Source organism: Moschus berezovskii, chromosome 2 (genome assembly GCF_049115385.1).
Source record: "Moschus berezovskii isolate FMDL1 chromosome 2, NW_MosBer_1.0, whole genome shotgun sequence".
Lineage (NCBI taxonomy): Eukaryota > Metazoa > Chordata > Mammalia > Artiodactyla > Moschidae > Moschus > Moschus berezovskii.
The window spans coordinates 3,021,000-3,308,347 of NC_142461.1; the positions used below are offsets into that span (position 1 = coordinate 3,021,000).

A 287,348-nucleotide genomic window follows, 5' to 3' on the forward strand; every position below is an offset into this window, starting at 1 on the left:
GGGCTGCCTGCCTCTGCCTGTGCTGAGGGCTTGGGCTGCGGGGAGGGGCGGCAACGGAGAGGAGCCCAGAGCAGGCCCACGGGCCTGGGCTACCCTCCCGGCGGGGAAGGGTCCCCTCGGGCCTGCCCTACAGCACGGCGGGGGCTTGCTCCAGGATTTGAATGAATGAAGGTTTGAGGACAGAGTCTAGGAATCGGGGGCTCAGGAAGGGTTCCATCCGAGAGGCCGGCTTGTTAAGGCTGCAGCAAGAGGGGAGTGGGAGGGCCGTGCAGACGGAATCCCCAGGTCGCCCGCCGGAACCCTCGTGCTTCTAGAAATGGAGACCGTCACGGGGGCCAGGGCGACCCCAGCGGGGCTGAGGTCAGATGGCGGGCAAGATCAGAAGCCCCGGGCCCCTACCGCACCTCAGCGGCCTCCTGTCATCCGTCAAGTGCCAAGCAAGCACCGAGTGTGCCCCTGGAGGGTGGCATGGGATGCTGCCCCCGAGCCCCAGGAGCCAGTCACCGCAGCAGGGGGACCCAGAGAGCTGGTGGGCCCCCACAGCCCCTGCATATGGCTCCCGCAGCCTAGCGTCCCTCTGCAGGACGCTGGGGGCCTGCCAGCCACCACGGTGCCCACCCCCGTGCGAGCACTCAGAACTGGCCGGGGGTGGCCCTCAGTCAGGGGCTCGCACTGCTCTCCTGCCGCTTGCTCCCGCTGCCCCTTGCCAGGGACGTCAGGTCTCCGAACCTGTGGCTCCTCGTCACAACAGCCTGGCTCAGTGCCAGAAAACAGCAGCAGCGACGGCTCCAGGGACGGCAGGGTCTAGACTAGTGAGGCCAGGCCTCTTCTACATGCAGAGTCACAGCTCCTGGCTTTCAAGTGTCACCCTGATCCCAGGACTGAACACCTACCAACAACGAGCTCGCTTGTCTGGGCCAGGCGTTCTGCCCCAGGAGCCGTGAGGATGTCAGTTTGGCGGCACACCTGGCGGGCTGTCCCTGGCTCCACCCGCCTCCACCTGTCCACCTCCCTTATCTTCTCCACCTGAAGGTCCTTGAAAGACGCTGCGTGCAAGGGGCTCCGGCTCCCTGCCTCCATCTCAGCGGTGCTCTGCACTCAGAGGTGCGCCCCCCACCTGGGAACTTTCTCATCAGACCCAGTGGAGAGAAGCTGGGACTGCGTCCGGACAGGTCATGCCTGTGCCCAGGTCTGCCGAAGTGAAGGGGACGGGCATGGGGAGTCTCCACCCCATCACGGCCCCAGCTCTTCAGGACAGGCGGGTGGGGTCTGTGCAGAGGTGGGGGTCGGAGAAGCAGCTGGGGCTCTGCAGGGACCCCCTCCCCTGCTCATTCACTGCCATGGCTCCACACTCCCTCCGCCCGAGACCCCGCCGTGTTCCCCCGCCCGGCTTGGGGTGAACCCTCCAGGGGGTGGCCAGAGTCACACATCCTGGAAAGTGGGGCAGGAGAGAAAGAACACAAGGCTAACTGCGTCCCAGTTTCTTTTTATTTATTTTTTTTGTTCTTTTTTTCTTTTTTTTTTTAAGTATGGAAGCTCAAGTATAAGATGTAGATTTTTTTTAAGCTTTACAAAAAAACAAAATAAAACAAAAACTCCTTTTGCATTCCATAAAAATTGACAGAAAAGCACCTGGCCAGAAGAGCAGGACGGTCCGCAGTCCCCGCCCCCCACCGCGTGGTCTCTGCGGGACCGTGCTGAGGGCCACCTCTCCTTTCTCCCAGAGCTGTCCCCTGTCCCCCGCCCGGCCCCCAACCCCAAGCAACTCCCAAACACACGTGGAATCAGATTTCCAGTTTTTCTTCTATCTTTCACACACCACAGTTATTTCATAAAATTTTTTTGTTTTACATTTTTTACACCCATGTAACAAAAAGGTGGGGGAGGATGGGGGCAGACGGACAGTGTACTTTTATGCCTGTAAATGGGTGGTGGGGAGACGGGCGCCGCGGCGGACAGAAAACGCGGTCTCTCTAGGAATACCGAGTCGTGATAGCGAAACGTGGTGGGGAAGGAGGCCTCCGAGACCAGGGGTGATTACCGGGTTTATTCTCGGGAGAGCTGGCGCTGCGGTGGTGATGCGAGTTGTTATGTGACCTGTCAGGGAGGGAAGGGACGAGGGAGGGAGCAGGAAACGAGTGTCTAAGAAAGGAGCCTAACAGCGCACGGCGTCTCCGGTCAGTGGGAAGCAGAGGCTTTTAACACTGCTGCTTTCTCTTCAAAGCCTCCACCAGGTCGTTCTTAAGAGCTTCTTGTTTTGATTTGTCTGCAAAAGTCTGCACAGACCTGTGGGGTGGAGGGGGGAAGAACTGTCGTGAGCGAGCAGAAGAGGAAAGGGGTGAGGCCGCTGTGCGGCGCGTCCAGGGCTGGGGGGCCAGGCGCCCCTCCACGCACGTCGCCTCTAGGAGCAGAGCCGCAAGCTGTGCGGGAAGGTCGGGGGGTGCGGAGGGGCCCAGAGCCGGAGGCTGGCCCCTCGGCACCTCGCCAGGCCCTGCAGGGGAGGCCACGGCCCAGCTCTGCCCCAGGCTGGCTGTGACCTGGACTCGGGGCACACGTCACAACACCAGCCTGAACCACAAGTGGCTTCCGGGCTTCCAAGCACGATGCAGTTGAGTGGCTGCAGATCAACTCCTGGATTTGTGGGGAAACATTCACGTGAGTGTCGACACACGGGTTAGACAAGGCGAGCGACCGCTAAGCTTTGTGGGCGTCGTGCGGTTTGTCATTTGTAAGAGCTTCCCAAGCACACTGAACTCTCACAGGCATCACAGAGGAGTCCGAGCACTCGTCCCAATTTACAGATGAGGAAACTGACACTCCGAGGAATGCCCCGGCAATGACCTTAGTGATCCTGGTCAAGGCTAACCAGGGGCTTATTAAACGATGTATAACCTTTATAACATTATCAAGGCAGTGGAAAGCAAGGGCAGCAGGCTGCCCGGCAGGATCACTGTGGAGCCACAGGAACCTCAAGCTTGATACGCACTGGCCGTGAAGCAGAACAGTAAGGAGAGACCAGAAAACACCCCCTAGCCAGCGCCAAACGTGGCTTAAGTACAATGAGCTAGGACCAGGAGCAACCGTGTGGAATGCTGGCCACTGAGTCCTGGGAACAGCATGGGAAGCGCCCTCGAGAAGGTAAAGAGGGTGGCAAACACAAGACTCGCAGAGAGTCTGTGTGCAACTAAAAAAACCTCCCACGAGCAATGCTGACACTGGCTGATGCTGCCGAACACACGTTTCTGAGTGCTCGCTCTGCTCCGTGACAGCTCCCACGGCTGCCTGGCCGGAGCGCGCGCTGGCTCTTCTGGGAGGTGCACGCCAGGCCTGGGCTGCACCCAGCGCCCCCCCAACAAGGAGACATGTCCAGAGGGACGACTGGTAAGAGACAGAAGGTTAGGCTGGAGGCGAGAGGGGAGAGGAGGAAGGAGGAGGAGCTTGTTCAGGGGAAGGAGCTCAGGAAGGTCACGGCCAAGTCACCGGGAACCAGTGTCTGTGTGTGTCCTGGACAGAAGGGCTGGGCAGCACGGGATGAGGGGTAGAGGCGGTCCTACGTCCCCACAGGGCCTGGCCGAGGGGAGGGGTCCAGAAGATTCTAGACCCACCCTAGAAGCAGAGGGGCTGGGGGGAACTATACTATATGGAACGCGTTAAAGAGCAGCACCCCCTGGTTGCACAAGGGCCACCCCCCGTGCAAGCCCCCTGAGCCTCTTCTGGGTCAGGGCTCTGTGTCCAGCTCCCGGGCATGGGAGGAAGCCCCTACACCCGGGCTCTGCAGCTCTGCCGACTCGGTTTCCAGACGCCTGATACTAAACCCAGCCTCCCTCCTCCCCTCCGGGGACGCTGACGGCTTCTGCACATGTGTATCCACCACACACTTAAGTCATGGTTCTCGGCCGTTGTCCACAACAAGACTTTCCCCTCTGTCAAGTGTAAGGCATTCAGGAGGACGGCTGCAGCTCATCGGGGGCGGAGGGCAATGCTGGCACCTGGTCTGGGGGCACCCGGCCTGGCTCAGACATTACAGCCCCACTCTGGGCTTCCCCGGTGGCTCAGATATTAAAAATCTGTGTGCAATGTGGGACAGCCGGGTTCCATCCCTGGGTCGGGAAGATCTCCCGGAGGAGGGAATCTTTGCCCACTCCAGGGTTCTTGCCTGGAGAATTCCATGGACAGAGGAGCCTGACGGGCTACAATCCATGGGGTTGCAGAGTTGGATACAACTGAGCGACCGACAGCAGGCTCTTAAGAGACCCGGCTCTGTGTTCCACCCTTAGACTCGGGGCAGTACATCTCAGATCAGCTGACCCCAGGCAACTGCCCGCCGGAAAGGTGTCTTTTTGAGCTTCTGGGATCCTTGGTGGAAAGGTGGCAAAGCTCCAGCTGCACACACAGCAGACAGGCCACCCCAGCCTCTGGCCGAGCGGGTGGCCCCTGGGAGTGGTGTGGGTGACCGTGACCCTGGCCTGCTGGCCTGCCCCACACGCAGCCCTGCCCAGAGTGCCAAGCACACACACTGCATACGTGATCCAGGCCCGTGTTACGCAGGGCGGAGTCGGCAGTTACGGGGCGGCTCCCGGCCGAGCGGACACAGGTTAGTGGTGTTTAAGGGGCCGGCGGGGTCTCGGCGGGCTGGTGAGTCCTGTTTAGTGGGTTGGCGCTCAGGCCTCTCAGGCAAGGTACCTGGAGCGGCTTAGTTATCGGGCTGGATGTGGATCTGGCGCTGCGTCAGCACTTGGGAAAGCTCCCTCTGCAGCTGCAGGAACTTGGGGTTGTCGGGGATAACGTCAACAGATCTACAGAGAGTGTGCAGAGTGAGGGCTGCGGAAGGGCCCCAGCGCAGAGGGTGCGGGGGCCACGGGCAGGAGATGGGGTGTCCCCAGGGCACAGCCGCTCGAGGCTGCGGACACTGGGACCATGGGGCTCAGGGGGGTGGCCGTGGTTCTCAGGGGCCCGCCCAACCCCCACAGGCTCTCTGCCGCTCCCTCTGGTTTTCCAGCCATCGCCTGGGATGGTGCAAGCCGACAGGTGTGTCTGATGATGCAGGGGTCCCAGGCCAGGAAGCTCTGGGCAGAGAGGACTCCCCAGGACCCAGGCTCAACAGCCAAAGGAGAGTAATGCTGCGTGGGGTGAGTGAGGGAGTAAAACCCCAGGGGCTAGACCAGGCTCCCCACAGACAGTGGGAATCAGAAAGGTGAGTCCAGAGGGGGCACCACTCTTACAGCTCTTTGAGAGAGAGACTAAACCATCTCCTCTGGACAGACTCAAACCAGGGCTGCCCCAGGCCACTTCCCGCCGCTGCCCGGCCTAGAGGGGTCTGTCCACAGGGGGACTGCAGGGCCGGGAGCCAAGGGTGGAGCACGAGCCCCTGGACTCACGGGGTGGCAACAAGACTCAGACCCTATCCTCCCTGCCTCAGGCCCCCCAACCCCAGCTCCTGGATGGGCAGGATGCCCCTGAGAGGAGTCCCTCTAAGGTCATGGAGCTCGGGGTGGTAGGGGCTGCCTGAGACTCCAGGCTGGGACTCCAAGGCCGGGGCTCTCTCCCCCACAGCCTCCACTGCCCTCCGTGACCGGGAGGACCCGGGGAGCCACTGCACCTCCCTCGGCCTTCGCTGAAGAGCCGTGGGTACAGGCGTGGGGGGACTGGGGGCGGGGCCCTCTGCAGAAAGCAGCAGGCCGGGGCTCTCTCTGGGGGATGCTCTGCTGCCTGAAACCCGGCAAACCCGGGCCATGCTCCCTGCTGTGTCTTAGGGTCTGACCCGGGGGTCCTTAGGCCCCAGGGCCGGCAGGTCCACAGAGAATCTTCAGGCAGGACTCGGCCCACGGGACCAAGAGGTGGCTGCAGGAAGGAGGGCACCACGGCCGTGAAGGCGGACGGTCCCCAGGAAACACAAATGGAGGAGGTCGGCACACACGTCTACCCTGAGAACAAGTCCTGCGCGCGGGGCTTTAGCTTGAAAACCTGCATTAACGACCCTGTCAGGTGGGCACTCCGGCCCTGGTTTGCAGAGGAGACTGAAGCCCCAGGCTGTGGAGCTGTTGAGCGGCTGACCTCAGACCCACTCCCCCCATCTTCCGGGTCCCACGCCTGCGCTCCTGGGGACGTTACCTCAGCCCGTTGACGATGTCCTTTGTCTTTCCGAAGTAGATCTCGTTCAGCGTACTTCTGATTTTGTTCTCCATGTCCTGGAAGGGAGGCGGCCAGTCAGGGGCGCGGTCAGGAGGCGCCTGCTCCTCTGGCAGCCTGCAGTGCCCGCGGCGGCCTGCTGCTCGGGCGGGAGACACCCCCAGCCCTCCCGTGGGCGCGGGGACAACTCTGCAGAGCACCCCCTCCTTCCGGAGGGCCAGGCTGAGGGCTTCCCGCGCTGAGTCCTCACACGGCCTGCGGGAGGGCCCGGGGGGAGGCGGCTGCTCACCTCGACCAGGCGCCCGATGTTGGCTATGTGCGGAGAGCAGTCGCTCACGGTCTCATCCTTCTCCATCTGCAAGGGAGGGGACACGGCTGAGTCAAGCGCCGGGCGGGGCGGCCGCGGGAAGCCCGGCACGAGGCTCACAGGCGGTCGGGCCGCGGAGGCCAGAGGCCTGTCTCCAGGCACATCTCCGGCCCCACAGCACAGCCCTCCCTGGCTCCACGGCAGGAGGGCACTCACGCGGCTTCGCGCTGTGATGTCACGGGTGAGCCGCTAAGGCACCTGCCAGTGGCAGCCGTGCCTGGCAGCTACAGGGGGAGGGGTGGGGGGCAACAACCCAGGTGTCAGACAGGGGACCCCAGGCTCAGGCGGAAGGGGTGACTCGCCGCAGGGAAGGCAGGGCCCGGGTGGATGCCGTGCCCACTTCCCAGCCTGTGTCCCGTCCGCTCCTGCTGAAGGTGCAGCCCTTCCTGGGGAGTGCGTGGCCTCTTCCGTGCCGCCCACCGCTGTGAAAGAGCTGCGTGAGCGCCTCCGTCAGCCACCTGGCGCCCGAGTTCCTGCCTGCCTCTGCGCCACGCCTGTCGAGGGAACACAGTTCTTTTCTCCCGACTTCCTGTAACTCATCTCAGTCCTCTTCTTCCGCTCAAATAATTCTCTCAAAGGCCCTCCGCTATTTTCCAAATTGTCCAAACCAATGACTTTTGAACTTGTGTCTCTTTAGCATTTAATAATGTAGATGTGGCCCTTCTGCAGGGACAATGGGGGTTCTGGAGGACGGGTGCCCAGCGAGTTGGTTCTGGCCCAGGGATGAGTCCTCTGAGGGCCGACAGGAAAGGGGAGAAGGCACTGAGGCCCCTGAGCTGAACGCCGAGTCACGACAGGACAGCCATGACTCTCCCCGCACTTCCTCCCCATGTTTAGGGCTTATTTCTCTCCAAGATCACACATCCCTTAAGGGCAGATGTGCCTGTTTCCCCCTCACAGGTGCGGAGCGGACTACTAAGCACACAAACGCTGCTCAACCTGCCTGGCACCACACTGCAGTCACTGCTGTCACTGAAACAAACTCTGGAAGCTTAATAATCAACAAACAGGATGAGGAGACAGGAACCGGATCAGGAAGGCCAGAGCTCAGGATGAATTCAGGTCGGTGAAAACGCAGAGCGAAGGTGGACGGCTAATACTTTCAGAGGCATGGCAGACGCCTGCGGTGGACGGCAGTCTGTTCAGAGGCTAAAGGCCTCCGTCGCCTCACCTGGCTTTACTTCTCTTACAGATGAATTTTAGGGTGACTTTTAGGCTGGGAAAGGTACAACAGACCCAGTTAAGAGGGAGACAGAGCTGGAAGCAGGTGGTGATAGGAGAGAACCGAATCATTTAAAATGATTAAGCCTCAGGGTCAGACAAATCTGACTCCGTGATACAGACCTCTCTGAAAAGCTAGAGCACGCTTCAGAGGTGCTGGAACTCTGAGGAGGGCAGAGGCTGACCGTACTTTCATGACAGAAGGCAGATTGGAGTTGGAAGTTAAACACTGGCCTGACGCTGATCCAGGCAACAACTTTTGATGGGACCAGTAAAAAAAAAAAATCATCTGCTGGCGTGTTTTCAAATCAGATGCTCCAGGAGCCAAGGCAGGCTGACTGTGGACACGATCTGCTGTGAGAGTCTCTGGTTTCCGGCGGTGACAGGGATGCTGGGCTGAGGAACACAGGCTCCTCAAGAGCGCATCCCTGCAGTAGCTTCCCACCTAGAATCCTGCGGCCCTGGCTGGACCATGGCCTGCCGGCTCCCCGGGGCAGCCCTCGGGACTCCCTGCCGGGCCCTGGGTCCGTCTGCTTGTGCAGGACCTAAGGGAAGGTGCACGCCACAGGGTTCATGGGCCGGCGCCACCGGCATCAAGGGTGGGGGTGATGGACAGGTCGCTCCCAGACAGAAACACGGGTTGGCGGCAGAGCACAGAGCTTCTGGGCCTCGGTCTGTCTGCCCCTCCTCAGGACCACTCTGCACCTGAGGAAACTGAGGCGGGGAGACGTCACAGAGCCTGTCCAGACGACAGCCCTGCTGGACCCGGCAGCCTCTGGTCCTTCTGCTCCAGCGTGACTGCATGCACCCGGGCAAACGCAGACCACATACTTTGGGCTCAGACGTTAATCTCACCGAGAACAACATGGTGAACAGGTCCAGCAAAGAGACCTGTGGTTTTGGATGATTTCGCTTGACAAGAATGCGAGGTGCCTGCTAGGACGGCGTTCGTGCACCTTTCAGGATCAAAATGAAGCTGTTCCTGGTGCCCAGGTCAGGGGCTGCGTGCCCAACCCCTTCCCTGGCGGAGCTGCAGGGCCCCCTCCCGGCCCGGCCCCATTGGCACAGCCGGATTCATCTGGGTTTCAGAGAGCCATGGACATGCTCTTTTGCATCAAAGGTCTGCACACCCCAAGCCCAAGAAATGGGAAAGCACGTGGGCGTTTCAGGCCAGAAGGAGAAGGACGCGGGAGGTCCTGGCTGCGCTTTGAAACCTGCTGCCTGGTGGGGTGGTCCAGCGATGCCCGCCACTGCCGAGGGCGGCGAAGCTGTCACAGCGCCCGCTCACACAGCCAGGAGCCCCGGGTCCCTGGAGAAAAGGGCGGCCCTGTGTCATGACGCTACAAGCTGGGGAGGGGGGAACCAGAGTGGAGTGATGGTCTGTAACCCAGGTCCTCGCCTTCCAAAGCCAGGACACCAAGTCTCTGAGAGGGAATACGCCTGGCTCTGGGCAGACTGCTCTGCAGAGGGCTGGCCGAGCTGGAGAGGGAGCGAGATGCCAGCAGGACCGGCTGCTCTGCCCTACCCTGGGCCCTGAGCTGCCCCAGGCACTCTAGCCAAGGGTCCTGGGGAGACTCGATCTTTGGAGATTCCAGGGGTCCCCATAAAACAGGGGGTGCGCGTGCTTGTGAACGTCACCATTTCAGGCATGAGAAGTGCCCCTGCCAGGCAGAGCTACAGCATCTGTGACAGGCGCTCGGCCCTGACGGCTGGAGCACACACGTGCTGAACAGGGGCTGGGAACCCCACCTGCTGTGGGGAAGGACGGAGGCTGCCTGCCCACCCAACCTTGAAAGGTGATCTGGACACCGACGCTGGCACCCAGGCTTCTCTCCTCCCCTGGGGAGGAGGCTCCTGTGCCTGGCCTCACGGCCGCTCAGGGCTGCTCTTCCGGGCAAGGAGAGGCCTGGGGCTCTGAGCCAAGTGAATCACGTCCTCCCATAAATCAGTTTCCCTGCTCTGCACGGACGGTGGATCCCTGGGACACCCTGGGAAGCATGGAGGCGGTGAGCTCAACAAGAATCCCACCTTAAATGAGCACCAATCAACCGAAGCTGAGGCCAGGACCGGAGGCTCAGGGCTGTGCGGTCAGCGAAGCCCCACTGGGTGTCAGACGGCTTGGGCATCATCTCTGCTTCAGAATCAGAGCCATCCTCCAACAAAGGGAGAGGCTGGCACTGCCAGGCTCTCAGAGGTCAGAGAGGCCTGGGCAGGGGCGTGAGCCTTCTCTGGGAGCAGACCGACTCCCCAGGAGGACCCAAGGGGCCGTGAAGCTCGAGGCCAGGAATCGGACCCCAAGGCAAAGGCCCAGCAGGGCCCCGGGGGAGGGAAGGAAGAGGGTGGGCTGAGAGGGGCAGGGGCCTGGCACACGGACGTGTTTCCACGGCCCCCTGCCAACTCCCTCCACACCTGGTCAGGGTCAGCTCTCTGGCAGCGCTGACCCACCAAAAACAGAGCTATTTTTGCAACGTGGATATTATTACATCTCATAAAAGCGGCTGCCAGAGGAAAACATTTTTATGGGCTGTGGTCGCACAGATGTTCCACAAGGTGGTTCCAGCCGAGTCTGAAGTCAGAGCCCAGCCTGCCCACCCCCATCCGGCACCCCCGGCTCCCCTCCGTGGCCGGGAGATGCGGAGGACCCGGGCCTGTTTAGAAAGCAGGCTGCTTTCCTCAAAAGGGAAAACGTGAGCAGACGCCGGGCGGCGCTTCTCTGGGGCCCTGTGGGAAGCCAGCCCAGCAGGCAGCTCCCACTCTGCAGCCCCAGGGCCAGGCCTTGGCCCAGAAAGGCCTCCATCTCCTTGCCGCCGCCATGCTCGGGATGAGCCACCAGCCTCGGGCCCAGAGTGGTGCCGGGCTCCACGGCTGCACCGTTCCCGGGACTCGCCTCAGGCCGGCTCCAGGTCAGCGCAGGGCTGGAGACCAGGGCCTGGCGCGCTGGCAGGCAGGAAGGTAGTGGTTGGACAGCCTCTCAGCAGAGCTTCCATCTACCCAGTTCAGGAAAAATTTAATACAGCCTAGCTTACATGGTACCAGCAGCAACAGCTACTATTTATTTTATTTACCGGGCAGAACCCGAACCTCAAGGTGGCTTTTATTTCTGCTCTAGCAGTCTTTCCAAAGGGGCATTATGGGCTCGCTGGTGAAAATGCTGAACTTCAGAGAAGGGAAGTGGTTTGTCCAGGTCACACAGCTGGAAGGAGACTGGGCTGGGACTGGGACGACGGCCTGGATGATTCCAAAACCTGTTTTCCTCCAGGAGACTTCTCCGTTTGCTCAACCTCATCCACGCTCCTTACAGGAAAAATCAAGGCCAGACCGCAACGCGGGGCTCAGACATTCCACACGGCTCCGTCCCTGCCCTGCCCTCCCTTGGATCTCCACTCCACTCCTGCCCGACCTTCCTGGTGGGGCACGGCACAGGGTGGCAGCCTCATGCTGGCTCGCCCCCTGGACCAAGCTGGGGTCGTTCCATCCCAGGTCACCAGATGTGCATGGGGGCGCCCCCAGAACCCACACCGTGAAGGCTGTCCACCCCGAACCCAGGAGCCTCAGAGGACAAGGGAGCAGCTGCAGCCGTGCCTCCCCCAGGAGAATGTCCTCCCTGAAACACCCCTGGCCTGGCACGGACCCGGCTTTCCCGCATCTGCAGGGTAGGCCATGGGCCTCTGCCCGGCTCGAGCATAGCTCCTGGCCTGATTGCCCAGCAAGGGTCGAAGCGGGTTTCCCAGCCTCAACCTGCAGGTAGGGGCGCCGGCTGGAGCCTCACTGCGTGCAGACGCAGTGTGGGGGGCAAGGGACCGGCCTCGCCTCCCCGCCCCACGAGACATTCCACCTTTGTTAATATTTAGAATCTCAAAAAAAAAAAAAAAAATCACATCTGCAGGGCCTGACCTGTGGATTTCCTTCCAGAGACCCGTGGCCCCGCCTTTTCCCACGTCCCTCCGACACAGCAGTGACCTCGCGGCGTGGCGGCCTCTCAGGCAAGGCTGGTGCTCGGCCGGCGGCTTTCCCGCGGGGGCCCGGGAGCCAGCGTCCACCCTCGCCCCCGCAAGGATGGACTGTGAGAGCCCCTGTGAGGACCACCCCCCTCCGCCTCCGCACGGCCCAGGGCTGCAAGGACTTGCCAAAACACCATGGCCACTCTGTCTTCCAGGGACGCCCTTCGGTGAGGGGGGAACAAAGGCGGGACTGCAGGCGGCGGGGGAAGGTGCCATCCTCTGAGCATCCCCGTCAATGGCGGGTCAGCCAGGCTGGCATGCTCACCAAGAGGGAAAGACAGTCAGCCTGAGTGGCTCCTGCTGTCCACACCAAGCAAGGGTGGCACGGAGGCCAAGCCTGAGCAGCCAGGGAAAGGGGCCTTCGGACCAGGGAGGGGGCAGTAAATGCCGCCAAGCCCGAGCCTTGGCCAGGCACAAGGGACTTGGAGTCTGACCTCGCAGCACAGGGCCCAGGTTTGATCCCAGACGCCACAGCGACAGATCGAGCACTCACTACTAAAATGTGGCCGGCCAAATCAGTCAGTCAAGACAGGCGGGGGAGGCAGGGACGTGGGGAGCCCGAGGTCACTCCAGGAAGGGCGGCCCAGGCCGTGTGGCTGCAGCGTGGCCAGGATGTGCTGCGAGCCCTTGGACCAGCTGGCGGCTCCTGACCCCTGGGGCCAGGGCGGCGGTGGCTCAGCACCGAGGCCCTGGGGAGATGGGGCCCTCCCTCCGCACACCCAGGGTCAGCAACTGTGGCCTCATGGAGGCACTCATGCCAGGGAAGAGCCCTCTGAACCCAGGGCACACACCTTGGGGGGGTCACCCTGAGAGTCTCTAACCCGCTCCTCCTGCCTCTGCCCTTCCTCGTATCTCCTGCCGTGAGGCCCCTTCACTGACCCGCTGGCCACAGGCCACGTGCCCTGGCCCCTGGGGCTGCCCCGCTGGGCCCTGGCCACCCCTCTCCTGGGCAGGTCTAACGGCCCCCTCTTGCCAACCTGGCCTCCACTCCACCCGCAGAGCCACCTTTTGAAGACACGCATCTCATCGATTGACTACTTAAAAATCTTAAAGCCCTCCTCACTGCTTCCGGCGGTAAAGGCGTCTCCTGTGGTCAACCTGGTTCCTACAAGAGACACCCAGAGGGCAGCCACAGCTGAGCACAGCCCAGGGAGGCCTGGCCTCTCCATGGGCCTCCGCAGGTGTGGCCCACTCACCCACGGCCACTGCCCATGGAAGAGTCCCTGGGCGTCCATGGGGCAGCGTCCTGTCTACACTGAGCTGACTGCTCAACACATGTCTGTACAAACACTTAATGAGCATCTCACGAATGCCAGGCACAGCGGACAGATTAAGGCCAAAACATGCAGAACGCAGCCTTTTTTTCATTTTCCTAAGGGACAAATCTGGGTTCCCATCGCAGCGCTGCCTGCTGCTTTATAAGTCACCACGGGGCAAACCATTGAAGAGCCGGAACCCCAGCTTCCTCACCTGCTCAGTGACGCTATGCCTTTCACAAGCCGACCCGTGGAGACAGCCCGCACCACCACACGTGTCCACCCTATCGCTGATCCGCTCAGCTTTCCTGGAAGCCCCTGGCCTCCCGTTCAAGAGAACCAGAGGCATTTTTCCCAAGGTTCACCTGGGACAAACAGCTAAACCCACAACTCTCACTTCCCCCTGTTTGTGCAGAAGCTAGGCATCATTAACTTAGATTTGTCACCCTCATGGCTTCCTGGGCCCGCCTGCTGCAATTACTTACATTGGAAACCAGCCCTGGCTTTAACGTGCCTCGGATGAGTTATGTGACCGCCTGTGAGGATGATGACAGAAGCCTGAGTTTCCTCATTAGAGCCGAGAGCACAAGGCCATCCACACAGGTCCACGGCCCGGCCCGGCGCGCTGAGGACAGCCTCTCATCGGGCTGGCGTTTGGCTTGGCAGCAGGCGCCGTGCATGGCAAGCCGGAACCAGGCCCTGGCCGTGGGCTGACAGCTCTGATTTAAACTATTAGGAAGGCTGGGGATTAAATATTTGTCCAGGTCACTGTAAACTGGGTGGAATTATAAACAGTTCAGAGCGGTAAGTGATGCAGGAAGCCATCTCCGGATACAGATTTAGGATTTTCCAGCACTCCTCGGGTGGCGGGGTGGGGGGAGCCAGCTGCCTGGGGGTTCCACTGCCCCGCCTTGTCAGTGCCTCCTGGAAGACAAGGGCCTGTTTCCTTGCAGAAGGATGGGCTCTGCCCAGCGAGCACTTGCCTTGGTTCTGGGGGGGTCTGGGGACAGCCCTGCCCCGAGGCCAGAGAAGGAGACCCCCAAGACCCCGTGTGGCTCCAGGCAGGCTCTACGTGGAGGGTCTGAGGCTCCCTTGGGGCAGGCACGTGCCTTGCACTACTTCCGTTCAAGAGCATGGAGACGCCTCTGTGGCTGCAACACAGATGCAGTTAAGGGTTACCAAGGCGGAGAGCCAACTCACTGGAAAAGACCCTGACGTGGGGAAAGACTGAGGGCAGGAGAAGGGGACGACAGAGGAGACGGCTGGATGGCGTCACCCACTCACTGGACGTGGGTTTGAGTGAGCTCTGGGAGTCGGTGATGGACAGGGAGGCCTGGCGCACTGCAGTCCATGGGGTCGCAGGCGGTCGGACACGACTGAGCGACTGAACTGAACTGGCGGTCAAGAGTGACGGGATGTATGCATACGTATGGCTGATTCACGGTGAGGCACGGAAGAAGCCTGGGAAGGAAACGGCAGTCGCTCCAGCGCTCCTGCCTGGAGAACCCCATGGACAGGGGAGCCTGGCGGGCTGCAGTCCACGGGGCTGCTGAGCTGGACACCACTGAGCGACTGACACAGAAACATACGGAAGAAAGCACTGCAATGTTGTCAGGTGATGATCCTCTAATTTAAAATATACTTAATAAGTTAACAAAAAGTTACTAAGGGACTTCCCTGGTGGTACAGCACATAAGAACCCGCTTGCCAACATAGCGTGCGCAGGCTTGATCCCTGGTCTGGGAGGACGCCATGCGCCTCTGAGCTACTAAGCCCTGGGTCACGATGACTGGAGCCTGGGCGCCTAGAACGCACGCTCCACAGCGAGAGGGGCCACCGCAATGAGACGCCAGAGAACAGTCGCCCCAGCTCGCTACAGCTGGAAAAGGCCCGTGCACAGCAACGAAGACCCAGGGCAACCAAAAAAAAAAATAATAGAGTTACCAACTTAAAATTTCTGCCACGTTAAAAAAAAAAAAAAAAATCAATGGCTATTAAAAGTATAATTATCTTACTGAAAAAAAAAATCTTGATATTAAAAAGGATCCTCATGGAGTTCCAGGCTGAAGATGGGAACGGATGTTCTCAGGGCTGCCAGCCCGGCTTCCCCGAGGCCCACGCATCCTCTGTTACACAGAGGCACCGCTGGCCTGCACCAGCCAGGGCGAAGGCCTCCCAGAGGGACGGCCTGTTACGCGTCCTAAACATGGACTCTTAAGCAAGGGTCTTGAACTTGCTTAGAAGCTTAACATAGCACACAAAGGAGGACGTGAAGGCTGCTCTAGGGGAGGGGGCTCCTCCTGGATCCACAGGGTGAGGTCTCAAACAAGCTCCAAGCTCCCAGCTCTCCTGACGAGCGCTTGGAAGGGACGTCTTGGAGATGAGCTGCTCATGATAGCCTGAACCACAGCCGGGCAAGGGAAAGGTGCAGCAGCTGCGACGCTGTGACTCGGAAGGAACACGCGCTTGGTCATTCGGGTGACCCAAACCCATTTCTCATGCGCCTCTGGTCTTCATGCATGGTTCCTGGCTCACAGATCCCCAAACCCTGGGAGTTCCTGAGTGACAGCAGCAATGGCAGCATCTTTCATGATATTTGGTCTCGTCTGAGGTTCCTGAAATCAACCGCTTCAGGGCCACAAAGGGGAAACAAGTGCCCTGTCACTCATAACAAGTTCCTTCCACCACGATTGGTGAGTTTTGGAAACCACTTTAGGATGGGGCCTGGTTGCCAGGGGCACCAGTCACAAATGGAGGGGTGGGACTTTCAGTCCCACTCCTGGGAGAAGGGCTGGAGGTTGAATCAATTACCCATGAGTTAATCAATCATGCCTTTGTCAGGAAGTCTCCGTGCGTGTGTGTTAGCTGCTCAGTTGTGTCCGACTCTTTGTGACCCTATGGACTGTAGCCCTGAGGCTCCTCTGTCCGTGGAAGTTTACTGGCAAGAATACTGGTGTGGACTGTCATCCCCTTCTCTAGGATCTTCCCGACCCAGGGATTGAACCCTGGCCTCACACATCGCGGGCAGATTCTTTACCGTCTGAGCCACCAGGGAAGCCCAAGGAAGTCTCCGTGAAACCCCACAAAAGATGGGAATCAGAGAGCTTCCAGGTTGAGAAACCAACCGGCTTCCAGGTGCCATCATGCAGGGCCCCAAAACTCTACCAGGACAGCAGGCCTTGTTTGAGACCTCACCCTGTGGATCTCTTCATCTGGCTGTAGATCCGTAATGTTTAAACGTCCACTGCGATAAACCTGCAGGCTAATGAGTAAACGGGTTTCTCTGGGTTCGGTGAGCAGCTCTAGTAAATTAATGGACCCCAAGGAAGGGGTCATGGGAACCTCTGATGTGTAGCCAGGAGGTCAGAAGCGCAGGTGACAACCTAGACTCACCACTAGGGTCTGAAGGTGTGTCTCCGGGGAGGTGGGCAGGCAGCCGTTTGGGACCGAGCCCTGAACATGCAGCCCAACACGGTCTCCAGGTAGAGTGACTCGCAGGACACCCTGCTGGGGTCTGCACAGCTGTTGTTGGTGGTACGGGGCATGACCCCCACCCCCGCCAAGATGGCACTGGGTGTGGAACCCAGAAGAGTAGCGTCTGTCAAATGTTAACGGGCACGTAAATTACTTGGAGACTTCTACGAAATTGGGGTCTCAATTTGGCAGGTCAGGGCGGGGCCCTCGCCCTTTGGATCTGTGACCAGCTCTGTGGTCCGCGGCACTGATGCAGGGCCCTCCTGCACTGGGCTGTGGGCAGGAAGGTGCCACCGAGCTGCAGAGGACGAGCCTCTCAGCGAGCCTGCCTGCCCCGCCAGGCTTGCAGGACCACAGCGACAGGAAACAGAGCAGAACAAGGCTTCTCGCCACATCAAAGGAGCCTGAGATGCAGAGCTGTGGAGTCCTGAGGATGAGGAGGGCGAGGCCAAGCCTGCAGCCAACTGGTCCCAGCACGGCAGGGAGCTGGCTGGGAAACGGCGGGCGGCATTCAGCCACAGGCAGCTCAAACAGCACCTATCTGGAAATGTGAAGTCTGCTTAGGTGGTGAATGAGAACCGAACCAGCTCACCCTGAAGGCCAGCGCCCTACAACTTCCTCTATGGAAGTCTCTGACAGCCATGCCGGAGAGCTCTGAACTTGGCTGTGAACTACAAACAGACTCATTCATCTGAGTTAATGTGCGGGAACAAAGCCAGAAGGAACAACGAACCCAGGGGTGATGGAAACCGAGATTCAACGTATCTGTCATGGGCAGAAGGGACAAAACCCAAAATGTGGGTCCACGGGAAAAACCTCATTTTAAGAAAGATCAACCACACAGAAACAGAATGGGAAATCCCCAGAGCGTCAATAGTTCGCGGGAAAGAGACGGGGGCGGGGTGCCAGCCCATCCAACCGCACGCCTGTGGGGCGCCCGCCAGGCGGCAGGGGACCCACCCTGGAGAGCAGATTCTCTCCTGATGCCACTTCCTGTGGAGGCTGACGTGAAGGAAGTGGGCTACTCCCCAGGGCCACGTGCCCTGGGGTGCCACCAAGGAGGGCGGCACAGGGCGTCCCGTCGTGTTGGGAGACGCCCTCTGAACTCTTCCAACGTGCAAACCCTGTGACTCAGGTTGTGGACTGCTTTAGCCAGACACGCTTGTTTGTTTTCTGTAGGAGATGAACGGATACTCTGGGGTTTGGAGAGTGCCCTGCTTGGGTGCAGGGGCCCAGGGCGGAGCAGAGAGCAGACGTGACCACCAGGCAGCTGCCCGGGGAGGCTGGTAACCGGCTCGGAGACTGAAGCAGGCTCCCCTCCTCCTTCTGAAGCCCTGCAGCTTCCAGCTCACCCGCTTCTCTCCTTCTGGGGACCCTGACGGCCACCCCGCAGCGGCCTGCTGCTCAGACTCCTGGCCGCCATCACTGCTCACGCTGCCCACACCGAACCCCCACCAAACTATGAAAAGCTGCCCGATTTCACTTCAGGAAACTGACACCCTCTGTTCGTCTAACTCTACCCACAGGTAGTCACGTGACCCTGGTCCCTAGAAGTGATTCTGTTCTGGACAAGTAGCCCGAGCCGGCAGGGAGACACTCTCCCCCAGGATGGCCAGAGGTCGCCAAGCGCCCTCACGCAGAGGTTCTGGGTCCTGCCCACATCACGTGTGTCTAGACCCCTCTGGGCTGGACGACGACGGGACTTCACAAGTATGTGAGCTGACTTGTTTCCGATTTTGCTTAAGCTGGTTAGAGCTTTACTTCTGCCACCTGCAAGCAGAAGTCACAACTAAGAAATGAACCGATTTGAAAATGTAACCAGCAGCATGTCCCAAACATCACAAGAGCGTCTAACTGTAAATACCTTGACCCAAGGGAAAAAAATCTCCTGTGACTGAGTCTTGGCAATCACCCACAGGCCTGCGGGGGGACCCCATTAGTCATAGAGGCGGCCCTCAGACCCGGAACCTGTGGGGGCAGCTGCCCATGCATCTCCACACACAGTCAGCACTGGGGCTGGCCTGGGCACCGCCCACTCGCTGTACCTGTCTGGTAAGGCTGCCTCCAAGGTTCATGGTGCCAGAGCCGGATTTGTTGGTTTGCAGCCACAGCATCACCGTGGAGGTCAGCTTGTAATGGGCGGTGCGACCACTGGACTTCTCCTGCAGGACGAGACAGAGATCAGAACCTTGTGTGTGACCCTCAGCTGAGCCCCAAGGGGCCCCTGAATTCAGGTCATTCGAGCATTCCCTTCCTAAGACCTCACCATGATGTGACCTTGTAAAAATCCCAAACGGTTTTTAACTTTAGGGCTGACTCTGCAATCATGTGCACCCCAGTCCTCCGGGGATCTTTTCATCAGTGACGACTGCACACCTGACTTATCTCTGTCCACGTGGCCGTGGGCACTCGCAGGAAACAGCAGGGTTTTACACACCACACATCCCCTCATCAAGCAGCATCTCCAGGGCCAGCAGCCGGGGGAGCCTTACCTGCACTTCCACCACGTGGATGGAGTCCCAACAGCCTTTGATCTTCTTGGATCCATCTCCAGCCTTCTTTATGAGGATCACTCCAGCAAAACCATGATCCAGATCCCAGAGGTAGACAGAAGAGACGCCACCTTCAAAATACCTGCAGGACATAGGCCCTCGTCCTGTTAAATGTCAAGCCCGCCACACTCCAGATCACCACCCCAGGTCCCAGGGGTGGGCGCGTGGCCCAGAGTCGTCTGGATGTTCGTCTGGGTTTACAGGCCCTCCCTATGGAGGCGCCATGGGTGGTTCGTGCCTGTGTCCTGCCCATCTGCTGGGCAGGGGAGAGGATGCTACATTCTCTGGGGCTAGGGGCGTGGGTCACAGAAGGAACACAGAACGAGGAGTCCTGAGATGAATCTGAGTTTGAGCTGCCCCTGACTCTAGCTCTGTGGCCTCCGCCAAGCTGACTCAACTTCTCCAGGCTTTACATTACTTTCAGAGGAAGGATCTGGTACTGTGTGTGATGTGTAACACACTCTCAATGGGGCTCATTACTATTGAGTCATAGTTACAGTCTGATATTCTTATCTTTTGGGATGGCTACTTTACAGGCAAAAAAGAAGAGGGAAAAAAAAAAACAAACCCACAGCAACAATGGTCCAGACTCCTCCCACTGAGAGCAGACAGGGCTCTCCTCCCCTCCGGGATGCTCCAGGGCTGCACACCCCTGGTCGTCTATGGGTCTTTCAGAGCAACTGGCTGCAACAGTGAGGTTGGAACTCAGCCTCCTCTGCAGGTCTGTGGCAATACTGAATCAGAGCTCCTGCTCCTGCTGCTGTCGCTTTAGTTGTATCTGACTCTGTGCAACCCCACAGACGGCAGCCCTTCAGGCTCCCCCATCCCTGGGATTCTCCAGGCAAGAACACTGGAGTGGGTTGCCACTTCCTTCTCCAATGCGTGAAAGTGAAGACGCTCAGTCGTATCGGACTCTTAGTGACGCCATGGACTGCAGCCTACCAGGCTCCTCTGTCCATGGGATTTTCCAGGCAAGAGTATTGGAGTGGGTTGCTACTGCCTTCTCCGATTAGAGCTCCTAATTCAGCTCAAATGCAAGAGGCTAAGAAAACGCCAGAGGAGCCAAGAAAATCAGGAGAAGATCCCAAGTACAAGGGCATAAGGCAGCGGCTGTACGTGCAGGTCTGAGGGACTCAGGAAGCAAAGACTGCGTGCAGCGCCTCCCAACTAAGCCTCTGGGAAGAGCTCACCTCTGGTGGCTCACATCTTCCTTACCGGAACGTCTGTGGCCTCTCTGATCCCAATTAACCCCGTGTGGACGGTGTGGCAGGCACACTCCAGGTCCCTCCAGCAGGGCCTGGGCCACACACGGCCTCACACGTGGGCCGGGCGTCAGGAGCACGCGGGTCCCCATCCTCGCCCGCCAGTCACCAGCAGCGCGTGCGCCCACCCGCCCGACAACAGCTCATCCACAGCAGCAGCTGTGCGAACGCGGACTCGGTCTCCTTGTGACACAGGGACACCATCTACTTTACAGGACCGTCGAGAGAGGAAAACAATCCGAGAGAACTTCCCTGGTGGCCCCGGGGGCGAGAACCCCCTGCCGACACAGGGGACACGAGTGTGACCCCTGGTCCAGGAAGATGAGCCGGCTCCTTCCACGAGCTGGAGGGGAACTAAGTCCGAGCACCCCAACCACCGAGCCCACGAGCCCTGGAGCCTGTGCGCCGGAGCAGCCACTGCAGTGAGAAGCACCACAGCCAGAGAGAAGCCTCCGCGTGGCACAACTAGAGAAAGCCCCGGGGCAGCAACAAGACCCAGCACGACCAAAAATAAAGCTTAAAAGAGACAGACACCAGACCCAAGATCATTTAACAGCAAATAAAGAAATAAACATGCATGTGAGTTGCGCCTCGATGAGGCCATTACACAACAAAAAACGTATACGGTAAATAGTACTATTTAGGAAATGCAAGTGATGGGTGTGCAAGAATTCTCTGTATTCTTGTTTGCATAATTTGGCTATAAATCTGAAACTCTTTCAGACTAAAAGTTTTTGCACAAAGGCCCCAGCATGTGATCCATGCCAGGGTGAAACCAGGAGACAAGCAGACGGAAGAGGCAGGCACTCCCGTGCTGCTGAGCTGCAGGGCCTGTGGTGGCCGGGTCCTCCCACTCGGGCCCACCGCAGCCCCCTGGGCTGGGTGCCCGAGGCTCCACACTCGGTCTGCTCCCCGAAGCCTGCCCTGCCAGGATCCCTCAGGCAGGCTGCCCCCACCACTCATCCCACGCATATAACTGTCAGGTGAAAGTCATGGCTTCATGTCCCCTGGCGAGTTGGCAGCGAGGAGGGGGCTGACAGCAGGAGGACGTTTGGGGTGCCGGGCCCCTGGGCTGAATGTTGGTCAGAAGGCCGAGCCTGGGGCGGACTCCAGCTCCAGGCTGGGTGGTAGTGCGGGGAAAGCACAGGAGAAGGAAGAGACCGCCTGTGTGGCCTGGTGACCTCCAGGAAACTGGCTGGCGCTGGGCACTCAGGGACCCCGCTCAGGAAGGCTCTCTCCCTTGTTCTAGATCTCTCTCCAAACCCCAAGTGGGTAAGGCTTCTGGCCTAGAGCCCGAGACACGCCCTCTGTCCACAGGGCCACTGGGATCCTGCCCGGCCCGCAGCGGGCTGGACACACGCGGGGCGCCCCTGATCTCCCCTGGGCCCTCACGCAGGCAAGCACAAGGCACATCTTTCCGGGCCCTGCCCGCTCACTCTTCTGGGTTTTTGTCCCCACCCCTGCCCCCCACATCCACCAGGAAGCAGAGCAGCACCACCGAGCAGGAGCAGGCAGCCCGCAGCAGGCCTGCTGATGCCCGTCCTGGCGGTGACAGGCTGCTGGCTTCCGATGTATGGTTTTCCCTGCTCGTGGGCATGTTGGGAGAGCAGCCCCACACGAAAGGGGAAAAACACCTTTTAAAACGCGGCCTTTCTCTCGTGCTGGCAGAAAGGGTGGGCCACTAACTCCCTCTCACCACTGGCCACCCTGGGGCGGAGGTGCGGAGCCCAGCAGGCCTGTGTGTCCTTCCACCCACCGTGGGCACAGCCTCACCTGCCCACCAGACCAGAGTGTTGTTCGGGGCAGGGCAGGGCAGGCTGTGCTGGGAGGGAACCGGCCGAGGGCCTGGCAGATTGACAGCCCTTGCCCACACCACCCAGCGAGCGGTTCAGAAGCACCAGGTGGTCTGTGGTCGAGCCCCTCAGTCCCCTCCGTTGGATTCCTGTTTTCTTCCCGAGGAACCAAACAGTGGCGTTTGATATGGAAGGCGGAACCGGCCTGCTCCCACTCCCAGCTCCCACTGGGGGCAGCGTCTCCACTGCCTTGTGGGCCATCCTGGCCTGGGCCCTTTAGGTTCAAAACCTGGGGGACACAGGAAGGCACAGTGCAAGCTCGAGTCTGGTCTCATGGGGGTTGCTATTCTTTTCCTCCAAATTAAAAAAAAAAAAAAATCGTTACCACGTTGTTCTATAAAAGAGAAATTTAACATTTAGCCCCCAACACCATAAATCAACGTTTCCCACAAACCTCATCTTTCCAAGCTCCCCTCCGGCCTGTGTCCAGATGCTTGCTTTTTATGTAACTGGAAGCACAGCAAGGGGACTGGGCTGGGCTTGGCTTTTCCCCACTTGGTGGGAATCACGCGCACCTTTGTGGGGCCACGTGATCGCCAGAACTGGTTTTAACAGCGGGGACGGTATTCCGGTGGGTGGCGTCTGAATTTACAGTCCACCTGACTTTTAATAAAGCAGTGATGGCAGCTGCACCCCAGGGGCCGCGGTTCCTCATGCTGCTTGAGCTCGGACTCGCATTCCACTCCGCCTAAAGGGACCTCCGGGGACTTGTGTAGCTGCAAGTCTCGACCTGACGCTCCAAGACAGGAGGCGTGGGGATGAGCAAGCAGGCAGGGCTGGCCCAGCACCGCTCAGAATGCTGGCCGCTGGGGCCAGGTGCCCGTGGGGCACAGACAGCCCGCGTCCCGCAGTTTACAGCCCAGCTCTGCGCGCGAAGCATTAATTAAAGAAGGGACCTCACCAGGTTTTTGGAAACTTATTCCTACCTACCTTACTTTGATCATAATGACATGAAACGGGGAAAAAAAATAATTTTTATGTGGTTCACATTTATGAGTTTTTACATAAAGGCTTTTGTGGGTATTTTAAGAACGTGCTAAAATGTTGTCTGAAACCACATAAAGCCATCTGAGGAGTCTCCCGCCAGAACTAACAGCGCACACATGGAAGCACTTTAACTGGCCTTTGTATATTTAATGAGTCAAATAGTATTAATATTGTTTAAATGCTAGCATGCCATTCCAATAAGGCGGCTCCGCTATCGCCAGGGACGTGAATGGGGTTCGCCTGGCGGCCTGGGCTCTGACCCGGCTCCATCAGGGACATCGGGGACCCCGTCACCTGGGAGGGCGGACAGGCCCAGGGTCATGGCCACGGCCCTGCTGAGCCGGGCTTGACAGATACGGTCTCTGGTCAAGTGGGCCGCCTAGGGAGCATTGTTAAAACACGGACGCCCAAATTGAACCACTTGGGCTTCTCTCAGGCCTTCAGGGAGCGAAGGCTGAAACCCACGCACGTGGTAAGGCTCAGTCAGTCGATGGAACATGGCGAAGAAGCCACCGTGGAAAGATGAGCCAGGAAACCCTGGGCCCTTCAGGTCCCAGGATCATTGGGAGTAGGGAATGGGAGAGTGGCCCAGACCGGCCCAGGAACGAGAGGAAAACGCGGCTTTGTAGTCCACTCGAGAGGGAGCTCCGTCAACCACCCCCAGTCTTGGTGGCTTTCAAGACTGCCCCAGCAGAGATGAGCGTTTCTTCAGACAAACGGAGCCATGCGGAGCTCAGACAGCAGGGACTACGGTCAGGGGCACCTGGGCTGGCTCTCTAAGTCCTACTGTCTGAAAAACACCATGCTGCCTACAACCAGGTTTCATAAACTTCAAAAAGGCCAAGTCCCCAGGAGCCAGGAGCCGCAGGCCAGCCTCAGGAGGCAGGCTGCTGACCGGCACAGCCAGTCGCGGCGGAGCGCCTGGGTGGGCGGCCTCTTCATCAGTGAGACCCTGCACCCAGGTCAGTGACACGCCCGCGGCGTCCGTTATTCCGTTCTCCCCAGAGAGCCATTCCTCCCCCTGAAATGCCCTCCTCCACTGGGCCAGAGTCAGGGTCACACATACAGATCCTATGACCGTAAGTCTCCAACCTCAGGACTTCTGGGGAGGAGAAGAGAAAGAGAGAAAAGTATAGTAAGACTTCACTCTCAAAATGATCTACTTCACCAAAGAAAGGAATAAGAAACAACCACTTATTCCGGCTCCCAGAGCTTTATGGGGTGTTTGAGGCCGAGGTATGCGTGGAGACGGGGATGGAAACTCGGCTCAGGAATCTGGGCTGTGACCCGCCTTGGCCGACAAGAGGCCGTGAGTGTAACAGGAAAGGTGGGACTGGACGGGCTTTGAGGCTGGCCTCCCTCCCTCCCGTCAAATCACCTCCTGGGAGCCGGGCTGGACTCAGCTCTAACGCAGAGGCCCCAGTAGGTGACGATCACACGCCAAGACCCACACGCAAAAGCCACGGCCGCACAGCTCTGTGGGCACAGGCCCTTTGCGGCTTCGCTCTGACGTGCAGGCCTTTGGCTGGGAGCGGGCGAGCCGCCTTCCAGGGCTGGGTGTGGCCACGGGTCTCTGGCAGGGCGATGACCCCCCGGAGGTGGAGGACGCAGGTCACCCTCAGACCCAGACAGGTCGGGGGAGGGGCCAGGACAAGGCCCCGCCCCCAGGTGCTGGGCTGAGTGCTTGTGCAGCGGGTGTCCTTCAGTAAAGCTGGGAGGAAGGCGAGGGGAACGCATGGGGCGCCCGTGCGGCGCTCTCATTCATAAGATAGGATCGCTGGGATCTGGAGGCGGCGGGAGGGCTGGCGGGAGGGCGGCTCCAAGAGCCGCGGGGCAGCCTCTGAGCCCCTCGCCATGTGCACTGGGACTCGGTCGGTTCTGCCACGGTTTTCGGAACTCCTGCCTGCAGCCTCGGGACAGGTACGCGGCGGAAACGCCTCCAGCACACACAAGTGTGGACGGCCGACGGGCTCAGGCACACGCCACTTTAATGCCGGGTGTGCTCATCAGCAGCGCACATCTGGACGGTGGCTGTGGCGCGTTACAGCCTCTTTACAGGCCTTTTGCTTTTGTCCTTGAAGAGGGATGATGAAGGCCTCACTGGGAACAACGGCTCTCGGATCTGACCACACCCCCGCAAGCACTTTCGGCCACTGTGCACTGCCTGGGCAGATGCCGCCCTCCCAAGGGGGATGTGGACAGTCAAGGTCTTCTGGAGTTTCGGAGCCACTGTCCAAAGGCTGTCAGCTGTGTCACGGGGTTTGCATACGTTATATTAGAGTTAAGATCACAGACACCCAGGGTGAGAAAGGAACACACCCGAGTCACACGGCAGAGGAGGGGGAGCTGGTGGCCCCAGAGCCGTGCCCTGTTCCGCTGGCCCGGGTTCAGCCTGTGAGGCTGGACTCAGGTAAGCTCACCCGCCCCCACCCATGCAGCTGCCTCAAGGTGGAGGAGCAAAGTCAGTGCAGAGAGAAAGGGGTCTCCAGGAGTCAGGCGGGGCTGAGCACCCCACACAGGGAGCTCTGGAAAGGAGGGCCTTCCTCTTGCAGGGGGTGGCAGGGGCTGCTGGCTGAGCCTCTGTGAGACCACCGCCCTGGACACCTGCATGGAACTCCTTCCTGGGGAGCCCGGGAGGACCAGGGAGCCCCACTGCCAGCAGAAGCAGATCCTCACTTCACCCCAACACGTGTAGCCACAGAGCCTGACGCGTGACCCCAGAGGAGCCAGTCCCTGACGCTGACGGGGGATCTGTCTGTAAGTGGAGCTGTTCTCCGCACGCTCCTGCTTTCCATTTAACTTTCTTCCAGCAGATGACAATCAATGATTGCCAAGGCACGCAGGCCCTGGGCACGGCCTCGGGACCAGGCAAAGGGGACCGAGTGGCTGGGCTGTCACTGGGCTCCAGGCTGGGAGCAGTGGGCAGCCGTTTGGACCCCGCCTGCAGGGGCTCCAGGCACCTCCACTGACGCCCCTGCCTCAGAAATTTACACCGCAAGAGCAGGAAGCAACTCCACTCCCCCCAGGGTGGACAGGCTTCTCCCTGCTTGCCTCCCATTCGATCTGAGCTGTGCGGCTGAGGCGACCCTGACCTTCTCCCTTAGCTGCTTCTTGCACCCTCACCCCAGCCCAAGTCCTCAGGCAGGGCAGGTTCTCAGAGGCCCTCCGATGGACGTGTGGCTGAAGATTCGAAGAGTGTACGTGGAAACTCAAACACTAACCACGCTGCTGACGTGCTCAGAGCTGGATGTGACCCCCCACTCTGGCCCTCTGTCCCCACAGCACAGGGTCTGCAGCAGGGGAGCTGTGGCAGGGCCTCCACACACAGGGAGGCCCTCCACCTCTGGGCAAGGGCCCCCCAGATGAATTCAAAGGGGCAGACGGTGGGGTGAGGGCCAAAGCAGGCGGTCCAGGCCTCACCTTCCCAAGAACTTTCCTGAACAATTCCGTGACCTCAGCTCACGCTGCTCACTGCTTCCACCTGTTTCCCACCTGGGTTCTGATTCTGGAGACCAAGGGAGCTTGGGGTGGGAAACACAGGGTAACCGCAGGCCACAGGCATCGCTCAGTCAGACCAGGAGGAGAGCAGGCAGGACCAAGAAGCCAGACCAGGAGGAGCCCAGGTCAGGGTCTGCCTCCCTAGCCTGCAAAGCCTCTGGGGGATGGTGGAGGTCATACTGTGAACCCAGGCCCCAGGCACGGAGGATGACACCCCAGCCACGCTGGACAAGCGCCTCTGCAGCGCGCTCCACCCTCCGGTCCTGGCGGCCTGTGCTCTTCCGCCTCACTAGCAAGTCCCTCGGCTCAGAGAAGCCCACCTGCCCTTCCTGGTCTGGTTACACAGCCTAGCCTGGCTACCCACGACCACCTGAAGCTCCATGATTCGCCAGGAGGACTCACTGGACTTAAGAAGAGTCGTGTTCGCGGCCCTGAGTCACTCCAGGGAAAGGAGACAGCAGAGGCCGTGGAAGGAACCAGGTGCAGGCTCCCAAGAACACCTCTGGCACCCAGTATTGAGTCACATGGGATGCCCCCATTTCCCAGCGATGGGCGGCAGAGTCCCCCAGAGTCTCAACACCCAGGGCTCTTCCTGGTGAGCCCTCTGCTTTGTACACAGGCTCTGGGAGGGAGTGCAGCTCAGCACAAACCATGGGGCCTGTGTGACAGTCTCTGCACCATGAGCATTTGTATCAGGGAGCACAGAAAGCCCCCCAAATCCGAGGTCCCTGAGGCCAGCCCAGGGCCACCCTGCGGGGAGCGCAGCCTCCAGCCTGTGATGCTGAGACATCCCCTGCAACAGGGCCACCGATCCGGGCCCCCCGGCCCCGCTGGAGGCGCTCTCCCTGCCACGGCGCCCGCGTTTTGGTCGTTCTTAGCGCTTACCAAGCCAAGCGAGTCCTCTGTGCCTTGGTTCACTTCTTCCCCTGGGGACCCCTTGCCTCCACTCCATACCAAAGGGTCCGCCAGGCCCGCCCGCGTGGCACCCGCGCCGCTGACAGCACCGCGGGGTCTCGGGACACGCTGGAGGCTTGGTCACAAGGACCACCCCCTGTCACCGCACATGGGGGCCACTGCAGCCCGCCACTGCGGCCCGCCTCCTTGCGGCCTTGCTGAGGGCTGCGGCAGCCTGCCGAGCGCGGCCCACTGTCCACCGCGTCTGCACCCACACCACCCCACAGCCACAACCGCAAACACACCTGACCTAAGACCTCCACACACGGGACTGCCACCCAACGAGGACGATTCCGTTACCCTCGAAGGGCCAAGTGGACAAAGGGGAGCCGTGGGAGGGGAACAGCACCCCACCCCCAGCAAGATGGGCACGGCTCACTGAGAGACGAGGAGACGGACCACTGGCCCACCGTCAGCAAGCAAGCACACAGCAGAGGACCGAGGCCCGGCCTCCCCACAGCACAGCTCCTCCCTGCTCTGCAGCCTGGCCCAGACACAGTCCTGGGGTCAGGGCCAGCTCCCGGGAGGCATCTAGGCCCACCCACCCCCACTTACCTGCTTCCCAGACTTCTGCTGGGCTGCCCAGGGGGCACCAGTGCTAAAGCACCCGCCTGCCAATGCAGGAGACACAAGAGACACAGGTGTGATCCCTGGGTTGGGAAGATCCCCTGGAAGAGGGCATGGCAACCCACCCCAGTATTCTTGCCTGGAGAATCCCATGGAGAGAGGAGCCTGGAGGGCTGCAGCCTGTGGGGCCGCAGAGTCGGACACGACTGAGCGACTGAGCACACACATGCACACTTCTGCTACTTCCGTTTCAGCAGCAAGCCTCCCGCTGCCACCCACAAATCCCATCGGGACCGACCCAAACTCCTGGGCCCAATGCTCACATCCCACAAAAAGGTGGCCCCTCGGGGCCCAGGGTGAGAGGTCTCAGTTTTGAAGACACAAGAAACCTGGGCAACAAGCTTTTCCTTACAGGCCCCTGGAAGTCCTGCACTTGCCAGCTGGTGTTGCTCTAGCACCATCTGCCAGAGGCACGGGGGATGGAAGGAGGCAGGAAGGAGCGGAAACAGCCACAAGGGTAAGGCGGGCCCCAGGGCAGGGAGAGGAGGCAGAAGACTGCGGCCAGGCAGGGACAGGCTCTCGGGCCCCGCGCCTGCCACAGGGGCGCCAGCCTCGTTTCACTCCGCAAACTTATTCCAGACAAGAGGAGCTGATTAGAAAACCTAATTAAAGCGTTTGAAGATTATCTCGGACCCGAAGCAAGGAAGAACACAAAGTGCCTTCCCACCCCGCGCCTCCGCACCCCCCCCCAACTCTGGCCTTCATTAAGCTTTGATTTCAATCAATTGCACACCCACTAAAATTAACTTATAAAGCCAATAAATTGTGACTGCATGTTCGAAGGTATTATCTGCTACGAGCCAAGAGTCGAGGATCGCAGAGCATGGGGCAAGCTGTCTGGCACAGATGGGAGCAATCACGTCTGAGAGAAAGCAGTGCCAGGCCCCTGGGTTAGAACATCTGGGCTTGGAAGAACCCGGGCTGACCGAGGGCCCAGTGTGGAAGCCAGAGCGGGGAAGGCTTCCCCTCTTCTCTGGGAACCTGGGAACGCAAAGCACTGAACGCGGGGTGCGCGGCAGCCTGCTGGTGGCTCACAATGCAAATGAGATGCTTCTCTGGCCGTGGCACGCGCCGACCTCTGATAGGTCTCCCCAGGGAGACGGCTCGCTGGGGCCACGTGATGAGGCCTGGGGACTGATGAGCCACCGAGGCCTGGGCCTGAGAAAGCAGAGACGGCTCTGCCAGGAAAGCAGCGTCCCCGTGAGCCAGGTGCCTGAGAGGTGGCCCTTCCCACTTCCTCTCCCTGCACCCCGGGGGCTAATGGGGCTGGAAACCACCTCGGGGCGCGGCAGAGAAGACTGGGAGTGGCTGGGACGTTGGCGGCCAGGGTGGGAGGGCCTGGGAAGGGGAGTGATGACACTCTAGACAACTGGCGAGTAGACCACGACCTCCCCCAGCGCCAGCGCTCCAGCGAAACCCGCCTGTCGTCTCCTGAGGATTTTCACAAATGGACTGTTCCGATCTAAAATCAGAGCTGTGCAATCAACAGCTGCTTAACAGCTATTCTCCTGGGAAAGTTTCCCACCAGGATCCCTCTCTGTCACTAGCGATGGCAAAACAGGAAAGCAGTCATTGTGGAAGGGATGGGAGGGAAAGAAGGCGGCAGGGAGCCGGGAGGAGCAAGGAACGGGGCTTCATGGGAACCAGGCAGGACCCCCGGGCACTTCGTGCCTGCTGTGAGAAAGCAGGCATGCTCCCAGCTGCTGGCACTTCTAAGCCACACTGAAGAAATCCTGTGCACAGGCAGGAGAGGGGCACCCAGAGGTGCAAGCCAGAGGGCCTGCTAGTCAGTCTGGCCCCGGCCTGGCCTCTCACTGAGACCGTATCAATTCGACGTGCCAATGACTCATCCTAATCCCTACAGAGTCAGAACCTCGATGGCCGGGCGATCCAAGCCCAGAGCCCGAGCATAGAAGCCAAGGCCTTCCTCCGGGAAGACGGTGACGAAGCCTCCATCCCGCACAGCAGAGACATACGCTGGCGAGCCCCCCGCTCCAGGCAGGCCGGCCTGCTGCAGCCCAGGACACCTGGCCGGGGCGCGGCTCAGATCCACCTCCACGCTCACTGTGGTCTCCTTCCCCGCGTCTTGTTAGGAGAACACCAGGAGGCAGAAGAAGGCTGGGGGACCAGGGCTGGGAACAAGGGCGCTTTCTTCACTGTCAGGCCCACAGGTTCAGGCTGACGACATAAGCCAGAGGAGGGCCCCAGAGCGCAGAACGGCAGGAAAGGGTGCCTTTGGCCTATTTTTGTTTTACTTTGGTTGACTCCCCAGCCCTTCAGACGATGACCGACCTCCGTGAGTGGAGTTTACTGCACCTTCCTGGTGTAGACGAGGGCCCTTCCTGCTGCGAGCCACAGAGCAAGGAGCCCCTGGAGGCGTCTCACAGCACTGAGCCCGAGGGCAGCGTCCAGTCCCAGGGGGGTTGAACGGTCGAGAGGCCAGAGCACAAGGCAAACTCAGTCCTAGTTTCGCGACCCCCAGGGTCCCAGAATTCAGAAACAGCAGGCGTTCAAGTCCGGGTGAGCACAGGGAAGGGCCACCGTGTCGCAGTCCTCAGTCGCCAGGGGCAGAGGCCGAGTCACTCCACCCCTCTGGAGTGGGCTACCCGGGAGCCCCCTCCACCCCCCCGGAGTCACAAGCACCCGCCTCTCCTGGCGGAGACCCTGCAATCACTTGCTTCCCTCTGGGTCTGCCCAAGGCTCTGGGCGCCTGTCTGCGAGCCCAGGACGATGGCCATCTCCTTAGTCCCTCAGGCAGCGGCTCAGCGACAGCCCAGCAGACGTGAGGCAGTGTCAGGGGAGCCTCCCCTCAGAGTGACCTTCTGCCCGAGCCCGTTTGCTGACGTCTAAGGAAGGCAGGAGTTGGAGAAGACTCTTGAGAGTCCGTTGGACTGCAAGGAGATCCAACCAGGCCATCCTAAAGGAGATCAGTCCTGGGTGTTCATTGGAAGGACTGATTCTGAAGCTGAAACTCCAATACTTTGGCCACCTCATGCGACGAGTTGACTCATTGCAAAAAGACCCTGATGCTGGGAGGGATTGGGGGCGGGAGGAGATGGGTCGACAGAGAATGAGATGGCTGGATGGCATCACCGACTCGATGGACATGGGTGTGGGTGTACTCCGGGAGTTGGTGATGGACAGGGAGGCCTGGCGTGCTGTGGTTCATGGGGTCGCGGAGAGTCGGACACGACTGAGCGACTGACCCGAACTGAAGGAAGTTAGGTGGAAGGCTCCATGGAGGAGCACTGTGGCTTCCTCCACTCTGCGTGTGTGTGTGCGCGCGTGCACGCACACGCTCAGCTGTGTCCAACTCTTTGCAGCCCCATGGACTGTAGCCTGCCAGGTTCCTCTGTCCATGGGATTCTCCAGGTAAGAATACTGGAGTGGTTGCCATTCCTTCTCCAGGGGATCTTCCCGACCCAGGGACTGAAGACTGAAACCACGTCTACTGAGTCTCCCGCAAAGGCAGGTAGATTGTTTACCGAGAGCGCCACGGTGACAGCAGAGGAGTCTTCCTTGCTGTGGGGAGAGGCCTAGACGGAGGGGCAGGAATGAAGGACAGGGTGAAAGGCGAGGCCCACAGCCCCGCGTCCCGTCGAACAACCTGGCCCGGGAAACTGCAGTGACCACTGGCCTGCGCTGCCCAAGGCCAAGGCGAGGACTCCGAGCACTGGGCTGATCTCCGTCTGCCCCAGAACCTAAGCGGGGAGAGTTCAAGGTCACTAATCTGACCTCTGACAACCCTCAGGGCACTCTGACAACAGGACGTGGGCAAGATACTGGGCGGGGGGCAGGAGGAGGAGAAAGCAAGAAAAGAAAGAAAAAGGAGACGTGGATTCACAATCATTAAACGAGAACCGGGTTGGCTCAGCGACTGGGCAAATGGTCCTGACATGGGCCTCAGGAGAGGGCGTCCCAGCACACTGACAACTGTGGCCACCCAACGACAACTCCCACTACAGTCCCTCCGGGGGCCTGGGCCTGCTGTGCCAGGTGATGGCCAGGCCACCCACATATGAGGGAATGAAGGGCCCCCTGCCCTCCCTGCAGGTGCCGCCTGGAGGCCGCCTCCTCCCACCTAGAAGAGCGCACTGACTCAGCTGGGGACAGAACAGTATCCTCCTGGCCTGGACCCCAGCCCTACAGACCGTCCCGGAACCTCAGGGGCGGCTCTGGGCCCGGACCCCAGCTCTACAGACCCTCCCGGAACCTCAGGGGTGGCTCTGGGCCCGGACCCCAGCTCTACAGACCCTCCCGGAACCTCAGGGGCGGCTCTGGGCCCGGACCCCAGCTCTACAGACCGTCTCGGAACTTCAAGGGCGGCTCTGGGCCCAGACTGCAGCTCTACAGACCGTCTTGGAACCTCAGGAGCGGCTCTGGGCCTGGATGCCACCTCTCCAGACCGTCCCAGAACCTCAGGGCTGGCTTGTCCTGTAAGATCCTCCCCTGGGTGCAGGAAGTTCCCCTGTCACCCCTCCCCACTTCCCCGCAGGTCAGCTCGCCTTCAGAGGGGAGCGCAGGCAACAAGCACAGGCCCAAAGAGACACAGGTCATCAAGGTGGAAAGTCCCTTCAAGGGGGACTCTGCCCAGGCAGGGGAACCTTCTCAGGAGGCAGTGCGGAGTTAGACCTGGGGGACGAACCCAGCTCCTGCCAACTCCCAGCGGGTTAACCGCCTGGAGGGCCTCCCCAAGCAGGGGTCTCACAGCCTGGCAGACAACTCCCACACACCCTACAGTCACTGTTCCGACGGGGAAGACTCGTGAAGGGGATGGGGAAATGCTCTACCGTATGAGGCCCGCCGAGGCCTCACAGAAGGCACATGTCAAACAGACCACGCGTCATTATACCTATGAACCAGCAAGCCAGCAGGCAGGAGGGAGCAGTCAGAGAGGGCACGGGCATCTTCCCAGGACCGCCCCCAACCCCACTCCATGGCAGCACAAGGGGAACAGCACGCCCACTGTCTACCTAGGAAGTCCCCACTCAAACGTTTACACCTGCAAGCAATCGGAACTGGCCTTGTTCTGATCCTCGAAGAACCCGAAAGCCACCCTGCCTGGCTGCCCCTTCCCGCCCCGGCACCAGAGGCCAGAGTCAGCCACGGACGGGTGCTCCGACACCGCCACACAAACCCGGCCACGCTCCGTCCCCCACCCTTCATGGCACCGGCCCACTGTCTCTCTACCGTCTGTGTGTCCACAGTGGATTCTCCACACGGGAAAGGAGGTGGTCATCTGTACTCAAGGCCGGAGACCTAGGACTTGGCGAGCATCGGGCTTGTGTCAAACACGCCAGTGCTGGTCAAGTAAATGAGTTAAGTTTTGGACTCTGGAGTTGGATAAGGATGGTTTTAACCTGGAATAGAGCACGTGAAACGCTCCACTGGCTGGGTAGACCTGGGTGAGAGACTGCACCTCTCTGAGTCTGTCGTCTCATCTGCAAACGGGGATAACCCTCTCGCACAGGCTGCCGTGAAGATTCAGTAAGACCGAGGGGGCAATGGATGCCAGGCTCGCCCAGGTACTGGCTGTGGCTGCTGCTATCAGCACTGCTGTTTTACCATCAAGATTATCGTCAACCCACAAAGCTGACTCCACTTGGGAATTCCCAATCAATAGCTGGACAGGCTTCTTGCCACGTGGCTGGGTAAGAACAGCTACAAATAAATCAGAGATGCCAGCAAGAAGAGCACGTCTCGGCTCCACTGGAGAAGGAGCTGTTCTACTCCAGGGCAGCGTTCTAGGTGTGATGACTCTTCAATCACTGAAAGTTACTCTAATGGTGAGACTCAATAATATGTGGAAACGTCAGGCAAATACAGACTCAAATTCTAGCTCTTCGCCTCGAAGTCCCGTGCATGTCGGGGTTCATTTAGCCTCTGGGAACCCCAGTCTCATCAGTAAAAAGGGGAACATCAACTGCCCCAGAGGTTCTTGAAAGGATTAAAGACGCTGCCTGTAAAATACTGGCGCACGACAGAGTGAAGACAAAGCCAGCTGCACCACGACCCGCCCGGGGCGGCTCAGAGGCTAAGGGCCACCGGTTCCCGGCTTCCTCAGAGCTGAGCTTCTGCTCCTGTGCTGTGGGTCCTTTTGTTGACACGTGTCAGACGGACATATATAATTCTGAATTATGTATCATATATATCAAATCTACTAAAAACTGGACCACCATGCCAGCTGTCTGCAAGACAGAGCCTGAGTTCCTTCTCCAAGGGGGACGCCACCACATCCAGACGATGTTGCAGCAGTTCGGATGCTTTGTTTTTATCGTTTCTTTTTCCCTGCCTACATCCTAGGTCAGGTCAGGGTGGGCACACTGTAGACTGAAGGCCAAATGCCAGCTACCTCTAGGCTCAAGAGATCGCTTTACATTTTTAAAGGATGTGGGATGTGTGCTTAGCTGCTCAGTTGTGTCCGACTTTTGTGATTCCGTGGACTGTAGCCCACCAGACCCCTCTGTTCATGGGATTTTCCAGGCAAGAATACTGGAGTGGGTTGCCATTTCCTTCTCCAGGGGATCTTCCCAAACCAGGAATTGAACCTGGGTCTCCTGCACTGCAGGCAGACTGAGGTACAAGACAAGGATAATCACACATAAAAAAGAAAGAATAAAGAAAAAATGCCAGGACTCACGTGGCCTGCAGAGCCTAAACTGTTTACTATCTGGCCCTTTACAGACATATATGTCAAATCCTCTCCTGAATCACTGGGTCTGTACTGAGGGAGCACTGCGTATATTATAGGTTTGCTATATTTTCAATATAGAGCTTAATTAAAAATGAGATTCTATTAAGAAAAAAATGCTTTGGAGATAACCTTCTCTGGAGCCTTTCCGTGCGAGGCGGATGAAGCGAGTGGCCGCCCTTTCTGGGGGTGTGGCAGGAGGCAGAAATCTAAGCAGATGCAGCAAAAACACTTTCCCAAGTGCATGGGGTCGCAAGAGTCAGACACGATTTAGTGACGAAACTACAAGAACACAGTGTAGGCTGAAGCCCCTGCGACTCCAGGTGCAGCTACGGACTTGGAGGGAGCTACAGATACTGCAGAACCCCGACTCCCCCCACTGACTCCCCCTGAACCTCCCCCCGGCCTTGGAGACTGGTCTGGGAGCAGGGCCCTGGGCCCCAGGCGAGAACGTCAGGGCAGGTGGTGCCATGAAACCCAGAGGGGCCTCTGTGGACAGACGGACCCAGGTTTGACTCCTCGCTCTGCCTCTGGCCTCCGACACAATTCAGTGAGTCGTTCTGAGCTGATTTCTTCCTCGGCAAACGTGGGGACTACAGCAGCACCCATGCTGGGGAAAGTCTGAGGCAATGGGTACGGGTCATCGGGCCTGGAGTCCTGCATGCAGGAGGCACTCACGATGCAGGGAGGCGCCCGGACACGCCAGCCACCTCTCAGGGCGGACCCAGGGACCACACTCCCGCCCAGCGTCCTGTGGGGCGCTCAGAGCTGGCCCTGGTCAGGTCCGCCAGGGGGCCGGTCATGTCTCCTCTCCAATCTACGTCTCAGGGGAGCCCCTTAACTCACAGGTCTCGGTACTGGTCAAAGGCGTTGTTGGCTTCCACCTCCAGCTTCCTCAGCCGAGCAGAAGGCATGGCCCCGTCTTCCAGGGGAGGGTCATACTTGTTACTCCATGGTGACCTGCAGGGCAGAGGGAGAAGGTCACACGACTCGTTCCAGGGAGATGGGGCCGTTGAGCCCGTCAGCCCTAGCTTCTGAGATTTCAGAGGAGCAGCCGCGACCCACAGGCCCTGACCACAGACATGGCCTTCTTTCTCGAGGTTCGGAGAACAAGGGCTCAGACTGTCAGACCTGGGTGTGACCGCCAGGCCCCAGCTCTCACTAGTTGTGTGTTTCCAACACGTGTCTTGACTTCTCTGAGCCTCCTTTTCCTTGTGTGTAAACAGACACTACTCTTTACCCACAGGGCTGCTTTGAGGAGCAAAGGAGGAAAGCACATCAGGTGCCCAGAGACCAGCATATAGTTCAGTGTGCAACAAACGCCACTCCTTTCTCACCCTTTTAAAAGGCCTTCCTCTGTTCTCACCACGGAACTGACGAAGAGAGACCCCCAGTCCTTCCTGACCTGCCAGCCACTCTGGAGAAAACGTGACTCTCCCCACAGATCGTCTCAGACAATTAAGGGTTAAAATGAGAGCTGTCAGTCAGGGCAGCAAGAGACCGCAGATCACACATAAGGACACCCCAGGGACGGAGCCCTCCCCGTAGCAGAGGACGGCCCTCCAGCCTTCACGGGCTGTGTGCACGCAGAACACTGCAAGGTAATGAGAAGCAGCCTCGCGTTTTCCAGCCCAAAGACTCGCTGTGCTGTTAAAAATGTATTTGCCACATCAGGAAAGCATTTAACCACAGAGAGTGCTGGGAAGGCAGTTGTAAGGGAAACTCACTCATTAACTCCCGCAGGTGGACTTCAGAGGGCTGGGGGCACAGAGAGAAAGAGTTACAAAGGCGAGAGAAAGAGTTACAAAAGCGAGAGAAAGAGTTACAAAGGCGAGGGAAAGAGAGGAGGGTGGGGCCACATGGGATCCGGACAAAGTCCTCCACACCCTGGGCTGCAAAGACCGAGACGAGTCCGTGGTCAGAAAACCCACTGACGTTCCCGTTCCCCTACCCGACCACACCACTTTACGTGGCGAAGGACTCAGGACCAACTGATTTGGGATTGATGCTAAGGGACAAAAGGCGCACCTTGTCTCCTTAATGAATCTGGTACAAATGTTTTTCTTCCTGGTAAGTCTAAGTGGCGCCCGGCACCTGCTTCAGCAGATCCATCACGCCGGCCGGGCAACCTCCACGCCACCCTCGGGCAGAGGCCCCCTTTCAAGGCTGCGGCTCCATACAGGTAAACGAGGGCAGAGTCGCTGTGCCTGGTGTCCCCAAAGGTCTCCCCGCACCAGCTGCCCCCAGAGCAGGAGGCACGTGGGCACCCTTCTTTCCACGCCAGCCCCCTACCTCACTCACCCACGTCGGGAGACCTTGCAGCAATGGCCTGAGACGCCCCTGCTGCCCTATGACCAGCAGGCAGCCCGCTGGTCACACTGGGCCGTGCTCAGGACACAGGTAAGGGTGCTGGGATCCGCCAGGGCCCTGCCTGGCTCGGAGGGCAGGGCCGGCAGGGCCATTCTCACTGTGCTCACCCCTCAGAACGGCACTGCCTGGCACAACTTCCGACAACAGCAGTGTTCTGCATCTGTTCGTCCGGAAGAGTAGCTGGGAGCTTCAGGTGGCTCCTGAGCACTGGTGTGGCTGTGGAATTGAGTCTAAAACTTTACTGAACTGGAAACTACTTTAGACGGTCAACTTGAGAAGCCAAGCTCCTGGAGGGCAGGAGTTGTGCCTGGGCCGCTTCCCACGTCGTTCCCCACCTGGAAGGGGGCCTGGTGCCCCACCACGTGCTCGAGAACAACGCCAGAGCAGGAGTGCGCGATCGGCACTGCACACCTGTCTCCACCCTGACACGCACAGGAGGGAGCGCTTCTCCGCCTGTCCCTCACCCCCTCGCCACATCACAGCCCAGCCCCCCGACCTTGCCCCGGGCAGTGGGGGTGCTCTGGGCAGAGCCTGCGGCGTGCTCTGCCCTCGTGGCCCGGCGCCCAGCACAGAGCTTGTGGGCTGAAGCCTGCCAGCACGGGGTGGGGAGGAAAGGACCCCCGGCCATTCTGGCAAGTGCTCCTCCAAACCGACAGAGATGAAGCAACTCTCTGCTCTTTCTGCTGGGGGACGCCTAAGAATTAAAAAAAAAAAATCAACGAAGACCTCTTACCAGGCTCAAAGATGGAGACTGCTGTCACCACCACTATTTATACATAAACCAGGAGGCTTGGTACCTCCGCTCGCCAAAGTGGGTGGAAAGGAAGCCGAGCGTGAGAACCTCCACTCCTCGCCTGCCCAGCCAGCACCCTCAGAGGCCTGCTGTTCGCAGCCACGGTTACACAGCCCCTGCTGTCTGGGGCGGCGGGGCTGGAAGACCCGCTCTAGCTGGCTTTTGTTTAAAGGCGACCTGATTGAGACATAGGAGCCCATCTCTCTTGCTGACTGGGAGTCTGGAGTTTTCAAGAAGCCTGTAACTCACATCTCCCCTGGCTCACAGACGACAGCATTTCCAGCCGTGAGTCCTGGAGCCGGGGTAATTGTAGCTGGGGGAAAAAAATCATAACATTACCCAGAATATTCTGAGTGGAAGGGGCACTCAGAACACATTAAAGAGCTTAAATGGAGGCCGTTTGAAAAAAGACAGATGGACAGGAACGCTTAGATTTCAAAAGTCAGGCCTTTCATTTCCCTCAGAGAATGCTTTTTGTTTCAGCTAACAGGTTTCAAACAGCGCTGCTGGCAAACCGTCATACCATAAGGATCTTATTTAAGCAAACGATCAAACACAGTTAGGACAGAAATGTGTGGAGAAAATCAGAAGACCTTGAAGTTGTATACCAAGAAGAAAAAATGAAAGCTCTGTGCCCTGTGCCCGGGCTCCTCTTCGGCCGAAGACCCCGAGCCCCGACCTGGAGCCCCAAGGAATGCGGGTGGGAGCCGGCAGGGTGACCTGGCAGGGCTGTGGGTCCCACGTCCCCGGGAGGTCTGGCAAATTGGCCTGGAGTGGGAAACGACCCCAGCCTTCCACCGGCCACTGGGGAACAGCTGTCTCACACAGCAAGCCCGAATTTTCAGGAGGAAACAAGAAATGTGACGATGACGCTGACTTAGCAAGCTCAGCCCTGGGGCCCCTCTTCCAGGGTGCCCCCTAACCCTGTGTCTGGTGATGCACTCCGCGGCGTCCTCTCATCACCGGCTCCCTGGCCTGCCAGCCCACTTAGTGCCCTTGGGGCCTCGCCCCCACTGAGGACGGGACGCGGCCCTCTGCCCACGGCCCGGGCAGTGGCCAGCCCCCTCAGGCTGAGCCGGACCTGCCTCAGGCGGTCTCAGAACTCTGGAGCCGGACGACCACCTCTGTACGTCCGTCCGCACCCAGACCTCCCCGGACTCAAGAATACACACAGGCTGTCTGACTCTCCATCTGCTGGGCATCTGGAGCTTAAGATGCCCCCAAACCCGCCCCTCCCAGAGCCCTTCTCACCTCCACACTCAGGGACCCTACCACCTCTCCTCCCCCACCCCCTCCATTGGCAAACTCCCCTGGTTCTACGTCTAAAACCAACCTCAAACCTGACCACCTCTCCCTGCCTCTGCTCTGGAGTCCAGTCTGGATCAGGCCGAAGGACATTCTTTACCCAACTTCCATCTGAAGCTAGGAGAGGCACACCATTTTAGGACAGCTGTCCAGTCTCTCTTAAGCAGCATTAGTTCTTTGTAATTTCCCCCCACCCAAGTTCTGCAGAATGGCCACCCATCCCAAAATTCTTGCCTGGAGAATCCCCACAGACAGAGCAGCCGGGCAGCTACAGCCCATGGGGTCGGACACAACCGAGCGACTGACACTTTCACTCCACAGCACTTTCTGTGCTGTGCGGCACTTCAGGGGCATTACTCCCCTAACCCCCAACTGCCCTGCACTGAGCCTGCGCCACCCTCGCCCTGGCCTGCAAGGCCTCCGGCCTCCCCTCCACCCCAGGCTCCCCTCCCTGCCTGGCTCACTGCGTCCCACCCAGGGCCTTCACGCGGGTCGCTCTGCCCCCAGACCTGTGCTGGAGGGAACCTTCTCATCCCGAGGGCTCACGTCAGCCTTGAGCAGCCCCAGCCCATCACAGCGGGGCCTGCCACCCTCTCCCGCCTCTCCCTTATCTTCGTCCGCTCTTCAACCATCTCCATGGCTTCCACATCTGCTTACCCTCTGGATTCCTCAGCAGGACACACAAGCTCCACAGAAGAGCGCCTCAGTGCCTGACGGACAAGCGCCTGCTCACACAGACGTGAGGAGAACGAACCCTACCACCTCCACCTGACACTCGGGAAAGCCAGAGACCAGAGACTGACTTGTCAGAGTCCCCAGCTGCTCCGGCAGGCGGGGCTGCCCTGGAGCCTGCGCCGGCTCCCTCCAGCGAGTTTCTCCCGCTTTTACTTCTCAGGGCCCACCCGCCCCAGGCATCGAGGCTTGGCTCAGGTTCTGTGGCCTCTACATAAACCCAAGGCGGACGGTTTTCCTCCCTCACTCTCCACAGCACTGATCACCGCCACCCACCCCAAGAACACTGGACAGGCTTAAGGATTCCCCATCTTTCCCCCCACTCCATCTTTATCAGGGCTTCCTTGGTGGCTCAGTTGCTAAAGAATCCACCTGCAATGCAGGAGACCCCGGTTCGATTTCTGGGTTGGGAAGATCCCCTGGAGAAGGGAAAGGCTACCCTATCCACTCCAGTATTCTGACCTGGAGAATTCCATGGACCATATAGTCCATGGGGGTCACAAAGAGCCAGACATGACCGGGCAACTTTCACTTTCATCTTTTTTTAATATTTAAGAACTATGCACCTTTAAAAACCTAGCTCAGACATCACCTCCTTCAGGAAGTCTTCCTGGAATCAACCTCGGCCTTCTCTATGCTGCCCTCAAATAAGCCTGGCCATGGCTGCAGGAATCAAGTCACAAAGTGACCAGATCCCAGTGTGTCTTCTGCTCTAGCCGAGTGATCCACCTGGCGCAGGGATGAACACTGACTTAGTAATTCACAGCTCTGGAAAGGGTGATGGTGAAGCAAAGGGAGAGCTGCATGTCTGTCTGACAAGCTTCGCTCACATGCCCTTAAGCACACAGGCCCTCCCTGGACCTTCTCCCTTGCAGGATTCGATGAGATTTTTAATAAAGGAGCTAGCTGTTTTTTAACAACATCTCTCTCCCATTAGACTGTAAGCCCCACCAGGGCAGAGGCCTCCTGCTCACTGCTGCATCTCCCATGCATACTAGAGGCGCTCCACAAACATCGACCGGTCGAGGCTGGATGAACAGAACAGAAGGAAGAAGGCTGGTGCCGTCAGCTGTCAAAGCCGGCGGCGCCTGAGCTGCCAGCAGCAGCGGTGAGCGGCCAGGATGGGCCTGGCACGCCTGCCGCGTCCCCGGGGCGCACGCTCACCTGTAGGAGTCCCCGTCTCTGTTGTAGTCACACAAGAGGTAATCCTTTCCTACCACCTTGTCTCTGGCGATTTTCAGTGGCTGGTCAACAGAAGACAGGAGGTCTTCACACAGGCTGGGGACCTGGCAGAAAGAGAGGAAAAGGCAGAACAGGGGTTAAGATCACACGTCGCGCCCCAGTTGGCTAGTGGCATCTGCAGCTGGCCCATGGTCAGTATATTTAACATCTGGCCCTTGGTACCCTGCCAGAATCAGGGGCCCATTCCTTTCTTTTCCATATGTGTCTGACACCAACTGTGTCCCACTGTAAAGAAACCTGTTCTTGGATTACAGTGGAGCGTGAGTTCCCACACGCCTTCCCTCCAAACCGTGTGCAGCTTTAACGACGGGGCCGCCAGGGTGGTCCAGCACATGTAAGTACGTGTGTGCCGGGGACTGGGCTCTGGGGGCAAAGCACAAGCTGGAGTCCTGAGAAGAAGGGAAACACTGCACACACAGGAACCCAGAGAACTCAGGAGAAGAGCCCGTCCGTGCCGGGCGCTCCATAGGCTCCCACATCGGGTGGAGTTCCCAGCTCTTTCCAGGCCCCTGGCCAAGCATTACCAGGTCGGCACATAGCATCAGCCCTACCTGTGGCAAAGGTAGCTTCCTGCCAGCTTCCCCCGCGCTGTGCTCAGGCTGACCCTCCTGGGACCTCTCACTGAGGATGGGGGCCCGGAATCCCAGGGCAAATGCTGCTAAACTGGACGCAGAGCTCTGCTAGGAACCAGGCCTCTGGCCTCTTCCTCCCAACTCAAACATCAACTTCCACCAAAATATTCCAGGCAGGGAGGGCTGCGTTCTCAGGAATGGATTTCTCCAGTCTTGAGTCACTTCCACGCTATATTTTCAATGTGCTGACTTACTCGCTTCTTGGGCCTGGGTTAACGGAGGCCCCACTGTATCGCTTACCAAACAAGGGGGCTGCCAATGGCACCAACAACCCTTCCACATGGAAAAGTTCGATCAGGTGGCAAAGACACCCAGCAGAGGCGCTGACAGCCACGGTAGTTCCTGGGTGCCCTGGAAGACCCTCGCCGTGACCAGAGACACATGGACAGGGGTCGCCGCCACCTCGGAGACCACCAGCCTCCAGGGGCTTCTTCAGGCACCTCTGCTGACTGTGGGGTGCTTCCAAACTCAGCCTGGAAGGCACTGTCTGGCACACCCGGGAGGCGGCAACCGTGCCCCAAGACACACACCCCATTAGCCCCCTTATACGATGCGCTTATTTCAGAATTTCTTCTGGATGCAAAACCCACCTGTGTGCTCGACTCCCTCCCCGAAAAAGACACACAAACAAAAATGGGGCTGTTTTCAGTTAGTTTTGGTGTTGAGAACATCAAGCATCAGTAACGTATCATGCCGTATGCCGGGCCCTGTACGGATGGAACGTTGCCCACTGGAAGCTCACACCCATCTTATGAAGTCGTGATGCATTGTTCCCACCCCACAGTCATCAGTTCACCCAAGGCCCACACAAGGAGAAAACAGTAGGGAGGGAAGTCTCCCCCTCTGACCGGAACCCTGGTTCAATACACAGCGATGAGGAAGAAGGAATTCAACATTAAAAACTAAGATCACGGCATCCAGTCCCATCACTTTATGGCAAACAGAAGGGGAGACAGTGGAAGCAGGGGCAGATTTTATTTTCTTTGGGCTCTAAAGTCACTGAAGGCAGTGACTGCAATGATGAAATTAAAAGACGCTTGCGCCTTGGAAGGAAACGCTGACAAACCTAGACAGCGTATTAGAAACAGAGACATCACTTTGTCAACCAAGGCCCATACAGTCAAAGCTGTGGTTTTTCCGGTAGTCAGGTACAGATGTGAAAGTCACTCAGTCATGTCCGACTCTTTGCGGCCCCAAGGACTATGTAGTTCATGAATTCTCCAGGCCAGAATACTGGAGTGGGTAGCCGCTCCCTTCTCCAGGGGATCTTCCAAACCTAGGGATTGAACCCAGGTCTCCCACATTGCAGGTGGATTCTTTACCAGCTGAGCCACAAGGGAAGCCCAAGAAAACTGGAGTGGGTAGCCTATCCCTTCTCCATGGGATCTTCCTAACCCAGGTCTCCTGCATTACAGGTGGACTCTTTACACGCTGATCTACTAGGGAAGGCCATAGATATCAAAGTTGGACTATAAAGAAGGCTGAGTGTTGAAGAACTGATGCTTTTGAACTGTGGTGTTGGAACAGAGTCTTGAGAGTCCCTTGGACTGCAAGGAGATCCAACCAGTCCATCGTAAAGGAGACCAGTCCTGAATATTCATTGGAAGGACTGATGCTGAAGCTCCAAACTTTGGCCACTTGATGGAAAGAGGTGTCACTGGAAAAGAGCCTGATGCTGGGAGGGATTGGGGGCAGGAGAGACGGGGACGACAGAGGATGAGATGGCTGGATGGCATCAACTGCTCAACGGACATGAATCTGAGAAAACTCCAGGGGACAGTGGTGGACAGAGGGGCCTGGCGTGCTGCAGTCCATGCGGTTGCAAAGATCAGGACACGACTGAGCGACTGAACAAGAGAAGGAGCGTGCACGCCCAGGGTACGCCTGCTGGGAAATGACGCCACCACGTCAGCTATGGAAGGCCACAGTCTTTCACCTAAAAAAGCCCAAATCAAGGCAAGGCAGATTTTAGAAGCTTCCGCCCAGGGCAGCAGGGACGTGAAGTGTCGCTGGCCACTTGAAATGGCCGCAGGCACCTGTGTGCCTGCCGAGCATGTGACAGCCTCTCCCTGGCGTCACTGCTCCAGTGGGCTAGGACCCTGGCTCACCTGTTGGGCCATGACGCCGCTGGCCTGACTCACGCTGGTCCCAGTAAAGACTGAGCAACCAGGCTCTGAAGTCAGGCCTCCTCATTCTGCCCCTCACTGGCCGCTTGGCCCGGGGCAGCTTACTGGACTTCTTTGCCACCTGCAGAGCGGGGAGAGAAGAACCAACCCAGCTGGGGTGACGCCTTCACTCGGGGCTCGGCACAGCGTCCAGCGGAGGGCAAGTGTGCCCGTCGGGAACCGACGCACTGATGTCCCTGGCCCCGCCCCCCACACTGTCCCTGCCTGCTGTTCTCAGCCAGCAGCTCCAGCCTAGGTCACACCTGAACGGACTGTACCGCCCCAGGCGCTGGAGGGAAATACACCGCTGAGAGCCAGCTCTGCCCAGAGCCACGCTGCCCCTCTTCCCCCAGCCCTGCCGTGGGCAGCTAAGTCTCCAACACAGGACACTCCCAAGATGATGGGATTTGGTATAAAACAGGCTTAACTTCGCTCCAATCCAAGAGGCTAATCCGTGGAACAAAAGTATTTCAGTAATTTCTTCCAAGTACTTATACTAACACTGAAATCATTTTTGTTTTTTTTTTACACTGATTTTTTACTTTCTTCCCAGAATGTAAGTTTTTCCAGGGCAAGGACTTTGATCCTATTCACCACAGAGGCCTCAGTACCCAGGACAGTGAATGACACACAGCAAGCCCTTGAAGCACGGCAGGGGTGGGGAGAAAGGGAGGACTTTTACGGCACACGCATGCGTGTGCGTTTGCGCGCGTGTGTGCGCGCGTGCTAAGTAGTTTCAGTTGTGTCTGACTATTTGCGACCCCATGGACCACAGCCTGCCGGGCCCCTCCACCCGTGGGATGCCATGCCCTCCTCCAGGGGATCTTCCTGACCCAGAGATTGAACCCACATCTCCTGAGCTGGCAGGTGGATTCTCTACTACTAGCGGCATCCAGAAGCCCCCCCACAACATGGGGCCTCCCAAAGGCCAACCAGCTTTATTTTTAAATTAATAACTTGATGCGTAGCAAGAATCTTCACCCAGTGTCCAGTCAAGAACTAAACTTTGATGGATACCAACGACAATGTCAGTGTGGCTCCAGCCAGGCATCTCAAATACGAGCCGGTGATGTGGTTCCAGAGCAGCAGAGACAGCGGGAGTTTTAGCAGAAGTCCTCGGGGTGTGTGTGTGTGTCCTGGGTGTGTGTGTGGTGGAGTCTGAGCGAAAGCCCTGGGGTGTGTGTGTGTGTGTGTGAGAGAGACCACACGACCCCAAGGAGCACAGCCACGGTGCAGACTGAGAACCGAGAGACCTGGGCTCGCGCCCCTGCCCGCTGCTAACTAGCCACGCAGGCCGAGGCTGGGCCCGAGGTGGTTTGTCTGGCAAACAGCAGGGAGCCGCATCGGACACAGACGGCTGCTGCAAAGAAAGACTCATCAAAACGACGTTAAGTTATTCATATGGGTAAACCTATTCATCCTTTATTTGAGAATGCCTTTTGGGGGAGGGGGGACAGGGGGTGTTAAACTGTCTGAAATTTAATGAGAGGATGGATTTTGTTTTAAAGGTTCACAACCCAATGACCTCCTCCTCCTCTTCTTTAAATGTTTCTGGCCTGATTAAAGTGAAAAAATGAGGCAGCCAGTTTCCTAGAAAGTGGGATCCAGTCCTCCCTGCCTGCCCAAGCAGATCTGGGTACTTTCTAGGTCGGCAAAAAGGTGCAGGCGCGCCCCGCCCCTCGCCACCCCACTTTGTAACTCAAGTCCTTCGAAGAACAAAGCGGATCAAAGCAACAGGGCAGGGGGCTGATTGTGGGACCACCCGTCAGCAACAGCCGTTCCTGCTTCCCGCCCGCCGCCTTTCCTACTCCTCTGTCACAGGGCTCCTCGGTCCACACAGTCGGCCAGGGCTGATCTCCACGCCGCCAGCACCCGCCACGGGAAACCAGAGGCCTTGGCCGCTGCTGTGCGCAGGGAGGAGTCCTCCTGGGCCGCAGGGGGCGGTGGACGGCTCACCTTCTCTCTGCCAGGGCAGCCGGGCCAGGGGTGCAGCAGGCATTCGGAGACCCCCTCCCTGCGTTCCTGGGCACGGAAGAGCCATCAAGACCATACCTGAGCACCCAGAATCCGGCCCCCTGGAAGGTCTGTGCCTGGACTTCTCAGAACCTATGGCCAGGAACTACCCCGCCTCAGGAAAACACACGTCTGAAATGCAACTTGCAAAGCCATGGCGGAGCACAGACACACTCAGGGCACTCGCGAGTGATGGCTCACTCGCCCAGTTGTGAGAAGCACCTGGATGTGACCTGCCCCGATGATTCTCCACGCCTGCTGGTACAAAAAATTTCTGTCTCCCGGATAAACTCTCAACTTGGGCCACCGCCTTGTATCCGACTTCCTTCCACCAGTCCTGCTTCTCTGATCAAAGGTAAGACGCTCTGTAAGAATAACCTTACTGTCGTCACGGGGAAGGGGGAGCCTCCACGCCTGCACAAGTGCAGCTGCCCCAGGCTGCAGCAGACACGACCAGCACGGCCAGCGCATCCTAATCCCCCCTCTCCCACCCCGCTCCCCTCCACTCCTGCCTGCACCCTCGCAAACCACCCCCCATCCGACGCACTGTTCCGGGACACAGAGGTCTGAGCATGCGTTCTTCCACTTAAAAACCCTCCCTGCTGCTGGGTAAGGGAACGCACTGGTCAGTTACATTCTTATTTCAGATACATAATAAATAATATTTTAGTGTAAGAATGCCTGGCTTCCCTGGTGGCTCAGACGGTAAAGCATCTGCCTGCAATGCAGGAGACCTGGGTTCAAACCCTGGGTGGGGAAGATCTCCTGGAGAGGGAAATGGCAACCCACTCCAGTACTCTTGCCTGGAAAATCCCACGGACGGAGGAGCCTGGTAGGCTACATTCATGGGGTTGCGAAGAGTTGGACACGACTAAGCAACTTCATTTCAACTTCATCATAAGTATGTCTAATTATACTGATCCTACGATATTGATCCTACCACCCTGCAGGGATCAGCCGAAACTCCCAACTTCTTTATCAGGATGCCAAATTCTTTGGAATTCCTACAGTGACATGGATGCCGACTGAACCCCAAGCACTCTGGGGATGGCTGTCCTAACACTGGCCTTGGCTACCAGGTTGCTCCCTCCTCGGCACTTAGCATTCTTCACCGAGCCCCGAGGCGGTTCTCCCAGAGGCAGGCGCTCCAGCGTGTTTGTGAAAGTGGGTGTCAATCCTGTGATCTGAGGTCACATGGCAGATGCAAAATAAAGCAGTTTATCTCTGAAATCCAGTCAGTCAGTTAATGACTCTCTCCTTGCACTCATCCCAACCCCACCCCACCTCCTCTTCTTGTCAGATGCTTACAATGGGGAAGAAATCACATTAAGTCTCAGGGATCACGAGCTTGCAAGCAATTTAAGCGGAAGGACAGGTCCAGACAAAGCCAGGAGATCCCTTCAGTGTGCATGTCCTCTGTGGCCTCGGGCCTGAGGCAGGCCTCTCAACCACCCGAGGGCAGATGGTTTCTGTCCAGGCTTCCCATCCGATCTGCTTAACGGCCTCTGCGAGCAATGTCCAGAAAACACAAAGGTGTCAGACCAATCCAAGCTGTTGGGGGGATTTAAGCCTAATTCCAAGTGACGTGGAATAATAAACAACGCTGCCTGGGCCAAGACAGCCTTCCCGCCCTCCTCCTGGCGGTCAGGTTCAGCCCTCCACCACTGGTACCCACCCTCACCCGGTTCACGGGTGCCCATGGGCTACAGCAAAGACAGGGTGACACAGGCAAGGCGGGCAGTAAGAAGCCCAGAAGTGGAAAGCAGGAGAGAGGGCAGCAGGCCTCGATCCACTGCCTCAGGGGACACTCTAAACGTTTTAAGAAAAATTGAGAGGAGGATGGAACTGCTGGCACCTGGCGGGGCCCGCCGGGAGCTGTCAACTCTGCCTGCGTCGCCTCCGTGAATCCTCCGAACAGCCCTGCATACAGACTCGGTCACGGTCCCTCTTCCAAAGAAGGGCCTTAGAAAAGTCACTTGCCCCAAGTCACACAGCTCCCAGCAAGTGTCTAAGAAAAGACATGTGCGATGCAGCTGGGTTAAAAAAAAAACAAAAACAGGAATTATATCCCCTCTTGCTGTTGCCCCGGACGGACGGCATACTTTCCCACTATCGAGCCCAACAGCTGATCACATGAAGAGATACAAATCAGAAGCTTCCGGCCACGAGCGAGGCTTGTGTCCGGGCCGCATATGGTTCTACTTTGTCTCTTCCCCTTCTCCGTTAGTTATTAATGCTGAAAAAAGCTGCTCAACCAGAAACAGAAACTCGAGATGAACCTTAAAAAAAAAGCACAAAAGCCAGGCCAGTTCAGCTCCACGGATAACCTAATTCATGGCGCCCCATACCTCAGCTTTTTGTTTTTTTAAAAATAGGACCAAATGAACACATTCTGTCTTTTGATCTGCCCGCTGGCTGAGAGCCCACTACCAGAGAGATAAGAATCGAAAACAGACCCCGCTCACTGGGTCTCACGCTCAGATGGGGAACATGGCCGAAATCACGGCTGGGCAGAGCGCGGCAGGCCCGCTCCCCAGCAGACCGCAGTGGGTCAAGATGCCAGAGCTCCCTGCCCGCGGCCGGCAGAGGTCTCTGCTTACAACCTGTTCCTTTGTATTTTTTCCAGTGCCCCAGACTTCTCCCGACTCTCCCTAATAAAAACTTAAAAATGAGACTAGGGACACACACACCTGGGTCAGAGACTCAACCTATGGGGTGGCATTCTGAAAAACACCAACCCCAAAATCAAAGCCAGGTTCAAATCCTTGGTCTTCTACTTCCTAGCGGAGTGCACCCTTCCTGAACCTCGGAACTGGGGGCTGCAGTGCCTGCCTCTATGACCCTGAGTACCAGGCGCGTGTGAGGTGCTGTGGATTCAGAGGCAGATGAGATGGACAGGTGTGGCCCTGCTCTTGCAAAGCATGCTCCAGCTGCTGGAAAGAGGCAAGGCAGGAGAAGCTACCCCGAGGGCTGAGGGCCAGGATGGGAGGGGGACTCCAGGGGCCAGTGACCCAGGAGGCGGACTGAGAGGACCAGGAGTGAAGGAGCAGGGAGACGCTGCCATGGGAGAGGGGAGCCGGCATGGGGCCTCAGCAAGGACCTGGAGGAGACGCAACTGGGGGCTGCAGTGGGGCCTCGGCCGGGGAAGCAGAACCTGTGGGCCCCTTTCAAAGTGACGCCAGCCCTCGCGCTGTTTTATAAAGCGCCTCCCCCCAGCCTCCCAGGTTTAAGGACACACTCGAGGACCCATCTCTGAAAGTGGGCCCAGGGGGCCTCCAGAGCCCATGGGAGGGAGGAGACCCCCCCGCCCCAACCTCCTGCTCAAGGTGGAGGACACAAGTCCTCCCACGACTGCCTGGCGGCAGCTCTGTCACCAAAGCACTCTGGGCCCTGGAAGCCAAGTTTCCAAGTGAACTGGCCTCTGCCCCCCACGGGGGGCCCACACTGCTTCCTGTAAGTCCGCAGAGAGGGTCTGCTGAGGGAGCAGGGGGGACATCCAGGGCCCTGGTCACCCCAGTAGCCCTCAATCCTGTCACCACGGGATGGAATGCCTTTGAGCACCTCCTCTGGGGCGAGCCTAGGCCCCCCACGATTCAACACCCCCACCCCCATGAACAGGGAGACCCGAGTGCAGGCGGCCGCTCACACAGCCAGCCAGTGGTGAGGGATGAGGGACAGGGCCGTGAGTCCCAGACTCCAACCCAGGGGCGCCAGAGCCCAGGCCTTGATGGCCGCCCGGCGAGGGGCTGACACTCCTACCACCCCTCTGGGGGGGCTCCGGAGGGAAGAGAACTGGGGAGGACCTGGGGTCTGCATGGCCCCTGCCTGCCCCCCTCCACTCCTGCCTGCACCGCGGGCCGGGACCCCCGCACCACCCAGCATGGCCCGACCCCAAGGCTGCCAGCCTCCTCGTGTCTCAGGTCCTGACCGTCTCCCAACGAAACTGTCGAAGGACTCTTCAGGGCAATGCTCTTTAAGTGCAAGTTCAGACTACGTTCTTCATCTGAAGACTGAACACTTTGAGACTCACTTTGAAGGAGGGCTTCCCAGGAGGCTCAGTGGTAAAGAATGTGCCTGCAATGCAGGAGACGGAGGTTCAATCTCTGGGTTGGGAAGACCCTCTGGAGGAGGAAACGGCAATCTACTCCAGTACCTCTGCCTGGGAAATCCCATGGACAGAGGAGTCTGGTGGGCTACAGTCCATGGGGTCACAGAAGAGTCGGACACGACTTACTGATTAAACACCACCACCACGTTGAAGGAAAACATGAACTGCACATGATGAGCATCAAGAAGCAACTTTCCGATTTCGGCAACATTATAACGTGTGTGAGCTGTGCCCCTTGGATCCGGGCCCCGGCACGAGCTCTGGACCAGCAGGCACTGCCCGCCAGGTTCTGGCGCCGAGGGTCTAACACACGTGCAGCTGCCAGTGTTAGGGAATCGGTTCCGATCAACACGTTTTACTCTGCTCAGAGATCTATTTTTCACGCCATTAACGATAGAGAGCTTTCTCAGGGAACAGGAAGTCTGCGCTTCTTCTCTTAGGCAGGTGCCCCAAACCACCCCCGAGATAAATAATAAACAAAGGCAAGCTTCCTGGGCTAGGTTTCAGCCACTCATCCCCCAGGGCTTGGCCTCCTGGAAGCTCGCAGCCTGGAGTGAGAGGCCAGAAGGGTTTTTCTAGGGGAGGGTTGAAACAGAGAGAAGACAGGCTGAAAGGAGAAATAAAATCAGGACACGTGGGTCACACAGGGGCACACACAAGCGTTGCTGTTGTCCACGTGTAACCCTATGCTTCCCGAAGGGGGAGGACCAGGTGCTTGGTGCCTAATTAAATTCGCCGTTCCCTGGCCAGCAGTGACCTCATCACCCGTGCGCACAGAGGGGCCAGGGTTTTCCTAAGCTGCCTGCTCCTCTAAGGAAGAGCTGGCCCACCAGGGGTTGGGCACGCTACACAAGCACCTTCAAGAAGTCAGAGGTGGAGACTCACTGCGTCCCACGTTACTCGGACCGCATCCAGAGGGCTGCATGCAGCCACCGAGCCGTGGTCAGGAGCTGTGGCGCACAGGGCGGCCAGAGCCTCAGCCTAGGGGGCAGCAGGCAGAGGTGCCCCCCCAGCCCGGGCCCAGCCTCCTGCCACAGCCCCGCCCACGAGCCCCCCTGCTGTCCCCCAGCCTGTCTCTCGGCCTGGATCACCTGTCGCCCAGTGCCACGTGGAGAGCCCCACTTCTCATCCAAGGTCCCCTCCCACACACGCCCAAGGCTTCCTCAGCCACGGCAATCCCGTCACCCACGGTCTGCAGGCCGTGTCCCTGACGCCCCGGACCAGACCCAGCCTGGGGCTCCAGATTCAGGGTGAGGGGCTCTTGCCTCAGGGCAGGGAGGTCTGCACGGCCCCGGGCTGAGTGGGACATTGGTAGGGCTTCCTAAACGTCCAGTCAGTGGGACTGCTCTGAACTGTGGAGGACCAGGGCCGCTCGGGGGAGCTCTGAGCCCTCTTTTGTTTCCTTCTGGCCACGCTGGGCCTTGGACACAGCCCGCAGGCTCCTCCACCTTCGCTGCGACTTGTGGGACCTTTTCTGTTGTTGTCACGTGCGGGATCTTCAGTGGAGGCACATGGCATCCAGTTTCCTGACCAGGGATCAAACCCCGGCACCCTGCACAGGGAACTCAGAGTCTTGGCCGCTGGAGTCCCCAAGTTCTGACCTTCTGAAGCCCGTGTCTGTCCCAGTGGGAAACTCCCCCAAATGTCCTGAGCTGGACCAGGGACTGGCTGGGTGGGCGAGATGGACACGGAGGGCCATGGCCTGGGGAGGCGCTGCGTCACCGTGACCTCGCGAGTCGGGTGCAGACTCAGGCTTCCGCACTCCCTTTCCGGGGGCTGCCAACCGCTCTGTCCCTCCCACTCCACGCAGGTGTCCCCAGGAGCTGCACCCACAGCCTCCCGAGTGAGGAAGGTTCCTGAGACAGAGCGGAAACCTCTTCCCAGGCAGCCCGCGGCCCTGCTTTCTCAGGCTGAGGGTGAAAAAGCATTATTATGGCGCTGGCTGCATTCTTACAAATCCCCTCCCACCTTTCTGGGAGAAAGACCAGGTAAAAATACATGGAAACAAGTCATTCATAAGATGGTCTTTTTGCAAAGACAGTGTGATTTCACAGGCAGGACAGAGGATCCCTCTGTTTTAGTTCACTATTTTAACATTATCAGTATTAGAGTGAAGATCCTAACGACTGCAAACTTTTCGAGTGCCTGCTATGCACGAAACACTTCTAAGCACGGAATACATATCCTTGCTTTAAAATTATGGCAACCCTGTATGAGCCAGTTTACGCCAAACTCTCACAGCTTACAGAGGGGCACACAGAGGCACACAGAGGCCGCGGTCGCACAGTTTGGAGGCGGCAGAGTCAGAACTGAAGGAAACCCATCCACTCCCACCCTGGGGCCCCTCAGAGCCTGCAGGGCGGCCAGGGAGCTCATGGGCCTCAGAGCCATGCGACCACTGAGTCACACGCCACAGTCCTGGCTCTGCCCAGCACACATTCCTTCCGAAGTCTTGTGACCACCACCTTCTGAACAACACGGACAGTGCATCAGCCCATCAGGATCCAGGGATGCTGCTAATGCCACGTGTGCGTGTGCGGGTGTGTTTCTGAGAGGCAGCGAGGGCCAGCACTGGTGCGCCACGTTATAGGAGAACCCAGAAAAGCTGGTGGCTCTTTTTGGTTTTTTTTTTCTTTCCCCTCCCTTAGCACAAAATCATCTGGACTGGCTGACCACAACGTTTCACGCTGGATTCCTTCCACTGGATGGATGTCTCAGCAAGGTTTTGTTTTCCTTTCACTGAGTCACTCAGAGAAAATGACCACGCACAAAATAAAGCTGTAACTCCTCCTACTGGGGAAACAGCTCCACCAGGAGCAATACACGTGAGCCCTGTGTTGGCCGTGTCTGCCCGGATCAAGAGCACCTCCGTGTTTCCACTTTGGCTCATTAGGAAGTAAAACTCAAATCCGCCAGATACAATCTGCCTAAGTGTATGAGGTGAAAACAGCGTCCCCAGGCTCCAAGTCTCAGAGGGGAGAGAGCAGGGCACGGGTGAGGTGCTCTGTGCTCTGGGAGGGGAGTACGATGCTACGGACACCAGGAGCATTGCCCAGAGCGTCTCTGGGGCGGTGGAGGCATGGGAGAGGCTGGGGAAGAGGTCTCAAGGGGCTGATGCCTCCACTCGGTCATAAAAACTGAAGCCCGCAGATGGGGAGCGGGTCACGGAGAAGTCAGCGGGACTGCCCACCTGGTCGGAGAAGCGTGGAGTGCAGTGTTGAGCACAGAGGGTCACCCGACTCTGAAGATGCGGAAAAACCCCTGCACACTTCAAGGGAGGGGTTATAGAACATGGGGTATAGCTACATAATCAATTACATCTCTCTTTCCTTAAAGAGTCAATCGAGAGAATACTCCAGGCAGACAGCACAGGAATACCCAGGGAACTGTAAGTTCGGTGAAAATACAGAAACACCACTGGGGGTTCCCAGCAGGTGAGGGGATGCTACGTGACCTAAGTTCCAGTGAGGAAACAGTGACCCCCAGGCACGAGGCACCCGCAGCAGGGGCACCCTTCTCTTCACACGAGCGCCTTCCCAGCTGCTTACAGCCCTGCGTTCTCCTGCATCACAACAGAGCAGCAGCACGGGCGGGCCGCGCTGCCGGCCTGGAGGCTGCGTGGGTCTCGGCGAGGCGGGGCTGGATCGTCAGATGAGCCGCAGCTGCCCTGGTTCTGTCTCCTCGTCTCAAAACTGGACGCAAACTGAGCAAGGTGGGACTGTGATTCTCCAAGGCAGAGAAGAGGCACTCGGTGGAGGGGGCGCTGCTGGTGGACGTGGGGGCTCCGGGCGGTTCCGAGGAAGAGAGGACGTCTGGCCCATCTCCGTCTGTTTCGTTCCAGTTTGGCAGACGCTGGGGTTTGAAAGGAGGGCCCCACTGGCTTTCAAAATGTCTGGAAAAAACCACTCAACTAGAAGACAAGGAAGCGTCACTTCAGTGTTAAGATCCTACAGAACTTCACAGGCCAAGACTTGTTTCCTAACTTACCATCTCTATGACCACTAAGGATATGGTGGCTCAGATGGTGAAGCGCCTGCCTACAACGTGGGAGACCGGGGCTCAATCCCTGGGTGGGGAAGATCAGGAGAAGGCAATGGCACCCCAGTCTAGTACTCTTGCCTGGAAAATCCCATGGACTGAAGAACCTGGTAGGGTACAGTCCATGGGGTCGCAAAGAGTCGGACACGACTGAGCGATGTCACTTTCACTTTGTAAGAAAAAAAGTTGTGACATTACCAAAAAAAAAAAAAGAAAGTTTTATATTCTTCCTCAAAACAAAATGTCTACTGAGGAAGGTCTTGGGTGAGACCCCACACTACCAAAACTAAGCTCCGGGCCCGTCTCCGAGGTGCCCACGTGGGAATGACCCACGACAGGGGAAGAAAGAGAAAGGCTGTGACTGCAGGATGCACTTCTCTGAACTCCGGCTCAAACTTAAAAAGTTCTCAGGAAAGTTTTCTATTTGTAAAACCCAAATCAGCCCCCTTCCCTCTCCCAGGAGTGGTTTCCTCAGAGCCCCCACCCCAGTTACTCCGCAACCAGATGCCTGGCCTTCCTGTTCCCCACGGTCAGGCCGGCATCCAGGACGTGAAGGGCAGCCCCTCACTGATCTGAGGTCCTGCAGGACCCAGTCCCCGGCCAGCTTCAAAGGCGGGGATGGCAGGCCGGGCAGGCCCTGCTCTCCACAAGGGTGTGAAATCTGCCTCCTCAACCAGACGTGCCCTAAGCGGGCAATCCAGGCTCTCCTGCTCCAGGGCCAGTGCCCGCAGCAGGCACTGGCCTCCTGACGGCCGGCAGAAAGGAGATGCTCTCTGCCTCTGCTGGTCCTGGCACCTCCCTCCAACTCCCCTGCCACCGCATCTCCAGTCAAGCAGAGGGCGGGGCCTGACCCAGACTCCGCATCCCTCTTCATGGGAGTGCTCTGAGCACACCAGAAAGCCCTGCTCTGTCAGGGCCCCCAGCAACAGGGTGCCTACTACACAGTTCCTGAGGTGCTCCGAGAGCCAGGCAGACCCCGACTAGAAACTTCTGTCAGGGCAAGGCCACGGCAGGGGTGTTCGTGCGTTCGTGACGACTCAGGCCTCTGGGGCCAACTGATGAGAACGGGGGAGGGAGGGGTGCGCAGCCTCCTGCCGACATCCCAATCTCTACTGAGACCAGACCCTTCCGAAGTCCGTCCCCAACCCTGCGAGATAGCTCGCATTGAACAAAAGCGCCCGAGGACGCGGCTCTCGTTTTGATTTTACCCAGAGTGAGACCAGCACAATCCTGCAGTCCCTCGCCCAGAAGTTACAGGGGTGTGGCCACCAGCAGCAGCGGCTGCCATCTGCCAGCGCCGTGCTGACACACAGACTTAACGACCGCAACGAAACAAGCCCAGAGCATCTGCACACGTAATTCCAAAGAGACTTAAATTTCCTGTAGAGAGGCAGAATAAATGCCAAAAAGAGAAAAAAAAAAACCTTCCCCAAACAAAAGTGGGGGCTTTCAAGGAGACTTGCTGAGTGGAGCAAACATTTTGGAAAGATGGAATTTTAAACACAAACACCAAAGGGCAGAGATTTGAGGCAGACGAGCTATGCACGCAGCTGGGAGGCCCTTTAATTAGGGAAAGATTTGCAAAGCCTGCGGAGCTGCGGGCAGATCTCCCCTGGTCTCCGGAATGGGAAGAATGCATAAAGCGGTGGGGTAGTCAACAAGTTCGAATCCGCGGGACACTCTCACCAAGGGGGCACGTGGCCCAGTCCCTGGCCGCCTTTCAGGGGTCCCAGGGGTCCTTAAAGCAACTGAAGAGGACTACCAGGTCCTGGACAAGACAGGCTGAACCTTCTCCTTCCTAGGGGTGCCTCCCACAGACAGCACACAGGAAAGCTTTTCTGTCAGGGAGATTTAAGGCAAAAATAGAAGTCAAGGGGAAACTACCCGCCCCGCCACCCCGACCCCAGACCTAGGAACTGTTTTTTTCCCTTTGTGTGTATTACACAGCACTCTCACAATTATTTCCAATGGACTTAAATATCCTGCATGCGGGCAGACGATCTGCAGTCACATAAGAAAATGGAATCCTGGGATCCCCTGCTCTGTTCAGAGGGAACCCTGGACTCCTGAGGGGCTGGATCGGAAGTGATGGCTTTCCCCAAAGAGCCAACGCCCACGCTGACCCTCTCCTTCCGGGGCATGAGGACACTCAATGCAGGTGTCACTGGGCCACTGGGAATTCAACTCTGCTGTGGAGGACACCCTGTTTGAGGGCACCCAGCAGGCATGAGAAGAGTTACCAAACCTTAATAAGGGTCACAAAGGCAGACTCTGCACCCCTCTCCTCCACCAGAATCCAAGAATTCTGGAAAAGATGGAAAGTCAAATGCTGACTCTGGGGTCCCTCGGGGGCAGCCGCTGTTACTGTGCAGAGCTGCAAAGAAGGCCCTCGACGGGGCACCAGACTGGCGGGATTCAGGACGTCCCGGGTTGCTGCGGGTCAGACAGGACAGAGGCAGGGGACGCTGGCAGCTCTGGAAAGCACATGGTCTCAGAAGGGCCAGAAGGCCATGCCTCCCAGAAAGGCATGATGTGGGCAGAGGCACATGGAGTTACCTTAGGAAAGGGCCCATTTCCCGGCTCCAATCTTAAAAAATTACACAGCGACAATTGATCGCTGGCCCTTCCCTCATCCACTGAGAAAGTCTGAGCAGCAACCAGCAGCTGGCCCTCGGCGAAGCTGGCGTGTGCAGCCATCACCTGCGTGCTGGCAGGCATGGAGCCGCGAGGCCCAAGCCGGGGCCCATGCTCAGGGGTGGGACCTGGGGCAGAAACGCGCAGCTCCTGCCTTGCCCAGTCGGCTCCCTTCCTGCCACCCCGCTGAGTAGTGTCCCAGGCATAAGCTACTCCGAAGGGCTTTCCCTGAAACCCACTCACCCAGGGAGGGCTTGGTGCCTGGGGCGGCACCTGCACAGAGCTCTGCCGTGCTCTCATGGGAACCCTTGCAGCAGAACCTCCTGGCCATCTGCTCCCACCATGAGCATGAGCTCTTTAAGGACACAGAGCTCACTGCGCCATCACTGACCCCAGGGCTTCAGCTTCGGCTCCACCCCTCAGGAGGGGCTCACACAAGCCTTCCCTGAGTGCCCGTCACGCGCCCCACGAAGGTGGACAGAGCAGACACGCTCCCATTATCAGAGGGCTGAGAGCACAGGTGAGTCCCGTGGCCGGGGGTGAGGTGAGGTGAGGCCCAAGCGGGGGGGCGGCAGGAACGCCAGGCTGGGCGTGAAGGTGTGCCCCCAGTGAGGGCACAGAGTGGACCCAGCAAGGCAGGGCGTGGGGTCTGAGGGAGACCCTGGAGCAGGGGGCCTCGGGGCAGGCAGGAGGGGTGGACGGGGCTAGGTCACGCGTTCTCAGAGCGGGACTGCTGTCTGGGCTCCACGCTGCTGACAGGGAGGAGTCAGGAAGGGCCGAAAGTGGCCAACACCGCACGCACAAGGGCTCCTCTGGCTGCAGGTAGGGGACCACGGCCAGAGGGCCTGAGGCTGGCAGAGTCGCCACTGGTCTCGGAGGGGCAGCACAAGAGAGGTTCACTGGACCGCTCCACACGGGGACAGACACCCCTTCAGCCGGCTGGCTGGCTGGAGGCGGAGCTGCTCTCTCAAAGTGACCACTCTGGGCTTGTGGCTCGCGTCTCCACCGGCCCCTGGGGTTCTGAGCTGCGCCCGGCACCCCTGCCCCGCCCCTGGGCGCCCAGCGGCCACACGCCTGCTTACTCCTGTCCTGAGCAAGCCTCCCCGCCTCCTGCCAGGAGAAGGCGCCGCCTCCCAGATCCTGATGACGCAGGCCTCCCCCTCCTCAGAATGACGCTGGACAGTCCCGGGCGGGGCTGACTGCTCAAGGGGCCCGTGGGCTGGACGGCCTGCCCCTCTACTCGCCGCCGGCTGTCCTCGGGGCCGTGAGGTCAGCCCTGTGGTCACAGCAACTCGGGCTGACACTGACCCGCACGGCTTGGGGCTCACCCCTGCCGAGACTGGGGCCGGCGTCCTTCTCCTCCTGGTACACACAGGGAAGCTGAGGCACACAGAACTCAAGCCGCCTCCCTGAGGTCACCCGGACGTGCAGGGTGCACCCGGAGGCCGCTGAGTCAGGCCCTGGGAGTCTTCACGACTCGCAATGACTTCCGCCTTTCCATGGACTGCCACCGGCTGGGGCCACCAGGCCTGAGGACGAGGGGCTGCGGTCTCCCGAGTTATGTCAGCTTCACGAGGTACCTCGGTCTCCCTGCAAGTCTTGGCTTCGGACGATGGAGTGTTGAAAGAGCCTCACATGCTCCCGTCCCTCACAGAGCTTGGGGGGTGGGTGAGATCACTGGCTTGTTAGGGCCTCCCCAGGGTCGCTAGCGGGAAAGAACCCACGTGCAATGCAGGAGACTTAAGAACGAAGAGTTGGCTCCCCAGGTCAGGAAGAGCCCCTGGAAGGGGGCACGGCAACCCGCTCAGTCCTCTTGCCCGGAGAGGCCCATGGACAGAGGAGCCTGGTGGGCTGCAGTCCACAGGGTCACAGAGAGTCGGACACGACTGAGCGATTTCGTGCACGCGTACACAGATGCATTAACCGTATCTATTGGGCACCGACGGGGTGGTAGGGCATCGCGCAGGGTCTGGGGACACAGGTGAGCACGGCTCCACCCCACAGGCGCTTTCAAGCCAGAGGGCCCTGGGGGCTACCACCACAAACTCACAGCATACCATCGACGCGAAAGCGCTTGGCCAAGTCCTGCTGTGCAGGACGAGGCCTCCCTGACACGCAGTGCTGAGAAGAGGAAGCTCCGCCAAACAGGCAGGAAGACACCGGGGAGGCCATGGCAGGCGGGCACCGCTGGGGGCCAGGGCCACACCCGTGCCCCCAGCCGTCATCCACACACACTCAGAAAGACACTCGTGTGAAGGATGAGCGTTTCCAGCCCAGGGCCAATCTCCTAAAGGGTTCTGTTCCGAACCCAGAGTGTTACTTTAGCTTCCAGTCACCAGTAATTAAGGGTGCCTGTACATGCCAGAAAGAGGGGACGTGGAGACTAACGATAATCAAATCTCTTCTGGATTCGGCTTCGAACCTCGAGTGGCCTGCTGTCCGACACTTACTCCAAAGCCTCCATCTGACGTAACTCCTACCACCACCATCTGTAACGTTCGGTCTGCACTTAGCTTGAAGGATTCACTTACACAGAAGGGAAGTGGCCGACGAGGACCCCTGAACCTGGAGTCTCAGAAGAGCCGCTCACACCACCCCTCCTGTTCCCCAAACACCCGCAGTCTGGTGGGGAACCATGGGCGGGGGTGGGCACAGGCCGCACGGCCCCTTCGTGAGGCCTCTCACAGGCAGGCTCTGTGCATGCTGTGACTGACAGGGTCTCTAATGAACCTTAATTGTGAGCACGACAGGCCCAGGAAGCCAGCAACAGATGTGGCAAAGGGGCAGCCACAAACAGTCCGGCTAATGAATAAACAGTGTCCGGCCTGATAGGGCCACTGACCCACAAAGAGGAGGGTGGAGTCACTGCTGAGCCCTGCTCCGTTTCTGAAGCTCTGACTCCTTCATGCGAGCGCGAGGAAGCCCCCCACCTGCCATCCCCCAACAGAAGGAACGGGGACAGTGGTGCCACTGGGCACTGGGGGGCGCGGCCGTGGCCTGGACGTGGGGGCCGTGTGAGCGCTACCACGGACACCTGCGCCTCCGACCGCATCTCAGCTTAGAATGACAGAAGCCCGAATCGGACGCCCTTTCAACGCAGGAAGGTGAAAGCCACACCCTATGAAGACTGACTGGTGCTAAGGACGTTCAGTCCGCCGTTTGCTGGTGACCTGCGCTGACAGGAGAAGGCTGCTGAGAGGAGCCGTGGGGCACAGAGCAGGTGGGGAGGGGCGTACAACCCTGCTGCTTACTGATCAGCCGCGAGGCTCCAACCAGCTAGGCAGAGTTTCCAGTTTCTTCACCTGTAAAATGGGGCTCTCAAAAAGAGTCTTCTCCAACACCAGTTCAAAGGCATCAATTCTTTGGCACTCAACTTTCTTTTTTGTGGTGTTGGAGAAGACTCTTGAGAGTCCCTTGGACTGCAAGGAGATCCAACCAATCCATCCTAAAGGAAATCAGTCCTGAATATTCATTGGAAGGACTGATGCTGAAGCTGAAACTGCAATACTTTGGACACCTGATGCGAAGAACTGACTCATCTGAAAAGACCCTGATGCTGGGAAAGATTGAAGGTGGGAGGAGAAGGGACGACAGAGGATGAGATGGCTGGATGGCATCACCGACTCGATGGACATGAGTTTGAGTGAACTCCGGGAGTTGGTGATGACAGGGAGGCTGGCATGCTGTGGTTCATGGGGTTGCAAAGAGTCAGACACGACTGAGCGACTGAACTGAACTGAAGATGGGGCTAGAGAAGACTGACCTAGTGGTCAAAGGGAAAGGCATCTTGAGCCACCTGTGGCATCTGACGGTTATCAAGTAAAGCCAGAATACCGGCATGCTGTTTATTGGTTTGCACTTGACCACATCACAATTATACTAGTCTGGGGGACCTCAAAACCCCACTCAAGGTACTCACAGTACCTTGAGGCCAGGTACTGCACTAAAGCTTTCCATTCGCAATCTCCAGTTCTCAAGATCTGTGTCGTCAGACTCGTCTCCTAGGCGGGGAAGTCGAGACTCCGAGGACACGCTGCTAAGCTGTGATAGAGACGAGAGCGGAGTGTGGCTGGGCGTTCAGAGTGCACGGCGCTCAACTGACTCACAGCCCACTGCTCACACTAGGAGCTGCCCTAAAAACGTCGAACCGAGAATTTTACAGAACCCTGACTTCCAAGTATATGCAGGGAAAAAAAAGGATACTTTAACTTGGCAAATGGGGATGTGGGTGGGGCACAGGGAGAAAGGAACCACTAAATAACCTGCCTCTAAGAAAAGCGCAAAACAAACGGGCGTTGTCTCCAGCCCACCCCCTAAACTCCACTCCCTGGCTGCTGATGCACGCAGTGGGGTGTGAACAGGCAGGAGCCGGTGAGAGGCTAGAGAGCCCCTGCCACGAGCAGCAGCCTCAGGGGAGGCTCAGAGGGGCCATCAGCCGGCTGACTGCCAAAGCCCCTCAGGGGTGGGACTGGGGGTCTCAGGCTGGAGATCGAACGGGCGGCTGGGGTTACACTGGCCGTATGGACGAGGCAGAGAAAGGTCTGACAGGGGTTCAAGTCAGGGACAAAAGACAAGCAGTCTCAATGAGCTGCAAGAGCGAAGGGAACGAAAGCGAAGGCTGGAGAAAGCAGGACGCTGGAAACACAAAGGGATCCTGCGGGCTCAGTGCTCACGGGCGGCCTGCCCTGGGGGTCAGATGCTGTTATAGGTAGGTTCCTGGGCGGCACCCCTGGAGTGAAGGCCACAGGGTCAAATGACCCAGATCCTCCTAGGATGCTGAAATCAACCTTAAAACCCCTCTCTACCTTGTCAGACAATCCAACTACGGTTTAGGGTTCCCACCCCCAGGCTTCCAAAGAACCCGGAACGATGACCAGGAGCAGTTACGCGTCCCGGGAACTGGAGCAGGGAGAAGAAACCCAACCATCCAGGGACCCCCCACCCCCGCCAGGGCAGACGGAGAAGCAAGCGTGCCATCAGATTACCCCATCTCCGCAGAATGACAAACACTATTACCCGTCATGAAACCACTCAGCCACGGTCTGACCCTGGCCTCCTCCACGGGCTGTGGGGGTGTGGGCAGCGGCGTTGCCCAGTTTTCTGTGCATGGATCCCAATGTGGGAGCCTGGGGAAGGCGGAGGCCCTCCACGGGGGCCACTGCACCTCCTCCGTTCCAGGCAAGACCAACCAAGGGCGCTGGCTCATAACACCACCCCCGCCACCGAAGGTCAAGGCCCGGGCATCTCCACCTGTGAAAACAGGCAGGCAGGTTGCCTGGAACATGAGCACGCAGCCCCCAGGCAGGCAGAGCGCAGGGTCAGCAAGCGGGTCTGAGGAAGCCAGTGAAGGAAGAAAAAGCCTGAGAGCGCTTTTCAAGCGCCTGCCTTTCCTGCACACGTCAGCGCTTCGTGGAGACTCCCAGGTCCTCATGACGGCCCCCGGGATGCAGGCTCTTACTGCCACCTAGGATCCTGGGAGCAGCTCTTGGGGGCGAAGGAAGCTGCCTGAGGTCTCGGAGCTGGAAGGCGGGTCCCAGATCTGGCCAGCCTGTCTCTGCTGGACGGCGGGCGGCCAGCGGATGTCGCTCGCCTCTCTCCACAGAACCAGCCTTCGGGATGGGCAGGCTACAGACACACAGAGCTGAGGGAAGTAGGTGCCTCTTCTGCTGGCAGAGGAGGGCCCTGAAAGCAGTGACATCAACTGAAGGGTGTCCATGGGGATGTTCTTTTAGTTCTGGGCAACGGATACCAGGTGGTCAGCCTGAGACCAGCCAGCTGCTGCTTCAGAGGGGGAGCCAGAGACCCCTGCAGGTCACAGGGCAAGCTGGCGGCCTCCGAAGGCACAGCGAAGGCCTCCAGAGTGCCAACAGGGCTTGCTCCATGGCCGCAGTGCTGTCTCCCTCCTTCCGAACGAATTCAACGACAAGGAGAACCACGATGCTGCACCACACGCTTGTGAAAATTTCAAACATCACGTGTAGGGCCGCTGCCCCAAACAATCTAGAATCCAGGTCCTCGCCCATGTAGAAGGGAATGGCAACCCACTCCAGTGTTCTTGCCTGGAGAATCCCAGGGACGGAGAAGCCTGGCGGGCTGCCGTCCACGGGGCCGCAGAGAGTCAGACACGACTGAGCGACTGAGCACACATCTCACATGGAGGTCACAAGCCTTCCCAGGAAACCCGCGTTCTCCACAGTGGGGTGCATGACAGTGAGTTAGAGAGACGCTGGGCTAAAGGAGAACGCGCTCTTCCTTCTCCAGCTGTAGGGCTTCTCAGAACCTGTAAGCATGGCGGTGGGGGAGAAGCTTCTAGAAGGTCATTACGAGCACGCCGTGTTCTCCCACTGCTCACTGTCTTTGTTCCTTGAGAGACTCGACACCAGAGGGAAGGCCGGGGCAGGCCTAAGTCGCACGGCGCCGCGAGCAGACGCGGCCCAGTGGTGCAGGGGCCTTCCCCGCCAGCTCGTCTCATCGTGTCTGCAGAGGAGGCCTCTGCTCCGCCTCCTCTCTGCACCTCGCTGTCCGCGCGTCCTCACTGCCGGGGACGACAGGGCGCAGCAGTGCAGGACCCTGGGCTCATAGCCTGGCTCAACCGTCACCACCCGCTGACCTTGGACAAGCTACTGAAGCTCCTGCTGCTGCTTCCCCTTGGTGGGGACGGACGACAGCAGCAACCTCAGAGGAGGTTTTCTGAAGAGTTAAGGAGATATGTTCTCTGTCAGAAGCTACAAGCTATCTTTGAGTCTGTTCTCCGCCTTTTAACTTCACTTTGTTTAAACTTCAAATTAAATTTGCACATTTCAAGCCCGTCACACGGGCATGAGCTTCCACGCCGGTGAAGGCCTTCCCCCCACTCCCAACATCAAGTATCACTGCTGTTTTCCCCCCGGTTCTCTCGTGTTCATGTAATGTTTGTTCCTTAGTCCGTCAGGAGAGTGAGCACACGCTGTGTAAGAGATATTTAGCTTGCTTTCCTTCAAAACTATCAGCTGTTTCAGCAATTTTATTGAACGATCAATTTGTTTCTCGTGGTGAAGTGTGACTAGCGCTTATAACATACCCTAAGTTCCTACATCCCAGGGCCTGTGCTGAGCTGTGAGCCACCTCTGCTCTGGCCTTGCTGCCAGGCCGTGTCCACATGGCCCACCTGCCTCAAGGGGAGCCCGCTCCAGGGCGCCACGCTGTCCTGCTGTCACCAGTGGGATCTTGCCCTCCTGTCCCCTGGCATCATTTACACTCTAAGCGGTTTACGCCAGTGTGGACACTGACTTTGTTTACCTTTGATTTAAAGGCAGTCACTTTACTAATCTGTCCCTTTAGTTCCTGTAGGGCAAGAATTTGCTTTTCCTAAAAATTTTAGATTTGCTTTAGTAACTGAAAGAACAGGGTTATACTACTTGGGTTTGGGCAGGATGCCTTTTTAAGGAGTGCTTTTTAAGGCAATGGCAAGCTACTCCAGTACTCTCGCCTAAAAAATCCCATGGACAGAGGAGCCTGGTAGGCTGCAGTCCATGGGGTCGCTAAGGGTCGGACACGACTGAGCGACTTCACTTTCACTTTTCACTTTCACGCATTGGAGAAGGAAACGGCAACCCACTCCAGTGTTCTTGCCTGGAGAATCCCAGGGATGGCGGAGCCTGGTGGACTGCCGTCTATGGGGTCACAGAGAGTCAGACAAGACTGAAGCGACTTAGCAGCAGCTGTCTGCAATGCACACAATGCTTTGTGTGTGTGTTGGGGTGGGGGCATCTGCTAAGAAGCATCCACTTTGGCGCAGCTGTGTGTGTGGGTCTATGTGTGTATGTGTGTGTCTGTGTGTATTGAGGTGGGGGTGTCTCCTAAGAAGTGTCCACCTTAGCACAGCTGTGTGTGTGTGTATCTGTGTGTGCGGGTCTATCTGTGTGTGTGTGTATCTGTGTATGCGGGTCTCTGTGTGTGTGTGTTTATCTGTGCATGTGTGTGTGTGTATCTGTGTATGCGGGTCTCTCTCTGTGTGTGTGTATCTGTGTGTGTGTGTGTGTATCTGTGTGTGCGGGTCTGTGTGTGTGTGGGTCTGTGTGTGTGTGTGTGTATCTGTGTGTGCGGGTCTGTGTGTGTGTATCTGTGTGTGCGGGTCTCTGTGTGTGTATCTGTGTGTGTGGGTCTCTGTGTGTGTGTGTATCTGTGTGTGCGGGTCTCTGTGTGTGTATCTGTGTGTGCGGGTCTCTGTGTGTGCAGGTCTCTGCGTGTGTGTATATCTGTGTGTGAGGGTGTGTGTGTGTGTGTATCTGTGTGTGCGGGTCTGTGTGTGTGTGGGTCTGTGTGTGTGTGTGTGTATCTGTGTGTGCGGGTCTCTGTGTGTGTATCTGTGTGTGTGGGTCTCTGTGTGTGTGTGTATCTGTGTGTGCGGGTCTCTGTGTGTGTATCTGTGTGTGCGGGTCTCTGTGTGTGCAGGTCTCTGCGTGTGTGTGTATCTGTGTGTGCGGGTGTGTGTGTGTGTGTGTATCTGGGTGTGCGGTATCTGTGTGTGTGTGTGTATCTGTGTGCGCGGGTCTCTGTGTGTGTATCTGTGTGTGCGGGTCTCTGTGTGTGCAGGTCTCTGCGTGTGTGTATATCTGTGTGTGAGGGTGTGTGTGTGTGTGTGTATCTGGGTGTGCGGTATCTGTGTGTGTGTGTGTATCTGTGTGCGCGGGTCTCTGTGTGTGTGTGTGTGTGTATCTGTGTGTGTGGGTCTCTGTGTGTGCATCTGTGTGTGTGCTGTGATGACAGCATCCCCTATAGAAGCGTCCAGCTGGGTGCAGCGGGCCCTGCAGTCAGCCCAGGCAGAATGGGGCAGCAGTTTCCTTGCTCATCCAAGTCTGAAGGGGCTTCACGGCAGAAGACAGTTCCTTACAAGTTCCGTGGTGTCTATCTGCCCCTATCACAAGTATCTTTTATAGTTTCACCATAGAAGATGGTCTGCCCTTAGCAGGACATGGCAGAAACTATGTTTTCCTCGTTAAAGGCAGCAGTTCAATGGACAACACACTGGCATCAACAGGGGCCCGACTCTGCCCTCCCCTCGGTCACGGTCAGGCCCGGGGCTCACGGGCGCTGGGACAGTCTCGGTTTCGACTGTAAAAGGCGGTCCTCCCACCTGCTTCACAGAGCGGCCGTGGAGGCGCATTGACAGCGAGGCCCTTCCGCCAGCGCTCCTGACGCTCGATGGATCTCCACTGTGGCCATTCATTTTCCTCTGTCATCGCTGAAAAAGATCTCATGATGAATGAGAAGAGGGGAGTCAAGTTCTCAGTCTGAGACCAAACCAAAAAATTTCCATCTTGCCCTTTATAGTCTAACAGAAGCATACTACTTGGAGGTTGACACCAAAGCGGACGGGAGATCGCTAACTTTCAAGTCACCGAGCTCTGGGGAATTTCATGCCTGTGGCCACAGTGGGTGACCTCCTCGACTGCTCCAGAATGCTCAGGCCCAGGGGACGCATCCCTGGAGTCTGCTCCTGAGCACAGACCCTTCTGCTCCCTACGAGCACGCCCGCAACAAAGCATGGGACCTTGTGCTTTTCTCCTTTAATTGGTTTCAAGTTCTAAGGGCCTGGACTGCATGATCAGGACGCAATCCAGGCCATCCTGCACTGGATCAAATGAGGGTCTGTTAGTCTGCATGTAACAGAACTCATCAGAATTCCAAGCAACTTTCAGCCATCCCTATGGGGGGATCAGAGGAGCGCCCCCAGGAAGCCCTGTTTCCTCTTTCTAAGCAAATCACACCATTTCGTCCTAGCTTAGCAGGGCTGCCACCCTGACATCAATCACCAAGAGGTGGCAGGGTCCACGTCTCGGCAACAGGCTGGGGTCGTGAAGGGACACCTCCACCCCCGTCTGGAGGGGCGCCCCGGGTGGGGAACGGAGGCCCAACCCGGCACCCAGAGCCCGCGGTCTGCTTTCTCCCTCAGTCTTGCTTTCGTCACTACAGCTGCAGGCCATTCAACGAGCAAAAAACACTTGCATGAAAAGCCTCACCACAACTTTCCAAGGAATGGAGTTCATTAAAATCCTGCTGGAGGCCCTTGGCAGGAATGCTTTTTCCCCTTGTAAAACGGAACTGCAGCACCAGTCGCCTGTAGGAGAGCTCAGGATAAGCTCAGAAACATCAGGCTGTGGAGGGGTCCCTGCAAGAGCACTGACGCTTCATTCTTTCTCCAAGGCCGGCTCCAGATACAGCACCCAACTGGGGAGAAAATGCTTCCTACAGACCCCGTGACACATGCAAGAGTGGAAGCAGTGCCCCCACCTCCGATAGAAACCCACAGGAACTTGCCCAGGCACGAGTGGAGGCTGCCTCTCTGCCTCCTCCTTGCCTGTGGGGCTACAGAGCCCTGGCTCCAGGGTGGGGAGCGCCCTCCCCTTGGCTCTCGGGGGCTTCCCGACACACGGTGGGGAGGCCCAGCCACAAGGCCCCACTGAGCATCTCCAACAAGGTCCCTGAGCACGGGGTCTGGGGGGTGCTGGGGTGGGGCAGGGTGTCCTACTTCCCAGAACACCAACTGGACTCAAGGATTTGGTGAAGAAAGCATTATTTTTATGTTAAAATGTCTTGCATGTGGGCAAGTTATGAACTAGAATGCAATTTTTTTTTTAAAGACAAAACAAAATTCTTTGCTAGAGGCGGCCACCTTTGGCTCTGCCCTCAAAACTCCAGAGGTATGTAAATATTTGCTCTCCTCAGGAATACTCTGTCAGGGAAACTTTGGGAAAAGAACCTAAGGGATGGTAAGAGGCAGGGGGAGTGGTGGCCCCAGCCAGGGAGAAGAGAGCACGAAGCTCCCTGAAGAGCCGGGACCGCCGCTACTCAGAAGCGAAGACAAACGAGCGTGCCTGCTGGGGTGCGTGAGAGACAGGGAGCGAAGCTGGCGCGGCCAAGCCATCCTCCTTCCAGAAAACCTCGCCTCAATTCCTCATTAAGTGTCGGCGCTGCGGAGCCAGGCCTTTCATCTTGCACCCAGAACGGCGTCTGGCACCCAGGATGTCAGACGCTTACAGGAAGAACTCAGTTCTGCAACTCGGGACAGGCGTCCTCAGAGCTGATCAGCTGGTCAAGTCCAGAGGGGCAAGAAGCTCTATCCAAAACCGTCCCTCTTTCGGATCCGGTTTTAGGGTCCCTGCGTTCTTTTCTTCCCCATGACAGAGAAGCTGAGGAATATAGGCGGCACACCTCTTCCCGAGCTGCACATTGTCAGCTTCGCAGGGAGTGTTTGGGAAATGCTGAACCCACTCCCTCTGCACCTACTAGGTCTAAGACGCTTCAGAAAGATGTGTTTAAATGCCGTCTTTGAGGTAAAGGAGGAAAGCATGCTGGTGCGAGACCGTTTTAAACAGTGACAATCAAGGGGAACCCAGGCAGGGAGAAAGCACAGGAGGCCTGGGCAGTCTCGAGCACAGATGGAGCAGATCACGCCTGGCCTTAAGGGTCCCAAGGGCGGCTCAGCTTCATCTCCTGGGGACAGAACTGAGTTTGATGCTCTCACGACATGCAGCTATCACTGAGGAAACCCATTTCCAGATTTCATGGGTTCAACTATTAAAGACTGAAACTCACAATGGGTGGCAGAGGTCAGACAGATAATCAGTGATGTTAATGACCGTTAAATAATACGAGTAGCCTCAACTTTAACCACAGAGGTGTGACAGCTCGGCTCCAGGGTCCTGGCCAACACAAGCTGGAGGTCTCCACCCACTGGCTCACGGAGCCCGTGCTGAGGTGCGCCCTGTGCATGCCAGCCTTCTAATCTGCCGAGTGGGACCTCCCTGCAGACCTTGCGTATCTACAAGTGGCCCGTTTCTGTGACGTGCTCCAAGTGTAGGTACTGCTGAGGCTGCCCTTCTATTTCTGGAGGGCAATTCTGGCTGCTAAGAAGAAATATGCTGAAATGAAAACCGATCGAGTTCTCAGCTCCCTGGTCAGAGCATCAGGCCCTCGTACCCCTAACAGACCGAGACGGCCTGGGTGCTTTAACCCCTCTCTGGAGTAAATCAAGTCTGGGGATACCCAAGAGCTGGACCGTCGGGTGACGATAAGCAAAGGAGGAGTAATTAAAAAATGAAGTGAGCGACATTTGCAAGCAAAGACGTTTCTGCTTGGTTAAACAGATTTAGGTCTATTTTTGGTTTGCTCTTAAAAAGGCAAAGGACGGCTGGCCTGCTGGGTGCCAATTTGCAGAAACAAACTCCTTCCTCAGCTGAGGGCTCAAAATACACCCCAGTGGAGAAGTTTCAGCTCTTGCTGCCAGGGTGCAGAGTAAAGCCATAGAAGGTCAAAGTTGAGGAAGCCAAGGGAGCATCTTAACGTCATGTGATTCTTGGCCCACATGGACCTGCGGGTATTTCTGAAACAGCTTAACCATGGCTTTTGGCTGGCTTCACCTGAGCACAATGGGATTAATATGTAATAAAATGATGCTTTGGTCATCTGCAAAGGAAGGTCATTTCCCACCAATCAGAGCACGCATCATAATCCCAGGCAGCAAAAGCTGAGATGGTGGAAAGAAAAAAGCACACCAACCTGGCATGATAAAGCGGGCTGCTTTGGCCCAAAGCTTCCAGGCACCCTCCACATGTCTCTTTAATGCTCCTCGGGAATCGGGCCACCGGTGGACAGGATGGATTCCCCGCACTTCCCTGGCTCCGACATCTAAGCGAGGCCATTCCCTTTATGAGCAATGCTGGCAAATCCCAACATTCAGTCTTAAAAGCTAGAGGCTTTTCTTGAGAATAGCACCACCTCCCCGTCATTACTGGGGGCAGGTGAGCCAGGGAGGAATGGCTGTGATGAATGCCGGGCCGGGTCGATAGCGGCTCTGAGAATGTCTGCCTGATCCCAGATTACAGGGAACAAAGGCCTGGACGCACGGCTTCTAGATGGGCTCAAGACAGGGCGAGTCTCCTCAAATTACCGCTTTGAAGAGGAACTAAAACTGCAAGTGAACTTCAGGACCACAGCGCTACACCCAGCACAGACTGACAAATAAGAGTGAAGAGATTCTGCTCATCCAGTTAGAAAGAAAAAACAAAACCAAAAAACAGAACACAGACAGACCTGTCATGCCCAGGGAAAATGGAAGAAAAATAGCAGTGATGAAAGATAAACATTCAGAGGAGGAACTTCCAGGACCCACAGAACCTGCCCAAATGCTCTGAATCCATCGCAGTGCACAGCAGGGCCTCGGACGGGTTTCTGAAGCATGTTAATAGAGTTTCAACGAGGCATGCCTCATCAGACCCTAATTCAGGGCAAAGACAGGCTCCACTTCCACTTCGACACTCATCACACTTCAAATTAAAACAGGCACGGGGGACCTCGGTGGGGGTCCAGTGGTCGAGCCTTCACCTTCCACTGCGGGAGGAGTGGGGGTTCGGCCCGTGGTCGGGGAGCGAGGATCCCACGTGCCTTGAAGCCAAAAGACCAAAGCACAAAACAGAAGCAATGTTGTAACAAACAGGTAACTTAAAAAATGGTGCACATTAAAAAAAATTTTTTTTTTAAATAAAAGGCTGGCCCCACACAGCTGGGCGAGGGCATGGAGGTGCCTCCCCAGAGCCCAGTGAAGCAGTGGACCAGAGTGAGCTGTGCATCCCAAGTGGCCAGCCAGCAGGGAACAGCTTTCAGGTCTCTGGCTGTTTTTCATTATGTGAAGTTTAAATGATTTTCCATAATACAGTCTATGTTAAATGTTGTAGATTACTAATTACTTAACATTTCCCCTACAAACAGGTAAGAGAGACAGACGAGGAGGAGGCACCATACTTAATCTGTGGCTGTGAGTGTCAGTGTGACGAGGTGAAGGCACCCAGCACCACCCTGCTTCTCCCTCCGGTTAAGCCATCCAATAAAGGAGAAGTGGCCCATGCACCTTAGAGGGGCACTGTGAGAATCGGTGCGCGTGCGTCCGTCATGCCTGGCTCTCTTGAGGCCCCCAGACTGTAGTCCTGCAGGCCCCTCTGGCCACGGAACTCTCCAGGCAAGAGCACTGGGCTGTGCTGTCACTCTCCTCTTCCAGGGTATCTTCCTGACGAAGGCATCAAAACCGCACGTGCAGGGTCTCCTGCGTTGTAGGCAGGCTCCTTACCTGCTGAGCCACCATGGAGGCCCACGGACAACGTGTACGCAGACATAAAGAGGCCAACGAGAGAACTCACGACTCGACTTAAAAGCTTAGTTATGAACCAGGTGTTACGATACACAGTTACGAGTTTACAAACAGTTGGAATACACTCAAGTCACTTGCTCAGATGAAGAAGGCTTACGATCTGTAAGGTTTGGCTGAGGGAGCATTCCCAGCGGTTTGAATTTTAAAACTGCCCCTTTTCTCCCCTTTTCTTTTTGGAAAATTAGATGAGATAACACAACTAGTATCCAGCTCAGTCCTGGGGACGCGGCACGTGCTCACCAAATGTCAGCTGCTGACCCCCCCACCTCCATCCCCTCTCCAGTCACTTTTCTACAGATAACCACCTTGCAGGTGGAGAACAGTGGCCCCTGACAGCGACCTTTGGGGTGCCGCTTCCTCCCCGTGGCCCATCAGGGACCTCACAGTGGGGGGCCTCACCTGGGACCTCGGTGCCGTCCTGCAAACTAACCCCCAGGTGTGCTGTTATCCGGCCAAGGTGAAGGATGGCATGGGACTCACTCTTGCATTCACCATCAACGCTGCAATCTCCCTGCTGAGCCCAAGGAGAACTGGCCTATGCAGCTCAGGAACCCCCTGACCAGGTTCCCACCAAAGCGGCTACACACACCTCTCTGTAATAGGGACGAGGGTGTCACTGAGCCGTGACGCAGCTGGAGGAAAACCTTCAGTTGCCGTAAGAAAAAACCAGCCTGCGAAACGCTGAGACGACGACTGAGAAAAAACTCGGCTCGCCGTTTCTGACTCTGTGTTTGCTCTGTTTCTAAAACACGGCAAGGGCTAAACTGGCTGAATCGACATGCAGCCGGGCACGCCGTGACGCTCAGCAGAGGAGCAGCAGTGTGGCCTCCGAGCTGACCAGCTGAGGGGCCTGATCCTACCTGTGGCTTCTGCCCACCCTTGGCGACAGCTGGTCAGTTAGAGCTCTCCAAGGAAAACAAGCCACGCGGCACAGCCCAGCCTGCCTCTTGTGCTGCGACGCGACGGGACTGCTGAGAGGTAACCGAGGCCACGCCACAGAAAGCGCTCGGTACAATGCACTGCCCACGAGGGACAGGAGTCATTTCAGATGAGTGTGAGGGAACAGAAGGCTGTGGTGATGATGGGGCGGTGGCGACGATGCCACGTCAAGCCCAAGCCCTCCTGATGACTTCTAAGGACACCTCCCACCCATCCAACTTTATGTTCCATTTCCCAACAAAGACCGTTTCTCTGACTCAGATTTCACACGCCCATCCGATGTCTGAGCCAATGTTTAAAAATTAGGATCTTTCACATGGAACTTCCAATGTACGGCACTCCCAGAGAAATCCAAAAACAAGCCCCAGAGAATCAGAGCTCGCAGGGCAAGAAGCAACAGCAGCAAAGGGTGCGTGGGCCAGACCTCGTGTGTACACCAAGGCCACTCAGGCCCTGGAGTGTTGGGCGCCGGGTGTGGGCCCCCGATTCCGAGCACATGGTGGGTTTGTGTGCATGGCAATTCAGTCTTCTGTTCCCGCACACTCATCTGAGATGACTCGCTGCCCGGCCAGGACCTGCCGCCGTTTCTAGACACCTTTTCCCCGTTTCTATCGCAGGCACCTGGAGCAGGCTCTCTTCCTGGAGAACCCTTCTCCTTCCTTCCTTCCAGAATTATCACACAGAAAAGGCAGCAAGCTCACAGTTCCATCCGCCAGCTCACCTCTGTCCACACAGCTGCCTCGCCCTTGGAGTCTGTGTCTCTGTAAACTGACAGCTGCACAATGGGCCTTGCGGACTGCTGGCAAGGGTTTTATCTGTGAGTGACCCGAGTCTCCTGCAGTAACAAAACTGTTCCGAATGCAGACAATGGAACTAAATATATCACTACAGCACATGAACAAGCTTTCAAGCTACTATCTTTAAAAGACATCTAACTGATGAGCAACAGCTGGCAACTGATCATCCCTCTGAGAAGCTGGGGGGACACGGTGACAAGGACAGAGGGTGATCGGGGCGGGCTCAGGTTGCCACCCAGGGCCAGAACCCACCAGCCAGCTGATCTAGTAACTCAGCTGGCTCTTGATCTTATTTGACTTCTCTGCATGATTTCTCACAGTTTTATAGGTTCTTTTAACACTCTGAACATTTTCAAATGACACTACGGTGCCAGCGGCTCTCAGGTACCACTCTGAGCCCAGTCCTTCCGTGTATGTACATATACATGGATAAACAAATGCTATTTAAAAGATACATGTATTTAATTACCTTGAAATCTCATTACAAAATAATCATTTTGTGATATCTCAGTTAAGTGCATACATATAATATTTTAAAAATAGCTTTACTAATCAGACGAAATCTAAATAGGATTGCATTCCACTCCAATCAACACTGTCACAAAATCCCAAGAGTCTCCACAGAGGACCGCAGTGAAGTCAGTCTGGACGATCCAGTGCTGAACAGCATCGTCTCCTGGGCTGAAGGGTAAGGGAGTTCTCACTACAGAAAGCGTCCGCCTAAAAACGTTCCCTTCTGTATCATTTGTTCTCATACAAATAAATATTTTAAAAACAGATGTGATGAGCACTTTAAAAGCCCGGTTTTGTGCTCTGTGCCATTTCAAGCTAGAAGTGAAGCCACTGAAGCACTCGAGAGGCTCGATTTTTGTCCTGCTTTGGCTGGAGAAACGTAAACAGTGGCAAAGAGTCTAGCACAGCCTGGAGCCAGGTCCTCCTGGGTGTGTGTGGCCTCTGCTTCCCCGAGCCTAACTGTAAGTAAGCTTCTAGAAAGTGGAAACAAGGCAGCTGGAGGAAGGGGGCACGTAGTACTGACTTCAGAGCTCCTATCTTTGGCTTTCTGTAGATAGCCGGCACAGAAAGAATGACTCCGGAGGAGCCTCATAAGCCAGCGGCGGCGTCTAGCTGGAGGGGAGGTGTCTTGTGTGATTTGAACTCCACGTGGAACAAGGTATATAAACGCAACCTATATGGCCCCAGCCCCAAATGAAACCGTACAAACAAGGCACGTACCAGGTCGATCAGGTCACTGAGGTTTTTCTCGATTTGCTGTGGAGGCAGGCGCCTCATCAAGTCCAAGGCACAGTCCAGCTGCTGATCACTCTGCCAAAAGACAAACAGGAGTGTCTGAGTCATTCTGCTGATAGAAACACCAAAACCCCCTTTTTCAAAGGCGCTCCTACAGCTGCAGCTTGCCCAGGTATCCTGAGAGCAGACAGGCATACAGCAGGCCCGCTGCCACCGCTCCTGGGGGGAGACTGGCCGGGCCCTCCAGGACAGCAGCCTCTGTCTCAAGTGGAGGATTCAAAAGATAATCGGGTTTGCGGAAGGGGGCTGAGGAGATCGGAAAGCTGCCCTGCTCAACACATGTCTCAAAGTCTCATGCACTTTCCTTCTCCACTTCGATAGGCCGGCAGATGTAGGACTCCCAGCTGGTTCTGCAGTGAGAAGGCTCAAGGAGCAGGTCAGGCTTTGTTCTCTGCTGTAACTTGGCCATGACTGTTAGGACATGTCACCAGTTGAGGTTGCCTGATGAGCTCCAAGCCAAGGACAAACAAAAAAGGAAATGAACAAGACACGCGCCAACGTGTAAGGGCTGCAGTCATTCATCCGAGGCTGGGCCTACCTTCCCAGGGGCCAAGCCCTTGTAAAACAGAGCAAGACCGGAAATAGCTCCAGTCAAGAGCTCCCTCCTGCTGGCCAGGTGGACAAGGGCATAAACTGGGGTCGGTGCTCTGCAGGGCCAGGAGCATAAAGACTGCTCTTGCTCTCACACTCATCTCTTCATTTAATATTCACACTGCTCAGTTTCCCTGATGGCCCACTGGTAAAGAATCCACCTGCCAATGCAGGAGACTCAGGTTCGACCCCTGGTCTGGGAAGATCCCGCATGCCTCAGAGCAACTAAGCCCGTGAGCCACAACTACTGAGCCTGTGCTCTGGAGCCCAGGAGCTGTAACCACGAAGTCCTTGTGCTCAGAGCCTGCGCTCCGCAATGAGAGGCCACCTCAATGAGAAACCCACGTACCACAACTAGAGAGTAGCCCTGCTCCCTGCAACTAGAGAAAAGCCCGCACGGCAGTGAAGACCCAGCAGTCAAAAGAAATAAAGCACAACACTGCTGCTGTAGATACACGCTGAGAGCCACCACATCAGGGAGGGGAGAAGGAACTGAATCGGGGTGAGACTGGGAGAGTGCAAGTGTTAATTCAGTCCGCGGTGGGCTCTAATGCAGAAGGGAGCCAGGGCTCCGGAGGAGCAGCCAGAAGTCAGGTGAGACGGGCGGGCCTGGGAAAACGCTGAAGACCACCGCATGCGAGGCTAGGAAGTGCACGGAAGGCAGGTGGGGCCCCCAACACAACCAACCAGAGGCACTGTCTGGTTTGCAACCTTAAATCTGCTCCGTGCAGACCCATATGAGGAGTTCTGAAAGCCCGAAGTCAACAAGCTCCAGAATCTTTATAAACTGTACGAGGTAATCCTGGAAATGCTACATTTGACAGTAATAAGACATAAACTCCAGATCCGATCACCTGCGCGTCCATGTACACCAACCACAAACAGGCTGTGGGGCACAGACCCGCTGTGCATACACCCAGACACACAATGCACACAGTGATTGCAGGCAACTTCCCTCCCAGGCAAGCGATACGAAAGCAGGCTGTTCGTAAAAAACAAAAGAAACCAAAAAACCTGTCCCCTGGCTCAAGATGGTTATCAATGACAATTTATTCCGAACACAACAAACAGGCTCTACTCTGCAAAGAGACATACGTACACTCCAGAAACCCTACAGCGTTTGTCTGCTTAGTGAAACTTTCCAGCAACCAGGTATCTCCCATGTGTGCCGGGCCTTCTCTCCCAGCCAGGCCCACGGGACACAAGTCTGGCCCGCCGGCGTGGAAGACAGTTTAGTACTTCTGGGTCAAGAACACACACATGAACTAACTTGATGCTGCTGACCTCTATTTAGTGCTCTGTTCTGCCGTTCATTACCTTAGGACCGTGGGCAAATTTCTTAACCTCTAGGGACATCTATTCATCCTGTGGAGGGGAAGAAAGGAAACTACATTTAAAATGGAGCCAGGCAGCCAGAAGGGGGAGCTCTCAAGCACCAACACGCAACACCAATTACACACTCCAACAGGAAGAGAGGACCCTGCATTCCAGGAGGAGGAAAGATTTCTCCTTGTCCAATGGGAAGCCCAACCCAGGGGAAGACATCACCACCCCGAACCCCCGAACTCTCCCCTGCCTCCAACAGCCACTCCTTCTCAACACTCCTTCTCAACTTCCTCCTTTTTCTCCATAAAGTACGGCTCCTCCCCTTTGTTTGCTACACTTTGCAATTTTTTTTCCTGAACTGTAGTTCCTTGCAATTCCCAAATAAGTCCATTTTTTCTGGTAAAATAACCAGCTGTTTTAGTTTTAAAGGTTGATGATCCATAAAATGAGCATACTATCTACTTCACAGAGTTGTCAAGATGATTTAGAGAACACTTGTGAAATGCATAATACACACTAGTATATGTTTGATTGGGAGTGTTTTTGTGTATGCGCACAAATACATATTTCAATTTTTAAAAATATTTTAAAATATAAATATTTTATAACATTTGCACCACTCAAGTCAACCCAGAAGTCTCTCCTGTTGCTCTCAACTGAAGCTAGCTGTTCAAAACTCTGTAAATAGCTCTGTATTCCCTTGGCCACACAAGAGAAAACCCTAAATGAATCAAGTCAAACTAGTTAAAAAGTACAAACTAATGGGCCAAAGACCTTAAGAGATGTCTCATCAAAGAAATGGTAAATAGCACCATCCGAAAGGATGCTCAACATCACACGTCACCAGAGAAATACAAAGTAAAATGAGATACTATTACACATCCATTAGAATGGATGAAATCCAGAATTCTGTTAACACCAAAAGCTGAAAAGAACATGGCACCACAGTGACTCCAATTCGCGGCCGGAGGATATGCAAAACAGCGCAGCCACTTCCAAAGACAGCTTGGCAGTTTCTTACAAAACTCAACACACTCTTGCCACACAATCCAGCCATCACGCTGGAAATGAATGTTCTCACGAAAGCCTGCCCTCAACTGTCTATGGCAGCTCTGTTCATAATTGCCGAAACTGGCAGCAGTCAGGACGGCTTCAGGTGAGCGGATGAAGCTGCTGTGGTAACTCAGACAATGGGATGCTGTGGCGCCGTGAAAGGACACGCAGGAGACGAGCTCTGCGCCCACTGAGAGGGAGGAGCTGACGCGAAAGGGTGCACACTGACTGAGTCCAGCTACAGCCTTTGGGAAAAGACAAACTACACAGACAAAAAAAAAAATCAGTGGTTGCCAGGGGTTGGAAGGGAGAGCGGGATGAGAACAGCACAGCACAGAGGAATTTCAGGGCAGGGAGACTATATTCTAATACTGTATATAATGGTGATAATGGCAGGGATGTGTCATTCAGGGCTTCCCTGGTGGCACAAGTGGTAAAGAATCCACCTGCAAGGCAGGAGACGGGAGTTCAACCCCTGGGTGGGGAAGACCTCTGGAGAAGGAACCGGCAACCCACTCCAGCATTCTTGCCTGGAAGATCCCATGGATAGAGGAGCCTGGTGGGCTATAGTCCATGGGAGTTGCAAAGAGTTGGACACAACTCAGTGACTGAACACACAGACACACACAAACACGGGCTGGCCCGCCTGCCTGCTTGGTCGCACTGTGTGCAGGGATCAGGGGGAATGTCGTTTCAAATCTGTCCAAACACACAGGATATACAACCACCAAGAGTGAGCCTGGATGAAAACCATGGACGCTGAGTGACGAGGGTGCAGGGCAGGTGAGTCGGCTCTGACTCTCAAGGGAGACGCCCAGGGTGCAGGGGAAATCTCTGCCGCTTCCGCTCACCTTTGCTGTGCACCTAAAACCGCGCTTTATAGAAAATGAACCGGCGTTTCTCAACAGGGGTGATTCTGCCTCCGCCAGCCCCCCGGGAGACACGACGAACGTACGGAGATAGTTTGGGTGGTCACCGCTGTGCAGGAGGAGACCTAACGGGAGAGGGCCCGGGACGCTTCTGTACGTCCTGCGATGCACAGGACAGACCCGACAACCTGACCCAATAGGTCAGGAAAGCCAAGCTGGAGAAACCTCGGCTTAAAATAATTGTTTTGGGAAATTACAAACTGCCAGACTCTGGTTAAAGCTAAGGATCCGGAAAACTGCACACACACAGAACATTTTACGTACAATTCTAACTTACAGACTACCCATAATCCTAAAATGTCTGGTCTTTGGAAATAGTCTCAACTAGATATTAACAATGGAAAGTTTTTAGATATGAGCCTAGCTACACTGAATCTTTAATTCAGACATAATGGGAAGTTCAGAAGGGATTAACCAGAAGCTGAGTATCTAGAAAAAGGAACAACATAACTCGACCAGAAAAGGTCAACATGAAAAGACACTGCTTTCATGCTTCCAAGGAGCCTGTTCACATGCCCCCAACTCCAATGCACTGACCAGAGCCTCACCCCTCAAGGTGCCAGTAGCATGAAGGCTTTCCTTCTGGGCAGTCCTCTGACTGTGTTGGGTTTGAAAGCATTAAAATATTACTGCAAAATGGTCTAACTTGTATTTTGCATTAATCCCAACAATCTCAATAAGAAATACTCACTACAAATTTCTAAGGCTAAGGATGTCTTCAGTTCAGTTCAGTCACTCAGTCATATCCGACTCTTTGCGACCCCATGAACTGCAGCACGCCAGGCTTCCCTGTCCATCACCAACTCCCGGAGTCCACCCAAACCCATGTCCATTGAGTCAGTGATGCCATCCAACCATCTCATCCTTTGTTGTCCCCTTCTCCTCCTGCTCTCAATCTTTCCCAGCATCAGGGTCTTTTCAAATGAGTCAGCTCTTCACCAAAGCACTGGAGTTTCAGCTTCAACGTCAGTCCTTCCAATGAACACCTAGGACTTATCTCCTTTAGAATGGACTGGTTGGATCTCCTTGCAGTCCAAGGGACTCTCAAGAGTCTTCTCCAACACCACAGTTCAAATGCATCAATTCTTTGGCACTCAGCTTTCTTTATAGGCCAACTCTCACATCCATACATGACCACTGGAAAAACCATAGCCTTGACTAGACGGACCTTTGTTGACAAAGTGATGTCTCTGCTTTTTAATATGCTGTTTAGGTTGATCATAACTTTCCTTCCAAGGAGTAAGGATGTCTAACTATCGTTAAATTAGTAAATGACTAAAAAGCTTCCCATAAAGCCAAGAAACATGGGAAAACTTAATGACAGCTTGCAAAAAATTTTAAATGATAGTTAACTGGAGCCCTTTGCTTGGGAGTCATCCCAAATCCTTAGAGGTCCAAACAGGAAATAACACAGAGGATGAAGAGAACATGGCTGGTCCAGCTACAAGCAACACGAGCGGCCCGGAAACAGAATGGGAGTGGGGCTGGGGAAGCAAGTCCCAGAGGGCTACAGAGGGTGCTGCCACTGTCAAAAGTGCAAAGCCCAGCAGCACTGAACTCTATCATTTACACACACATGCTTTAAACTAATACAGCAAGGCTTTCTTTCTCATTTGCCAAGACAAGGGAATGATAAATACAATATTCAGAAGAGGGAGAAGCCACAAGGGAAAAATAAAACCTGACATTCATCGAGGTCCTGCACGAAATAATGGACTCAAGGATATTCATAACATCAGGATGCTGAAACTTACACATATGTTGGTGTGGTCCTTTACAGCGATCAGGGATCTAAATGTTTCTGAGCTGATGTGTGTACCGTGTAAGACTGGGGCCCAGCCTCCCTCTTCCGCACGGAACTGTCCAACCTCCCCAACTCCATTCAGTGAAGAGACTACCCCCCTGGATACTCATTCCTGACTCCTCTGTCCAAAGTGAACTGACCACATATGCACGAGTTGATTTCTGAGTTCTCTTTTTTATTGTCACTGCTTCACTTCACTCAATGTTTTTAAAAGGCAACAGGGAAGAAAAAAAAAATGAGCAAGCAAGGACAGGCACTTGGATTAAGGAGCTCAGAGTCTAAAGCCTGAGGAGGAGGGAGGAAGGAAGGTGTTCCTGTGGGGAACCTACCCCCACCCCGCGTCTGACTCCAGAGCCAGGACCGGGTACTGAGAGCCTCACCTCTGCCCAGGGCCTGGGAGGACGCGGCTTGGTGCAATCCCTCCACAACGATCACCTGGGTAACCACAGCAGCTTGGCAGGAAGCAGGCAGGGAGCTCTGCGACCCCTTTAGGATCTTCCCCCGGGGCAGGGCCTCTTGGGGCTTTTGCCTCCAGCCCTTAGTGTGGGGTCAGGAGTGCTCTGCTTTGGCCTTAGCCGCGTGGCCTGGGATCTGGGGAGAGGACGCTAAGATTCCCCCTAGTGGGCTGGGCGCCGTCCCCAGGGTAAGAGCAGATGCACCCGATGCACCCGCCCTGCCCGTCAACAGCCCCTGCAGGCCCGCAACTAGGCTTCAGCGCCACCGCCGAGCCTTGAGTGCCCTGAGCCAGGCGCAGGGGATGAAACCTAGTCCCGACCCTCGAGGAATCAGCCACAGGAGAGCACAGGATCACGGGGCAAGCGTGAGGCCCACGACAAGGGAGCTGCAGAGCCAAGGCAGCTCCTGGCGCACTGCATGAGCGCATGTGTACTTCGCCGAGAGTCAATTCTTTCCTAGGCTTTCTGGGCTATTCATTTCGTGCACTGACACCCCGTGACCAGGGGCCCTCCACAAGACGGCTCCTTCAAAATCCTAACTGGTCCCAGACACACTTCCCTTCCATCAAAGGCACTTTCCCGGCTCCCCCTTCCACTGGTGGCATTTTCCAGGCTGAAAGGTAAAAGGGACAAGAATCACCGTTTCGTGTCACTCTCTGGAATTCAATTAGTGGTTTAATAATTTGAGTGTTTCCGAGGTGACAAGCACTAGTTCTGACACTGAACAGTGGACAAAGTCTCTGTCTCCAGGAGCTCACGGAGCAGTCAAAATCCACACAGAAAAAGATGGCAGAGAAGCCCCTGTTAGGGTATCGGCATACAGAGGGGACAGCCGCCCCGCTTTAAGCTGGTGGGGCTCCCGGCGTCAGTTTAGATCTGTGGCTGTGCTTTTTCAGGACATCAACAGCAAGGGAAGGTTTTTACTCTGCTGGTTTCTCACAAGACTTGAAGAAACACATCAACTGCTTAAACTCACCTGATGACAAGTAAAACAACTGCTAATACTGACTAGAAAAAATTTTCAGGACAGTAAGTCAAATAAAACACTACAGCTGAAGACACCTACTACGGGATTTTCAGACCCTGGGCGGTGCTGCCAAGCATTTGCACACAGTGGAACCTGGCCGGCTGCAGGAACTCCAAGGGCAAGACTAATTCGGAAATCATCAGCAACAACAGTGACTCCATCTCCCGGTGGGGGTGCAGAGGACGAGACACGTCCTAGCCAGGGATAAGCTCAAAGCTTAATGCAATAAACACCTCTATCCACAAAGATGAGAAACCTTGGAGTAAACGTGCATATGAGTGGTGCTGGGAACCACCAAAGACTCCTCAGAAAGAGAGGAGAGTGTCCACTACCAGTTACTACTGGCTGAGCAAGGGTGCCCCAGGCCAACACGGAGACCACGGGTGCAGCACGACAGAAAGGCTGGGAAGGGCTGTTGCCCAGCCCCAGGAGGACCAAGGGGTCAGAGCAAGGCCAGCTTCAGCCCAAACCCTCAGAAGGCAGCAGTTTTCTCGGCAGGCTCCAGGGAATGGAGCAGAACCTCAGTGCTCCCAGCAGCTCTGCGCTTGTCGACTTCATAAAGACAGCTTCTGTGCCATTCTGCTTGGCCTTTAAAACCTGCTCCTCCAGGTGGGATTCAGTTCAGTTCAGTTCAGTCGCTCAGTCGTGTCCGACTCTTTGCGACCCCATGGATCAGAGCACGCCAGGCCTAGGAGCCCCCAAAGATTTCTCCACAGAGGACTGAGAGGAATACTGTCATGTTTTAGAGAATGAAGCAGATGACAGTTTCCAAAAACCGCCTGAACAAGCTCTCCCACCCCATGCCCGTCTTACAGTATGATTTGGCCATTCCTCCCACTGAAGGGTGGAGTCCACGTCCCCCCACTCCTCCTTGGAATGGGGAGTTTTCTGACTCCTACGATCAGAGGGGCTGACCTCGGTCATTTCTGAGCCATAGAAAATCGTTCATCCTCCCCCTTGCCTGCTCAACGCTCAGGCCCGCAGCCTAGCGCAGCCACCCTAGGCAGCCACGCTGTGAGGAGGAGCCGCCTGGCACACAATGAAGAGAGTCCACCTGCAGAGAGGCCGCAGGCGAGGGGAGAGCCCCGGGCAGCCCCCAGGTTCCAGCCTCAGCTGCCAGCCTCAACAGCCCAAGATCCTGAGCCAGAACCGCCTGGCCAAGGCTCTCCCCTAAATTTCCGGCCCCCAGAACCAATGGAGATCAGTCACCAGCTTCTGGAGTGGTTCTCTGAGACGGCAACAGTAACTAACACAGGAGGCCCGTGGCGCCTGTGGGCAGGCAATGTGACCTGGGGTGGGGCTGGGGGCAGGAGGGCTACTTTAAGAGGCAGGACAGACAGGTCAAGGGAACCTACTAGAAACAAGGGGCCTGAGATGCCTGAGCTTTCCAGCGGGGCCCCTCTGCCTGGCGTGTGTATGACTGTGTACGCCCTTTTAAAACAGCGTCTGTAATTCCAAGGACACGCAGGAACTTCAAACTGCTCTGCTTTCTGAGCAGAAGCCCCGCCTGGCCTGCTCCAGGGACTGGCTGAGGCCCGATCCGTACTTAACAGCATCTGTCTATACATAAACAACCAGCCAAAGCTTCAAGGCCTTTATAGTTTGTTCTTAAATTCATCAAGTCCTTCCCTCGTTTACATTCCCAAGAGGCTTAGCAAATACTTCACAGACAACACAAAGGCCAACCTTGCCGGAGCCCAGGCTGATTTATCACAAGTTTATGGAGTCTAAGGCACCGTGGTTTTTGTCTTGTATAATCTGTGACCCAACAGGCAACTCTGTTTAAAAGCTGAATCTGTTTTCTGCCATGTGGCCCGGGAACAATGTGTGCCGGGGGCTAAGTGGGGAAGATTCACAAGGCGGCAGGCCAACGGCTCATCTGCAGGTCACTGGGAAACTGCACAGTTTGGATTAACAAAAAGAAAAAGTGTTTCCCTGCCCTGACTGAGTGCCCTCTGGTTGAATCTTCTGGGAGGGACGTGGTGATGACAGTGGCTCCCAGAGGGCGGCGGCTCACCAGGCACACACAGGCCGTCCCTGTGGATGGCGTGCCTTCCCATGGAAAATTCCAAAACCCTACACCAAGGTCCGCAAAGCCACAGTGGAAGCCCATCTGGTGGACCAGGCCTCCTTCTGCCCTTCTGGGGTCTGCTCAGAATCTTCACTGCTGGGTCAAGGTCATCTTCAACATAAAATTAACCATTTCAAGGTGTAGTAATTCAGTGCCTTGGGACGATGTTTTTTATCACCATGAAAACATAAACACAAGTCTCTGCTTTAAAAAGAAAGCGTGGTGGAAAGGGGTGGGTGGGTGTGCAAGTTCAATCCCTGGGCGGGGAACTAAGATCCCATATGCCAAGTGGCGTGGCCAAAAACCAAAAACTAAATTAAAATTAAAAAATAATAAAAGTCCTGCCAGGATCACAGGGATTAAGATCCAGATGGACTTTCTCAGTTCATCTAAGGCCTGACCGCTCGTTTTACAGACACACAGTGAGGCTCAGAGGAGGCTGTGCAGGGTCCCACGTCAGCGGCAGACCCAGACTTGCCCGGGTCGCGCAGTGAGAGCGCTCTCCCACGCCCGGGTCCTGTCTGCACCTGACTCTGGCCACGGCCGCCACACGAGCTGAACGACCGAGATGCGGGCCCTGCCCGAGAGGGGCTGGTGAGCCACCCAGCACGGCCAGACGGCGACGCGGCGCACGGAGCCGGCCCGGCACCCACTGCCCCCTGCGGCCTCCCGTGGGAGGGGCTCAGCACCCTCACACGCCGGTCGCTGCAGCGGCTCCTGGAGCCAAGGCCGAGGGAGGCACGAACCAACTTTCCATCAGCCCTGAGAGGGGCCTCCCTCTACAACACTTGCACACGGACGACAACGCGTGAGCGCGGGCAAACGCTGCTCAGCGGCACAGGGACGCCGCAAGGAGCGCCCACTCCTGGACGTGCTCTGGGTCTGCAGTCCACACTTCTGCACCTCTTCTGTCAGGCCACCGGTCCATGTCCCCCCGTCATCTGCCATGGGCTGGGAAATCAGAGGCCTGTCTGTCTTTAAAAAACAAACAAACAAAACACAACAGGAAAACCCCCCAACTCTGAGAGAAGTAGGTCGCAGGTTCAAACACTTGGGTCCAGAGTCACCGTCCCAGAGTTTGTGAGCACTCTGACACCGTATGAAGCTAAGTGCGTGTGTGTGTGTCTTTGGTGTGGTGTGGTGTGTCTATGGTGTGTTGTGTGTGTGGTGCAATGTGGGTGTGGTATGGTGTGTGTGTGGTGTGTGCACGTGTGTGGTGTGTGTGTGTGGTGTGATGTGGTTGTGTGGTGTGGTGTGTGTGTGTGGTTGTGTGGTATGGTGTGTGTATGTGCTGTGTGCACGTGTGTGGTGTGTGCATGTGTGTGGTGTGTGTGTGTGTGGTTGTGTGGTGTGGTGTGTGTGTGGCTGTGTGTGGTGTATGGTTGTGTCGGGTGTGGTTGTGAGTGGTGTGGTGTGTATGTGTGGTTGTATGTGTGTTGTGGTGTGGTGTGTGGTTGTGTGGGGTGTGGTGTGTGTGTGTTTCAGAGTGAAGGGCCCACACCTCTGGTCCTTCCCCGGTTCTTCCCCTTACCCACAGGAAACGAAGCAGGTCACCCCTTCACTCTCCGCCCTCGGGCACTGGGAGCGAGGGGCTGTCTGACCCATAGGGCATCCCCGCAGGCCGGCCTCAGCAAGTGCTGGGCGCTCTCCCGGGCTGGGCAGCATACAGGTTATCTGCCAGGACTTCTACACAATCGTTTTTGGGTGCTCCAGGGCCCTTTCCTCCCTCATTTTCTGCTCATTTGACCCAAGTTTTCCACTGAGGCTGCCAGGAGTCTCAAGAAAAGCAGGTGGAGCGCTATTTCAGTTTCCAAGTCATTAAGTACCGACGAAAAATGGCAGACTTCCCAACTCCCACCCCACCAGCACCCTCCTCCCGGTTTATAAGGAGTGCATGGCTCCCCTAAAACCAGAACGGGAGAAGGGACAGACCTTCTGTGCAGGAAACAGAAGAGCTGACACAGCAGACCTCCTGCCCTTTGTCTTCCTGGTCCCGTTCAGCTTTCCTCCCTCAGTCCTCTGACCATCTCTTCAGCCCAGAATGGCACCAAGACACAGTCCTGCCATTTCACTTTTCTCCCCGTTTACTGGAGTCCCCAAGGCCAGCTTCCCTGGTGGCTCAGAAGGCAAAGAATCTGCCTGCAATGCAGGAGACCCAGGTTTGATCCCTGGGTCGGGAAGATCCCCTGGAGAAGCGAATGGCAACCCAGTCCAGAACCCTTGTCTGGAGAATCCCGTGGACGGAGGAGCCTGGTGGGCTGCAGTCCACCACAGTCCATGGGGCTGCAAAGAGTGAGACACGGCTGAGCCACTAACACTTTCACCAAGGCCAGCTGAGGCCATCAGAAACATACAAGTGGGACAGTCCCAGCAGAGACCCCCAAGCTACCTCAACTTCCCATCCAGCAATGAGAATTTCCAAGGGCCTCTCCCCCGGTATGTTTATTCTGGAGCAAAACCTAGCAACCTCCACACAGGCTCCATGTCGACTCCTATGGCAGTCGGCTGATTTTCCCTTACACATCCTTCAGGGAGTGAAGGGTCCAAAATGAATCACTCAGGAGGTGGAGCGCTCTCTCAGCTGTGGGTGGGGAAGGAAAAGGTTTCGGATACCCAGTGTTTACATTCCCCAGATCTCTAACTGCAGACCGGGGGACAGCCTCTCTGCAGGGACAAAGATAACATGGTGAGTTTGGTGGAACAGTGAAAATTCCCAACCAGGAGTCAGCAACTGGGGTCTGCAAGGAGGCATAAGGGTACAAGTGCACTCTACCTGCTTAGGCTGAGTCCCTGCTGGGAGCAAGGCGCGCAGCGTGGGGTGCATTCTGGAAGCAGGTAAGGGCCCCCTCCTCTGGCACCCTCCACCTCTGCCCAGGCGAGCAACCTCAGAGTCTGCTGACCGTCCTGTGCGTGGGGACTCCAGTCCCAATCGGCACTCAGCCTAAAGGCATAGTCTTTTCTCGGGCTTCCATTCTGGGCCACCGGAGGGCCGGGCACTGTCTGTGTGGCTTTCGGGAAGGCCTCACGGCAGCTTTGTGAGATGGGCACTGTCACCCAGGCTTTACAGACAGTAAACCGAGGCTCAGAAAGGTCTGGATCCTGAACACGCACGACAGAGGAGGACACAGAACAAAACCCATGTTCTGCCTCCTGTGACCAAACACTGTGTGTGTGTGTGTGTGTGACTGTGTGTGTGTGTATCCTGAGCATGCATGACAGAGAAGGACACAGAACAAAATCCATGTTTTGTGTTCTGTGAACAGTGTGTGTGTGTGTGTTCAGTTGCTATGTCGCATCAGACGCTGCAACCCCGTGGACTGCAGCACACCAGGCTTCCCTGTCCTTCACTATCTCCCAGAGTTTGCTCAAACTCATGTCCACTGAATTGGTGATGCCATCTAACCATCTCTCTACAGAATGCTAACAACCCAAACTAAAAGAAAATTAACTTCAAGTGACTTGGGAGAACAACTCCTAGCTCAGGAAATCAGACAGGGGCAGGGACTCCAGGCTGGAAAAATCACGGATGGTTTTACCTCCAAACAAATTCTGAAACCTCCTGTCCCCCTGCAGTACAGACTCTAGTCTCACAAACACCATCAGTGGCGGGTGGACTTCTCGAAAATGGCCCGGGCTTTTTCAGACTGTCTGCTGGATGGTTTCCTGGACTCAGAAGGTCTGCAAGGCGCCGTGACCGTGTCTGATCATGGATGTTTCACAGATGTCTACGGCTGCTGCCTCTGCAGGGTCCTGGCGGGTTTCACGTAACGAGAGACTAATCCCTCCACTTTGTCAACTGGTAGCCAAAGACATAGGTAGGGGTGATCCAAGGAGTCTTTAATGGATGCCATGCGTGCTGTCCATTTCTACCTCGATGGCAGAAGAAATTCAAGAAGCCTTTCACCAAAGTCAAAGATGACTAAAACAGAGCATCCTTATATTCCAAAGAAGAGTTAAAAGAATTTTTGGGGGGGAGAAACATCATCCACATGTTCACTGATGAAGGCTGAGGAAAGGATACTCCCTTTCTCATGGCAGAAGCAGCCAATTCACATAAACCTTCCTCCAAACTGATTTATAAGATGGCCTGGAGGAAATCTGCGACGCCTGGCCACGGGTTTCCGCCAGTAACACACTGCACATGGCTTCCAGAGGGCTGGTCCAAAGTGCCAAGAGCACAGATGGACAAGTCACAATGGCAAAGCCGAAAGACCTGAAGGACGCGAGGGAGACAAAGCCTCCTTCGGTCCAAGTACTTCATCTAGAAGAGGGCAGTGCTGACTTCTGACCTGCATCCAAAGGGTGGTTTGAGGAAAAGAGGAACACAGGGCTAACACATCCACCCAAACAGCTGGCCCACTTCTTCCCTGGGTCCCTGACCTCTCATTTCAGACGCCAGTGGGAATCAGCACGGAAACCCCCGTCCAGGTCAAGGGCAGCTCCTTCATACGGCGCCACACCCACACTGTCGACCACGGGCACAGCACATCCCAGTGCAGGGAATCCCGCAACAACGCCAGGCCTCTGGCGCTCCCAAACACAACCCAAAGCTTCCACCGCCTTTGTGACGGTGAAGGACAATGAAACATTTCCCCAACCTGTGACGGATTTGCAAATCCAACCCAAGACCTGTTACAAGGCTCTCCTCGTCCAGCTGTCAGGACCCACCAGACAGGGAGGTGCCTAAACGCGAGGGCCTTCCTGTTTCAGTATCTCAGACCGAAAACAGATCCCCTTGCCAGGCTGCAGGTGGCACAGAAGACCCTGGCAGTCAGACAGACATGAGTTCAAATCTTTCAATGCCACCTCTTAGAAATGGAGATCTGGAAAAGTCCTTCACCTCCCAGAGTCTCAATTCCCTCATCTGTTAAATAAAATTAATAATAATACCTATCCCGCAGTCTTGTTTTGAGAATATTATGAAGTGTGTGTAGAGAAACTAGCAGAGTTTCTGGAACGTACTAAATGCTCACTTAAACAACAAATACTATCACCAACCTCTTCCACAGAATCTAGCTTCAGGGGGCACAGGACTCCAGTACTCCCACATGGCATTAACACACACACACACACACACCCCTCTCCACGTCTGTAGTCAACAGTGCCTGAAGGCATGCCAGGTGGGCAGCCACGGAACAGCAGCTGAAAAATCAAACCGGATGTGGCCACCTCTTCTGGGTCACAGCAAACTGATCTTTATGAGTGAAAACACCACTCCTCTCTCAAAAGACAGGTTTTCTTAGAGAACAGCTTGCCAATAAGATGTTTTCACGAGCTCAAAACCTTCTTTCTTTCCATCCTTCACTGAACATTGAGTGCTATGTCTCGAGAAGGTTGCTGGCTGAGTGAGGAGCTTTAAAGTCCTTCAACGAGTAAAAATAATTAAACGAAGGGAAGCGACACGTTCCAGTCCCGAGCTATCTTCTGCAACTGGAGGGTAACTGCTTTCCAGTGCTGCGTTGGTTTCTGCTGTGCAGCAGTGCAAGCCAGCTCTAACTGTGCATATATCCATCTTGCACCCCCCGCCCCTCCCGCTCCCACCCGACCTCCAGGTCATCACAGGGCACAGGCTAGGCTCCCTCTGCTACACAGCAGCGTCCCACCAGCTACCCGCTTTACACAGGACGTGTACCTAAGTCAGTGCTTCTCTCCATTTGCCCCACCCTCTCCTTCCCCCTGCTGTGTCCACACTAAGGCAGCTTTTTGAAAACTGGCAACTGGAGCTTCCCTGGTGGTCCAATGGTTAAGACTCTGCACTTCCAGTGCAGGGGGCATGGGCTCAATCCCTGGTCGGGGAACTAGGGTCTCGCATGCTCCCGTGGGGCACAAAGTAAAAAAAATAAAAGAGAGAAAGAAAAGGAAAGCCGAGACTAAGCTCAAAGGCTGCAGAGCACCATGAGGACCGCCCCTCCCTCCACTGTCCAATGGAGGCCCCGCCAGCAAACACCACCATCACTGCCAACGAGGCCTGTAGCGGGGCAGTGACTCATGGCAGGGCCAGACTTTCGGGCTCAAACTTATTAAAACGTTGCTCCAGAGGCTTTAAATGCCACTGTCTCACCTAATCTCACTAACAGTCCCAGGGGGTTAAGTCCTAGTCTTATTCTCAGATGCGCAAACCGTGACTCTGGGAGGTTCCACTGGTAATGGTGGTGCAGCTGGGCTTCAAAGGCAGGCCCATCTGACCCCAAGGCCTGCCCTGTACTGTCTGGCAGCCGGGTCACCTGCTGCCACCGTGCTCCCTTCTCGTCCTAAGGGCCACGGCGGCCACCTCTTTGTTTTCAAGGCTCCAAAAGAAGAGGAAATAAGACTATTTTTAACATCCTTGCACAGCTGAGCAGCCTGGGGTAAGGTGATATGGTACTCCAGTTGACAGTACAGACTTGAGAGAAAGGCCTGCGTTCAAATCCTGGCCCCACCAGGCTTCAGCTGTGTGGCCCTGGACGAGTGACTGAGCTCTTCCGTGACTCACTGAGGTCTCCTCACCTACAGATCAAGGGTAATCAGGGAACTCCCTGGCAGTCTGGTGGTAAGGACGCTGTGCTTTCACTGCTGAAGGCGCGACCTCTGGTAGAGGCCTTCAAGGTTCAATCTCTGGCAGAGGAACTAAGATCCCACAAGATGCATGTTGCAGTTTAAAAAGAAAGAAAGAAAGAAAACAAAAAACGAATAACAACAACAAAAAGCAACTAAACCCCCCCCCCCCCAAAACAACAGCAAAAAAACGCATGGGCTTTTTCTAATGAACAGCACCTACGTCATACACTGTGACTTTAAGGATCAAGCGGGGGTCGTCCTCACGGCGCTCGCAGCTGGGACACAGTCACGGCACGCATTCTACATGGGAAGTCAACAGAGAAGAGGAAGGAAGGAAAGGTAGATGGATATAACCTGAAATATCAAAATAAAGGCTTCGCTGGCTTTCTGCCAAGTGCTAAGACACAGCCCCAGCGAGGCCTCAGGACGGCAGAGCCCCGCAGACTGGTGGTCTGATCAAAGAAGAGCCAGAGGCTTGGTGCTTTGGGCTGAGCCGATTTCAACACACACCTCCACGGAGCCAAAGTTCAAGGATGGCTTTTATTAGAATTCTTTATGACTCTGAACACTCGACTTCTCAGAACAGCGTTCTCCTGTTCTACAGGAGATAAAACCGTATCTCATCCAGATACAAAAACCCACTGACTGACCGTTTTCGCTGAAAGCAGTCTTGCAATCTGGGCCCTTCTATGAGTAAGGGTGTCCCACGAAAATAGGAACCACCACTCTGGCTCAGGGCAGAGGCCCTCTCAACGTGCTTCTGAGGGCACCCCGGGGAGAAATCTGAGGACCAGGTGCAGAACGACTCGAGGGCCAGGATGTTATCACCCTCATCACCTCCAGCTCGGAGAGTCCTCATCCACAGGGGAAGATGACAGAGCCAGGCCGTGCGCAGCGGAGCCTCACGAGACACGCTTTCCTAAATAAGCTTTTGAGTGGGATGCTTGCTAAATTTCCAATAAAAGAAATAAATGGTAACATCAATGACTTCCTGTCTATTGGTCACAGGAATAGAGACGGCAGAGTCAGATGGTCTAAGGCGCTCAGAGCCCTTCTGCATGGTCTGAAGAGCTTGATGTAAAATGGAGAATCTGTGCAACTGGAAAAGCGATCAGGAACCAGACACGCTGGGCAGTGAAACTCCCAGCAAGACGGCCTTCGAGGTCTCCACAGCTCACAAAGCATTTTCCCCAGGTTCCCACCAGCCCAGGGAAACTGAATACACTGTTTACCAGGGACCCCAGCGAAGCCGGCCTCAACCCACCAGCGGGACAGCTTCGGACACAGAGAGAAGACATCTTTGCGGCACTTTGCCAATTTCCTTACATTTCACTCCTAAGTTCTGAGACTGAAACGAACGGCAGGCGCCACAGGAGAACTTAACAAAGCAGAGGGGCTGTTTTGCTAGGCTCCTGCCTCCAGCGTGAAGGGAGAAATCAATTCACTTTCCCCTCTAACCCATGAATCCCAGGACAGGGCCAATGTTTGGACGGCCTACAAATGCTCAGCTTCCCCGCAGTGCCCCAGACGGGGATCCATCCATCCACGTATTGTTCTTACCTCCCACCTCCTCCCCGTTCGGAGGAGGGGGCTGGGCACACAGTTCTGAGGTCACACTCCTCACTTCAGGGATCGTGGGAATGCTTACGGACACACTTGCCCCAGCGCCGCCAGCTGGATCGCCGCGTCCTGACGGGCTGGGGAGGACGGGGGCACACGGAGGCAGATGTTCCGTGTTACCGTAAAACAAACAGACAAGGATCACGCTGTGCACCCTTGAAATATGTGCTGCCCAGAGGACTTCGGTTAGAGCCCAGCAAAGCCGGGGGAGAAAAGAAAAGACACAAAGAGCCAGCCACTCTTCCTCCCCTCCAGAGTGTAGTGCCGCCCGAGAGCTCAGGGGCTGCAGGTCTGAATGAGAAAATTCAATCAGGAAGCAAGGGCGAGGAAATCAGAGCACACCAAGTGGGAGGAGGTCTTCCCAAGGTCCCGGCACCAAGCGGCGCCCTGAGGTGCCCTGGAAGGTGACCCGAGGACTTCCCACACCCACCGAGGGATCCGGGGCCTTGTCCCAGCTTTTACTCGTGGAACTGGAATCCGGACCAGGTCTGCCCTACGCCGTGCACTTCCCTGTGCGCTTTCCCTAGTTAGCCTTGGCACAGAAGCCAGGTCCCAGGCAGGGTTTCTGCTCTCAGACACGCGGAGCTGTTCCCAGTCTACACAGACAGGTGCCCAGCTCCCCACCAGAGGCTCACGGGCTCTGAGGGGCTGTCAAGGTCACCAGCAAGGGCTGTCCACCCTCCTTTAGGGTTCCCCCACAGCCAAGGGCAGGCAGCTGGTCAGTGTTGAGAAAATGGCTTCGCTGATGCTCACAGGAGGATTAAATCCAGAGCACGGGGGCAGGGGCAGGAATCTGTTTCCTATCAGTGATGGAAAAGAGATTTCCTCTTCAGCCAGGATGCTTCCGGGCACGATGTGAGCATCACTGGGTTCCACCCGAGACCACAGAAAAGCAGGGAGGTACGGAGCACGGCGGTGCGTGCTGACTAAGAGATGAGCCCGTCACAGTCAGCAAACAATATGCCCCTTGGAAGGTATTCGCAAAAGTCTCATCATGGAGAGATTCGATGAAGTACAAATCCACCTCCTTCCTGTAAACGTTCTACACATACAGAAATAAAGTTTCAAAACCATCTTAACTACCGTGTCCTTCCTGCAGAGTATAACCATGCACTTTCACATTAATATGGGAGAAGATGGTTATCAACTCCCAAAGTCTTTGAGTCAAAGGTCTTTTGTCCTGAAAGAATCGAGAACCTCAAGAGTTTTCGTGACCTCAGAGGCCCCCTTCCCTCTTAGGAGATCACTGAAGCACCCGGTCATTCAGCCTGATCAGAGTCAGCGGTGGCAGGCCCCCCGCGGCCCAGGGCGGCGCTGGGCACACACCTGCCATTCCCCACCCGCCGCCTGTCCTGCAGTCCTCCAGGGCCATCCAAGCACGCACCACTTCTGAGTCGGCAACACCGCTCCAAATCCCTGGCGCAGGCCACCATGTCCTTCTTCAGCTCCCGGCCACACTTGGGCTCTGCCCGTGCCCTGCCTGTGACACAACTCAGGGGGGTCCCCGGGGTCAACCCCACTGACGCGCCGAGGGCTCACCATGTGCCACTCATCCTGGAGCTTATTCCTATTAGATTCGGCCCCTGGAGTTTACTTGGGTGTTTTTTTTTCTTTTTTTGGTGGTGGGTTTTGTTTATTTTTTGAGAGTTTCTTAGTTTCTTTGAGGGACGCAAGGTCCTAACATCGAGTGCTTCCTCGGCAGTTTCTCCGGCTGCCCTCACCCACTTTGCCCAGGCATAAGCAAGCAGGACGGTTCACGAGGGAGGAGAGACACATATACACAGAGATGATGCACACTGCCGCACGGCAGAAACTAACAACGCTGCAGAGCGATTATACTCCAATAAAAAAACAGAAACAAGCAGGCAGTGTGGCTGCCAAAATTTCCAACAGCTGAAGTGAAACACAGATCAGCCACATCCAATAGACTACTCAGAAAATACTTCAAGGTATAAGCATTCAGGGAACACACTAATACAAGGTAATGAATATTTGTTAGAAATGATGCTGGGAAAGATGACGTCAAAACAACTTGCTCTCTTATGCAGATGAAGTATTTCTCCTGAAATCCAGCCCTGGCCACTCAGTCCAACCTCTCCTCACAGCCGAAGGGTAAATCCCAGTCCAGCCCAAGGCCAACTGCTCTGGACAGCAACCCCTGGATCCGAAGACACATTGCTAGGACGTGTGGACTGCACTCCATGAGCAAGGTCAGGAGAAGTCTGCGGACGTCCAAGCCAAGGTCCTGGAGGCGGAGTGACTCAGAATGAGTGTCTAGTACCTATCCCTGCATTCCAGCCTCCTCATGCACTCCAGCTCATCCTGAAGACAAGCTATAGTATGTTACAAATGATGCTCTCAAAGAACAGTGACATTAGAGAACACACGTAACGCTACTCGGGGCTGCAGACACTGAGAGAGTGAACTCCAGCTGGTTTGTCAAGTGCTTCTCAGCTGCGCAGCTTTTGACTCCAGGCTGGAGCCTGGGGTCCGCCCATCCCTGCCTCAGCACCCCAGGAGGGCACCTGCTTGGGGACTCTCTTGAGAAGTGGAGTGAGAGCGGGGTGGGGCTGTCCTTGGGAGCACGTCGTGCTCTCTGGGATCAGCCCCGCTGCCCGCCCAGCTCCGGGAGAGAAGGGTTTCAAGGCAGAAACAGAAGGCCCTGTTGGCCCCAGGGGAGTGGGGGTACGGCACCTCCATTTAACTGCCCCCCTTGAGCACCGACCACGCATATAAAGAACGAGCCATCAACTGCGGGGTGTGACGGGCGTGCTCAACTCCGTACAACAGGCACCCGGAGTGTCACCCACCCACTGCCACTGCAGAGACGACATCAGACCCTCCCTGGCTCCAAGAGGCAGCGGCGACGGGGACGCCAGGTGACGGGGGTCGAGGGCAAGAGCAGAAGGGAGAGAGGGCCGCGGCCCGAGACGCCCACAGGGCCCCTTCAGAACCACGCTGGGCGTCTCCAGGTGCTGCAGCTATTAGGGGATTGAGAGCTCTAACCTGTGGGACTGTCATCTGCAACGGGCATGCATTGGTTTTCTTAAATCACAACAAAGGCTAAAGAAGTATTTAAACTGACAATTTTCAAAAAGCAAAAGCCAGCGATCCCTCTGGTCGATGAGAGTGTAGGAGAACTCTGTTCTCAGGATGGAGGGGCCCAGAATGCTCATTGAAATGAAACCAGACAATCTGATTCAAACTAATTTAAGCCGGGAGAGGGTGGAGTGGGAGGGAATAGATGGAACAAGATTGGCCATGGCATCAGGTAAATGGGGCTCATTATCTCATAGGCTTAAAATTTTCCATAATAAAAAGTTTCTTAAGAATTTAAATCAGGCCCCACTCCCCTGTGGGAAGCCCCAGGTGCCGTGGAGGCCAGGTTCTTGCCTGCGTCAAAGCTGGCTTGCATCTAACAGTCATTGGACATCGGGTGACCTTCTCTTGCCTGCACTTGGTCCAGGGAGGCCCTCCAGAGGGAGGAGTGGAAACCCAAGCAAAGCTTTGCAGACCAGGCACTTCAGGAGCAACATACAGGGCGTCCGCTAATCACCAATACTGCTTCAACTTGGAAAGCTGTGTTTCCACCGGTTTCCTGTAAAGATGCCACCAGACACGCTAAAATCTCCAAACTCTGGTTTGGTTTGTTTTTAGGAAAGTCCCACTGCTTCTGGATTTAGTTTGGCTGCCATAAAAACACAGTTCCTTCATGCTGGGGTAACTCACTCCACACCACCAGCATTAAAAGAAGGCTTCGTTATCTGTGTTCGGCCCATCAGTGTTCAGATGGGTAAACACACAGGTGTCTAGCAAAGGACTGATTTCACCCGTTCCTCTGCCCCACAGCACTGACAACTGCACCCTTCTATACAACGAGCATGTCTCTTATCAAAGTATTTTTAAAAACCCATCCTTTATTGTACATACAAATATACATGTATATTCCGGCCACTGCACACGGCATGTGGGATCTTCCTTGTATGCCCCATGCTGGGAGTGCAGAGTCTAAATCACTGGACCACCAGGGAAGGCCCTCCAACTCTGGTTTTAAAACAAACACGATACTGTATAGCAGAACCACACAATCACTGCCACACTCAGGGCCCAGCTGTGAGAGACAGGCTGCCTAGGGCGACTTCCGGTTCGCGGCTGCCTTTAAAAACTTCATGAGCCATAAAGTCAACTCATCGTTTTCATGTGAATCAGAATGCCCCCAGTGCGCCCAGCTCTGCACAAATGAGGACCCTGAAGCACAGCGAGGGCAGATCACCTGGCCAAGATCACACTGTGGACACGCAGCAGTCGCGGTGTCAGGCTGCACCAGACATGGCCTTCCCTGGGGAGGAAGACTCCAAACCCAGAGGCCGCGCGGGTCTTGCCCTCTGTGAGGCCAGAGTGAAAGCAGTGACGAGTCAGAGGCCCTCTCCCCAGGAGAGGACGTGAAGACCACGGTGAACAAGGCACCTGGAGGCTTCACAGATCCCCACCCCCTCGTCCTCCAACAACCCAGGCCTAAACCCTCGGTTCAGACTTTAAAGAACCTCCGCTGAAAGTCGAGGACGAATTTAAAAAGGATTATTTACAGTGGAAGTAAGAAATAGATTTAAGGGACTAGATCTGATAGAGTGCCTAATGAACTCTGGACGGAGGTTCGTGACACTGTACAGGAGACAGGGACCAAGATCATCCCCATGGAAAAGAAATGCAAAAAAGCAAAATGGCTGTCTGAGGAGGCCTTACAAATAGCTGTGAAAAGAAGAGAAGCGAAAAGCAAAGGAGAAAAGGAAAGATATAAGCATCTGAATGCAGAGTTCCAAAGAATAGCTAGGAGAGATAAGAAAGCCTTCCCCAGAGATCAGTGCAAAGAAATGGAAAACAACAGCATACGAAAAACTACAAGATCTTTTCAAGAAAATTAGAAATATCAAGGGAACATTTCATGCAAAGATAGGCTCGATAAAGGACAGAAATGGTATGGACCTAACAGAAGCAGAAGATATTCAGAAGAGATGGCAAGAATACACAGAAGAACTGTACAAAAAAGATCTTCACAACCAAGATAATCACGATGGCGTGATCACTCACCTGGAACCAGACATCTTGGAATGTGAAGTCAAGTGGGCCTTAGAAAGCATCACTACGAACAAAGCTAGTGGAGGTGATGGAATTCCATGAGCTATTTCAAATCCTGAAAGATGATGCTGTGAAAGTGCTGCACTCAATATGCCAGCAAATTTGGAACACTCAGCAGTGGCCACAGGACTGGAAAAGGTCAGTCTTTATCCCAATCCCAAAGAAAGGGAATGCTGAAGAATGCTCCAACTACCACACAATTGCACTCATCTCACACGCTTGTCAAGTCATGCTCAAAATTCTCCAAGCCAGGCTTCAGCAATATGTGAACCGTGAACTCCCAGATGTTCAAGCAGGTTTTAGAAAAGGCAGAGGCACCAGAGATCAAATTGCCAACATCCGCTGGATCATGGAGAAAGCAAGAGAGTTCCAGAAAAACATCTATTTCTGCTTCATTGACTATGCCAAGGCCTTTGACTGTGTGGATCACAATAAACTGTGGAACATTCTGAAAGAGATGGGAATCCCAGACCACCTGACCTGCCTCTTGAGAAACCTGTATGCAGGTCAGGAAGCAACAGTTAGAACTGTACATGGAACAACAGACTGGTTCCAAATAGGAAAAGGAGTACGTCAAGGCTGTATATTGTCACCTTGCTTATTTAACTTCTATGCAGAGTACATCATGAGGAACGCTGGGCTGGAAGAAGCACAAGCTGGAATCCAGATTGCCGGGAGAAATATCAATAACCTCAGATAGGCAGATGACACCACCCTTATGGCAGAAAGTGAAGAGGAACTCAAAGGCCTCTTGATGAAAGTGAAAGAGGAGAGTGAAAAGGTTGGCTTGAAGCTCAACATTCAGAAAACGAAGATCATGGCATTTGGTCCCATCACTTCATGGGAAATAGATGGGGAAACAGTGGAAACAGTGTCAGACTTTATTTTTTTGGGCTCCAAAATCACTGCAGATGCTGACTGCAGCCAGGAAATTAAAAGACGCTTACTCCTTGGAAGGAAAGTTATGACCAGCCTAGACAGCATATTAAAAAGCAGAGACATTACTTTGCCAACCAAGGTCCGTCTAGTCAAGGCTATGGTTTTTCCCGTGGTCATGTATGGATGTGAGAGTTGGATTGTGAAGAGAGCTGATCGCCAAAGAATTGATGCTTTTGAAATGTGGTGTTGGAGAAGACTCTTGAGAGTCCCTTGGACTGCAAGGAGATCCAACCAGTCCATTCTAAAGGAGATCAATCCTGGGTGTTCATTGGAAGGACTGATGCTAAAGCTGAAACTCCAATACTTTGGCCACCTCATGCGACAAGTTGACTCACTGGAAAAGAGTCTGATGCTGGGAGGGATTGGGGGCGGGAGGAGACGGGGACGACAGAGAATGAGGTGGCTGGATGGCATCACTGACTCGATGGATATGAGTTTGAGTGAACTCCGGGAGTTGGTGATGGACAGGGAGGCCTGGCGTGCTGTGATTCACGGGGTCGCGGAGAGTCGGACACGACTGAGCGACTGAACTGAACTGAACTGATTTACAGAAAACACAACGTGTCTAAACCTGGTCCAGATGATAACGTTTCGTCGGGACAGACGATGTCCTGGCTCCTAAGGGCGCCACCAGCCATTGTGGGTCCTGGCTCAGCTCTTCACTTGCTTCCCTGACACTTCTGGCCCTGCGTCCCAACCTACCGTAAAAAGCCACCTCCTGGAAACGCTGGGATCGAAGCCAGTCATTTCAAGGAGCAGGTGAAATTCAGAGAAGAATTCCAGAAAGCAATTTTGCAAGAACAGTTTCTAAATGGGAGAAAGTGTTTTTCTTTGGGTACAAAACCCTTGACCCAGAATGTGGCAGAGGTCTTAGACAAAGCTTTTCACAGACATTTGATTCAGCATTATATTAGCAAAAGACTAAAAAACACCCCATATAAGTAAATTATGGTACAACCATTAAGATTAGAACCACTTAAAATCATTACCAGGAAGTTTTGCAAAGATGTTTTATGTTAAGTGGATAAAAGACTTCTGTGATACCAACGAGGAAAAGCAGGATGCAAAATTTAAAATATGAAAGCTATATTTTAAAAATATGCTTAGAGAAAGCTGAAAAACACAAAGAAGTAAAAGGTGTTTTTTCCATGAGAGGGGGGATTGTGAGTGACTGTTCTTTATTCATCCTCTTTATACTTTTCCTGTGTGCATTTTCCACACACGAAACAGCACCGTTTTTCCTTTAGCTCTTTCTTCTGACTTGGCTTAACACTGGCTTGCTGTAAAAAGACTCAAGCATTATACAAAACGGAAAGTCCTCCTACAGGGGCTTCCCTTGTGGTCCGGTGGTTAAGACTCCGCCTTGAAATGCAGGGGATGGGGGTTCGAACCCTGGTCAGGAACTACGATCCCACAGGCTCTGCAGCAGCTGAGCCGGCGTTGCCACAGCTATAGAACACGTGCTCCACAGGGGAGAGCCCCGGTGGCACAACAGAGAGCCGGGTGCCTCAGCTGAGCCCCAGCGCAGCCAAACACTTACATACATAAAGGTTAAAAAGAGAAAAGGCCTCCCATAATCCCGCCACCTAGAGCTAACTACTCCCTAAAGGTCAATGTCAATGGTGACTTGGCGTCCGTTCTTCCAGACGTTCCCCAACAAGCACTACCTTTGTAATCACATAACTCCTTTTAAAGGAATAATGCGTACGAGGCCACATGTATGAAAGGTCCAGAAAGGTCTGTGGTGGCAGGGTGGGACCCAGGAGTAACCGCACGTGGCACAGCAGAACTTTCTGCGGTGACAGACACACTGTCCACCACCCCCTGGACTGTGGAATGGTCCCACGACCCTGGACTAAAAAAGTTTGGAAAACTGAATGATTCACTTAAAACCAGGACATTTTATGATATGGAAGTCACACCTCTATGAAGCAGCTGGAAAAGAAAACACACACACGCCAGAGCCAGCAGGTCTGCAGACCCCAGGGCTGCCCCGCCTCCGCCCGGCTCTGTGCCCGGCTCCTCTAGGGAGCACATGGCGAGACCATGTGGCAGGAAGAGAGGAAGCTGGCAGCCTCTCAGCATCACCGGACAAACAGCCTGCCCCAGGAGGCTCAGCAGACAACGGGGTGTGCATGTGTGTGAGGCCCAGTGTACAGAGGATGTAGGAGAGCACCAGGAACTGTACTGGGGTCTCCTGCATTGCAGGCGGATTCTTTACCAACTGAGCTATCAGGGAAGCCCAGAACATCCTTAAAAACATGGGGCAATTATTTTATGTTAAATTAGCAAAGTTGGATATAAAAATTTAACCTCAACTAAGAAGTTGATGCTTTTGAACTGTGGTGTTGGAGAAGACTCTTGAGAGTCCGTTGGACTGCAAGGAGATCCAACCAGTCCATTCTAAAGGAGATCAGTCCTGGGTGTTCATTGGAAGGACTGATGCTGAAGCTGAAACTGCAATACTTTGGCCACCTCATGCGACGAGTTGACTCACTGGAAAAGACTCTGATGCTGGGAGGGACTGGGGGCAGGAGGAGACGGGGACGACAGAGAATGAGATGGCTGGATGGCATCACTGACTTGATGGACTGAGTCTGAGTGAACTCCGGGGTTGGTGATGGACAGGGAGGCCTGGCGCGCTGCAATTCATGGGGTCGCGGAGAGTCGGACACGACTGAGCGACTGAACTGAACTGAAGAAGTGAGAGAAAGTCGGTCAGTCGTGTCTGACTCTTTGCGACCCCATGGACTACACAGTCCTTTCCCTTCTCCAGGGGATCTTCCCAACCCAGGGATCGAACCCAGGTCTCCCGCATTGCAGGCGGATTCTTTACCAGCTGAGCCACAAGGGAAGCTTTCCAACTAAGAATCCTGGAAAGAAACAATAAGTGAAAAACGTCAGCAGTGTTTTTCTTTGGGTTAGGGAGATTAAGAGATTCTTTTTCCCCTTTTATCCATTTTTCAGAACTTTCCAAATTTTTTATAAAAGTATTTCTCAATCTCTAAAAACTCTATGATCCATCTGCCAATTGGATTCTGTTAACTTTACCCTCTAGGGTTTGCACTGTGTAGAAATTACGCTTTGTTTTCCAGACATAAAATTCTAATCCTGAATGCGCTTTCTCAAATTACAGCCCCAGTGACTGAAAGCTGATGATGGCCACACACACGATGGCGGTGAGCCCTCAGAGGAGTGCTACCTGGCCAGCCTGCCTCAGATAATCTCTACTAGGAGCATATAAGGCGTACAAAATTTCTATCATCCTTTGGGAAACAGGGCTTCCCTGGTGGCTCAGCGGGTAAAGAATCCGCCTGCAGTGCGGGAGACCTGGGTTGGATCCTTGGGTTGGGAAGGTCCCCTGGAGAAGGGACAGTCACCCACTCCAGTGTTCTGGCCTGGAGAAGCCACGGGCTGCACTGTCCACGGGCTCCAAGTCAGACACGCCTGAGTGCCTTTCATGTCACTTTCTTTGGGAAATAAGGACTCTGTACAGTTGTCGGTTTGTTTTATGCTGGAGAGAAGAGACTGACAAACTTAAAACCAAACAGAGTCTCTGGTCAGGACCAGACGGAATCCTGGAGGGATCCTCGCATCACCGAGAAGGAAGTTGGAACCACCTGCTTTCTGCCTTCCTGAGAGTCTTCTGTGGACACAACGATCCAATTGAGTGAGTCTCATAGACGTGCCCCAAGGATGCCACCCCAGGTTTAGGATCAGAGGCAGTTCAGCTGACAACTGGCGGCCACGGGGGCTCGCCTAATGCCCCTCCTGCCCCTCCGCCGGGCAGTCTCAATGCCAGGGCTGCCCCACGGCCACCAGAGCTATCTGCCAGAAACCTCAGTGAAAGGACCGTCTACTCACGTGTAAGAACTAGAGGACGCGTCTGGTGGTCCAGTGGTCAGGAATCCGCCTGCCAACACAGGGGACACAGGTTCGACCCCTGGTCCAGAGAGACGCCCCTGGCAACCAAGCCAGGGCCCCGCCGAGGCTGAAGCTCAGAGTCCCCGCTCCCACAACCGGGGCGCGGTGAGCAGCCTCACGAATGAACAGAAGGAACTAGAACAGATCCCATGTCTGCTCTCTAAGTAGGACCTTCTCACCTGTATGCTAATGAGCTTTCTTCGATGTAGGAGACAGAGCTGAGAGGGTGTGTGTGCATGCTCAATCGTGTCCGACTCTGCGACTGTAGCCCGCCAGGCTCCCCTGTCCATGGGATTCTCCAGGCAAGAACACTGGGTGGGTTGCCATGCCCTCCTCAAGGCATCGTCCCAAGCCAGGACTCAGGGATCAAACCCACATCTCCTGCGGTTCCTGCATTGGCAGATGGATTCTTTATCACTGAGCCACCTGGGAAGCCGCTGGGTGGGGGGTGGTACTTGGCAAACCCCAGCCTCTGCTGTGGGGTGGGCGGGACTTTGGATGGGTTTTCCTCTTCATAGGTTAAAGGCCAACCCACCTATCAGCCAACTGAGTGTTTGGGGGCCACAGTCTATAGAGAGATGGGAAGTCACACCATTGCCAGTGATCAAACCTAAGATCGAGGCTGTGTGCCTGCTGCTTTTAAGGGAGGAGTGTGCCCTGGTGGGGATGAGCCATCGGCACGGACAGGACAGCCGGGGCTGCCCCTGGGGCAACAGCAAACACGCAGAGAGACGCCTTTCTGCCGGCACTTTCTCCCTGGGAGAGGCCTGGTCCGAGGAACCTGACTCCTCACGGTGCATCAATCTGAACGCGCCCTCTCCTCTCCTCCTCCCTCTGGCGCATCTGAGGAATATTTTCCTACTCTTGTTGCTCAAGATGAAAGGTGTTTAGAGCCTGAAATAAATACATTATTTCCCCACTCCAGCACCCTCCTTAACCCACAAAGCCCAGAGGTTAAAAACTCACAAACCTTTCCTCTCTGAACCACGACTCGAAACCTGGGGGCAGCTGTGACAACTGGATCAAAGATGCAAAGTGTCTCACATCTCCTGCTTCCGATAACTGCTTCCTATTCTTCGTTCAACTACAGATGACTCACGTTAGAGGCTGCCGGGTGACCAGACCGACTTTACTCCCTGGTCGGCCAACAAAAGATGGGGGGTCGGTGAGGGGACACCGTTGTTTTCAGGATCTGCTAGTGTGGCTGTGCTCAAGCCGGAAGCTCTCTCCAACCCACGTGCTGCGTGGACCCCAGTGACTCTGCAGTTTCCTTTCCCGCCAACTTCCTTCGCCAGGGTGGTGAGCACGTCCACCCTCGCGGCCCCGCAGCCAGTCAACCACTCCCCTCTCCACCAGCTCTGAGACTGGGTCCCTTCTCCAGGGGCTGCCCGGGGCCTGGGCGGGAGAGCACCATACCCTGGAACCATCTGGAGGGTGGAGAAGTGAGGGCCACCGGCCACCTCTGCAGCTGGAGAGGCCAGGGCAGCAGAAGAAGCCCAGGACACCAGACGCTGCTCCAGGCCCCAGCGCGGTGCCCCTCCTGACGTCTCCACCTGGCTTCCGTCTGGGCCGCGTGGCCGGTCAGGTGGTTTTCAGGCACAGATGGAGCCCTGGCGGCCAAGGCCACCGGCCCCGGATCCTGGAGTCGCTGTAAAGCTGACAGGCATGGAATGGGCCTGCCCATCATTGAGCGGGACTGCAAGGCCACACGCTCCGGGCCGGAGCCAGGGGAGTGGGGGAGGAGAGGAACAGAGTAGGGCCTAGGTGCTTGAAAATTCTGACAGCAGCCAAGAAAAAGCAATGCACTGGTGTGACAAGGCTGCCTCCAAGTCTGGGCCCGGACCACGGACACAGAAAGAGGACTCCAGACGGCCACGCTGCTGACACACCGACCACGCCAGGAAACGGGACCTTCTCTCTCTTCTGCCAACACGCCCAACAGAAAGAGGGAATAGGCAGGTCTTCAACGCAAATTACGACACGTCTACGCAATGCGATATTACAAAACAGCTAAAATCAGGCTTAAAAAGAAAAGCTGATGAGCTACAACAATGCTGACTGTAAGTTACACTGACCAAGGAGTTTCTGCGCGCCAGATCCTGTTCTAAGTGCTTTATTTACATGTGTTCAGTCACTCGGTCCTCACAACCTGCCTAAGACAGCTTCTGTTACTAATCCAATTTCACAGACAAGAGGACTGAGGAGCAGAGAGGTTAAGGAACTTGTCAAAGGTCACAGAGCTGTAAGTGGCAGGGCTGAACTGTGAACCCAGGCAACCGGGGTCCAGAAGCCATGTTTCTGACTCCATGTAATACTGCCACCCACAACATAATATAGGCATTCTAGTATCTATGTATATTCCCTCCAAACAATTAAATGACAAGAAAAGACCAGAGAGAAACTCCAAAATAACAACCGATTTGTCTAAGTAGTGGGAATAAGATAATTTTATTTTCTCCTCTGCCGTATTTCTCACTCCCTACAAGTTACAAGATTAGAAGGAGACTGAGGCTGTCATCACTCACACCTCCTTAAACGTGTATACACTCAGTTTGCTGGCACTAGAGATTGCCAGTAACCATTTCCCAGCAAGTGTAATGAAACTCTCACCTGGTCACTGAACCTCCCAGCCAACTAGCACATGTTTCTTAACCTACGAAATGGGAGGACCACTCCCCAACGTCAGAAACTTGTTGGGGTTGAAACTGGAGCACAGGAATAGCTCCTGGCACAGAACCTGGCATAAAGCATTACATTCTTTCCTGGGGGCCCAAAATGTTACTAACAGCTGCCACTTCTTGATGCCCACCCTACTGGGCATGTAACATACATGTAATGGACACACCTGGTCAACTCTTTCTCATTCCCCAGTGCATGAAAGGAAGTAAATGAAGTCCAGGAGCTTGCCCGGAGCCATGGTGCCTGGAAGAAGTTGACTAAGATTCAGGTCATGTCTGCCCAGCTGCAGGCCCACTCCCCTTCCACCATTCCCTTCTCCTTCCAGGGCAAGTTCCAGGTGAAGATGGACAGGCCACCGCCAACACCGTGGACTTCTCATCATCACGGCTCTTTCTTTTCAACGATTTCAGACTCCTTAGGACCCAGGGAGGAGAATGCACGCCTCACGCTGACACGATTATAATGCGGGTCTCGTGGCCCCCCAGCTGAATTATCCCCAACGATCCTTACGTCATTCCAAGTTCACAGACAGTGATGCTCGCTGAGTCTTGGGAGTGAGCTTCAGCCCTTGCCTCTTAAAGTTGTACCTAGAAGCAGTCTTTTTTCAGCTCTGAATTCACACGGAAAGACTGAGCTGCCATTTGTTACTTTGAACTCCAGGTCAGGGTGGCATGGTGGTCTTTTAATACACACTTGGCCTTTGGACACTAGCCCCGCCCAGGTCACCCTATCAGAACAAAAGGCTCAATCTCAGGAGGCTTGGACCGGTAACAGAAACGGCATCGCTGTGGATTACGGTCTGGACAGTGGAGAACAAGTGTCCACTGAAAAACCAGGCGCTGGAGTGCTTCCCGAGAGGCACCTTCAAAGGGGTAGTAAGCCACGCGGCCAGGCTCTGATGCCGCTCCCTGACCCGCTGGCATGGGGGGGGTGCTGCTTTAGGAAACCAAACAGGTGAGCACTCTAGTCCTTCCCCGAGCCCCCCCGCCACAGACCTCCTGCCAAGAAGAACCATGTGGCAGAACAATGTTTCACCTAAAAAAATAATAATTTTTTTTAAAGTTCATTATATCAACCCTAACATACAACTGACATACAAAAAGTCAATGTTACTGACTGTCCACTTCCGGAGTGTTCCTACAATCCAGGAGCAAAGGCCAGGCACCGGGATCACCCACTCTGACGCAGGAGCGTGGACAGTGCCTGGAGAAGATCACACTTCACCCCATCACCTCACAAACCAGAACACTGGACCCGACACGGCGGAAGCTGGCCCAACACCCCATGGAAGCAAAAGCCCTCAAAAATTACCCTTTTACACTTCTGCAACGTCAACTGGTATTCAGCCCTGTGTTGAGAAATCTTGCACATCTGAAGGATAAAGGGGCCAGGGAGGGAAAAGTACCTAAAATGCAGACACTCGCCACATCTGACTGGGAAAGACCAGTCAGGAGTCCACGAGAGGTTACGAAGAGCCTCACTGACACCATCGGCACATGCCTCTCTAAGGAAACAGAGAGGGATGTTTATTATTTGTAGGAATTATCTCTGCTATTATATGACTCATTCCTGCACACCAGGAATGCTCTCATCCAGCGTCAAGCAAAGACTGCAGAACTACAAAGTTTGTAACAATCATCACTGCCCGATACACGTCTCAGCGCAGGGCAGACCGACAGGCAGCAAGTCAGCTCCGTGGAGGGACTGTGATTGTGTCTCTCATTATTACCAGCTGTCCCTCCTCTGCTTGAAGGACTTAACAATGTTGTCATCCAGGAGCTCACCAACCTCCAGCCGCTGAACTGCTTAGAAATGCTCCCAAAACAGCAAGTTCCCAAGGAGACTCCACCACAGGGGTCTGGGTGGATCAGGGCACCAGGAAGGGGAATGGCAGGGGCGGAGGCAGAAACGGGCGGCGGCGTGGCGAGAACGACACCCAGGTGAAGGAGGGCTACAGCTGAGGGAAAAGGGTCTCCCTGAACTAGACGGCACACGGGCAGCCTGGACGAGCAGGAGTGAACAACCCTGTGCATGGTGACGATCCAAGTCCCGTGTTGGATAAAAGGACACCCTAGCCTTCAGCACGCTCCCAGCAGGGCTCCTGAACCCTCAAACAGAGTGGCAGGGTAGGCAACAGCAGCCCTGCTCCACAGAAGAGAGGCAGGGGCCTGGGAGGTCAGCGCCCCGGGGTCGCACAGCCACCCCGTGACCAGGCTGGGGCTGGGAGTGAGCACACCTCTGCACAGGACAGTCTGGAACCATCAGCAAGGGATGCACGTCTAACTGCATTGCCTCCACTGCTCTCTGGGTGACTCAAAAGTGCCTCAATTTATGTAAAGCGAACCTCAGGGTTTTCCGCTACCAAAGCCTGTAATTATCATGTAAATAATAGCTAACAGTTACTGAGCATTTTAATCTTATCATGTGTCAGCAACAATGCCATGAAGCATTTAAACTTCTTACTTACTGTAACTATTATTTTATTATTATGTCTCTCCATCCCCAATACCAACCCCCCCCAAGCCACTTCCGGGGCTCTCCTGCCCCATCTGTCTGCTGTGCCAGCCCCCTCCTTCCTCCACGGCTTTCCCGACTCCAGCTTATCACCCCTCACTGACTGCAGCCTTCAAGGGCCCCGGGATGCAGACAGAGCCGCCCGCCCGTCTCCACTCTGCTCCTTCTGGCCCTCGCACTCACTACGCTCCTTCCTTCGCACACGCTGGGCTGCTATGCCCTCAGCTCAAGCCCCGCCCTCCCTGACCGTCCCTGCCCCATGGTGGTCAGCCTCTTCCTGGGCACAGAGACCATCGGGTGGTGTCCATCTCCACCTGGGCTTCCCTGGTGGCTCAGCTGGTAAAGAATCCGCCTACAATGCGGGAGACCTGGGTTGGATCCCTGGGTTGGGAAGATTCCCCTGGAGAAGGGAACGGCTACCCACTTGAGTATCCTGGCCTGGAGAATCCCATGGACAGTCCATGGGGTCGCAAAGAGTCAGACACGACTGAGTGACTTTCACATGTCACATCTCCCCCACGAGGCCACAGTTTCAGGAGAGTGAGGGTGATGTCTTCAGTCACCTCAGTATCACCCAGGCCTGGCACAGAGTTTAACTCATGGTCAGTGAATAAATGGCTTGCCAGGTGGCTCAATGGTAAAGAACCTGCCAATATCAGGAAATGCAGGAGACTCAGGTTTGATCCCTGGGCCGGGAAGATCAGGTTTGATCCCTGGGCCGGGAAGATCTCCTGGAGGAGGGCATGGCAACCCGTTCCAGTATTCTTGCCTGGAGAATCCCATGGACAGAGGAGCCTGGTGGGTTACTGTCCACGGGGTCGCACAAGAGCTAGACACGACTGAGCACGCATGCGCGTGGTGAATAAACACTCATGGGGCACACGGGGGCTCTGCTCTCTGCCTGAGCGCCAGGAAGAGGGGCTGCAGGCTGAGCCCCATCCTGGAGGGCGCTCTACTCCCACGTGGACGCAGCAGGGAGGTGTGGGAAGACCACTGCTGGTCAAGTCTTCACGTGCGCATGGGGAGGCCAGGGGTGCCTGGACCTGCAGGCGTCCATCACTCAACCCAGACAAACCCAGGGGAGGCCCTGCCTCCTAACAGGAATCAACGTCCACCACCAAGTCCTGTGATTCTGAACAAGCCCCAGTGCTATCCGCCTCCGACCTCTCCCTCCCTGGACACCCTAACAATTCCCTCTGCGTCTTCCCTGGCCTCTCACGGCCATCAGAACGACCTATTTCAGCATAAGGCCACAGTATTCTCCTCTTAACATCCTGCAGCCTGTTGTCACCCTCAGAATAAAGCCTGATGCACATGTCTCCGAGGCCTTCCTGGGGTCTGGGCAGTGAGAGAAGCCTGAGACTAGAAGCTCGGCCCCTCTTATGATGAGGAGGGTGAGGAATGCAGGGGAGCAGCTCCAGCCCCACGGCGCGGACCAACCCCCCGCAACGGGGGGGGGGCTGCCAATCCTGGACCACAGCTCTGTCTGCAGCACCGATGGGGACATGCTCCCCAGGGCCCGGCCTCTCCCGGATGGTCCTGGCTAAAAGCTTAGGAGAAACTGTGGGGTCAGGGCAGCAACCCCAAGGCCAGGTCAGGCAGGCAGCCCAGCACTCTCCCACCCACCCCCAAGGAGGAGGCAGCCCCTAGGGGGCACCGAGGTGCCAGCCGCTACGACAGACCCTCTGAAGACGAGTCTGTCCCACGAGGCCACTTGTTTCACCCTTGAATACGTACCCCCTGGTTTTAAAAACCTTTCCACAAAAAAGCAAATGACGTCTGCAAAGGGTTCCTACTGCTTTTACCGGAAAGTTACACACGGTTACTAACAGCTACCGCGAATTGTCTCGTACACGGTAGACACGGACACACCATCTCCACTTCCTTAAACCCTGAGAGGCTCACAGGATCTTCCGGCCTGACCAGGAGGCTCCGAGATGGAGGGAAGCTGGTCCGGACGCCAGAGCAGGCGGGAGGGAAATCCAGGCTATTTGACTGCAAACAGTGCATTCTTCACCGCAAACACAGAAAGCTTCGAGCATGCATTTCAGGCACGTGTTACAATTTCCTCCAAGTGACCTGGAAGCACTCGCTGAAACAGCAGAGCTCAGAGGCGGGAAGGCCCGGCAGAAGACCTTGCGAGTGGAGCCTGGCTCTCCCACATGATCCCTGTGAGCGCCCCACCACAGCTGCACGCTCCCTGGACCAGAAACCACCAGCATCGGCAGGAAGCCTCAAGGAAAGCCCAGCTCCTCGGGAAGGGAAGCAGGAGAACGCTGCTCGGGGCAGTTCAAACTGTGGATTCAACTCAAGGAATTAGCCCACGGCTGCTGCTGCTGCTGTTAAGTCACTTCAGTCGTGTCCAACTCTGTGCGACCCCATAGACGGCAGCCCACCAGGCTCCCCCGTCCCTGGGATTCTCCAGGCAAGAACACTGGAGTGGGTTGCCATTTCCTTCTCCAGTGCATGAAAGTGAAAAGTGAAAGTGAAGTCGCTCGTTGTGTCCGACTCCTAGCGACCCCGTGGACTGCAGCCTACCAGGCTCCTCCGTCCACGGGATTTTCCAGGCAAGAGTACTGGAGTGGGGTGCCACTGCCTTCTCTGTCAGCCCGTGGAGAGGAAGCCAAACTGCAGACCAAGCAGCTGAGAAGCAGAGAGCCCAGGGCAAACACAGGCAGCCCGACTGTGGAAGGAGCAGCAGGTGGAGACGGGTGCCCCAGCCAAGAGGAAACAAAGGCGGCCATCTGAGAGCACGAAAGGCCAAAGGTGAGCTGAGCATGGGCGAAGGGGAGCCGCCTGCCAGGAGAGCATGAACACGGCCACGGCCACCAAGCGCGCCCAGGACTCCCCATCCCTACTTTCTATCCCAAACGCAGAGGGCGGCCTGCCCGGGGAAGGACAGAGAGGCGAGGGAGCCCGAGACAGTCAGTGAACAGACAAGCGAGCCGTGGACACGAACGCAGCCGTGTGAACTGACTCCAATCTTTAAGATCCTCCAGTAACAACACCCAGGGACGGGGGAGCCTGGTGGGCTTCCGTCTATGGGGTCGCACAGAGTCGGACACGACTGAAGCGACTTAGCAGCAGCAGCAGTAACAACACCAAAACCAGCACAGGAAATGCAACACTGCGGCAAGTCCAGCCAGTAACTACGGAGCACGTCCGCGCGGTGACCGACGACAAACGGACGGCACCGCCGTGGCCATCACTCCGAAACCAGCAGAGACACGGCCGCGCACCAGGGACCAACACAGTGGCTAGTGTGCCGCAGTTCGAAAACAAACTCACTCGTGGAAAAAGAGATCCTACTTGTGGCTACCAGAGGTGGAGGTGGAGACCAGAGGAGGTAGTCAAAAGGCACAAACCTGCAGTTATAAGAAAAATGCAAAACTGAGGAAAAAATTTACACAGAGGCCAAAGTTCAGGAGGGCCTCTGCATGCCCACCCGATGGGCCTGCCCAGCAACAAGAGGTCCAGACAAGCAGGAATCCCTGCCTGGTCCTCAAGATCTGGCCTGGGACCCCTGATCTTTGCTCATGATTTAATCTATTCTGTAACATACTGGAGACTTCCCAGGTGGCTCCAGAGGTAAAGAGCCTGCCTGCCAGGCAGGATATACAAGAGATGTGGGTTCCATCCCTGGCTCGGAAGGATCCCCTGGAGGAGAGCATGGCAACCCACTCCAGTATTCTTGCCTGGAGAATCCCACAGACAAACTGGCGGTCTAGGACAAGCAGGACATCCAGGCCATATCTGTCGTGGCCCTGCCACTTCTGGGGTCTCTCCAGCCAGGCCAGTTCACTGACATCCACCTATCAACGTGGCCCTTTGAATTTGCAATCCTGTTCTACAAAAGTTGCCAAAGCCCTACAGACAGAAAACAGCCCCAAGGCCCGAATGTGCTGGTCATCTGAAATTCTTCCCAAAGGGCAGGCAGGTGCAGGGGCCCACAGCCCCAGCCACATCTAGCACCACGCAGATGACCAGATACTTTCTGAGCTATGAAGAGGTCACAATATCAGAGCTAGTTATTGATGCAAGAAAAATAAACAAAACAATTCTACTGCATTTCACAGGGTTCTTATACACAATGCTCATAATTTTAAAAAGAGCAAACGGATATAGTGAATGGAATGAGTTAGAGAGAAGTGAAAGCTTCAAGAAACAGATGAAACAAATACAAAGCTAGCTTCTGAATGCTATTAAAACCTCTCAGAGGAGGGTCTGCTGCAAATCCAAGGTGGGATCAGCTATTTTGTAGGATGCTAGTACTCATACGTGTACGTACACACACACACACACACGACAGACCTGATTACACACACACATACCACCCCACCCCCAGTCGTGATTACACACACACACACACCACCCCACCCCCAGTCGTGATTACACACACACACACACCCCACCCCACCCCCAGTCGTGAGTTCCCTTAAATGTTAAATGCAGATCCCCTCAGCTCATAAATACATGGCTTCAGAAGGGGCGCAGAACCGCCCCCGCCCAGGCACAACTGCACAGAAAGGCACGCACTCCCCTCCACCAGCCCCATCTCTCAGTCCCGGCCCCTCCAACCCCGGGACAGTCTACCCCTGCAGTCTACATGGGAAGGGGGAACGTGGGGGCTGACTGCACTGATCCTGCTCAGACCACAGGAAGCCAGAGCCCCGCACAAGCCCACCCGCATTTTAAGCTGAGAAGCACAGATCAGCCTCGTTCTGACAGCGACTTCCGTAAGAGATGCCACCACCCAGGTCACCAGGTGGGAAGGGGCACGATTAAGGGTCATTACAGGCACCTTAAAGCCCCAGAGGATTTTCATCCAGGAAATGAAATAATGACCAGCATTCCAGACTATTAACTCAGAGATTAGCTCAGAGGTGAGGGGAGGCGAGAGGGGAGGCTTAAAGGGTTACATTTAACCCCAGAGAGGCAGGAAGTTCCAGCAGAAAGGCTGTCGTTCCACCCAAGTCTTGTTGGAACTAAAGCACAGCAGGAAAATCAAGCAAACCCAAGGGGAATTAAGAGGCTGTCACAAGAGGAGGGGCCACGGGATTAATAGACTCTTTAATTTTCGAATTTCCGGAGGTTTACGGCTAATTAGGCCCTTCAGTCATACTGTAATGTGATCAGGTTTCAGCTGGGTCCCCAGAACAGCCGAAGGTGGGAGATGGCACAGAGATCACCGAAGGCCCCAGGGACTGCAGACGAGGCCCGAGGCGCTGGCTTCCAGCCCCGATGCACACTAACTGGGCACCTCTCATTCCCCAAACAGCGGCTCAGAGAGCCGGGCCCATCTGGGAGCGCTCTTCCGTGCCACTCCCCACTGGCAACTCCCTAACTGGGATGCGCACACGTGGCTCAAAGGCGGGAAGAAATTACACCAAGTGAAGGCACCCGGCAAGCACATACTTGGGCACAAACATTCACAGCCGTTCACCTACCAGTGAGATGCAAGGTACTACTGGCTCATCAAATTACAAACCCGGGGAGACAACACCACGGTTGACAAAGCAGCAGTAAACTGACAGTCACACCGCTGGGGGCCTATGACGTGGCACGACACTTTTGGGAAAACGACTTGCCAGCATTTGTCAACGGCTGTGAACGTGTTCATACTTTGACATGGTAATGCTTTCCCTGGGAGTTCATCCTATAAAAGGATCCAAATACAAAGAAGACTGCAAAAAGGGCCACGGACACTGCATCACTGCTTATAACGCAACAGCCTGGAAGCGACAGAAAGGTGGGGTACCCCGGAAGTTACTGCTGTGTCCGTCTGCTCTTCTCTGAGGACTGAGCAGCCACTAAGGAATCACAGTCATGAAGACTTCCTAATGACGCAGAAAAAGTCCTAAGTGATACTAATTTTAACAGATTGTTTCAGAGACGTTCTACGTTCAGAGCAAAACCTGCCCCGTTAATTGACACCCCATTAATCCACTGACGAAGCGACACTGACACCACCGTTAACCCCCAAGGCCCACGGTGTGCGTCACTCGGCTCCAAGTCCACTCCTGGTTACTCACAGCCCATGGGGTGGATGAATGCACAGTGAGACGCCTGCACCACACGCAGCGTCACAGCCCTCTGCGCTCTGCCCGTTCCCCTCTCCTGCTCCCCTAACCTGTGGCAACCACTGGTCTTTTCACTTTCTCCACAGTTTTGTCTTTCCAGAATGTCACATGGTGGGAATCACACAGCGCATAGCCTTTTCGGATTGGCTTCTTTCACTTAATAATACGCATTTAAGGTTCTTCCACGACTTTTCAGGGCTTGGCAGCTTAACACACCATTGTCTACATGTACCATAGTTTGTTTATCCATTCAACCTGGTGAAGGACATCTTGACTGCTTCCATGTTTTGGCAGGTGGGGTTTCCAGATGTTTAGAGTGGCCGTTCCGGAGTGGAAAGTTGCTTCACAAACGGTAAGTGTGCAAGGTTAGCGTGTGAACATAAGTTTTTGACTCCCCTGGGTAAATAACAAGGAGCACAACTGCTAGATCACCTGTTCAGTTAATAGCATTTTCTTTTGTAAGAAACGAAGAAACCATCAAGCTGTCTTCTCAAGTGTCTGCACCATTCGGCACCCCAGCAGCGATGAACGGAGGTGCCTGTCGCTCCATCCTTGCCACTTCTGGTGGGGTCAGAGTTCTGGATTTCGGTCATTCCAACAGCTGTACCATTCATGGGGTTCTCAAGGCAAGAATACTGAAGTGGTTTGCCATTCCCTTCTCCAGGGGACCATGTTTTGCCAGCACCCTTCAGTACGACCCATCCACCTTGGGTGGCCCCACACGGCATGGCTCACAGTTTCACTGAGTTAGACACGACTGTGGTCCATGGGATCAGACTGGTTTTCTGTGACTGTGGTTTTCGGTCTGTCTGCCCTCTGATGGAGAAAGATAAGAGGCTCATGGAAGCTTCCTGATGGGAGAGACTGACTGCGGGGGGAACTGGGTCTTGTTACTTGATCTGAGGCCAAACTGTGGTGGAGGTAATGAAGAGAACGGTGGCCTCCTTCAGAAGGTCCCACAAAGGCACTGCCACACTCGGTGCCCCCGACCCTGCAGCAGGCCCCCGCCCACCCACGCCTCTGCCGGAGACTCCTGGACGCTCCCGGGCAAGCCTGCGTCAGTCTCCTGTGGGGTCACTGCTCCTTTCTCCTGGGTCCTGGTGTGCTCAAGGCTCTGTGTGTGCCCTCCGAGAGTCTGTCCCCAGTCCTGTGTAAGTTCTGGCGGCTCCATGGTGGGTTAATGGTGGCCTCCTCCAACAGGGCTTATGCGTCACCCAGGCCTGCTGCACGCGGAGCCCCTGCCCCTGCGGCAGGCCCCGGCCGACCCGCACCCACGGGAGACGCTCACACGGTCTGCCTCAGTCTCGCTGGGCTCGCTGGGTCCTGGCGCACAAGGTTTCTCTGAGCCCCTGAGCGCCTCTGGTGGGTGTGGGGTTTGATTTTAATCGCGATTTTGCCCCTCCTACCGTCTTACCGGGGCTTCTCCTTTGCCCTTGGACGTGGAACCACCGACTCCATGGACATGAGTTTGCGTAAACTCTGGGAGTTGGTGATGGACAGGGAGGCCTGGCATGCTGCAGTCCAAGGGGTCACAAAGAGTCGGACACGACTGAGCAACTGAACTGACCTGAACAGCTATACAGTAGTATGTCATGGTTTGGTAATACTGATTTTTAAAAAGGAAGATCAGAAAGTTATATGGAGCCTATAACTAATCATAAGCCATTGGTATACACAAAAAGAAAGGACTTACACAAAATTAAAAAAAAAAATTATTACAAGAAATTTTTCTTCTAGGATCCAAACTTCCCCCACTGAAGCTTATGTGGATCATATAAAACTGCTAATGATCACCCACCCATTTCTGGCCTACAAAAAGTGCAATTTCATATGGTTCAAGCTAACAGCTGTATAATTCAAATCAGTTTTAATAATGTCAGACATTTGCAATGTTTATCATTATTCTATACCACCACCCACTCTTACAGCTAAAGCAAGTTTCACCATATTTAAGCCCGATTCAAATGATGCAGCCAGGTTCTGAACCCCCTACCACGATGGGACTTCTACGCCACAAATTCAAACAACTCACAGACAGCCTCACCGGGTCAAGAAAGCCAGAAGGGAAAGGCAAACACTGGAGCGATTTTTGCAGGAGGGTGTGTGTGTCGGGGGGGTGTAGTCCGTCCTCTCCTATTTCTGCCTGCCCTTCCACCGACTGGCTTCTCAGGCCAGCGGCTGAGAGGACCTCTGCTTCCCTTTTCTGGCCTCAGGACAAGGCTGATCTATTCTGCGAAGTACCCTGAATCCTTGTGCCCAGGAGACAGGATGTGAAGAGCAGGAAGGCTCACGGTGAAGGAGCAGACGGAAGGCCCGTCGACAGAGGCGGGGCCGTTTGTTTTTTTAAGTATAAACAGTTGTAGAAAATATCCAGACAAGTGTGTCTATCAAGCTCTACGCAGTATCTGTGGGGTGGGGGGAATAAGGCTGCTTTCACTTTCCAAGTTACACATTTCTATGTTGTTCAGATAGATAAGGGATTACTTTTGCAGTCAGAACAACACTAAGGAAGTGGGAGAGAATGGGAGATGTTTTGACTGACTTCTTATCACTCCTCGCTCAGCCTGCCAGCCCCTACTTCACCGTTCCCACGTGGCAGGATTTCTTGATTCAAAAAGAGGGTAAGAGGGGGGTTCGGAAAAAGAAACACCTCGTAGCGGAGACCGCCAGGACGGGGCGCCGTGCTCGGAGCGTCCTGCGCCTTCTGCCCTTCTACTGAGCTGGAGCACCCAGCCCCGGCGGAACAGCCTCAAGGGCGGGGGCAGCCCAGGACTCTGATCAAAGACTTACTGCCACAGGGCACCGGCCTCGGGGGACCAATCCAGGCAACTCTGCGGAGGGGCACTGGGAGCCAGGCTAAACAGGTGTCTCCTTAACTTGTCAAAACAACCCCAGTAGGCAGGTACCCGAGATCCACGGCCCTGTATTGAGGGTGGGAAAAAGAGCAATTGGAATGAAACTTCACGGGCCCTCCCTGGGGGCACGGTGGATAGGAATCTGCCTGCCAATGCAGGGGACACGGGCGCGATCCCTGGTACGGGAAGATCCAGGGGCCACAACAACTGGGTCTGTGCTCAAGAGCCCGGGAGTCCCAACTCCTGAGCCCGAATGCCTAAAGCCCGCACCCCAGACCAGAGAAGCCTGCGCACTGCATCTGGAGAAAGCCCGCACGCAGCCACAGAGACCCAGTGCAACCAAAAGTGAGTTTAAAAATTAAATTCAACTGTGAAAGAATGAGGCTTCATGAAGGCACGGGCTCTCTTGCCCTCTGGCTCATGGGAGAGTCGCCAGCAGTACAGCTGGTGGAGGCGGGAGGGAAGCTCCAGGCTCAGAGACGGGGCGTGATGGGCACGAGGCACTGTCCAGCCAGTAAGCAGGTGGCAGACAGGGTTGACCTCCAGCTCCGAGTCTGTGAGCCTGTCCTCGGCCGCTCCTGCTCGGGGGCACAGGGAGACAGGAGGATGTTTCAGGACTGAGGTCGGCCTCTTCCCCTCTCCCCCGAGGCCACTGCCACTCCCCGGCGCTCCTGGGCGTCCAGAGGGCGTTCCGATGGAGGGGGTTCAACGTGGGCGGCACAGAGCGGCGAGGAGAGGCACAGATACGTGCCACGTGAGCTGCCCTCTGCCACGCCACCTGCTTGCTGATGCTGCTGCTAAGTCACTTCGGTCGCGTCCGACTCTGTGAGACCCCATAGACGGAAGCCCACCAGGCTCCCCCGTCCCTGGGATTCTCCAGGCAAGAACACTGGAGTGGGTTGCCATTTCCTTCTCCAATGTGTGAAAGTGAAAAGTGAAAGTGAAGTCGCTCAGTCATGTCCTACCCTTAGCGACCCCACGGACTGCAGCCTACCAGGCTCCTCCATCCATGGGATTTTCTAGGCAAGAGTACAAACTCCCAACACGAGCACGACTATTTAAAAAACACAACAAAACAAAACCTGATTGAATGTTTACTTAAGAGTTGTAAATGTTGAAGGAAGCGATCTATTTTTAAAACAGCCATTGCATAAAGATTTAATTGAAAATGAGTTGAGAACGAGGCTAACCCAAGTGGGAATTCTGAACTCCACAGTGAACTCCAGGTAAACTGCAGAACGCTGCAGAGCCCAGTGCTCTCATCTGTGAGACAAGGGGAACACCTGCTCCTTGGGACCAGATGATGACATCATTCCATTTAAATGAGGTAACTGTCATTATCTCATTATCTCATGTACTGTCCTGGGTACAACTGCTGGCACACAGGGGTGCTCAAAAACCAGTGCCACTGCCATTAACGTCTGAGTCGTAAACCTGACTGCACATGAAAGGGCTTTAAAAAGCCCATCTGGTCCAATACTCTCACTACAGATGGGGACACTGAGGTCCAAGGAGGGTAAGTAACTTAGGTAACTTCTGATTATCCAACAGCACTTACCACGGGCTTACAAATAGTGAGTACTCTATAAATAACAAAAGAATTCCAGAAAAACATCTACTTTTGCTTCACTGACTATGCTGAAGCCTTTGTGTGGATCACAATAAACTGTGGAAAATTCTTAAAGAGATGGGAACACCAGACCACCTTACCTACCTCCTGCGAAACCTGTACGTAGGTCAAGAAGCAACAATTGGAACCGGACATGGAACAACAGACTGGTTCAAAATTAGGAAAAAAGCACATCAAGGCTGTATATTGTCACCTTGCTTATTTAACTTATACGCAGAATACATCATGTGAAACACCAGACTGGACGAAGCACAAGCTGGAATCAAGATTGCCGGGAGAAATATCAATAACCTCAGATATGCAGATGACACCACCCTTATGGCAGAAAGTGAAGAAGAACTAAAGAGCCTCTTGATGAAAGTGAAAGAGGAGAGTGAAAAAGTTGGTTTGAAGCTCAACATCCAGAAAACTAAGATCATGGCATCCAGTCCCATCACTTCATGGCAAATAGATGGGGAAACGATGGAAACAGTGACAGACTATTTTTGGGGGGGCTCCAAAATCACTGCAGATGGTGACTGCAGCCATGAAATTAAGAGATGCTTGCTCCTTGGAAGAAAAGCTATGACCAACCTAGACAGTATACGGAAAAGCAGAGACAATATTTTACCAACAAAGGTCCATATAGTCAAGTTATGGTTTTTCCAGTAGTCATGTATGGATGTGAGAGTTGGACCATAAAGAAAAAGCTGAGTGCCGAAGAATTGATGCCTTTAACCTGTGGTGTGAGAAGACTCTTGAGAGTCCCTTGAACTGCAAGGTCAAACCAATCCATCCTAAAGGAAATCAGTCCTGAATATTCACTGAAGGACTGATGCTGGAGCGAAAGTTCCAAAACTTTGGCCACCTGATGCAAAGAACTGACTCATTGAAAAAGATCCTGATGCTGGGAAAGATTGAAGACAGGAGAAGGGGACGACAGAGGACGAGATGGTTGGTTGGCATCACTGGCTTGATGGACCTGAGTTTGAGCAAGCTGTGGGAGTTGGTGATGGACAGGGAGGCCTGGCGTGCTGCAGTCCATGGGGTCGCAAACAGTCGGATATGACTGAGCGACTGGACTGAACTGATATAAATAACACCCCAAATGAAATGACATAGCCACCTAATATGCTTTAAAATCACTTAAAGCAGATGCAGTGTAATGGTATTCTCTATGGTTTCTCTCTAAAATAAATTTTTTAATTAAAATTTAACAATGGGAGTCAATATTCATCTCGACCCGTGCTGACCTATACAGTAGCCAATAGCCACATGAGGTTATTGAAGTTTAAGTTTTCATTAAAATTAAATTAAAAATATTCAGTCCCCAATCACACTAGACATATTTCAAGGGCTCAAGAGCCACAAAGTGAAAGTCACTCAGTCGTGTCTGACTCTTTGCGACCCTATGGATCATTCAGGTATGACCTAAATCAAATCCCTTATGATTATACAGTGGAAGTGAGAAATAGATTAACGGGACTAGATCTGATAGAGTGATTGATGAACTATGGATGGAGATTCGTGACATTGTACAGGAGACAGGGATCAAGACCATCCCCAAGAAAAAGAAATGCAAAAAGGCAAAATGGCTGTCTGAGGAGGCCTTACAAATAGCTGTGAAAAGAAGAGAAATAAAAAGCAAACGAGAAAAGGAAAGATATAAGCATCTGAATGCAGAGTTCCAAAGAATAGCAAGAAGAGATAAGAAAGCCTCCCTCAGCGATCAATGTAAAGAAATAGAGGAAAACAACAGAATAGGAAAAACAAGAGATCTCTTCAAGAAAATTAGACACACCAAGGGAACATTTCATGCAAAGATGGGCTCAATAAAGGACAGAAATGGTATGGATCTAACAGAAGCAGAAGATATTATGAAGAGGTGGCAAGAATACACAGAAGAAGTGTACAAAAAAGATCTTCACCACCCAGATAATCACGATGGTGTGATCACTCATGTAGAGCCAGACATCCTGGAATGTGAAGTCAAGTGGGCCTTAGCATCACTATGAACAAAGCTAGTGGAGGTGATGGAATTCCAGTTGAGCTATTTCAAATGCTGCACTCCATATGCCAGCAAATGTGGAAAACTCAGCAGTGGCCACAGGACTGGAAAAGGTCAGTTTTCATTCCAATCCCAAAGAAAGGCAATGCCAAAGAATGCTCAAACTACCGCACAATTGCACTCATCTTACACGCTAGTAAAGTCATGCTCAAAATTCTCCAAGCCAGGCTTCAGCAATACGTGAACCGTGAACTTCCAGATGTTCAAGCAGGTTTTAGAAAAGGCAGAGGAACCAGAGATCAAATTGCCAACGTCCGACAGATCATCGAAAAAGTAAGAGAGTTCCAGAAAAACATCTATTTCTGCTTTATATTGACTATGCCAAAGTCTTTGACTGTGTGAACCACAATAAACTGTGGAACATTCTGAAAGAGATGGGAATACCAGACCACCTGACGTGCCTCCTGAGAAACCTGTATGCAGGTCAGGAAGCAACAGTCAGAACTGGACGTGGGACAACAGACTGGTTCCAAATAGGAAAAGGAGTACGTCAAGGCTGTATATTGTCACCTTGCTTATTTAACTTATATGCAGAGTACATTATGAGGAACACTAGGCTGGAAGAAGCACAAGCTGGAATCAAGATTGCTGGGAGAAATATCAATAACCTCAGATATGCAGATGACACCACCCTTATGGCAGAAAGTGAAGAGGAACTCAAAAGTCTCTTGATGAAAGTGAAAGAGGAGAGTGAAAAAGTTGGCTTAAAGCTCAACATTCAGAAAACGAAGATCATGGCATCTGGTCCCATCACTTCATGGGAAATAGATGGGGAAACAGTGTCAGACTTTATTTTTTGGGCTCCAAAATCACTGCACATGATGACTGCAGCCATGAAATTAAAAGATGCTTAGTCCTTGAAAGGAAAGTTACGACCAACCTAGACAGCATATTAAAAAGCAGAGACATTACTTTGCCAACAAAGGTCCGTCTAGTCAAGGCTATGGTTTTTCCAGTGGTCATGCATGGATGTGAGAGTTGGACTGTGAAGAAAGCTGATCACCGAAGAACTGATGCTTTTGAACTGTGGTGCTGGAGAAGACTCTTGAGAGTCCCTTGGACTGCAAGGTGATCCAACTGATCAAGGAATTCATAGGGCCTGGACTCCACCTTAGGCCTGTTCATGCTGATCATGCTCGGCCACCTTTCCAATGGACTCTGAACTTTGTGTTTAGTGCCTATGAAAATGACAACAGAAGGATAAGACCCCCTCCAGACAGGGGAACCTTGAAGATTGTATCGAGGTTACTCATCGCCTAAGAGAAAACATACACTAATCACCCCTTCCTCCAGACAGGCCATAAATTTTTCTGTATCTATCGGAGTGTAACCTCGGGCTTATTGATTATTGGCTGACTGTTTGAGCACATGAGCACATAGCATGTGAAAGATGGGGTTACTGGGGGTGTATTTTCCTTGGTTTATGTTAAGTCTCAAGGAATTTGGAGTGGTGGGTTCAGATACGTACACATCGAGTATAAAAGATTTTCACAAATGTTGGTCGAGGTCCTTGGCTAAGAGGAGACTCTGCCTTGGGCCCGGCGGTGTAATAAACTCCACTTCACTATCTGCATTGTCCTTCTGAGTGAGTTTGTTTCCCGGAATGCGTGGCTACAACACAACCAGTCCATCCTAAAGGAGATCAGTCCTGGGTGTTCACTGGGAAGGACTGATGCTAAAGCTGAAACTCCAATACTTTGGCCACCTCATGCAAAGAGTTGACTCACTGGAAAAGACTCTGATGCTGGGAGGGATTGGGGGCAGGAGGAGAAGGGGATGACAGAGAATGAGATGGCTGGATGGCATCACCGACTCGATGCATATGAGTTTGGGTAAACTCCAGGAGTTGATGATGGACAGGGAGGACTGGTGTGCTGCGATTCATGGGGCTGCAAAGAGTCGGACACGACTGAGCGACTGAACTGAACTGAGTGGACTATACAGTTCATGGAATTCTCCAGGCCAGAATACTGGAGTGGGTAGCCTTTCCATTCTGCAGGGGATTTCCCAACCCAGGGATCGAACGCAGATCTCTGGCACTGCAGGTGGATTCTTTACCAGCTGAGCCATCAGGGAAGCCCCGAGAGTCACATGTGGCCAGTAATCAGAGGACAGCACAAGGACATTCTGAGCAAACTCCGGGACACGGTGAAGGACAGGGAGGCCTGGCGCGCTGCACTTCCTGGGGTCACAAAGAGCCACACACAACTCAGCAACTGAACACCCACCACCACCCACACAAAGAACACTCCGCGTCACCTTGATGCAGTTCCAGGTCAACACAGCTGCAGAAGACTTTCTTGGCAACTATACTTTAACTGAATCAGTAGATTTAGTTTCTTAAATCCTACTGTCTGCCAACAACACTACCAGAAGAAAAGAAGGGGGAAACCTCAACATCCTTCTTTTTTTATGCAAATCTGCACATTCCACGGAGCCTAAGCTCCCTCAGAAAATTCACAACAGTATATCCTTGAGGGAAGGAGGGATACTGAAGTCTGGAAAGCAGTGGGGACCAGGGACAGGTGAAACTATGTCTTCAGTAAAAGGAGTCCTGAGTAAACACAGAATTTGCACCACTGTCCTCCGTATTAGTAAATGGAACTTCCTTCAAAATAGGTCAGCAAGCCACTCATCTAGCCTCACTTACACGGAAAACAGGGTGGGCATGACCTCTGTTAACCATCTGTGGTTTTTCAACAGGATGTGATTGGTGCACAAGCTAATTTCCTTCACGATTCTGATGCCAAAGCACTCACGTGACCCCATCGAGGCCCAGCAGAACCTCACAGCCACCCTCTCTGCAGCCACACCCGCCGAGCTCCCAGCAGCCAGGCTGCCACCCCACCCAGGAGGCAGGAAGACAGCTCTGCGCCCTGAGCTCCGAGGATGCTAGCACACTGACCGAATCAGAGACCGGCAGGACTCTTCCCCACGGTGTTCAGGCCCTGTCAACAAACAGAGTGCCAGGAGCATCTGGATAATAGCACACCCTTTATGGAAAAAGTGGGAGGAACAGAATTTATTCGTATTTGTCTGTTATGCTGAAAAACACGAGGACAGAAAAAAAAAAACACAGTTACACAAAAACTCACCACTGAACATTTATAACAGAACTATTCATAACATCCCGAACCCAGAAACACCACCAAATACCCATCAACTGGTGAAAGGGCAAACTGACTTACCCAAACCACGGGATACTACTGGTTCCCCTGCTGGCTCAGACGGTAAAGCGTCTGCCTGCAATGCAGGAGACCCTGGTTCGATCCCTGGGTCGGGAAGATACCCTGGAAAAGGAAATGGCAACCCACTCCAGTATTCTTGTCTGGAAAATCCCATGGACAGAGGAGCCTGGTAGATTACAGTCCATGGGGTCACAGACTCGGATACAAGTGAGCTACTTCATTTTCACTTTGGGATACTACAGAGTTCCATACAGCTCTAAAAAGGAACAAAACAGCAATGTATGCAACAAGGAAGCATCTCAAAAAGAAAAACCATGATAAGTGAAATAGGTCAAACACAAGTCTATGTACTACGATTTCATTTCTATGAAATTACAGAAAAGACAGAACCATAGTGGCAAAGCAGATCAGTCGTTGCCCAGGGAAGGAGGAGGGCGTGCACTTTTTGAGAGAACTTTTTGGGGTGGGGGAACTATTCTGTAACTTGACTGTGGGAGTGGTTATGGGATTATTAATGAAACTCATTAAGCTGGACACTTAAAACTGGTGAATTTTACTGTATGTAAATAATGCCTTAAAGAGACCCTAGAAATACTAGCAGTGGTTACTCAGGGCTCAAGGATTTAGGAAGGGAGGGGCAAGCTGGAGGAGAACAGGAGTGAGATTTTTCATCACACAATGTTTTAGCCATATATTTTTATTTCTGGAAGTTATAACTGTATTGCCTTTTCCAACACTGAGCTACAATTCTTTTCCAGCCAAATGCAGATGAGGGCTTTGCACGCAGGCTCAGCTGGGCCAGTGTGGTCTGACACCGGGTTCCTGTTGGAAGGTTACAGACACGAAAGGCTCAAAGCAGGTGGGGGTGGGGAGGAGGAAAGGTCTCTGATCCAACAGGAGTCGAAGGTGGAACACTAGCCCTCTCGTCTCACTCGGAAACCAGGCCTCCTGCCACAGGTTAGAAAAGCCACAGCCACTGTTTTCCAGGCACTTCCTATATCCCAGCTATTAACTCCTCATTTGGACAGCACCATCTCATTAGGATAAATCAACAGCATGCAACGGAGCCCTCACCGCCTGCTAGGTACCCGGGCGGGCACTTTACCTGCTTTATTTAAGTGTCTCCAACAGACCCCGTGGTGAGGAAGTAGTCCCAGAGAGTCACACGAAGCCCCGAGCGGTGCAGCTGAAAGTGGAGCAGGAGAGCCGAAACCCAGGCAGTCCGGCTCCAGAGGCCGAGCTTCACACGGCTGTCCAAGAACCACTCTGCTCCCGGGACAGAGCAGCACTGAGGTCTACCATACGTGGGCTGAGGGCGGGCAGGGAACCCATGTCAGACACCACACGGCTCGATGCATCTGGCCTCCTCTGCAGCGAGAGAGCCCTGCCAGGAGGGCCTGAGATTCCCACAGCAGGGAGGTGGAGCCAGAGGATGCAAGGGTCACAACCCTCCCGCCGCGCCCTCGAACAAGCTGTTTCCTTCCTCACTGCTCCCGAGCAGTGACCACCGAAACCCAAATAAAAATAGGAAGCCCGTTTGAAGACAAACTGTTCCCGAACTCCAGTGTTTTAAAAACCTCTACTTCTTTGAACAAATCAATTACATGTCCAGGTCACAGTCCTGCGCTGCTGTCACAGGGGCTAGGAAACAATGGCGGTACCACTGACCTGCATCCTTTCAACTCCTGAGCCCGGAGGCACCCGGTGCTCTTCAGTCCAACGGGAAGCAAACGAGGCCAGGAGGCAGGAGGGGCATGGGTCATCATCACACAGCGGGTCAGGGGTCAAGAAGCAGTCAGGGTTCCAGACTCCTGGAGCAAGCGCTCTTTCTGCCACTCCGGCATTTTCCAGAGCACGGTATGCAGGTCAGCGGGGTTTGAGAAAGGTGTGTCAGAAGGGATACCGTCCAATGCAATTCAGCGGTTTACCTATGGTTAATACGCACGGGAAAAATATAACTGAGCACATCAAAGTGTGATTTCACAGCTGTTTCCGCTTCAAGTTGACTGAGCTGTCAGGCTGAAGACAACTTAAAGAAAAACTGCCCAGAGACGATGGCCGTGCTGGCAGTGGGTCAAGCAGAGGAGCGCTCCTCCACCCTCCTGGGCTCACGCCGGGGGCAGCTTAAAGCAAGCAAGAAGAAAAGGAAAGGACGAAACAGAAAGAAGGGGGAACGGAGGAAGCCAGAGGGACAGCAGAGGTGCGGAGTCCTGCCGTGGGCCCACAGGTGACTCAGCTCCTGCACGGGGACCCGGGGCCCTGCAGCGGAGGACAAAGTGCCTCGCTGCCCCATCCAATCCCCCAACTCCTGCTGAGCTGACCCAGCCTGCACTAGACCCCAACCATGCTAAGGTCCAAACACTGAGTGTCAGCCCAGTCGGGGAGTGAGGGCCCCACGTCCCATGGACACCCCCACTCAGGAGCCTACTGCAAGGTGGCCGCCCCCGCCCCGCCCCGAGACAGCTGTCAGAGTCTGAGCCCTTCCCTGCCTCAGTGGTTCTCTTCTCTCTTCCGGGGCGCAAGCCCTAATTACGGAGACTGCTGTGGTTTGAAGGGTCATTAGGATCACACGCCTCCACATCAGCATCAGAGGCTCAGAAGTGCAGCCGGAAACACTACAGGGCAGCGGCGCTCCCCAGAGTTCCATCTGTCCCCCATCCCCATGTGTCTGACGAGTGGGATTCTTATCTAAAATTACGAGGGAGGGACGTCCCTAGTGATCCAGTGGCTAAGAATCCACCTTCCAGTGGAGGGGGTGTGGGTTCATCCCTGGTTCAGGAACTAAGATCCCACAAGCAACTAAGACCCAACAGAGGCAAATCGATAAATACAACCGACACAAAGGGCCTTATCATCATGCTGTAGCCAGGCCTCCTCTAAGAAACAAGAGCACACCTGTTCTAAGACAGGGAACAAAGTGATTTGCAAAGGCTTATCAGATCTTATCAGACTTTGAGACTCATGACTTAGCAGAAAAATAGGTATCAAATACTCATAGGGATTATCTTTCCCTCCACACCACCCACCAAACAAAAAAAAAAAATCAAAACATGTGGAAAAACTCTACTAAAGTCTTATTTTTAAAGCATCCTCACTGTAACTACATCTCCCTCACCAGGCAGGCACAACACGGGCCACAGCCCAGGCTTGCGGGGTAGCTGGCAGGAATCGTCGACTGTCTTTAACTCAAGTTCCATTCTGCAAATTCACCCACTCGCTAAAATGTATGCGTAACCCCCAAATCAATCCTTGCGCCACTGGTGGAGTCATCCAGACACAAGCAGAGTGGAGAAGAATGCGCCCGACCCAGCCAAGTGTGAGCGAGGTGACCTCTGCCCTTCTAGCTGCAGATCTCTGCTGTAAACAGAGCGCTTCTCACAACCGTTTAGCACCACACTTTCAGCCTCGTTGTGGACTCTGCTGCTTAAAAACGGCCCCCAGTGCAGGGCTGCCAGTGTCCCAAGCACAGAAGGACTGAGGTGTGCTTACAGAGAAAACGCGTGATGGACAAGCTGTCGGCCCTGGCTTCAACAATAACGAGTCAACAATATATAAGAAGTAAGGTGTCCTTAAGCAGAAACACACATAAAACAAGGGAGGTTATTTTATTAGCTCCTCATCTTAGAGCTGAAACTCATCTCAGAGCTGAAAACTCACATCCTTTTTATCAACCTCTCCTGACTTTCCCAAATCCTGACCCATGTCAACCAACTTTCTACCGTTCTAGGAATCTAATTTTTTTAAGAGTTCACGTGTAAGTGATACTATGCAGTATCTGTCTTCCCCGGTTACGTAATAATCAGGCGACAAAAACTTCACCAGAGCATCCCAGGAACCTTACTGTGCTCCCCTGTGAGCAACAGTTCAGGATTGGCTAAGTCAGTGCTGGTGGCGACTTTACATGAAAACCCGAGCAACCAGAACACCGTATACACTCGGGTGAGCAGAGTGGGTCCACACCTTCAGAAAGAAGCCAACGGAGCAGCCAGAACAGAGCGGGAGACACGACAGAACGAGCCGGATCAAGACCCTCAGCGCAGAGGAAAGACCCTCAGCCACAAAGAGGAGACTCAGAGACCCCCACGCGCCCCACCCCTAGAGTCACTCAGCGTGCCCGACTCTTTGCGGCCCCGTGGACTATGCAGTCCAAGGGATTCTCCAGGCCAGAACACTGGAGTGGGGAGCCTTTCCCTTCTCCAGGGGACCTTCCCAACCCCGGGATCGAACCCCAGTCTCCCGCATTGCTGGTGAATTCTTTACCAGCTGAGCCGCAGGGAAGTCCAACTCTAGGGTAATGGATAACCAAATAACCGTATCAACCAGTCGAAGTATTAGTCATTTAAAATGTTCTGGAAGGATTCATAACAAGAAAATCTTATAAGGAAAAAAGCAAAATATAAAATTAACACGGGGGACTCCTGATGGTCCAGCGGTTAAGAATCTGCCTGCCAATGCAGGGGACCACGGTTCGAGCCTGGTCAGGGGCTCAGGTCCCGCGTGATCGGGGACAGCTAAGCTTGTGTTCCACAACTGCTGAGCCCTCGAACTCTGGAGCCCAGGAGAGGCCAACTTGAGACGAGCCCCATGTCACAGCAAAGTCCACATGCGACAACTAAGAACCGACATGGTCAAAAATCAAATATATAAACACTGCAGAAAAATAACAGACCAATATGAACTCAAGCACGGGAAAAACCTTTAAACTGTACAGAGACAAAGCTGCTGAACTGACACACCGAAAGGTGAAGAGTAGCTACTGGTAGGGTAAGACTGTGGGCAATTTTGTCCCTCCTTTTCTCTATTTTCCAGCTTTTCTGCAATGAGCACGTTATTTCTTTATTTGGCCGTGCCATCCAGCTTGGGGGATCTCAGGTCCCTGACCGGAGATCGAACTGAGGGGGCCACAGCAACGACAGTACCAAGTCCTCAGCACAGGGCCGCTGAGGAGGGCCCCAAACACATTCCTTTCACAACAAAAGAGAAAACACGGCCAAAAACTTTCATAATGATGCCAGGCTCCAAAGGGATGCCGTACGGAGGGGACGCCTCCCCGGGCCCTGCCGCTGGTGCCCATGGCTGTCCAGACGGCCATGCCTCTCCTCCGCGAGGCCACAGACAGCTTGGGCTGGGCCCTCCTGTCTCTCAGCCCAGTGCCCCGGGGCCTGGCACAGCACACAGCGCCCAGAAGGCCAGGCTGGGGGGTTGCGGGAGTGGGAGTGAGCCAGCAGCAAACGACACCCAAGGAAAGCAAGCCGACTGCTGGGGCCGCCATCCGCTCAGGCTACAGAGGGTGCTGAAAGGGACCAGGGCAAGAGTGCCCCCAGAGCCTCCCTCACGCGGCGGCCTTCCCTACAAGGCGCCCTGCCTCTGCGCTGAGCTCGCCCACCCTCCTGGCTCCGGGGCCCCTGAACGTGACTTCCATGCCCCGGCCCCTGCTGTCCTCTGTACCCAGCCCCCTGTCCTTCTGGCAGAGGAGGCCTCTTCCCTGGGGCCCCAGCCGAACACCTCCTTCAGGGTGCCTGCACACACCCCTTCCCTCCCCCGGGGTCTTTGGAGGCGGTCACCAACATCAGCTGGTCCACAGACGCTGCGTCTCCCACACCCAGTAACTCAGGTTTGTTTCAGTGTGTGCTTTCTACTCAGGGCAATTAATACTAGTCTTCCACTTGTGGTAACGACAAAGTTTCCCCTTAAATAATTCCTTTCTTTTTCCTTCTTTAAAAATGTTCGTTTATTTGACTGTGCCCAATCTCAGTTGTGGCATGTGGGACCTTCAGTTGTAGCGTGTGGGATCTAGTTCCCTGACCAGGGATCGAACTCTGGCCCCTGCATTGGGAGCGCGGAGTTTTAGCCCACTGGACCACCAGGGAAATCCTTCTGCTTAAATAATTCAAGTTGAACAGATGAGGCAATTCAAAGAAAACTGAACAGTTCTTTATGGAGAGAGAGGTAGCAAAAGTATCTAGAAGGCAAACACTAGATTGGGCTACTCCGCAGGAAAGCAAGGAGCGCTCTCAACTGGTCAGATCAGAGGGCCCCGCAGGACAGTCAGGGAGGCAGAAGCTACGGTGGCTCCCAGAGCGATGCACCGGGAAGGCCGGGTGCAGAGGAAACCGTGGGTCCTCTTCGGCCCCGCGGTCCCACTCCTGAGGGGTGAGCTGAAGTGACTCAAAAGGAGGGGAGACAAATACATGCCACACACACGTGTGCGCAGGTAAGCAGCACATCCCACTGAGCAGACACGCCACCATTCTTCAATCTTTCTTCTGTCTACAGTACTCTCTGCCTCTCCACTGTCTACCTTCCAATCTACACTCATCTTCTCAGCACTTTGTCACTGCAATTCACGTCTCCTGCGTACCCTGCAACACAACAGGAGCCCTCCAAAGGCCCCAGGTCTGAGCCTGGATGTGCCTGCAGGTCTCTTCCTGAACTCAGGGTACTGACTTCCTGGGGTTCCCCAGGTGGCTCAGTGGTAAAGAGTCCGCCTGCAACACAGGAGACGTGGATTCCATGCCTGGATCAGGAAGATCCCCTGGAAGAAGGCATGGCAACCCACTCCAGTATTCCTGCCCAGAGAATCCCACGGACAGAGGAGCCTGACGGGCTACAATCCGTGGGGTCACAAAGAGTCGGACACAATTTAGTGACTAAACAGGAACTCGACAAGGTCACGCTGAAAAGTGTGGTCTTTCCATGCGTCACTGGACAAGCACGTTCAAAGGTGAGTTTTCAAATGGGCCTGAGTTTATATGGTAGAAAAGACAATGGCCTGCTCCAGAGCGTGGAGTCGACTGTAGAGCGTTCAGACTGAGGACTCCAGTCCGAGTGCCTGGGAACTCACGGTGGGATCCAGACAAGCCACCAGCGCTGTGTGAGTGAAGAAGCTCCATGACACAGCAGAGATGAAGGGCAGAGGCTTTAACTGCAGAGCAGTTGGGTGCAAGTCCGGACTCTGCCACTGATTAGCCATCTGTAGACTCTCTAAATTTACACAACGTATAACTTACCTATGGAGAAGGCAGTGGCACCCACTCCAGTACTCTTGCCTGGAAAATCCCATGGACGGAGGAGCCTGGTGGGCTGCAGTCCATGGGGTCGCTAGAAGTCGTGTATGACTGAGCGACTTCACGTTCACTTTTCACTTTCACGCACTGGAGAAGGAAACGGCAAGCCGCTCCAGCGTTCTTGCCTGGAGAATCCCAGGGACGGGGGAGCCTGGTGGGCTGCCATCGATGGGGTCGCACAGAGTCGGACACGACTGAAGCGACTTAGCAGCAGCAGCAGCAGAACTTACCTAAAGTCCTAAACTCACAGGACCTCGTGCTTAAGGAAACTTCAGGGAATTAACAGGACAGTGCGCGTCAGGAGCTGAGTAAAGTGCGTAAGTGACAGCTGTCCCGCCACCCTCTCCTTACTCACCCTGAGGGCCTGCTCAACGCTTCAGCCGATCTGGAATCTGGCTGCCCTTGTTTCAATACACAGCCCGTCACCTGAGGCTTAGAAATCTTGGCTTTTCTTTTTCCTTTCTTTAGAGATTCTGCCATGTGATGGAATTCAACTTACAGAGTTTCAGCAGTTAATCCAACGCTTCACAAGGATGTGAGAGTAGGAGTCAAGCCTCGCAGAGCGCTCTGAGCTCACCACACAAAGGTGCAACGCTATTTCTACGTCCATGTTCTGGTAATTAGTCACCCGATGGGCGGGCCCTTCCTTGGGGACCACAGCAACTGATTCTTGTCTGTTATTTCAAGAAATGCTTCCTCAACAACCGATGTGCACCAAGCAGATTCCGTGGAATCGAAATAAAAGCAGGATCCCGGAGTAAAGTCCCAAGGAGCTGCCCTGTGCTCTCCGTCTGGAATTCAGCAAGTTCAGAAACCACAGTCCATCAAACGCAAACACTGAATCATTATGCTGTATACTTGATACTAATATATGTTGACTGACAATTGTACTTTGATTTTTAAAAAAATGAAAGCTCAATCTCCTTCTTTAAAAAAAAAAAAAGCAATGGGGGAAAGAAACCAAACAGTCCATCAACACCAAAGTCCTGTAAAGCCAGATTTACGGGACGCTGGAGGACAAGGGCGCTCCAGCGGCCCGTGACATAAACACCTTTGGAGGAGGTTAGTTAAAGGAAGGAATGACGAGATCACGGTGGATAGGGAATTGGGAAGACTGGACCTGTTTCCCAGGAACATCATCCAGCACCCAACAAGATGACCGGACGTCACGGAGACCCTGCCCATTCTGTGGATGGACGGGTGCTGACAGCAAAGCCCGGAGCTCGAAGCCCTCTGAGGACAGGAGACTCGCTCAGTACCCACGTACAGGTTTACCTCCTGCGGCTGGCACGCCCAGCTGTCCGCGGGTTGTCTAGGAGCGCTGTTGTCATTGCACTTTTCACTTCCGGCCCCGCTGCAGGGTGACACAGCCAGCGCGCAGGGTCAGTTGGCTCTGAGTCCCCATGCCAGCTTGCTCACTGACAGCTGCGTCATTTCAGAGTCCACCTGGCCATGCACAGGGACGAGGAGACGGTGCAGGGAGGAACAGAGGGCACAGTGCCCAGGGCCTCAAAAGGGAGGCCACACCTGCCGTGGGTCAGCAGTTCCCAGCAGGACGTGAGACTCCCTGCAAACGAAGGACAGCGGCTATTGCACGCTCACTGATGGCTCCAGGGCCGATGGTGCGGATAGGCCACACTGGGGGCAGCTGGCTAACAGTCTGCTTCGAGCTGCAGCAGGCTTAAAAACTGCTGAAGAACACTTGGTAGATCTTCAGAGGAGAAAACCCGCACGTGAAAAGGCACTCTTGGGCCAGCCTCCAGTGCGTACTGTGGGCAGGATGCTGTCATCACAAGGATGGAGTTTAAAGGCCACCCCTGCCCCTGACTAGCTGTGTGGTCCTACCAGGTTCACCTTAACCGCTGAGGCCTCCATCTTCACAACTGCACAACAGGAGCAGGACCAGGGCCCGGGAAACATGACAGGAGCAGGACCAGGGCCGGGAAACGTGACAGGAGCAGGACCAGGCCCCGGAAACGTGACAGAAGACGGGGCCCACACGCTCAGCACAGAGAGGCTGACCTCACGCAGGGCCCGGCGCGTGAGAAATCCTCTGAGCCAACGCATGGAGGACTGCCCAGCTGGAGAGCCAGCCCTGGGGACGCTGGAGGTCAGGACTCACCTCAGGGTCATCAGGACACCAGCGTCTTAGATTTAGGGTATTCCTTCCGTTCCGTTCTGTGGCTCAGTCGTGTCCGACTCTTTGTGACCCCATGGACTGTAGCCTAGCAGGCTTCTCCGTCCATGGGATTCTCCAGGCAAGAATACTGGAGTGGGTTACCATTTCCTTACCATTTCCTTCTCCAGGGGATCTTCCCGACCCAGGGATCGAACCTGGGTCTCCCGCATTGGAGGCAGAAGCTTTAACCTCTGAGCCACCAGGGAAGCCCATAGCACAGGGATTTCTAAAGCCATCCAATTCTCTACCCAGTGGACTGGTGCTAATTAGCAAGACAAAAGATGAGAGTTCTATAGATAACAAGGCGTCATCATATGAGGCTTAAGCTACAGCACTGACGTGTATTATTCTTATTTCTTCCTCCGAGAAGAGGAGAGTATGCCCATTTCACTGATGAGGAAAGGTGAGGCTCAGAGAGTAAGTGGGCAGTTGGCGCTCACACCGTCCCTGAGAAGCCAGATCCGGGGTCTCCCGTCCACCGTCCACCAGGCTGCCTTCCGATGATCGTTTCCCTTCATTCTCTTTCACTGTACCTCCTCCTTACACTCCTAAACCCCAACCCTCCACACACCTTAAGATCAAACATGAAATCCCCGAGGCAGTGAAGTCTGGCAGGTCTGTTGCTGCTGCTAAGTCACTTCAGTCGTGTCCGACTCTGTGCGACCCCAAAGACAGCAGCCCACCAGGCTCCCCCGTCCCTGGGATTCTCCAGGCGAGAACACTGGAGTGGGTTGCCATTTCCTTCTCCAATGTGTGAAAGTGAAAAGTGGAAGTGAACTCACTCAGTCGTGTCCGACCCTTAGCGACCCCCTGGACTTCAGCCTACCAGGCTCCTCCGTCCATGGGATTTTCTAGGCAAGAGTACTGGAGTGGCTTGCCAAGAAGTTCACAAATGAAACACTGCTTAGTGGCAGCTGAGAGCCCCTGCGAAAACCTGCCACCTTCAGAAAAGGACAAAATGGGTCAGAACATCCAGCGGGGTGTGGGGCGGGGGACGAGGCCCACTGATTAGCACCCTGTCCTGCTTCCCTCCGAGACTCTGGGTATTATATGTAACTGGCACCCCAGAGTTGGCCACTCACGCAGAGAAAGAAAAAAAAAAAAGCCATTTTCCAGAGGAGTGACTTACATTATAACCTGGAACAAAAGGACCATTTCCAGTAACCTGCTCATGGAGAGGCAGGTACAGGCTCTGTAAGGCCCATGGTAACAAGGGTGTGTTTCCAGTGAGCTCTGGGAGAAGGAACACCTTCTCTGGGAGACTAACAAAAACACAGAGTCCAAACTTCTTCCGACACAAAGCAGAGGGAGTTTCCACATTTCAAGTCTCTTTTGGCTCTAACAGCACACCAAAAATCCATGTCACTAATAATAATGCAGTATTATTAATAATAGTAGTTAATGTCGTCCTGTGTCTGGCTTTCCATGTATTAACTCATGTAATCCTCATAAAATCCATCAGAAACAGATACTCTTATTCCCACCATCTCACTGGGAGACAGAGAAACTGAGGCAGAGTGAAGGAAGCAGCCCAGGCTGCAGGTTCAGACCAGGGCCTCGGCGGTCCGGCTCTCGAACCTGCCCCTTGATGCCCTGGACTCTGGAATCAAGCCTGTTCCAACTCCAAGGACAGTCAGCTGTGTGACCCTGGGGCAAGTGCTCAGCGCCCCCACGTGCAGAGCTGCAGCGAATGCTGGCAGCGTGAGGGCCCCCCTTCCCACACAGCCCCGATCCCCCACCACTGGACCCTCCAGACAGTCTTCGGCACCAGGAGACCCAACCCCACAGGCAGACCCTGCTCAGCTCCTTCCATTCCTGTCACTCCCACCTGAAGTGACACTGACCGACTAGGAGCCCAACACTGCTGTCCCGAGAAGCCAGGTGTGGCCAAGGGCTTAGGTCCCATAGGAGATCTGGACATGTGCTACTAAGCCTCACTCTGGAAGTGCCCTGCCCTCTTGTTTGGTTTGTTATAGGCTGAACCACATGAAATGTGTGTGTTTGGCCATTTCTGACCTAGGAAAATGGCAAGTTCCCAGGTGGCACAGTGGTAAAAAACCTCCCTGCCAATGCAGGAGATGCAAGAGACACAGGTTCGATCCCTGGGTCGGGAAGATCCCCTGGATTAGGAAATGGCAATCCACTCCAGTATGATTGCCTGGAGAATTCCATGGGCAGAGGAGCCTGGTGGGCTCCAGCTCACAGGATCGCAAAGACATGACTGAGTGACTTGAGCACGCATGTAGTTCAAATGGGCTTCCCAGGTGGCTCAGAGGGTAAAGAACCTGCCTGCAATGCAGGAGACGCAGGAGATATGGGTTTGATTCCCGCGTGGGGAAGATCCCCTGGAGGAAGGCCCAGCAACCCACTCCAGTGTTCTTGCCTGGAGAATCCCAGGGACGGGGGAGCCTGGTGGGCTGCCGTCTATGGGGTCGCACAGAGTCGGACACGACTGAAGCGACTTAGGAGCAGCAGCAGCAGACATTCACCCATTCATCGTGAAAACATGGCCCATGTGCCAGGGACAGTGGACCACGGCGACCACACACAGCTCTGAGCTGAGTGGAGAACTGGCATCTGTCTTCTCTCCCAAGGACAAGAAACAGAACGTATCAGGCACGGTGGGGTGACCAGCTCACCTGCTCATCATACAACTACTAAAACAGTCGCATGGTCTTCCCCCGCAGGTTCCCAGGCACCCTGACCCGGTCTGTGGTGCCCAGGCTGGGACGGGCTTCACAGAGAAGAGCCCAGGGTCCCCACAGCGACCAGGATGCACACACCTACAGCATGATGAGCAACAGTGCCGCCCAGAATGCCCAGGCGCCCCCGGAGTAGGGCAGATGAGACGCACCCCCCACCGAAGGCTCGGCAGGCATCTTTCTGAAACCAGACCATGGCTCAGGAGGTTCCAGCTGCTTTCATTTTCAACACCCTGAACCAAAGAGCCCTCCGAACCCTCTTTAGTATTTACTTATTCGGCCACGTCAGGTCTGAGCAGCAGCACTTGGATTCAACAGTCGCATCACGCGGGATCTTCCACTGCAGCGCACAGACTCTGGAGCTGCGGTGCTCAAGCTCAGGAGCTCCGTAGCATGGTGGATCTTGGTTCCCCCCCAGGGCTTGAATCCAACTCTGCGTTGCAAGGCAGGCTGTGAGACACCAGGGAAGTCCCAACCCTCTGAACTAACCTAAACTCAAGACTTCTTCAGCTACCGTGGGACCTGCAGGTGAGCCCCGCGGCCCCGGGTTCCTCATCTATAAAACAAACGTCCTGGTGGGTCCACGCATGACACAGGCAGGACCACAGAACTCCCCCATCAGGAGCGGGATGGGCTGGAGACAAATGCTGGCTCTGGCACTAACTAGCCGGGCCTCTTAGGCAAATCACTAAAGCTTTCTGAGCTTTATCTGCAGGATGAGGAGACAGACCTCACAGGGCTGGGGCTGAGAGAATTAGAAAGCGTGACTGTGCGCCCAGAAGAAACCAGGGCAGAAGGGAGGTGGTCCTGTGACTGGCGGAGTCCGGGGGGAGGCTGGGTGATGCACGGGAGCAACACCGCACCTCCGTTTCCTGTCCTCGAGACCAAGTCAGAAGCGTCAAAGCCCCGGACTATCAGGGCTCCACACCCCTTACGGCTGCAAGAGCTCTTCAAACAGCAGCTGTCTGGAGGAGGAAACAGAAGGAAGAAAGGACGGCGCACATGAGAAAATCGGGGCGAGACCCCCCGGTGGTCCAGGGTTAAGACTGCCTTCCAATGCAGGGGCGCAGGTTCCAGCCCGGGTCAGGAGACTTAGATTCTGCCTTTGCCGTGTGATGTGGCAAAAACAAAAGAAACTCTCACAGAGTCAAGCGCCTGAAGCGGGCCAGTCCGGCCGCTGCAGCGTTCGCATCCAGCCCCAGGAACGGCGCGCTGACCAAGCCGTGCTCAGCGGAGAAGCGAGGGGCCGAAAAAAAAAACGAAGCCTCGGGTGAGACCGAGACAAACCCAAAAGGAGCTCCTTCGGGGGCCACAGGGTCTTGGATCAGACTTCTCCGCAGCAGCGTGCAGTGGGTAAAAAGCTCGTCCTCCAAGCTCCTGGACCCAGGACCGCACATGGGAAGACCAGCCATGCGCAATCAGACGCACCTCTTCAGGGCCAAAGACTCACGCAGACGCCTCCAGCGGCAGTGGGCCTGTGAGCAAGCCACAGCCGACCTGTCTGCCTCTCTCACCGCCACGGACGAGGGCGAGAGCGCCCCTGGCACCTCCAAGGAGACGCTGCTTGGCACAGACCCCGGCAGAAAGGGTGCGAGCAAAAGCATCTGGACAGGACCCTCACGTTTTACATGGAAGGCACTTCCCTTAGTACCTGCAGTGAGCATTCTGCCCAGATCTTACGGAAACCTCTGAGACGCTAAGTCCAGGCAATGCTAAACTAACACTGATTTCCGAGCAGATCCTAACTCAGAAGGGTCCTGCCGAGTTCTGTGCTAGAAAAGGAAGCTTCACGGAGCGGTTTAAGCAGCAGGTGGAGATGGTCGGGCCGAGTCAGTGGACACGCACACTCGCGATCTGTGGTGCGGTAAGAGCTTCGCCATGAGAAAGCTTCCAGAAGCCCTTCTGATCGCCGGGTGATGGCGAGGGCCTCTGCCTCTCCAGGGTCTCAGCAGAACTGGGGCCACTACCACTTTGCTCCCAGGCAGCCTGGAGGTTCAGTGAAATACCACCTCTCAACCATCGATGTTAGTAAAATAATCAGTCCTGCTGTACCGACAGAGTACAGGGCACCTTCTACCCTTTCCACGTGCAAACTCACACAACCCTCACAATAACCGCCACGGGGCAGGTGGGTGTAACAGCCAGGGCTGCTGCGGCCTTGAAAGAAATAGTTGCAGAGAAAGGTTCCTCTCACAGGTGTTCAGAGGTGTCTGAAATCGGGGGTTGGGGGGGAGGAGGGACTAGGTGATGCCCCTGCACCAATGCCCGAGTTGGGCACAATCTCAGACCAGCCTGTTTTTATCTGCGTCCTCTGCTTAAGAGTCACTTTCTCGTAGGTCTGACTATTGGGTGAGCATCCAGAGGATGAATGACCTGATGGAAAAAATCGCGAGTGACAGAGGCACCCAGTACCCAGAGCTCAGGCCCCAGGGGCTGACGGGCTAGGTGATGAGGGGAACATGAGGGTCGCACAGGCTGAGCGGGACTCAGTGCCACCGCAGAGGCAGAGAGGGCTGGGCGCTGGGTCCCTGGGCTATGCAGACCGAAACCCCAGTTCAGGCGTGAGGAGGATATCAAGGCTTTGCAGACACCACTATCTAGGATTTAAACTGCCCAGAAATAGGTACTGGGTCAGTGATAAAGCATCCTGTCGGAATGCTTGAACAGGGCAGCTCCGGGACAGGTTTCCCACAGCCCAGACGTGATCAATCGCGACGGCTCACGGCTCTCCTATCTCCATCTTTCTCACCCATCCCTTCCTTTTCCCTCCCTGCAGCCACTCGGCGGCTGGGACCCTGAGAATCTCGCAGGCTGACGCTTGTAAACGCCTCCCTCCCAGCCGCACACCGCCGCCAGATGCCTCTTCCTAAACTACCATGTCTCTGCCAGCCTCCTCCAATTTCCACCTGCCCTGTCAAAAATCTAACTTGGCCCCACACTGTCCCAGATCAAATGCAAACTCCTTAGCTTAGCAACTCAGGCGTTCCACAAGTCCCTCCCGAGACCGAGGCTCCCCCACCCCAGCCATGCACTCTGCAGTTGGTCCCCAAACTCACCAGGTGACCGTAACCCTGACCTCTGCTCTTGTTCCAGGCCCCTGCACCCCACTCCTTCTCTGTCTGGTCACGGTTTCTCCGGGCCTCACCCCACCCCGTCCCCGCCAAGGCTGCCTGGTGTGGTCAGCAGGGCGTGGAGCAGGCAGTGGACTGCAAGACAAGCCCTCAGGGATGGGCAGACGCATGACCCGCTGAGTCTCTCCTCTTACTGCTTCCTTCCTGCTGCACTTAGCTTTCTGGATGCACCTGGCCTCCCCTACTGGACCCGAGCATGGGGATCAGGGTGAGTCATGTCCTTACCGTGGAGGCACAGGACAAGGCAAATGATAAGCTTGGCGACCACACGCTGTGTGCCAAGCACTGGGTTAAGCACATTACAACGTCTACCTCTTTCTCCCCGCATCCCTATAAAATGCCACCCTCGCTCTGCCTGTCGAGGGAGAGTAGGATCCTCGCTTCGGTCACATACTGAGTTGCAGAAACAGGACTCCTCACCCATCTGCCAAACCCCAGAGCCCATGTCCTGGGGAGCAGCCCCCGCTCAGCGCCCACCACTTGTTCATTCTGCATCTATGAGGTGCTCACCAAGTGCCAGGAGGCCCATGCGAGGTGTGGGTTCTTGGTGGGAACCAAACAGACAAGGTGTCTGCCCTCGAGGAGTTCACAGGCGTGGCAGAAGGCAAGGACTCCGTTCACGGGGGGCTCCACCGGGCACAGACCAGGTATCTAGAGCCTGAGACACAACATCAGGCCACGGCAACAGGCGGCATCTGGAGCACAGGGCACCTGGTCCTCTGCGGTGCAGCAGAGCCTCAGGCCCTGCCAGCGACGTGCTTTGTTCAAGACATAGCCCAAAGCCAAACAAACTTCATATCTACTTTCACCAGGCTGGAAGGAGTGGAGGAAAGGGGTCTACCTTGGAAACTAGAAAACCTGGTTCCTCCACTTAGTAGCTGCAGACAGACGAACCGCTCACCCGTGATGCCCACCTGTTAGACGGTGACAGCAACAGTCACGAGGCGTATTAATTATGTGCTGGAAAGCACTGGAAGAGTATTAGCTCATTTAATCCTCACAGAGCCTTACGAGGAGGTCCTGTCATCCCAGAGGCTGTCTGGCTCCTAAGTCTTAACTTTCTGCCCGCGATGCTGCCTCCCTCCTAAGCCTGGTCCTTCCTGGTGGGGCTGCTGCAAGAGGGCCAGAGCTCCTGCAGCGGGCAAGCCTCCACCTCCTCACCCCAGAGACCTGATCGCTGAAAGCCTAGATTCGGAAATGGCATGGCGCTTGATGATCTTTTTTTTAATTTGGCTGCACCAGGGACTCAGCTGAGCTCTTGGGATCTTGGGTCTTCGTTGCAGCGTGCAGGATCTTTAGTTGCGGCCTGGTGGCTCAGCTGGAAAAGAATCCGCCTGCAATGCGGGGGACCTAGGTTCGATCCCTGGGTGGGGAAAATCCCCTGGAGAAGGGAAAAGGCTACCTACTCCAGTATTCTGGCCTGGAGAACTCCATGGACGCAGAGAGTCTGACACGACTGAGCGACTTTCATTTCACGGTCTCTCAGCGGCAGCTCATGGGATCTACCTCTCTGACTGGGATGGAACCCAGGCCCGCTGCATTGGGAGTGTGGAGTCCTAGCCCCTGGACCACCAGCCAAGTCCCTTGCTGGTCTTAACGTGGGTGATCCTGCACACTCTGGACGTCCACGCCCCACTTTCTCACCGGCAGGATCCACCACGAGGAGGAATGGCACTGGGTCCCTGCTGCTTGCCGTTTCTTAGGAACCGAGTGAATGCTCAGCGTACGGGATGCGGGCCCCACACCCGAGTCCCAGACCCCCCACTCGCTCCAGTCCCTCCACCTCTCTCGCGTGCATCCGGGGATGAGGCAAGACCTAAGTCAGGTTTCCTCAATCAGTGGTCGCTACCCAGAACAGAAGGGCCGCATTTCCATGGCACAAGGTTACCTTCCCCGCTGGGAGAGCTTCCAGTCTGCAGGGGACAGACGGTGGAGGCAGTGCCGTCTCAAGGGCGGGTGCACACCCCAAGGCCAGGGCTGAAGCCTGGCACAAGCTCCAGCCTTCTCTTGAGTCTCCCACATCATCTCATGCAAGTGTGTTCACAGCTCTATCAAACAAGGCTCTGCTTCCTTAAACTTCAGGTAAAAGCGACATGCCTCCCGGCCAAGTAATGCAAACTGTGAAGGCGTGGACCTGTCTGTCTCATTCACTGTACAATCTTGTCCCCAGCGCACAGAACAGCACAGAGAAAGCCCCTAATACATATGCTGTGTACGGTGTATTAATCTTACCCCCTCACACCCCACTCTCTGCTTGATGGCATATATTTCCCTGTCTAAGAAGCAAACGGTAACCCACTCCAGTATTCTTGCCTGGAGAATCCCATGGACGGAGACGCCTGGTAGGCTACAGTCCACGGGGCCGCAAAGAGTCGGACACGACTGAGCGACGGAACGGAACCGAACGGAAGAAGCAAGAGTCTCAATGTTCAAAGGACCTGCCCAGCCACCATTTCCCTGTGCAGTCAGTCATCTGTCCCCTCCCCTCCCCCAAGGAACATAAAAGAATAGGACTTCCGGGTTATAAACAGGAATATCTGGTTTCAATCAGATGATTTAGCATCTCCTTAACCTCAAGCCAACTGATCAATCGTGGGCCACTTCTTTGAAGGATTCCACCAAAGAACAGCCAGCTGGGTTGAAATGAACAAGGCTGCATATACATGTGGGGTCTGAGCCGTGTATCTCACCTACAGCAGACCAGCCAAGACACCAACAGTGTTGTTTCCCCTTGTCACAGTACAACAGGCTTCTCTCCTCTCCTGTCAGGCCGAACCATGGGAGCTGGAGGGACAACTCCCGAGGGGTCCCGGCCCATCCCTGCATGCTGCAGCCCCACCACCCAGCACCAGAATCACAACTCTAAATTAACAATAATTCCTACACTAGAAGTTAGAGCTGGGCAAGGAAAAGTGCTCTGAAACTATAAAGCACTTACAATAGTGAGATTATTACCTGCTAAGAGAATGCAAAGAAATTCTATTTGCCTATGCATTTGCAACTGATGCCAACAAAACTCATGGCATTTTCTCCAAAGTCCAAAGTATTTTAGATTCTGAAACTGCTATTTCCTTCTGAGTTAGATAACTGAGAACTAGCTGGTTTCTCTACCATCAAACCTACTGAAAATAGAAAACACAGGGGTCTTAATTCATTTACCTGTTATGCATCCCTACACCACCATTTCTGCCCTATCCCAACTGGTCTATGTTGGTTTATTAGTCAGAATATTCAAGAAGGGAAGAGACTAAACAATAAGCAGTCAGAAATTACTTACAAGCCTAGGGGGATACTAAGAACAAGCTATTAAGACCGTGAGTATGAAATCCAAATGGCTAAGCTCAAGACACGCCCCAAAAGGGAACACTCCAAGCTATTTCCTTCAGTGCCAGGTACTGTTCTAGGCCCCAGGGATACAGAGAGGCAAAACAAAAGACAAAACTCCCTTCCCTGAGAGAGTCCACATCAAATAAGCCTGCATCACCATATTACTGTTTCACTATGAAATGACATCCCCGTGCAAACAACCAGGACCACGTCAGTAGCCAGTAAGTGCTGCTCCCCCGCCATCTCTAGTGACCATCCTCACTGTTTTCTAAACAGTGTCCTTCACATTCTCAACACACAAGCAGCCTGGGACAATGGGAAAGATGCAGTTAGAGCCTTCTGTCAACTAAACAGCATCTTTAGTAAGTTATTCCACTGTCTCAACCTCAGCTTCTTCACCTGGAAAATGGGGACAGCAACTGCCTCACAAGGCCCTGTGTGGGTTAAGGGCCTGGCACCTAGTAGCCCCACCCACCCTTCCAGAAAAGTAGACCTTTTCCTGCCACTCCTCCCATGATCCTTTCAGATTATCTAAAGTGAAAGTCACTCAGCCGTGTCCAACTCTTTGTGACCCCAGGGACTATATACAGTCCATGGAATTCTCCAGGCTAGGATATTGGAGTGGGTAGCCTTTCCCTTCTCCAGGGGATCTTCCCAACCCAGGAATCGAACCCAGGTCCCCTGCATTGCGGGCAGCTTTTTTACCAGCTGAGCCACAAGGGAAGCCCAAGTAAGACTCAAATACAAGATGCTCAGACGTCTCAAGTATCATCCGGTCCCTTCTGGATCATTACAGGCATCCTTTCATCACCTCTGGAGCTCAGGCCAAGGCAAGATGCTCCCCACTGCACCCAACCCCCACACAGCCAGAGATGCTGCCGTGAGCAGGTCCACTGGCCACGCCAACCCTCCTCCCCACTTCTGCCCTAACAGCAAATGTACAAAACCTCCCACCAAGTCCTCAGCCAAAACTGTCCTGGAGAAGTCCTTCCCCACCCAGGCCTGGGGTTGGGCCACCTCCCCTGCAGTCAGTTCTCCACCGATGCTATCGGAGAAGGCCAATCACAAGGACCACATTTTTCATCATCACCATACAGGAAGGCGTTAAGAAAAAACCGAGCTGCTCTGAATTAGTCACCCTAGTTCAGCAGCAACACCTCTTCCTTAAACAAGGAACCGAGAGCCTCAAAACCCTTTGGGGCCCGAAGTCCACATGCAAACATCTGCCTGCCCCGGGCCTGAACACTCAGTCCACTCGCCCAAGGTTCCTTGGCCACTTGAGGCAGAAGCCCTCTGGCCCTTCCAACCTGGGTGCTGGGCCTGCCCGGCAAGAAGGTTCCAAAAGCGGAAGGCTGGCCGATGGGGGGCCTAGGTGAAACCTCAGGCCAGTCAGAGCGCTGAGCAGCTGCCTTCATTACCAAAACAAACACCAGAGCGGAGCCAGCGGCGGCTCACCTGGTCCGAGGCACCTCCATAATCTGCAGTTCCAACCTTCACGAGTTGACAGTTGAGGGGGAAAGGGAGGCTGCGTCTGCAGGGGTGCATCGTGTCCGGGCCGTCTGCTGGCCTCGGAGCCCGGGGGGGCCCCTCAAAGGCGGCGGCCTCACAAGGGCGATTGTGCGCTCATCCCCGGCCCGCGGCTCCCCCGCCCTCACCCCTCGGATCGCGCGCACACCCCGGGCGCCCTGCGGACCCCGGCCGAGCTCCGCCAGTCCCGCGCCCCCCGGCGCCCAGGCGGCGGTCGCGGAGGAGGGCCCGCGGGGCGCCGCGCTGCCTTCCGGGCACACGGATGCCCGCCCTGCCCTCGGCCGCTCGCTGACAGGAGGAGCACCGCGCAACCCCGGGCCGGGGGGCGCCTCTCGTGTCCCACGGGCGGCAAGGAGGGCGCGCCCCGGGAGGAGGTGAGGGGACCACCCGGGTCGGGGGCAGGGCGGGCAGCGGGGGCCCCCGGGCGGCGGGGTGGGCCCAAACCCAGGACAGAGTGGGGCGGACGCAGGCCGAGGGTGAGAAGTCCGGGGAAGGGGGACGGCGGGGGGACGTCCGGGCGGGGGCCCGGGGCGCAGGAGTGCGGTCCAGACTTGAGGTCGCGGAGCGGAGGGGAGCAAATGTGGGCTGGAGCCATGCAGAAGGGGGAACGGGGGTCTGGACTGAGGCCACGGAGAGGAGGAGAGGGGGGCAGAGCCCATGGAGAAGGGGGGACGCGGGGACTGAGGCCACGGAGAAGGGGGGACGGGGGGACAGGGCCCATGGAGAAGGGGGCCGAGGCCATGAGAAGGGGGGAGTTGGGGGTCCGGACAGAGGCCACGGAGAAGCGGGGACGGGGGACTAAGGCCACGGAGAAGTGGGGACGAGGGACTGAGGCCACGGAGAAGGGGGGACAGGGGGACAGGGCCCATGGAGAAGGGGGCCGAGGCCATGAGAAGGGGGGAGTTGGGGGTCCGGACAGAGGCCACGGAGAAGCGGGGACGGGGGACTGAGGCCACGGAGAAGGGGGGACGGAGGACTGAGGCCACGGAGAAGGGGGGACGGGGGGACAGAGGCCTAGCCGGGGCCGGAGGAGGAAGAAGCGACGGCCCACCCCGGGCCTCAGGGACAGGGAATGGGGGCCTAGGCCGGGCCGGGCAGCGGGGAAGAGGGGCCACGCCTGGGTCTCCGAAGGGGGTGCCGGCCGGGACCACGGGCGAGCGCAGCCTGGACCGGGACGCTGAGGCCGGCTGGAAGCAGGGCAGGGGCCGGCGTCGCCCCCGGCCGGGCCCCCTCCCGAGCGGGCTGGCGGCGGCGGTCCCCCGGGTCCCCGGGCGCGCCCCTCCCCCACCCGGGAGCCCACCCTCCGCGGGCCCGGCCGGGCGGCGGGAGGGGTCTGCGCCCCGGCGGGGCCCCGGGCCGGGGCGGCGGCCATCGGGCCTTTACCATGGCGGCGGCGGCGGCGGCGGCGGCGCTCCCGGTCCCGGCGTCTGTGGCTCTCCCCCCCGCAGCAGGGCCCGGCGCTTCCACTTCCCCGGGTGCCCGAGAGTGAACATCCGGGTCAGCGCCCCCTCCCCCCGCGCCGAGCCGCCGCCGCCGCCGCCTTCCTTCCTTCCCCGCCCCGGCCCGGCCCGGGCCCGCCCCCCACGCAGCCGGCTCTCGGCCAATGAGCGCGCAAGGCCTCGGCGATCGCCAAGTATGGAGCGCGGCGGGGGGGGCGGGGCGCCGAACCCGGAAGCGCGGGGCGGGGCCTGCGGGGGGCGGGGCCTGCGGGCGGGGAAGCGGAAGGCGCTGGGACCCGGGGCGGTCAGCCGCCACCGCCGCCCCGACCCCTCTGCACGCGCTCGCCCCTGCGGCGCGCCGGGAACTGGTGCGGCCCGCGGGGCAGGCCAGGCCCGGAGACACGGCGGGGCGCGCGATCGCCGAGTGCAACCCCCGCGCTGCCGCTTCTTGCTGCGTGTGGGACCGGCAGCCAGTCGCTGCGAAAACGGGGTCTCGAGCCACTTTCCTCTCTGAGCAGCCAGCACACACCGAGCCTGGGGTGCGGCCCTGGTGATCGCAGGGGTGACGATCTTTCCCCTCCTCCGAGGATGCTGTCAGCACCACCCAGGCAGAAATGAGAAAATCCGGCACGAGAAACGTCACATGTTAAGAGGAGCGCCCTCCCATTTGCCCAGGGGGACTGCCTCATTCCGCACAGGGACTCAAATTTTCTTTTCTCTTCGCTCAACAAGTATTTACGCTTGATCTAGAAGTCAGGAGGCCTGGGACGCTAGCCCTGCTAGTAATAACTGTCTTCCCTAGCTTGCTCTCTCTCTCTCTTTTGTAAGATGCAAATCAGGCCATTGGTGAGGGGATTGTAAACTACATAACATTGTACAAATGACAGGAATGGGCACCACCAGCCAGGCCATAACAGCCCACCCCGTCCTCAGGTATAGGTCAGAGTCAAGTAAAAACTACCACTGGCATTGAAAGTGACACAGATAAGTTCCCCCAAGAATGATTCAGCCCTGTATTAAGAGGATTCAGACAAGGGCGTGGGGTTTAGGAATTTTCTCTTGGTATTTATTGAGCATCTACGTGTACCAAGCCCTGCTCTAGGCTCTTAAGGATAGAGCAATGGACAAGACCCTCCCTGCTGCAGAGTTTAAACAAGGGAGGGGAGACAATTAGGTACTAAGTAAAAATGGAGATGTGGAGGAAAATCAGAGTGAGGGAACCAGCATCAGATTACCCAAAGTGGGGCCAAGGAAGGCCTAACTTTTTTTAAAACTAATTTTTATTGCAGGAGACCTGGGTTCGATCCCTGGGTCAGGAAGATCACCTGGAGAAGGGAATGGCTACCCACTCCAGTATTCTTGCCTGGAGAATCCCAGGGACAGAGGTTGGCTACAGTCCATGGGGTCACAAAGAGTCAGACAAGACTGAGCGACTAACCCTTCATGGTTGCTTTACAGTGTTGTATTAGTTTATACTGTACAGCAAAGTGAATCAGCTGTACATATACATACATCCCTTCTTTTTTGGGTTTCTGGAAGGTCTAACATTTGATCAGAGGGAGGTACAAGAAACAGCAAGGGCAAAGACCGAATGAGGACAGTCCCTGGCGTGTCTGTGGCACAAGGAGGTGGAAATGGATGGCTCAGATTGAGCACGGGGAGAGAGGCAGGAGCTGAGTGAGGGCAGGGACAGGATCTGGCCTGGCCTTTCAAGGGATGGGGAGACTGCTGTGTTCTGAACGGACTGTAGGGGGACTAGGGCCGTTGGAAAGCCCTTTCTGTTTGAAAGGCATTTGTTATTTATTTCAAAAGCACTTATGTGGGGCTTCTGTGTGATGGGAGCTTTTATGCACTCTACAAATAATAACTCATTTAATCCTCATAACGGAGGCCTGGGGAGATAAACCCTAGGTCACACAGCAGAGAGATGCAACTGGGCATGAGAAGAAAGGAGTCAGGATGATGCTAAGATTTTCAGCTTGATCAGCACCAGAAGATGCTGATTTGCCATTTATTGATCTGTGGAAGTTGGTGGGGGGGGTGGGGTGGAGCAGAAGTCTCAGTATTTTGGTTTTCTTTGTTTGTTTTGTTTTGTTTTTTGAAAGGGTTGGCTAATAAGAATCAGTCTGGGGTAAGTTATGTTTGAGTTGCCTTTCAGAGGTTTAAATAGAGATGTCAAGTAGTCAGATATGAAAGTTTGGAGTTGGTGATAAATTGATGAGAACTGTCAGCTAATAAATGATATTTTGAGGTACTTAAATGCATAAAACACCTAGGTAAGCTGACTTAGGAGGTGAACATAGAGAAAAGTGAGTGAGCCTACACTCATGACCCCAGGTCTGATCACATCACTCTCCTGCTCAGAAACCTTTGAAAGTTAAGTTCACTCATAATAAGAGAGCCCGGAAACCAACCCAGAACTCAGGGACAGGCTAATCCATCCCTCTCACGTGGCCCCATTTCTGCTGCTTTTGACGAATCTGCTGCATTCTTGGCTGTCCGGCATCCTCAGTTTGCCTACAGCCCTATTCCCTCAACATTTCAGCCTGCATGGTGGGGAGGGGGGTGGGTCATCCTGGTGACCTTTGTCCTTCTTCTATTCTCTGCATCAGTTTTTCCTATTAACTGGCAGATTCTTTTGTGTTTCATAGCTTAGCTCCTAGGACAGAATCCAGTCAACTCATCTCATCTTTTAATGATGACAGTTCGTTGGACAGGTCACTGGCCAGCTCGACAGACTGGCTGCCCACAGATCAGATCCCACCCCTTAACCAGTCATCGGTTGCTATGAACATGGGGTCATGGGCATTAAACAGCTACGTTTGAGGGGCTGTGGGTAGGAGGCAAATTCCAGCATCACTTTTAGTACTGTTTCTTCTTTCCTCTTTCAAAAGCCCAACCTGCTGTCATATTCTTCCACCTGCCACACCTCCTTTGCCCCTCTCTTTTCTTCTTGGCCGACCCTGGTTAAACTGAGCTCTTCCCCTACTCTCTGCCTGCATCAAAATACCTGCACACTGATGGAAAACTAAAAGTGACAGGCGTCATTTTATGCTGATGCCCACTAGTTTCAAATGAGCCCTCAAACCTGCCTAGCCTTCCTACTGTATTTTCCTGCTATACTCAGCTCCCACACTCCACGAGGACGGTGTTTCAGTCTTCTTTCTTTGTCCCTTTCTCATCTTTCACTCTAAGCAGATGAGCTGGTCTCTTACTTCACAGACATGATGGAGTTAGAGAGAAACCTTCCCCTCTACCAACAATTCTGCATCTTCCCCGTGTTCTCTTCCTTCCCTGATTTTTAAATTGAAGTTGTTCCTTGGAAGAAAAACTATGACAAAACTAGACAGCGCATTAAAAAGCAGAGACATAACTTTGCTAACAAAAGTCCATATAGTCAAAGCTATGGTTTTTCCAGTAGTCATGTACAGATGTGACATCTGGACCGTAAAAAAGGCTGAGCACCGAAAAATTGATGCTTTTGAATGGTGGTGCTGGAGAAGACTCTTGAGAGTCCCTCTGACTGCGAGAAGATCAACCCAGTCAATCCTAAAGGAAATCAACCTTGAATATTCGTTGGAAGGACTGATGATGAAGCTGAAGCCCCAGTACTTTGGCCACCTGATGCGAAGAGCTGACTCATTGGAAAGGACCCTGATGCTGGGAAAGATTGAGGACAGGAGGAGAAGGGGACGACAGAGGATGAGATGGTTGGATGTCACCACTGACTCAATGGACACGAGTTTGAGCAAACCCTGGGAGATAGTGAAGGACAGGGAAGCTTGGTGTGCTGCAGACACAACTGAGCAACTGAACAACACAGTTGGTTTACAATATTGTATTAGGGAAATTTTCTGGTGGTCCGGGGGTTAGGACTCTGCACTTCTACTACAAGGGGTTTGAGTTCAGTCCCTAGTCAGGAAACTAAGATACCAGAAGCCATGCAACATGGTCAGAAACAAACAACAACAACAAAATGTATTGTTAGTTTCCGGTGCACAGCAAAGTGATCTATTTATACACCCATGTATATATACGCTTTCTTTCAATTCGTTTCCTTTATGGATTAGTACAAGGTATTGAATACGGTTCCGAGTGCTTTTTAAAAAATTCATTTTAGTTGTTTCACAGTGTTGTGTTAATTATTGCTCTACTGCAAAGTGACTCAGATGTGTGTATGTATACACACACACACACTCACACACCCTTCTTCATATTCTTTTCCATTATGGTTTGTCACAGATTATTGAATATAGTTCTAGTTCCTTTTGCCTTTTTCCGCAAATATTTTTTTGTTTGTTTTATTTATTTTATTGGCATACAGTGGATTTGCAGTGTTGTGTCAGTTTCAGGTACACAACAAAGTGATTCTGTTTTATATCTGTCTATCCACATATATACGCATATCTATACATACCCAGATATATATATACACATATGAGGCTTCCTCCGTGGCTCAGCGGTAAAGACTCCACCTGCAATATAGGAAACTTGCAGGAGAAATGGGTTCGATCCCTGGGTTGGAAAGATCCCCTGGAGGAGGAAATGTCAACCCATTCCAGTATTCTTGCCTGGAAAATTCCATGGGCAGAGGAACCTGGCCAGCTACAGTCCATGGGGCCGCAAAGAGTTGGACATGATTGATCAGCTGAGCAAACAACAAACAACTTAAGATGCATAAAAAGGGCCTTACCCAGAAGTTTGCCCAACGAGGTTTCTTTCTTCCTTCAATTAAGTCTCCGCAGTTGGAACTGTCGGGTTAATAAATGCGCAGTTGTTGCAAGAGCTGAGACTTGTTTAAAATCACCTCTGATTTTAACAGGCTAGAGCCTGCTTCCTGAGTTGGGGATCTTCTCACTGCTAAAAGTGGTTATAGATGTTTTACTGTGTCTTTTGGAGATATAAGAGAACCCTTGAATTAGCCAGCTTTTACCTCTCGCTACACTGAATTCTGTAGACGAGGAGTTTACACCATATCCCTTGAACATCCTAACTCCATATATTAAAGGTTCAGTGGGATTCAGTTCAAGGATCTTTGTTACCAAGAGTCCCAGGAGGGAAGCAATACCACCTGGTATTTCCATCTTCCCCATCACTCAGCTGACTTAATGGTCTTTTCTACCACTCAACCCTTCCTTAACTTCAGACATTTAGTTTGGGTGTAGTGGAGCCCATCCCCAGCTCCCGAGGACTGGAGCCTGATTGGCTGAAGCCAAAGTATAGCCTGGGTTTAGGGCTAGGCCCTTGACCTAATTTGAACCACAATGCTCCCTGCAGAACACTAAACTGTGTGAAGCTGGGGGATGGCTCATCAAGTAAATTTGAGAAATATAGAAAAAAAGATTCCTGCTTGGGGGAGTCTCTTTTTTTTAAGAACCTCAGTTATTCCATCTCCACCCAGATAGATTTTTATTTTTTAATTTTTAAATTAAAATTATAAAAAATTTTAAAAATTACTAATGTATTATTTTTGGCTGTGCTGGGTCTTTGTTGCTGCAAGGCTTTTCTCTAACCGTGGCGTTTGGGGGCTGCTCTTCATTGCGGTCCCAGGCTCCTTATTGTGGCGCTTCTCTTATTGCCGCGCAGGCTCTCGGGTTCGTGGGTTTCAGCAGTTGTGGTCCCAGCTCTAGAGCTCAGCAGCTGTGGTTCATAGGCTTAGTTGCTCCTTGGCCTGTGGGATCTTCCCGGACCAAGGATCCAACCTGTGTCTCCTGCATTGGCAGGCAGATTATTTTTACCACTGCGCCACCAGGGAAGCCCTCCCCATCTCAACTAGATGACTACTGTGGTTTTAAACATGCCTAAATGCCTCATATGTGCTGGATGGCATCACCGACTCGATGGACATGAGTTTGAATGAACTCCGGGAGTTGGTGATGGACAGGGAGGCCTGGCGTGCTGTGATTCATGGGGTCGCGGAGAGTCGGACACGACTGAGCGACTGAACTGAAATGCCTCATATGTTAAAAAAAAAAGAAAAAGCCTACATAGATTCCTCTAGCCCACCACCCTGTCTCCTGTCTTTCTCAGCGACAGAGAAAGACAGTATGTCCTGTCTCCTACCTTCCCTTCTAGTCCATCACTCCTCCACAAAAATGACCCTCAGGTCACCCACACCTCCTTGTCAAAGCACACATGGATGTGTTTCAGTCCTCAACTCCTCGGACTCCCCAGTAATAATTGATTGGTCAGTCATTTAAAATATTAAAAGACACGCTCCTTTTTAAGGAAGAAAAGCTATGACCAACCTGGAAAGCATATTAAAAAGCAGAGACATCACTTTGTCAACAAAGGTCCGTCTAGTCAAAGCTATGGTTTTTCTAGTAGTTATGTATGGATGTGAGAGTCGGACTATAAAGAAAGCTGAGCGCCAAAGAATTGATGCTTTTGAACTGTGGTGTTGGAGAGCACTCTTGAAAGTCCCTTGGACTTCAAGGAGATCCAACCAGTCCATCCTAAAGGAAATCAGTCCTGAATATTCATTGGAAGGACGGAGCTGAAGCTGAAGCCACCCTATGCAAAGAGCTGACTCATTGGAAAAGACCCTGATGCTGGGAAAAACTGAGGGCAGGAGGGAAGAGGACGACAGAGGATGAGATGGTTGGATGGCATCCCTGACTCGATAGACATGAGTTTGAGTGAACTCCAGGAGTTGGTGATGGACAGGGAGGCCTGGCATGCTGCAGTCCATGGGGTCACAGAGAGTCTGACTCGACTGAGTGACTGAACTGGACTGACCTGAACTAGTCAGTCACTGCTTCCTCTTTTGCCACACCACACAGCTTGCAGAATCTCAGTTCCCTGACCAGGGACTGAACCCATGACCTAGTGGTGAAGGCGCAGAGTCCCAACTACTGGGCCACCAGGGAATTCCCACTTCTTCCTTCTTGAAGCACTCTGGTCCATAGGCTTTCCTGACATCATAACTCTCCTGGCCTCAGTCCCACCTCTCTGCCTGCCCCTTCACCGTTCTCTGCAGACTCATTCTCTCTACCCTCTAAGTGACGGGGCTCTCACCTCTTCTGACCTTGCAGCTTGACCTTAGACAACCTCACCACACCCATGGCCTGAGTTACCAGCAGGCCTCAGTCATGAGCCCACCCCTGGGGCTGGCAGGATAGGGACCCCATAATGGAGGGGGGGGACTGTTTCACTGTAATGAGGGGGGACCAGGGTACTATTACCAAAAGGAGAAGAAAGGATGCTAAAGAGTAGAAACACAAAAGACCAGACGGTCACGACAAGCATGCATTCTGGGTAAACTCATGCAAATGATCAAAACAGGCCCCATAAATTTCTTATCATTGGAATCCTAAGCAGGACTGATTAGAGGTCCCCAAAATGCTGATTTCCTTTGAAGACAGAATATTATGTGGTTTGTAGGGGCAGCAATCTTGGCTAAACAGCTTAGATCAACTTTTTCCAGTCCTCAGCAGCTTGAATGTATATAGCAAGAAGCAGCAGTAGAGGTGGTGAGGGGAGGCAGACAGACCACTAGCACTTCAGTTCTTTTAAACACACCCCCAAGTCTTCAGCGCCGTGGGGATGCTCTGTCAGAGGATTAGACATCTTCTCGGGGCTTTTGTCTTTGCTTTTCTAATAGGTACCTAGGAGAACTCACAGCTGCGTTCTACTAGAGCAGAACTATTTGTATCCTGACCATCTGTGGGGTCTTGCTCAGAGTTAGAGCAAGGCTTCTCACATGTGGGCCAGCTGTTGGAGTTTTTATTGATATATGCGTAGTTGGGAGAATTCATGCTTTGTTTATTAAGCTGGCCAGCCAGCCAGCCACCCACCAGGCTTGGGATGTTCTCAACAATGTACCTAAGGCTAACTCTTCAAACCCAGAAGAATGGTCACCTCCTCCTTTGTGTAGTATTCCTTGCCGATCACCTCGAAAGCTGTGTTTGGGGGCCTCCTTCTCTGTGTTCCCATGGAAACCCTGGTCTCAGGACACCTTTTCGCTTGTAATCTGCCCTTATTGCTCTCCGGGCTGCCTGAGACAGGGACCATGGCTCACATCACAATTAGAACGGATCTGGAATATGGTGCCCGTCAAGTGCGGAGCCAGGGAAACACTATTGAGATGGAAACCTGGGTCCCCCACAACCCTTCTAAGGCACTCATCCCTCGTTCCAATCAGGCACATGTTCTGAAAGAAACTAAACCAGCTGCAGAACTGATGTAGGAGCTGAAAAAAATGGCAAGACTTTTTCACGTGAAAACCAGTCAAGTGAAAGGCCAGATCCGAGGTCCCCAGCCTTTTTGGCCCCAGGGGCCAGTTTTGTGGAAGACCATTTTCCATGGACCCGGGTGGGCGGATGGTTTCATCATGATTCAAGCGCATGGCATTTACTGTGCGCTTTATTCCTATTATTACTATACTGGGATATATAATGAAATTATTATACAGCTCACCATCATGCAGAATTACTGGGGGCCCTGAGCTTGTTTTCCTGCAACTGGATGGCCCCATCTGGGGGCAATGGGGACCAGCTGTAAATACAGGTGAAGATTCGCTCTCTCATCCACTGCTCACCTGCCGTTCAGCCTGGTTCTTAAGGGACCATGGACCGGTACCAGTCCATGGCCTGGGGGTTACGGACCCCTGGGCTAGATCAAAAGACCAGAGCCACAACCAATTGGGAGTAAAATATTTTAAAATCCCATTTACCATAACACAAAACACAAAATACTTAGGGATATTTAATGAAAGATCTGCAAATCCTGGGTACTCTGAAAACTAGGAAACATTGCTGAGGGAAATTAAGTGAAAGTGAAAGTCACTCAATCGTGTCCGACTCTTTGCGACCCCCTGGAGTATACAGTCCATGGAATTCTCCAGGCCATAATACTGTAGCCGTTCCCTTCTCCAGGAGATCTTCCCAACCCAGGGATTGAACCCAAGTCTCCCACATTACAGGTGGTTTCTTTACCAGCTGAGCTACCAGGGAAGGCCAGAGGGAAATTAAAGATCTAAATAAATAGATGTTGTACCCTATTCATGGATTGGAAGAAAATATTGTTATAATTTTCATTTTCCCCCAAATAATCCGTAGAGTGAATGCAATCCAATTCAAAATCCCAGCAAGTTTTTTTTTAGTAGAAATGAACAAATTGATTTTAAAATGCATATGGCAATGCAAAAATCTTAGAATATTGAAAAAGGAAGAAATAAGTTAAAGGACCTATATTATCTGATTTCAAGACTTACCATAAAGCTGCAGAAATCAAAACAGTGTGGCATTAGCATAGCGATAGACATGGAGGTCAATGGAACAGACTAGTCCAGAGATAGACCTGCATATTTACAATCAGTTTCTTTCTTTTTTTGGCCATGCTGGGAGGCTTGCAGGATCTTAGTTCCCTGACCGGGAATTGAACCCAGGTCCTCAGCAGTGAAAGCATTGAGTCCTAATCTGTGGACTGCCAGGGAATTCCTAATAGTTAAAAATTTTTTGACAAGAGTGCCAATGTTATCCAATGGGGAAATAGCAGCATTTTAAACAAATGATGCTAGAAATAAGTCTTGACCCTTACTGCAGATAAACATTTACGCAAAATGGATCACTACATAAACATAAAAACTAAAACCATAAAACTCCTAGAAGAAAATGTGAGAGGAAATCTTCACAACATTGCATGGACCAAGGTTTTTTTAGGATACAGAAAGTGCAAGCTAAAAAAAGAAAATAAATTGATAAATTTAATTTGGTTAAAATAAGAAAATTCTGTTTTTCCCAAATAACATTTTTTTTAAAAAGGATTTCGGAGCCCTGTGAAGCATTATTTAAATTCATGTAGGATTTTTTAAAAATTTTGGAAAGAAAATAGCATTCTCTCCACTGTATAAGCTTCAATCTTTCTAAATAAATAAACACACGTATCAGCTTTATTTTTTGTACAAGTGAACCAATGGCATGCAGAGTGTGAGAGGACCTTGGTTGAGGTCATTAACTCTTAGGCCCAGGCTAGACATAGTGACCTATTTGTCTAAGGCAAACAATGCCACTGTGGTCAGAAAGACTCCACATTTTGGCCAAAAAGGAAAGCAAAGGCCAAGGCAGAGAAGTGGTGGTAAATATGTGGCCTGGTAGGTAAAGCGACTATAAGCGGCGCTCATGGTAAAGAACTCACCTCCCAGTACAGGAGACATAAGAGACACGGGTTCGATCCCTGGGTTGGGACAATCACTTGGAGGAAGGCATGGCAACCCTCTCCGATATTCTTGCCCAGGAAATCCCATGACAGAGAAGCCCGGCGGGCCACGGTTCATGGAGTTGCACAGAGTTAGACACGACTGAAGCGACTTCGCTCACAAGTGGAGAAAACGAATCACCAAGTATGAAAGCAGGCAGAGAGAGTCAAACGCAAACAGGGAGAATGAAGGGCACAGGGGAACGGTGACTTAGATAGAGGCCCAGAACGCCGCCAGCGACGGGGCTCACTTCTCGTATTCACTGTGCTGCTTTCTTTATAACTTGAAACTGCCAGGGAGGATCAGACGCACTTGAGCTAAGATCCTGTAAGGTGTGGCCCAGTTTACCAACCTGAGAAGGATTTCCCTGGTGGTCCAGTGGCTAAGATCCTGCCCTCCCAATGCAAGGGGCCCATTGATCCCTGGCCAGGAAACTAGATCCCAAATGACCTGACTAAAGATCCTGCATGCCACGACAAAGACCAAGCAGAATCAAATAAATAAATATTTTATTTAAAAATACGTTAAAAAAAAACCGAGGGCTTCCCTGGAGACACAGTGGTAAAGAATCCGCCTGCCAGTGTAGAAGACACAGGTTTGATCCCTGGTCTAGGAGGACCCCATGGAGCAACTAAGCCTGTGCAGTGCAACTACAGAACCTGTGCTCTGGAGCCTGGGAGCTGCAGCTCCTGAAGGCCCAGCGCTGTAGAGCCTGTGCTCCGAAGCAAGAGAAACCCCTGCCCTGAGAAGCTGAGAGATTATCCCCTGCTCACTGCAACTGGAGAAGGGCCTGTGCGGCAATGAAGACTCTGCACAGCCAAATAAATAAAATTTTTTGAAAAGCCTACGTGAGAAAACTCTGATCACCAAGGAGTTCTCTCTGTCAGGCACCACTGCCTGGACAACTGGCATGGCAGTCCCTCTGGGTTTTTATCTTGATCTTTATTTGTTCTCTGCCCCACACTACTTATGATTGCTGTAGATACGTGGCAGTGCCAGGCTACAGGTTCACCTTTTCCATTTCCTCCTCCTGGGCACAAGAGCTGTCTACATTTCCTGGCCTCCCTTGAGTTAGGCTGTGGTCATGTGATGGGGCTTTAACAAATGGAATGTAGGGGGAAGTGACATGCGCCATCTCCAGGTTTGCCCCTTGGGACCTGCCCCATTCTCTCCCTTTGGCCAGCTGAATGCAGGGGGTACAAGAGAGGACTCCAAGATAGAGGAAGTCTGTATTCCATCCAGAAGAGTCTACTGGAAACATACAGATTATGTTAAAGGGAAAAAACAAACGTTTATTGTAGTAAGCCACTAAGAACTGACAGTTGTTTCAGCAGCCAGCACTCCCCTGACTAATAAAGGTCTAAAAAGCTACTCATGACAGCTTCCAACATAGCAGGAAATGATTGGGATGATACATTTATAAGCAGGATTTCCATGAATGTGTTAAGCAGGATACCTCAAGTAGAGCCAGTAAAGATGAACAAAGGTCGCGTAACTGCGGAAAGGTGAGCCAGGATGTGAACAGAGTTGTCTGATCCAAAAAGCCTACACTTTTTTCATTCTGATCTGATTCTGTCTTGCAGTTTTGAGCTTTGAAGAAGTACTATGCTTTTTTCACATTACCCTGAACAAAGAGGTGTTTAGATGTCTTGAGTGATGAGCTTGATGATGACAGATTCTGGGCTTCTGTGTAATTTACTCCGTGGCACATTTGTGCTATATATTCCCGCAGCATGTCTACCACTTTCCACAAACCAGTGAGGCTGCCTGTAATGACACCCTTTAGTCCTCATTTTTATATCAACATCATCCCCAGGTACTCAGAGGAGAGCAACTAAAATTATTATTTTCTGCAGAATCAACCTAAATGTTTACCAGTCTGGTAAAAGATTTTGGGGGCCATGCCATAGAGGTACCTAACTCTTCCTTCTCCTTCTACCCCTCCCTTCCTATCTCAACCATTTCCATCATAAACTGGGCTCCACACCTCTTCTCGTTAAATAATTGCATCTTCTTTCTTCCTGCAGTAGTGAGCGAGAAGGTGACCTAACCTCCACGTCCTAGTTTCCACTTCTGTAAAATGAGTATATGATACCTTGTGTTGTTGTTATTGGGCGTGGCATGCATGCTCAGTCGTGTCTGACTCTTTGCAACCCCAGGCTCCTCTGTCCATGGAGTTTTTCAGGCAAGAATACTGGAATGGGTAACCATTTCCTACTCCAGGGCATCTTATTGACCCCACGTCTTCTGAGTCTCCTGCATTGGCAGGCAGATTCTTTACCACTGTGCCACCCGGGAAGCCCATATGATACATGCCACGTACAATTGTCATGAGATTTACATAAGATAGGCAATAAGCTGGCGGCACATGTGCTATTTGATTTTATGCATGATGCCTTCTCTTGCCCCCAACAATCCTCACTGTTGTTACTGAAAATGAAATGATTCATGGTATTTTGGAAACACACTTGCCAGCCCTATTACATTGGTCGTATGCTTTATATGTGGTTATGTCAGCTTGTATATATTTTTTAAATATTTATTTATGTATTTGGCTATGCTGGCTCTTAGTTGTGGCACGCAGGATCTTTGATCTTTGTTGGGGCATGCAGGATCTTTAGTTGCAGCATATGGGATTTAGTTCCCTGACCAGGGATTGAACCAAGGCCTCCTGCATTGGGAGTGTGGAATCTTAGCCCCTGGACCACCAGGAAGACCCAGCCTTATACATCTTTGATGTTAAACTCTAAATAGGCGGAAAACCAAAACCCATGGTTGCTTAATATTTATTGGCCCCATGTACCATACAATTTGTTCATTATCTTCAACCACAATAAGAGATCGTTGAGCACTTTCTATCTTATGAGATTTATACAAGGAAGTTCTTGGAATAAGAGTCTGTTTCTGCCCATAAAGTCCATCAGAGGTGATTTTAAAAAGCATGAAAGCTTATTCTTCTTTAAAACAGCTTTTTAAACATTTGACTACAGAATTACATGCTCACTGTAAAAATAATAGATACAACACCCAAACCAGAAAATTATCCAAGGAATAATCACTGCTCATCTTTTTAAAATCTATCTTTCTAATCTTTCTCCTTTCCATTTGCATACATGTTTTGCAAAAATGGGATCATATTGCATGCACATTTTTGTTACCTGCTTTTTTCCTACCTGAGAACACATCATGAATGTATTATATATTGTTAAAGATTCTCCTGTGGTGTGATTTGTAATGCTGGTTTAGTGTCTATCGTATGGATAGATAATGATTCTTTTAAAGCAATCCCCTTATGTTGTATAGTTTGATTTTTCCATTCTTCCACCACTATTAGCAATGAACACCTTTGTATGAATTTCTCAGAACCCATGAATAGAAGTTTGCTTCACAGAAAGAGTACCCTGTCAAGGCTTTTCCTACCTATTGCCAAGTTTTCTATTAGAAAAGTCCTATAAATTCACACTCCCACCAGCAGTGTATGAGAATGCTATAATAAGGGCTGTTGGCCAAGATGATGATTATGAAAAAAAATAAATAATCAAGAAGATAAGTATTTGCTAAAGGCTCTCCCGCGCCAGCTGTGTTTATTTATTGAACTCTATAGTCATGTTCCTTGGAGCAAGCACTGAAGGTTCTTTAGACTTTTCGTTTATTTTGTGCCTCTTTCAACTCTGAGACTTTGACCCAAGTTTTATCCGAAGGAAAGATTTCTGGTAAATACAGTTTCCAGTTTGGAAACTCAGCCCAAGTACTTCCATCGCGCGCCCCAGTGTGGACCACCTCTGTGGTTTTAACTGCTAGGAATCAATCAGAAAGTACTGCTGTTGACTTGGAGCTGAGAACTGAAGTGCTTAGAAGAAATGAAAGAGTAAGTCTGGGGTGAAAAAGTCATGTTTCAAGGTACAAAGGGAAACCAATAACCACCCAAGGGGTTGGTGTTTCACTTGACCTGCTCTGATAATATCACTATGGTGATATTCTCCATAAACAGTTGCACCAGAGCAAGATGAAAAAGATCGAGCAAGTTCCATCCAGGAGGTCTGGAGTTATTTTAGGGATCAAGGCAGTGTCATCTGGGGTAAATATGGAATGCAATGTCTGTTCTTTTAATAATCATCCCCTTCTTTTGTGAGGCTGAACGAAGGCCTGGCACATCCGACATTTGGGCCGAAAGCAGCGCTGACCTAGTCCCTTCAGGGCTCAGGAGAAAGCTCGGCCAAAGGAATGGAAATAACGGTTCATAATAGATGCTGGAACGGTTCCTCTCACACCCCTGGCCTCTGAGACTCTCCTGAGCCCGATGTGGAGTCCAAGGGTGGAACAAGGGTGATGTTCTCGGGATGGGCTGGCCCGGTGGAGAGGTGGGGAGGGGGTCCCCAGGGAGCTGAGCTTAGCCGTCTGCCCCGACCTTGATTCCTGGGCCAGAGCGGGTGGAGGCCACAGCCTGTCTCTGGGGCATCACCATCTGCTGTGGATGACATCGGCCACTCCCACCCTCATGGTCTTCTCTTTGAACCCCTGACTCAGCGAGCCCCAGTCCAAACAGCAGAACTAGCTATTTTTGCTTCAAAAAAAAAGTCAGGCAATGCACTTGCTGAACTCCTTCCTCTTTGCACTTAACCCCTTGTTCTTCCCTTGTTCTCCTTGCTCTCTTCTCAGCTGTTAGATTGCGAGGCGGTGTCACTACTGGGAAAGAACCCGCCTGCCAACTCAGGAGACGGAAGAGACCTGGGTTCCATCCCTGGGTCGGGAAGATCCCCTGGAGAAGGAAATGGCAACCCACTCCACTACTCTTGCCTGGAGAATCCCTATGGACAGAGAAGCCTGGTAGGCTATAATGGAGTTGCAAAGAGTCAAGCATGACCAAAGCGACTTAGCATGCATGTACTCTTATCTGGGGGGCTTCCCTGGTGGCTCAGCGGGTAAAGAACCTGCCTGCCAATGCAGGAGATACGGGTTTTGATCCCTGGATCGGGAAGATTCACTGGAGAAGAAAATGGAAGAAATTTCTCTCTCTTGCCTGGAGAAATCCCATGGATAGAGAAATCTGGCAGGCTACAATCCATGAGGTTGCAAAAGAGTCCGTCATGACTTACCGACTAAACACCACCACCACCACCCTCATCTTTAGCGAAGATCTTCAGAGGAAAGGGCTGTTCTGCGGCCGTGGAGGCTGGCACACAAAAGGTTCTCCGTAAGAGTCAGTTGATAGCACGTGAATCCAAAACCCTGTGCCTACCCTGATGTGGAGGTTTCTGAAATGATGGCTGTTTGTTTATTCATTCGTTCAACCTATGTGTATTCAGCACCTCCTGAGAAGCAGAACTTCTGCTGGGGACTGGGGCTTCAGGGACCAACAAGATCCCAGGGCTCTGTTCTTATGGAGATGATGCTCCTGTAGACCTCAGTATCTGAGGGGTGAAAACAGCTGTCATCACAGAGCCTTCTCTGACCATTGGATATAAAATCACCCTTCCTTGTTTTATTCTTCTTCCCAGAACTTAGCATCACAAGGCATAATATATACTTGTTTGTTTGGGGTGGGGTTTTTTGGCTGTGCCATGCAGCCTGTGGGAGTTCCTTGAACAGGAATGGAATCCCTGCCCCCTGCAGTGGAAGAGCAGAGTCTGAACCACTAGACCAGAAGGAAAGCCCCTACTTGTTTGTTTTTGTCAGCCTTCTCACACAAGAAGGTGTGCTCTTTGAGGGTCATTTGTCCACAGCATTCACTGCTGATTTCCCATAACGATGGCCAGCACGCAGCAGGCGCTTGACATATATATTTCAAATCAGTTTGTTCAATGTACTCTGCAATCCTCTGGAAGAACTTTCCAGCAAATCTCTCCAGGGAATGTGTTAAGAAGAGCCTCAGGACTTCCCTGGCGGTCTGGTGGTTAAGATTCTGTACTTCCAAAGCAGGGAGCATGGGTTCAACTTCCCGTAGCTGGGAAACAAAGATCCCACGTGCTGCCCAGCATGGCCGAAAAAAAAAGGAAGAACTTCAGAGGGTCATCACAAACAGATTACAGCCGTCCAGAGCTTTGTCGTGTGCAAAGCGGGGAGGTGCACTGGGTTAAGCTCGGACCTTCATCTCTCAGGGGTCGGGTTTCCTCCTTGTAAAGTGGACATAACGTTGCCGGCCTTTGGGGACCATTTGTCCATTGGAAAAGGGAACAGGTGTGAGCCGCCCCCCTGGGACCTGGTGCTCCAAGCCTGAAGGCTGAGCAGTGTGATTTATTATTGGAGTTTTTCAATTCCATGTGGACGTTATTATTAGCATCATCAAATGTATTTTAACCCACAAGGAAAACCCAGCTCACAGGGTCTTAGGAGTTTGCTCACAGAGGTTCAGGCAGGACTAGAGCACCCCAGAGGGACAGAATCCCACGTACAGCGCCTTGCCTGTCGCCCTAGGGCAGCCAGCTCTGGCAGGACTGCCTCCTGTGCGTCCTCCCCTCTCCTCCTCCGCCTCCATTTTGACGTTCCTGGTTTTCAGTGCATCACCCCACCCACCGCTGTGGGAAAGGGAGAGCTGTGGAGAAAAGCAAGCCAAAGGGGAAGTTTGTGCAGTTGGTTAGTAAGCGAAAGTCGCTCAGTCGTGTCTGACTCTTTGCAACGCCGTGGACTATACAGTCCATGGAATTCAACAGGCCAGAATACTGGAGTGGGTAGCCTGTCCCTTCTCCAGGGGATCTTCCCAACCCAGGGATCGAACCCAGGTCTCCCGCATTGCAGACGGATTCTTTACCAACTGTGTTATTGGGGAAACCTAGCACTGGCAAGCCACTCCAGTACTCTTGCCTAGAAAATCCCATGGATGGAGGAGCCTGGTAGGCTGCAGTCCGTGGGGTCGCTAAGGGTCAGACACGACTGAACGACTTCACTTCCACTTTTCACTTTCACACATTGGAGAAGGAAATGGCAACCCACTCCAGTGTTCTTGCCTGGAGAATCCCAGGGACGGGGGAGCCTGGTGGGCTGCCGTCCATGGGGTCGCACAGAGTCGGACACGACTGCAGTGACTTAGCAGCAGCAGCAGCAGCAGCAGCTCATTAGTAGGTGAAAGGCAAACCCCCTTGGCCCTCACCTCCCCAGCCCATTCTGCCGCTTCCCTCATTGCCTCCCCTGAGTCTCCCCGTAGCCCCCATTTCTCTAAGCTTTGGGGTCCCTCTGCCTCCCAGCATCTAAGTTGATGAGGATTCTGATTCAATCAGGTGGAATGGGCCATGAGACTCAATAGCATAAATCAGAATATTTCTTGCAATTGAAAGGTCCTCAGATTATAAACACTACTAGAAACTCAACTTTCTAAAACTGATTATAATTTTAAAGGGACTTCCCTGGCAGTTCAGTGGTTAAGACTCTGTGCTCCCAATGCGGGGGTTGCAGATTCGATCCTGCTCAGGGAATTAAGATCCCATAGGCCACACAGCCAAAAAAATAAAAATAAATAAGGTAACAATAAGGATAATAAAATAGTTTGAAAAATAAAAATAGTTATAACTTTAAAATATTTATCCGTTCCGTTCTGTCGCTCAGTCGTGTCCAACTCTTTGCGACCCTGTGGACTGTAGCCTACCAGGCTTCTCCGTCCATGGGATTCTCCAGGCAAGAATACTGGAGTGGGTTACCGTTTCCTTCTCCAGGGGATCTTCCCGACCCAGGGATCGAACCCATGTCTCCCGCATTGGAGGCAGATGCTTTAACCTCTGAGCCACCAGGGCAGCTCATAGTGTTATAATTCACAAGCTTCTTCTTGGTTCCAGAGAGTGTAGGCGGAAATTTACAAATACCTGATGACAACCAAAAAGGAAGATATTATTATTCCCATTTTATAGATGAAAAAATTGAAGCTCAAGGATGAAGGATCTCCTCAGAGGTCATGTAGCTACTAAGTGATGAAGGCCCCAGGTTTAAATCCAGGCCTGTCTATATTCAAATCTCCTTCTGCTACAGAAAAATATTCAGAGGTGTGGAGTGAATGTGCCTTAGAACACCTGTTCCAGCAACCCTCTGAAAAAAATTGAAAATATCCTAAAGAAATACAAAAGTCAGTAGATGGCTATGTGAATTATATATAGGTAATATAGCCAGTAAAACATTTTTCAATTATTAAAAATTATATACAGATCCGATGAAATAGAAAAATATTAATACTTATGCTAAATGAAAAATGTAGGATATAAAATGTATCTCCATGGAGTTTATAATTGAAAATGTATGTCCACTACATAAATATGCCTGTGAATTATAAACAAACCTATGCAAAAGACTGAAAGGAAATATATAAATATGATCATAATTTTGTAGTGGAATTTGGAAGGATTTTTCTGACTTCTGGTTACTAATCCTTCTGCAACGTGTTAAATTACTTTGTAATTTACAATTTAAAAGCAAATTCTAAGATGGTCTTCTCTGAAGTACTGTCACTTTGCGACAGAGTACCTGAATCAGGATGCATTGTGGGGGGTTATTTTGTTGTTGAAGTACAGTTAATTAACAATGTTTGAGAAGTATGGCAAAGCGATTCAGTTGTATTTATACCTGTATATATGTATACACATATATATTCTTTTCCATTATCAGTTCAGTTCAGTCGCTCAGTCGTGTCCGACTCTCTGCGACCCCATGAACTGCAGCACGCCAGCCTCCCTGTCCATCAGCAGCTCCCAGAGTCCACCCAAACCCATGTCCATCGAGTCGGTGATGTCATCCAACCATCTCATCCTCTGTCGTCGCCTTCTCCTCCCGCCTTCAATCTTTCCCAGCTTCAGGGTCTTTTCAAATAAGTCAGCTCTCCGCATGAGGTGGCCAAAGTATTGGAGTTTCAGCTTCAGTATCAGTCCCTCCAATGAACACCCAGGACTGGTCTCCTTTAGGATGGACTGGTTGGATCTCCTTGCAGTCCAAGGGACTCTCAAGAGTTCTCCAGCTCCACAGTTCAAAAGCATCAACTCTTCGGCGCTCAGCTTGCTTTATGGCCCACCTTTCACATCAAATACTGAGTAGAGTTCCCTGTGCTGTGGGTCCTTGTTGTCTGTCTGTTTTATATATGGTAGTACGTGTCTGTTAATCCCAGGTCCCTGGTTTAACCTCCCCCCGCTTTCCCTGCCGGTAACAGTCCGTTTAATTTCTGTGTCTGTGGGTCTATTTCTGTTTTTAAATAGCTTTTTTGTATCATTGTTTTTTAGATTCCACATACAAATGATATCATGTGATATTTGTCTTTCTCTGACTTACTTCACTTGGTATGACCATTTCTAGGTCCCTCAGCATGCTTTTTCTTTTTAGTTTATTTTTATTTATTCATTTCTGGCAGCTCTGGGTCTGCACTGCGGTGCGCAGGCTTTCTCTAGCTGTGGCTCGCAGGGGCTTCTCTCGCGCTGTGGCACTCGGGCTTCTTACGGATGGCTTCTCCTGGTGTGAACCTTAGACGCCAGAGCACGTGGGCTTCAGTAGTGGTGGTGCCCAGGCTTAGTTGCCCAGCAGCATGTGGAATCTTCCCAGATCAGGGATCAAACCAATGTCCCCAGGACTGGCAGGCAGATCCTTTACCACTGAACTATCAGGAAAGTCCCAGCATGTTTTGTTTTAAATTGCTAACTAGATAGATGACTCTCCTTGACCAATTGCTCCAATCCCGAAGACCCCATGACCCCAGCCACTTGCAGATTATAGCTCTTCCTGCACACATTCCTGGCCAAGCCAGCACTGGGTATTATCCTCACCCACATCTGCGTTAACTCACACCATGCTTTGGTCTACAGCTACTCCATCCAATAGGGTAGCCATTGCCACAAGTGGATATTTAAATTTAAATTTATTTAAGTAAACACATAGTTGAGCTCTTCAGTCTCACTGACCGTATTCCAAGTGGTCGATAGCCACATGCAGCTAGTGATTATTGTAGTGGACAGTGTAGAGATAGAATGTTCCTATCATAACAAAGTTCTATCAGACAGTACTGCTCCAGCATCTAGACTGAAGACAATTTCTTGAACCCTGGGATAAGGATTTCCTGGCCACTTACTATCAGTGGCTTGAGCGGACAATGACTTTTCCATTCTAAGATTTTGCTCTCATCCTATTTCTACACTCCTGAGACCTCAAGAGTCAGGGAAAATTAAAGATGAGCCTTTACTACAAGGTAGAGGCCTCCCAATTATTGTTAATTAAAAATGCTTCACAGAGTGAAGATTGATTAGGCAAAGTGGGTGAAGGGGGAGAATTAATTAGAGGTTTCTTTCCTTTTAGTATAAATATTATCAACAGAAGCCATTGATTGATGTCTATGATGTCCAAGCACTGTTTATATTTTACCTCCTATTAATCCTCATATCCCTGAAAGGTCAGTTTCACTCCATTGTGTCCTATGATGAAGACCCAGTGAACCAGTGAAGTTGCTCAGTCGTGTCTGACTCTGCGACCCCATGGACTATAGCCTACCAGGCCCCTCCATCAGTGGAATTTTCCAGGCAAGAGTACTGGAGTGGGTTGCTATTTCCTTCTTCAGAGGATATTCCTGACCCAGGGATCGAACCCACGTCTCCCGCCTTGCAGGCAGACGCTTTACTGTCTGAGCCACCAGGGAAGCCATGATGAAGACACTGAGACTCAAAGAAGTAAAGAAACTTGCTCAAATTCATGAGCCAGAATCCACACCTATGGACGCCAAAGATCATACTCTTTCTATTACACTAACATTCCTCATGGTGGGGAAATTACAAATCTCATAGAAGGATCTGATTGGCCCGCTTGGGTAACAACCCTATCCTGGGGCCAATCACATTGGAATAAACATTAGCCAGGCCTAAGTCACTATCCACCGCTGTTCCGACAAGGCAGTGACTGATGGTGCTGTTAGAACCATCCAATATCAGGAAAAGACAGTCACCAGTCAAATAAACACAGACGGAGCACACAGAAACAATGGCACTCACTGCTTTAACCCCACTGCTGCTCTCACTGGGCTTACCTGTGTGCTGACCTCATTTTTTAATATTTATTTATTTATGTGGCTACACTGGGTTCTAGTTGCATCTTATGGGGTGCTTGATCTCGGTGAAGCATTAGTTGTGGCATGTGGGGTTTAGTTCCCTGACCAGGGATCAAACTCAGGCTCCCTGCATTGGGAGCACAGAGTGTCAGCCCCTGGACCACCTGGGAAGTCCTTCAATATTTTTCAAAGTCATCTCAGAGAGAACAGTAATAACAGCAACTACTATCTCGTCTTGAGAGCCCAGGTCCCACGGCCTACGCTTTCTCCGTGCGTTATTCTTGATCCTCACGCTCATACATACTGTTCTTCAATAATGTTGGGCTTCTTTTCTAATTTTGGGTACAAGCGGCAGATCTCATTTCCTGGATACTCAGACTTGACCTTCCTAGGTTTTCCATGGTCTGTTTCCCACAGCTGGCCCACCCCCTGCATGATGCTCTGAACTAATCCAAGACATCCACGTATTAAACATCAAATCCTCTGCCCTCAAGCCTACACTCTGTCTTTGGGAGTTAAATGAGTGAGACATTCACACACAGGATTACTTGTTGGGTTCGGCGCCATGGGGCCAATTCTAAACAAGAACCGAGTCTACATAGTCCAGCCTGGGGACTGGACAGTGGACCAGAGGCTGGACCAGCTGCCCTCCAGAGGGCCCTGTAGAGCCAAGAGGTCTGTGATTTAACGGTCAGGGGAGAAGGAGGAATGTTCCCGGCTGTGGCTTCCCTTGGATTGAATCCAGCCTACACAAGGGCCGCTTAGGGCCCAAGTTGTCTAAGTAAACACTGATTCCTTGACGAGTTTCCAAAATTGGGAACAGAGCAACTGTTTGGTTTGAACAGGCTGTGCTCTGTAAACCACTGCCTGCATATCACCAGGGTCCCGTGTAAATATTTTAGCTACAGATTGGAAGAACACAACTTTAAAAGAAAAAAAAAATCCCATCGCTTTGTTGCTAGACTTAAAATGAATTACGTGTCATCTCCGTTGTTAGTCTTAAGATGAATGATGTCTTATTTCTATGTATTGGGAGGTCCAGTTCTGTGATTTTATTATAAGCGTCTTAGATGTGCCTCTTCTGGGACTATTAGGGTTGGGGGAAAGCCCGATAAATAACATGACACTTTTTTCCTGCTTGAATTTGGAATAAAATGAAGGGAAAACACAGAATCAAGTAAGTAGAGGTGAAAACCTTTTATGACCAATAACACAGATAATGGGAACGTTGGCTGTTGGTGTCTGATGAAGGGGTCTTCTAATTCTTCACCCTAGAATTAGACTGAGCCACTCAGTTTGCGATGGCAGTGGAATGGAGTCTATCACTGCTTCAGGGGTAGAGCCTGCTCCTGTTGGACTGAAGGCTTGGAGGAGCAGAGATGTGTGTTGCCAGAGAGGAGGGCAGAAGGCTCTGAACTGAGCATACCTGGTTCCTTCTCCCAAGCTGCCAATCAGATCGTCACCCCTCCTCCTATGGGCAGCAATATGAGAAGGAACCAAGAGCCGCTGACCTGTTCCTGCAATGGACTTCCTGCTACGTGAGCACATGAAGCCGGAGAAAAGTAGATCGGTCACCAAGAGACACTCTGATGAAGGATGAGGCAAAGTGAGGGCCTGGTCAAGGAACCCCAGACACAGCCTCCTGGCAGAGAGGGCGACCACTGCTTGAACCAGGAAGCAGAACTTCCTCTTGAAGTGAAAGTCTCCCTTCAGGCATAGTTGCAACCACATTGGTAATACTCGGGTCACATTAGAGGTAGAGAAATTGTGACTCAAAAGCATTGCTCCAATAACCACAATCAACATCATGTGCCAAGAACATGCCACCCTCTGCCCAACAAACCCGCTCCCCGCCCCCTTGATGTTGCCAGACAAGCATTCGAATGCTTCGAATGGAAATTGACAACCCAAGTTTGACCCTGATCTTTTGTGTGTCTCCTCTCTTGGGTGTGTGGCAGGATGGGTTTCCCTGGGTTCTGCACTCTCTCTGCTCCTTTTCATTCTCAATCCGAGAAGGAGATAAGAAGGCAGATCTTTTTTTAAATTTTTGGTTGCACCCACCCCATGGCATGTGGGATCTTGGTTCTCCAGCCAGGGATGGAACTTGTGCCCCCTGCATTGGAAGACAGAGTCTTCACTGGACTGCCAGGGAAGTCCCAAGAAGGCAGTTCTTTTATTGTGATAATGTCACAAAGGTCTACAAGAACCTATTAATATTGGTAAGATAGAAATAAGTTTCTTTAGAAAAAAAGAAGAAACAAGTAAGTCTCTTTAGCCTCGACCGCAGGGGGTTGTGGCTGATAAAGCCAGAGGCCCTGGGGCAGGCTGGGGTAAAAGATGGAAGAGAAGGCAAAGCGGGAGAGAGGGTGCCGACGCAGAGAGCACAGGAAGAGCAAAGATGTTTTCCATCATCATCTTGACTTTGAGGATGTTTGTGATTGGGTGGCTGCAGTCAGATGGGGAACTTCCTGGGAGTGGAGTCTGTCTGCTTGCCCTTCCAGAAGTTGGTGGGCATAAGGGCAGGGTTTTACTTACAAGGCTTCATCATCCTCAAAATGATCAGCAGCCTCTCTACCACGTTCCTCCCTCCTCTTTGATTACCAAGCTTCATTTCTTCCTTTTTTTTTAAATGCTTTTTTGTTTGTTTGTTTTGGCCGAGAGGCATGTAGGATCTTCGTTCCAAGATCGAAGTGGAGCCTCCAGCAGTGGAAACACAAAGGCCAAAGCCCGAAGCCAGAGTCCCAGGCCTCGCCCTTTCTTTGTCTGTAAGCTCTTTCTCTCATCTTTCTCGTTTCTATTTCCAGTGTCCTACTCCTCACCTCTCAGTTGGGAACCTTCTTACCTAGACTTCCTGCCTTTATCATGTCCCTTCGTTTCCTGCCAGACTGATATTTCTGGAAACCAGATCTGATCTGCTCAAGGCCTTCTGTTATTTAAGTCTGTGCTCATTCCTTGTTGCCTATAAAGGAAAGTCCAAGATCCGAGATCCTCTGGTGAGCAGTCAGCTCCCCACTGCTGTCATCATTCATACATCCTACACACAAAGGCAAGTGTAGCTAAGCGCGTGAGAGGGTGTTGAATTAGGAGAAAAGAGGCTGGGGGCATAGTGGGCAGATGGGCAGGTTTTGAGAACACTGGTGGGAAGGAGACCTGATCCAGTGTTTATAATACATGCTGAGTCTTCCTAAATGTCCAACCAGAGGGAATAGGAAGTGGTTTATGGAGCCTCTGCCTATGATACTTAACCTACAGTTTAAGATTATATTTTACAGTTCACAATCGGGGTGATGCAAAAGCAAAGATGAGGTGATACGTACGCCAAAAATCCTGTGGTAATTCATATAGTAATTATGAAGCCATTGAAAAATAAGATGTTGAAGATTACTTCATAAGATTGTAATATGAAAAAGTAGAATACATCTATTGTTATAATGATTTCCATGAGGAGAGAACAGACTGGAATGTATTAAAAACACACACTAACAATGCTTGGTGGGATCATAGGAAACTTTTCATTCTTTTTTTTTTGTCTGTTTTTTTCATCATTCATTTTTATACTATTCTATATTTTTCAAATATTCTACAATAAGCCTGCATGCATGCATGCTTGGGCTTGTCTGACTCTTTGCAAACCCCTGGACCATAGCCCGCCACTCCTCTCGGTCCATAGGATTATCCTGACAAGAACACTGGAAAGGGCTTCCATTTTCTCCTCCAGGGTCTCTTCCTGACCCAGGGATCCAACCCGTGTCTCCTGTGGCTTCTGCACTGCAGGCAGAATCTTTACCACTGAGCCATCTGGAAGCGCCTACAATAAGCGTGTACTCCTTTTATTCTACTATCAAAAAAGAATATATTTTCTAGGCGTGTCATAATATGAGGAGATGTAGTTTGTTATAATGTTAAATTTTTAAAGCAGAAAACAAAATTATAGTGAGAGATCTCAACTTAAAAATAAAAATAAAAGCTTTTATTGAAAAGGTGAAAGGAGGGACTTCCTTAGTGGTCCAGTGGTTAAAAGTAGACCTTGTAATTCAGGGTACGTGGGTTCGATCCCTGGTCAGGGAACTGGGAGCTCACGTATATCAAGCAGTAACTAAGCCTGCATACCTCAATGAAACTCAGCCTCCTGAACCCACCTACCACAACCTAAGGTCCCACTTGACCCAACAAGATCCTGCATCCTACAGCTAAGACCTGATGTAGCCAAGTAAATAAATAAAAGGTTGTTGTTTGGTTGCTAAGCCGTGTCCTACTCTTTGCCACCCCATGGAATGCAGCACGCCAGGCTTCTCTGTCCTTCACTATCTCCCAGAGCTTGCTCAAACTCATGTCCACCAAGTTGGTGATGCCATCCAACCACCTCATCCTCTGTCAGCCCCTTCTCCTCCTGCCTTCAATCTTTCCCAGCGTCAGGGTCTTTTCCAATGAGTCGGCTCTTCATATCAGGTGGCCAAAGTATTGGAGCTTCACTTTTGATTTCCTTTAGGATTGACTGTTTTGATCTCTTTGCTATCCAAGGGACTCTCAAGAGTCTTATCCAGCATTAAAACTCGAAAGCATCAATTCTTTGGTGCTCAATCTTCTTTATGATCCAACTCTCACATCCGTACATGACTACTGGAAAAGTCATAGCTTTGACTAGACAGACCTTTGTTGGCAAAGTAATGTCTCTGCTTTTTAATATGCTGTCTAGGTTTCCCATAGTTTTTCTTCCAAGGAGCAAGTGTTTTTTGATTTTGTGGCTGCAATCACAGTCCACAATGACTTTGGAGACCAAGAAAATAAAATCTGTCACTTTTTCCACTTTTTCCCCATGTATTTGCCATAAAATGATGGGATCAGATGCCATGATCTCAGTTTTTTGAATGCTGTTTTAAGTCAGCTTTTTCACTCTCCTCTTTCACTTTCATCAAAAGGCTGTTCAGTTTCTCCTAGCTTTCTGCCATTACAGAGGTATTATCTGCGTATCTGAGGTTGCTGATATCGCTCTTGACAATCTTAACTGTAGCTTGTGATTCATTGAGTCTGGCATTTCACATGCTGTATACTGCATGTAAGTTAAATAAGCAGGGTAACAAAATAAAAGGTGGAAGAAAATATATCTAAATATTAGCAAGGTTGTCTTGGAGGATTTTTGTTAATATGTTCAGTTCAGTTGCTCAGTCGTGTCTGACTCTTTGCAACCCCATGAATCACAGCACACCAAGCCTCCCTGTCCATCACCAACTCCCAGAGTTCACTCAGACTCATGTCCATTGAGTCGGTGATGCCATCCAGCCATCTCATTCTGTCATCCCTTCTCCTCCTGCCCCCAATCCCTCCCAGCATCAGAGTCTTTTCCAGTGAGTCAGCTCTTCGCATGAGGTGGCCAAAGTATTGGAGTTTCAGCTTTAGCATCAGTCCTTCCAATGAACACCCAGGACTGATCTCCTTTAGAATGGACTGGTTGGATCTCCTTGCAGTCCAAGGGACTCTCAAGAGTCTTCTCCAGCACCACAGTTTTAAAAGCATCAATTCTTCAGCGATCAGCTTTCTTCACAGTCCAACTCTCACTTCTCCGCGTCTGATGTCACTCTCCCCGCAGCGCAGGGTCTGGAGCATCCAGACCCCACAGGGACTCTAGGAGAGGCCAGCTGGCCAAGGGCCCCAGCGGAGCAGCACCTCTTCAGGCTAGGAAAAACCATAGCCTTGACTAGATGGACTTTTGTTGGCAAAGTAATGTCTCTGCTTTTTAACATGCTGTCTAGGTTGGTCATAACTTTCCTTCCAAGGAGTAAGGGTCTTTTAATTTCATGGCTGCAATCAGCATCTGCAGTGATTTTGGAGCCCCAAAAAACAAAGTCTGACACTGTTTCCACTGTTTCTCCATCTATTTCCCATAAGTATTATTTTTTATTTTATGGGAGACAACATTTTAATCAAAAATTTATCATGGCAGTGTATCATGTTTTTCAGGTTCCGCCACAGAAGCAGAACCAGTAGGATGGATTCATTTGTCTGTCTGTTTATAAGGAACTGAGTCTCCCGGTGACGGAGGCTGATGAGCCCCGTCTGCAGTGTGGGCAGGCACTGTGCTGAGCATTTTCCTTGAATCACTTCATGTCTTCCTCATTATCATCATTTACACATAGTCTCTCATTTATTCCCATTCGCCAGGGAAAGTGAGGCACAGAGAAGTCAGGTGACTCTGCCAAGGCCACGGGGTCAGTGGGCCGGGCATCAGGACCCTTGACAGGGCCACGGGGTCAGTGGGCCGGGCATCAGGACCCCTGACAGGGCCACGGGGTCAGTGGGCCGGGCATCAGGACCCCTGACAGGCAGGCTTCTCCTTTAGGCACAAGAGGCTCATCGAATAGGATCCATGAAAACTTTAGGGGATCCCACATCGTTTTAATTTTCATTTATTTTTAAGTCAGGATAAAAAAACCCCAAATCTAATGATAATGAATAAATAATGCATTTAGTCTGGATTCGATTCATCTTTATTCCAAAAGAGTCATAAGATATATTTAATAGTTTTTTATGGAGGGAAAAGCGCACAAAGACAGGAGTGCCTGGGGCCCACGAACCAGGCCCTCTCACTCTAGCCTCCTGGACTTAAACTATTTATGGCCCAGCCCCTCTGGAAACCCCAGAGAACCGACTTTAAACGTGGATGTCTGTGTGGACTCAGAGAGGTCACCCTGTCCGTGCCGCAGCTCCTCCTCTGTAAATGGAACTCATAACGAGTGTGGACTCGTCTCTGGCCATGAGGGTGCCCTGATGCTCTGAATGTCCGCGCACAACATCTCAGCTACATGCCTGAAGCTGAGTGAGGGCTCCGGAATGATGTGCCGCGTCTGATGTCACTCTCCCCGCAGCGCAGGGTCTGGAGCGTCCAGACCCCACAGGGCTCCAGGAGAGGCCAGCTGGCCGAGGGCCCCGGTGGAGCAACACCTCGTCAGGCGCACCAGGAATGCCGCATCTCCGCAGCAGTCTCGGGGGATATGCTGATGAGTTCTTCCACCAACCGGGGGAGAGCTGAGCGTGTGAAAGCTTCCAGGCCTGGGCGATCATCCCCACTCCTAGCTCCCTGGAGCCCTTTCTCATCTTAGCTCCATTTCTGTAGGAAGCAGAACAAAAAGCTCGGTTTGATGCAACTGGAGGAGAGAGCACAGACTTGGAGCTCTCGGGAACCGACTTTAGAGCCCGGTGCTGCCGAGACTAGCTTGGATAAGTTACGCAGCCTCTCTGGGCCTTCATGGAGTAAGGGGAACACACAATTAAAGTAGGAATATGCATATGACTCTAGCAGTAGGAGGAGTGTAAAGGTACTGGGATCAGAGTCCTTCAGTTCAAATCAAGGCTTCTGCCTCTTGACAGTACCTGGCTTCCCTTTTCCAAGTCTAAGTCTCTCATTTGTGAAATGGGGAACAATGATAGTCTTAACTCGAAGGGTTCAATCGGGAGGATTTGATGAGATAACTAGATTTAAAGTTCTTTGCAGCAGGGGCACACAGTAAGTGCCTTATGAAGGTCAGCTTTATAATTGTGTCACTACAACTGTGTCTCTTTAAGAGCCCTTTAGCATATAGTCCAAATTCCCAACTGCACACAGTAGGTGCTTAATGGGTAGCTGCGGAATGAATAGATAAACGAACGGATGGAACGAACTCACCGTCCCTTTTGACCCAGGACCCTTCTTCATGCCAAACCCCCTTTGACCTAAACGCAATAGAAATTTTAGCAGCCTCAAGGCATTCAGTCTTCGGTTTCTTCTGGACTGGGTGAGACAGTTGAAACTATGTCTGCAACTCTGACACTCCCTTCAAAACGTGGACCCTAATTCCCCTCCCCTTGACTCTGAGCTGGACTTACTGCCTTGCTTCTAACAAATATAATAAAGTAGAAGTGAAAGGGTGCAAATTTTAAGACTAGGTCATAAAAATCATGGTCTTCCTCTTGGATCACTTGCTCTGGGAGAAGACAGCGGCTATGTCATAAACACGCTCAAGCAGCTCTATGGAGGGGTACCTGTGATGAGGAGCTGAGTTCTCCTGCCAACAGCCACGTGCATGAGCCATCAGGGAAGCAGAGCCTCTGGCCCCAGTCGAGCCTTCTGATGAGGCAACCCCAGCCAGCAACATCAGAGACTCAGCAAGGACCACCCCTCTGAGTCTTTCCCTAGTTTCCTGACCCACAGAAATCTTGAGATAACAAGTGCTATTTCAAGTGGCTATGTTTAGGGGCAATTTGTTGTTGCAAAGCAACTCATAACTGCCATACTTTGCATGAATATTCTTTTAAAGAATTTATTATGTATTTATATTTTTGGCTGCACTGGGTCCTCACTGCTGAACAGGGCGTTCACTAGTTGTGCCCAGTGGGGGCTACTCTTCATTGTGGTAGGCAGGCTTCTAGCTGCGGTGGCTTCTCTTGTTGCAGAGCACGGGTTCTAGGGCACGTGGACTTCAGCAGTTGTGGCACACCAGCTTCGTTGTCCCTTGGCATGTGGCATCTTCCCAGACCAGGGATCAAACCTGTGTCCCCTGTGTGGGCAGGTGGATTCTCAACCACTGGACCATCAAGGAAGCCCTGTATGAATATTCTTGATAAAAATTTGAAATGAAGTCTTTTCTAATCATACCTGGCTCGTGGAGACTTCTGACCATTCTACATAATGTTTGAACTGTATTCAGAAAACCGGAACCCATACTTTCCCTGTGATGCTACTGTTAATAGACCATGCCTGCTAACCAGTTAAGGGACACCCCCCCCACCACTGCCGCTCCGAGATCTCATGGGGGCTGCAAGTTGACCTCTGCTGTACACCCACCCTTAATGGGATCGGCATGACTAGATCCCTGACCTGCAAGGGGGCGTCAGGCTCGGTGACAAGCAGGCTTCCGTCTTGTCAGTAGCTCATATGTGAAAGCATTGTATTATCAATTTCAGGAGGGCTCATCTCAGAGAGACTATTTCCTTACTGACAACTCGCACGCTGTTTCAACATCAGCTAATCCTTTCAGCTTATTTGGAGAGAACTTCAGAATCTTTCCCTGGCTAGCCAAGTCTCGGCGCTCACTGGAGAGAACTCTCCGAGGCTTTGCCCCTGGGAAGTGTCTGCCCACTGTGGAAAAGAGCCTGGAAAGAGTGTCCAGGCCTCATCAGATTGAAGGCTTGGGGCTGAAAAAGACAAACCAGCTCCTCTTATTTCCTGATGAGGACATTAGCAATACAGCTGTCCTGAAGGAGTGGCCAGGGTGGTTGTGGCGGTCAAGTTCATCAGTCTGACTGAGCACCTGCTGTGTGCCAGTGAGACACTGCAGACAAGCCTGGACAACGACGAGCAGACAAGGTCCTCATCCTCAAAGAACTCATGGTCTAGATGGGGAGACAGGCAGACCAGTGAATACTTTTAGTTCAGAGCAGTAAGCAGAGAAGGCGTCCCTGGGGGTCCCGCGGCTAGACTCCACACTCCCTATGCAAGGGGCTTGGATTCGATCCTTGTTCAGGGAACTAGATCCCACAGTTCAGTTCAGTTCAGGTGCTCAGTCGTGTTCGACTCTTTGTGACCCCATGAACTGCAGCGCGCCAGGCCTCCCTGTCCATCACCAACTCCCAGAGCTTGCTCAAACTCATATCCATTGAGTTGGTGATGCCATCCAGCCATCTCATCCTCTGTCGTCCACTTCTCCTCCTGCCTTTGATCTTTCCCAGCATCAGGGCCTTTTCCAATGAGTCAGCTCTTCACATCAGGTGGCCAAAGAATTGGAGTTCCAGCTTCAGCATCAGTCCTTCCAATGAATTTTCAGGACTGATTTCCTTTAGGATGGCCTGATTGGATCTCCCTGCAGTCCAAGGGACTCCCAAGAGTCTTCTCCAACACCACAGTTCAAAAGCATCAATTCTTCAGTGCTCAGCTTTCTTTATAGTCCAACTCTCACATCCATACATGACCACTGGGAAAACCATAGCCTTGACTAGACGGACCTTTGTTGGCAAAGTGATGTCTCTGCTTTTTAACATGCCGTCTAGGCTGGTCATAGCTTTTCTTCTAAGGAGCAAGCGTCTTTTAATTTCATGGCTGCAGTCACCATGTGCAGTGATTTTAGAGTCAAAAAAATAAAGTCTCTCACTGATTCCCACACGTTGCAACTAAAAATATCCCGCACGTCTCAAGAAAAATCGAAGATGCCATGCGCTGCAACTGAGACCGGAAGCAGCCAGATAAATGGTTGTTGTTTTAAGAGCAGCGCGTGGACTGATCCGTGCACAGCGAACTGGGGGCAGGAGAGAGCAAGGAAACGCTCACTCCTTGGGGATGGACAGGGCGGGGCAGATTCGGGGATCCCAAGAAGAATGGTCAGCCACGAGCCAAGCAGAACGGAGGCAGGCCCATGCTGAGGACTTGAAGGTTCTTGAAGGTTCCTTGAAGGTGCAAGGGTTCCTCTGAGTTCTTGGTCATAACTGCTCAGGGTTGGCAGGATTTAATTTATCCTCTTCCTATCTCTCTTAACGTCTAGCTGGGTCATTAAGCACAAAACCAACTTTGAGATTTGAAGGCAAATCTCACAAAAAGAGGCAGACTTTTATCAAGGATCCTGAGACCAAGATTGAGTGCAGATTTCCTATCAGAGCTGGGGTCTGTTGACTTCGCCCATCCACATCGCCTCACCCTTGGACGACTGCTGAAGCCACTTTACGTCGTCTCCACATTTCCACTCCCTGATCTAAATCCAGGCTTCCCAGGTGGCGCAGCAGTTAAGAATCCATCTTCAGTGCAGGAGATGCAGGAGACATGGGTTCCATTCCTGGGCTGGGAAGATCCCCTGGTGGAGGGCATGGCAACCCACTCCAGTACTCTTGCCTAGAGAACCCCAGGGACAGAGGAGCCTGGCGGTCTATAGTCCATAGTGTCGCAAAAGCGTGCATTCTGAATCCAACTCCCTCAGGGCAGCTACCACGATGCCCTAAGATTTGCTGATTGGATAGTCACACTTCCCTATTTAAAACCTTTGAAAGACCTTCAGTCACTCTTTGGATAAAACTTGCCCTCCTTTCTGTGTCCCGACCCAGCTGCTCACCCTGTCCCATGCACTGGCCTTCTGTTGCCCAAATATACCATGCGTTTTCACTCTCAGAGCCAATCACTCACTCAGAACATATTTACCCATCACCTTTTATGTGCCAGACACTGTCTTTGTTTTTTTTTTGATTTTTTATTTTTTTAATTATAAAAAATAAAGAAAAAAATCAAAGAAATGAACAGAGGAAAATTTATGCGTCGAACCTGGACTGGTCACTTATGATAATATACATGCTACAATTCCATTCTCCCCAATCATTCCACCTTCACCCTCTCCCACAGAGTCCCAAAGACTGTTCTCAATGCCTATGTCTCTTTTGCAGCAGACACTGTCTTTGGCACTGTCCTCAGCAGGGAACAAAATGCACACACATCATTGCCCTTGGGAAGTTTACATTTTAGTGAGGGCAGTCAGACTGTAAATAAGACACATCAATAAGTACATTATGTTGGATGAAATTATATGGTGGAAGTGACAAACAGGTTCAAGGGATTTGATCTGATAGACAGGGCCTGAAGAACTATGGACAGAGGATCTTGGCATTGTACAGGAAGCAGGGATCAAGACCATCCCCAAGAAAAAGAAATGCAAAAAGACAAAATGATTGTCTGACGAGGCCTTACAAATAGCTGTGAAAAGAAGAGACGTGAAAGGTAAAGGAGAAAAGGGAAAGATATATCCATTTGAATACAGAGTTCCAAAGAATAGCAAGGAGAGATAAGAAAGCCTTCCTCAGTGATCAGTGCAAGGAAGTAGAAGAAAACAATAGAATGGGAAAGACTAGAGATTTCTTCAAGAAAATTAGAGATACCAAGGGGACATTTCATGCAAAGATGGGCTCAATAAAGGACAGAAATGGCATGGAACTAACAGAAGCAGAAGATATTAAGAAGAGGTGGCAAGAATACACAGAAGAACTGTACAAAAAAGATCTTCACGACCCAGATAATCATGATGGCATGATCACTCACGTAGAGCCAGACATCCTGGAATGTGAAGTCAAGTGGGCCTTAGGAAGCATCACTACGAACAAAGCTAGTGGAGGTGATGGAATTCCAGTTGAGCTATTTCAAATCCTGAAAGATGATGCTGTGAAAGTGCTGCACTCAACATGCCAGCAAATTTGGAAAACTCAGCAGTGGCCACAGGACTGGAAGAGGTCAGTTTTCACCTCAGTCCCAAAGAAAGGCAATGCCAAAGAATTCTCAAACTGCCGCCCAATTGCATTCATCTCACATGCTAGCAAAGTAATACTCAAAATTCTCCAAGCCAGGCTTCAACAGTATGTGAATGAAAACTTCCAGATGTTCCAGTTGGATTTAGAAAAGGCAGAGGAACCAGAGATCAAATTGCCAACATCCATTGGATCATAGGAAAAGCAAGAGAGTTCCAGAAAAACATCTACTTCTGCTTTATCAACTATGCCAAAGCCTTTGACTGTGTGGATCACAACAAACTGGAAAATTCTTCAAGAGATGGGAATACCAGACCACCTGATCTGCCTCGTGAAAAATCCATGTGCACGTCAAGAAGCAACAGTTAGAACCAGACATGAGACAACAGACTGGTTCCAAATTGGGAAAAGTGTACGTCCAGGCTGTATATTGTCATCCTGCTTAGTTAACGTATATTCAGAGTACATCATGAGAAATGCTGGGCTGGATGAAGCAAAAGCTGGAATCAAGATTGCTGGGAGAAATATCAATAACCTCAGATATGCAGATGATACCACCTTTATGGCAGAAAGCGAAGAGGAACTAAAGAACCTCTTGATGAAGGTGAAAAGAAAAAGTGAAAAAGCTGGCTTAAAACTCAACATTCAGAAAATCAAGATCATGGCACCTGGTCTCACCACTTCATGGCAAATAGATGAAGCAACAATGGAAACAGTGACAGACTTTATTGGGCTTCAAAATCACTGCAGATGGTGACTGCAGACACAAAATTAAAAGAGGCTTGCTCCTTGGAAGAAAAGCTATGACCAACCTGGATAGCATATTAAAAAGCAGAGACGTTATTTTGCCAACAAAGGTCCGTCTAGTCAAGGCTATGGTTTTTCCTGTGGTCATGTTTGGATGTGAGAGTTGGACTATAAAAAAAGCTGATCGCCGAAGAATTGATGCTTTTGAACTGTGGTGCTGGAAAAGACTCTTGAGAGTCCCTTGGACTGCAAGGAGATCCAACCAGTCCATCCTAGAGGAAATCAGTCTTGAGTGTTCACTGGAAGGACTGATGTTGAAGCTGAAACTCCAATACTTGGGCCACCTCATGCGAAGAACTAACTCATTGATGCTGGGAAAGACTGAAGATGGGAGGTGAAGGGGACGACAGAGGATGAGATGGCTGGATGGCACCACCGACTCAAAGGACATGAGTTTCGGTGAACTCCGGGAGTTGGTGATGGGCAGGGAGGCCTGGGGTCCATGGGGTCACAAAGAGTCGGACACAACAGAGTCACTAACTGAACTGCACTGCACTGGGTGAGCATTAAGGGGAAAGAAAGCCAGCTGAGAGGAGTCAGAGAGGCTGAGGAGTGGGTTTGCAGTTTTCAGCACGGTAGCCAAGGATGGTCCCAATGAGAAGGTGACATTTGCTACTTGAAGCGGGTTGAGGTAACAACTGAGGCAGGAATGTGGGGCTGAGGCCCTGAGCTCCGAGGCCCTGCAGCTGGGGCATGCCCAGTATGTTCACAGAACAGCAAGGATGTCAGAGGGGCTGGCAGAGAGTCAGAGACGAGATTCAAGAAGTAACCAGGATGTTGGGACTTCCCCAGTTGTCCAGTAGTTCAGACTCTGTACTTCCATTGCAGGGGGCATGGGTTCAACCCCTGGTCAGGGAAGTAATATCCCACTCTCTGCACCGAGGTCAAAAAGAACGAAAGAAGGAACAGGAATCCCGGTCAAGTGAGTCTGACAGGCTAGCACAGAAAGTTCATCATCTGTAGAAACCTCTGCCTGGAACATTCCACCCCAGCTCTTCACGCGTTGGCCCCTTCCTGTCTTTAAGAACTCAGCCTTCCCTTGCTCATCCTCATTCGTCACCATGGCAACACCCTCTCTTCCTCATTGTAAGGACCAGAACATGCGACTGTCCCATCCAGTTCCGCTCCCATTTCTGCTTACCGTTGCAAAGCTCCGCCGAGGCAAAGTTCCAGCTGCCCTGTTGACCGTCGCAAACCCAGCACTTGGCAGACTGTCCGGCACTCAGTGAGGGTTCAAGAAGTCATTTGTTGGATGAAAGAAATGGAGAATTCTGTAATTATTATTCTTAGTTGGAGCCCTATGGGATGTGAGGAAATATGTTTTGACCTTGGAAGAGCATCCCCAGGAGACTTGTGGGCATTGGCCTGGAGGTCAAAAAGCTTTCAGATGGAGAGAGACTAAGGAAAGAAAACCAGAAACATGCCACATTTATGGACTTGGAAACTAGAAGGGGCTTCAACTTGTCAATAATAAATTACATAGGCGCTAGAAAGCAAAGGGACAAAATCTTCAAAATACTAAGTGAAAAATGCTATTAACAAAGAATTCTACATCTAGCCAATCTATCAGTCAGATGGGAGGTAGAATACATAGTTGCAGACACGCAAGCTCTCAAAACTTTTACCTCTAATGCCCTTTTTCTTAGAAAATGATTGATGATGAGCTCCACCCATATGAGAGAGAAAAACACAAGAAAAGACAAGTATCCAGGAGACAGTGGCTCCAACCCAGGCCAGAGGCGAGGGATACTCCCACACTGATGGTAAATGGAAGACTCGCATGACTGCTGTGCAGACAGCTCAGTCCAGATGGGTACAGGAAGGCCGAGATCGCCTGAAAAACAGGGAAATTCACACACCATCCGATACTCCACGCACCCAGGCCTGCCTGTGTCACTCGCAGAGCCTGGGGCAAAGTGAAACTGAAGAGGCAAAGCCTCTTGCTTGAAAATTATTAAGAATTTCAAGATGGTGGGACTTCCCTGGTGGTCCAGTGGTTAAGAATCCAAGCTTCCACGGCAGGGTGTGCAGGTTCAGTCCCTGGTTGGGGAACTAGGATCCCTCATGCCTTGTGGTATGGCAGACCCATGAGAAAGAATTTCAAGATGGTAAAAGCCCAGGAAGTCGGCCTTGCATGTGACCTTGTGAAAAACTCTAATGATAGCCATTCCTATGTGTGGTCTAAGAGAAACCAACTTTAGTTGACTCATGGAGAAAGAGACTTTATTCAAAGAATGTCAAATGGTCCATAAAACCCCAAGAGGGTTAGAGAACACTGTTAATATGTACCCTACTAGAAAAGCTTCTCAAGCAGTCTGTAAATTGGTACAATGAGGGTGATGCCAAAGCTCTCCCCAAGTACCAGGCACTGCATCTTGCAGATCTGATCCTGCTGGGTCCCTGGGCATGGTTCAATGCTATTGCCTCTCACTGCTGCCCCGAGCCAGCTTCTTCTATCCAAAAAGGGTTTCCTGCATTTTCTGCTTCTCCAGTCATTAGTTAACTATTCAAAGTCAGAAATGTGTGCATCGGACGGGTGGAGCCCAAGCCAAGTGCCCATGACCTAAACTGCAAGAGGCTGGGAAAGTGAGCTTCCAGATTCTTCCTCTTCTGTGTTGGAAGTTACACAAGTCTCATTAGGGACGATTTCCCAGATACAGAAGGGTTTAAGATCTGAGAAGCCAGGAAGAATGACAAATATCCACTATCACAGTATGGAAAGAATTGGTCATACGTAGACTGAAACAAAAGGAGACAACACAAAAGCTAAGCAAATGAAATAAAAAATAAAGCAAGTAGAACTAGAGACTAAAAATAAAAGTGTCAGAAAGGAAACACAAGGGTAGTGTACTATCTGGCTCATGAGGGTTCTACATTTGCATATTCCGAACAACATCAAAACTGAGTGTGGATTCAGTCCCCCAGATTTCATGTGTTTCACCTTTGGAAGGTGGAAAGAAAAGAATCAGGGTACTTGGTTGTGTCAGAATGCTAAAAAAATCATCTTCCATGATGGGACGTCAATAGATAATGCCGGACACGACTGAGCGACTTCACTTTCACTCTTCACTTTCACGCATTGGAGAAGGAAATGGCAACCCACTCCAGTGTTCTTGTCTGGAGAATCCCAGGGACGGCAGAGCCTGGTGGGCTGCCGTCTGTGGGGTCGCACACAGTCGGACACGACTGAAGTGACTTAGCAGCAGCAGCAAAATTGATACACAAAAAATGAAAAGTAAACTTGTATGTAGAGGGACTTCCCTGGTGGTCTAGTGGCTAAAACTCCATATTCCCAATACAGGGGGCCTGGGTTCAATCCTCAGTCCAGGAACTAAGATCCCACCTGATACAACTAAGTATTCACATGCCACAAAAAAGACCTGGAGAAGTCAAATAAATAAATAATAAATTTTAAAAATCATATGTAGAAATAGAGACATCAATGCCCAAAGAAGCTACTGAAATATTGAAAGTGGTCCTCTGGGGAATAAGGCTAGAAAGTGAGGCGAGGTCACGTAAGGGAAGTGAAGTGAAGTCGCTCAGTGTGTCTGACTCCTTGCGACTCACGGACCGTAGCCGACCAGGCTCCTCCGTCCATGGAATTTTCCAGGCAAGAATACTGGAGTAGGTTGCCATTTCCTTCTCCAGGGGATCTTCCCGACCCAGGGATCGAACCTGGGCCTCCCCCATTGCAGGCAGACGCTTTCCTGTCTGAGCCACCAGGGAATCCCCAGGTAAGGGAACTGCATTTTTATTGTTGTCTGTTTATGTCCTAAGCCTTTCTGTGCTTGTTTTGATCAGGCTGCATTGTGCTATGCCGTGCTAACAAATAAATCCTGAAAATCTCAGCGGCTTATGAGAATAGCAAGTTGTTTTGTATTTTTTCCCTCACTCATACAGAATCCAATGTGAGTTGGGCAGCCCTCTTAATTTTATTTTCTCATCGTCTAGATCAAGGTCATTGCAAAAGGAAGAGAAAACTGGAGTGTGAAGGGGATATTTGGAAGGGCCAGGCCTGGAGATGACTTCCACCATTTGTACCCATGTTCCACTGCTCAGCCCTCAGTCACCTGGGCCCAACATAACTCGAAGAGAGCTGGGAAATGTGATCTTCTCAGGAGGACACATAGCGTTGTCTTAGCCACGATACCTCTCACATTTTTAAAAATTCATAGGCTTTAGGGACTTCCCAAGGGGTCCAGCGGCTAAGACTCCAAGCTGCCAATGCAGGGCGCTCAGGTTCTGTTCCTCTTCAGAGAACTAAGATAGACACCACATGTTGTCACAACTAGCAGTTCGAATGCTTCAGCGAAAAATCCCACGTGCTGCAGCTAAGGCCCAGCAAGGCCAAACAAATAGATACGTAAATATTTTAAAAATCGATGCTGTGCTTAGCTGCTCAGTCGTGTCCGACTCTTTGCGACCCCATGGACTGTAGCCCACCAGGCTCCTCTGTCCACGGGATTCTCCAGGCAAGAATACTGGAGTGGGTTGCCATGCCCTTCTCCAGGGGATCTTCCTGACCCAGGGATCGAACTAGGTCTCCCCCATTGCAGGCAAATTCTTTACTGTCTGAGACACCAGGGATCATTTAGAGCAGTTTTAGGTTGACAGAAAAATTGGGCAGAAACTATGGAGAGTTTTCACATATCCCATCTCCCCGTTTGTGGCTTAGACAGTAAAGAATTTGCCTACAATTCAGTAGACCTGGGTTTGATCCCTGGGTCAGGAAGATCCCCTGGAGAAGAAAATGGCAACCCATTCCAGTATTCTTGCCTGGAGAATCCCATGGACAGAGGAACCTGGCGGGCTACAGTCCATGGGGTCGCAAAGAGTCGGACACGACTGAACGACTAACACTTCACACTTCACATTTCCCTCCACTACACATCACGAATTCCTCTTTTTTTAATATCTTGCTTTGGTGTGGTACGTTAATTATAATTGATGACTCTATATTGATACATTACTGTTAACGAAAGCCCATAGTTTACAGTAGGGTTCACTTTTTGCGTTAATTCTTTGCGGGACTTCCTTGGTGGTCCAGTGATTAAGACTCCCCTACAAGGGGCATGGAATTCCATCCCTGGTCAGGAAACTGAAATCACAAAAGCCTGAGGCGAGACCAAAATCTCCCCCACAACAGTCACTTGCATTTTAAGAAGCGCATAGTGTCATTTATCCATGATTATAGTGTCATATACAGCAGTCTCACTGCCTTAAATGTCCCCTGTGCTCCTATTCATTCCTCCCCACCGTCCGTGCTCCCTGGGTTAGGGATCAGGAACCTCTGATCACTTTACTGTCTCTATGTGTGTGCTAAGTTGCTTCAGTCGTATCCGACTCTTTGCGACCCCATGGACTGTAGCCAACCAGGCTCCTCTGTCCATGGGATTCTCCAGGCAAGAACACTGCAGTGGGTTGCCGTCCCCTCCTCCAGGGGATCTTCCTGACCCAGGGATCGAACCTGTGTCTCTTAGGTCTCCGTCATTGGCAAGTGGGTTCTTTATCACTAGCACCACTAGGAAGCCCACCGTCTCTCTAGTTTTACATTTTCCAGAAGGTCATAGAATTGGAATCATGCAGTTCTGTTCTGTTCTGTTCTATTCAGTCTCTCAGTCGTGTCCGACTCTTTGAGACCCCGTGGACTGTAGCCTACCAGACTTCTCCATCCATGGCATTCTCCAGGCAAGAATACTGAAGTGGGTTACCATTTCCTTCTCCAGGGCATCTTCCCGACAAAGGGATCGAACCCGGGTCTCCCACATTGGAGGCAGACGCGTTAACCTCTGAGCCACCAGGGAAGCCATGCAGTAGTCAGCCCTTTCTGAATGGCTTCTTTCATTTAGCGATACGCATTTAAGTTTCCTCCATATCTTCTCATGTCTGGATAAACTCATTTCCTTTTAGCACTGAATAATATTCCATTGTCTGCATATATCACCGAATGTTTATCCACCCAATCTGCTGAAGAACATCTTGGTTGCTTCTAATTTTTGGCAATTATAAATAAAGTTTCTATAAATACTCATGTGCTGGGGTTTGCATGGACATTTTTCACTTCCTTTGAGTGAATACAAATACAATTGTGGGGGTGAGATTACTGAATCACATTGTGAGACTTTGCTTAACTTTGTTTAAAAAAAATTACCAAACTGTCTTCCAAAGTGGCCGTACCATTTTGAATTCCTGCCAGCAGTGAATGGGACTTCCTCTTGTTGCATATCCTTGCCAGCATTTGATGTTATCAGTGTTTTGGATTTTAGCCATTTTAACAGATGAACATCATGGTTGTATCATATTGGGGTTTTAGTCTGCAATTCCTTAGTGACCTATGATATTGAACAACTTTTCACATGCTTATTTGCCACATGTGTATCTTCTTTGGTGAGATGACTGTCAGATCTTTTGCCTACTTTTTAACTGGTATGCTTGATTTCTGAGTGTAGAATTTTAAAAGTTCTTTGTATGCTTCAGATACAAGTCCTTCATCAGACATGTGTTTTGCAAAGGTTTTGTCCCAGCCTGTGGCTTCCCTTTTCACTCTCTTAACTGTATCTTTCACAGATAAAATTTCAGCTTTAATTAAGAACAACTTATCAATGTTTTCTTTCATGGTTCATGCTTTCAGTATTGGGTCTAAAACCTCATTATCCTATAGGGGGAGGAGATTAACAGGTACAAGCTATTATGTATAAAATTAGCTATAAGGATATATTGTACAACACGGAAAATATAGCTGATATTTTATAATAACTATAACTGGAGCATAGCCTTTAAAAATTGTGAATTACTATGCTGTACACCTGTAACTTACATCATATTATACACCAACTATACTTCAATTTAAATAATAATAATAATAATAAACTCATTGCCAAACCTAAAATCAGCTAGATTTTCTCCTGTATTTTCCTTTCTAGAATTGCATGGGTCTTTTTGAGTACTTACTTTTAATTACGTATTTGGTTTTATTTTTTATTTGCTTTTTATTTTAGTTTTTTATTTACTTGTTTTTGCTGGGTCTTAGTTGCAGCATGTGGAATCTTTCATTTAGTTGGAGCTTGTGGGCTCTAGTTCCCCAATCAGGGATCGAATCCAGGCCCCCTACGTTGGGAGCACAGAGTCTGAGCCACTGGACCACCTAGGAAGTACATAGAAACTTTATGGCTTATGTTTTCCTGTTAGCTTTATGATCCACTTTGTGAAAGGTGTAAGGTCAGTAGCTAGATTTATTTTTATTGCATGTGGATGCCCAGCTGTTTCAGCATCATATGTTGAAAAGACTATCCTTTTGTTATTGAATTGCCTTTGTTCTTTTGTTAAAGACCCTTTGTGTGGGTCTAATTTGGGGCTCTTTATTCTGTTCCATTGATCAAGCTACCCCTTTAATACCACATGTCTTGATTACTGTATCTTTATAGTAAATCTTGATGTTGGGTGGTGTCAGTCCTTTGACTTTGTTCCTTGATATTGTGCTGGTTGTTTAGATCTTTTGCTTCTCCACATAAACTCAGTTTGTAAATATCCACAAAATAACTTGCTGGGAATTTTATTGGGGTTGAAGTGATTCTATAGATTGAGTTGGGAAGAACTGATCTTAACAAAAGTGTTCCTATCCAAGAACAAAGAATATTTCTTTATTTATTTTGTTGTTATTTGATTTCTTTCATCAGATCTTTGTAGTTTGCCTCATATGAATCTTCTGTCTCATATTTTGTTAAATTTTGTACCTATTTCATTTTGGGGAATCCTAATGTAGATGAAAAAACAGTGGAAACAGTGTCAGACTTTCTTTTTTTGGGCTCCAAAATCACTGCAGATGCTGATTGCAGCCATGAAATTAAAAGACGCTTACTCCTTGGAAGGAAAGTTATGACCAACCTTGATAGTATTTTAAAAAGCAGAGACATTACTTTGCCAACCAAGGTCCGTCTAGTCAAGGCAATGGTTTTTCCCGTGGTCATGTATGGATGTGAGAGTTGGACTGTGAAGAAAGCTGATCGCCGAAGAATAGATGCTTTTGAACTGTGGTGTTGGAGAAGACTCTTGAGAGTCCCTTATACTGCAAGGAGATCCAACCAGTCCATTCTAGAGGAGATCAATCCTGGATGTTCATTGGAGGGACTGATGCTAAGGCTGAGGCTGCAATACTTTGGCCACCTCATGCGACGAGTTGACTCACTGGAAAAGACTCTGATGCTGGGAAAGGTTGGGGGCGGGAGGAGAAGGGGACGACCGAGAATGAGATGGCTGGATGGCATCACCGACTCTGTGGACATGAGTTTGAGTGTACTCCGGGAGTTGGTGATGGACAGGGAGGCCTGGCGTGCTGTGATTCATGGGGTCGCGGAGAGTCGGACATGACTGAGGGACTGAACTGAACTGAATGTAGATGAAGATAATCACGATGACGTGATCACTCACCTGGAACCAGACATCTTGGAATGTGAAGTCAAGTGGGCCTTAGAGAGCATCACTACGAACAAAGCTAGTGGAGGTGATGGAATTCCAATTGAGCTATTTCAAATCCTGAAAGATGATGCTGTGAAAGTGCTGCACTCAATATGCCAGCAAATTTGGAAAACTCAGCAATGGCCACAGGACTGGAAAAGGTCAGTCTTCATCCCAATCCCAAAGAAAGGCAATGCCAAAGAATGCTCAAACTACCACACAATTGCACGCATCTCACACGCTAGTAAAGTCATGCTCAAAATTCTCCAAGCCAGGCTTCAGCAATATGTGAACCGTGAACTCCCAGATGTTCAAGCAGGTTTTAGAAAAGGCAGAACCAGAGATCAAATTGCCAACATCCACTGGATCATGGAGAAAGCAAGAGAGTTCCAGAAAAACATCTATTTCTGCTTCATTGACTATGCCAAAGCCTTTGACTGTGTGGATCACAATAAACTGTGGAACAATCTGAAAGAGATGGGAATCCAAGACCACCTGACCTGCCTCTTGAGAAACCTGTATGCAGGTCAGGAAGCAACAGTCAGAACTGGCCATGGAACAACAGACTGGTTCCAAATAAGAAAAGGAGTACATCAAAGTTGTATATAGTCACCCTGCTTATTTAACTTATATGCAGAGTACATCATGAGGAACGCTGGGCTGGAAGAAGCACAAGCTGGAATCAAGATTGCCGGGAGAAATATCAATAACCTCAGATATGCAGATGACACCACCCTTATGGCAGAAAGTGAAGAGGAACTCAAAGGCCTCTTGATGAAAGTGAAAGAGGAGAGTGAAAAGTTTGACTTGAAGCTCAACATTCAGAAAATGAAGATCATGGCATCTGGTCCCATCACTTCATGGGAAATAGATGGGGAAACAGTGGAAACAGTGTCAGACTTTATTTTTTTGGGCTCCAAAATCACTGCAGATGCTGATTGCAGCCTTGAAATTAAAACACGCTTACTCCTTGGAAGGAAAGTTATGACCAGCCTAGATAGCATATTAAAAAGCAGAGATATTACTTTGCCAACCAAGGTCTGTCTAGTCAAGGCTATGGTTTTTCCCGTGGTCATGTATGGATGTGAGAGTTGGACTGTGAAGAAAGCTGATCGCCGAAGAATCGATGCTTTTGAACTGTGGTGCTGGAGAAGACTCTTGAGAGTCCCTTGGACTGCAAGGAGATCCAACCAGTCCATTCTAAAGGAGATCAATCCTGGGTGTTCACTGGAAGGACTGATGCTAAAGCTGAAACTCCAATACTTCAGCCACCTCATGCGAAGAGTTGACTCACTGGAAAAGACTCTGATGCTGGGAGGGATTGGGAGTGGGAGGAGAAGGGGACGACAGAGAATGAGATGGGTGGATGGCATCACCGACTCTGTGGACTTGAGTTTGAGTGAACTCCGGGAGTTGGTGATGGACAGGGAGACCTGGTGTGCTGTGATTCATGGGGTAGCGGAGAGTCGGACATGACTGAGCGTCTGAACTGAACTGAACTGAGTGAATGAAACGAGTATGTGTTAGCTGCTTAGTCATGTCCGACTCTCTGTGACCCCGTGGACGGTGGCCCTGCAGGCTCCTCTGTCCATAGAATCGTCCCGGCAAGGATACTGGAGTGGGTTGCCATTTTCTTCTCCAGAGGCTCTTCCCCACTCAGGGATCGAACCCCGGTCTCCCACATTGCAGGCAGATTCTTTACCATCTGAGCCACAGGGAGGTCCCAATGTAAATGGCATTGTGTTTTGTTGCTTGTATTTTCTTTTTGGCCACACTACACAGCATGTGGGATCTTAGTTCCCCTACAGGAATCAGACCTGCACCCTTTGCATTGGAAGGTGAAGTCCTAAGCACTGGACCACCAAGAAAGTCCCCCTCCCTGCTCCCTTTAATTTTTGAGATTTTTTAATGTAGACCGTGTTTAAAGTCTTTATTGAATTTGTTACAGTATTGCTTCTGTTTTATATTTAGGTTTTTTGGCTGCGAGGCATGTGGGATCTTAGCTTCTCAACCAGGGATCAAACCCGCACCCCCCTGCATTGGAAAGTGAAGTCTTAACTGGACTGCCAGGGAAGTTCCCATTGCTTACTTAAAAAAAAAAAGAGTCCTTTTCACAGCACGCATTTAGTCCATCGTCTTTGGAACATGACGGATTATTTAAATAAATAAAACAGAAGCGAGTAATGTGAATGAGCGCCTTACAGATTTGGTCGTCTGTTGTCATGAATGTCTAAACATCATCAAATCCGTCACTTCCAAAGACAACACAACTCCAGGGCCAAGTGAAATTCATCTCGTGAGGCAGAAGGAAGCAATGAAACATTAGGGGCAGACCCTTCAGTGAATATATTTCATGTCTCCTTGTAAACAGGAAACATACGGCTCTAACAGGCAAGCAGTTGGTGAGGCGAGGAGGAGGGAGGAAGCTTGGGACCAGGAATGAACTAGTTCTGGGGCCGTTATTGTTCACTGCAGGCCTGACTGGACCTCCCGGGAAAGAGGTAGAAGCTAAAACTATGCAGTGAGGAAACTCTTAAACACATGGATGCATCATAAATCAAGATGACACTAATGACTTCTGTTCGTGGTAATCTGCTTTGGGCTGTTTCTCCAGAAGTGGGAATGAGGGACTTTGAGTTGTCCTCACGCTCCCTTCTTGTTTTATTTTTTTCCTTAACATCTATTTATTTGGTTGCACCAAGTCTTAATTGCATCACATGGGATCTTCAATTTTAGTTGCAGCATGGGTGATCTAGCTCCCTGACCAGGGATCGAACCCAGACCCCCTGAATTGGGAGTGTGGAGTCTTAGCCACTGGATCACCAGGGAAGTCCCAATCCCTTCTTCTTTTCTTTCCTAAGAGCCACATAGAATTAAATGAAATTGAGTAAGTGTTGCATCAATCAAAGTTCTTGGGTGCAAGCTACAGAAAATGACTCTACCTTCAGCAAAACCAAAATTCACGGCAAGGGTGCTATGGACTGAATGTTTACGTCTCTCCTAAGTTCACATGTTGAAGTCCTATCCCCCACGGTGGTAGTATCCTGGAGCTGGAGTCTTTGGGGGATAATTAGAACAGGATGAACCTTGAGGGTGGGGCCCTCACCATGGGATTAGTGCCCTCATCAGTGCCCTTATAAAGGGAGACACCAGAGAGCTAGCTCTCTCTCTCCCCTCACCCTCAGCACACATGAAGAGGAGGTCATGGGAGCAGGATGGAGGCTACCTACAAGCCAAGAGAAGGAACCCCACCTTGGGCTTCCAGGTGGCTCCATGGTAAAGAATCTGCCTGTCAAGGCAGGAGACAGAGGTACAGTCCCTGAGCCAGGAAGATCCTACATGCCATGGGGCCACTAAGCCTATTTGCCTGTGCTCTAGAGCCGGGAACCTCAACTACTGAAGCCTGTGTGCCCTCGAGCCATGCCCCCCAGCAAGAGAAGCCATGGCAATAAGAAGGCTGTGCCCTGCAATGAAGAGTAGCCCCAGCCCACTCCAACTAGAGAAAGCTTGTGTGCAGCAACAAAGGTCCAGCACAGCCAGAAATAAAGAAAAGATCACTTATTAAAAAAAAAAGAAGAATTAACCCCATCTTGAAAGCACCTTAATACCGGACTTTGTGGCCTCCAGAACTGTGAGGAAATAAATCTCAGTTGTTTAAGCCACCCAGATGATGATATTTTGTTATGGCAGCCTGAGTTGACAAGAAGGACTGATGCTAAAGCTGAAACCCCAATACTTTGGACACTTCATGCGACGAGTTGACTCATTAGAAAAGACTCTGATGCTGGGAGGGGTTGGGAGTGGGAGGAGAAGGGGACGACAGAGAATGAGATGGCTGGATGGCATCACCAACTCGATGGACATGAGTTTGAGTGAACTCCAGGAGTTGGTGATGGACAGGGAGGCCTGGCGTGCTGTGATTCATGGGGTCGCAAAGAGTCGGGCACAACTGAGCGACTGAACTGAACAGAACTGAACTGAAGGATACGGGGATTCATAGAATCAGAAAGAAGCTATGGGGCCAGCTTGGAAAGCCAGGAACAAAAGGATCTCTGAAGACCTAACAGTCATCTTTGTACAATTCCTGGGGCAGAAGACACTCACTTTGACCAGGATTCAGCAAACTGTGACCCACCAGCCAGAATTCTAGCTTTCTTTATGTTCTTATAGGCTTCCCAGGTAGCTCAGCTGGTAAAGAATCCACCTGCAACACAAGAGACCCCAGTTAGCTTCCTGGGTCAGGAAGATTCCCCTGGAGAAGGGATAGGCTACCCACTCCAGTATTCCTGGGCTTCCCTGGTGGCTCAGATGGTAAAGAATCCGCCTGTAATATGGGAGACCTGGGTTCAGTCCCTGGGTTGGGAAGATCCCCTGGAGGAGAGCATGGCAACCCACTCCAGTATTCTTGCCTGGAGAATCCCCAGGACAGAGGAGCCTGGTGGGCTACAGTCCACGCGGTCGCAAAGAGTTGGACATGACTGAGAGACTAACACATATGTTCTTACAAATAAAGTTCTATTGGAATGACCTCTTTCTTTCAACATTGCTGGTTTGTTCCCTTAGGGCTGGAGAGAGCAACTGCCCCCAGAATGTTCATTGCTTTGCGTGTTGTCTATGGCCCCCTTTGCTCTGACAGCAGAGTTGAGTAGCTGTTATAGAGATGATATGGCTCACAAAACCTAAAATATTTGTGGGTAAAGTTTGCTGACTCCTACCGTAGACTAAGATAGAATAGCAAGAAATGGCGCCTCCTGCCCTGGAGTTGTGCAATACACTAATGGCCTTGTCTGAGGAAGGCTGGGTAAGAGAACCAACAGCAAAGGCTGTTCTCCAGATGGGCTGTGCGGCCCCTGTGATGAACCTGGGGTTTCCAGACCCTTTTCCACTCTCTTTGTGTTTGGGGAGTCCATTGGCTGAGCTTATGTCATGGACCCACCCCTAAGGGACAGAGGGTGGAAGGATCCAGCCCTCTAAGCTTCATTTGTAAGTGTGAGTAAGACTGTCAGGAATAACCCCTCCTGTAAGATGCCAAGTGAGTTCCAACAGAAGGGGCTTGATATATTAATAGGAGGAGGTGGGAGTTGGATACCGTTTGGCACAAGTCTATGAATATTCTCCTGAATCATTGCAAATATCCCCATCATTGTCAAATGGCCCTTCCAGGTACGCCTGGTTGGCTCATTCATTGTCTTGCCCACATCCAGCCTGGGCCACTTTTCACTGCGGACACTGGCTGCCTGAGTCCAGGCCAGCATCACGTCTTTCTTGCGTTATCGCGGCAGATGCCTGGCCCACCTCTTTGCTTCCAGCCCTAATGCAGTCTCTGCTCCACACAGCTGTCGGAGTATTCCTTCTGTTGTGGGTCGACTGGTGGGTGGGGTGATTCTTTAAGACCCAAAGTCAGATCATGCTACACCTCTGCTCACGCTGTCCAATGGCTCCCTGCCCAACTCAGGGTAGAAGCCCAAGTTGTCACCAGGGCCTCCCAGGGTACGATCTGTCCTTCTGTTGCCTCTCTGATCTGCCCGCCTACCATTCTTCCCTTCGCTCACTGTGTTCCAGCCACACCAGCCTACGGGCCGTTTTTCCAATAACACAAGCATCCTCTGGCCTCAAAGGCTTTGCTCTTGCCCTTCACTCTGCCCAGAACTCTGCTCCCCCAGAGAGTTGCATGGCTCTATCCACCAAGTCCTTCTGTCTCTGTTCAAATGACTTCTCAATAGAGAGCACTCCCTTGGCCACCGTGGGACCCTCTCTTCCCCTCACCCAGCGTTATCTTTTGTCGTTCCAGTCACCAAACCTGCTCTACAAGGTCCGCTGATTACTCCTTGTCCCGCCTCATCATATTGAGGGGACTCTGTGAGGGCTGCGGTATCACTGTGAGCTTTGCCTGAAGCCAAGTAGGCACTGGATGGACAATGTGAAGTGGAAGAATCCTGACCCGGGATGTGGCTTCACTGAGGCTCCTGGGAAGCTCAGGACCGAGGAGCCCCCATCGTGGGAAAACGAACCTCTTTCTGGAATGTTGATCCTGAATTCCCTCGCTTTACACCCAAGGAATCTCCAGACCATGAAACAAAATGCTGATGGCATTGACCTATTAACCCCCAAAATGTCCCAAGAGCAGGGAAAGGGCGCTAGTGCAGGGCGAGAAGGCACGGTTTTCCTTTTCTTGTCCCCATAGCCCTGCTCTATTTTGCTTCATAGCATTTGTCACTATTTGAAGTGAGGACCTGAGGCCTCATCTTGTCACTTGACTAGTCCTGTATTTTATATCTGTTCTTTCTGAAACTTCCCGTCTCTTCTGATTTTCCCCCACTCTGGGTCCATATGACTTGATTGGCTTAACTGTCACCCCAGCTCCTGGAATAGGCATGTGAACCAGACCTACACTTGTCAGTCTGCTTCATCCCTGTGGCCACGGTGACTGCTTTGAACGTGACTCCATTCAGACAAAAGGAAATTGGGACTAATTCAAGTCAATGGGACTGTCGAGGAAAGAGAGCATCATCTTCCCTGCGGGTTTTAAGACAGACCAAGGTGTAACCCTGGAGCTGCTGGTGAAAGTGCCACAATGTGGGTGGACTCTTCCTACATTAAGTTCCACAATAAAGGGAGAGACTAATCTTGGTATGTTTGAGCCCCTGGATCCAGCCATACCTGAAGCTAGCACACGTTTCAGATACATGTTGCCTAATTCAGTTTAGGTAGAATATTCTGTTTCTTGCCACCACAGGATCTTTACTTTTTTATTCACTCTTCCCTCCCAACTTACTGTTCTTTAATTTCCTCTAACTCCTCTTCTGTTAATAAGAGTTACATTTCTAAGTCAGATATTAAACCTTGAAATAGGATGCAAAAGCACTTCCTGCTCAAAGCCAAAACAATTGGATCCAGATGGGAAAGGTCAGAGTCCATTTTCCCCATGTTTCCAAACATTTGGATGTTGTCAACATGAAGATAGAACTTCTAACTTTTGATCTGGTAATATCAGAGCTCTGTTAATGCCAAAGGGTGTAATTCTCACGCTCTCCTTAGAACTTATTAGGCTTATTAGAATTTGACTGAAGTCTTACAAATGTGCATTGTTGAGACAGAAGGACCCCGAATACATTTACCAAGATATTTGCACAACTTCCTATTAATCTATTAAAATGATGTCATTGTTTTCAGAGCATTTAGATCTATTTTTTACTTATAATGCTAAAAAATAGCATTAGATACATATATAGATCTGTACCTTCATTACTTTAAAATATTAATTTTAATTGTCTATTATTTTTTAATTATTAGTTTTTTTTAAGGTGACAGTCTGGGTGCTTATTTTTCTTTTTTTCTTTAATTAAAAAAAGTTTATTTCTTTATTTTGGTCTGTGCTGGGTCTTCATTTTGCGAGAGAGTCTGTCTAGTTGCAGCAGGTGAGTGGGCGCTCCTCTCCAGCTGCAGTGTGTTGGCTTCTCATTGCAGTGGCTTTTCTTGTGGACACTGGCTCTAGGCGCTTGGGCTTCAGTAGTTGCAGCACACGGGCTCAGCAATAGTGGTGCACGGGCTCAGTTGCTCCACAGCGTGTGGGATCTTCCTGGACCAGGGAGGGAACCCAGGTCTCCTCCACTGGCAGGCGGGTTCTTTACCACTGAGCCACTAGGAAAGCCCAACTTTAATCATTTTTTAAATTGAAGTCTTAGATGAATAAAACATTATAGGAATATATTAAAGAGGATAGGTAGGACTTGCCTGGTGGCAGAGTGGATAAGAATCCGCCTGCCAGTTCAGGAGACATGGTTCCATCCCTGGTCCAGGAAGAATCCACATGCCGCAGGGTAACAGAGCCCCTGAGCCGCAACCAGAGCCACCGCTCTCCAGTTAGAGAAAGCCCACACACCGCCACGAGACCCCACGCAGCCAAAGAGGAAAGAAAATTAAGAGGATATGGCAGTCTTGGGCTGTCTAGAGATGACAACAGTTGGCAGTCTGGTGGGTATCCTGCTGCTGCTGCTGCTGCTAAGTCACTTCGGTCATGTCCGACTCTGTGTGACCCCATAGACGGAAGCCCACCAGGCTCCCCCGTCCCTGGGATTCTCCAGGCAAGAACACTGGAGTGGGTTGCCATTTCCTTCTCCAATGTGTGAAAGTGAAAAGGGAAAGTGAAGTCGCTCAGTCGTGTCCGACCCTTAGCGACCCCACGGACTGCAGCCCACCAGGCTCCTCCGTCCATGGGATTTTCTAGGCAAGAGTACTGGAGTGGCTTGCCATTGCCTTCTCTGGGTGGATATCCTAGCACGTATTAAAACATAAAGTTCTGGGATTCCTTGGAGGTTCAGTGGTTAAGGCTCTGCACTTCCACTGCTGAGGGCCCAGATTCAATACCTAGTCACAGAATTAAGATCTCACAAGCCAAGTGGTGGGGCCAAAATAATAATAATAAAGTTCTTAGACACATCAGTTCAGTCACTCAGTCGTGTCCAACTCTTTGCAACCCCATGGACTGCAGCACGCCAGGCTTCCTTGTCCATCACCAGCTCCTGGGGTTCACTCAAACTCATGTCCATCGAGTCGGTGATGCCATCCAGCCATCTCATCCTCTGTTGTCCCCTTCTCAGACACATAGATTATACCATATAGCACTGCTGTGACTTTATATGTATCAGGGACAATCCACCCTGTCTTTATGCAGACCTATCACAATCTAAAGTGTAACATTTCACGGTGTGCAGGGCTGTATGTGTTATGTGAGTCGCCACTGTGTAATAGCTTTGACTGTATAGAAATTCTATAATTTATTTTTTCCATTCTCTTTTTGATGGACATTTGGGTTCTTTCTAATGTTTGCACTAACAAATAATTCTATCTTTACATCTTTGCATGCTTGTGCAAGTAGGTAGAATTATCTCTAAATGTGGAATTGTTGGGTCAGGTATGCAAATTTTTATAAGTAGCACCTAACTTTCCTCTAAAAACTTTTATCAGTTTTTAACATTAGCGCATGAGAGTGTTTGAATGGAGAACATGTTTTCCCCTGTTATTAATAAAAATGATAGGTTGATAAACCACCATAGACTAAGTGGCTTATAAACAATGGAAATTTATCTCTCAAAATTCTGAGGCTGGGAAATCCAAGATCAAAGTTTGGTTTTTGGCAAGAACCCAATTCCTAGTTCATATACTACCATCATTTTTGCTGTCCTTTTAGGTGAAAGAGACAAGGCAGCTGTCTGGGGTCTCTTTTATAAGGTCACTAACCCCATTCTTGAAGGCTCCACTCTCATGATCTAATTATTTCCCAAAGTTACCACCTCCAAAGATCATCACATTGGGGATCGTGGGTGTGTGCTGTAGCTCAGTTGTGTCTGACTCTTTATGACCCCTATGAACTGTAGCCCGCCAGGCTCCTCTGCCTATGGAATTTCTCAAGCAAGTGGGGTGCCATTTCTTACTCCAGGGGATCTTCCCAACCCAGTGATCAAACCCATATCTCCCACATTGGCAGGCAGATTCTTTACCACTGAGCCACCAGGGAAGCTCAATTCATTCCCTAATACTGACTAAATAGTCAAATAAAAAAGTGCAATCCTACTTCAATAGACTGAATGTTTGTGTTTATTCATATATTGAAATCTAATCACTGGGCTTCCCAGGTGGTGCAGTGGTAAAGAACCACCTGCTGATGCAGGAGATGGAGGAGATGCCAGTTCGATCCCTGGGTCGGGAAGATCCCCTGGAGGAGGAAATGGCAACCCACTCCAGTATTCTTGCCTGGAAGATTCCATGGGCAGAGGAGCCTGGCAGGTCACAGCCCATAGGGGTTGCAAAGAGTCAGATATGACTGAGCAGTTGAGCACAGGGAGTGTATTGCAATGAGCTATTTGCTTTCATTTATTTCCGTTGTATCAGCCAGAAGCCAAACTGAAGGTGGCTTGGCAAAAAAATGGACTGAACAGTGAAGTAAACGGTTTCAGGCGTGATTGGATTTAGGGCTCAAATAGTGATATTGGGGCTTCCCTGATAGCTCAGTTGGTAAAGAATCCACCTGCAATGCAGAAGACCCCAGTTCAACTCCTGGGTTGGGAAGATCTGCTGGAGAAGGGATAGGCTACCCACTCCAGTATTCTTGGGCTTCTCTTGTGGCTCAGCTGGTAAAGAATCCACCTGCAATGAGGGAGACCTGGGTTCGATCCCTGGGTTGGGAAGGTCCCCTGGAGAAGGGAAAAGCTACCCACTCCAGTATTCTGGCCTGGAGACTTCCATAGACTGTATGGTCCATGGGGTCACAAAGAGTCAGACTCAGCTGAGTGACCTTCACTTCACTTCAGTGACGTTGGGGCTCATTTTCTGTTTCCCACTGGGTTGGCCTCATTCTTCTGTTTTAAGTCGTGGCCCCGGTTATCTCCAGGCTCTCTCCTTTCAGTGACAAGGTGGTGGCAGCAGCTGCATCCTTCTTACCCTCTCAGACTCGAGTTCTGCGCACAAAAGCAGGTTTGTTTCCCAACAGTCTAAGGCAAAGTCCTGATAGCCCCTCTTACTGGATGTAAATATCACTGACCCAATCGTAGTGGCCCAAGGAATAGCGATGATTCATCGAGGTCTCGGGTGGTCAAGCTCTCCACCCTGGGAGGACTGGGGGAGGACAGAGCCAATCCCCATCACCACCGCAGGAACTGTGGCTGTCAGAGAGGAAGCTGCTGACAAGCGCTCAGTGGCCGACTCTCTGCGACCCCGTGGACTGCAGCCCTCCAGGCTCCTCTGTCCTTGGGATTTTTCCAGGCAAGAATACTGGGGTGGGTTGCCGTTTCCTTCTCCAGGGGAGCTTCCCAACCCAGGGATCGAAGCCGGGTCTCTTGTGTCTGCTGCATTGCAGGCAGTTTCTTTACCATCTGAGCCGCCAAGGAAGCCCCGGGAAAGGCAGAGCCCTGAATGAAAATCTGTGAGCGCCGAGCGGCTGTTGGGGAGTAAAACCTGCCTCAGCTCTGCCGGCCACTGCTGACTCCAGTGTCTTTCTGAACTACACTCATTCTCCACACTGCACCGGAAAGAAGTTCTCTAAAAGGAGCAAATCTGAGCCTTTTAAAAACTCTTCCATGGTCCTTCCTTGCCCTCGGGGTAAATTTTATTCTCCTTAACAAAGCCGCTGAGATCTGGCAGGCCTCTCCTTAACCACCCCAGCTAGGACCAGAGTTTTGGATGCCTGCGTGCTCAGTCGTGTCTGACTCTTTGCAGTCTAACTAGATCTCTTCCCAACATCCCTCCTCACCCCCACTCCCTAGCATTCCTCAGTAAAGCCATGTTGAATTGCTGAGCTGTCTGAATACACCCTGTTCTCTCTCCCACTTCTTGGCCTTTGCATAATAGTCGTGTGATTTATAAAGAACTTACTCTAAGTGCCAGGCAACGTGCTAAGTATTATATGTGTACTTTATATCCCGCTCGCGTCCTCACGATAACCCTAGGAAAAGCAGTAGGGTGTGCGAGGTGAAAACACTCCAGAGACAGTCTGCTGAAGTCCAGTCTCATGGACTAATCATGTTTTTATTTTCTGTATTTAGGATGCTTTGGCATTCCAGGTCCTTGCTAATCCTGGAGAGACAGCCCCTCCCAGGGCCAGCTCATATCTACAGATAGTAAACAACTTGCCTAAGCACCCTAAGAGCTGTTCCTACGCAAGCCAATCAATCCAAAGCCAAACACCCAACCACCTCCTCTGACTCTCACAGCCAAGTCAATATTGCTTCTTCCATCAATCAGCCCAGGGCTCTGTACCAGATAACTCGGGGCTGACCTAAAGCCTGGAGCCTGCTGAAATCATCAAACTAGCCAGTCCTGATTTACGTTGCCTCTTTCCTTCCTTCCCATGAAAACTACAAAAAACCATTTGCTCATTTTTTTTTTTCTATCTAACTAACCCTGGTGTTTTCCCATACTACCCTGTGTAGCCTGGCAAGCTCCACTCCTCTTGAGAATTGTAAATAATACTGTGCTTAGTCACTCAGTCGTGTCCGACTCTTTGTGACCCCATAGACTGTAGCCTGCCAGGCTCCTCTGCCCATGGGGATTCTCCAGACAGGAATACTGAAGTGGGTTGCCATTTCCTCCTCCAGGGGATCTTCCCAACCCAGGGATCAAACCCAGGTCTCTTGCATCTCAGGCGGATTCTTTACCAGCTGAACTACCAGGGAAGTTCAAGTAAGTAATACATTCTTCTATTAAAGACAGTTATCTCCACGTCTGTCATCTTTCCATACCTGATTAAAATAAAATCTTAGGTACATTTCACAACAACTCAGCCTCTTACTAGGTGTGGGCCTTGGACTCAATCTCTCTCCGCCTTGAGTTCTCTTTATCTAAAATACGGATAATAATACCTCGGATGGTAATGAATCTGCCTGCAATGCAGCAGACCTGATTTCAACCACTGGGTCAGGAAGATCTCCTGGAGAAAGGAATGGCTACCCACTCCAGTATTCTTCCCTGGAAAATCCCATGGACAGAGGAACCTGGGTGGCTCTAGTTCATGGTGTAACTGGAGGGAAAAGGGCACAGATTTTGAGAGAATGACTCAGGCCAAGGACATAACATAAACTGATTAGAATCGAACGGGTCCAAGATGGCAGAGAAGCTGACTTTGATTAGACCTTGATCTTCAATCAGCAAGCTGAGTGACACACCTAGAGGCATCATGAGAGCCCCTGGAGGAGGGCATGGCAACCCACTCCAGTATTCTTGCCTGGAGAACCGCTTGGACAGAGGAGCCTGGCGGGTTACAGTCCGTGGGGTCACACGGGGTCGGACACGACTGAGCGTGGACGCAGATGCAGAGACGTCATGAGAGTTCCCAGGCCAAGGGGAGGGTGTCGGCCCAGTCCCTGGAAATCTCCATCCCTTCGCTCAGACAGTAAAGCATCTGCCTGCAATGCAGGAGACCCAGGTTTGATCCCTGGGTCAGGAAGATCTCCTGGAGAAGGAAATGGCAATCCACTCCACTATCCTTGCCTGGAAAATTTCATGGACAGAGGAGCCTGGCGGGCTAGAGGCCATGGGGTCCCAAAGAGTCAGACACGACTGAGCAATTAACACACTCATACTCCCCGAAATAACTTGGAATAATCCTCTCACTTACTAGAATGTGGAAATTACCTGCCTATAAAGACTAACCATGCCGTATGTGGCCACCGCAGAGCCCTCTGTGATGGCCACAGTCTGTCATGAAGTGTGCCTCACTATCTGAATAAATCCACTTATCTATCACTTTGTCTCTCACTGAATTCTTTCTGTGATGAGACATCAAAAACCTGAGCTTCATTAGGTCCTGAAACCAGATACACCATGGGTTTTAGGTAGGTTCTAGTCCCAGCCACATGAGTTCAAGTCCTAAGCAGGGTTTTGGCTGGGTTTGAATGCCAGAAGACAAAAGATGGAGAAGTTCTATACAGTCAGCAAAAATAAGACCAGGAGCTGACTGGCTCAGATCATGAACTCCTTATTGCAAAATTCAGACTGAAATTGAAGAAAGTAGGGAAAACCACTAGACTATTCAGTTCAACTCAATTCAGTTGCTCAGTTGTGTCCAACAGCACGCCAGGCCTCCCTGTCCATCACCAACTCCCGGAGTCCACCCAAACCCACGTCCATCGAGTTGATGATGCCATCCAACCATCTCATTCTCTGTCATCCCCTTCTCCTGCCCTAAATCTTTCCCAGTATCAGGGTCTTTTCAAATGAGTCAGCATTTCGCATCAGGTGGCCAAAATATTGGAGTTTCAGCCTCAAAATCGGTCCTTCCGATGAACACCCAGAACTGATCTCCTTTAGGATGGACTGGTTGGATTTCCTTGCAGTCCAAGGGACTCTCAAGAGTCTTCTCCAACAACACAGTTGAAAAGCATCATTCTTTGGCACTCAACTTTCCTTATAGTCCAACTCTCACATCCATACATGACCACTGGAAAAACCATAGCTTTGATTATACCGTCCTTTGTAGGCAATCAGTGAACTAAAATAGACTGGAATGGGTGAATTTAACTCGATGACCATTATATCTACTACTGTGGGCAAGAATCCCTTAGAAGAAATGGAGTAGCCATTGTGGTCAACAAAAGAGTCCGAAATGCAGTACTTGGATGCAATCTTAAAAATGACAGAATGATTTCTGTTCGTTTCCAAGGCAAACCATTCAATATTACAGTAATCCAAGTTTATGCCCCAACCAGTAATGCTGAAGAAGCCGAAGTTGAACAGTTCTATGAAGACCTACAAGACCTTTTAGAACACACACCCAAAAAAGATGTCCTTTTCATTATAGGGGACTGGAATGCCAAAGTAGGAAGTCAAGAAACACCTGGAGTAACAGGCAAATTTGGCCTAGAAGCACAAAATGAAGCAGGGCAAAGGCTAATAGAGTTTTGCCAAGAGAACGCACTGGTCTTAGCAAACACCCACTTCCAACAACACAAGAGAAGACTCTACACATGGACATCACCAGATGGTCAACACCAAAATCAGATTGATTATATTCTTTGCAGCCAAAGATGGAGAAGCTCTATACAGTTAGCACAAACAAGACCAGGAGCTGACTGTGGCTCAGATCATGAACTCCTTATTGCCAAATTCAGACTTAAATTTAAGAAAGTAGGGAAAACCACTAGACCATTCTGATATGACCTAAATCAAATCCCTTATGATTATACAGTGGAAGTGAGAAACAGATTTAAGGGACTAGATCTGATAGATAGAGTGCCTGATGAACTCTGGACGGAGGTTCGTGACATTGTACAGGAGACAGGGACCAAGACCATCCCCATGGAAAAGAAATGCAAAAAAGCAAAATGGCTGTCTGAGGAGGCCTTACAAATAGCTGTGAAAAGAAGAGAAGCGAAAAGCAAAGGAGAAAAGGAAAGATATAAGCATCTGAATGCAGAGTTCCAAAGAATAGCTAGGAGAGATAAGAAAGCCTTCCTCAGCGATCAATGCAAAGAAATAGAGGAAAACAACAGAATAGGAAAAACAAGAGATCTTTTCAAGAAAATTAGAGATATCAAGGGAACATTTCATGCAAAGATGGGCTCGATAAAGGACAGAAATGGTAGGGACCTAACAGAAGCAGAAGATATTAAGAAGAGGTGGCAAGAATACACAGAAGAACTGTACAAGAAAGATCTTCACGACCAAGATAATCACGATGGCGTGATCACTCACCTGGAACCAGACATCTTGGAATGTGAAGTCAAGTGGGCCTTAGAAAGCATCACTACGAACAAAGCTAGTGGAGGTGATGGAATTCCAATTGAGCTATTTCAAATCCTGAAAGATGATGCTGTGAAAGTGCTGCACTCAATATGTCAGCAAATTTGGAAAACTCAGCAATGGCCACAGGACTGGAAAATGTCAGTCTTCATCCCAATCCCAAAGAAAGACAATGCCAAAGAATGCTCAAACTACTGCACAATTGCACTCATCTCACACGCTAGTCAAGTCATGCTCAAAATTCTCCAAGCTAGGCTTCAGCAATATGTGAATCGTGAACTTCCATATGTTCAAGCAGGTTTTAGAAAAGGCAGAGGCACCAGAGATCAAATTGCCAACATCTGCTGGATTATGGAGAAAGCAAGAGAGTTCCAGAAAAACATCTATTTCTGCTTCATTGACTATGCCAAAGCCTTTGACTGTGTGGATCACAATAAACTGTGGAACAATCTGAAAGAGATGGGAGTCCCAGACCACCTGACCTGCCTCTTGAGAAACCTGTATGCAGGTCAGGAAGCAACAGTTAGAACTGGACATGGAACAACAGATTGGTTCCAAATAGGAAAAGGAGTACGTCAGGGCTGTATATTGTCACCCTGCTTATTTAACCTCTATGCAGAGTACATCATGAGGAACGCTGGGCTGGAAGAAGCACAAGCTGGAATCAAGATTGCTGGGAGAAATATCAATAACCTCAGATATGCAGATGACACCACCCTTATGGCAGAAAGTGAAGAGGAACTCAAAGGCCTCTTGATGAAAGTGAAAGAGGAGAGTGAAAAGGTTGGCTTGAAGCTTAACATTCAGAAAACGAAGATCATGGCATCTGGTCCCATCACGTCATGGGAAATAGATGGGGAAACAGTGGAAACAGTGTCAGACTTTATTTTTTTGGGCTCCAAAATCACTGCGGATGCTGATTGCAGCCATGAAATTAAAAGACACTTACTCCTTGAAAGGAAAGTTATGATCAGCCTAGATAGCATATTGAAAAGCATGACATTCCTTTGCCAACAAAGGTCCGTCTAGTCAAGGCTATGGTTTTTCCCGTGGTCATGTATGGATATGAGAGTTGGACTGTGAAGAAAGCTGATCGCCGAAGAATTGATGCTTTTGAACTGTGGTGCTGGAGAAGACTCTTGAGAGTCCCTTGGACTGCAAGGCAATCCAACCAGTCCATTCTAGAGGAGATCAATCCTGGGTGTTCATTGGAAGGACTGATGCTAAAGCTGAAACTCCAATACTTTGGCCACCTCATGGGACGAGTTGACTCACTGGAAAAGACTCTGATGCTGGGAGTGATTGGGGATAGGAGGAGAAGGGGACGACAGAGAATGGGGTGGCTGGATGGCATCACCGACTCGATGGACATGAGTTTGAGTGAACTCCGGGAGTTGGTGATGGACAGTGAGGCCTGGCGTGCTGTGGTTCATGGGGTTGCTAAGATTCGGACACGACTGAGCGACTGAACTGAACTGAACTGAACTTGTAGGCAAAGAAATGTCTCTGCTTTTCAATACGCTGTCTAGGTTGGACATAGTTTTTCTCCCAAGGAGCAAGCATCTTTTAATTTCATGGCTGCAGTCACCATCTGCAATGATTTTGGAGCCCAATGAAATAAACTCTGTCACTGTTTCCATTGTTTCCCCATCTATTTGCCATGAAGAGATGGGACTGGATGCCATGATCTTAGTGTTTTGAATGTTGAGTTTTAAGCCAACATTTTCAGTCTCCATTTTCACTTTCATCAAAAGGCTCTTTAGTTCTTTTTCGTTTTCTGCCGTAAGGGTGGTGTCATCTGCATATCTGAGGTTATTGATATTTCTTCCCACAATCTTGATTCCAGCTTGTGCTTCATCCAGTCTGGCATTTCACATGATGTACTCTGCATATCAAATTGCCAATATCTGCTGGATCATGGAAAAAGCAAGAGAGTTCCGGAAAAACATCTATTTCTGTTTCATTGACTATGCCAAAGCCTTTGACTGTGTGGATCACAATAAACTGTGGAACATTCTGAAAGAGATGGGAATCCCAGACCACCTGACCTGCCTCTTGAGAAACCTGTATGCAGGTCAGGAAGCAACAGTTAGAACTGGACATGGAACAACAGACTGGTTCCAAATAGGAAAAGGAGTTCATCAAGGCTGTATATTGTCACCCTGCTTATTTAACTTCTATGCAGAGTACATCATGAGGAACGCTGGGCTGGAAGAAGCACAGGCTGGAATCAAGATTGCTGGGAGAAATATCAATAACCTCAGATATGCAGATGACACCACCCTTATGGCAGAAAGGGAAGAGGAACTAAAGAGCCTCTTGATGAAAGTGAAAGAGGAGAGTGAAAATGTTGGCTTGAAGCTCAACATTCAGAAAACAAAGATCATGGCATCTGGTCCCATCACTTAATGGGAAATAGATGGGGAAACAGTGGAAACAGTGTCAGACTTTATTTTTTTGGGCTCCAAAATCACTGTGGATGCTGATTGCAGTCATGAAATTAAAAGACACTTACTCCTTGGAAGGAAAGTTATGACCAACCTAGATAGCATATTAAAAAGCAGAGACATTACTTTGCCAACCAAGGTCCGTCTAGTCAGGGCTATGGTTTTTCCAGTGGTCATGCATGGATGTGAGAGTTAGACTGTGAAGAAAACTGATCGCCAAAGAATTGATGCTTTTGAACTGTGATGCTGGAGAAGACTCTTGAGAGTCCCTTGGACTGCAAGGAGATCCAACCAGTCCATTCTAAAGGAGATTAGTCCTGGGTATTCACTGGAAGGACTGATGCTAAAGCTGAAACTCCAATACTTTGGCCACCTCATGGGAAGAGTTGACTCTGATGCTGGGAGGGATTGGGGGTAGGAGGAGAAGGGGACGACAGAGAATGAGATGGCTGGATGGCATCACCGACTCAATGGACATGAGTTTGAGTGAATTCCGGGAGTTGGTGATAGAGAGGGAGGCCTGGCGTGCTGTGATTCATGGGGTCGCAAAGAGTCGGACACGGCTGAGTAACTGAACTGAACTGAGCTGAACTCTGCATATAAGTTAAATAAACAGGGTGACAATATACAGCCTTGGCCTACTCCTTTTCCCAATTTGGAACCAGTCTGTTGTTCCATGTCCAGTTCTGTTTCTTCCTGACCTGCAAACAGATTTCTCAGGAAGCAGGTCAGATGGTCTGGTGTTCCCATCTCTTGAAGAATTTTCCACGGTCTGTTGTGAGCCACACAGTCGAAAGCTTTGGTGTAGTCAATAAAGCAGATGTTTTTCTGTAATTCTCTTGCTTTTCAATGATTCAACGGATGTTGGCAATTTGATCTCTGGTTCCTCTGGCTTTTTAAAATCTAGCTTGAACATCTGGAAGTTCTCTGTTCAGGTACTGTTTAAGCCTAGCTTAGAGAATTTGAGCATTACTTTGCTAGCATGTGAGATGAGTGCAATTGTGCGGTAGTTTGAGCATTCTTTGGCATTGCCTTTCTTTGGGATTGGAATGAAAACTGAGGTTTTTCAGTCCTGTGGCCACTGCTGAGTTTTCCAAATTTGCTGGCATATTGAGTGCAGCACTTTCACAGCATCATCTTAGGATTTGAAAGAGCTCAGCTGGAATTCCATCACCTCCACTAGCTTTGTTCGTAGTGATGCTTCCTGAGGCCCACTTGACTTCACGCTCCAGGATGTCTGGCTCTAGGTGAGTTATCACACCATCATGATTATCTGGGTCGTGAAGATCTTTTTTGTACAGTTCTTCTGTGTATGCTTGCCACCTCTTCTTAATATCTTCTGCTTTTGTTAGGTCCATACCATTTCTGTCCTTTATTGAGCCCATGTTTATGTGAAATGTTCCCATGGTATCTCTAATTTTCTTGAAGAAATCTCTAGTCTTTCCCATTCTATTGTTTTCCTCTATTTCTTTGCATTGATCACTGAGGGAGGCTTTCTTATCTCTCCTTGCTATTCTTTGGCACTCGGCATTCAAATGGGTGTATCTTTCCTTTTCTCCTTTCCCTTTAGCTTCTCTTCTTTTCACAGCTATTTGTAAGGTCTCCTTAGACAACCATTTTGCTTTTCTGCATTCCTTTTTCTTGCGGATGGTCTGATCCCTGCCTCCTGTAGAATGTCATGAACCTCCATCCATAGTTCTTCAGGCACTATATCTATCACATCTAATCCACTGAATCTATTTGTCACTTCCACTATATAATCGTAAGGGATTTGATTTAGGCCCTACCTGAATGGTCTAGTGGTTTTCCCTACTTTCTTCAATTTAAGTCTGAATTTGGCAATACAGAGTTCATGATCTGAGCCACAGTCAGCTCCCAGTCTTGTTTTTGCTGACTGTATAGAGCTTCTCTGTCTTTGGCTGCAAAGAATATAATCAATCGGATTTTGGTATTGATCATTCAGTTTGACCTAAATCAAATCCTTTATGATTTAACAGTGGAAGTGACAAATAGGTTAAAGCGATTAGGAGATCAAACCAGTTCATCCTAAAGGAAATCAGTCCTGAATATTTATTCATTGGAAGGACTGATTCTGAAGTTGAAGTTCCAATACTTTGGCCACCTGATGTGAAGAAGTGACTCATTTGGAAAGACCCTGATGTTGGGAAAGATTGAAGGCAGGAAGAGGAAGGGATGACAGAAGGAATAGATGGTTGGATGGAATCACTGACTCCATGAACATGAGTTTGAGCAAGTTCCAGGAGATAGTGAAGGACAGGGAAGCATGGCGTGCTGCAGTCCATAGGGATGCCAATAGTCGGATACAACTTAGCAACTGAACAACAATACCAGTGTTCATTTTATTGTACTGGGGTTTATTTACCCTGAACTTATTCAGGTTAATTGATCAAGCAAGCTAGCGTTATTCCTGTGTAACATTTATAACAATGAAGAAATGTTGAAAAATGATTCAAGTGAATGGAATCATTATTCTGACAAATCTTCACAGTGATCTTGTCTTACAGTGTGCTAGCAGTAGATAATATCCAGGATCTTCAGATGACCGCAAACCTTGTGTGTGTGTATGTGTGTGTGTGTGCACTCAGATGTTTAGTCTTCTGACTCTTTGTAATCCTCGTGGACTGTAGCCCACCAGGCGCCTCCATCAGGGGATCTTCCAGGCAGGAATACTGGAGTGGGAATACCACTTCTTCCTCCAGGACAGCTTCCCAATCCAAGGATAGAACCTGTTTCTCTTATGTCTCCTGCACTGGCAGGCAAATTATTTTCCATTAGCACCTGAGATGATATTAAATCAAGTAATTTCATCTTTGATACCTAAATAATTTGTAAGGTAGAATACTGAAACATTATTAACCAAGTATACCTTTAAGTTTATATATTCTGCATACCTGCTATATAAAAGTTATGTTTCGGGTTTTGTTAACGAGCATTTAAAAAATGTGTAAAAGAGACACCTGTGGTTGTGGAAAGTTGCACTGCAAGCTTTGATTGTCCGCTAGAATACCTAGGTAAGGCAGACAGGTTTTAATTAATTTACACCCCCACACACACACACCCCCTACTGTTATCTGTGAATCACTAGTTGGTTACTTTGGTAAAAAGTGAAACTTTGGTTAAAAGTGAAACTTCTGTAAGCGGTTGATATTAGACTAGCAGTCACAGAGAAATATAATGTGTATGTGAGCAGAGATCCTCAGGCTTTTGGTGGGGACCCTGCCTTCTGATCCCTTTACATTCTTTTTCTCTCTCTCTTTTTTAAAAATATTTATTTATTTCTGGCTGTGCTTGGGTTCTTTTCTGCGCACGGGCTTTCTCTAGCTGTGGCAGGTGGGGCTCCTCTCTGACTGCGATGGGCAGGCTTCTCACTGCCGTGGCTTCTGTTGTTGCAGAGCGCCGGCACTAGGCACATGGGCTTCAGAGGCAGTGGCACATGGGCTTCATTGTTCCGAGGCAAGTGGGCTCTTCCCTGACCAGGGATTAAATCTGTGTCCCCTGCATTGGCAGGCGGATTCTTAACCACTGGACCACCGGGGAAGCACCCTTTATATTTTTGAGACATATTAAGGACCCCAAACAACTTTTGTTATGCAATTTTAAAAAATATATAGATTTTATTTATTTTTCCATATAAAGATTTTATATTTTAATATATGCTATCTTATTTTGTTCATACGAACTTAAATTTAATGATTCAGTTCAGTTCAGTTGCTCAGTCGTGTCCGACTCTTTTAACCCCATGAATCACAGCACGCCAAGCCTCCCTGTCCATCACCAACTCCCGGAGTTCACTCAAACTCATGTCCATCGAGTTGGTGATGCCATCCAGGCAACTCATTCTCTGTCGTCCCCGTCTCCTCCCGCTCCCAATCCTTCCCAGCATCAGAGTCTTTTCCAGTGAGTCAACTCGTCACATGAGGTGGCCAAAGTATTGGAGCTTTAGCTCTAGCATCAGTCCTTCCAATGAACACCCAGGATTGATCTCCTCTAGAATGGACTGGTTGGATCTCCTTGCAGTATAAGGGACTCTCAAGAGTCTTCTCCAGCACCACAGTTCAAAAGCATCAGTTCTTCGGTGATCAGCTTTCTTCACAGTCCAACTGTCACATCCACACATGACCACGGGAAAAACCATAGATTTGACTAGACGGACCTTGGTTGGCAAAGTAATATCTCTGCTTTTCAATATGCTATCTAGGTTGGTCATAACTTTCCTTCCAAGGAGTAAGCGTCTTTTAATTTCATGGCTGCAATCAGCATCTGCAGTGATTCTGGAGCCCAAAAAAATAAAGTCTGACACTGTTTCCACTGTTTCCCCATCTATTTCCCATGAAGTGATGGGACCAGATGCCATGATCTTCGTTTTCTGAATGTTGAGCTTCAAGCCAACATTTTCACTCTCCTCTTTCACTTTCATCAAAAGGCCTTTGAGTTCCTCTTCCCTTTCTGCCATAAGGGTGGTGTCATCTGCATATCTGAGGTTATTGATATTTCTCCCAGCAATCTTGATTCCAGCTTGTGCTTCTTCCAGCCCAGCGTTCCTCATGATGTACTCTGCATATAAGTTAAATAAGCAGGGTGACTATATACAACCTTGACGTACTCCTTTTCCTATTTGGAACCAGTCTGTTGTTCCATGTCCAGTTCTGACTGTTGCTTCCTGACCTGCATACAGGTTTCTCAAGAGGCAGGTCAGGTGGTCTGGGATTCCCATCTCTTTCAGAATGTTCCACAGTTTATTGTGATCCACACAGTCAAAGGCTTTGGCATAGTCAATGAAACAGAAATAGATGTTTTTCTGGAACTCTCTTGCTTTCTCCATGATCCAGCGGATGTTGGCAATTTGATCTCTGGTGCCTCTGCCTTTTCTAAAACCTGCTTGAACATCTGGGAGTTCACGATTCACATATTGCTGAGGCCTGGCTTGGAGAATTTTGAGCATGACTTTACTAGAGTGTGAGATGAGTGCAATTGTGCGGGAGTTTGAGCATTCTTTGGCATTGCCTTTCTTTGGGATTGGAATGAAGACTGACCTTTTCCAGTCCTGTGGCCATTGCTGAGTTTTCCAAATTTGCTGGCATACTGAGTGCAGCACTTTCACAGCATCATCTTTCAGGATTTGAAATAGCTCATTTGGAATTCCATCACCTCCACTAGCTTTGTTCATAGTGATGCTTTCTAAGGCCCACTTGACTTCACATTCCAAGATGTCTGGTTCCAGGTGAGTGATCACGCCATTGTGACTATCTTGGTCATGAAGATCTTTTTTGTACAGTTCTTCTGTGTATTCTTGCCACCTCTTCTTAATATCTTCTGCTTCTGTTAGGTCCCTACCATTTCTGTCCTTTATCGAGCCCATCTTTGCATGAAATGTTCCCTTGGAATCTCTAATTTTCTTGAAGAGATCTCTTGTCTTTCCCATTCTGTTGTTTTCCTTTATTTCTTTGCATTGATCACTGAGGAAGGCTTTCTTATCTCTCCTTGCTATTCTTTGGAACTCTGCATTCAGATGCTTATATCTTTCCTTTTCTCCTTTGCTTTTCGCTTCTCTTCTTTTCACAGCTATTTGTAAGGCCTCCTCAGACAGCCATTTTGCTTTTTTGCATTTCTTTTCCATGGGGATGGTCTTGGTCCCTGTCTCCTGTACAATGTCACGAACCTCCGTCCAGAGTTCATCAGGCACTCTATCTATCAGATCTAGTCCCTTAAATCTGTTTCTCACTTCCACTGTATAATCATAAGGGATTTGATTTAGGTCATATCTGAATGGTCTAGTGGTTTGCCCTACTTTCTTCAATTTAAGTCTGAATTTGGCAATAAGGAGTTCATGATCTGAGCCACAGTCAGCTCCTGGTCTTGTTTTTGCTAACTGTATAGAGCTTCTCCATCTTTGGCTGCAAAGAATATAATCAATCTGATTTTGGTGTTGACCATCTGGTGATGTCCATGTGTAGAGTCTTCTCTTGTGTTGTTGGAAGAGGGTGTTTGCTATGACCAGTGCGTTCTCTTGGCAAAACTCTATTAGCCTTTGCCCTGCTTCATTTCGTGCTCCAAGGCCAAATTTGCCTGTTACTCCAGGTGTTTCTTGACTTTCTACTTTTGCATTCCAGTCCCCTATAATGAAACGGACATCTTTTTTGGGTGTTAGTTCTAAAAGGTCTTGTAGGTCTTCATAGAACCGTTCAACTTCGGCTTCTTCAGTGTTACTGGTTGGGGCATAGACTTGGATTACTGTAATATTGAATGGTTTGCCTTGGAAATGAACAGAAATCATTCTGTCATTTTTAAGATTGCATCCAAGTACTGCATTTCGGACTCTTTTGTTGACCACGATGGCTACTCCATTTCTTCTAAGGCATTCCTGCCCACAGTAGTAGATATAATGGTCATCTGAGTTAAATTCATCCATTCCAGTCCATTTTAGTTCACTGATTTCTAGAATGTCTACGTTCACATCTTGTTTTGTTCATGAAAATTTAAATTTAATGATTACCATATTAGAATTCGAGACTGGGAAAAAATTTTAACTAATCTTAAAGTATTTATTGATTCCTTTGAAGGTAAAAAAGGATATACTCATTGCTTATTAACATAATATTAATATGAAAATTGTTCTGGCCTTGTGAGCTCACTGAAAGATAAACACTGTACTAAGATTAAGCATCAGTTTGATTCAGAATATAAAAGAGCTTTTATATATAAGTAAATTTTACATCCTTTGGTTTGCCATACCTGAAACTGAAAGGAAGCTTGAAATATGTCAAAATTACAACAAAGTTTGCTCAACTTTGACAGACTTGCTTCTTTGGTTTACTGATTAATGCTTTCACCTGCTCATGTAATGCTTTTCTTTACTTTCTGTATAATTGCCTAGATAGCAAACTTTCCACATCTTAATAATTTTCTGTGATTTATTTGTATTTTATTATATCCTTGATTATTTAAGGGTGGGAGAAAGATCCATCATTTCTCACTTATGAAAAAGCTGATTTTCTTTACTATCTTGTTACCTTTTATGTTTATTTTTAAATGCTTTATTATCACATACAGGCACTCAAGATCCCCTCTTAATCGAATATCCAAATCTCTTCTGATGACATTTTCGAATTTTTGCTTTCCCAGACTGGATCCTAAATATGGAAAAGAGTAAAGAAAAATTTCAAGATATCCCCTACATCTAAAACTATCTTTGAGCTTTCCCATAGGGTCTCTGGACAATCACAAAAATTTGTTCTTTCACTTTATTAAAAAAAAATATGCTACATATAATCAATTTGCTTGAATATTTGCATGTGAAGAGTTATCAAATCAGAGGAAATGCTAAGCTTTCTCTAGGTTAAATCTATCTAGAGCAGATGTTATTTATATAAACATTTTAAAATTGTGTCCTTTATGGGAAGTCCCTGGGACTATGTCTTTGCTCTCCTTGGTAGGTATTTACCCTCAGGAAAAGCACTCTCATGGACTAGTTCTCATAAGGGCCAGAGCCATTATGAAATAGCTCTGTTGAGTTTCCCTCCTTTCCTCGGGGTCCCGTCAGTGTTTTGCTGATGAGATCGGCCACAACAATACAGTGCATCAGCCTCAAGCTCAGTTCAGTTCAGTTCAGTTCAGTCGCTCAGTCGTGTCCGACTCTCCGCGACCCCATGAATCACAGCACGCCAGGCCTCCCTGTCCATCACCAACTCCCGGAGTTCACTCAAACTCAGATAGTATTTAAAATATTTACTTGCTGCTACAATACTTGGGTAAGTCTTCCTTCTTTTCTTTTCTTTTTTTTTGCACCAAGCACGTGACTTGCAGGATCTTAGTTTCCCAACCAGAGATGGAATCCGATGCCCCTGGCAGTGGGGGGCCAAGTCCCAACCACACCACCAGGACGTCCTGAGGGCTCCTTTAATTTGAATCTAGCATGGTCTGGGCCAGCGGAATGCACATCAAACTCAATGGAATGGAGATCTGTAGACATCTGTGAAATATCTAGATTCTACTCCAGACTTACTGAATCTCTTTACTCGATACTCTTGGTACAAAAAACCAATATGTCTCAGGATTACTATATGTTATTTCTCAAGATTTATTTCTCTCTATAAATTATGTTTATCCATTTTTATGAATCAGATGCAACATTTACTGACTTCTTTGAAAGTAGGCTTAATCACTATTTTTAGAGATATTTTGCCTAAATTTTCTTCTTTTTGGAACGTCTGATTATCTTTGTTTTACTTGCCAGAAACAACAAAATTTCCTTGTGTTTCATGATTCTTAGTATGAACTCTCATCAGACCTCTCACATTGGAAGACTATCAGTAATAAACTAACCACATCCATTTTGGTCATTGCTATCTGTGAGATCTCTGAGGCTTGCCCTGCTATAAACCACAGACCAGAGTTTGTGTTCTCAACAGAGGACAGTTTCAGAGCTTCATAGAAAAGGATTGTACCAGATACCTCAAACGATTGACATTCAAAGCTGAGTTGACCTGGCTTAGATAATTTTTAGGCTCTAGAAGGAAATGGCAACCCACTCCAGTATTCTCGCCTGGAAAACCCCATGGACAGAACAGCCTCTTAAGCTGCAGTCCATGGGGTCGCACAGAGTCGGACACAACTAAGTGACTTCACTTCACTTCACCGGTGGAGTGAGCCAGGATTTCTAGGACTCAAGTACGCATGCTTGCTAAGCTGCTTCAGTTGTGTCTGACTCTCTGCAGCCCTGTGGACTGGAGCCCACCAGGCTCCTGTGTCCATGGGATTCTCCAGGCAAGAACACTGGAGTGGGCTGCTATGTCGTCCTCCAGGGGAACTTCCTGACCCAGAGATGAAGCCTGCATCTCTTATGTCTCTGGTATTGGCAGGAAGGTTCTTAACCACTAGCGCCACCTAATCAAGCAGACGGCTTCTTAAGACACTAACTCAAGAGTCATCAGAGGACATCTCTGGTGGCGCAGTGGATGGGAATCTGTCAGCCAATGCAGGGGACATGGGTTCCGTCCCTGGTCCAGGAGGAGTCCACGTACCTCAGAGCAAGGAGGCCTGTGAGCCACGACTGCTGAGCCTGCAAGCCCTGGAGCCTGTGAGAAACCTGCATTTCACAACGCAGAGTAGCCCCTGCTCGCCGGAGTATTTGTTTGGAATATTGTCGATCTTGGTTTAGTGCCCTCTGTTCCAGATTTATAAGAAGCGCTTTGTCTTCTTAAGCCATCTGAAACCCATAACAATTTAGCAGCTTCTGCTTTCGTCAGTGGAACTAAACATTCACTGACTTTGCAGAATTCGGAAACTCAGTACACCCCTGCTTGTCATGGCAAGAGTTATTTGCATAGTTTCAGTAAGTATACGCCCTCCTTCTTAACCAGGATAAACTGATCACACTTCAAGGCCTGGAGTGTCATATTTTAGAATGATGCTCTTCAAGTCAGATGTAACAAGATATTTCAGGGAATAAAATTTGATACCGAACTGAACATGGTCAGCTTGCCCTTGGGCAGCAAATCCAACCTACTAACACTGGTTTGTGGGGAAGGAACTTACAGCATTACTGATGGGCCAGGCGAGGAGAAGGGGCAGCTCATGCTCAAAAGATACAAACTCCCCAATGACTTTCAGGGAAGAAGTTTTAAAGGCAAAATTAGTGGTGAGGGCTGCGAGATGCGTGATCAGCTCATGGACTTTCTTGCGATGGGTTGATGGTGAGGTAGCAGGGTGATGTTTCAGGATTCTTAATCATCAGCCTCCTGGTTCCAATCAGTCTGGTGTCTACGTGCTTGTGGTCAGCATTGAGTAACCATCCCGGACCTGGGTGGGGGTCATAGTTTCTGCAGAACAACTCAAAAGTTATGTGTAAGATTGTTAAGTACATCCCTTGAGACGGACCTAGGACTCTGTTTTATCACTAAAGTATTGTTCAAGGGATCGTGACTTTTCTTGCTGGACTGCTTTTCCTTTGTTTCTGCATCCCATCACTTCTGTAATTAGTAACTGCTTGGCTCTGCTCTCTGGAAGACCTAGGAGACTAAAGCGGTTTTGACAAACAAGATACAGCAGACATGGAAGGCCCCTTGTATCTGGGAGGGCTCTGCAGGGTCCTGCTCCTTTTCAATCTCTCCATTTCTCTGATACTCCTCAATCCTGAGGGGAACAGGGCGGGACAAGAAAGGGAATAATGTTTTGAGTACAGAGGTTACTCACAAACTCCACAGGGTAACTCAGTTTTAAGGAACTCACTTTCAAACTTGGCTGTACTTACAGAATTAATCCTCGCAAAGCTCTCCAAGAAAATTGGTCTGGTACCTGGTTTAAAGACCCTAAGGAATGATATTTGTGTGCGTGTTGGCTCAGTCGCTCAGTCGTGTCCGACTCTTCGCAGCCCCACGGACTGTAGCACACCAGGTTCCTCTGTCCACGGGGTTTTCCAGGCAAGAACACTGAAGTGGGCTGCCATTTCCTAACCCAGGGGATCTTCCTGACCCAGGGATTGACGCCACATCTCTTGAGTCTCCTGCCTTCGCAGGTGGACTCTTTACCACTAACGCCTCCTGGGAAGCCCAAGGAATGGTATTTGGATATTTGGGGGACCTCAAAGAGGAATTCATCAAAATTTATAAGTGCAACAGATGAGAGAAATCTGCTGAAAAAAAGTTTCCTGGCTTTCTTATCTACGAATAACAAATAACAGAGCCTTTAGAAATCTCAAGTGGAAGAACTTCCCTGGCAGTCCAGTGGTTAAAACTCTACCCTTCCATTGCAGGGAGAGCAGGATTGATCCCTAGTCAGGGAACTAAGATCCGACATGCGGCTCCGCCCCTCAAAAAAAAAAAACAACAAGTGGACATCCCTTGTAAAAAATTCTAGACAAAAGTTAATTTTCAGTCGTTTCAATTTGTATGGCTTTAAATTTTGTGAAGCACATTTACAAGACTTGTAATACAAATTAACACTCTCACTGCACCTACATAAACAATTAGGACAACTCTAACGAGACCAGCTTTACTTTGTGATCAGGAATAATTTTTCTTTGAGACTCTGACCATAAGGGGTTTGGAGAGACCGTAGGGACAGACAGGAAAGGCTCCAAAGTGTGTTGGGTGCCCTGACTCAGCAGTCAGGGAAAGGCTGCTTCTATCCTTCATTATCTGTGACCTACTTTCCAGCTCTGTACGTCAGAGAAAACGAACAGTAACACAAATGATTCTTGTCTATAGAAATGCAAATTGGTCCCATGAAATGCAGTTTATGATTTATTGTTTTGTGGATATTGACCAACTTTGCCAGTTTTGTATCTATTTATAAGTTAATTTCATTGATCCTTATCTCACTATTCTTGTGGAGTACTTCGGAGTTTCTTTCCTTCTTTTTTTTTTTGACCATGCCACATGGCATGTGGGATCTTAGACCCCCTACCAGGGATGAAATCCGTGCCCCCTGAAGTGGAACTATGTCTTAACCACCTAACCACCAGGAAAGTCCCAGTTGTGGGGTACTTTCATTCCTTCTCTGAATGAGTCGTAACATCTTTCTGGTTCCCTCGTTACCTAACAGACTCCGTGCAATCTTTGATTCATTTCATATCTGTATGAGAGTCAATACAGATATGACTTTTTTGGGGAAAATTATCTTTGAGTTAATATGTATTGGATGTTTGAAACAGTGCCTGGCACTCAGTACAGGCTTAGTAATTGTTAACGTCTGCAAGTAAAGGATTCAGATTATCCCCATTTCACAGATGGGGAGAATAAGGTACAGAGAAGGTAAACAAACACATTTGCTTGAATGGCACTGCTTGTCAGAGGCAGACTAGAAGTCCCGTCTGTATGTCTTCAAATCTTCTGTCTTTTTGTCCTCACCCTCACCACACCCCTCTCTTACCCATAGTCCTCTCTGGCTGAGCTTTGCTAACTCCCAGTCAAGTTTCATAGTTGGAGTTGCTCTGGGTCTTTCTGGGCTGGATGAGCAGTGCCCCCTCCAGCCCTGTAACTTCCCCTATCAAGCTCATATCATAAGTATGTTACAACCATTAATTTCTTCATCTAAAGGAAGACCAGGGACCAAGACTTTCCACCCCTACCCAGCACAGAGCCTGGCATGCAGCAAGGGCCCGAAGTGGAGTGTCATGCAGGTGTGGCATTTTCTCCACCTGGGACAGAGAACAGGATGCTTTCTGGAACTCCTGGAACCCCTCTGCCTCTCTGTCCTCTGCCAGCCCGACACTCTTTGGGCTCCCGGCCACTCTAGGGAGTAGCAAGTCACCTAAAGAGGATGCCCAGAGCCACTGGGCTCTCAGGACTTGGGTTCCTGGTTTTTGTTGTTGTTTTTCCAAATCAAATTCCAGAAATCCAGGTTTAAAAATAACCGAGAAATGCAAGCTTCTCCACCAAGCTGCCTGGCAAAAACAAATCCTCAACAAAGATCGAATTGCGGCCTCGCTTCACACTTACTCATTTTCAGACACCAACTCGGCTCCGTTTTGGGTGGGGAGGAAAGGGACTTCTTGGGGTCGAAGGACAAGGGCCCGGTAGCAGGGCACAAGCCGGGCCCGATGCGTGGCCAGTACACGCCCTTGTGGGCAGACAGCTGTTCGAGACTGCTGCGAAGTCCGGTTTTCCTTGGAAGCCCAGCTTGCTTGGTCCCCAGCCCTGGTTTGGGCAGGAGATCAAAGCAGCTCTGGAAAATGGCCTCTGCAAGTGATCCAGAATTCCTTCTCCTTCCCTGGGGGGACATTGGCTTCTGCTCAAGCCTGCCTTTCCCCATCATGACTTAGGGAACAGGTTGGTGGTAAGAGCGAGTAGCGTTTATACTCACACTGACCAACAACCTCCAGCTCCCTCTGCTTTTCTCCGTGGTCTATTTTTGACCTGTCATCTTTCTTAATGCCCATTTTGTGGGCGAGGAAAAAAAAAAGTGTGATGGAAGAGAGGAAATTTAGGAGCAGGGAAGGCCTGGAAAACTGTCAAACGTCATATTTCCTCCTTATTTGAATCAGCATTTATGTCCCTCGATGGGGTTTTCCTGCATATGCTTGTATAACTCCCTTTTAAAACAATTTTTGCTGTTTTTTCCTTTCCCTGCCCCTGGGTGAGTTATTCCAATGACTACTTTCCACCTCAAAAGAGGAGTCGTGGACAGGAAAAAAGTGGTCGTGTGGTATGTTGGCTACAACTCCAAGTGGAGCCAGGAGACTTTGGTTCTATTCTGAGCCTCTTTTGGGAATGCGACGAAAGCGAGGGACAAGAGCCCTACCCTTTTACGGGAGTTCCCGGGACCCTGTGCCAACAGGACGGGGTTGCTGTCTCCAGATCCAAAGGGGCTAAGAATTAGCATTTATGAAACACCTGCCCAGTGCTTGGAGGAGGAAACAGCAACCAACTCCAGTGTTCTTGCCTGGAGAATTCCATGGGCAGAGGAACCTGGTGGGCTCCATGGGGTCACAAAGAGGTGGACACGATTGAACAACTGAGCACATGTAATCAAGATAGGCCTCATGGAGGAAGTGATGTTTGAAGACTCAGAAGAGACATGAGAGGGACTTCCCTGACTGTCCAGTGGTTAGGACTTCACACTTCCACAGCAGGGGCCAGGGTTCGATCCCTGGTTGGGGAATTAAAATCTCTCAAGCTGCATAGCCGAGCCAAAAAAAAGAGATGTGAGACTCAGACGGAGGATTGCTGGTATTTGAGGGAAGATTATTACTGTCAGAGGGAACAGTCAGGTCAGCGCAAAGGCCCTCTAAGGCCAGAGCTTGTCTAGCATATTTGAGGAGCAGCAGGGAGCCCACAGCGAATCTGAGATATGTGATTTCTCTCCATACAGGCCCAAATAAACAACATCCAAAAGCGTGAGTGGAGAGGTCCGTTTATGAGGAGCTTCCAAACAAGCCAGCCAATTCCAGAGTTTCCCCACAACCGCCCTCCTCTCAACCAGCTGTTTTGAACCCAAGGGTCCGTGAACTTGGATGGGAAAAAAAATTACATCTTTTTTTTTTTTCCCACTAACCTCTTACTCAAATTTAGCACTTCCTTCAGTTATGAGTGTAGGCAACAAATCGCATAGTCTTAGCATAACCAACCGCTGCTGCTGCTACTAAGTCGCTTCAGTCGTGTCCGACTCTGTGCGACCCCATAGACAGCAGCCCACTAGGCTCCCCTGTCCTGGGGACTCTCCAGGCAAGAACACTGGAGTGGGTTGCCATTTTCTTCTCCAATTTGTGACAGTGAAAAGTGAAAGTGAAGTCACTCAGTTCTGTCTGACTCCTAGCGACCCCATGGACTGCAGCTCACCAGGCTCCTCCATCCATGGGATTTTCCAGGCAAGAGTACCAGCAACTGACACCAATAAGAATCATAGATATGTTCATTTCACGTAACAGGAGTTATAGATTATCCCCAAATGTCTTTTACGCTCATCACTTTGAACTAGTAGTCATCATAGAGCCTGCCACTAGCACTTATGATTCATTCCAGTTACAAGCCCATAGGTTGTTGTTCAGTTGCTAAGTCATGTCTGACTCTCTGCGACCCCGTGGACTGTAGCACGCCAGGCTTCCCTGTCCTTCACTGTCTCCTGGGGTTTGCTCAAATGCATGTCCATCATGCCGATGATGCCATCCACTGTCGTCCCCTCTCCTCCTGCCTTCCGTCTTTCCCAGCATCAGGGTCTTTTCCAATGAGTCGACTCTCCGCATCAGGTGGCCAAAGTATTGGAGCTTCACCTTCAGCATCAGTCCTTCCAGTGTTACTATAATACAAATGCAAATTTAAAACATCTTTTTTTTTTTTAATTGGAGGATAATTGTTTTCAATGTTGTGTTGGTTTCTGCTGTACAACGAGAATCGGCTGTATATATGTGTGTGTGTGTATATATATAAAAGCTTCCCTGGTGGCTCAGACAGTAAAGGATCCGCCTACACCATGGGAAACCTGGGTTTGATCCCTGGGTTGGGAAGAGCCCCTGGAGAAGGCAATGGCAGCCCACTCCAGTATTCTTGCCTGGAGAATCCCATGGACAGAGGAGCCTGGCGGGCTGCAGTCCTTGGGGTCGCGAAGAGTAGGACACGGATGAGTGGCTAAGCACAGCATATATATACCCCCTCCCTCCTGAGCCGCTCTCCCACCCCACCCACCACCCCAGCCCTCCAGGTCATCACCAAGTGCTCGGCGGGCTCCCTGCCTTGTACAGCAGCTTCCCGTTAGCTAATCTGCACACGGTGATGCGTATATGTCAAGGCTGCTCTCTCAGTTTGCCTCACCCTCTTCTTCCCCTACTGCACCCACAAGACCGCCCTCTACATCTGCGTCTCTAATTAAAACATCTTTAATAACGATATTTCAGTATATTTAGTTCCCTTTGTCATCCTATGCATTTCATTGTTTGTATCTCAAATCATTCTGAGAAAGCCTGCATCAGCTGCCCTAAACTGCTAAAGGGGTTCAGGGCATAAAAGAATTAAGACCCCTGATCTAAGTTGAATATCCTTGACAAGACAGGAAGCAAAACTAACAAATACATAAGTCACTACAGTTTCTTGACCCATGCTGGACCCGTGCCAGGAACTTGTTGGACATTACCTCGTTTGGTTCCTACAGTTGCAAGGAGATGTGGCTATTAATGCCATTTTAAAGTTGAAGAAATTGAGGTTCAAAGAGGTTAAAGTCACCCAGCTGGTCAGTGGGAAATCAGGCATTCAAACTCAGGGCTATTTCTAAAGTCTGTTAGTTTCATCAAAACAAACTGGGTCGTGGGTTACAGCCTAGATGCCCCTCTGAGTCAGCAGTGTCATAGTCAAGCCCAGAGTGGCGTTAGTTTAGAGTCTGCAGACTGGGGCTAGTCTCCTGGGCTCGAGTCCAGCCCGTGCTGCTTCTTTTACACATGACTTCAGGTAAGTTATACTTAACCTCTCTTGGCCTCCATTTCCCTGTCTGTAACATAAGGCGTGATGGTGACATCAACGCCACCAGCATAGATCCAGGGGCACCTGGAATGCAGAAGGAGCTTGCTTTATGCGAATTTGTTTTTATTAAGACCCCTGGCTCTAGAGAGAAAAGTGTTGGGTTTGAGTATCAGCATACCTAGCTGTGTGGTCTTGGCCAACTCACTTAACCTCTCTGAGCTTCACTTCCTCCTTGTGTAAGTGGGGATCACATTATTTGCCTCGTGGGGCAGATATAAGGATCAGATGAGATAATGGATATAGGATATTTAGATATTCACTGATCACTGCAAGCAATCTCTAATAGACACACCTCAGTGAGTGCTCACATAATTTATTATCACTATTTTCTATTTCTTTTCAACCTCGTCAATTCCCTCACTCCTTGCTCTTGTCTTTAAGATTTCCTAGCCTCATTCCTTACTCAAGGATTTCACGGAAAGTCTAACACAATCAATTAATTTATTAAGTTTAAATTCAGACATATATTACGCAAACATTTATTGAGCTATTACCATGTGCCAGAAGTGTCTAGGCATATGGGTAGGTCACTGAACAAGAGTCTAATGTCTTCACCCACAACAGCTAATATTCTAGAGTTTAGACATGCTGCCTCACGTGAAGTCCCCTTTACTGATTTGAAAGAAAGTGAACTCGCTCAGTTGTGTCTGACTTTTTGCGACCCCATGGGCTGCAGTCTACCAGGCTCCTCCGTTTGTGAGATCTTCCAGGCAAGAGTACTGGAGTGGGTTGCCATTTCCTTCTCCAGAGGATGGAATCCCGGTCTCCCGCATTCCAGGCAGATGCTTTACCGTCTGAGCCACAGGGAAGACCCCTTTACCGATCTAGAGAGAATCAGATTAATATTTGACAATATTAACTTCATATCAGCATATTGAACATAAGTCTATGCTGCCTTCCTCTAGAAGACCCTCTCTAAGGTGGGCTCAGGAGCTCTCCAGTCCCACCCCCACCCCTGAGAACTATCTTCTCCTCTCGACAGGCAACGCCCATTCACAGTGCCGTGCTTTTTACACGCTTGCCCCTTTCCACCTGTTTGTTCACTGGAGCCTGAGTCAAATGTCCACTTCTGATGAAGTGAGCTTCAGAACTTTATATTCAGACTGGTGAGTATAACAGCAAAGAGGCAGGCATAGATACAGAGGATGAACTAGTGGCTACCAGTGGGAGGAGGGGAGGCGGAGGCCAGTGAGAAGTACAAGCCATAGCCTTAAATAAGCTATAAGGATCTAACATGCAGCACAGGGAATATAGTCCCCAGTTTATAACTACTATACATGGAGGATTAGCTTTAAAAAGCAAGAATCACCATATTCTGCACTTACATACATAATATTCTACATCAGTTATACTTCAATTAAAAATACGTCCACTTCCTCCACGACGCCTCCTTAGGTTCCCCCATGGCAGATGCCTACTCTACTTGAGCCCCCCAGGGGACATCTGCTCATTTTCCTGATCACCCCAATGTCTTAGGTGTCCTTTTGGGAGTCATCCCCTCCTTGCTTTCAGTCTAGTGGGCTCATCTTAACCCTACCTCATCCCTCATTCCAGGACTAAGCACATGATTAGACCTAGCCAATCAGAGTATCCCATTCCCTTAGCCCCAGCCATTGGTTCAGGATGGACGTAGCCCAAGCCTGACCAATGAGATTCAAGCCTGGGACTTTTTGTTTAAGCCAGCTCAAGCTGGGTTTCTGTCCCTTGCAGTCGAGACTTCTGTCCAGAACAAGCAGTCTCTGAGTAGCTTGTTTTCTCATCTCTCAGTTACCTTCTGTCTTTCACCGTGCACTGTGAAATAGCCCAGGGCAAGGATAGGTTCTTTTTCATGAGATGAGCTGGGGTCCAAATCCCTTCAGACAAACGGCAGTTGACATAGCCCTAGGATGAGACTGTCAATAGGCTCTTGTCTGTTCTATGTGAATGTGAACTGCTTGTGACCCTTCTTCTTCTTTTATTTATGTTTATTTATTTATTTGGTTGCACTGAGGCTCAGCTGTGACTCATGGGCTGAGTTAATCTGAGGTATGTGGGATCTTAGTTCTCCGACCAGGGATCAAACTAGCATTCCCTGAGTTGCAAGGTGGGTTCTTAACCACTGGACCACCAGGAAAGTCCCTGGCCTGCCTATCTGGGAAGGATGGAAAAGAACACATTTGCCAGACTCGTGATCCCAGACTATGCATCCGAGGCTGTGTTTATCGGCTGCAGCCACAACACCACATCTGGCATAAGAGCTGCAATTTGGTGCTACTCCTTGGTGAAGTCTACAGTAGTCCGTAGTCATCTTCCAGGCTCTCTCTGGGTCTTGTAGAGAACACACTGGTGAGTTCACCCATCACTGGTGATTAATCGCTCTCCCCTTTTCCTTGTCATTCCCCAGTGCGTTGGTAGCTTCCAGCAACAGCATTCCAACTCCAAAGTCTTTAAGACTCCCCAGTACTTGATGGATTGCACCCAGCAGTTCATGCTCCTCTCCTCATATCCCATTCCAGTTCATTACCAGTGAGAAAATTTTAAACCGCGTTGTAATTGCACGCCAGAGGCTCCTACTGCTCCACAAGCCACCACTGACAAGGTGTTCATTGCCAGGCAGCTGGCAGGCGACCCAGCTCTAAAATCTCATTTTCATTTGCTTCCTGAGACCCTTTCCAGGATCAGCGGACCTCGTCTGGGTTCTCTGTGAAACGGATTCTGAGTCTGACACTTGCATGTAAGAAGTTTTGAGGGGAGACGCTCTCAGGAACAAAACCCATGAGTAAGAGAAATAAAACCGGGCAGAGGGAGAAGCTACACTCTGATGAAATTGCTTGCAGGACCCCAACAGAGCCATGGGGAGCTCTGGAGTGCAGCTGGGTCTTCAGACTGGTCCTGCCTTGAGGTGAGGAGCCTAAGGGTTTATGCTCCTTCCTGGATCGGTCATTGGATGCAAAATGCCTTTAGGAAGGGGGCTTGATCTTGTACCAGGCACCACCCCGCCTGTTAATGTGCCACGGTCCTGAACTGGGGGATTTGAGCCAACACCGCTCCATCCTCTGTGGAGCGTCTGCATGTCCATACGCTTGTGCCCATGCTCCATGTACACCTTATTTTTGACTTTTTATCTATTTGTCAATTTGAAACATACGTCATTTGCAATGTTGTGTTGAGTTTCAAGTGTGCAACAGAGTGACTCAGTTATATGTAACTGAATATACATATATACTCTTTTTCGGATGACTGTCCGTTACGGGTTATTACCAGATAGTGAGTATCACTTCCTGTGCTATACACTTGTCCTTGTTGTTAGCCTATTTTAAATCTTTTTAATGTCTATTTTTATTTATTTATTTGACTGCTCTTTCTGCTTAGTCGCTCAGTCGTCTGACTCTTTGCAACCCTATGGACTGTAGCCCACCAGGCTCCTCTGTCCATGGAATTCTCCTGGCGAGAATACTGGAGTGGGTTGCCATTTCCTCCTCCATTATTTGACTGTAGGATCCAGCACTGGATCTTAATTGCGGCAAGTGGGATCTTTTAGTCGCGGCATGCGAACACTTACTTCTGGCCTGTGGGATCTAGTTCCCTGACCAGGAATTGAACCCCTGACTGCTGCATTGGGAGCAAGGAGTCTTAGCTACTGGCCCATCAGGGAAGTCCCTACCTATTTTATATATAGTGGTGCACGCATGTTAAGTTGCTTCCGTCCTGTCTGACTCTGTGTGACCCGTGGACTGTAGCCCGCCAGGCTCCTCTGTCCACGGGGTTCTCCAGGCAAGAATGCTGGAGTGGGTTGCCACGCCCTCCTCCGGGGATCTTCCCGCCCCAGGGATCGAAGGCTTGTCTCCTCTGTCTCCTGCACTGACAGGTGTGCTCTTCACCAGCAGCGCCACCTGGGAAGCCCATGCGTAGTAGTACGGATACGTTAGTCTCAAACTCCCAGTTTGTCTCCTCCCGCCACGTAACATTTTAAATACTCGTCTCGTTATTTGTAGACACTAAACACATCTCCTTTCAGCCTGTCGTCTATGAACTGTCTCAGTGTCACTTGTTGAGCAGGGTTCCTTAATATGATATAACCAAACTAACAGATTTTCCTCCTTAAGGATGTGTCCCTATTGCCTAGGTTAAAAAGATATTCTCTTACACTCTGCTTTTTCATTAAATATATGTTTACCTTGAATACTTAGGTCTTCGGTCCTTCCAGAGCCCACAGTGCACGTTGAGCCGCGTGTCGGCATCTGGGTTTCTTCCCTTTCCTTGTACAATGACAGCTTTCCCCACTCGCCTTCAACTCTCTGCTCTCCGGTTTCTGCTCCCACCACGGCCTCAAGAGGCCACACCCGCAGGGAATCACTGACCTCTTGCCACTTGCACTTCTTGGTTGTCAGACGTTCCCTCTCAGCCGGCCCTCTATGAAGCTCTGGTCGGTTTGGACCACCTCCTCCTCTTGCGGCTCTGTGTGCGCCCTTTCTAACTTATTGTTCATCTTTTCTTCCTTTCTCTCTTCCCCTTCGTTCATCCCTAGGGTTTCATTGACTTGACGTCCTCTTGCAGCCCCGTATAATCGGTGCAATTTAAGGCTCTATCCTGATCTTTATGTTTATCCCTTGTAATTCCACATTCTTTGAGAAATTCATCCATTTTCAAGATTTTAATACCTTCAAGTGGGTGAGTCCCCTACTGGCAAATCCAGCCCTGACCTCTCTTGTGAATGCCAGTGACAAATTTCAAACTGAAAACTGAAGATTTCTTAGTCCATCTGAATTCAAATTAATCTTAAACATGAAAGTGATTTTATGTGATTTGCCTATATTTTATATGCTTCCAAATCCTCCAACATTCTGTCACAGTATCTTCCATAAACTAAAGTCTTCAACATGTATTTATTCACTGCACAAGAGGATCTCTCATGTTTAGAGATATTAAAAGTCAAAATTAAGTATTTTTATCCATGGTTCAAAAGATCAGAGTCACATAAACTTTCAGAGAAAAGCTCAGCCTCAAGTCAGCTTACCTTCTTCCCTTGGGACACGAGTGGCTGTCTCCTGGTTGATCACATGCTCCTATCTTTTTTCTTAATTTACTTATTTTTTGGCCGTGCTGGGTCTTCCTTGCTGCATGAGGGCTCTCACTCGGTGTGGTGAGCAGGGGCTGCTCTCGTTGGGGAGTACAGGCTTCTCAGTGCAGTGGCTTCTTGTGCTGCAGAGCACGGGCCAGCAGTGTTGTGATAGGATGGCACCGAGCACGGGCCAGCAGTGTTGTCATAGGGACGGCACCGAGTACGGGCCGTCAGTGTTGTGATAGGGATGGCACCGAGCACGGGTCGTCAGTGTTGTGAGAGGGATGGAACCGATCACGGGCCAGCAGTGTTGTGAGAGGGATGGCTCTGAGCATGGGCCGTCAGTGTTGTGACGGGGACAGCACTGAATCTGTAGATTGCCTTGGGTTGTTGTTCAGTGGCTCAGTCATGTCCAACATTCCAACTCTTTCTGACCGCATGGACTGCAGCACCTTGGGCTTCCCTGTCCTTCACTATCTCCTGGAATTTGCTCAAACCCATGTCCATTGAGTAGGTGATGCCATCTTACCATCTCATCCTCTGTCGTCCCCTTCTCCTCCTGCCCTCAATCTTTCCCAGCATCAGGGTCTTTTTAATGACTTGGCTCTTCACATCAGGTGGCCAAAGTACTGGAGCTTCAGCTTCATCATCAGTCCTTCCATTGAATATTCAGGATTGATTTCCTTTAGGATTGACTGGTTTGATCTCCTTTCAGTCCAAGGGAGTCTCAAGAGTCTTCTCCAGCACCATAGTTCAAAAGCATCAGTTCTTTGGCAATCAGCTTTCTTCACAGTCCAGCTCTCACATCCATACATGACCACGGGAAAAAACATAGCCTTGACTAGACAGACCTTTGTTGGCAAAGTAATGTTTCTGCTTTTTAATATACAATGTTATGAAGCTCCTGTCCATAGTTCTTCTTTACAAATTAAGAATCTGAGTGTCAAGTACCACCCTGAGGGCATCAAATGAGCACTTTACAATTGACAATAGCTCAGAACTCAGACTCTCATGAAGGGAGGTTAGTTTTCACTTTTCAGATGAGGATTGAGGGAAAAAAATGTCAAATGGGACTCATCCTCCGTGACGCCTTTCTTTTTTTAAGAAAACAACATTTATTTATTTGGCCGCACTGGGTGTTAGGTGCGTCACACAGCAGCTTTGGTTCCAGGATGCAGGACATTGATCCCTGACCAGGAATTGAACCCAGGCCCTCTGCATTGGGAGCGTGGCGTCTTAGTCGCTAGACCACCAGCGAAGTCTGTCTCAGGATGATGCTTTCAAGTGGCCTGGGCAGTATGCACAAGCTGACGCAGGGAGGAGACTCGCAGGTCTGCCTCAGGAATCCTTCCAGACCACCTGCTTGCATCTTCTCGCCCTGCTGCTCCTCATTCACAGACTCCTTTGTTTCCGCCCCTTGCGATGTGTCCTGTCCTCCACCCAGCCCTTTGCTGGCTGTCCCTCCAGGCTCGACCCACTCTCCTGGCCCTCGGCAACCACACCAACCCAAGCCGCTGCTTTTGCCCTTGGCCCTTCCCTCTCCTGCCCTGCTCCAGGGGTAGGAAGCGCCCCATCTGTGTGACCCTGGACGGGCCCCACTTTCACCAGGACTGTGAGGGCCGTGGAGGCCGGACAGGTTCAAGACGGTGGAGCAAAAGCGTTTCTCCCCACCCCATCTCTAAAAATCACTCAACAAGAAATGAGACGAAAGTGCGGCTTAGGAAACCAGGAAACAACAGCAACCCTTAACCACACGAGGTGAGGTAGAAGCAAAGCACCCCAGCTGGTTCTGACCACAGTGGACATCAGGTCACCCTCTGAGAAGCATCAGGCTAGATCTTAACAACAGAGAGTTCGTCATATGCGTCTGTTTATTCCCGGAGCTTAGCACAGGACTGGCCAAGTCAAATCCTCATGAAACACTTGTCGAATGAATTACATCATTATACATATATATATATGTACGTATATATATCACTGGCTTTCCGTAGGAGATGCAGGTTTGATCCCTGGTCTGGGAAGTTCCCCTGGAGAAGGAAATGGCAACCCACTCCAGTATTCTTGCCTGAAAAAATTTCATGGATGGAGGAACCTGGTGGGCTATACAGTCCATAGTGTTGCAAAGAGTTGGACAGAACTTACTGACTGAGCACATATATATATATATTATATAGAAGTTATCAGCATATGAAAGCATATTTTTCTCTAAAAAGAACTGTTTACTGCATTGCTAAGTAGTTTACTACATTGCTAACTGCCATTATTTCTATTAGCCAGAGGGCTTTTCTAAACCCACACATTAAGGAAAAGAACTGTAAGCAATTCCCTTGTCTTGATGCTCAGCGTTTCATTGCTTCAGATATTTTTCAAAACTCATAAAATCTGCTCTTTCATCAGCTCAGTTTTAGTCTTTCATAATCTTAACATAGGAACTTGGTTCCTATGGAGGTCAGGACTTGATCACTGCATTTAGCCCGTTGCAATCATTAGGAACCAGGTAACAGCCCTGACATTTAATATTTAATTGTTTCTGATCAGTATTAATTAGTCACAGATGCACACTAGATTCCTATTTAATTAAATACTCTTGGGAACACATTGTGGGCTCAGGGATTCTAACCACATCAAAAAAGGAAATGTTCAAGTTTAAAAGTTGAGCCCTAGAGACACAGGCATCCATGGAAAGGAAATTCCAGATGTCTGCAACCTCTCTCTCTTCTCAGAATCAAACCTCCTACTTTCAGCCTCCTGGAGTCTAAAAATCTTAGCATTTCTAATGAAAACTCCCAGGCTGCAGCCGTCTCCTCTCGCGTCTCTTTTGGATCGTCAGTTTGACCTGCTCTCCTGGAATCATCCCTGTCCACACACAAACATGAGTAACTTCTCCCATCCTAAGAAACCTGCCAGCAGCTCCACCCCCCTCAAGCTGTTGCTCCTTTCCTTTGTCCCTGCTTGGAGAGAGACGCCTGGGAAAGACAACGAGCCCTTACTGTCTCCAACCCGCCCCCTTTGCTCTCTCAAATCCACCGTCTTCGCTCTTTGGCTCTGGCTCCTCTGAGGAAATTGTCCTTGTCAGTGTCATCAAAGCAACTCCCTGATGCAAAATCCAACGGCCAGTTCTTCATCTCCATTTGACCCAGTTTACCATGTTCTTTTTCTTGAAGCATTCCCCTCTGTGTGGCTTCCAGAATTCCATTCTTTTTGGCTTTCCTCCCACTAATAGTTATCCCTTCTCATTCTTCTTTGCTGGTTCATCCTCAGCTCCACAGCCGCTGTTAGAATGTGGGGGGTGGGATAACTCGGTGCACTGGGATTGAGGCATACACACCACCATATACAAAATACATAACTAATAAGAACCTACTGTATAGAACAGGGAACTCTACTCAATACTCTGTGACGATCTATATGGGAATAGAATCTAAAAAAGAGCAAATATATGTGTATGTGTAGCTGATTCACCTTGCTGTACAGCAGAAACTAAGACATCATCGTAAATCAATAAAAAGTTATACGTGCTCCAATAAAAGTTGACTCTGAAAGTGTTACGAGTGCCACAAAGCTCAGTCCTTGGCCCTCCTTCCTGTCTGTCCGTACTCTTTCCTTTGGTGATCTTAATTTTAAAAACAAAACAATTTTTTTTTTTTTTGCCACACCATGTAGCTTGTGGGATTCTAGTCCCCTAATGTTCTATTTTCAGCACAATGATCAGAGTTGTCTTTGTCAGACACAAGAGAAATGGTGCCACTCCTCTCCTCAAACCTTCTGATGTCTTCCCAGCTCACTCAGAATAAAACCAAGGTCCTTGCCATAGCCTACAAGGCTCTGTGCCGTCTGCTTCCACCACCCGTCTGATACCGTCTCCCATCTGCACACTCTGTTCCAGCCATGCTGGGCCTCTTAAAGGGTCAAGCAGGCTCCCACCCCAGGGCCTTTGCACACGCACCTCTCTGTGCCTGTAAACCTCTCCCCACAATTATCTTTGTGGTTTGATTCCTCAGCCTTCCAGAGTCTTTAATGAAGCTGGAGACTCAGCCACCGTGCACTGGTGCCAAATTGAATCTCAGAGACAGAGTTTTGGATGAAGTAGAAAAGAATAGCTTTATTGCTTTGGGGGGGCGGGCAAAGGGAGACACAGCAGGCTCCTGCCCCCCAGAAACTGTGTGTCCAAACTCAAGAGGATTTGATGAGGAGCTTTATAGCAACAGTTCAAGATCAGGGCATGTGCGGGGCCTGCCCTCCTCTCCTCTGGCCTCAGATGATCTTCTTGGTGAGCTTTTCTGCTTCCTTTAATTTTGCCTCAGATAATTTCTTGACTGCTCTTCCCCTGATTTCAGGCTTTCCTCATAGCTTAATCAGTAAAGAATCTGCCTGCAATGCAGGAGGCCTGGGTTTGACCCCTGGGTTGGGAAGATTCCCCTGGAGAAGGAAATGGCAACCCACTCCAATATTCTTGCCTGGAGAATTCCATGGACAGAGGAGCCTAGCAGGCTCCAATCCATGGGGTTGCAAGAGTCGGACACGACTTAGCGATGAAACCACCACCACCCTTGATTAGCAACTGTTTGAGTCTGCCCTTTGGAACTCAGGGAAGGTCAAGAAGCCAGAATGAAACCTATTTCCTACAAACAAGAAATGGGGGACACTGAAAGGACCTGTATGCAGGAGGGTCCAACGTCCTGCTCTGTTTCAACCTTATGTGGGAGAGGAGAAAAGAGTTGAAGGGGACCTGAACCATTCTCAAGTGGCTTTGTATGCAAAGTTGAGGAGCTAAGTGTTTATTCTATAGGCAAAGGTGTCCAAGTAAGAATCAAAGTCAAGTTTCCATTGAGAAATATCTTCCAACCAGAACCTCTGAATCAGCATTTGCTCAGAGGTGTAAATATTTCCACAGTGGGAGCAAGAAAAACCAGCATTAAAAAAAAATGTATTTGTCTGTGTTGGGTCTTTGTTGCAGCCTTTGGACTCTTAGGTGTGGCATGTGGGATCTAGTTCCCTGTACAGGGATTGAACCCAGGCCCCCGGCATTGGGAGCACAGAGTCTTAGCCACTGGACCACTAGGGAAGTCCTAGAAACTAGCATTGTGACAAAGGAGCGAAAAAGCTTAGAAAAATGTGTGTCCTTGAGAAGAATCTTCTAGGCCCTTTCAGGAAGTGGACGAGAGAAGGTGGTCTTCTCCAGAGTCTCTGCTTGAGAGCTTATGTGCTTCATGATGTGGTAACTGGGGGGTTGGAAATGGGATTTGAAAAACACCCCAACAGGGAGAGCAGGGAAAAGTTGGCCTTCTCTTTTGGTGCTCTTGGGTGAGCCCTACCTGGCTCAGCCTTTCCCATCTCTTAACAACCAATGTTGTAAGGTCAAGGAGGTCATTGAATGTGGGAGCCACCACCCTCTGCTGGAGGGACTGGCCTCATCCCCAGTATATCTCCAAATACGGACCTGTATTTGGCTCCATGTCAATAGTTCTTAACCTTCTTTGAGAACCAGAAGAAAGCTACAGATTCAAAGGGAAAAAAAATGTACTCATACATAAAGATTTGCATAGAGTTTCAGGGATTCATAGAGAGACTTTTTGGTGAAACACATCCATCAACCTCCCAGGTAAAGTTGTGACTTTAGAAGCAGACACAGCGGGAGTGCATGCTGTGAGCTCAGTCATGTCCGACTCTTTGCGACCGCATGAACTGTAGCCTGCAAGGCTCTGTCCATGGAATTCTCCAGGCAAGAATACTGGAGTGGGTTGCCGTTTCCTCCTCCAGGGGATCTTCCCAACCCAGAGAGCGAACTCGCATCTCTTGTCGTCTCCTGCACTGGCAGACAGATCCTTTACAACTGCGTCACCTGGGAAGTCCAGAACCTAAGACCCAATTTAGGGCTGAGACACTCTGGCTGTGAAACAGGAGAGAAATTGAGAGGCTGCCCAGTCTAGTTTTTGTCACAAAATGCCCCTTTCTCCCCTTGTTTAGAAATATTTTCTCTACCAAAGAGATTGCATTGATCAAGAAAGCCTTTATGCACTCCCTAATTTTTTTTTATTAACCCATAAAACAGACAAGTGGTATCCAGTTACACAATAATGGCTGCATTCATATAATCCAGGTCAAAAATCAAAGGTAACTTGACATTGACTTGGTCAGGGGAGCTCTGCTGTGGAAAGATGTTGGGATGATTTTGGTTGGTCCTCGAAATGTTAATATTCAAGCTATGTTGATTACGCCTGTGCCAAGAGTTACTCAGTTACATGCTTAAATCCAGACGAAATCGGCGGTGCTATCTGTCTTAAATTCACGATCTCCAACACATTTGTGTCAAACGCAGGTTATGGCAGAAAATCACACGTTTTAAAATGTTCCTTCAGACTCACTCTAAGGTCAATTAAAAAAACATAATGAGCACAAAGCTATGATTAGATCCACCCTAGTCGTTCCTCTTGTGCTTCACACCGGGAGCCTCTGGCCTTTAAGGCAGGACCATGTGAGAACATGGAGCGTCAGTTGAGCGCCACTGAGTGCCTGGTGTGGAGAGTGTTGAAGAAGGAAACGTGAAGAAGCATCATTCTTGCTCCTCCTGCCTTCATTCACTTAAGAAATTGTCATTAGATGGCTCTAATGTAGGAGACGGGAGAAGAGAATGGCCACCCACTCCAGGATTCTTGCCTAGAGGATCCCATGGACAGAGGAGCCTGGAGGGCTGCAGTCCGCAGGGTTGCAAACAGTCAGACACGACTTAGCAATGGAACAGCAATGATGTACCGGACACTGCACGGGCACTGGGAATATAAGCGATCATGAAACAAACGAAGGCCCTGCTTTCATGGAACTTACGATCTGGTGGGAGAAGCAGGGTTGGGTGACCGAGGGGGAGAAGGCAGGAGTAAATAGATAATTGTGAATTGCGATGTGCGCTCAGAAGGAAGCTAAGGAGGTGGGCAGAGTTAGGTAGAGGATGGAGGCAGGGTGAGGACCACTCAGAGGGTTCGGATCAGGGTCCTGGCAGAAAACACAGGGTCCACTCCAGCTGGGAAGTGGAGGGGAGTTTGTACAGTCACTATTTACTAAGCGAGAGGAATGGCACAACACGCTGGGGTCAGCAGCAGTGGGAGCCCCTGCGAGCCTCAGGCCGAATGGTAAGAGCGGGAGAGGGCTGATGGGGGTGAGAGGAGTGCGTGTTGGGAGCTGCTGTGCCTACACGGTCTCCAGTTAGTGGCAGAGGAGCCTGGCATTCGGCTCTCACGATTTCCAATCTAGTGTATTTCCCTGCTAGTTTAGATTCCTAGGGCTGTTATAGCAAAGAACCTCAGGCTGGCTGGCCCAAAACAACAGGAGTTTATTCTCCCTTGGGTCTGAGGGCTAGCTAGAACTAACTCCAAGTGTCGGCAGGGTTGGTTTCTTCCTGGAGACTCAGGGAGACTCTGTTCCACGCCTCTCTCCTAGCTTCTGGTGGTTGCTGGCAATCCTCGGCATTCCTCGGCTTGCAGCAGAGAACTCTGATCTCAGCCTCCACCATCACGCAGCCATCTTCCTTCTGTGTCTGCCTGTCGCTGTATATATCTCTTCCTCTTCTTGTAAGGACACTAGTCATTTTAAATTTGGGGTTCCCCTTGTTCCATTATGATCTGATGTTAACTAACATTTGCAATGATCCTGTTTCCAGATAAGGTCATATTCTGAGGGTCCAGGAAGGACATGATTGTGATGGGGGAGGCGATTCGTCCCAGTACAGCTGCTTCAAAGGTAGAAAAGTCACATCTGTAAAGTGCCTCTGTCATCTTCTCTTCTCCTCCAGGGACACTTTCATTTAATTTGAACCCTCCGTTCCTGCTATATGTTCAGAACATACGGTCTGGTAGCTTAGTCGCTTAGAAAAGTAAGGATTACCCCCATGAGATATCACCACACACCTACCAGACTGGCAAGTATTTTAGAGTATAATCTAAAAAATCAATTCTTGTGCCATGTAACCCAGCAATCACACTCTTTGGCACATATCCCGACAAAACTGTAATTCAAAAAGATACATGCACACCTATGCTCGCAACAGCACTGTTCACAATAGCCAAGACATGAAAGCAACCTACAGGTCCATCAACAGATGAATGGTATACACACAATGGAATATTATTCAGCCAACAAGAGAGCAAAATAATGCCGTTTGCAGCAACATGAATGAACCCAGAGATTGTCATACTAAGCGAAAGAAGCCAGATAAAGATAAACATCGTATATTACTCATATGTGCAATCTAAAAAATGATACAGATGAACTTATTTACAAAACACAGACTCTCAGATATAGAAAAGACACATGTGACTACCAAAGAGGAAAGTGGGGAGGGATAAATTGGGAACTTGGGATTAACAGAAACACACGACTATATGTAAAACAGATGAACAGCAAGGACCTACTGTATAGTATCAGGAAATACATTCAACATCCTGTAATAACATACAATGGAAAATAATCTGAAAAGGATTGAGATATATATATATAATTCCAGGGTATCAGGTGGTGGTGGTTTAGTCGTGTCAGACTCTTGCAATCCCATGGACTGTTGCCCGCCAGGCTCCTCTGTCCATGGGGTTCTCCAGGCAAGAATACTGGGGTGGGTTGCCATTTCCTTCTCCAGGGGATCTTCACAACCCAGGAATTGAACCCAGGTCTCCTGCACTGCAGGCAGATTCTTTACCAACTGAACTATGAGGGAAGCCCCAGGGTATTTATATATATATAACTCCAGGGAAAGATTGAAGGCGGAGGGAGAAGGGGACGACAGAGGATGAGCTTGTTGGATGGCATCACCGACACAATGGATTTAAGTTTGAGTAGGCTCCAGGAGTTGGTGATGGACATGGAAGACAAGTGTGCTACAATCCATGGGGTCACAAAGAGTCGGACATGACTGAGAGACTGAACTGAACTGATATATAAGTATATTACTGGAGTGGATTGCCATTTCCTTCTCCAGGGGATCTTCCCAACCCAGGGATCGAACCCTGGTCTTCCGCATTGTAGACAGATGCTTTACTGTCTGAGCCACCAGGGAAGTCATATATATATATATGCTTCCCCATGGCTCAGTGGTAAAGCATCCACCTGCAATGCAGGAGATGCAGATTCAATCACTGGGTCAGGAAGATCTCCTGGAGGAGGGCATGACAATCCACTCCTGTATTCTTGCCTGGGAAATCCCACGGACAGAGGAGCCTAGCAGGCAATGGTCCAACGGGTTGCAACATGACTGAAGCAACTGAGCAGACATACATATATGAGCATATATTATGTGTGTGTGTATATGTACATATATGTACCTGGATCACTTTGCCGTACACCTGTAAATCAACATATTTCAGTTAAAAAACCCAAAAAATGAATTATGGATAGACTATAATGGAATACTATATAGCAATGAATTGAGAATGGATTATACATACAATAACATGGATAAATAACGGGCAAAAGAATACAGAATGTATAATTTATGTAAAGTTCAAAACTAGGCAAAATTAAATCACGTTGTTTAAGGATGCCTCTGGTGGGCTGCAGTTCATGGTGTCGCGAAGAGTTGGACACGACTGAGCAACTTCACTTTCACTTTTCACTTTCATGCATTGGAGCAGGAAATGGCAACCCACTCTAGTATTCTTGCCTGGAGAATCCCAGGGACGGGGAAGCCTGGTGGGCTGCCGTCTGTGGGGTCGCACAGAGTCGGACACGACTGAAGCGACTTAGCAGCAGCAACAGTCAGATTTGGACTGCAAGGAGATCCAGCCAGTCCATCCTAAAGGAGACCAGTCCTGGTGTTCACTGGAAGGACTGATGCTAAAGCTGAAGCTCCAATACTTTGGCCACCTCATGCGAAGAGTTGACTCACTGGAAAAGACTCTGATGCTGGGAGGGATTGGGGGCGGGAGGAGAAGGGGACGACAGAGATTGAGATCGCTGGATGGCATCACCAACTCGATGGAGGTGAGTTTGAGTGAACTCCGGGAGTTGGTGATGGACAGGGAGGCCTGGCGTGCTGTGATTCACGGGGTCACTGAGTCGGACACGACTGAGCGACTGAACTGAACTGAACTGAATCAGACTACATCACTTAAAAACAAGGAGGGACTTCCCTGGTGGTCCTCCCAATGCAGGGGTCATGGGTTCAATCTCTGGTTGGGGAACTAAGATCCTGCATGCTTGGTGGGGCCTGGAGGCATGCGGGCCCAGCATAACCACTATGCGGTTATGGTTATGCTGGCCGAGAAGGAGGGGACATGATCTGGCAAAAGACACACCAGAGATAGGGCTTCTGAGGTGCGAGCTGAGTTGTTTTTGCAATAATGTATTACAGTGTGTTTATGCTGTTAGCAGTGTTCTGTATGCTTGTTACATTTCACACATAAATGTTTTAAAAGAGACAGTGTGGAGGACAGCCCCTGGGCTTTGGAACCAAATGGGGAAGCTGTTCAGTAGCTTTTCTGCCTTTGAATGCGTTACAGAAGGGGCAGAACGACACAAGAGCCCTCTTGGGGGTGATGGTGGTTTAGTTGCTAAGTCATGTCCGACTCTTTGTACCCCATGGACTGTAGCCCGCCAGGCTCCTCTGTCCATGGGATTCTCCAGGCAAGAGTATTGGAGTGGGTTGCCATTTCCTTCTCCAGGAAGACCCTTCTTAGAGAAAGAATATATGAAACAAAAAATGCAAATCGCCCTTTAAGAAAAGAATTAGTCTTTAATTGAAGGGGAACTGAAAAAAAAATACTGGAATATAAAAGACTTTTATTTATGCAGGTGCTGTGCTATAAAATATTTTAGTTTGTGTTGTTAATGAAACTGGATTTACAACCTAGTAAACCAAACAAAGAGCTTATGTTTAGTTGATTAAGAAGTTGAGGTTAAAATCTACTCAACTTTTTTTTCACGTTTTTTCTATTCAATGTAAAAAGGTATTGGCTCTCTTACTGTGAAATTGTTCTAATAGAAGACTGTCTTTACCAATTTGAAAGGCAAACTTCTATCTTTGTGAAATTTGCTCCACACAACTGGAAGAAGTTCTAATGATGGTAATAATAGCTTGTACAAAGAGTTCCAGTTAGGAACCAAGCAATTCTTTAGGCAGTTTATAGTTGCTAAAATATTTGGACATGACACTGTCATCCTTTGATGACTTCCTTGTGATACAAGAACAGATTCTAGGGTCATCTGGAATTTTCCCGGCTTGAACCCTGAAGCCTTGGTCATTTTTCCAAGGTGACCTGGGTTCTTTAAATAGAGAATGTTATTTAGAAGCCAAGATCTAGGCTTGCTTATTGCTGCTGGTGTAGCATTGTTTTTAGGCGCTCTCAGCAGACAGGATCGGGAAACACACACTTTATATCTATATTTTAAAAAACATATTTATTCTGCTGTGTCTGGGCTTAGCTGTGGCACACAAGATCTTCATTGCAGTGCGAGGATGCTCTAGTTATGGCACAAGGGCTTAGATGCTCCATGGCAAGTGGGATCTTAGCTCTCCAACCAGGAATCCTTGTACTGGAAGACCAATACTTAACCACTAGACAACCCTATCTCTATTAAACACAATGGATTCATACTGATAGTCTCAGTTCCAATCCAACAGCAAAAAAATTTTTTCAAGCTTTTTCCATGTTTGTAACTCCCTGCTCCAGCATTGAGAAATCTATTTTTAATAATTTTGAGTATAACTAAAATTATATTGAGTGTATTGCTGAGGTTCTTTTGTAGTGATGTTCCTAAAAAATTTTTTTTTCCCACTTGTATCAATCTTTTTTCTCCAAAAACAATAAAAACTCGAGTCTTCATTTATTTTATTCATTCAACCAACATGTATTCATCAAACAAACACTATGTGTCCCATGAGGCTCTTGGGCTGGGGATGCAGCAGTGAGCAAAGCATCACATTGGGAAAGGAGCCACAGAAAGAGAAAACAGATACAGACCAGGAAAAATCTGGGATCTGGACCCAGACAGCCTGGCCCCGGAGTGCACGCTCCACCGTCTGCCTCTGATTGCTTTCGTAACTTGCTCTCTGCCTTCGACGAAAGTTTACAACCCTCTTGAATCCAATAAAAATGTGTCTTTCAGCTTCTAAATCTACACAATGCAGAGCCTTGTGCATCTTCCATGTCCTTTAACATCTCTGAGACTCAGTTTCCAAATCTTTGAAAATCCAGATACTAAAATCACCTGCTGTGAGGATAAATGAAATTACAGGAGTTGCCTGGTGCTATCTGTGACACGTCATAGGGATGTGGTGAAGTTAATTTTCCTTTTCAACACAAATACTGCACTATAAAGTTCCCCCAGGACAGACTTTGTTTTCTCCTACTCAATCAATCATTTATTCATTCTTGCATCATTTAAAAAGCAGTTACTGAAAATCAATATATACTAGGTTCTCTGCTGGTCATCAGGGATATAGAAATGACGCAGGCCCCGTTCTCACGGAACTCACAGTCACGTCCAAGAGTCACACAATTACCACACAATCTGATATGCTGCTGAGATGAGGGCTGGATGAAGAGAGGCTATGGAGGAAGGCTTCCTGAAAGAAGGGGCCCTGTCACAGCAAGGACTACTACAGCAGTTCTGCTGTTAAGGATGCCAAGAACAAACGGATAAGTAAATGAGGGAATGAATTCAGTTCAGCTCAAAAAATACTTCTCAGAAGATCCTATTGTCCAAGGCCTTGTGCCCTGAGCTGGGAGCGTGCAGATGAGCAAGGGGGTAACTCATGCCTTTAAGGAGCTTCTAGTTTTACTGGCAGATACACATATCTATAACACTTGTTCCAGTATAGAGACCCCACGGGTCAGGTGGGCTCCTGCCACAGCAGGGAGGCGGAGGGAGGCTCCAGGCTGTGTGAGTGGATGAAGGGGGTCTCTCTTCTATTAGTGCGGGTTTCCTAAAATGAACTCACTGAAGCTTGAATACAACCAGTAGATGAATAGGGGTCACTGACAGCTTCTAATCAGAGGAATGAAAAGGAAAAGTGTTAGTCGCGGTGGTGTCTGACTCTTCGCGATCCCTTGGAGCCCGCCAGACTCTGTCCATGGCATTCTCCAGGCAAGGATATTGGGAGTAGGTAGCCATTCCCTTCTCCAGGGGATCTTCTCAATCCAGAGATCCAACCTGGGTCTCTCCCACCGGAACCACCAGGGAAGCCCCATAAGAGGAACAAAAGGATCACATCTGTATTTGTTGGTAGGCTAGAGGATGGAGATGGGAAGGGAAAACTAAAGGACACAGGCAAAGAGGCTGAATTATGAATAGGAAGGTTGATCAGGAGACAGAATTTAGCAATGCTTGCAGTTACTTAGGGAGAATATGTAAAGAGGATTGACGGCAATCCAATGAACCAACACTCCGAGCAGGTGGAAGAGAGGAAGCAACCGGCAACGGGCCTCTGAAGAGTCAGAGGAGATTCAGCAGAGACTGGTGTCCTGGAGGCCAAATGAATACAGAGACGGCAGCGACAAGGAGGCTCAACGAGAAGGCGGCTGCGTCCGAGGCCGTACAGAGGTCACAGGCGTCCCCCTGGTTTGGCAACAAGTGACCTTCGCCGGGGCAGTTTCCGTGGTAAGAGGTGAGGGCGGGAGCTCCACGGCAATAAATGAGGGAACGCGGGAGGAGAAAAAAGCCAAGGTCAGGCGACGAATGCAGAGACCCTAGCGCTGTGCCCTCACGCGCCCTGGGGAATTTCCAAGGCCAGAGTCGGGAGCTGGTGTGGTGAAAGGAACCCTCCCAGACAGGGCTCTGGATGCCGCCTAGGAAACGTGTCTGCCTCGCAACCCTTAGGTAGGCGCAGCTCCAAGGTCAGGGTCACCTCAGGCCTCCGCCACCCGTCACCTTGACGACCAACTGAAAAAAAAAAAGAAAAAAACAAAACCGGAAAGAACGGAAGTAGTCAGATCATCTCGCGATATCTGGTGCGCCGGCGCCGTCGGCCTTCCGGGCCTGGGACGTACGGCCGGCTATCGCGAGACTTGCCTGGGGCGGTGGGGGAGGGGCTCTGAGCGCGGGGCCCGACGGTCCGGAAGGCTGGAGCGGCTGCTGCCGGCGGGGGAACATGTCGGAGTCAGAGCTCGGCCGGAAGTGGGACCGGTGCTTGGCGGACGCCGTGGTGAAGATAGGTGAGGGCTCCTCGTCGTGTCCGGCGGATGCCGCCGGGAACCGAGTTGGCGGGCCCCCGACTGGGAGGGTGGAGGAGAAGCCCCGGGAGAGGGCCACTCGCGGGGTGAGAGGTCAGGCCGTCCGGCCTGCTCCAGCCACTCAGGCCGGGGCTGGGGGCCCCCGGGGTCCCGGTCGCTTGAGCGGGCTGGGGGACACGGGCCGTAGGAGCCTGGGGGGGCTGCCCGAAGTGGGATGGGTGCAGCTGCAGCAGCCCCGAAGCAGTGGGGGTCGCGTCGGCAGGCGGCCGGAGAGTTGCGGGGCCCTGCGAGTGGAAGCGGCGTGTGCAGCGGCACAGGGGCCTGGGGCTGGGGGTTCTCCCTGGGGTCACGGCTCTCTGAGGCCACGTTCCTCCCCTGCTGAATCAAAAGTGCCTGGCGAGAAGGTCATCTTCAAGCCTTTTATAGATTCTGCCAGGCCTCACGTGGGTCGCTGCCATTCCCGACTTGGAACCTGATTTATCAGCCTCGGAGTAGTTTGAGGCCTGAAAGCGGGGACATTAGTGCTGTTCATCTGGAAGGAGAATCGACTTGGAAAGTTAAGAAGCTGATTGGTCCCTTTTGAGCCCGTCGTGTCACTCGTGTAGCCTTTTAACATGCGCTCCGTGACGGCACGGACTGTGAAGTCAGTGCTTGGAGGGGATTTCGGTTCAGTCGCTCAGTCCTGTCCGACTTTCTGCGACCGCATGGGCTGCAGCATGCCAGGCCTCCCTGTCCATTGCCAACTCCTGGAGTTTACTCAGACTCATGTCTGTCGAGTTGGTGATGCCATCCAACCATCTCATTCTCTGTCATCCCCTTCTTGTGCCTTCAATCTTTCCCGGCATCAGTCTCTTTTCTAAGGAGTCAGTTCTTCGCATCAGGTGGCCAAAGTTTCAGCTTCAGCATCGGTCCTTCCGGTGAATATTCAGGACCGTTTTCCTTTAGGATGGACTGGTTGGGACTTGGAACTTGATTTATCAGCGTCGGAGTAGTTTGAGGCCTGAAAGCAGAGACATTAGTGCTGGTCACCTGGAAGGAGAATTGACTGGGAAAGTTAAGAGACCGAGTGGTCCCTTTTGAGGCCGTCGTGTCACTCGTGTAGCCTTTTAACATGTGCTCTGTGACGGCACGGACTGTGAAGTCAGTGCTCCGAGGGGAGAGGAAAAGTCTTGCTAAGTGCCAGACTCTGTGCTCAGTGTGCAGCTTAAGTGAAGGAATTTGATCAAGGCCTGGTGGCGGTTTAGTTGCTCAGTCGTGTCCCACTCTTTGTGACCCCATAGACTGTAGCCCACCAGGCTCCTCTGTCCATTGGATTTCCCAGGCAAGAACACTGGAGTGGGTTGCCATGCCCTCCTCCAGGGGGTTTTTCTGACCCAGGGATCGAACCCGGGTCTTCTGCATTGCAGGCAGATTCTTTACCGACTGATCGGGGCCTAATCAATGGCAAAGTTTTGAATTTAACCCAGGTATTTTAGCTTCATGTCCCATGATTTTCTTCAATGCTTTTATTACCTGAATTTGATATCTTTGTATGAAAATCTTAAAAGAGTATTTAAGAGGATTTAGGATTGTGCTCTTGAATGAAAATATTGGAAAAGAAATAAAACTGTAAGCAGGGATGTTTCCTGGTTTATTCACTGTTGTAGCTTCAGTCCCCAGAAGAGTGTTTAATAACAAATGTTGAGAATGAGTCAGTAAGTGAATTTATCGCAGCTTTCAGTTCACCACTTACCAGCTGTGTGATTTGGGGCAAGTTATTTAACCTCTCTGTGCCTGCTTCCTAATTTGTATTGAGTAAATTGGCTATAATGTTATTACTGTCTTACAGAGTTGTTTTGAGGATTCAATGAGTGAATTTACGTAGAGGCTTAACTGTGAAATGGGGATTAAGAGACAGATTTACCTAAAAGGATGCTGAATGTTGAAGGACAGAAAAGTATACAAGATATTTGTGCAATGCTTGGCACTTACTGTGTAGTCACTAAATAGTGATAGTAATAATTGCTGATGTTAGTATCATGCCACTGATGATCAGGCTTCTCAGGTGGCTCAGTGGTAAAGAATCTGCCTGCGGACGTAGGAGACGCAGGAGACATGGGTTTGATCCCTGGGTGGGAAGATCCCCTGGAGGAGGAAGTGGCAGCCCACTCCAGTGTTCTTGCCTGGAGAATCCCATGGACAGAGGAGCCTGGCGGGCTGCAGGCCACGGGGTCACAGAGTCAGCCTGACTGAGCGAGCGCATGCACACACACCGATGGTCACCTGAGGCGGTAAGCAGTGTGTGTCATTCGTGAGTGGGATCTTGGGGGGGGCGGGGGCATAAACAGATGGAGTAATTAAATGAAGCACGAAGTGACGCTCTGCTGTGTCCGAGTCTTTGCGACCCCATGCACTATACAGTTCGTGGAATTCTCCAGGCCAGTATACTGGAGTGGGTAGCCTGTCCCTTCTCCAGGGGACCTTCCCAACCCAGGGATTGAACCCAGGTCTCCCTCATTGCAGGCGGATTCTTTACCAGCTGAGCCACAAGGGAAGCCCAAATGAAGCATGGTGATATGTAATTAGAGATGAAAATTAAAATGAGTTAATCCAATTTTTTGCTGTAGAGCTGCTGTTATAAATCAAGTAAGTGCAGTGGTAGGTTGGGAGAAATGGGCCTGTAGCAGAGCTTTGGATAATAACTTGGATAGTTGGGGAGAGTGGAAGAACTTGAGCAAAGGCTGGTTAAACTTTTATGGAGGAGGAAACTGAGGCACGGAGAGGCTAAGTGGCTAGAAGTGAGGAGCTGGGGTCAGCGCCCACTCCTCCCGGAGGAAGGCTGACTTGAGTGGAGTCAGGGCTGGGAGACAGCTTAGGGAGACCCTACTTTTTCTTGAAGCTTTTGGAGCTGCCTTTGGCTTTTTCATACGCATTGTGCATATTCACCACCTCTGTCGTAAAAATCTGTTACTTTCTACTCCCAGGGCTCAGTAAGCTGAGGCTGGTGGGGGACCATGAGCTACTTAACACATACATACTGAGCTGTGGGCCAGCCAGTGGGCAAACAGAGAAGCAGAAGGCATTTCACTGCCCTTAACAGGGAACTGATGTGAGGTAAATGGAATTTTGGTATGATTGTTCTGGCAGCGTTTTATACAGAACAAATCAGGACTAGAGAAGGCTGTGACTGTGAAGTGAAAAGTCTGAACTGTTAGACCAGAAAGGAGTAGGTATATTTGAGACACTTTACACTTTTCCCTCCGTTTATGGAATGGAGATAGTAATACCCACCTCCTAGGCCAGCACAGTGCCAGGTACATACCGGGAACTTGATAAATGCTGTTTTCTTTATCTTCTCACCAACTGGGTTAACTTTGTCACATTCCTTTTTTTATGATCAGGATGGCTGCAAGGTTAGAGCTTGGTTCGGCGGTGATGTCACTGGTCAGAAGTTGGCAGTGAAGCAGGAGGGGTTCACGTGCACCTCACTCCACTCAGTTCCATCTGGGTCTTGGTACCTGGTCGCGTGAGGTGGCAGGAGAGAGACTGCAGGGAGAAGGAAAGCTCGTAACTTTGGTGGTTTTTCTACTTACATGGTTGGATTTGTTTGAGAATGGTAATGAGGTTGACAGGTTTTGTTTTTTTTTTTTTAAAGATTTTACTTATGTGTTTTTGGCTGCTCAGGGTCTTTATTGCTACGTGGGCTTCTCTCTCGTTGCGGTGGGCAGGGGCTGCTCTCTAGCTGCGGTGTGCGGGTCTCCTGCAGTGGTCCCTCCTGCGGAGCCGGGCTCTAGCTCCTGCGGGCGTCGGTAGTTTCGGCGCGTGGACCCGGGCTCTAGCGCACAGGCGCGATGATTGCGGCGCACGCGCTGAGTTGCTTTGCGGCAGGTGGAGTCTTCCCGGATCAGGGGTCGAACCCATGTCTCCTGCGCTGGCGGGCGGACTCTTTACCACTGAGCCACCAGGGAATCCCCGCGAAGACGTTTTTAATTTCGAGCGAGAAGCTGAGTTCAGATTTTGAGGAGATATCCCTTAAGTAATGGACTTCGAGGAAGGGTATATGAGAAATGCAGTGTAGAAGTGTGATTCTGGGAGGCTTCCGTCTAAGAGGATTGAGACTGTGGGATGAACGCTCTTCTGTCGTGAGTGTTCTACTTCTTATTCCTATAGGCAGGGAGATTATAGAACTCTTGAAACCTCTTTGGCTGCCTGCTTTTCTGGTACTTCAAAATGGAGATGGAAACTCAGGGAATGGCAGCCTGCCGTAAGATAGAGGTTTGGTAGAAGACGTAGGTAGGGAAGAAGGGCCAAGACAGGCTTTCAGCTGCATGTGGATAATTTGCTATTTTCTGCCTTGAAAGAGACTGAAGGGAGGTCACGGTGATCGGACAGCTCCCTTGGTGAGCACTGCTCAGTTTGGCACCTTCTACATAAGTATTTTCAGTCTTTTCCCACTGGTTCGCTGAAATATGAGTTTTATTATTATTTTTTTAAAGTTGGTGGTTTTTTTTTTTCCCATGAACTGTTGTTGCCTTTATCTGTTTTTTGTTGGAGTATAATTGCTTTACAATATTGTATTTGTTTCTGTTTTACAGCGAAGCGAATGGTCTGTGCATGTGCTTGTATCCCCGCCCCCCTGCCCCTCCCTCCCGCAGCCCCACCCCCCGGGTCACCGCAGAGCCCCCAGCGAGCTCCCTGCGCTCTGCCGCAGGCTCCCACTAGCTGTTTTACACAGGGTAGAGTGGAAAATGACTGTTTCCACTGCTCATGTGTAGCCTGGATATTGTACAGCTGAGTTGAAGTGCTCTCGTAAGCATGTACTTTAGGCACAGGTTTTTAAAAATCTGTTCTTCAAGGATTTACTCTGAAGCTTGAGTAATGTTCTCATATAAATTGTCCTATAGGAAGAGCTACATTTGTTTTTATAAATACCCCCTCTCTTTCCTATCATAGGGAAAACAATTTTATTTCTCCCATACTCTGGATTTAAAATACCTGTTTATTTGTGTGTAATAAAAGTGTGTGGGTAGAAAATTTCTAATACGATTTGACCTGGTGTATTGAGCCTGTTGAATCAAGGAAACCAAATGCTCGGCCCCTGGTAACAGGCGCAGTCGGCCGTTGTCCGTCGCACATCTGTTTCTGTCTTCTTCTCATTGCTTTCTTTTCCTTGCTCCCTCGCACATTTTTACCTTTCCCTTTGGCCTCCATTCTTATTCCTGCTACTGCCACCCATATGCATTGTCTAGTTTATCCAAACGGAGATTAATGCGTTTTTTTTTTTTAAATAACCTTGCTAGCATTTAAAAAGGTCCTAGGTATCCTATTTATTCTCCATCACATCACTGATTTTTCTTAATAGCTTATATCACCATTTGAAATTTGCAGTCTGTTTCTTTACTTGATTGTCCCCCCACCCTAGAATGTAAGCTTCATGAGAGTCAGAGACTGTTTTGTTCACTGTTGACCCCAGCCCCTGGCATACAGTAATTATTGGTAAATGAATGACATGCATTGCTGAAAAGTTTGTAGACTCTATTCTCTGCCCATACTTGCTACCCAGTATGTTTATTAACTGAATGAATTAGCTCTTAAATTTTAAAAGTCCAAGTAAAGTCAATTTCATATGAATTTCTGCCAGTTCACACTTTGATCACATGTGCTTGTACTCTGGGAACTTTTGCCAACTTCTTAAATTTCATATGGGCATGTAAATTAGTGTCAGTAATCTTAATAATGAAGTAGTATTAGAAATATTGGGGACTAGTCAGCGCAGAAATGTAAACCAGAGAGCACTTTTTTATTTAAACAAGGAGAAGGTGGTGTTGGTTTAAGTGGCAGTGCCAAGGTCTTATTGCAGGAAATGAAAAGGGAGCGAAGAGTATTACATTTTATGAATGTTCCGTTAGTTTTCTGTGAATGCATCATTAATAGTTTTTGCTAATTTTATGGATTTATTTTTAAGATTTATCAGACTTATTGAATGCTCTGGTTTTCTTCCGCAGTTGGCTCACGGGCTGTGCCGCTTGTTTTTCTGGTACATTCTAAGTAGTTAAGTCTTGTGTGTGCCCTCATGAATGAGACACCCGTTTTGCTGGCGAGACTGGCAGGCGTGTATAGTGCTCACGTCAGAGTCTTAGTGGTTCTGGGACGGGCCTGATGCCCTCGCTTTGTGTTTGTCACTCTGGACTGGACAGGAGGGTCTATTTTTCCCAGTGAAAGTGAGATTCTAGGAGATGGGAAAAATCGGGGTTATGAGACTTACGGAGATCCTTCATTGCAAGTTTAGAATTTCTAAGCCCTGAACGTGTAAGTCATGGAAGCGTTGTTGTTGCCCTCAGAGTCCTTTTACAACTCACTCTTGAGCACAGAAGGCCTGCACTGGCAGACTGTGACCTCGTGACCAAGTTGATGTCCGTGTGACAGGGGCCAGGGCCCCAGATTCGATGGGGGGAGCTCTGAGGAAAGTCTCCTTCTGGCACTTCATGATGCATTTGGAGGCCAGGCACCTCTCGGTCCATGGAGTTTCCCAGGCAAGAATACTGGAGTGGGTTGCCATTTCCTCCTCCAGGGGATCTTCCTGACCCAGGGATTGAACCTGGGTCTGCTGCATTATAGGCAGATTCTTTACCATATGAGGCACCAGGGAAGCCCATTTAGAGGCCTTCAGAATCCTTAACCTGCCTTGAAGAGCTGTTGTGTTGGCTGTGGTTCCTCCCCTGCAACCCCCATCTCACCCCACTGTGAGACCAGAGTAAGGAATCAGTTCAGTCTCTCAGTCGTGTCCAACTCTTTGCGACCCCATGAATCACAGCACGCCAGGCCTCCCTGTCCATCACCAACTCCCGGAGTTCACTCAAACTCATGTCCATCGAGTCGGTGATGCCATCCAGCCATCTCATTCTCTGTTGTCCCCTTCTCCTCCCACCCCCAATCCTTCCCAGCATCAGAGTCTTTTCCATTGAGTCAACTCGTCGCATGAGGTGGCCAAAGTATTGGAGTTTCAGCTTTAGCATCAGTCCTTCCAATGAACACCCAGGATCGATCTCCTTTAGAGTAAGGAATATCTAGTACCTAATCCACATATGGGCTGGGAAATCCAAAAGAGAGGAAAGAGACGTCTTGCCTGTGAAAGGGGTTTCCCAACACCCTGACTTTCCTGAAAAAGGTTGTTCTTGGAGGCTGGGTGTGTTAAGCATAAGGAAAAATGTGAGCCATGGATATTTACAAGCAGCCCCTAGAATGTATTCCTTTTAATGGACTGTGATAGCCTTCACATACTTTGCTTTTCTTCTGCTTGATTTTTGGCATTAGAAATAAAAGTACCATTGAGGGCCCCTCTGTGCCTTAGTTCCCTCGGTTATAAAGCGGTAGTTGTTACAGTAAGGATAAGGGGAGGTAGCCTCAGAGCGGGTGATACACTACCTGTGCTTGGTAAGTACTTGCCACAGGCGTTGAATGAAGGACAACAGTCGTAACTTAAGATAATGAACACGTTTGCTCTGAGTGTGAACACTGCGGGTGGCGTGGAGGTCTGACAGTCAGTACTCCAGTTATGTACATAATAGTAATTATAAATGTATATGTCCCCAAACAGTTTAATACCAGGCCTTGTGGAGAGTCCCACCCTTCCTGAGGAATATGAAAAGCAGGTGGTGACATTGGAATTCAGTCTTACAGAATATGTGGGTGTTCAGTAGGCAGGATGGGTGGAAGTCTGTATTTCAGGCCTCAGGAACCGTCCAGGAGCAGTCCCAGAGGAGACAGAGACTTCGGCTCCTTCCGGGAATGATGATAATGGCTACCGTTGATTGCGCATAGTGTGTACTGCACTCTGATAAGCTCGTAGCATCATCTCGTTTAATCTTCATAATGTTGTGAGGTGTTTTCCTCTAATTTTTTTTATTGTGACAAAATACATGTAATGAGATTTACCATCTAATGGGACAGGTAAATTAGGAGTTTGAGGTTAACATATATACATATTACTATATGCAGTATAAACAACAAGATCCTGCGGTATGGCACAGGGAAATATATTCACTATCTTGTAATAACATATAATGGAAAAGAATTTGAAAACATGCACACTTGTGTATAAAACTGAATCACTTTGCTGTATACCTGAAGCTAACACAACATTGTAAATAACTATCCTTCAATAAAAATATTTTTAAATTTTAATTTAAATAAAGATTTGACGTTTACCATCTTAAGCATCTTTAAGTATCCCATGAGACGGTATTAATTCGTTCACCGTGTCGCGCAGTCGATACTGTCATCCGTCTCCATGATGCTTCGTCTTGTGAAGCTGAAACTCTGTCCGCAGTTAGCAGTAGCTGTCCACTCTCACGCCCCTGCAGCCACCTCTGTTTTCTGTCTCTGTGACCTTGACTACTCTTAACTACCTCATGTAACTAGAATCTTACAGTATTTGTCCTTTTGAGGCTAGCTTATTTCGTGTTAAGGACTTTCCTGGTGGCTCAAATGGTAAAGAATCTGCCTGCAATGTGGGAGACCGAGGTTCAATCCCTGGCTTGGGAAGATCCCCTGGAGAAGGGAATGTCTTCTACCTTCTCAATATTCTTGCCGGGAGAACTCCATGGAAAGAGAGGAGCCTGGCAGGCTGTAGTCCATGGGGTCACAAAGAGTTGGACACGACTGAATGACTCACACTTTCACCATTTCACGTTAAAGTGCTGCACTCAATATTTCAGCCAATTTGGAAAGCTCAGCAGTGGCCAGTTTTCATTCCAGTCCCAAAGAAGGGCAGTGCCAAAGGATGTTCAAACTAGCGTACAGGCATACTCATTTCACATGCTAGCAAGGTTATGCTCAAAATCCATCCAAGATAGGATTCAGCAGTACATGAACCAAGAACTTCCACATGTACACGTTGGGTTTTGAAGAGGCAGAGAAACCAGACATCAAATTGCCAACATTTGTTGATCGTGGAGAAAGCAAGGAAGTTGCAGAAAAACATCTGCTTCATTGACTATACTAAATTCTTTGACTATGTAGATCACAACAAACTGGAAAATTGTTAAAGAGATGGGAGTACCAAACCACTTTGCTTGTCTCCTGAAAAACCTGTATTCGGGTCCAGAAGCAACAGTTAGAACCAGACATGGAACAGCTGTCTGATTCTAAATCGGGAAAGGAGTCTCACAAGGCTGTGTATTGTGACCCTGCTTATTTAACTTCTGTACAGTGTACACAATGTGAAATGCCGGGCTGGAGGAAGCACAAGCTGGAATCAAGATCGCCGGGAGAAATATCAGTAACCTCAGATACGCAGATGACACCACTCTAAAGGCAGAAAGAGGAACTAAAGAGCCTCTTAATGAAGGGTGAAAGAAGAGAGTGAAAAAGCTGGCTTAAAGCTCAGTATTCAGAAAACTAAGATCATGGAATTCAGTTCCATCACTTCATGGAAAATAGATAGGGAAAAAAAATGGAAACAGTGGTAGATTTTATTTTCTTGGGCTCCAGAATCACTGCAGATGATGATTGCAACCACAAAATTAAAAGACCCTTGCTCCTTGGAAGGAAAGCAATGACAAACCTAGACAGCGTATTAAAAAGCAGAGATATCACTTTGCCTCCAAAGGTCCATCTAGTCAAAGCTATGGTTTTTCCAGTAGCCGTATATGGATATGAGAGTTGAACCATAAAGAAGGCTGGGCGCTGAAGAATTGATGCTTTTGAACTGTGGTGTTGGAGAAGACTCTTGAGAGTCCCTTGGACTGCAAGGAGATCCAGCCAGTCACTCGTAAAGGAAATCAACCCTGAATATTCATTAGAAGGACTGATGCTGAAGCTGAAGCTCCAGTACTTTGGCCACCTGATGCAAAGATCTGTTTCGTTGGAAAAGACCCTCATGCTGGGAAAGATGGAAGGCAAAAGGAGAAAGGGACAGTAGAGGATGAGATGGTTGGATAACGTCACCAACTCAACGTGAATCTGAGCAAACTCTAGATAGTAGCAGACAGAGGAGGCTGGTGTGCTGTCCATGAGGTCTCAAGGTGTCGGACATGACTTAGTGACTGAACAACAGTGGCAGTTCTATTTTGAATCGTTTGAGGATCTGCCATACTATTTTCCACAGTGACTGTACCGTTTAAATTCTTAGCAACACTGTGCATGAGTCCCAGTTTCTTCACATCCTCAGTAATACTTGTTTTCCTTTAAAAAAATTTTTATAGTAGCCATCATAATCAGTGTAGTGTAGTATCTTATTGTAACTTTGACTTGCATTTCTCTAATAGTTAGTGATGATGAGTGCAGCTTTTCATATGGTTACTGGCCACTTGTATATCTTTGGAGAAATGTCTGTTTGAGTCCTTTATCCGTCTTTGAATTGTTATTGCATTTAGGATTTCTCTATATATTCTTATATTAACACCTTATCAGGTCTGTTGCTGCTGCTAAGTCGCTTCAGTCGTGTCCGACTCTGTGTGACCCCATAGACGGCAGCCCACCAGGCTCCCCCATCTCTGGGATTCTCCAGGCAAGAACACTGGAGTGGGTTGCCATTTCCTTCTTCAGTGTGTGAAAGTGAAAAGTGAAAGTGAAGTCGCTCAGTCGTGTCAGTCGTGTCTGACTCTTAGCGACCCCTTGGTCTGCAGCCTACCAGGCTCCTCCATCCATGGGATTTTCTAGGCAAGAGTACTAGAGTGGGGTGCCATTGCCTTCTCCGCTTATCAGATCTATGATTTGCAAATATTTTCTCCTGTGTATGTGGGATGCCTTTTGCCTCTGCTCTTATCTTTTGGTATACAAAATTAAAAAATTTTTATGACGTCCAGTTTGTCAGTTTTTGTTTACTGCTTTTGGTGTCTGAGCAGCAAAAAACCCCTATGTTTCTCCTCTACTCTCATACCCACGGTTCTTCTAATGTCGCATGTGTGGGTGTTCCACACCAGCCTATTCTCTGACACTAGCTGAGTGTTCCATTAAGGAAGGAAAGGAAGGAAAGTCACTCAGTCGTGTCCGACTCTTTGCGACACCGTGGACTGTAGACTAGCAGGCTTCTCCGTCCATGGGATTCTCCAGGCAAGAATACTGGAGTGGGTTACCATTTCCTTCTCCAGGGGATCTTCCCGACCCAGGGATCGAACCCAGGTCTCCTGCATTGGAGGCAGACACTTTAACCTCTAAGCCACCACGGAAGCCCATTACACAGTTCAATTTTGACACTAACAAGACAGCGCAGACCCTCCGGGCTCAGGGCTTAAGTCCCCTGAGAGCCTCACTTCAGAGGTCCAGATTCTTACTGCTGCTTCTGACTGGCTGTGAATCAGAGGTTCCCGTGCTTCCCTTCTAGTGGTCAATAACTTGTTAAGAGTGGCTTACAGAACTCGGGAAAACAATTTACTTACTAGGCTTCCTTCATAGCTCAGGTAGTAAAGAATCTGCCTGCAGTGCAGGAGACCCGGGTTCGATTCCTGGGTCAGGAGATCCCTGGAGAAGGAAATGGCAACCCATTCCAGTATCCTTGCCTGGAGAATCCCATGGACAGAGGAGCCTGGTGGGCTACCGTCCATGGGGTTACAGGAGTCGCACCACCACTAGATTACCAGTTTATTACCAAGGATACTAAAGAATATGAATGAACAGCCAGTTGAAGAGATACATTTGGCGAAGTCCCGAAGGGTCCCAGGCACGGGAGTTTCTGTTTCTGTCGAGTTGGTTGTACCTCCTAGATGTATTCACCATCCTGGAAGCTTATAGAACCCCATACTTTTTGTGTTTTTCAGACGCTTCATCATGAAGCCATGATTAATCATTAACTCAGTCTCCAACTCCTCTTCCCTTCTTGGAGGCTGAGGGGTGGGGCTGAAAATTCCAAGGGCGGCCTGGCTTTCTGGTGGTCAGCCCCCATCTTGAAGCTATGCAGGAGCCCACCAAGAGTTGCCTCATTATAGCAAAAGACATGTCTGTCACCCAGGAAGTTCTAAGCAATTTAGTAGCTCTCTGCCAGAAACTGGAGGCACAGATCAGTATATTTATATATATATTTTTTATGATTTCCAAAAAATCATTGCCACATCCAGTGTTGTGACACTTTTGTCCTGTGTATTTTTTTGCATGTGGATATCCAGTTTTCCCAGGACCATTTGTTGAAAAGACAGGCCTTTCCCCACTGAATGGTGTTGGTACCCTTGTCAAAAATCCTTTGACCATTTATGTTGTTGTTGTGGTCTGTAGCCCTTCAGGCTTCTCTCTCCATGGAATTTTCCAGGCAGGTATCCTGGAGTGGGTTGCCATTTCCTGCTCAGGGATCTTCCTGACCCAGGGATCGAACCCACATCTCCTGAATCTCCTGCATTGTAGACAGACGGATTCTTTTACCACTGGGTCACTTCGGAAGCCTTGACCATATATGCAGGGGTTTATTTCTAGCCTTTCTATTCCATTGATCTATCTGTCTTTATGCCAGTACTACACTGGGTTGGTTGGTGGTTTTGTTGTGTTTTTACTGTGCTGTTTGACTTGTGGGATCTTAGTTCCTTGACCAGAGGTTGAACCCAGGCTCATCAGGGAAAGTGCTAAATCCTCACCACTGGACTTCTAGGGAGTTCCCAGTACTGTGCTGTTTTGATAACTGTAGCTTTGTAGTAGGGCTTCCCGGGTAGCTCAGATGGTAAAGAATCTGCCTGCAATGCAGGAGACCCCAGGTCAAATCCTGGGTCAGGAATTTCCCCTGGAGAAGGGATAGGCTACCCACTCCAGTATTCTTGGGCTTCCCTGATGGCTCAGACGGTAAAGAATCTGCCAGTAATGCGGGATACCTGGGTTTGATCCCTGGACTGGGAAGATCCCCTGGAGGAGGGCATGGCAAGCCACTCCAGTATTCTTGCCTGGAGAATCCCCATGGACAGAGGAGGCTGGCGGGCTAAAGTCCACCAGGTTGCAAGAGTCGGACACGACTGAGTGTCTAAGTACAACACAACACAGCTTTGTAGTAAGTTTTGAAATCAGAAAATATGTCTCCTGGTTTGTTCTTTTTCAAGGTTATTTTGGCTATGCAGGGTTCCTGGAGATTCCATATGAATTTTAGGATGGGTTTTATGTTTCTGTCGAAAATGTTGAACATTTGATTTCAGAAAGAACCCTGCAAGAGCACGAGGAGAATGAATTGGAAAGGGCCAGAACGAGGGCAGGGGATGGGTTAGTATATTACTTCAAAGTCATGTCAGAGTGCAGTGATTAGAGGCTCCGTTCCGTTCCGTCGCGCAGTCGTGTCCGACTCTATGCGACCCCATGGACTGTAGCCTACCAGGCTTCTCCGTCCATGGGATTCTCCAGGCAAGAATACTGGAGTGGGTTACCGTTTCCTTCTCCAGGGGATCTTCCCGACCCAGGGATCGAACCCGGGTCTCCCGCATTGGAGGCAGACGCTTTAACCTCTGAGCCACCAGGGAAGCCCGATTAGAGGCTAGAGGGGCGCAGATCTCAGATGAGGGCAGAAGGAGTGGATGAGCCAGGGGCAGTGGTGACAGTGCAGCAGATGTTTACAGAACTTGATGTGGAGGCTCACGAGCCGGAGTCGTCAGGGCTGACGCAGACCTGTGTAAGTGGAGAACAGAGCTGCGGTTGACAATTAGGAGAGGCAGGAGGGGAGTGAGACCAAGTAACATTTTGCAGTTAATTTATTCCTGATATGTCTTAGATTTGCCTCTGGTTATATGCAACTCGGTCAACAGAGATGGAAGTTAACTGCTGTGTCATCGTTCATCTTCATGAAAAGAAAGGTTTTGGCCTTGTTCCTTCCTTGCTAAGAAAGTATTTAGGACAGTAAATGGTTTAGCAGCTGAGCTCCCTTAGACTTAATCAGCAGTTTTGTGTGTTCATCTGATAATCAAGTAAAAGTGCAGTTAAGTTGATTGTTTAAGACCATTTTAATGTTAAAAAATATACTGAAAGGAGTGATTGGATAGTCATGGAAAAAGAAAGCAAATTATTGTTTTTCTTTAAGTATCAGTTCATCTGATAAATGTGGGTTACCACGAAGTATTGGTGGCTCACCAGAAAGTGCCTTTTGGTAGCCTGTGTTTGCAAACTGATCCCTCTCCATTTCATGGAGTGATATCAGTTAGGCTAAACTAAAATACTTCAAAGGCTTTTGATTGTTCATAGGTTTGGGTTTCAAATTAGTACATGTTAATTGTTGAATTAGTAGTTGTATTTTGTTTGTTATGTGTATTTCTAAACAATGTTTGGAAGCAGGAATCCTTTTTCCATTTGCGGCAGGATTGTGAACAATGGAACGTTGTGATCTCGCTAGAGGAGAATTTTCTGTTAGTATTGTAGAATAATGTAATTAGGCCCTATATGGAACTTGAAAACAGATTTGGATTTTTGTTCTGGCTGTGGTTTTATGCTTTCCTAAAATGTGGCCTGAAACAGTTTATTAGTAAATATGCTGAATTGCTTTTTCTGGCAAGTGCATTTCAGTATCGAATCCAAGTAAAAATACAAATATTTACTTAGAAAAGTCGTTTGGTGTGGTAATAATTTTACCATGGCCATTGACCCACTAGTGAAATGTTAGGGCATTACTAGATTGGATCCTGTTTATTTAAAGGCCAGGAGAGGGGAGAAGAGAGGAAGCTGACATTAATTGAGGACCTGTTATGTGCCACCAGACTTGGCACACCATCATACTATCCTTTTTTTACTCTGCTAGCAGTTCAGTGAGGAAGTTTATTTATCTCTTGTTCCAGCAAGAAAAATAATGCTCAAAGGTACTTGTAGAAATTGAGGGATTCATTCAAAAAATCCTTATGAAAATGTAAACAACCCAAAACAAAGAGATTTTTTATTTTTGGCCATGCCAGGTGGCATGGGAGATCAGGGATTGAACCTGTGCCCCCTGCAGAGAACATGCGGAGTCTTAACCACTGGATAGCTGGGGAAGTTCCCAAAGCGATTTTTTAAAGAGAAACGGTTGGAAGACTAACATTACCTGATACCAAGACTTCCTGTAAATCTTCAGTAAACTAGACGATGTGGTGCTGGAGAAAGGGATGCACATATGCATCAGTGAGATCAGCTGGTGTCTAGGAGTAGACCCGTAAGTTTGTGGTCAGTTCATCTGTTATTTACTTTCAGTTGTGCTGGGTCTTTGCTGCTACACGTGGGCTTTCTCTAGTTGTGGCACGTGGGCTTTCTCTAGTTGTGGCACGTGGGCTGAGTTGCTCCAAGGCACGGGAATCTTCCTGGACTGGCAGAGTCTTCACCCCTGAGCCGCCAGGAAGCCTGGTCAATTCATTCTTGACAAAGATGCCAAGGCAATTTAATGGGGAGAGTAAAATCTTTTCAACAGATTGTGCTGGAGTAACTGTGCATCCATATGCAGGGAAAAAAATGTACCTCATTAGCATACATAAAAATTAACTCAAAGATCACAAAGCTGAAACTTGATAATTCTAAAAGCATAGGAGAAAAATCTTTGTGACCTTGAATTAAAAAATTTTTCTTTAAAAATTTTTTCTTAAATCACAGAAAGCAAAATCACAAAGAAAAAAATTATATGCTGACTGATCAAAATTTTAAACTTGCTCTTTGAAAGACACCATTAAGAGAACAAAAAAGTTGCTTGTTTCCAGAATAAATAAAGAATTCTTAAATTTCATCATAGCAGTAAGGAGATAATTCATTTAAGAAAATTGGTAAAATGTTTGAAAAGATTCTTCACAAAAGAAGTTATACTAATGGCAAAAAAAAAAAGATGTTAACATTAATGGTGTGGAGATGTACAAATTAAAATCATAATGAGATACCACTATACACCGATTAAAATAGTTTAAAAGACTGATAACATTAAGGGTTGACTAACATATGGAGCTGACCTAGAGCCAGACATCTTGGAATGTGAAGTCAAGTGGGCCTTAGAAAGCATCACTACGAACAAAGCTAGTGGAGGTGATGGAATTCCAGTTGAGCTATTTCAAATTTTGACAGATGATGCTGTGAAAGTGCTGCACTCAATATGCCAGCAAATTTAGAAAACTCAGCAGTGGCCACAGGACTGGAAAAGGTCAGTGTTCATTCCAATCCCAAAGAAAGGCAATGCCAAAGAATGCTCCAACTACCGCACAATTGCACTCATCTCACACGCTAGTAAAATCATGCTCAAAATTCTCCAAGGCAAGCTTCAGCAATATGTGAACCGTGAACTCCCAGATGTTCAAGCAGGTTTTAGAAAAGGCAGAGGCACCAGAGATCAAATCGCCAACATCTGCTGGATCATGGAGAAAGCAAGAGAGTTCCAGAAGAGCATCTATTTCTGCTTCATTGACTATGCCAAAGCCTTTGACTGTGTGGATCACAATAAACTGTGGAACATTCTGAAAGAGATGGGAATACCAGACCACCTGACCTGCCTCTTGAGAAACCTGTATGCAGGTCAGGAAGCAACAGTCAGAACTGGACATGGAACAACAGACTGGTTCCAAATAGGAAAAGGAGTACGTCAAGGCTGTATATTGTCACATTGCTTATTTAACTTCTATGCAGAGTACATCATGAGGAACGCTGGGCTGGAAGAAGCACAAGCTGGAATCAAGATTGCTGGGAGAAATATCAATAACCTCAGATATGCAGATGACACTACCCTTATGGCAGAAAGTGAAGAGGAACTAAAAAGCCTCTTGATGAAAGTGGAAGAGGAGAGTGAAAATGTTGGCTTGAAGCTCAACATTCAGAAAACAAAGATCACGGCATCTGGTCCCATCACTTCATGGGAAATAGATGGAAAACAGTGGAAACAGTGTCAGACTTTATTTTTTTGGGCTCCAAAATCACTGCAGATGCTGATTGCAGCCATGAAATGAAAAGACGCTTACTCCTTGGAAGGAAAGTTATGACCAACCTTGATAGTATATTAAAAAGCAGAGACATTACTTTGCCAACAAAGGTCTTGTCTAGTCAAGGCTATGGTTTTTCCCGTGGTCATGTATGGATGTGAGAGTTGGACTGTGAAGAAAGCTGATTGCCGAATAATTGATGCTTTTGAACTGTGGTGTTGGAGAAGACTCTTGAGAGTCCCTTGGACTTTCAGGAGATCCAACCAGTCCATTCTAAAGAAGATCAATCCTGGGTGTTCATTGGAAGGACTGATGCTAAAGCTGAAACTGCAATACTTTGGCCACCTCATGCGACGAGTTGACTCACTGGAAAAGACTCTGATGCTGGGAAAGGTTGGGCGCGGGAGGAGAAGGGGACGACAGAGAATGAGATGGCTGGATGGCATCACCGACTCTGTGGACATGAGTTTGAGTGAACTCCGGGAGTTGGTTGATGGACAGGGAGGCCTGGCGTGCTGTGATTCATGGGGTCGTGGAGAGTTGGACACGACTGAGCGACTCAACTGAACTGAACTGAAGATATGGAGCAGCTGGAATTCTTGTGTACTATTGATGGGAAGGTGTAATGGCAAAGTCTTTTGTAAAACTGGTAGTTTCTTATAAGGTTAAACATACCATCCACTCATTCTACTCCTGGGTGTTTATTTACTCAGGAGAAATGAAAACGTATTCACAGAAAGTCTTGGATATGAATGTTCATGGCAGCTTTATTCATCATACCCCCAAGTGGTAAGAATCCAGATCTCTGTCAACAGGTGAATGGATTAGCAAACGTGAACCATCCATAGAATGGACTAGTCACTAATAAAATGGAACATAGAAAACTTATGTATACAACAACATATATGCATTTCAAAATCATCATGTTGAGTGAAATTACCCAGACACAAAAGAGTATGTATTGCATGAGTCCATTTCTATATAAAATTCTGCAAGATAGAGGCCAGTCTGTAATGACAAAGTAATTAAGTGGGAAAGGGTAGCGAGAAGGATGGACTGCAGAGGGTCACAAGGAAACGGGGGTGATAACAGTACGCTGTTTCTTGATTGCGGTCGTAGTTTCCCGCGCACGCGTGTGTGTGTGGTGTGTGTGTGTGTGTGTATACTGCCAAACTCATTGAGTTTTACAGTTTAAAAGGGTGCAGTTTATTCTACATAAATTATACACCAGAAAGTTATTTAAAGCCAAAAAAACAAAAAGTGAAATGAAAGCAAAAAGATGAAATATACCCGGTGTTTGTGCAGATAGAAGCAAGCAGAACCTTCAGACTCAGCTTGTGGGAGTTCGAATCAGTGTGAACACTGGAAAACTGGCAGCATCTCCTAATGCTAACTCTGTGTGCATCTTATGACAGAGCAGCTCTATGCCTGGGTGTGCCCAACAGACATGCGTACGTGTGTTTACCAAGTAACTTACACTAGAACACTCACAGAACATAACTGTTCATAATAGTGCCCACTGGAAGCTACCCACATGCCCATCAGCAGAATGGGTTAGTAAATTGTGACACTATGCAATTGAATACCGTACAGCAGTGACAATGAACAGACTGTGTCTATTCACAACCAGCGGTGGGCCAGAGTACATGCTGTGAGACTGTTTACGTACGTTTAAAACCAGGCAAAACTGTGCTGTGCTTTGAGGAGTCAGAATCTGGTTATCCTCAGGGGGACAGTTTTGACTAGGAGAGCCCAAGGCAGACTTGCGGGGTGTTGGTCGTGTTTTGCTTCTTGCTCTGGTTGCTGGCAACATGGGTGTGTTTAGTCCATGAAAATTCAGTGAGTGGTACACTTAATTGTGCAGCTTTATGTATATATGTTATAGTTCATGAGAAGTTTTAAACAGGCATGTGCTGTCGCAGAAAGGTGTCCTGATAACCATAAAGTGAGAAACGTAAATCTTAGAGCATTGTGTACGATGAATGATCCCGCTGATGTAAATGGGATGGTAAACAGCAAACCTAATCCACATTACCTCTTGTGAGTAATAATCATGTGTGGTGGGGAGAATCATTAACTTTGTTGTACTTACGCTAAGTTGCTTCAGCCCTGTCTCTTTGTGACCCTATGGACCATAGCCTGCCAGGCTTCTGTGCTTGGGATTCTGCAGGCAAGAATACTGGAATGGGTTGCCATGCGCTCCTCCAGGGAATCATAATGTAAGCAAATAAACAATGGGAACAGTTTCTGTTCAAAACATTATTTATTGAGCTGAGTTGGTTCCTGTAGTTGAGGATTATGAATTTGTTGTTCAGTTGCTCAGTCGTACCTCTGACTCTTTGAGATCCCATGAACCACAGCACGCCAGGCTTCCCAGTCCTTCGCTGTCTCCCAGAGTTCAAACTCATGTCCATCGTGTTGGTGATGCCGTCCAACCACCTCATCCTCTGTCCCCCTTCTCCTCCCACCTTCAGTCTTTCCCAGCATCCGGGTCTTTTCAGATGAGTCAGTTCTTCACATCAGGTGGCCAAAGTGTTGGCGTTTCAGCTTCAGCATCAGTCCTTCCAGTGAATATGCAGTAATCTTTAAATAAATATGTTAAGTCTAGTTTTGTATTTAATAGAGTAGTTTAAAGTGAAAATCTCTCTAAGCTTCTCATTAACTTTGAAATTACATGCAGTTCAGTTCAGTCGCTCAGTCGTGTCTGACTCTCTGCGACCCCATGGACTGCTGCACGCCAGGCTTCCCTGTCCATCACCACCTTCCAGAGCCTGCTCATGTGCACTGCGTTGGTGACGCCATGCAGCCATGCCTGTCAGTGCCGTTCCTTCTTGATTGACAGGTTAAAGGGCTTTGCCCTTGTTGGCTGTGCTGTCCCATTGTTGCTCTCCTTGGTTGGCCCCACTTGAATAACTTCAGTAAATCCATAGACTTACAGAGCTATCGATTATTAGAGCTGGTAGGAACTTTACCAGTTTATTTGGTCTGGTGTGTGTGTGTTTGTTTTTTTTTAAATTTTTATGTATTTATTTTTGGCTGTGCTGGACCTTTGTTGCTGTGAGGGCTTTTTCCCTAGCGGTGGTGCCCGGGCTTCTCATCGCGGGGGCTCCTCTTGTGGAGCAGGGGTTCTAGGGCGCCAGGGCTTCCGCAGTTGCGGCTCCTGGACTCTGGGGCGCATGCGCCGTAGTGGTGCCGCGCGGGCTGAGTTGTGCACGTCCACGACGTGTGGGATCTTAGTTCCCCCGAACATTGAGTGAGCCCGCACCCCCTGTGTTACCAGGCGGATTCTCGACCACCGGACCGCCGGGGAAAGTGGAGTGCTTTTTAGAGAGCATGGTAGAAATAGGAAACAAAGGATAAATACAGAGTGTGCTCGTTTTGGCAGCGCATACACTAATGATGCAGAGAAGATTAGCGTGGCCCCTGAGTAAGGATGGCACACAAATTCATGAAGCGTTCCGTGTTTTAAAAGAGGGGAGGTACAAATTAGGGAAAAAATGGAGAAGAATATGGGATATGAAAATATGGTCAGTCTTAATGGATGACGGGGAGTGAGGTGTGTCTGGGAGCGAGGGCAGTCGGCGGCGGGTCCCAGTGTGGCCCAGGTGCTTGTCTAAAATGAGAGCCCACCATCAAGTTGCTTCAACTGTGTATCTTCAGGTAGAATTTTAAAGCTTTCTGCTTTAGCAGTGTACAAGGGAGGAATTGAAATGCATCTCATCACTTTTTACTTCAATTTTCTTTATCCAACCTAAACCTGTGTTAGATTGCTTTGGATAATTTGTAATTATTGTAACACTGACATAATTGTTGATGGATTTGTAGATCTACTTTACTTTGGCAAATCTTTATGAGTTAGAACAAATGTTTCTGATTGTCAGAACCTGCACATATAAAGTACTCAAAATTCCTGTTTGATAGATAGATTTTAAATGATTAACTGAAGCAAATGATTTGAGCAGCATAATTCACTTTTTACTAGGAAGGTAGTCCTAAGAAAGCTGCTAGTTTCTTGGCATCATTTCGGGTGACTAAATTGAAGTTAACGAGTGGTAGGAATTTTTGTTTTAACCATTTCCGCATAAGCCTGTATGTGAGTTCACAGTGTCCCTCTCTAATTAGGAGTGAAAGCACAGTGCCTTACCGCTCTGATCTTACGTTTTCCTGACGTTAGAATAAATGCTGCCAATCACGCTTTCCCAGAGGAGATTGGCTGTGACCGTTGAAAAAAACCCCAACGTTTTTCCCCTTGTTCCAGCTGCAACTTGAAATTCATTTTATTTCAGCTCATATCTGTTGGAAGACTTTTTTTCTTCACTCAGTATATGAAAACTAAAATTTTTATTTCTTAATGTATGCAAGTCTAGTGATTTGGAGAGGTTTATTTATGGAGCTTTGTAGAATACTGCTGTCTTTAAGAAAGACGGGTGTTGTTGTTTGGTCACTGAGTCATGTCCGACTCTTTGTGACCCCATGGACTGCAGCACGCCAGGCTTCCCTGTCCTTCACTATCTCCCGGAGTTTGCTCAAACTCATGTCCATCGAGTCGGTGATGCCATCCAACCATCTCGTCGTCTCTCATCCCCTTCTCCTCCTGCCCCCAATCCCTCCCAGCATCACGGTCTTTTCCAGTGAATCAGCTCTTCACATCAGGTGTAGAATACTATTGTGATAGAAAGTCACCTGGTACTGTTTCCTAAACCTCATAGTCTTGGGCACCCTGTGAGAATCAGATTGGACAGCACAGAAAAAGTTGTTTTGCCCATGGAAGGCCCCGGAATTCAGGCAAGTCATTCCCACACTTTTGTGAATGCTGATCTGCGATAGTAGTCACCATTGGCACCAGCAGTATGTTAAATGCAAAACCATTGGCATGTTTAAGAAAGTATTTGACCCCCATTTCCATCTCTGTGTGTCTCTGTCCATGACTTAGCTAAGGATTCCTTAGCTAAGAATGATCATTGAGTGTGGTCACTCCCACTTCGCAGAAATTCCTCAGCCCTGGTCAGAGTCCTGCTTTAACCTGTCCTGCTCAGCTTTAGAACTGTCTCTTTCATTTCTGCTCAGCATGGAATACACGAAGGAGAGCGGGGTGTTGAGGAGAGACCAGAGTATGTGAGATCGCATTTTTCAGGCAGATGGCAGAGAGGAGAGAATCTGAATCTGGACCTAGCTCCCGCCTGGGTTACTGTCTCTGTCTTTGATGGGGCTTTCTTCAGCTCTGTCCTCATTGCTATGAGTGGGCTGTTGTGAAGTACACATCTGATATGTTGTTTCCCTGCTTAGTTTGTGTCATTGCTTCTCTGTGGCTTGTAATAGAGACCAAGATCCTTCAGTTCAGTTTAGTCACTCAGTCTTATCTGACTCTTTGCGACCCCATGGACTGCAGGACGCCAGGCCTCCCTGTCCATCACCAGCTCCCAGAGTTTGCTCATACTCATGTCCATTGAGTTGGTGATGCCATCCAACCATCTCATCTTCTGTTGTCCCTTTCCTCGCACCTTCAATCTTTCCCAGCATCAGGGCCTTTTCAAATGAGTCAGTTCTTCACATCAGGTGGCCAGAGTATTGGAGTTTCAGCTTCAGCATGAGTCCCTCCAGTGAATATTCCAGGACTGATTTCCTTTAAGATGGACTGGTTGGATCTCCTTGCAGTCCAAGGGACTCTCAAGAGTCTTCTCCAACGTCACAGTTCAAAAGCATCAATTCTTTGGTGCTCAGCTTTCTTTATATTCAAGATCCTTAGTTTGCCAGCAAAGACTGTCCTTGCTGTATCTCCTGCCTCACACATTAAGGTAATTTGGCATCCAGGAGCTCCTTGAAGTCTTTTTCTCTTGTCACCTTCTCTCCCACTCCCTTCTCTAACCCTCCAGGTGGTTTGGGTACCCTTCTCAGTGCCTCTGGCTAGGTCCAGACTTCAGATTCTCTCCTCACTGCCATCTGCATGAAAAATACAGCCCTACACACTTGGGCCTCTGGGCAGCCCCGCCCCTTTGTGTGCTCCATGCTGAGCAGAAGCAGCACCTCCCGTTTCTCATTATCGCTTGGTTCCGACACTAGACCGTGAACTTGGTGTGCAAACATTTCCTGGGGCCTGGAGTAGTGCCTGGCACACAGTGGGTGCTCAGTTCATGCAATGAAGGAAGAGCCCACACGGAATGTTGGCTCGGATGAATCTTGGAAGGTTGTTTCATGTCGTTTGGTAAGTCATGATGATTATAATGGTTTTCATGTCTCTGAGGAGGCCACACTGGTGGCAGAGGAACGTGGCAGCCGGAGACCAGCTCTCTGGAGTCGGATGGCCTGGGTTCCAATCCCAGACACGTGACCCAAGGCACGTAACTTCACCTTTCTGTGTCTCAGTTTTCCAGTCTGTAAAATGGGGCTAATAAGAGGAGCTTATTAAATGTGAATGTTAAATGAGATAGTTTAATCCTGATGTCTAAGAGCTTAGCAAATACTCTTCATTTTATTTGATATCATTTGGTGTTCGTGAAAACATTGTAGATGTTGCATTTGTATAAATCAAGTTACAGTCTAGCTTTATTAAGGGAATTTTGTATTAAAAGTTTATTTGATGACTTTTAAATAGCACCAGTGTTTTTATAATTATCCAGGTAGAAGTTCTCTGCATTTTCTTTGACAGCCTTCCCCACTGCACCCCCCCAAAACCCCAGATACACATACACACACTTAATCAGTTGTTAAATCCTGTAAATTTTGCCAACAAAATGTGTCTTCCTTTCCAAGTAATCCTGCACATCTTAGTTGGATGACTCTTCCTAAAGCATAGCGTCAGTCGTGTTTTGCCTTTTTAAATAAAAACTCTTCAGGGAAGCCCCAGCCTATTGAATTCAGTGCCATGCAGACTCCTTGGCCCACCTCCTGGTGCTTCAGAGGCTCCCTCCCTCTCCAGCCTTACTTCCTGCTCCCAGGGATGCGCCTTGAGCTTCGGCGTGAAACCCCCCCCCCCCCCCCCCCCCCGCGCCTGGCGGGTGTATCCCCCCCACCTCAGCTCTGGCTGTTGAAAGTCTACCATTTAAGGCAACTGAAATGCCACCTCTTTCTTGAAGATTAAAAAAAAAATAAAAACTTCTCAGCTACATGTGTTCCCCCTTTCCTGTGGACTGGCAGCACTGCCCCTCTCTGAAAGGCAAGATTCACTTTTGTTCAGTTTTCTGGATACCTAGCTTGTTACTCCTTCCTGAGCCCAAGCTCGGCAGGGAAGAGACTATCTTATTTCTTATTCTTGTTGAACCCAGTATTCTTTTTTTTTTTTGCCAAGTTTATTTATTTATTATTTATTTTAATTGGAGGCTAGTCACTTTACAGTATTGTAGTGGTTTTTGCCGTACATTGACATGAATCAGCCATGGGTGTACATGTGTCCCCCATCCTGAACCCCCCTACCACCTCCCTCCCCATCCCATCCCTCAGGGTCACCCCAGTGCATTGGCCCTGAGCACCCTGTCTCATGCATTGAACCTGGACTGGCGATCTGTTTCACATATGGTAATATACATGTTTCAATGCTGTTCTCTCAGATCATCCCACCCTCGCCTTCTCCCACAGAGTCCAGAAAGACTTCTTTACATCTGTGTCTCTTTTGCTGTCTTGCATACAGGGTCATTGTTACATCTTTCTAAATTCCATATATATGTGTTAATATACCATGCTGGTGTTTTTCTTTTTTGCTCTGTATAATGGGCTCCAGTTTCATCCATCTCATTAGAACTGATTCAAGTGCATTATTTTTAATGGCTGAGTAATATTCCATTATGTATATATACCACAGCTTTCTTATCCATTCATCTGCCAGTGGACATCTAGGTTGCTTCCATGTCCTGGCTGTTGTAAACAGTGCTGTGATGAACATTGGGGTGCATGTGTCTCTTTAAATTCTGGTTTCCTTGGTGTGTATGCCCAGCAGTGGGATGACTGGGTCATATGGCAGTTCTGTTTCCAGTTTTTTAAGGAATCTTCACACTGTTCTCCATAGTGGCTGTACTAGTTTGCATTCCCACCAACAGCGTAAGAGGGTTCCCTTTTCTCCACACCCTCTCCAGCATTTATTGTTTGTAGACTTTTGGATAGCAGCCCTTCTGACCGGCGTGAGATGTTACCTCATTGTGGTTTTGATTTGCGTTTCTCTGATAATGAGTGATGTTGAGCATCTTTTCATGTGTTTGTTGGCCATATGTATGTCTTTTGGAGAAATGTCTGTTTAGTTCTTTGGCCCATTTGTTGATTGTGGACCCAGTATTCTTGCCCTTCAGTGCTCAGTAAGTATTTGTTCTTGAAATGCTTTTGTGGGAGAAGAATACATTTATAATGACTGTGTGCAGTGCACTGTTCTTCCAAGCTTTTTACACATTTTATGTTGCTTCATCCTTGCTCTTCTTCCCCAGTTAGTGACAGGCACTGTTAGTATTCCCGTTTTCAGTACAAAGAAGCTGTTGCCTAGAGAGGGTATATAGTTTGTCCAAGGAAGGGACACACCACTAGTAAGTAACCAGTATTCTCAATCCTGTTTAACCTGTCTTACCCCCAGATCTGCAGAACACTATAGCTGAAATGTAACCACTGTGTGTCCACTACCCACTGTTTGAAAACTAAGCACTACATATGCCAGGAGAAAAGAAATTTATCCCAGGTGCTTTCTACCTAATAAATGTTGGTTAAATAAATGTGTAAGGAGAAGAAACTATTGGTTCTTGTTTCTCTGTTGATTTTTCATTTCCGTCAAGAAGGAAACCACGTAACAGCTATATCATGATGTATACGTAGGGTGTAATGAAGCCTTGATTTTTCTCATTGCTTTCACCAGGATGAGACTCCAGTTACTGATGTTGATGAGGAGGGGTGGGGGTGTAGGGAGGGAAGGCACTTTTCTCTCCAGCCAGTGCCCAGAAGTAAGCTCCTCCCAGCTTGACTTATTGTCTGTTTCTCCTTGATTCTAAATAATTGGGGGGGGGAGCGGTTGTTATCACTCTTGATAAATCGGACATCTGTGGTTTCTGTTGTTTTCTTGAGGGATTGAAGAGTTACACAGTCATTATTACCCATGCAAAGCACTACAATCCAGAAAATCCAGAAAAGCACTGTTGTCCTGTGTAACAATAGACTAGTCTCCGTGCAGCTCTTCTGACTGACCTCTCCCTGAGGTTTTTCTCTGCCAGTAGAAAAGAGCCATGTCCCTGGAGTCAAGCAGCCTGGGTTTGCATTCTCTTTCTTAGTCCTGTGTTCCTGGGTAACTCACTTCACCCCTTTCTTTACACTGTTTCCTCTTCTGTAAGTCCGGGTCATAATCACCTCCTCAGTGGTTCTGCGGTTCAGATGAAATAATACATGGAAACGTTGGTACGTCAGCCCACCAGGCTCCTCTGTCCACAGGATTCTCTAGGCAAGAACGCTGGGGTGGGTTGCCATTTCCTTCTCCGTCGTCCGTGTCTGCCACTCTATAAATGTTAGTCCCTCAGAAGTGGCAGTCACTCAGTTGTGTCCCACTCTTTGAAACCCTGTGGACTGTAGCCCACCAGGCTCCTCTGTCCATGCAGTTCTCCAGGCAAGAATACTGGCGTGGGTTGCCATGCCCTTCTCCAGGGGAACTTCCTTACCCAGGGATTGAACTTGGGTCTCTTGCATTGCAGGCAGATTCTTTACCATCTGAGCCACCAGGGAACCCCAAGGTACCCCTTCCCCCCAGTAAATCCAGTGCATGGCATCTACAGTCCATGGGGTCACAAAAGAGTCAGACATGACTTAGTGACTAAACAACAGCAGTGGCATCTTTTCTTGTGTTTTTTGAAACAGTAATTCTGCATTTTCTTCACTGTCCCTTTAATAATTAGTCATCAGAGCTGCTTATTTTCCTGCATCCTCTCCCTGCATGTGAATAAACTAGATTTTAGTGAAATGGATACAGCCATGTTTCCTTTGTGCGTTCTTGAAAAGCTGTACAGCTGTCGGAATTCTGAAAGCTGGATCGTGTGCTGTATGCTCTCATTTAAAAGGACCCTTGTCGTGAGTTGACTTTTCTGGAAGCAGCACACTAGTGCTGTAATGGCTTCCACATTTACCTTCCTCCTTTTTATCCCTTTTGGCTGACTTCTTTACTTGTTCTGATCAGAATCCTGGTGATTGATGTCCACCCTAGAAATTCCTACAGATGTTTCGGCCTCTGTATAGTCTGAGAGGCACGGGAGGGTTAAGGTCTTGTGAAGTAGCCTCCTTCTTGTCTGTTTCTTGCACTCCCTGCAGCAGTGCTGACTCGGGAGAAGCGGATTAACACGGACCGCATTTACCATCTCTGGGCCGTTGGTCTGGCACCCCTTCCGGGTTAATTCACATGACTTGGCATTTTACACATGGACACCTGGGACAATCTGTCTTTGCCTCAAAGGATTAAGTAACATAGTTTGGAGTTGACTTAAAACTGTTTTTTTTCCCCTCATAAATTGGGCCCTGAGCATCTTTCATAAATCAGGAATGTTTCTTGGAAATGTAATTCTCACTGAACTCAGTCCCAAGGGTACTTTTCTATAAAAGCACATTCTTGTTTGTTCTGTCACAACAAATGCATCTAATGATTGCAACAGTGTTATAGAAACACGACTGAGGAGGAACGGACACCCGTTATAAATAGTGTGATATTAACCCATGCACAGAGCATGAATACAGCTTCAATAAACACAAGACAGCTCTAGGGAAATGGTGTATCTTAAAGCAACATGTTCTAGTTCAGCAGTGAGTCTGAAGGAATCCCCTGTTTTGTTTAAAAAAGTATTTCTATAAACAGTTGCTAATGCCTGTGGAAAAAAGCTGTGCAAAGAGTAGATAAAAAAGATTCCAGTTTTCAGCTGTGGTTCACCCACAGTGCCATCTTCCTGTGGAGTTGTGTTGTAATAGAGGGTTAACTCTTACGTTACACTTCTGACATCTTGTGAGTGTGTTTTTAGAGAGGTCGCAGACCTTACTGCCCTTCATTGAAGTCTGTGACAGATGCCTTACGTTTCCCCAACACAGCGATGCTCTTGGGTGAGCGTGCTGGGGCAGGTGAGGCTGCAGCGCTCTCCCTGGGGCCAGAGGGCTGGCCGCTGAGGACAGCCCAGGGCTCTGAGCTGGACCTGCCTCCCAGCAGCAGCAGTGCTCTTGCACCACACGCAGTGCGAAAGTAAGTCTCTCAGATCTCAGAAGCTGTATCTTTTCTTTCCGTCATTTAAGAATAAAGTTGTTTGGCATATGGCTCCTAGACTTTTAAAAACTTGCATGTAATTGCTGTAGTTTCTCATATTCGTAAACTGCCAGTTGAATATGGTACTTAAGTGTTCGCTATTACATCTTGATATGTTATTATGCAGAGTAAAATGGTAGATGTTGATCAAAGATTTAGCATTGATAAATGACACATTGGACTTAGGCATTTAGAAGCTTTGTTTAAAATGGTAACTTGGAGTGAGATCTTAGCTATATAATCAATTATTGATAAATAAAAGGTCTGTGGTCTTCTTTCCCCTATGATCAGTTTTTCATGGACATGTTTTTTAAGTGACTTCCTGAGGGTTTTTTTTAATGCTTCCCCCAGCAATGCCTTATTCCTCAATTGAATGTTAGTTGACAATGACAACTTCTACAAGCTTGATTCCATAGGAACCTTTATTTCTCCAACTTGTTCTGCTTAGGGACTAACATCCAAAGTACATTTCTGGGACTTCCCTGGCTGTCCAGTGGTTTAGAGTCCATACTTCCACTGCAGGAGACCTGGGGTTCAATCCCTGGTCGGGGAACTAAGGTCCTGCCTGCCTTGTAGGATAGCCAAAAAACGAAAACATTTGTGCCTCAGGCCTGCAGTCAGGTTATGTGGCCTGCTGCTTTACTTGCTGGTTGTGTTTGCTTTCTCAATATTTCAGTCAAGTCAAGCTTCGTGATCTGTGGCGTGGTGAATTGTGCATATGTCACAGTAATGGCCGTCAACATAGATCCCCCCCCGCCCCCACACATGTGGCTTGGGGTGTGTACTGGTATAGTGCTGTTAGTTCATTCTTTTAAATTTATTATAAAATCCACTTGGGCAACTATGAGGCAGTATTTTTTTATGTAGTTAGTGGAGTGAGTTCTCTGTTGTTTGTTACTAAAATAGTATCAGATGAACTGTTAAGGAATTGCTTCTTTCTAAAAATGTGTGTTTATCTACTGGCCTGTTTTATGGTGTCCTTTTGGGCACTAAGCATGCATTAAAGTGCTGGGTTAGATTGATTTGGAGCAATTTCTTTTTGAAAGAATTTGTGCCAATTCTTTTTCCTTTCCAAAAGAAATGGTTTCAGAGCATGGGCTTCTTGCCTAATGTCAATTCCATAAGGCTTCTCTGTTTGGGGGTGGTTTTTCTTTTTGCCTTGTTCCCTGCCTTCCCCTTGGTGGACATTGCCATTAGGAAGATGTGTACCCACAATCAGGCATTTCTTTACTTTAGAGTTATTTGTCATTCCAGACAGCATGGGCCAAAAGAATAGGCTTAAAAGGGGAGGCAGAGTTATATAAATTTTATTCATAGTTAAATATTTGCTTCCACGGAAGGTGAAAAATGCTTTGTACTTTTTCCTCTGGCTTTTTCCTTCTAAGAGAACTTGAAATGCAACAACAAAAAAGAAGTGGCCAAAGGCTGAGAGAACTCTCCTCTTTTTCCATGTTGGTTTGTTTTTATTGTAAGACAAACCTTTCATGTTTTATTGTTATGAATTTTAAACCTGGCCTAGAGGTGCCAATCTTTAGTGGAAACAGCTGTGGAGTTGGTGTCCCCTGATCAGGTGGGACTTTCTTTGAAGCAACGTGTTGCCTTTTAAAAGAAAATTGAGCATGTGAGAACTTGAACCTGTGAAACTCATCAGCAGTTCCACCATTGTTTCTCTCTTAAATAACCGAGGTAGCTAACTGAAAGTAAAACGTTGGCATTTAAACATCATCTTCTGTGGTATTTTTTCTGAGGGGAGCAGACTTGGTATTTTGTGTCTTAAAAATATAGAAATGGAGAAAAAAAAACTCACTCATAAGAACTGAAGATGTAGCAGCTCAGCTTAAGAGCACAGAGTGTGCTTCTGCTTCAGGCTGATCTGACTGTGGTTTTGGTCCCAGGTTATACTTGGGAGTAAATGCCTCTAATAGGGCTGCCCTGGTGGCTCAGATGGCAGAGAATCTGCCCGAAATGCTGCAGACCTGGGTTCAGTCCCCGGGTCAGGAAGATCCCCTGGAAAGGGGCATGGCCACCCACCCCAGTACTCTTGCCTGGAGAATTCCATGGACAGAGGAGCCTGGGGTCGCAAAGAGTTGGACACCACTGAGTGGCGTGCGCACACACACACACACACACACGCAGAGTGGCTAACACACACACACGCGCGCGCGCCTTTAATAGTAGCAAAGTTGAAGTGGTCAGGCATATACCTGAGCTTAGATAAAGTCTAGCGAGGAAAGAGGTTCTGCTTTGTCCTGGTTGATGTGAAGCCTTTCTCCTCTTTGTGGCTGAGTGATAACTCGTAGCAGTGGCTCTAGCATTGTTCTTGATCTGCTGTTAGGAAAAGTTGAGCGTCAGAGAGCTTTCTTTCCTTGGGGGAAAATAGAGACAGGCATGGAATCAGAGGGACAAGGAAAGTGCTGAAATATTTTCCTTTTTGGCTTTTGATTTGTTTGCCAAAAAAATTGCCTTCCAGATGGACAAGACCAAACGCTCTGATTGTGAGCCATTGTGTTTGTACTGGCCTACCTCCCCATCCCACTGCCTGGTTTGAAATCTGTGGGCCTGTCCAAATTCTTTACCTCATTTTCTAGGACCAATTTACTGTCTTACTCATCTTCCAGCTGCAAGGGGGTGAGGCAAGTTACTTTGAAATGGAAGCCCATGCCATTTTAGAAAACCAAGCAACAGCAGCTTCTTACTGGGGAGTATCAGTCGCGATGGCTGTGTCTCTCTGAAGTCGTTTCAGCACACCTTCCAGGTAGACTTGTGTCTGTGACATGTGTGGCAGGAGCAGCCTGGGGATGGATCTGAACACGCCCAGTTGACCTTGTGTGGGCTTGTTGCTGCCCTGGTTGCCTGGCGTCCTGGGCTGTCGCATGGGAGGCACACTGGTTCTGGCTGAATCCTGCTTCGCTGGCAGTAGGACTCTCGATACTCCCGTTTCTCTCGGGGGTATCAGTTGTTCAGGGGTTGACACTGAGGGGGATCTATGGCTTTAGAGTCTGGCAGACTTGGGCCGAGTTCACTGCTCTTCCACCAACTGAACATGTCCTTGAACAAGTTATTTTGTGCATCTGGAAGCTGGGGGATAGTACCGTGTCAGGCTGTTGTTTGGTTTAAAAGAATTTTTGGTGGAGTAAGGAGGGAATGCTGGGTACTCGTGGGCGATACTGAGGTTTGTCCCTTTTCCTTCTCGTTATGTCAGCTTGGAATAGGTTAACCGCTGTGGTCTCTAAACTGACTGGTTTTCCATCACTTCATTACTTTGCATGGAAATTGGGATGACATGAGAGATCTTCAGATGTTGCATTTTAAAGCTGGCAACAGTACCTAGTGCAGGGCCGGTCGGACAGTACAAAGTAATGATTTTCAACTAAAATTCATATTTTTGTAGGATACAGTCATAGGAAGGAAACGCATCATGGCCACATGTAGAGGGTAAGAGGATTATCAGAACTCGCTCTGGGTCACAGCATAAACACTTCGATCAGGCTAGCGTCAGCGGGATTGTTGCACAGGTGAGGCAGAAAAGCTGTGCATTAGCTGACTTGCTTAAGATGAAGCTCTCTGTGTTTGGAGCAGAGAGGTCAGGGTTGCTCCCTGAGCAGTGCTTTGAGTGCTCACACCGCCTAGCCTACATTCACGGTTAGACAGGGAAGAGGCTCTCGGAATCTCAGCAGCACGTATTTGAAAACCATTAAGGCAAGTGAGAATTGGGACCTTTATGTGGTGCTTAATCGTGAAGTTGGTCAGGGCTCTGTTGGACCATGGGGCGGACACTTAGTAAAGAACATCAGGATGCTCTGAAAAGTCTGAAAACATTATCTGCCAAGTCTGAGGAAAAAACAGGTCTTGGCTCTCTTCCTTGGCGTGTATAACTTTACTTTTTTGATAATGGAAAAATACGTTTATCTCAAAGTTTGGGACATGTGTCTCTACAGTATGTGAGATGATTTTTTTCCTAAAGTAGTACCACAGGTAAATGTTTTTATTTTAATTGTTCTGCATTCATTTAAAACGTGCCTTATTAAAAAAGTATAACTAGCACTCAAATCTGTGATTATAGATACTGTTTTAAGTTGAAGTTGAATTTATATAATTAAATACATTCATTAATGGTTTTTTTCTTTTTTAAAGAAAATAAATTATGACCACATCAATACAATGACCATGGTTGAGAAAGGTTGGTCAAAAAGGATTTAGCTTTTCTTTTTTGGCCCCAAGCTTAAGGTTGGTTCTTGTGAAGTTTGATTTAAAATTAGGTATTTAAAGTATTTTTTTTCCTACCAGATCATTAAAACAGGGTTGCATTTTTTTTTTTTCATCTTGAAAGATGATGGTTAAAAGTGCCCCGTGAGTCAGCGAGGAGAGGGGATTGATGTCCACGTTTGAGGACGTGCTTTCCCCCTGTCTGGACACTGACTTGTGATGGCCTTTGGCAGCTCTTCTGGATCGCTGCTTTCCATTTTCCTCAAAACGTCGCCATCACTCAAAATGCTGAAACAGCCAGGGGAGCTTCCTGCTGAGGGTGCTTACCTGACGCGCCGGCCGTGGCGTGCCTGGGGAAGGTGGCGCGGGAGCCCGAGGTGCTGGAGGCTGTCTGCAAGCCGTGCAGGAGCATCTTCTCAGAATTGTCTCCTGGCTTGTCCCCCCACCCCTGAGACTCGTCTAGACAGAATGGGGGAGAAAGTTCTTCTTATCCCCTGGTGGGGCAGAGCGGGCCACAGGCATAGACAGAGCCTCTGACGACAAGAAGGAAGTTAGAAATGAGAAACTCGTCTCTCTGCCAAGTTAACAAAATCTGTCTTGTAGATGTACACATTTATGAAATGTTCGTTTTGTTTTTGTCAAGTTACTATTAAGGTGTTTAACATGTGTTTCCTCTCTCTTTTGTAGGTACTGGCTTTGGATTAGGACTTGTTTTCTCACTTACCCTCTTTAAAAGTAAGTGTGCCTTCCTACCTGCGCGCATAACATCCTAGCGTATACTACGCACGGCAGGGATGCTGCTGGAGGCACAGCTCCACCGCTGCCACTCTGTCCATGGGTATGGGGCTGGGTAGGCCACTGTCAAATGAGCTAGACGAAGACTGTAGGCTCAAAAAAGGTCAGAACGGGGCGGACATCTCCAGAACTCCCCCTGGGCACTAAGTCAGGGTGCCTGATATCTTAAATATGATATCTTTTTTTTAAAAAAAAGCCTGTACTTTATGGCAGTGAGTTGTTTGGCCAAATCTACACTCTCAAATAATTCTACTTAGTTAAAATTTTTTCTAAAGCAGCTTGAAAACGAAAGTCCTGCTGGTAATAAAAAGAAGTGGACCTGAAATAAATAGGCTTTTTGGCCAGAAATTCTCCTGAGCAAAGGGCAGGCAGTGTCCCTTTCATTTGGTGGAAGAACTTCTGAAGTTTGGCTACTGAATAGAAGCCAAAGGGGCCACTTTGACCTCTTTCCATGAGGAACTGATGGGGAATACACGCTGGAGAATCCCAGTGAACCAGTGCTGGTGTGAAGGAATCATCTATGGCATTAGCTTAAGTAAAGTTCATGACTTAGTAGAATCAAAATGTGTAAATATTGGTGAGGTTCTTACATACTTTAAAAATTCAAAGACCTTACTGGTATTATTTATGCTAAGTTTTAAGAATTAGTTAAAATGAGCAGATGGTTAGAACTGGCATAGAAAAATTAACAGGTTCAACTGTGTCTGCTGTTTTCATATTGTACCACTTACTAAGACTTCAAGTCTAGCAGCATGGCTACTTAATTGATCCCCCCTCCCTTTTTTGGACTGGTGATGCAACACTGACAGAAATGTATGGCATATAATAGTCATCAGCATGATGCATATTGAATGTTTACTGAACCCTAAGCAAATGTATTGAAGCCAGAGGAAAACTTTATTTTCTCCTCACAGTTCCCTCTTGGGATTTTCCTTTTCTGCTTACCAGGAAGAATGTGGCCATTAGCCTTTGGCTCTGGAATGGGATTGGGAATGGCCTACTCCAACTGTCAGCATGATTTCCAGGCTCCGTACCTTCTACATGGAAAATATGTCAAAGTATGTACAGAATTGATACTTCTCTTTAGAACACAGATAAATACGATAACTGATGGATAAACTTAGGTCTTTGTGGCACCACTGAGCTCCTAAGTGCTCAGGAGCCTGCCTAGACTTGAATCCTCACAGGAAAGCAGATTCTTATTAAATTCTCCTTTCTGTAGGCAGCGCTTTTGTTCAGGATCTCAGAGTGCCCGGTAAACCTCACACACATTCAGGCTGAACCTAAAGACTTCTGAGCTCAGTCATTCTTCTGCTTTCTACTGAAAAGGGCACGTTCTTGACTGTGAGTCCCGCCCAGTTCTGCTGCAGTCTTGTCTACAGATGGGTTTTTAATGATGCAGACAAGATGCGAAAGTTTAACACATGCCTCAAGTGAAAGGACGTATCACATTTCCTAAAAGTTTCTGTGCATAGCAGCCTCCGGATGGAGATGCTGTTTATTTTTGTATCCTCGGGGCTTGGAACAAAGTAGGTGCTCAAATAAATGTAAAATAAATGAATGAAGTAAGCTGTATATCTTATTAGACGCGCTGATGGCCTCGGGGCCTCAGGCTTACTAGGGCATCATCGTTACACAACACCACCTTCATGAAGAACTTCTGCTTCTCAGGATGTGCAGAGTCGTCTGCCTTCTTGGTTAACCTCGAGCTAGAATCACTGGTCTGGGCCGCAGCGGGGGCTAGGGGAGAGAGGCCAGAAGCCAGGACACCCCTGTGTGTGCTGTCTGGGTGCTCTGGAGTTCTTCTCTTCTTTTCTCACTTATGAGGGTGGTAATTTCTGCCTATGGGATTGCTGTGCAGATTAAATGTGAAAATGTCTTCAAGCTCTGAGGTGCTGTATAAACAGAAATACTGGTTATTACAGTGGAGGCCAGCCAAGAAAAGGTGACTGACTTGTCCACTGTCCCACCGTACTAACAAGCAGGGCAGAGAATGGGGTACAGATGAGCGCCCCAGCTTGGTAGCCCCTCTCTGAGAAGGTGCATGGACTGCCGGCTGCCCGCTGGCCAGCCTGTGCGGGCCTGGGGAGAGGACTGGGAGCTGGGGAGGCGGGAGGGCCTCGCGCAGGCAGACCCTCAGGCGTCATGACCCGCCCCTGCGCCAAGCCGGGTTGGGTGCCCGGGGACCCGTGAGGGCGGAGGGCAGCTGCATGGCACCGGCGCTGACCACGGGCAGGTCCCTGCTCCCAGCTCCTCCCCTTGGCCCTGCAGCTGAAAGGAAGAGGGCAGAAAAGAACAGGGAGAGGAGCCTTAGGTCTTTTAATTGTTTGAAATGTTCTCATTGCTCCAAACTGAGTTGTCATGGATAAATGGCTCAGGGGTGATTATATGTGTGTATATTTAATGGCTGGGAGTTACTGTGGAAAATACTGTTAGAGGTTTTATAGCCTCGTGCGTACTGCTCGAGCACAGCCTTGTAACTTTATCTGAACTTGAGTCTGTGCCTCGATGCTGTCACCCTCTAGTCTCTGAAGAGAGGAACAGAACCCTGGCTTGGGGCTTTTTCCGTGTAGTCATAATATGGGGTGATGATTGCTGAGCGCCTGCTATGCCCCGTGGGCCATCCTGGGTGCTTTATCTTTGTGTTCCTTCTCTAGACCTCTCCCAGGAGATGTGCGACAGGGGTTTTATGACCCTCGTTCAGCAGATGAGAAAAGTGAACAGTAAGAGGTTAGGAACTTGCCAAAGCTCCCAGCGTTAGTAGGCCGTGTGATTGCAGAGTGCTCTCTCCACCCACCTGGGACCCATCCCTTTAATGGGTGTTAGGAGCTGAGTTATCCAGGGGCCGCCCGTTGAGTCCTCTCGTGTTCCTTTCTTGCTCCACCCTCAGAGACTGAGGAGCCGCTCTGAAGAACGTGGTGGGGTGGAGACGGTCCTCTTGTGAGTGAGACAGATTTCAGGCAAATGGTAGGGCCCTCTGCATCTGCCCCACAGTGGCAGGTTAGAGGGGCTCATCAGAAGGCCGTGTGTACCTTCTAACAGAGTGTCCTTCCTTTCCAGGAGCAGGAGCAGTGACTCACACCTGAGAGCATCCCAGTGGGCGGGCAGGAGAAACCACGTTTATTCCTCAGGAATACTGAAGTGCCCTGGAGTGAGCCAGCACTCTCCGTAACCGCGTCACCAGTAATGCTTTCAACTCCAGCACACTGTGTACGTGTTTGAAACCAAGTCTGTTTCTTGTTTTGTATTTTCTCTCTGGAAATTGCAAGGAGGTGGTCTTAAAAGAAATAAATAAAACTAAAATCGGCAGCCCAGCGCGTGGCCTGCGTTTCTTTGCCTTTGGTCTGTGAGCAGGAGGAGTCTGTCTGAACTGTCAGCAGCTGTAACCGCCTGGTCCCAGCCTCTCTTAGAGCCTTCCTGGAAGCTCAGCCATGGTGTGTTCCTCCCCACTCGCCCCATGATGTGTTGTTTTCAGAACTGCTTCCACCTCATAAATCGGAGCTTGGAGAGCGTGGTGCGTTGTCCAAGGAAGACGACGAATGTCCAGAGGAACCGCGCTTGCTCTGGCAGTTGGTTCTTTAAAGTCTGTGTCGTCCTGACCATTGGACCCGGCCGGGCCGCATCTGCTGTGCGGAGGTCGGGCAGCCGGCTGTCCTGGCGGGGCGGAGCCGCACTCTGTGGGTGGCTCACCCCATCGATGTCACGGTTCCTCTTAACTTGAGGAGCTCGGCGCCCACCGGGCGGGCCTCAGCGCTGGACTTTGGCCCGGGGACTGGGGAGAGGTCTTGGTTTGCACGGCTGGCCGGAAGGCTGCGTTTGGGGTTGGTTCCATCTTCGGGTGGCACCGGAAGTCTGAGGACAGAAGGGCTGCTGCTGCTGCCCCTCTGTGGGTTTGTCCCTTTGGTTTCGCCGGAGCCAAAGCGGGCGCTGCAGCAGAGTGTTCCGGGAACATGCAGAGCCTCACAAGTCAGGCCTTCCTATCTCCGTTCTCTCTCTCTGTTAATGAAATTAAGATGGGCAGGACTTGATCCCACCCGGCCCTTTAAATGTTGCCTGACCATCTGCGGTGAGCTCAGCACCGTTACAGGCAGTGGTGATAAATGGATGCAAGGAAGACACAGGCCCCTTCGAGGAGCTGAGAGTCTGATGCACAGACAGACAAACTCTTTTGATGTTGGGTGAGGAGGGGTGTAGACAAAGGGCAACCAGAGCGAAGGAGATCCTTCGGATGGCCTGGCAGAGGAGGAGGGACCGTGAAGTTGATTGGACCTTTCAGACAGGAAGAGAGGGAAGGTAGCTTTTGCACAGGCTCAGAATCACGGCAGTGTGTTCTTTTGTTTGGGAGTCACCAGAAGTCAGTTTTGCCAGAGTGGTGCAGGGTCCGGAGAGGTGTTGGGGGCAGAGTGAGCGTCAGGGTAGAGTTGGGGTCTCTACCGATGGGGAACGTTGATTAGACAGTTCTTGCAAGTATCCCAGTGAGCAGATTCAAGGCCGAACTCCCTTCTCCCCGCTTCCTTCCTCAGCCTTCGCCCCGGCTCCCTTCCCAGAGAAGCATGCCGCGCTCTGGACCAACAGGCAGCAGAGGGCCCGCAGACCGCCCAGGCCCCTCTGCCCTCGGCGGTGTTTCATTTCTGAGGGTCAGCTGACGCCCACAGGTGGGCTGGACCCCAGGACTGAGAGACCCTGGCTTCCACCTCCCAGTCACTCTGCTGTTTTTCACTTCGCTCTTCATTCCGTGATCGAGTGCACTCATGCTCAGTCGCCGCAGTCATGTCCGACTCCCTGCAAGCCCCTGGGCCGGAGCCCACCAGGCTCCTCTGTCCCTGGGGTTTTCCTGGCACAAATACTGGAGTGGGTGCCCTCCTCCAGGGGATCTTCCCGACCTAGGGTCAGACTTGCGTCTCCTGCGTGGCAGGCGGGTTCTTTCATCTCTTCCACTTGTCATCTTCATACTTGCTTTAAAAATTCTGTTTCCCCCTCCCCCATCTTCCCATCTTTATTCAGGCAGAGAGGATAACAGGTCCCCTTTCCAAAAAAGACAAAAACAGAAAACACAACACGCCTACTACTTCTTTAGATACGCCAGGAGACAATGAAGTGGAAATGGACACTGGAGTCCCACTTGTCTGTCGTTAGTTGTTAGGTTTTAGGCATTTATTTGCTTGGATCCCTTTGCCCAGCATCTTGCAAACACCACCCGTGTGTTTTGAGAAACTGAGCTCTGGGGGGCAGTAGTTCTGGGCAAAGGCCAGCCAAGGGACGCACTGGCTGTTTGCTCTCCCTGCAGAGTACTTTGTCTTCCCGCCCTGTAGCTCTGAGCAGAGACAGGCCCCACACACAGTGCTCCGTGTTGCCCCATCTCCCTTCCCCCTCCTCTCAGATCAGCCTGCAGAAAGTCCCAGCATGCTGGCAAAGGCTAACCTTCTGTTCCACCCAAAGTTTCATTAGAAATTCACGTCTTCTGCGGCCCTGTTCCCTTGTGGGATTGTGAAGCTTTGTTTCCTGCCTGCCCTCCTGGAACCAAACACCAGGGAACCCATGGGTTTGGGGAGAGAGCGGTGGGGACCCCGCTGGGCCCAGGACACCAGGACGAAGCTGCGGCGCCCCAGAAGCGGCCTGCCCTGCCAACACACATAAATACACGCAGTCTGAACTTGACACTGTGTAATTTGGCCCAGAACAATATGTATTTTGAACTCACTCACATGAATGACTTTGACATTTGGGGACCCACTGGGGAACCTTTATCAGGCTGCATTGGCCTTGTGCAGAAGTCTTTGTTCTGAGAAGTGGCCTTGGAACACACCCTCTTGAGCTGTCCCCTGGATTGTCGTCCCCTCGCCCATTTCACAAGATCTGCGGATGCAGTCTTGGAATCCTGTCTGCATGAGATGCAGAAATTGAGAATGAAGGAAATATCTATGTACTTCTGCTTTTCCTTTTCCCAAACCTCACTGTTTACTTTTTTTTTTTTTAATGTAACCAAGCCATAATTACATTTTACTTGTCCTGGTTCAATCTGATTGTATTGTTGAAGGACTATTTTTGAACCTGTCCAAATAAACTCTTCAAAGTCTTTCCACAAGGATGTACTTCATGGGACTGGAACAACCTTCATCCCGAGTGGTGCTGAGACAAACCATCTCCTGTTGTATGCTTTCTAATTACATAAATGCCAAGGGGTGGAAGGGAGAAAGTGGAAATTCTCAGTACCAAAAGGAATGTTAAATTTAGAATCACCAGCTCATCTGGAAGCCATCACTACTCTCTCTAAGTGTGCCGCAAGCGCCATTTCCCCTCGGACACCACCAGGGGTGATGTCAAGCTTAACAGACCCGGACAGGAGCCGGGCAGGCGTTCCCGGGCTCGCGGAGCAGCCTCGTGGGGGGCGAGTGTGAGAGTCAGGGTGACCGCTAAAGCGGTGAGGCTCCACAGAGGCGGGGCAGGGGGAGGAAGAGGCGGGTCTTACACGAGAAGAACGGTAGGGTTCCCAGTTGATGACCTGGGTCCAAGTTCCTGCTCCCCAACTTAGCTGGATGTGACTGGGGGTGGGGGGTGGGTTTCCTCAGTCTCTTCAAACTTCAGTTTCTTCTTCCGTAAAGAGGAAAAGCTCATCTCTACCTTATAGACACTGGGGGTCAAATGTATACGCTGACATGAGTATCCCAAAGGGGGTGCTGCTATGGTGTTACTGGTAGGTAGTCAGGGGGCTGTTCTAGAATGCTGCTGCTGCTAAATCGCTTCAGTCGTGTCTGACTCTGCGATGCCAGAGACAGCAGCCCACCAGGCTGCCCCGTCCCTGGGATTCTCCAGGCAAGAGTACTGGAGTGGGGTGCCATTGCCTTCTCCAGTTCTAGAATGAAAAGGGCATAATCCTTGGGCTCAGGGAGTTGGTTCTTAGAGTCTAAGTTGGTGAGATCTGAGGGAGAGAATGGGTATCTCCGATGAGTTCCTGGTGATAAAGAGGCTGAAAATGGTTGGAAAACAACGCATCTTCATGAGCCAGTATTGGTGTCTTTATTGCTCTACTCCACCGAGACACACCCGAACGAGAAAAGCGTCCTGAAACTCCACCCGAGCTTCTCAAAGACCAGTCACAGCACACGGCCTCAGTGCCAGACCAAGCGGCAGAGGAGGGGAAAGGCCACTGAAGAAATGCAGTGGGAACCCGAGAGCTCCAGGAGCTTCTGGTGTGGTAGGAAACATAGGACCGCATTCGTCCTAATTCCGCGTTCCGGGTACTTGGCTTCAGTTGTGCGATCCTCACTTAAGGGCGCTCAGAGCCAATAGGCATAAGCGGAGGAAGATGATGTCAAGAATCCTGGAGGAATTCAGGAGTGGGCAGAAGCTGAGTCTTTAATAGGGAAGAAACTGGGACTAGAAAAAGGAGCTCATTATCAACTGTCAGTCATCTTTTTTTCTGGTCTAGCCAGTGTGAGCCTGGCAGAACGTAATTCGATCACTTCAAATGAATATATAATAATAGTTTGTCTTTATTGGGCACCTGCTCTGTGCTAGTCATTATTCTAAGGTTTTATATACATTGTGATGCTTACTTTTTACAACAATCCTGTGAGAAAAATACTGTCACACTAATTTTATAGGTGAAGAAACAGGTTTTGAAAGGATAAGTTCACTTGTTCAAGGATAAACAGCTAAGAGGTGATATAGGCAGGATTTTTGCCAGATTCCAGAACCCAGACACTGAACTGCTCTGCTGTGCTGGTTGAAAGCTGGTTTAAACTGGAAAGGGTCATACATGAATACACATGATCTGATACAGACCTGATGGAGTCAGTTGAAAGTGACCAGAGTCAGCGTCATGGAGTTTAAACTGATAAGAACAATTGATCTAATTTGAAGTTAGCTATATTTGTTAAAAATAATTCCTTTGTTTATTAGTCAGAAATACAATTGTCAAAGGAGGTAGTCTTAAAAGAATAAAAACAATATAATTGTTAATCAGAGTTTCATGTCAGTATTATTGATGAGTTCTGCTAAATCCTTGCACGTATAATAAAGCATCATGACTGTATTGACTGGCATATCTTAACAACTAGAAACACTTTTGAACCCGTCTTGTTATTTGTCTTTGGCTATGCTGGGTCTTCGGGCTTTCTGTAGCTGCGTTGTGTAGGCCTCTCGTTGCAGAGCGCGGGCTCTGGCACGGAGGCTCGGTAGTTGTGGTGCCTGGACTTGGTCGCCCCAAGGCACGTGGAATCTTGCCAGACTAGGGATCAAACCCCTGTCCCCTGCACTGGCAGGCAGACTCTTAACCACGGGACCATCAGGGAAGTTCTCAGTTTGTTTTTTTAAAAGACAGTATTCGTAGAGAGTAGCATGCACCCCCATCACTGGGCAGAAGATGGAAACCCTTATAATAATGGTGATTTCACTGCCTTTATGGTTTACTTCTAAGGGGTTAGTTTTTTTTTTTTATAACTTTTGATTTTGATTCTGTTTTATGCTTAGAGAAAAGTTGGGAAAATAATGCAAGGAATCCCTTTGTACCCTTCACCCTTGTTTACCAGTTGCTTACATCGTCTCTTTTATCATCCTTGATGTGTGTGTGCAGAGTATTTTTTTGAGCCATTTGAGAGGAAGTTGGAGATATGCCCGTTTCCCCTAAATACTTCAACGTATGTTTTCTAAGAATATTCTCATATAACCATGGCACAGTTATCAAAATCAGGTGGTTAACATCAATGCAACAGTGTCTAATCCATAATACATGTTCAAATTTTGTCAGTTGTCAAAAGAATATGTTGTCTGTCTGTTTCTCCAAGTCTAGGATCCAATCCAGCATCATGCATTGTGCTTAGCTGTCCCGTCTCTTTCTTTAATCCAGAACAGTCCACCAGCTTTTGTTCTTGGTCTTGACATTTTTGAAGAGTGCAAGCCAGTTATTTTGTGAAGTGTGTCTCAGTTTGGGTTTGTCTCATGCTTCCTTGCGATTAGATTCAGGTTTTGCAGTTTTGGCAGAGACGCTTTTGAGTCCTTTTCAGGAGGCACCTGGTGTCCATTTGTCTCAACATTAGTGATCTGAACTTTGGGCACTTGGTTAAAGTGGTGTTTGCCGTGTTTTTTCCCTGTAAATCTATTATTTTTTTCTTTTGTAATATATAAATAAGTTGTGAGGAGATACTTCTGAAGCTGTTCCTTATCAAACGATCAGAGTTTTAGCATCCATTGATGGTTTCCTAAATTCGCTGTTCCTTATTATTTGACATTCTCTGAGGAAAGAACTTTAACTTCTCCCTCATGTATTTGATCGTCAATTTATATCAGTGTGGACTTGTGGGTCCTCGTTAAATTAATTATTATAATCCATTACTGTCAGTATTTGTTATCAGGTTGTCCAGATTTGTCTAATAGGAGCTCTTTCAATCTGGGGCGTGCATCTTTTGACATCTAGTCCATTCTTTAAGTATGAGATAGCCCAGACTCTTCTTTTATTTGCTTTACCCCAGCCTGGGAGTCAGCCATTTCTCCAAGCAGCGCTCGATCCTTTTAGAGGAGAATGGTGGTTAGAAACCAAGGCCAGTGAGAGCGCCCGTTGCCATCAGTGTGTTGTTGCTTCTGGGCCTCTCAGCAGGTGGGGCTGTGTGTGTGGTCTCCTGCCTTTTGTTCTTTGCATGTCTTCCAGTGTCTGTCATTCTTTGCTTGTCCATATCTTGTCTGTTGCTTGTCTATCAAGACCTAGAGTACGTTTTCATTATCACTATATTTATGGAATAGTTTCATCCGTAGTATGTTTCAGTTAGGAATTTGCGTTTAATGTTTCCCATATTCTTAAAACCCCTGAATTAACTAGCTTTTTAAGTGGGTGGCCCAGTGGGCATTTCCACGGGTCAGTGACTTGCAACTGGAAGAAAGGCTTCCCCCAAATTCTGACCACAGAGCATCCTCTGTTCTCACCCGAGCTGCCTCCCTGGGTCACTGTGTAATCATGAGCAAGTCACGTGGTCGCTCTGGGCCTCCTTGTGAGACGGTTGTCACGGTCCCTGCCTGTCACACAGCGTACGTGTGAGGCCAGCATTCTGTTGCTCAGGAGAAATGGAAAACAGCGAAACAGGATTCTCTCATATGATCAATTGTGTGGCAAATTATGATCAAAGGACCAACCCCCTTTAACCTGGAGGTTGGGCCGTTGTGATATCGCCCGACAGACTCACAGAAGCTAGGAGAAGGCCCACCGCTGGCCCAGACTTGACTCCCTCTTCTCCATGGAGGGCTCCTTGGTGGCTCAGCTGGTAAAGAATCCGCCTGCAATGAGAAAGGGAGAAGGGAAAGGCTCCCCACTCCAGTATCCTGGCCTGGAGAATTCCATGGACTGTATAGTCCAAGGAGTCGCAAAGACTCGGACACGACTGAGCGACTTTGACTTCACTTTTCTCTCCATGGTGGACTTTGTGGATAAAACCCAAGTTCTGCTTTTTTTTTTTAAAAAACCAGGAAAAGTCCTCTTATCAAGGAGCAGCAAGGTAATTATAGATCTTCCCTTAACCTGTAGAGATACCTTCTTGAAGACCAGGAGGCAGAGCCACAGAAGGTGAGACTCAGAACGTGTCCACCAGTGTCCACGTCTAATAAGGTTGCTTGACTCTTCTCCCTTGGCCCCAGAAAACAGCCATGCTTCTGTTTGGCCCGGACCTGTGCTCTGTAAAACCTCGGTTCGGCTGAGGAAGGGGACCCTCAGGGAACTGTTCTCACCCTGCCAGGATCTCTGCCCAATCTTCCAGGGGCCTCCCGGCCTTCAGCCTCTCCTCTTCCTGTCCGAACTCAGTCTGAGGCATGTTGTTCCCTGTTCACGGGTTTTCAGTGGTTTCCCAATAATGAGCAAAATAGCGTTCCACATTTCTCCGCCTAGCATCGAACGTCCTTCACCATGTGGAATCCACCTGGCAATGCGGGAGACATTAAAGACGTGGTTCAATCCCTGGGTCGGGAAGGTCCCCTGGAGGAGGCACAGCAACCCACGCCAGTGTTCTTGCCCAGAGAACCATGGACAGAAGAGCCTGGTGGGCTACAGTCCCCGGGGTCGCACAGAGTCAGACACGACTGAGCGGCTTAGCGTGCCCGTGCCTCAGTCTCCTCATCTGTAATGGGAGCAGCCATGCTAGTAGCCATCTCCAAAGTTGTCATGGAGAACATACGAAACTCCTGCGAAGTGCTTGGTATACGGTCATTTGAGACTGTGTCGCTGTTGTCGCCCCCTTTGAGTCCGTTCTCCACCCGGCAGCCAGTGAGCGTTAACCTGGATCATGTCAGTCAGGCTCACAGCCTTCTGGTGCCTGTTCATCCCCCTGGGATAAAAAGCCAAAGTCAGCAAAATGGACTCTGGGACCCTCTCTGATGCTGCCCTCCTGGTGCCAGCCTCACCTGCCGGTCCACCAGCTCCCTGTTTTTCTGTGCAGTCCTTCTGTCCCCGCTGTGTCAGCACACTGGTTGTTCCCGCTCTTCCCCCAGGGTCCCCACAGCTCACCCCCTTACCTCCTTCCAGGCTTTATTCAGCGGGCCCTCCTCGGGGAGGTCCCCCCAGACTGCGCTGGGTTTTGTAACCCTCCCTCCCCACCCCACTTCTCTGCTTTTCCTCTTTGGCCTTTGTCACAACCCCACAGATTGTGTCTTGACCTACGTATTTTGTTGGTTGTCTGTCTCCTGCCACCAAAAGGCAAGCTTCCTGAGGGCAGATATCTTTACTGTTTCGGAGAGGTTTTGTTTTATTTGTTTGCTTGGAGGGTTTTTGATTGCTTCTTTTTTCTAACTGCCACATCCTTAGTGCCTGAATGGAGCCTGGCACATAGTAGGCGCTCAACGAATGTCCACGGGATGTTAGCCTATTACCTCTGTTTCAGTCGTGCTAGTTCTCTGTTCCTGAAACGCATTTTTCCTTGGACTGACAGATGCATTCAAACAAAACACATTTATTTCACAAGCCATCGGTATCCCTTCTGGTGACTTCCTAGAGGAGCTATGTTAAGAAGGATTCTGAGGCTGGGGCTTCCCTGGTGGTCCAGAGGCTATGACTCCGCACTTACCGCATGCCACAACTGAAAGGTGCCGGGTGCCACAGCTAAGGCCTGACGTGGCCAAATACACAAATATTTAAAGAAAAAGCATCCTGAGGCTGTTTCTGGGCCAGTCCAGAAAGTGTATGTTAGTGGTCTCTGCTGTGGGGCTCTGGAGGTCTGAGGGTCGCATGTTTGTCTAGTGCAAATCAGTTTTTCCAGGCGCTTTCTTTCTGAGTGTGCACTGCTTTCTCAACTGGCCCAAGTCCTGCTCATGCCTCGAAGCCCTTGTTTAACCGTTCATTCCTCCAGGAAGCCTTTCCCAGGCAGACCAGCCCCCCGAGGCTACCGCCTTCTCTGAACCCTGTGGCCTCATTCCGGGCAGCTTCCTTGCCAAAGAACTTTTCCTCTGTCCTCTACTTCCCAGCTCTGTGTGTCTGCCTTCTTCCTTCCAGGGCAGGCTTATGCTTTACTCCATCTCCCGTTCCTGGCGCTGTGCTAGACACTTAGTTGTCAAATATATATATATATATATATATGTGATAATATGGATCAGTTCAGTCCAGCCGCTCAGTTGTGTCCAACTCTGCGACCCCATGGACTGCAGCACGCCAGGCCTCCCTGCCCAGCACCAACTCCCGGAGCTTGCTCAAACCCATGTCCATCAAGTTGGTGATGCCATCCAACCATCTCATCCTCTGTCAGCCCCTTCTCCTCCCGTCTTCAATCTTTCCCAGCATCAGGGTCTTTTCCAGTGAGTCAGTTCTTCACATCAGGTGGCCAAAGTATTGGAGCTTCAGCTTCAGCATCAGTCCTTCCAATGAATATTCAGGACTGATTTCCTTTAGGATGGACTGGTTGGATCTCCCTGCAGTCCAAGGGACTCTCAAGGGTCTTCTCCAACACCACAGTTCAAAAGCATCAATTCTTCGGTGCTCAGCTTTCTTTATAATCCAACTCTCACATCCATACGTGACCATTGGAAAAACCATAGCCTTAACTAGATGGACCTTTGTTGGCAAAGTAATGTCCCTGCTTTTTAATATGCTGTTCTAGGTGGGTCATAGTTTTTCTTCCAAGGAGCAAACGCCTTTTATATATTGTTTCAATCAAGACTTTTAAGGACATAAATAACAAACTCCTTCAAATCAGCTTAAGATTGTAAGACACTGGAGAAGTTCAGAGAGTCCAAGGAAAGGTGAATCTTGAGGGGTGAGAACCAAGCCCTCGTCAGCTCCTTCAGCAGGTATTCTCTAGAATCCTGTCCCTAACGCAATCCAGCTCACCAGCCCAGTCCCCACGCGTCTCAGTTCAGACTCCGGAGAGACAGGACTCTACTGGCCCGGCCTGGGTTGGCTGTCTCTCTGGGCCACGCTCTGGCCAGGAGCACAGGCTCCTGGAGAACACACTTGGCAGCTGACGTCCTTTGTGCTGGTCGGTGGGTGTGGTCGGAAGCCGGGTCCCTGGTAGAGGGCCTGCACAGATACCCACTTGATGTTCTTTTGTGCCTTCTTTTTCGCTAATATCCATGTTCCTGAGCAGGAGGATTCTTCAATGAATTTATCTGGAGCATAAAAACCTTGAGGGGAAAACAAAACAACTGTTCTGTGGGATGTTAAATACTCACAGAAGGACCAGCTCTTGAGAGAGAAAATTTCTACTCTCTGTGGATATGTGTGGGCAGCTGGGAGCTGAGAAGTGGAAGAATGGAGAAGGAACTTTATAAAAGAACGAACTTGCCTGACACTGCCCAGCACCCCAGCCCGGGTCTCCGCGCTGACCACAGCGGCAGGGTGGAGGATCCCAGGCACGAGGCCCTTTCTGGAGAGCCCAGCTCTGGGGCTGTCAGTTGGAGGTGGGGGGTGTTCCCCGGGGGTCCGGGGACCCCAGCTGAGGGAACCTGGGGGTTATGACGGGGAGGAAGCAAACAAGCAGCAAAGTGAGAGGCTGGGGGTCGCCCCCGTCACCCCAGTGCTGGCATTTAGGCCACAATCCTGGTGGCATCGGTGTCCTCATTATTATGATGAGGACACAGCCGTAACCACCACTGGGGTGGAAGCAGGACCGTCCTTGGAGTCAAACCGACGTGAGTTTCCATTTCCGCTTTGAAGTTCCCGGAGCTGAGGTCTCTCTGACCCTCCTCGTTTCTGTCTCCGCCGTCTTAGCTCTCGGTCCGTCTTGTTGAGATTCGGTTCCCTGCCTTACCTGCAAAGGGCGTCTGGCATCCTCCCACGGTGCCCAGCTCCCCTCATTTCTGTGCTCATCCAGGGCCAGGTCCACACCTCCCACGCCCCCAACAGCCTTCCAGGGGCAGACCCCAGAGGGCCTCACACCATCACCGCCTCCCGCTTTCTGTGAACCCACGGTGGGGCCCAGAGTCCTCCCGAACCCCCAGCGACGAGGAGGAGCAGGCCAGAGCCAGCTCCAGGGGTGAGCCCCCAGCCAGGCGATCTGATTCTGCTCTCGGATCTGCTGCCGACTCGCCCAGGGAAACTCGGCACATCCTCTGCGTCTGTGGGAAGGGATCATGCGACTCTAGCAGCTCTCCCTGCCTCTGGGCCAGCTGGGGCTAGGCTCCGGGCTCCAAGTTCACGTCCCTCAGCGAACTCTCCCTGTCAACGTGCGCCTGGGCACTATTAAAACTCCTGTTTCGCAGATGAGGAAACTGAGGCTCAGGGCACGCATTCCGTGGGTGAGGTGAGAGAAAGCTTGGCGCTGCAGCCTGGGTTTGATCCAGGGACTCTGACTCCCTGCGCAAACCTCCCTAAAATAGCTTTCATTTTCTGGGGCGTGTGCTATTTTCCAGGAACCGTGCCGAGTACTTTGTATCCATTTATCTCCTTGAGTCCCGGC

At 50.6% G+C, this 287,348-nt stretch overlaps 2 protein-coding genes and 1 pseudogene across 5 annotated transcripts; 2 read left to right on the forward strand and 1 right to left on the reverse strand.

Annotated features, from left to right (window-relative positions):
* Positions 1 to 1,476: 1,476 nt before the first annotated feature.
* On the reverse strand, positions 1,477 to 142,504 carry CAPZB (capping actin protein of muscle Z-line subunit beta). 4 transcript variants are annotated; one of them, XM_088843092.1, is made up of 10 exons: positions 142,400 to 142,504; positions 74,059 to 74,148; positions 41,237 to 41,358; positions 35,719 to 35,832; positions 18,941 to 19,082; positions 18,494 to 18,610; positions 6,419 to 6,484; positions 6,112 to 6,188; positions 4,684 to 4,796; positions 1,477 to 2,286 (listed from the first exon to the last, which is right to left on the reverse strand). In XM_088843092.1, the coding sequence occupies exons 1-9, from the start codon at positions 142,487 to 142,489 to the stop codon at positions 4,694 to 4,696; spliced, it is 921 nt and encodes a 306-aa protein (XP_088699218.1). In that variant the 5' UTR covers positions 142,490 to 142,504; the 3' UTR covers positions 1,477 to 2,286; positions 4,684 to 4,693. The 4 variants fall into 4 exon arrangements, with proteins under 4 accessions (XP_088699218.1, XP_088699233.1, XP_088699230.1 ...); XM_088843107.1 differs by lacking the exon at positions 142,400 to 142,504 and adding an exon at positions 124,207 to 124,228; XM_088843104.1 differs by lacking the exon at positions 142,400 to 142,504 and adding an exon at positions 76,042 to 76,095.
* Positions 142,505 to 239,296: 96,792 nt separating this feature from the next.
* MICOS10 (mitochondrial contact site and cristae organizing system subunit 10) lies at positions 239,297 to 275,793 on the forward strand. Its single transcript, XM_055397920.2, has 4 exons — positions 239,297 to 239,439; positions 272,377 to 272,424; positions 273,433 to 273,542; positions 275,545 to 275,793. The coding sequence occupies exons 1-4, from the start codon at positions 239,376 to 239,378 to the stop codon at positions 275,557 to 275,559; spliced, it is 237 nt and encodes a 78-aa protein (XP_055253895.1). The 5' UTR covers positions 239,297 to 239,375; the 3' UTR covers positions 275,560 to 275,793.
* On the forward strand, positions 259,620 to 259,718 carry LOC129538718 (U6 spliceosomal RNA; annotated as a pseudogene).
* Positions 275,794 to 287,348: the final 11,555 nt, after the last annotated feature.

Excerpts from the sequence above, each read along its gene's own strand:
- MICOS10 (XM_055397920.2), top strand. The coding sequence starts at position 239,376 with ATGTCGGAGTCAGAGCTCGGCCGGAAGTGGGACCGGTGCTTGGCGGAC. Across the intron at positions 239,440-272,376 it reads GGACGCCGTGGTGAAGATAG|GTACTGGCTTTGGATTAGGA; the intron begins GTGAGGGCTCCT and ends TCTCTTTTGTAG. Across the intron at positions 272,425-273,432 it reads CTCACTTACCCTCTTTAAAA|GAAGAATGTGGCCATTAGCC; the intron begins GTAAGTGTGCCT and ends TCTGCTTACCAG.
- CAPZB (XM_088843092.1), bottom strand. The coding sequence starts at position 142,489 with ATGCACCCCTGCAGACGCAGCCTCCCTTTCCCCCTCAACTGTCAACTC. Across the intron at positions 41,359-74,058 it reads TCAGTGACCTGATCGACCTG|GTCCCCAGCCTGTGTGAAGA; the intron begins GTACGTGCCTTG and ends TCTTTCTGCCAG. Across the intron at positions 18,611-18,940 it reads TCCACGTGGTGGAAGTGCAG|GAGAAGTCCAGTGGTCGCAC; the intron begins GTAAGGCTCCCC and ends CTCGTCCTGCAG.